At 36.0% G+C, this 288358-nt stretch overlaps 1 protein-coding gene across 2 annotated transcripts; it reads right to left on the reverse strand.

Annotated features, from left to right (window-relative positions):
* Nucleotides 1-50692: 50692 nt before the first annotated feature.
* Nucleotides 50693-168352, reverse strand: kek3 (kekkon 3). 2 transcript variants are annotated; one of them, XM_070106331.1, is made up of 4 exons: nucleotides 167414-168352; nucleotides 115380-115421; nucleotides 55920-58377; nucleotides 50693-52813 (listed from the first exon to the last, which is right to left on the reverse strand). In XM_070106331.1, the coding sequence occupies exons 3-4, from the start codon at nucleotides 58046-58048 to the stop codon at nucleotides 51598-51600; spliced, it is 3345 nt and encodes a 1114-aa protein (XP_069962432.1). In that variant the 5' UTR covers nucleotides 58049-58377; nucleotides 115380-115421; nucleotides 167414-168352; the 3' UTR covers nucleotides 50693-51597. The 2 variants fall into 2 exon arrangements, with proteins under 2 accessions (XP_069962432.1, XP_014103299.1); XM_014247824.3 differs by lacking the exon at nucleotides 115380-115421 and adding an exon at nucleotides 160515-160909.
* Between the last annotated feature and the right edge of the window lie 120006 nt (nucleotides 168353-288358).

Consider the following 288358-nt stretch of genomic DNA (forward strand, 5'->3'; position numbering starts at 1 on the left):
TCGAAACTGGAAAGACATGCCAGCGTCTGGGTATCGAATGCAATGCGTCTGTGCCCGACGGAAGCACTAGAAGTCATGCTGGAACTCACACCGCTTCACCTAGTAATCAATCAAACAGATAAACATACAATGCTTCAAGTGACAGCAGAAGGGTATGGCAGAGGGAAAGTAGTTCCCCCGAGAGACAGCATGACCAAAAGGGTAAACTTTGCAAAGAAATTTAAAGGCAGAATGGAGTACCTTTTTGACCTACTGCTACACTGTCAGGATGAAAACGTCAGACGGAATTGGTACGCGTACCAAACATTTCCAAGCAGAAGTTTAAGCTATAATTTGGCCGACGAGATTGCATCGCTATTCGTGCAGGAACGCATAAAACGACTGAATGGCCTATCAATTTGCAACCAAGTGCACCTCATCTGGATGCCAAGTTATAAGGTTGTAGCCGGGAATGAACTGGTTGATGAGCTTGTCCGTTCTGCTGCTACTTCCAGGATGGTGAAACCGGAACCCTACATTGCTCTTGATCCCCATACCATAATGGAGCTGTTCTACAAAGAAGAGAAAGGGGACAGGGAAAAGTATTGGTAAGACCATACAGGCGTATGCCGGGTGAAGTTGCTAATGAGTCGTTACAACCTCACTAGGTTTAAGAGCCTAATCAACCTATCAATGGACAAATTATGGCTACTTGAGGCATTTTATACTGAGCACTGTAGACTCAAGAAGCATCAATTTAACATGGGTATAGCCTCTTGCGCAAACTGCCGGTTCTGCGACATGCATCTAGAAACTCCCCACCTGATGATAGACGGATTACATCGCCTTAATAGCACCCAGTAAGATACTGGAATTTATCAGAGTGCTCCGCCTACGTGAGTCTGTGTGACAGTAGGGAGGGCACAATAGACCTTATGTCGCGGAGCAAATCTTAATTTATTTTTATCTATTTATAGTGGCGGACTAATACCTAAATTTTTTCAATAAAAAGAGAGAACACCTGAACAAATTTGAAATAAAATTTTTTTCTGAGTATATAACTTGAACTAGAGAGTTATGTGTTTGCTTGCAAATGGCATACCGTAGGATGGCATGGCAAATACCAGTTTTTTATATGTATTGAAAAAACAGTCACTGACAACAGACTAGTTGAGCTTTTGGTGCAAGCAATAACCAATACATTTGACTGCTTCACTTCATATTAATATATATTTACATAGACCAGTTAAACTTATATATAACTATTTATTATTGAGAAAGCTGATTACAATACGAGTGGTAATAATTTCCAACCCTTTCAACAATATGTCCTCCCGTATATTGTTTACCTACATCTCTACTTATTAAAAGTAATACAGTATATGTGAGTGAAATTTGCTATTGTTTCTATTATTGCCCATGCAGTTTATTATATCGCCAACTTCGTCAACAATTTTATCTTAGAAGCGTTTTGTTAGCGATATTGTTAACCTCGTAAATACATTTTTGTTAGTAAAAAGTTATTAAATGCAAACACAACTTTTTCGTTATGAAAGCGATTTCATTATTATTATTATATTGTTGTTTTGCATAGTTTTGAGTAACAAAATTTGAGGATAGCAAAATTCCAATGCGTCAATCTTTTAATTAGATTCTGTGACTCTTCCTATAACAACAGCCAATACTTCGCTGTATTTATGCTCTTTTTATCCAGGAGTCAGTTCCAAACAACAAGCCTATAAACAAATAAGGATTCACAGTGCGCGTGGCTCTGGAGGAAATTGTAAGTTAACAACTTCAGTTTAAATGCGCGTAGTCCACACATTGCCTTTGACTTCGGACTGATGGCACAATAAATTACTTAAACTCGTATAGAAATGCCACACACGTGTAAGTATGTATGTACCGAATTTTGTTCCTTCGATCGAATTTTTCACTCATACCAACAAAGTGTGCGGTCTCTTACCTTACTGAACACATTGACTAAATTTGACACAAATCCGTAAACAAACATGGCGACCACGAGCTGTCAAAATTACGTCATCCCTATTGGTAGACGCTTTATATTCAATTTACGACGTGAGATTGCATTTTGTATCATTAACTTTGTTATCAGTAGCGGAATGAAAGTAAATTTCAAAGACTGCTTGAAGTAATGTATTATAAAAGAGCATCGCAAGTTTTAGATTACTTCCAATACCAGGCGCATCACAATATTACTTTGTGTTAGTGCTAGTAAGTAATATTTACCATACTTAGTAACATAGTAAGGATCTCAAATTCAGGTATTAGGTAAGGTAAAATCCGCAGAATGTTGGGCTTGTGTTGAGGATGATGACCTCTGCAGCCTTCTGGGGCTTGGGGCTCAACATCTGCCCTACTTCTCTGAGCTCTGTTCCAATCTACAATTAAAAGGGAAACTGGCGTGCAAAACCTCAAACATTTATTGAAATCCAGCGATTTGTTGAAGATACTTAGTGGGATTCAGCGGTGAAAAATAATGCGTGTAATAGTGGCTTAAATTGCAGTGCGGTAGGCCACTAGTATCCCTTCTATCTCCTCTTACAATCCAACAAATATTCAAATACTCGAAATATATTTAGTTTTCAATTGTGACACACAATGCACAAGCCACGTGCCACATACGACATGACGTAGTTCACGCCTCTCATTCTAACATGGCGCCCTTTTAAAGATCAATATTAACCGTCATGACTGCGAATTGGCGAGTATGAACAATGGAATTAAAAATTCAGCGAGCTATGTTCATGAAAAATTATTAATTTTTTGATGGCCAACGATGTTCGTTTAAAACATAACCTCACAAAGCCATGAATAGCTAAAAATAGCACATGGCCGGAGTAAATAAAGCAACAACAACTCTTTGTGTGGCTGGGAACTCACATGAAATTTACATTTTCATAACTCCGTCAATATTTGTACAACCAAAAAACTGGCGTGGCGCGGTGTTGGTTGTTGCCACACGCTCATCGTCGGCGCTTATCTTCGCTTGGCTTAAATTGAAATTTTGTGCTAGTGGACTGGCTGTTCATTTGTTTGCCAGCACCCTGCTGACATCTCCAACAAATTTCCGAGCTTTCCAATCGAACAGGCAACAATTGCATGTAAGTGTAAGTGTGTGTGTGTGCCACACTAGAACATTTGTATAACACTTGATTGGGTTTTTTTTGCTATTTTTATTTTAGTTATTTTTCTGTTAGGCGATTGGTTGTTTGGCTCGCCTGTCAGCCGGCGATAAATTCACCAGAGCAGTCTGCTCGGTCGGTGGAGTAGACAAATATTTGGCGTCCAGCATGACAAATGGTTGCACGGACGGCGCTCATACCAACAAGCACAGTATTACAAATGTACATATATTGACCCTGCTTATGTGAGTAACGGAGTGTATGAGTGTGTGTGTGCGCGTCGCGTGGGGCAATTGAAGCTGCCTGGGAGTGGGTTACCGTTGTAGTCAATTACTCATATGTCGTGTGCGCATCCCTCTCTCTCCGCCAGCACTGTATTTGGAACGAATTGAATTGCAATGTAAATCGATTTTAGCGCGCAATTTGAGGTGGACTAACCATCCAGCTGGTCAGTCAGCTAAATATTTGCTGTGCCGTACGATCAATGTATGCACTTGTAGCGAGTATTTACATGTGTAGGTGCACATACGTATTGAGTATTTACATTTGTATGCAATTTGATATAAATATTTGCCTAACAATCATCAGTTGGCCGAACGCAACTTTCATACAGAGCGCGGTCGCATTTGGCGATGATTTGTCGGTTTCGATCGGCAGTCAGTTGGCAATTTCCGTTTCGATTTCTGTGTGCCGCCCGATGCGGCATCGCATTCAGTTGTCGATATCGTAAATTAAATTTTTACTTTAATCTCGATGCCATTGTTGGTGTGGTTTGATTAATTGTTTTCCGTTGAAATGCCGTAACGAGGCAAAGCGATAGCGAAAACGGAAAGTTTCCACGCATTTGCCAGTCGTTGTGCTGCACGGGTAATAACGGTTAAAATGTACTTCACATGGTATTGGGTGGGTTTTACAAAATTACCTCCCAATATTGAGGCATTGGTTGGTGTGTGGATTTTAGGTTGTTTTCTGTACTCTTTCCCACAGAAATTAATTGGCTTGACTTTCTTCTACAACATGTTGGAGTGCGAACATTGATGGCATTAAAATTGGAAGCATGTGGTTGCAGAACGTGTAACTTTTATAAGTCGCCTTACATAGGATAAAAAGCGTTCTCATGCAACAGTATAAAATGGGGTGATATCCACTTCTCATATAATGGTACTTTCCAAACCTAGGTGCGAAAACTAGCTGAAAAATAATTTGAGAATATGAAATTAATTGGAAAAAACAAGAAAAACCGTTAACTTCGTTTGCACCGAAGCTATAATACCTTTCAAAAATAGAAAGGTTCCTTACAAGAATCTAAACAATTTCTGTAAAGATTACCTCGTCAAATAAAAGACCATACAAGCACTTGATTCCGATCGTTTCGTTTGAATTCAATTCGTTCAAATAAAAAAGTGTCCCATATAAGTACTTGAGTCCGATCGTTCACTTTGTATGGCAGCTATATGCTATATATATGAGAAAAGATTCGAAATTTCAGATCGATAGCTTGAATACGGAGGAACTATTGTAGTTTGTAGAAAATTACTATCAGAAAATTTGTATTTCTCATGGAATACCTTACCGATTTGAACCAAGTCCGATACATAAATTATCATCTTATTTAGGATTAAAAATATATAAGACCAGAACGCAACCATGCCTACTTTCTATTAACACCATTTTGAACAAATTCTTATTCGTTAAACTTGAAATAGATAGTTAAAGCAATAAAAAAAATTGGAACAAATCACAGCATATATTATACTCTCACTTCTTCAAATTGGATGAATATAGTAAAGGTGCCTATAACTTAATGCTTATTTTCGATTAATTATTGCCGTATATACAATGTGTGAGTTATCTTAATGGAATCAGATGAAAATCATTAAATATTTTATGTTATGATAACTAAGAGGATAAAATCGGTTCTTTCTATTCCTTTGACCCGTTAAGTGTCGTGATTTTGATTAATTTCAACTAGCGTGCATCGTTCATATTTGTAACTTATAGATTTATACGTTAAGTCCTGTCTTTTTAAATGTTTTTAAGCGTTAAATTTGCAGATTTCTTAAAATCTATCATTTCAGTGATCGCTTCGATAGAGAAATATTTTTAAAATCTTACCATCTGCTTGAGTTACATACAAAGCATCTAGGTACCAGTAACGACAAAACAAAAAAAAAACAATTTTTATTGCACTAAGTTAGCACTACATAAGTCTCTCAGCAATCATATAGTCATAGTAAACGAGGAGGAGTATCTCATGGAGCTCGGAGGAAAATCTCTCGTGAAGATTTTTAGAGCTTTAGCCAAAAGTTTCCAGTTGAATTGAACATAGTTCAATATATTGAAGCCTGAACATTACCCTAATTTGAAAACTTCTTCACAGAAAGTATAAGATGCAATCAAGCATCTTGAAAGGTATTGCTGTTTACGTAGTTTATTCACTGAAACTTTCTGCAATTGTTTTGAATCGTATTTAACCTTTATGACAGGTGAGATTCGACGGCCAAATGTTGTTTCCTCGTCAGTGGTTCCTCAAAGCAGCATTTTGCGGCATCTATTCCTTGTTTTTTTTTTTTGTTTGTTGATAATTTTAATTTTTGAGACTTTTTACCTTACGCCGATGATTCGGACGTATTTCGAAAGATATATGTACGGTCTCCATCTTTAGTGCTAGAAATCATTTTAAAATGTATTCGGTTTTCAGATTCAGACACTGCAATGTGTAAACTGTTATTTATAGTTCTTAAGTCTACGAACCTGATTCACGCCGAAAATATTTGTACTCGTCATATAATTTCTAAAATCCACCTAATTCTTATATCCCAAACAGGGTTTATTATGTTTACCACTCAGTTTGCAACACCCAGAAGGAAACGTTGAATATCCTATAAAATATACACATAAGTGATCAGCGTGATTTGCTGAGTCAATTTATTCATGTACGCCTGTCTGTCTGTACATACGCGAACTAGTCCTTCAGTTTTCGAAAAATCGATCTGATATTTTTCCATTTGTGCTCAAAAAGTTGCATTTCTTAACCCGCCTAAATAGGATCACTATAGGATATAGCTGCTACACAAAGTCATCGATCAAAATCAAGGTTTTGTATGGAAAAATTTTTTATTTGACAAGAGATTTTCACGAAATTTGGCATGGATTTGTCTTGGAAGGAAACCCTATAATAATAGCCTACAGCCACCATTAAAACTGGCCGATCAAAATCGAGATACAGATCTTCATAAAAGATATTTTTTTCCTTATTAAGTACCATTCGAACCAGTACAGGAAATACATAAGTCACTAAAACGATACACAATGAAATTCGCTCTTAATCTTAGCAAAAAGATTTGATGTCCTGTACGACGAACACTTCAGCTGAAATTATAATGAACCTCGATTTGGCATTACTAAGGACCAGTAGGTAAATGTATGTTATGTATATTTTCCTTTGGTTGTAATTTGTTGGTCGGTTACGATTAGAGATGTAGTTATATTTATGGTATAATTGCTATAAGAAATGCATCTATGAAAGCTCTTACAGCTTCATGTCAGTTGAAGTTGACGTCTTTTCTTGAGTTGTGTATTTTTAGCGCGGATTCTTACACTATACTTATATCTGGACAACTGGGATATAAAAAATTCTTAATTATTTGCGCTAAAATGATTACGGAAAATGAGCAAACATTTGCTTTTATTCCATGAAATATTTTTTTCGATAGTTCTGTTGCACATGCTGTCTTTTCAAAAAAGTAGCTCTCAATATTAATTTGTGGTATTAAAACAACAAAAGAAAAAAGCGGAAGAAGAACGCGACATTGTGGAGGTTAAGGAAACATAGCAGATGAACAAAACCACTTTTTTATATATTTAAAATATTGAAATTTCGCACAAAAGCACGCAAGAGCACTTCCATTTTTCCACAGAAGCCTCATTCGCCCTCTCGTCTGCCTGTTCTGGCGCAATTAGCCTCAGCAACCTGTGTCGTCGTCAAAGTCAACCTCAAGCAGCAGCGTCGCATCCATTATCAACATTGCATGTTATTCAAAAAGTTTGCATTGACGCCTGCAAGTGGAAAAACTGTAACTGAAATAAAATGTTACATGATGAATTTTATTAGAATTTACAATTTTTGAAGTTTGTTGTGGAAAAAGTTTGAAGTGTACTTTGCACGCTGCAGCTGCGGCTGCGGCTTCGGCTGTGGCTGCGGTTGTGAGTGCTTTATGAATACACGTTGCGAATGCTAATGTTACAAGCTACACATATGTACCGTTATGTGTAGTTGTTTGCGCCGCAATGCGTTGCATGTGTTTGAAGGAAACCGCATACACTTACATACTTACGTGTGAGTATTTCGGTGTGCTGGAGGGTGTTAATTGCGTTGGAGCCACAAATACCCGCCTAAGTGGTTTGTGGAAGTAGTTAAGCGCGAATAGCTGACGCGTGCTGGTGTTTGTGTGCATACATATTTGTAAATGTATTGCACCGGAACACACACGCACATAAGCTTGCTTATTCGCTGGCATTATTTAATACGCAAATGTGACTGTGCTGAGTGCCTCTAGTCAACCATGCACGAAATCAACTGACACAAATGACTCTAATATAAATTTCGGTATGCCGGGATGAAAATGTCACTCATACAATCTGCCTTACCGTAGCACATTCCATGCGACTGGCTGTAGGTGAGCGAAGGCGCATGTGTTATCTGCTTTAAATAACTTAATAATATTTTATTTCACAGCAGTTTGTGGCTGCCATTTTTCATTATTTTCACATAAAACAAACAAACAACAAGAACCAATAGTGACTGGGCAGCATTTAAAATTGTTTTTTTGTGAGATAAACAATTTTCTCAATTGCCTCGATTATAAATTTCAGCAAATTTACGAAAATGTTTGTTAACAAGTAAACAAATGAGCTGGTAAGCTGACGAAGACATCAAACAATTGCGCATTTGGCAAATTAAACCAATCTTGGCTAAACAATTCCGAATGCCTTTCATGCCTACAAACACATACATATTTGTGGCTGTGTGCATGTATTTGGGTGAAGAAACCAGCAGATTCAACAGATTTTCTGGTATTGTCTAAATGTAGTCCGAAGACCAGCTGCCACAAAAACGGATATCTTCAGCAGTTTATCTTTGTTCACACTTTTGACCACATTCCTGCATATACATATGTATACACACATATACATGTGATGTTGTGTGAGAGTGCACATTTTACACATGTTAACGGAAGGATAACAACATAGCAAACACAAACACTCACGCGCACAGTGACATATTTTCGCATTCGAACATAAACTTTCGCAAAGATAGCCGACAGAAGATATGTTACGAGTATGCCATTCAACCATGCTGCGCCGAGACAATTGCAATATTCCATTGTTGCCAGTGATAGCAAATAGTATGAGCACAATTGCACTATCTCTAAACATTTTTGTTATTTCAGTAGCTTAATTTAGTTTCTAATTCACTTTTATTTGCAAGTCGGTTGTTTGTGTGTATGCATTCGTATTGATAAATAGGCGACAGCATGCAGAGTGGAAATTATCTCGTGTACAATTAACATACTTTTAGGCGATTTTCTCTACGCCTATGTATAAAGTTGGTTTGTTTGAAGATATGAAACTCTTATTTCAAATAAAACACGGAAAAATAAATGAAAAATGAATCAAGAGTATTTTTAAAGAGAACTTTATGCATCGAAGAGTACTCTCACAAAAAGTAGTCTAACGGAGTCATATTATAAGACCTAGGTAGTCTTTGGTAAGGTTCAGTAACAAACAGTTTGCCCCTATTAAGGTTATAGTTTCACTTACTGTTTGGACTATTGCTAACTGATTGGAATTATTTAAGCATGAAGAAAAATCAAAATGATCTGGAAAACCAAAAAGTTGAGAAATATTTTCCAGTACCGCTTATCTTTTACGGTAATGTTAATGAGTCTTCGTTTTTAAAATGGATACGGAACAATAAAACTATACAATATTCGACTAGGTATTGCAGCAAACCAATTTTTTCGAGAGATTGAGTTATAAGTAAAAAATTAATTTCTTCGTTTCTCAGAGTCAGTTTCCAAAGTCGAAATATTGGCATTCGAAACTAAGTTTTTTTATTATTATTATAGTGTGCAACTTCCTAACAAAGTGGCATAGCACACGTTTTCTTCTACCGTTCCCACGACAGTCGGATCTACGTTACCAGAACGGACACGAATTTTTATCCGGCCGGAATGATAAGAAACTCTTCAAGAAAACCTCGTCCCTAATGCACAATAAAATCATTCGCCATAGACAGGAACAGAGCATGCATAAGAGCATAAACTCTAACTATGCTCCCGGAGCTTCTGGCGAGCCGCTATTGGGGTGTGCGGTCAAGCATAGTCTTAATAGAATAATTTTCCTCTCCTATTGGCTACGTTAGCCGTTTCTCTGAGACTGCTTTCTTCAGACGGTCCAATGGTTGACAGTATAGATCCGAATTAAGAGTTTGGTCAGAGGCGGGCCATACGGCATATGAGCTGTCTAAGGCTACTGGCTACTGGCTAGGGCATCGTCTGCGCAGTCTAACCGCCATTCGACCACGCCCTTTTTTCCTTGGCACTATCGTAAGTTATCCACTTTTAATGACCAGTTACCAGTAGCAAACTTTGTAGAAAGAAATACAGTTCATGATTTTACTTTTGCGTTCACACTTGAAGAGTTTTTTTATATTCTTCCAACATGTTGTTACAGAGTTTAATAGTTTTGTGCACATAACAGTTGTGTGTATCAACTTAAACTAATCGAGATGGATACAGGGTTATGTATATATGAATGATCACGATGAAGAGACGAGTTAAAATCCAGATGACTGTCGGACCACTACCTCGCCCACGAAAACTTATAAACTGCCATAACAAAGCACTAAATAAATATACAATACTTGTAGGTTGATCCATTTAGAGATCCCCTACCTTCTTAAAGAAAAAAATACAGAAAATTCAAATTTAATGGGGAATGTTTATTATCATTCGAAAGAAGATTCTTTGGTATTTATTTTTCGAAAATTATCTCTTTCAAATATTGGACGCGGCTACGCATCAGATGGTCCATCGATTGAGTCCAATTTTCGGTGACTCGCTTGAGAATTTCGACAGGTAACTGGCTAATGACATGTTTTGCTCCAATGAGTGAATCGAAGCGGAATTGTCCGCATAGACTTTAAACTTTTCATATCGCCACACGATCTTGGTGGCCAATCGATCGGCCCAAAACGTAAAATTATGTGCTCACCGAAGTTTTCTCTTAATAAATCCATTGATTGATGCGATGTGTGGGAAGTGGCTCCGTCTTGTTAAAACCAAATGTCGCCGAGATCACGAGCTTCAATTTCAGGCATCAAATAGTCGGTCAAACTTTTATTTTGTGGATGAAATGGCAGCTCTTCAATCTCTTCAGCTTGCCCTTCGTCCCAAATGCGGCAATTTTGCTTGTTTACATACACATTGAACCAGAAATGGGCCTCATCGCTGAACAAAATATGGCTCGAAAACGTCGGATCTTCTTGGAACTTTTCAAGAGCCCATAGAGCGCAGCAATGTCGCTTGGAAAGGTCGAGCGACTTCCGTTCTTGCACAACCTGTATTTTGTACGCTTTTAATTTAAGATCTCGACGTAAAATGCGCCAAGCCGTTCTTTACGTCAGTCCGAGTTGAAGAGAACGTCGCCGAATCGACTCTCCACGGTTTTCGTGTTCTCTATCAGCTACGGCGTTCTGTATTTCTTCACTGCATGCTGGACGTGGTCTATTCGGTCGAATATAATCCAATAATGAATGCTGGGTCTCAAGATGGGTGATGGTGTTGCAAATGGTACGCTCAGTAGGCCGATTATGTTGACCATAAGTTGAGTGAAGCGTGCGAAACACATTCTTTACAGAAAGTAAATTTTCGTAATAAAGTTGAACGATTTGTAAACGCTGTTCAGGCGTGAGTCTTTTAGTGATAAAATTCCAAACAATAGTAAACAAAAACAAGTAAGGAAGGGCTAAGTTCGGATGTAACCGAACATTTTATACTCTCGCAAATTCAAATGGTATACTCGTTTGAGATTTCTTTGTGTCAACTATAGGCACTGGGGTCCACATATTTAGTACTTAGGGGTTTGAACAGTTTTGGTTCGATTAAGACAATTTTTGGCCGCAAGGTGGCATACTTTAATTGCATTATTCACGCAAAGTTTTACCCCGATATAATCATTGTTACCTGATTTGCATAGTGGAAAGTGAAAGAATCAAGTGGTATTTAAAATGGTGTCATATGGAAAATAGGCGTGGTTGTAATCCGATTTCGCCCATTTTCGCACTATGACATAGAAACATGAAAAGAACGTTATGCACCGAATTTGGTTGAAATCGGTTGAGCAGATCTCAAGATATGGGTTTTAACCTAAAAGTGGGCTGTGCCACGCCCACTGTCTAATTTTGAACGCGGTTCCTATAAAGTCATCTTATACCATCTCAGAGATAAAATTTAATGTCTCTGGCGTGTTTAGGGCTTGATTTATCGCGCTTTTAGTAGTTTTTAACAGTACCGTTATATGGGGAGTGGGCGGAGTTGCCACCCGATTTCAACTATTTTCACACCGTCAGTAGAAGTGCTAAAAACATTTGCTTCTAGTGAATTTTGTTATTATAGCATTAGCGGTTTAGGAGATACGCACATTAAACCTATTAGAGGCGGGACCACGCCCACTTTAAAAAAAAAAGTTTTAACTGCAGATGCCCCTCCCTAATGTGATCCTGTGTACCAAATAACAGTCTTGTATCTTATTTCGGAGCTTAGTTATGGCAAGTTATTTGTTTTTGATTAATGGCGTTTTGTGGTCGTGGCAGTGGTCCGAGTACGCCCATCTGCAATACCAACCGCCTCACGGTACCAAGAAACATGTCTACCAAGTTTCATAAAGATATCTCAATTTTTACTCAAGTTAGAGCTTGCACGGACGGACAGACGGACGGACGGTCGGACGGACAGACAGTCACCCGGATTTCAACTCGTCTCTTCATCCTGATAATTTATATATATATAACCCTATATCTAACTCGATTAGTTTTAGGTGATACAAACAACCGTTAGGTGAACAAAACTATTATACTCTGTAGCAACAGGTTGCGAGAGTATAATAACATGACAACTTCACGCTACTCTTGCGCAATCTGTCAAGAAAGGGCTAATGAAAAAAATTCGTCTACTTGGATCATTTGTTATATAAAACCCCAGGGTATAGTAGTAGTAATGCTAAAAAGATCATCTTGAAGAACTTCTAGCGACAGTGCGACAATGGATGAAATTGGATTATAACCCCGACCTCTCTTTCGAGACATAAGATTTTGCACCACCAATGGTACAATAGGAGCAATAGGAAATTTAAAATTCCATCTGATTCTGTCGCTTTCCAGTATACAAATCAAGACCAATAAATGTATCCGGATATCAAGTTATTTTATTTGGGCGTTAGCAAAAATCATCAAAATGGCACCTTAGCTTTTAAAGAACCCAGACGCCAAATATGTGGATCTCAGTGCGTATGGCTGACTTTTTGTCAATCTCTGAGATATGTTATTAAAATTTATTTCTTTGATAATAATATATCCATGTGTCAAAAATGGGTTGCATCGGATTAATACTTCCCTCAGCTCCCATGTACCTAATATAAAGATTTTCGAACTTTCAGGTAAGTTTATACCAAATATACGTAGGTTGCCTTTTATAATTCGGAATTTGAGAACCATAGTGGTGCAATTTGAGAACTAACAACTTTATCGTAGAGTTTGACATTTTTAATGTTATACCATACATACTCAGAATGTTTTGTCATAGGAACGTTATTTGTAACGTGTAGTTTACATTTACTCGAAATATTCACCTCAGCCAAAATATGGAATTAAATCGCGAACAGTTTTGCACGATTATTTTTTACAACTTTCCTCGTGGATTAACTCAACAACAGTGCATCGATGAACTTAAATCAACGATGGAGCATCAAGGACCAGTGTTTATCGATGTTATGGTACATCAATGGAGGCTGTAGATCACTCCAAGACGAATTTCGTGAAGGTCATCCAAAATCAGATGTTGTTTCGGAAACTATTGATGCAAACTAAATTGCAAGATAGTCAAGTGACCTACCATAGGGACAACTATAGGCATTAATGTGACCAGTATACATTCAATATTACATGAATATTTGAATGAAAAAAAAAGTGTTCACCTTAGATCCCACACAATTTGTTAATCGCTCAAATGAAGGATCATGTCGATTGGTCGAGAGAAATGTAAAAAAAAGTACGAAAGCGTGGCTTCGAAATACGTTTATGTCATCGTGACAGGAGATGGATCGTGGATTTAGGTGTATGAGCCCGAAAGTAAACAGCAGTCGACTGTATGGGTGTTTCAAGATGAGCCGAATCCAACAAAAGTTGTTCGCGCAGGAAGCACTTCTAAGCAAATGGTTGCCTGTATTTTTGGAAAAACTGGACAAGTCGCAATCAAACCACTAGGATAACGCAGTACAGTAAACTCTGAGTGGTACACGACCATTTGTTTTTAAAGAAATCAGGAAAAGCAAGGTCAGTGTTTTGCGAAACCTGAAGAGGCAGTTGGTACGTTCAGAGTGACAAAAGTGATTTGAGAATTGGTTCAAAGGCATGCAAAACTGGAGAATATTTTGGATAATAAAGCGATTTTTGATGATTAATATCGGTTTTTGTTCTCTTATACCGAAATATAAAAGGTAACCTACATAACGGCTTATGTTCTAGTTATTTTAATGAAATTGAGAAACCGTGGTTTTCTAAAAAACTTTGTATCTTTATGCCTAAAATTGACGAAATCGGGTGAAAACTTGCCTTAGCCCCCATATAACTGATGTTAAATATTTTGAAACATCCTCCTGACTTTGCCCCATATACATATATGTTTATACGTAAAATTGCTTGAAAATATCTTTCCAAGTATACCTGAGCAAAGTCAAATATTAATGCAATCAAACCTTTTTAGACCAATAAATCCTATATAATGATTTCTGATTTTGCACATGACTTTAAACCATTTAGGTAGGTCAAAATGTACGATATTTTAGTGAAATTAAGTAAACTTGATCTAAACCACATATCTATAATATAATGAATTTCGATCCTCTGGTTAACGTTTTTCATATAAACTCAGTATATTAAATGTATGCCCTTTGGTTGAGTTAATATCAGATACTCGTATATCTCATTTGAGGATAATTTAAATATAATTTGCGCTGACGGGAAGTAAAATATAGTAATAAAACTAGGCGAGTCTATGACCTTCAAACTAAGTTAATATGGTATCAAATTTGGTTGTAATTGATAATTTCGTCGAACAATGAAGTTGAACCCTTTCGCTATATTTTGGAATATAAAGTTAAGCCAACACCTGAAGGTATTTCGCCGGAACTCAGCCTTTCCATAATTGTAATAATTGCGACTAGTAAGTAGAATTATACTAATAAGCAATAATATTCAAAATTCACAAGGTAAACTACAAGCACTTTTAGAAAACTTTTTGTCAGAAACTATATAATAGAATATTTGTTATTTCGTTATAAGAGCCTGGAACGTTGTACGTTTAAGTCTTCGGCTGTTATTTCTACATTCTCCTAGTTTTCTGGCTTCAGCGTTTACATGAAGGCTTTAATTACCATAGTTAGAATGATCCGATTTAGGTCAAATATGCGCCATTTTGTTCGACAACTTGATGCCATTTTAAGGGTAATTTCATTATGCCTCTTTCATAGAAGCCTCTTGGCGTTCCTATTGGCAAAAAATTGAGACAGTAGATTTTCATAAGTCTCTCTTGAAGCGAATTCTTCACCAGCAGAATTGTTCGGCATCGACAGGAAAAATGGTAATCATTTGGTGCCAGGTTCGGACTATAAGGTAGATGCATAAGAACCTCCCAACCAAGAAGCTCCCAGAGCTTCTGCTGAGTCACTATCGATGTGTGTGGATTGGCGTTGTCCTGATGGAACACAATTTCTCTCCTATTGGCCAAGGTGGCCGCTTCTAGGTGATTGCTTCCTTGAGACGGTCTAATTGTTGATAGTACAGTTCTGAGTTAAGAGTTTTGCCGTATAGGAGCAGCTCATAGTAGATAATTCCTTGCCAATCCCACGAAACAGACAGCCATACCTTCTTGGCCGTCAATCCTGGCTTGGCCAGCGTTTTCGCCGGCTCACCGCATTTCGACCACGACCGTTATCGCTTTACGTTTTCGTAAGTGATCCACTTCCTCCAGTCACCAACTGCTTCAGAAATGGGTCCATTTTGTTGTGACTCAGCAGGGATTCGCAGATGGAAATTCGGTTCATGAGCTTTTTTTGCGTTAACTCGTGTGGCACCCATAAATCGAACTTCTTTTCGTATCCAGCCTTATTCAAATGGTTCCAAACAATTTTCTGCAATCTTTAGCTCTTGAGCAATTGAAAATTGCTTACATTGCTGTCGGACTCGACAATGTCCATGCTTTTATCGACATTTTCGAAAATTGGCCTTTAGGTGCGTGGTGCATCTTTAACATCGAAATAACCGGAACGGAATCGACGAAACCAAAATTGCGCTTGATTAGCTATTACAGTATCAGGACCAAAACGCTATTCCCATTTTCAGCCGCCTAGCTTGAGTTTTAGCCCTTATTGAAAAAAAACTGTAAAATGTAGCGTATTTTCTTGTTGCTACTTTTCATCTTTGCCGCGCACTCAAACAAAACTGAATCAACCAAACACCAAACTGCCAGAAATATATGGTATTATTAGCAAATTAGATAGAAGACGTTGTTAAGAGAAATTGCGTTTATTTAAGGGAATAAATTCTTAATGAACTCATGTATTTTGTCTGAAACTGGTTACTGTATCTTCGCAGTGTTATCCAGGTCCTCCATCAGTTACGCCTCGTTATAGGTAAAGTTTCCCCTTTAACAAGAGTTTACAGTTAGATAGAGTACGATAGACTGCTCGTTACTCTTGAAGCACCAGTTTAGAGGTTCTGCGGGAAGATTTTTCATATTGCGGATCTATACAAAATTTTATTTTTTTCCGAAATTAGGTCAAAATATGGTGAAAAAATAAATACTTAAATCAAAAAAAATTTATGGTGTATTTGGGACATAAAAGGGTAAGTTCACACCAAATTTATTGAAAGATCAAGTTTGTTGTAAGAGATAAAAATAAGATACGAAAAATTTAGGTATTTTAATTTTCCACAATTTAAAACAAAAAAACAAAAGTTGTAGATATTTTAATGACTTAAAACTTCCCCACATAGCTTGTTTTCATAGGACTCGTAGTTTTGCCGGAAATCGAAATAAACAAGTTTTGACCCTTAGAAATTCAACCACCTTCTTTTTACCGACCACAGCTCACCCGCAAAGTAGCTATATATCTTTTTTTTCCGATGAGTTTTATTATACTCTAATTTTTTTTTAACGTTTTTACCATTTTTAAAGGCTTCTGCACTGGACGAAGTATTTTTCAATGAAGCGAGCTATACGAGAGGTATACTTGTATATGTAATTAGTCAAATATATTATTTGACTCTTTGTTCTCTTCTTTATTTTAACTAAATAAAGTGCCTTATTTTTTGTAGACCAACGAATTTAAATTTTTTAGGGATTAGAAAATAAATTTACTTCAAGGTGCAATAGAAATAATAAAAATATGTCAAGGCGCTTCTTTGATAAATGGGGGCTTAATTCATTTCCATTAATTTTTTTGGCATCGCAAAGAATTTAACAAAAATTTTCCAATGGTGATCTCCCGATCGGGTTTCAACCACAACGTCTAACTGAATCAAAGAGGCACACAAGTCAAATTATTACCAAGCACTTTTTTTTTTAATTATTGTTCCATGCTAATTCGAACCTTAAGGGAGTTAAGAATGCGCAGACGTGAAAAAACCCCAATTTCATAGTAAAACATAATTTTTTTGGTTATGGTGAGCTGAATACCTCGATAAGCGGTTAAATATTTTCAGCCATACTTTTTGTTTATGATTTAATCTGAATGTCAAAATTGCCACATTTTGCGGTATTAACAATTTCCCATAAGGTTTTAATTGCGTTATTTGTAAAGCTGAATGAGTGAAAGAAAATCATGTTTATGTATTGGGTTACTACATTAAAAGCAATAATTTTCGGAACAACATTCAGCAGATGAAAGAAGAGGATCAAATAAGCAATCAATGAACGAATTCAATTAGAAATGAAATTTCTTAAAAGCCTAAAAATAAATCATTGGTTAACATGCATTTTAGCCAAATGAAAGCACACATAGAAATTTGAGCATGTGAAAATGCCAAATGTTTTCATTTTGGATTTTTCAAAAATAACAACATAAATGTTATAGCAATAAAATTGTGTGGCTTATAAAGTTGCAACAACAAATTGCTTGCAATAACACAGGATTATTTTTTTTCTAACGCAAATGTCAAGGAAAGTAAATATTTTTTTTTTGCATCTGTTGTGACGCCTTAGACAGCCAGCCGAGAATGAGTGCTTGCTTTCAAATCCACCACACACCCTCTGCGCTGAAGAGATATTTTCTCGATGTAAAACTATATATTGAGATGTTCGTTAATATTATACTGTAAATACATACATACTTATAAACTATAAACACATTTGCGCCATCCGAAGCAGCCTTGAAACACTTGAATACTTGTATCATATATAAAAGTGTGGTTTTTGTTGTTGCGTTGTGCGTATGTGTGCATTACAACTGATTGCACTTGAGATTCACTAACTCGATTCTGCAATCATTCACTCTCTTATTCACTTATGCACATGTACATATGTATATAACGGTTTGGTGCACATTTTGTGAGCTTGATTACGGTATATGTTGTTTATATAGTGCTTAACGGCAGATACATTCATACATATATACATATGTAGTAGCAGAGTTGCATCTGCTCGCTTAAGTGTGTTTATTCACTGTTTTGCTCATTTACTTACAGATTCACTTTCCAATTCACTCATCCTTTTATTCGCTTCAGTGCATCATTTGTCTTCCTCCATTCGTTCGCAATCGATGTTTTCGTTGCATTCCGAAAGTGTGCTGCAGTAGTTTTCCAATGTTCTTGCGTCAAGGTGAAAGGAAATTGATTTGCAAGCAATCAACGCTAACAACGGTAAATACAAGCGTACTCAAGCATGCACTTAAACAGCTGATACAATGCATTCACACATACACGTTCATAAACATACATACTTATATACGCTTTCATATGCATGAACATAGTCACAGGGAGTGTCTAACTAGAAGCGCTACAAAAGCGCTGAATCTGTCGAGTAATTGAGCTTGTCGGCATTAGTATCTAGGCAGTCATACTTATGTACACTAGGGTGTTCATTATTTTCCAACTTAATACTTTTTTCTTGCAAACGTCTGCTTAAGTTTCAGTCTTTGCATTAAGAAAAATTATTCAGTGTAAACAATTTTTATTTCAATTTAAACCGTGCCTAAATCATTTTAATTCGCCTCATACATTTTGCATTGCATTTTTTGTTCTTTTGCAATAGATTTTTTTATCTCTAAAGCAAATAAGCCAAAAACATTGAAAATGTGATATTCTAATACGATATTTTTCGCACTACAAAAAACATTTGCCATAAGCCATTCCTTTACAAGTTATACGAGGTTAAACTTATGCGTGAAATATACTGTATTCCTACAGTATACCATGTCGTATGAGCAACACGAATGTATAAATCGCTCAATACATTTGTTGGGTAACTATAACTGCGTATAACTTTTAAAGGAATGGCTTAAGTGAAGTTATTGCGTTTTAAGTGTCAGTATGTTTTTGTCATCGGTGCGAAAATGAGCTTCGAACAAAGAGCCAACATTAAATTTTGTTTTAAAATTGGTAAAACTTTTACCGAAATGTTTCAATTGATGAAATAAGTTTATGGCAATGATTGCCTATACCGTAGCAGAGTGCACGAGTGGTTTTAACGTTTTCAAAGTGGTCGTGAGAAGGAGAAGTCAAATGTGAAGACAATGCTGATTTGTGTTTATGATTCCAAGGGTATTGTCCAAAGAATTTGTTCCATCCGGCCAAAACGTTAATGCGGTATTCTACCTTGGAGTTTTGAAGCGTTTGATGTGCCGTACTCGACGTGTTCGACCCGAATATCGCGAAGATGGAAGTTGGCGTTTGTTGCACGATAATGCGTCGTCTCATCGATCGACGTTTGTGGTCGATTATTTGACCAAAACCATTTTAACAATCAACCACTCCCTGTATTCACCCGATATGGCACCGTGCGACTTCTACCGTTTGGGAAAAATGCATTTGCCGATGAAAGGAAAGTGATATGCAGACGTGGAGGCCATTCAAAAGGCTTGCACCAGCATACTGGCGGACATACCGGGCAACGAGCTAAAACACTCGTTCGACATGCTTTGGGACCGTTCAAAAAGCTGTATTAAAGCAGAAGGAGACTATTTTGAATAAAATTAATTGATTTTGCCGATAAAACTATTTGTTCTGTCTTTTTTTTTTAAGTCCTTTTTACTTTGGAACGCACCTTATATATATTAAAGATTAAAAAATAAAACATAATTTCGTGTGGTGTTATTTAAGCTTGACATAACTGTAACCGATACATAGTCCTAGATAAAAACTATGTTGAATAAAAAAATCGAGTTTTTCGGTCAAAACTGGACTATGTAATATGTATTTCTGATATTCAAATGATTAATGCTTCCACAAATAATATTCAGGCTCGATTCCCACCTTCTCAGCTCTCTATGTTTTCTCTTTTCTATCGTGATCAAAAATTTACAAGTAAAACTAACAACAGTGTTACCAGACGAGTTTATTAAAATAGAGTATAAATATATAAGTTCGGAGAAGTAAGTAAGTACTACCTTACTAATACATATTTTTTCTCACTGACAAAGTAATTTTGATGGGGTTTTAATCCCCATACTTCTAGGTCCGGGGTTTTGATAACAGTTTTGAACAACACCAAAATGATTTCTTTAATAGTCAGACAATGCCAAATTTTGATCGCATTTCTGCTGCAGATGTTCGAGGTGTTTCTGTTCTTAAATTAACGCTCAAGTATAAAGAAAATCTATTAATTGAAAACATTTTATTAATATCTTCTCAGCAGGTACTGACATGTTTCAGAATCTATTATTGAAAGAGACATATTTCTCTCAAAATTCATTTGGCAGCTTAAAACTTGTCATAATGTCAATTTTTTGGACAACCCAACGTTCACATTATACTATTTATATAGAAATGGTCTGCCAATCCTTCTGTGAATATTCTAAATTTTATATTTTTCAAAAGTCCAAATCAGAGGAACCGAAGTATTCTCTTCTAACGAATTTTAGTTTATTGATGCATGGGGCATCGCATCATTCTGATTGAAGAATAAACATCGTGAAATAAGTTTGAAATGACGACGGCCCAGCGAAAGGGCGTACATGGCGATTCTGCCGGACCTGGGTTGAATGCAAATGGAAAGTCGTGGTGTTTGTTGTAGTGCAACTTTAATCTGTAAGTCCCAGCTAGGATTAGTACTACCGTTATTTTTCGGGTCCTTGTAGTTTATTTTACGAACAACCTCGACAACTAACTATATATATAATGAAAGTAGACCTTTCTGAAGTAAATAGCAAGGCAAGCTATATGCTCAGAACCGTAATCTTCTCTGTCTATATGTTGCTTCTGCTCCCAGAAAAGTTTTCTGAAACTTAATTCATCATAGCTTGGGGTTACCACCGATATGAGAGCTGGCAAAGCATAATAAACGATTCAAAAAAGTAATAACTAAACCGAAATTGAATTCAAAACAATCCAAGCCTGCTGCATATGGGTAACGTAAGCCATAAATCCAGAGATAAGTTACATTTCTACACACACAAACAAATTCATTTAGATGTGTATATAACTACGCCACACCGTCTATGTTGTAAGAAGTGTGATGACGGAAACATACCAAACCAGCTTTGAGCGAGGCTTAATTACATTTTGAAGAATGCGGTGAGTATACGAATGATAAAGACATCAGGCAAAGGAGTAACGGTTGCAGCAGAATGATAAATGAATTCACACTGACAACTCAACTGGCCAACTAAAAAGGCAGGTGTAAGTGACTGCTAAAGGAACACACAGACAGACAACAAGGCGCATTAAGGGACCGCAGTTGGAAAGGAAGCCTTTCGTAGACAATATATACATACATACACTCTCAAAAATGTTTCTTATGTATTACTGTGGAATGAGATGGCAAGAAACGGTGAAGGAGCGCTTTATACATTCAGAAAGTTTTCGATTAGACATTTACGACGGACAGTTACATCGATTCAACAAGCTCCTGCTGTGCCAAGAAGCATAAATGTCTCCTTGTAACTGCTTTACCAAAGCTTGATTTTTTAATTGTTGCTCGCAGGCTAGTGGAATGGTACCTACCTACCTTTGCCATTTACTATCTTGACCATTTAGTAGTCATATGTGTACGTATGTTATGATTTGGAATTTAGTTAGCCAAATTAGAACTAAAACGATGCTCAAATTCATAAAATGGATGGTTTTATATGAAATAATAGAAGCTCAAATCATTTTATAATGCAACAAGTGGCAAAAAATTTTAAATATTATATTTAATGAATTTGGGCTTACGAAACTCAAGACTGAATGTCCAAGGCTTCATCATTATATAAAAATTTGAGTTTACATTTTAAAGAGGTGAAATTGAAGTCGTTGTTAAAAGAACATAATGTTTTTCATAAATAGCTTTATACAAATTTGGGGTAAAGGTACTAATGGAAAAGTTAGATAAACTAGATCATCCAATCCACTCTACTAATTACTTTACTTAAATGTAAGGAGAGATGAGGAGGAAAGATCAAGATTTCGATATGATGCATATACAAATGTCCACTCAGAAGGCTCACCAAAGCTTGCAATTGGATACGGGCTCTAGTATTATATTTGCAACCACTGCAGTCAGGTAACGCCGATAGCTGTCTTGTTTTGTCTTAAAATTGAATGAATTAATTAATTAATATTACAGCATCATTGCTATTAGCCTCCCAATCATCGTGGAAAATACTAAGGTTCAAATTGTCTATCTAAGACAATATTTAAGTCTTTGCATAAGGGTAATATCAGACCATTTCATACTCTAGTGAGAGGCTGTCTTGATAAAAGGTATTAAAATATTGCTGACCTCTCGTCCATCTGTATTTGGGCCTCAGTCCTCCAAGGTAGGTATAGTGGCAGCGTCGAGCTTTAAAAGTTTTCAGCTACTGAATTAAATTAAAGTCACAAAAAAAAGCGTTTGAGACTTTTTAAATTCAAAGTAGGGCTACAAAGCTCTTTTGTAACCGCGCAAATATCGAAAAGCGAAAAGTTTAAGCGAGTTGCAGCAACGATAAAATACAAGCCGAGAAACGACGCTATGTGTGGTCAGCTATTAGACTAACTTTATTTGCAAAATTATTTTCCTTAAATAATATTCTAAGCAATATTTTAATACCGTTCAATACACAGTTTCCGCTAAAAATACATAGTTTCGTTTTCTACTAGTGTATATAGACTTAACCCAAGTACATACTTTACTCTATTGCTCCTTCGTATATAATGTAGTTATTAAAGAGAAATATAAAAAAAATGGGAACGCAGCATTGCAAGAGTCTGCTTACATATTAAGCTTAGTACATGTTAAATGGGACTAGCTAATGTGCACAAACAAATATTCATATAATTGCGTGGACGAAAACGTAGCGGTAGCATAAGTGTACAAAGCTAGCGCAAACAAGCAAATACTTGTATGTATGTACACAATGCAAATACAATTATTAATTGCATTGTGTTGAATGACTTCTAATGCTTGCCCTTTAATATTAGGCAAATAAATAGAGAACAAAAAATAGCAAAAAATATATTAGAACATATGACCGTATAATGCATTGGTTCTCAATCACCCGAGAGTCATTTTATTTGATAAATAAGTAAAAAATATGCGTACAGAATTTAATGTACTCCAACAATCGGCAATTCATTTAAAAACAAAATAGAAGAATTTTATCTTGCAACATGTTGCTACAGAGTATAATAGTCTTGTTCCTCCAACGTTTATGCGTATCACCCAAAATGAATCGAGTTAGATATAGAGTATACATATATAAATGATCAGGATGAAGAAACGATTTGAAATCAGGACGACTGTCTGTCCGTTCATCTGTGTAAGCTGTAACTTGAGACAAAATTGAGATATGTTGACGAAACTAGGTACATATGTTTCTGGACGCCGTGAGGTTGGTATTGGCGATGGGCGCGATCGGAATATTGCCACGCCCTCAAAACGCCATTAATTAAAAACCAATACATTACCATAGCTAAGCTCCAAAATCAGACACAATACTATTATTTGGTATAACAAATCACATTAGGAACGAGCATCTGCAGTTTAAAATGTTTTTTAAAAGTGTGCGTCCCTCCCTTCAAGAGGTTTAATGTGCATATCTCCTAAACCGCTTGAACTGTAAAAACCAAATTCACTCAGGGCAAATATTTTTAGCATTCCTTTCGACAGCGTGAAAATGGGTGATAATCCCGCTCAATCCCCATATAAAAGTTTTGATTAAAACTACTTAAAGCGCGATAACTCATTAACTAAGCCAGCCAGAGAAGTTTAATTTTACACATAGGACGGTACCATCAATTTTTATTTGAGCTAAAATAAAGATTGGTCTAGGAGCATGGCACCGCCCATTTTTAGGGTAAAACCTATTTCTCGGGATCTGCTCGACTGATTTTAACCAAATTCAGTACTTAATCTTCTTCCAATATATTTTATTTACTAATAACAGTGTATATTTGGGCCTAAAATAGATACAATTGGGCGAAAATATTGGCTAGTCGATTTAACTAATATCAGGATTTTCGAACAAAAATGAATGCAACCCTGGGAGCATTTTATTAGTCTGTGGCATATTAGTAGTATGTGGTATTGGCAAAAATAAATAAAATTGGATCGATACTACCCTCAAGTCCCATATACTACGTATAATGATTTTCGTTGTTCTAACAGGTTTTATGGCAAATATGTCAATCAGTGAGTATTATGGAACAATGTCAAAATTATTGCAATCAGCCCGTAACTTTTCTATCGCAAATATACCCCATTTAATTAATACCGTCTTTTCACCTGACTTTCAACCATTAGATTGGTCCCAATGTGTAATATTCTAATGCAATTAAATGGACAAGCTTTCTTAAAAATGATGTGGTTTAGCGCTGGTATGAATGAAATTAGTTTAGACCTCAATATATAAAAATTAACCTCTTCGGTCGAGTTCATATCACATACATATATCTCATTTGAAGGTGTTTTTAGTATAATTTTTGCTGAAGCGACCTGAAATATAGCAATAAAACTAGGTGAAAGTTTTTTCGTATTCAATATAAGTCATGAAGATACCAAACATGATTATAATTTATTTACGATTTCATCGAATAATGGATGTTTAATTCTTTTGCAACATCTTTGAATATACTTGTAAAGTTTCGCAAGCACCTAAAGAAACTTCCCGAGTTTTTATTCTAGCAAGGTGCAAGAATATAAAATGTTTGATTACACCTGAACTTATCCCTTCCTTACTTTTTATGTTTAAAGTTATCTCAAATCCAAAAACCAAAACAAATTATTATAGCTATAGATGAATACAGGTAACGATTGAAGGACTAGTCAAGATTTTCGATTTTTGACAAGATGGTTGCACCCCAGATAAAGTTTTTTTGTGAAAAAATTACCACTTCAATGCGGCTTAAAAAATCAAAATTGTTATCAAAATCATACTTCTTCAATCCTAATTACCTGACAAATATATGTGAGTAGAACTTGTGAGAATTTTATGTCGATCGGTTTAGCCGCTTCGGAGAAATTTTACTCGCCGACTCTGAAAACAGCGTTTGGATAAAAATGAGTTTAAGGTTTAGAGAGCCGATTACACAACAAATGTGTTCCAAAAATCCTCTTACCATACGCTATCCGAAACCATTTGTACAATCAACTTAAAATTTTTGGAAAATATTCTCATATATATGAAACTTCGATATATTATATATGAACTTTACTTAGAAGCTCTTTCCGAATATTTCTTTCTTAACATTCGAGCCAAAGTGTGATTGCTATTTTTTCAGGCTTCTAAATTTAAAAGATTTTATCCTGTGTTCATAAATTTCAATGCTGTGGCAATATTAAAAGTACAAATATGGTGTTTATTTATAGCAAATATCTCTGTGTTATTTATTTACCGTTTAGCATATTTGCAAATTTCCAGCGTGTGCCCGATAAATCCACATGCCCATTTAACTTTGTCGGTGTCAAGGTGAACACCAACCATGCAAAGTCACAACATTAAATTCAATGGGTTTCAGAGCAACTCTGGCTGCACCAAAATCAATTCGTGCCACCTGCCAGTTTTGCCAGTTTTTCGTGCGCGCCCGTAAGTATGCAGCGTTTATGTGTTAAAAGCCAACTTGGCGAGTTTTTTCTACGCCAGCCAAGAAGGTGCGCAGCCAAAGGTGCATTAAACGATGCTGTGAAAAGTTACAAAATTGCGCCCGAGTGGCGCTAATTAAAGCTAACCGGCTATGTGCACCGCTGCAACGCGCTACTGAACCCATGTGAAGTGGTGTAAAAATGCTTGCTAAACTTTCCAGCAACATGCACCACATATTCAACAAATGTTATTTTAAAATTTTCACATCAACTTTAACAACTGCCACGTACAACAACAAAATTGTACGGAAAAAATATTAACTTAACTTTACTCTAAGTTGCATTTCGGAAATTTGCTGAGCATTTAGCAGCAAATTGGTAACACCAAAATGCGAGGGACTACTCTCTTTCTATTAGGCGATGCATTTGCTGGCCGCAAAAAGTTTTGTCTGCACTCATTATGTTCGGTCAGCGGTGGCTTTATGGGGCGCAATTGTCGAATTCGGTTGTTTAACAGCTGTGCTTAGCAAATTTTAAAATTAAATGTAATATATATATCTATACTCGGATATATAAATTTATTTATGTAATATCTATATTTATTTATACATTTTATATAACAAATATAGACCTTTACATATACATAAAATGAAAAAAGTAGCGCAAAATTTAAAGGTAATCCTTATAGTACGTTGCACTTTCTCCACTGGAAATTGCGCGAGAAGCAAACCTATTTCATAGACCGGGCCTACTATAATTTATTTTTAAAGGATCTTCTAAAGCCCCAATGTCAGCTGAAGAGCGATTATACAAGGCTTTGAAATTTGAAGCCTAGAATTGAAGACCTGTCATTAAAAAATTGGATGGGGTAGCACAAAAGCTGAGGCATGCTACACAGCCTATAGCGATACGGGCGAGTAATTTTAGAGATAAGTAAAGCCAGTGAATTAGAGTGAAGCCACTATGTGGACAATTCCATATACTATCATATCCAGAAACCCTAAGTTCCGCCACAGTTTTTTTTATTTAATTACATATAATAAAAGTTCTAAATATTACGCACACACACTCATACTACACACATATATTTTTGACGTCTGCTCTTTCTCGGAAAATCCTCATGATTTAGATGAGGACTGTTATAAAGTTAAAATTTGCCCGAAAGCATTTAAATGTTACTTTTAGTGTGCAAACAAATGTCGCTCGCTACGGCGCGCCGCTCCTGCAGACACACCGCTTGTATGCCTTTTTGAGCGCTTCTTAATTCGCTCAACAATTGAAATACTGCAAAACTTTTAGCTGCATTTGAGTGTGCAAGTAAAAGAAAAATGAGAACGAAGAGGAGGGAATGAGAAAAAGTTGCAAACTTCATCCGTTACAGCGCCTCTAATTAAGCAATTCTCCAGGAGTTTTAAAGTGCTGCCTGACCAGAAAGTTAATTATGAAATTGTTACAATTTGAGGAGTCAATAACTGGATGATTTTGCAAGGTCACAATTGGAGATATTGAGATCAAAATCTGATAGTATTAAATTAGAAACCTCGACAATACATGGTTGCCAATCTTGTTGTATTTTCTCTGAAAGGAGGAGGACTCGAATTAGATTCGACAATTCTATTAACTACGTAGGTTGTTTTATCGCATAGTTTGGGACTTTAATGTTTTACATACTCAGAAGGTTTTGACATACAAGCAATATTTGTGTTCTTTACAGTAACTTACAATATTCATCTCGGTCAAAAAATTGAATTAAATCGCGAACATTTTCGTGCAATTATTTTTTTACAATTTTGGACGGGGATTAACTCGGCAAGAGTACATCCGTGAACTTAATTAAATGTTTGGCAATGAAGCTCTATCAGAAACCAGTGTTTATCGATTGTATGGTGAATTCAATCGAGGTCGAAGATCACTCCAAGGCGAGTTTCGATTATGTCATGTCAAAAGAAGGATCATGTCGATGGGTCGAGAGAAATGTTACAAAAATACGAAAGCGGTGCTTGGAAATACGTCTATGACATCGCAACAGGTGATGAATTGTGCATTTACTAATATGAGCTCGAAAGTAAATACCAGTCGACGGTATGGGTGTTTCCAGATGAGCCGAATCCAACGAAAGTTGTTCGCGCACGAAGCATTAAAAGCAAATGATTGCCCGTTTTTGTTTTGGGAAAAACTGGACATGTCAAAACTTTATCATTAGAACAGTAAATTCTGAGTGGTACACAATCAATTGTTTGTTTGCTGACTTTTAAGAAACCGGGAAAACCAGCCGGCGAAGACCTTTCACCCTTCACCACCACAATGCGAGCCCTCACACATCGATTAAAACAACTGCATTTTTGAGCACTCAAAACATCGATTAAATGAGTCATCCACCGTCTAGTCCTGACTTAGTACCGAATAACTTCTTTATATTCCCTTACGTAAAAAATAAACTAAGAGGTTCAGAGCGCCTAGTTAGAGATACCTAAATCAGAGTGCCAAAAGTGCTTCGAGAATTGATTCAAACGCATGCAAAAGTATATAGATTTTAATGGGGAATAGTTTGAAAAAACATAAAAACGATTTTAGATTATTAATATTTGTTTATATTCTCTAATCCCGAAATATAAAGGATAAGATGTGAATCAGACAAAAGTACCTTATTGGGATCTTTAGAAAAAAGACGTAAAATTGAGCTTGCCAGTACACATAAAATTATTATATTAGTTTTTCTATGACATTATTCGAGTTATCTCTTACCAATTCTGTTAGATAGTGCGATGATCATGGATTAACCAATGAAGCCCTTTATTTTACACGTTTATCTACAACTTTGATTATTTGAAGATATTAGCAATAAAAGTTTAATAAATTAAACCACACCAGCCCTGTTTTGCCACAAATTAAAACACAAAGGAGGTGGGAAACCTATAGTCCGATTCAGTTTGCAGTTCAGTGAATAAGGATCTAATTCAAAGAATCATGGTTAAATAATAGCATCAAATATCGACTAATACCGACTTGATGGGCCATAATTATCACGCTTAATTGAACTTTAGTGTATTGCCTGCTGCTCCCAAACCGTGATAAATCTATATTGGCTTTTCGTGAAAAAAAATAAAATTTTTGGTAAAAAAGGCTTTATATGGAAAATTCTAGAGCATATTTATATGAAATTACAATGATTCTTCATAATTTTAAAAGGGCTACCAAAACAAATAGGCTCGACCATATACGTGAGTCTATTACTCTTTTCCCAACATGCGTTGTAAGGTAAGTATAGTAAGTGGGTAGTCAAATAAATAAGTTTAACGTAATTGGGGTCATAACCCTTACTCAGAAAACCTCTATGTATATAACAAGAAGTCACACCAAAACATTATTAAGATCTTTTTGGAGTCAAAAGATAACCAGATGATACTAATGGTCACATGAAGAACTTCAGAAGATACAACCAAATGAGTAAACTGGAACTAGGGCAAATTAAGACCAAAATTGGTTCTCTTTATCGAAGGCGTTTGAAAAGTGCACCTATAAATCTACTGACGATTATAAACATCTATTATTCGGTTGGGGGTTTGCGTTGATTATAATGTTTGATATTTTGATTGAATCTGCAAAGCTGGCTCAGATCGCCAATTAAATTAATTGACTAAATAATGCACCTAGGTATATTTTACATCAATTTTAAGCATTTATATGTAAACAGTCTGTGCTAAAGTCTTAATCATTGTTTGCCGTCTAACACTTCCTATTTCAGTGTTGCCGCTTTAGCCGATGACCCAATGATTCAATTGCAAAAGTATAAGTGAGTGCCGTTCTTGTTGTTATTGTAACCGATGCACAGCAGCCGGTGTGCGTTCATTCAATCGTTCGGCCGCCGTTCATTCATTCATAGTTCGTACAACTCATAACGATTGTGCAAAAGTTGGCAACACTCCCTGGGGACAAATCAGTTTGAATTTAACTGCAGCTCATACCGGCTTACATTGTTAGTTTATGTACTTCAAGTTTTCCATTTATGCTTCGGAAAGCCAGGCAGGCCAATGTATTACATGACTGCTAATGTCCCTTTTGTTTTTGTGAGTTCCCGTTTTTTTGTTGCTCTTTTGCACTGGTGTTCTCACTGAACTTACGAAATTTCTTCTTTCAGTTTATTTTTACCGTAACAGTTTGACCAACTTATTGTTTCTTATTGCATGCGCTTTACCTTTCATCGGGTTTCTTCTCTTTTTGGCTGGGGCCTTTAGCGTTTTGCACATCCCTAGTCGCAATTGTTTGTGAAATTAAACGCAAATCGGCCACTCTGGCAGCATTGAATGTCGTAAAAGTTTCACATAGAATACCGAAGGCGCGAGCAACGAAGAGAAAAGCTACAGAATCTCATGGAGTGCCTTGAGCCTTGCTGTGGGTTGAGTCGTAGTTTTACTTAATCCAGCAGGATATGTGAGAACGCGTTTTTTCTTGCCAGCATTGACCGCGTGTTTTTGTCGAATCTGTACGTATTTACAGTAGTGTCCTTTTAAGTAGAAACTATGTGCCAAGAAACAAATAATTCAGTTTTCAAAGTCCATGGTAATGGTTACCAATACCTCCTTACCCGTAAAACCTGCTGTTGTCGTTGTTTTCGGATTTGGCTACCCAAAAAAAGACATGCGAAACTCGTTAAACCTATTTTCGAAGGTCACTCTTCGATTTCTGCTTCACTCCGCGAATTTCCTTACAAAAGCAAGAATCGAATTTCCGACTATTTTACCATTAACCATGTTAAAGACAAAAGGTGTTATTTATAGTGACGAATCTAAGTTTAGTTGTTTCCTAGAATCCAAATTAAGCTTCCAGGTTAGAGTAATTATTCCAAATAAAAAATTATGGACAGATATATGTGGCAGAACTTTCGATGTTCAAAAATAATGGCTAAGCAACAAAATATTAAAGATTTTTAAATATAATTTTAAGTTTTATAAAACAATTTAAATCGTTTCCAATAAATAGACCAACACTGTTTATAAGTATGTGGTGAAATGTTGGCTCAGTGATGTTTGTTGTTGTGGCTCGTTGATCTTGTACGCGCAATTTACGAGCAAAGTTTTGTGGTGTTCGCTGTTCTTCGCGCTTCGCTGGGTTTTAAGTTGAAATAAAGAAACCGATACTTTATTACAAATTTTATTTACAAAATACTTTTACAAGTGAAACATATTCTTCTCACATCATTTTATTAAAACGAAATGCCACCGAGAGAAATATTAATTAAATGTATGCAAAACCATAAGCACTTTCTTCGCAAGCAGCTCTCTCGGAATTCGCCTAAACTATGCAAACTGGTAACACCATTTAGCCGCATTGCGCACATCGATCGACACGGCACTTCGAGGCGCTTGTTGCATGACTTCTGTAAAATAAAAACTTGTGCTTGGCATACAAGCAAATAAATCTGCGCTCTAACGAAATTGAATAAATCGCCTCAGGTGTGCTCCAAACAGCTTTGCTGTACTCTCAACGCCTCAATAAAATTCCGTGCAACCTTTCTGGCTTGTGCTGCATCTCCATAATGCACGCTGATAACTTTGTGGGGAGTGAGTATGAAAAATTGTTTACAATTCTATAAAAATGCAATTTAAATGCATCACATTCGTATGCATTTCAAGCGGAAAAATTGGATTTTATAAGTGTTTACGTTTGAATTGGTTTTCTGACTGCTTGACTACTTTAGCAAATGCATGCATATACTCACACGCATGCACACACATCAATGAATAAGCAATTCAAAGGTAAATGCTCGTAGTAGAAACAGGAAACGCAAATCTGTGAGTGTGAGTGCGCGTTGGAGAGCGTCCATATATTGGTTCGGCGCTCAAGCACACACATATACATAAATATAGCTTCACACATACTAACGCACATTTCGACGAGCTCAAAAGGAAGCTTGCACCGGAATTGTGCTTCTTAACTAAACGTAATTTTTCGAAGCTGATTTCTTGCTTGTGATTGAATAATGGGTTAAATGGCTTGCGTAAAAGATACATTTGTGGTCAATGAATGAATTGAGTCAGCAACTTTTAAAGGAGAAAGAAAAGCTAAAGCAATGAATAAATGTTTAAGTTTTAGCAGACTTGCAGTTGTATGCTTTTTTGAAGGTTTAGTTCACCGAATGACGAAATTTTGATTCGTATCGAAAGCTTTGGAAAAGTCCTTCCGAAAATGTACAAATTCTAATTGTCGAAAATTTAAAGTCCTATCGAATTGGTTAACGATGCTTATAAGAAATTTAGTGATTAGTTATTTCTATTGTAGCTGTTTGGTTTTCATCTTAATTGTTCTCTGTTTGGGGACACATTTTATTTCTTTCGCTTTAATCTATTGAAATATAAGTGGTGTTTTGTATCAGTCGGAGCCAAAGACATTCAATTTGCCATAAAAAGTTGGGAGACAGTGATCATTGGCCGATTTGACATAGTTAAAAATCTTACTAGTATTTAAATACCGAAGAAACGTTTATCCGTTAAGGAAAATGATAGTACTCGGTGACGCTTTACCTATAGTTTCCACACCTTTCCAAGATCTACGGAAGCCTTTTGCAAAACATCTCTTAAAGAGTTCAAGATATTGTCCCGGTTGCGAGAGCATTCTTGAAAGAATCGGGAATGAATACGCAAGTGGTACTCTCACGTTAGAGTCAAATATACTCACTCAGAGCCAAACAACCTACGCTTAGGAATATAGGACACTTTGCAGTAAATGTTATTCAATAGCAATTTATCCATTCTCATTCGTCCAATTCTGACCATTCTATCCGATACTTGGATGTGACTGGGAACTGCAATTTTGGACTAGCGTTTCCAGTCACTATTAACAACGTTAAAGATCACTCATTGTGGTCTTCTATTCGGTACGGGGTTGCCAAACTGAACACAAAAGGTTATTTTATCAGTTGCTTAGCCAAAATAACAACACGCCAAAAATATTTTATATGATGATGACATGACAATGATATTATATCCAATATGTTTGCAGAATTTTTCAAGTCAAACTACTGTAATAATTCTTCCAAAACTTTTTCTTATCAGCAAGTGTTGTGTTCGAATACTTTAATTAACGCTCCAATTATTTCTGAAGAAGACGTCCTATTTAATTTAAATAAGTTAAAACCATCTTTTAGTTATGGCCCAGACATGATACCCTCATGCTTCCTAAAAAATAGTGCCAAATATATTTACTTGCCTTTGACAAGGATATTTAATTCCTCTCTTAAACACGGTATATTTCCTTCAATATGGAAACAGTCATTTATAATCCCTTTGCATAAAAGTGGATTTAGATCCAACATTGAAAACTATAGAGGTATCGCAAAACTATCAGTTATACCTAAACTTTTTGAAGCTATCATCACTGACCATATAACCTTTTCGATTTCTCCATTAATGTCCTCATCTCAGTATGGATTTCGTAAAGGGAATTCGACTATAACAAACTTACTTGAATTTGTAAACCATCTATCATTGGGTTTTAAGGAACATAAGCATACGGATGTTATATACACAGACTTTAGCAAAGCTTTCGATAAAGTCAATATCTCGATTCTCATACATAAACTTGATCTGCTGGGCTTTCAGCCAAGATTCCTTCAATGGGTATCTTTCTATCTTTATAATAGAACACAACGAGTGATATTTGAGGATACACCTTCAGATACAATTAATGTTTCTTCTGGTGTTTCGCAAGGTAGTCATCTTGGCCCGATTCTGTTCTTGTTGTTTATTAACGATATCTCTTCAGTAATAGAATTCTCAAAAATTGTATTATACGCTGACGACGTTAAGCTTTTTAAATCATACACTTCAACTGAGGAAAGGTGTCTGTTGCAAACAGACTTAAACAATTTGGTTGCATGGTGTGATAGAAATGATTTGCCATTGAATCTCAATAAATGTAAGACGATGTGCTTTTCCCGTAGATCTGTGCACCCCTCTTCTTATGTAATAAAACACCATATTCTAGAGCAAGTTTTAAACTATGTTGATTTGGGAGTTAATATGGACCCTAAGCTTAATTTCAGTCTTCATATTGATACCATGGTCTTGAAAGCAAAAGCTGTCCTCAGTTTTGTTAAACGTTGGTCTAAAGAATTTAGAGATCCGTATATTATTAAAACACTTTATACAACTTTGGTTAGACCTATATTGGAATATGGCTCTGTGGTATGGAACCCTAGCTACCAAATCCATTCTGACAAGTTAGAGTCGGTTCAAAAACAATTTTTACTTTTCGCCTTAGCGCATTTCCGATGGGATGCTAGGGTAAGTCTACCTCCATACACTAGTCGTTTAAAACTTATTAATCTACTTACACTTTCTAGTCGTAGGGAAATGCTTGGCATAATATTCTTAGTGAAACTTTTGAATGGAACTGTTTGCAGTTCTTTTCTCCTGTCTGAAATTAAATTTAATATCCCGGTTCGCCTTTCGAGGCAGTTTAGACCTTTACTGCTAAAATCCTGTAGATCAAATTTTGAACTAAACGAGCCATTCCGCCATATATGTCATGATTTTAATTCTCATTCCAGCACATTTGACTTATCTGACTCACTTTTCAAAATTAAAAAGACTTTATTGTTTTCTCTTAATAAATGAAAATGTAACAATTTATTATATTGTAACTTTAGATCTTAGCTGTTGAAATTTTTGTTTCTGTAGCTGAGCAGTTTTAGATCTCAACACTTAAAAAACTCTCTTGCCTTTTCTGACTCGGCTAATTCCGCACGTATGCGGATTGCGCCCCTCGCGTCGGTTGGGCGGGAGGAGGGTAATCGTTGGGTTATTATTATTATTATATAATTTAAGCTGAATATCAAGAATGAATAAATTATTATATGTTCGGGAAAAGCCGTTGCGTTGTAAATTGACGTATTTGAGAACAAGTTTCCCTCAAATATTTATGGAACTTTTTAGTCAGCTTTGAAATAATAACGGTTATCTCGTTACGAAATCATTCTCACCTTCTTTCGCACCTGAAGGTCACGGCCGCACATCATTTATTAGTTCCAAACTCTTTTAAAATTTTGTTTTCACAGCTGTGAAATTTATGCAGCTCATCACAAGTTTTGTCTTTACATATCATAGTTTGTGCACGGCAACAGCGGTGCGAATTATTTCATTAACAGATTGAAAGCAAGCAAACATGAATAGCGATTTTGATGCCATAAGTTCTTCATTCACCTAAATCAAGATTTGCCAAGTTAAGTTAAGTTGAATTGTCCATTTGAGCTTGTTAGCGTCACTGAAACCGTAACTGTAACTGTTTGAGTGCTTCTGTTAGGCGCGTGTAGTGCGAATGCAAATGAGTTGCAGTGGCAAGTTGAAGTGAATTTTTAATCTGATAAAAGGCAGCGTGATGTTTAGTTTCGGATAGTAAGAAATGGGAGGCATAAGGAGACACAGTGGTACACAAGATTGATATTTGTCTTAAAAAGTTCTTTTGCCTAATGATTCCGAATCTTTAATTGACTACACGGTAAAAAGTTTAAGTTTCCTCTATGAATATTTAGAAGAGGTTCTAGTACATAAGACTCGACGTAAAGATAAATAATGTCTCGAGAGGCGTTTAATTAAAATGAACTTGTTGATGTCATTTACGTAAACGTGAGCATGGCGATTGAACGTGTCGCTACCAAGCGAAAGGTCCTGGTCGTATTTAAATCTTAAATTTGGCACAAGTTTTTAATGACAATCAGCCCTCGAAAAGCATCTCTAAACTTCTCGATATGGTTTTGATGTGAGAAATCGTTCAATTTAAATTTCAGCCATCCGAATGCGTCTCGATACTTAAATACCTTTTATTTATGTGATAAGGTTTCACATAAATCACTATAATTACAATACAATTTTAATGTATTTAAAGTATGGCTCAAGGGAACATATCTCAAATCTGTTGAGAAAGCTAATAACTACTTCTACCGATTCAGTGATTCTTCTAAAGTATGACTTCCAAAATGTTTCAATTCAGTCTAGAGAAAGATGAACTGTTGGAGTGTGGACATGTTTCCACTTCAGTTTACTCTAGACAACTAGAGTTGATGGAAAGATTCCGATAGCAGAATGTCCTTCCCCGTGAGCATTGTTCAATATCTGGAAAATCTCAGTACGTCTTTTTTCCAGCAGCTCCGTCCCGCTCCATATCATCCTCGCAGTTATATGCTAAGAAATAAAGTCACCAGGATTAGACTCAGGAATGTAGTGGCCCAACTTATCCGGAAAGCAGTCGAAGTTACGGTTGATTTTAAATTGTCTGTACCTGAGAACGTCAATGTATCCAGCTTATCTGAGTCTGAGGGACTTTTTAAATGTAAAAGATTTTCAACATATTGAACAAAAACTCTGTGAATTCTATTTTATAATATATCCAGAGCAGTTAGCGCCTTGACTAAGAAGGATTCTTATACTTATATACAAGTTGTCAACCCCACTGTAAAGCTCATACCATAAACTATAAATTTTTACCGAATTGAAAGCAGGCTGTACAAAAGTAGAACAGCATTGAAGTGCGCGGCGGTCGGGTGGAGCTCTTTCAACAGCAAGGCAAAAATTTCATTAAATGAATTTCAATCGGCGGCATCTGGTTGTTGTTGACATTGTTTGCTTCCCCAGTCGGCGGGCAGATAAACTACGACAAAATATGGATGCGCCATACATCTTCGCATTGACCTTCAACGAAGTGGCAGCGTAGAAGTTGTCGACAATTGTGCCACGGGTACTGAGAGCCACAACAACAAAGTGGTAAACTGGAGTAAAGAGAAGAAAGTTGAAAAAATAACCGACAAGCGGCAAGCGGCAAACAATCTGTAGAAAACCCCTTTGGCTGTCAAGCCGCTTGTTGGCAGCAAGAGTAGCAAGAAGCTACAAAACTTTGCTACAATCATTCACAGGCTGTTAGCGCAAAACTTGCACTGCAAAGGCGGCAAGTGTGGGTTGAACGGGCGAAAATATCGGCAGAATCGCGCACGGACAGCGATAAAGAGTGGAGAGCAGAAAAACGTTATATAAACAGGCAAGCGGATGAAGGGGTGGTTCACGCGGTGAAGATGACATTAATGAAGTTGATAATTCATTAAAATTCCAGCGGCACAAGACAACGCGCACAAATAGCAAGGCCGAAATGAAAATGCAAATACAAAGCGAGCATAAAGCGTTGGCAACTCTTGAGGCAAAGTGGCGTAAAGAAAAAGGTGAGCTGTGCCTTTGGGTTAAAAGGCAGTGCAAACAAACCAGCTAACTTGGCGCACTGACCGAGCGGACTGCGGCCAGTCAAGCGCAGTCGACCGCAGAGTGTCAAGGATAAAGTGTCAGTCAAGTAATGGCGTCGACCCGTTGGTCAGTTGCATAGTTGGCTAGTTGCTGCACAGTCGCGACGCTGAACCTGACAGCTCATTCGTGCCACCGCACATTTGCTGCCAACATAATCGACAAGCGCACTGAAGTGATTTTCAAAATGAATTAAATAGTGAGCGCGCAAAAAATGCGGAATAAACACGCCACGCCGCCCTTCTGAAATGGTACATACACACGAGCCATACATATATTTATAAACACAGCATAGAATGCAACACTTCAACGCTCGAGGTGCGAATTTAAGTGGTGAAAGCGAAGTGGCGGAATTCGAGCGGAAGAGTCAACGAATCGCCGAATACGAGTAGTGGGTCACATATTTTTGCGGAATATTTTCCATGCCAGGTAGCAGAGTGGTGCTAGAGAAGCAGCTGAAAATGGAAGTAAGAAAATACTAGAAAATAGGAAAGAAAATAAAATCTCTCTGTTAACTACATAAACAGTTTTTTTTTCAGCAACTACGGCTCAGCGACATGAAGGTTGTTTACGAGGATATCCAACGCGTCAGCTCATGCCGCAAGTATGGTTCTGTGGCCTACTAGTAGTTTGTGCAAAAAGGACTATCTTTATATATGTATATCGGCTTCGCCGTTAATTGAGTTTCGACTTGACTGCTGCGTTTGCTTCTTGTCAATCACGCGGCCAATCGCCAAATGTCGGCTCACGTGACGCTTGGCCACTAGGCGCTGTCACTTGTCAAGCTCGTTTTTTGCTTCGTGTATTTTTCTTTTTTTCGCTCAACATGTTTGTAATTTGCTTTGATTTTGTTGTTTAATTTTTTTTAACACTTCTTGCTTCGCTTGTGTCTGCACACCAATGAGAAGCATATTTACTGCATATCGCTTCCTTTCAGAGCTACAGACAATTTCCGGAGTGTGCTCTTAGGCTCATACTGAAATGAGTTAATCTACAGACTCACATGAATATGTTGCTCTTTCGAAGGATTCCAAGGCAAGTGAGTAAACACAAACACTTCCTAAACATGTCAGCTGGGTGGATAGTTAGACGAATGCTTGTTCGACTGCATTTAGGGTACTTATGTGTGCTCATGTGGACAAGTATTTACTAACTAGTTAGTGCACGAACCTTAGTAATCTTTATTTAGTACTCACAGTGGACGGAGTTGTTTCGTATCTTCTAATTTTGAAGTGGTGAAGAGACTATTTCTGAATTTCATTAATAAGATTTCTTACATATTAGACCTAACAAATTGGCCAATATGTTCGGTGAAAAATCTGCCAAATGTACTGCGGCCCACGTATTTGTTTTCTGGGTCATTGAAAAGTTTTTTGAGCAAAAGATGAAAAACCTTGAGGGCGTTATTTATGCTAAGTTTTATTCTGATAACTTTATTGAGGTTTGATTTGTACACTGCAAAGTGAAAGAATCAGAAGCGAATTTAAAAGTTGTCTATATGGGTAGTGGGGGAGGATGCCATTCAATTTCGAACATTTTCACAGCGTTCAATAGAAATGTTCGGGTATTTGCCCACACCAAACTTTTAGTACTCAGCCTAACCGCTAAATGGGAAGTATTCGTGGTTATAATCTGTTTTTACCCATTTTCACAGTATACGAAGAAATAAAGGGAATTCTATTCAGCAAGTTTGATTGATTTAGCTTCAGAGGTTCGGATGATATGTACATTATACCATCTATGACACCTTACATATATGTTTTCGTTTAATGGCAATTTGTGGGCGTGGCGATAGTCCAATTACGGAAATCAGCAATTCATGTTGCAACCAGTTTCATGAAGAATTTTTAATTTTTTTTTTCAAGTAATCGCTTGCACGGACAGACGGACGTCTATGGGGAGTAGGCGGTGTTATCATCCGATTTCACAAAATGTCACACTATCGTAAGGAGGGTTGAAAACACTTTTCCTGAGCAAATTCGGGTGATATAGCTTTATTGGTTTGGAAGATATATAGATTAAACTTATTAGGGAGCAAGATCACTGTGCCTTAATTTACCGCTTAGTTATGGCACTTTATACGTTTTCGGTAAATGGTGTTTTGTGGGCGCGGCAGTGGCCCGATTACGGCCATCTACGAACTCGTCCTTACTTTTTTGCCAAGGAATATATGTACGGAGTTTCATCAAGACGTCTTAATTTTTAGTTCAGTTACAGCTTGCACGAACAGACGGACGGGCGGACGGACAGACAGACATCCGGACTTCAACTCGTCTCGTCATCCTAATCGTTTATGTATGTAACTATAATCTTATATCTATCACAATACAAACAATCGTTAGATGGACAAAACTATTATGCTCTGTAGCAACATGTTGCAAGAGTATAATGAAGTGTAAGATGAAGTAGGTAAAATTAATTTTATTGCATTTAAGTTTAAGTTACAACAATATAAAACGACATACTGTGGCAAGCATTAGTCTAAATTTATCCGCTTTTGCTTGATGTGCTTTAAAAATTTTGGATTCAGTATTTACAACGCTATGGAAAATATGAGCAGATCACTGGCGTATCGGACTATTTTCTACGAGAGGTCTTGCCATGTATATAAATAAGTTCTTAGGGTTTAAGTATATAAAAATACTAAATTTTGTTTTGAAAATATCAAGAATCTTCAAGATGATTAAGAAATAAAATTCTTTATATGGTCCATTTAACTTCCAAAGCACCCCCCTTTCTCTCTCTAGAATCATTTGTGTCACCACATTATTAGTACGTGCATATGTTTGTGTGTGTCACTCTTTCGGAGTACGAAAAATTTATTATTGAGGACAAGCCTAAGTTTGAGCACTAGCAAATGTAAATATTTGCACTATGAGCATCTCGCAGCTTAACCTATTTGCAACTTGCATGAAGTGTTGTCATCAAACAAACATTCTTAAATGGAGTGTCATATGCATTTACATGTACACACATATGTACTTGTATATAAGTATGTACATTTGTAGGAAACTATGTAAAGTTTCGACGACTTAAAAATGTAATACAGATTGTAACATATTCTTGCAATTATTTTAATTAAAGTCAAGAAGTATTAAAAGGTATGAAGAAATAAAAGTATTGTATATAGAGGGAAAACATTTCCAAACACCATTTTGCAGCAATTCGTTATTATTGTCGAGCAACAGCAGCACGATCATCTATTGCTTCAAGTTGACACTCATTTTCAGCTTATAAACAAACAAATTACCGTCATTCAAGCGAATGTCCACCCATCAACGCTACATTTACTCACGGATGCCGAACTAGAGCACGCGCCGAGTGCAGCTTATATCAAAGACAAAGAACACGAGTTGCTGCGTACATTTTTCCAATTTCTAAACTAATCAAACTTGGATGCGAAAGCACTTGGTTCTCTTCTGGTGGGATGGTTAGGGTGACCCTCTTTGAATAGAACAAGAAAATATTGTTATAATGGCTAAAGTGTTATTCAATCCACTATCGGAAGCGAAAGAAACTAGAAAACAAAGGAGTTAGTGCCAAATCCTTTTTCTAGTAAAAAGGCGTTCGGGGTCATTCGAGTATTATTTTCGTAAAATACACACAGCAGAACCACTGTATTTCTCTTTCGTGGGATGTTTTTTTTACCTAAGCTAGACTCCACCCAGTTTAAGAAGAATTCTGGGAGCACATGACATGCCATTATTATATTGTACTTCCGAGGCCAGACTTCAAGATCATTTAACAAAGTATTTCTAAATTATCCAGTGTAATATGTGCACTTTCACTCGACATGCTACCACGTAAATAATACTCGTATAAGAATACAATATACACATAGAATAAAGTCAAGAACCGACAATAATAAAAAAGATAATTAAGAAACATCGTTGGTAACATAGAACGCAATCAGTCCGACTGACTTCGTACAATGCAGTAATGCCTGTTGACGTCAGCGAACTATCACTTATACAATCAAAAGTGTAATCTCCGTGACTATGTATGGATCGAAGCAGGGAAGGTTGGAATGGGAGTGTTCTGTAAGGAGCTCTCCGTCAAACTTAGCTATAGGCTACCGGGCTACTGCAGAGTCTTTGTGGCAGAAGTGAGTGCTATTAAAGTAGGAGTCGACTTACTGCTCCGATGTGCAACTTTTTTCAGCATGTGCAGCTTCTTTAGCGTTGAGCTCGCTAACTGTGGATTCAAAGTTAGTCAAGGAATGCTTAACCTCACTAGATATATGATCAAGCTACTTCATTGTCAGACTGGTTTGAGTGGTCATAGAGCAATCGCTACAAACTGCGTAGTCGATGAGCTAGCTTGAGGCCGCATCCTTACCCCGCTCGCATCCGAAAGGAAACGAGTTGGATTCGCGTTGTCATCTTTCGTTCTAGCACTGGTTTTATGAACCTCGGGTGCGCTTAGCAAGCGTTCGTTGACGACCAGACTAGAATAGAACGTAGGAGACCTACTGAACTACATATTTGCCCTTCGCAAAATTCATATTACCGCAATCTTAGGATTTCCTCTGGGTATTGTTTAATAGACATGACGTAAGGATAAAAATACAGTCGGAAGCAAACTGTTAAAGTTATACGGAAGAAGGTGCGGTGGAAAAATCCAGGCACTTACTCTTTCATTGCCCATCTTTTGCTAAACTGAGGTTAAAACATATCGAAGCAGGATACATTGCCTAAACTTGCATTAGCCGCTTCAACAAATTTGTGATCGGCTGAAACCTTCACTTCAAACACCTACACCTGGCGCATCGAAACAGCTCAATTTATAGATCTTCGGTTAGAAGATGCCGATAACCTCTCATTTTAATTCAATAAACATGGTGCGTTAAATTTGTATTTATAGTTCCAATATAATTTTTTGGTACTTCAATATCCCTTGCAGTAGATTCTGTTAAGCAAAAGAGCGGAAGTGATAAAAACTTTTGTAAGTTGTGTATTATTGTAAAGTAAGTTTATATTATTGAGCTTGAGCTTAGAGTAAAAAATAACTCAAGTGAGAGGTACCAGGACATATCACTTAAATACTCTGCATCGAGCTTTTCCAGTGCTACTAAGTGCACAATTATATGTATATTTCAAATATACATACATATGTACCATTAGAAACTGGATTGCCCTAAAATATATGCATGTGTATATCTCGTTCATGATGTGCTTCTCGCCGTAAATGACATGACAAGCAAAGCATTGACGCCAGCTAAATACGATTCATTCTCATTGACAATAAAATAGCAAATTAAATGAACGCCCTTAAGAGTGATGGGAGTAGCATCTATCATTGACGCTCATGTAAGAGTATGTATGTATGTATATATGTATACGTGAAACGGCGCACAATCTGCTTGCTTGTGTCCATGGCGCGCCCACGCTGCGTTCGCCTGTACGTCTGTCCGCACAACTATCCATCGTTCACCCGTGTCAAGCAATCATAACTTTTATTTCAGAATTTTAACACAACGGACAATCTTTGCATGCTCATCGAAAGGGCGACGAGCCGTGGGGGAAAGGAAATTTTGATAAAAACGTAATGTGATGAAGCATGAGTACGCGCAACACCCTCACTATTCAAACCGGCTTTTAAGGTACGGTGACTCTTGGTAGTAACAACAGCGTTTGACACTATGTGGCAGCCGCCTTTCATTTACATTTTTACCGTTGTTGCTTTTCTTCAGCTCGCGACACCCGCGCCTGGTACTTGTAACAAGCTTCCGTCGCCGCCGCCAACGTCGCCTGCTTTAACTACAAAATATTATTAAATTTTGCGTTTACTGGCACATTTATAGTGTCCCTTTTGCCTGTCAACCGCAGCGCACGTCCGTGCTCTCCAGCTCACAATGCTATTAATATCTCCACCGAAGCTTGACAGAAATTCCCGCTGCACAATTTTATTTTCGTTGCGGGTCAAAAGTTAAGTCATAATTTTATAAAATTATTGCGAGACCTCATGGCCGGCGCATATGGTCTTACAACGAGAGTGTCGCGGCCACCTTTATCACGCCGCCTTTCGGCCCGCCGTCCGCTTGTGACCCGAGCCATCCGCCAGCAATTGTAGGTGACATCCGGCGACCGCGCATTTTGCTTGTCGCACGCCACATAATCACAACAACAGCGCGGGTAGCACTTCATTAGGCATGCAAATGAAATACAAACGGGCGTTGTTGCCATTTCAAGTGGCCTGCTTTGCCTGCGGTCTGTCGATGCTAAAATAGACAATAATTCGTCGGCCATAGAAGGTGGGGGTGTCGCCGAACACCAGCTAGCCGTTGCTCGACGTCGGAAATGTGGCGAAAATGAACATTTTGTGTGCCATTTTATTTGATTACGAGCATTATGCTCCCAAAACAACAGCAAAAAAAAGGTCCCACAATGTTTCCACAGCGCGCTTTTAACGTTTTGGATTTGTCTCAATACAAACAATTACCCTTGAGCTCATTGCTATGCACACAAGCGTCGCTAAATTAACTCAAACATTAGCTGGCGGTTATTTCGTCAGACGCAGCCGTCACAAGCACTTTTAAAACTTATTTCTCATCCCACACTCCCACACTCTGCTTTAGTCGCCTTTTAGTTTACTTTCGCGTGGCAAACGTCAAAAGCACAATCAACGTGAAGTGCGAAATCCGGAAAGTTTGCCTACATATATCTCACCGATGCCTCTCATGACTGCCGGCTTGTATGTTTGAATGATAAAATTTTGCTTTTTGTCTCAATTCTATAAAAGCCTCGAAATATAAAAAAAATTATCAAACTATCCTATAGACTGATCATATAATATACCATGGTTGATCTTAAATAATAATTTGCCAATGGGACAGTATTCCAATTTACGAACGATGGTACCACCGGAGTAGAAAGATTTTCTCTCAGTGTTGATGAATAAAATCATTCAAAGAGAGCGTAATGTTGATAATATTGAGAAGGAGAGCGAAAGTCATTGTCTATATGTACTCACTTTCGGTTCGTATTATCGCTACTCTCTTATTTTTAATTATCGCTAATTAGATAAATAAATATCCATTGCTGATGAGAAGAGAGAAAAATCTTTGAAGGATATGCTTTAATCTTAATTATCTCCTGGCCCTTGGGGACAGATATGCTTCCACCGCCATATCATAAGGTAATCTCCCAATAGCTTCTAGCACAACGTTTCACGGATTGTTCATTTTCATGGCCATAGGTTAAACGAAGACATTATTTTATCAACTTATTAACAACAGTAGAGAAAAAATCAGAATGTTGACCGTAAATATTTCCAAAACTGGTTCAAACCTGGTTATTCTAATTATTATTACGGTAGTTATAATATGAATTATGTGAAATTGTGTGCGTGCATCAAAGGCAGATATCAGCTGTAGATAGAATGAAACTTGTATATTTATATCACGGACACACTAAATATTAAAATTGAGGATTTCTTATTAAATATAAATTCAATTCTAACTAGTTCCAAACTAACGAGTGCCAAAAACTGAGTTCCGAAAAACCCAAATGCAGGAATTGTGACGAAAGCCATCCGGCAAACTATAGGGGATTTATTGTCGCCAAAGAGCTTCAAAGTATTCGAAACAAGACCATGAAGAAACAAAAACTATACTATATTAAGTCGCAGAGTACCACAAATAATCCACCCACCGTAAATAAAATGATGTCAACAAGTCACACACAAAACACAGCAGAAAAAACAGAGATGCATCTGCAACATGCAATCAACTCTGTAGTCAAATAAACTAAGGAATAAAGAATGAAACTAAACGGTGGCAAGTCGGTTCATGTGAATTTCATGAACAAACAAATTACTTATCACCCTATAAGTCTTTTTTATGTCTGCATACCATATACTAATCCAGCTATATATCTTAGCATTATGTTCTATGCTAAATTACGTTGGAACAAGAATATACTTGAAATGGTTAAAAAAGAAATGGCTAATTGAACGATGTACATAACGAATTACTTTTATACAAACAAATCATAAAGCCCGTATGGATATATGGTGCGCCGCTGCGGGGTTGCGTAAATGATGGAAGCATAAATATTATTCAACGTTTCCAAAAAAAAAGGTGCTAAGGGGTATTGTTAAGGCCACCTGTTACATCAGAAATGCTTATATGTATCGCGACCTAAATGTATATACAGTCGCCAAAGAAATAAGATTTCAGGCAAAGCCCACTACAAAAGACTTAATGAACACGTGAATGAGTAAGCGAGAATTCTCCTCTTAGATGTCTCTCTAGTTGCTTATGTCGAAAACAAACCATATACTTTAGCTTGGGAGAAAATTCAAGGAATTACAAACTTCTTTGTTATCTTAGTAATTATATTTTTACTTGTATTAAAATAAAACTGTTCGTTAGTTTATAAAAGTAGTTGTAGTATTACCAAACATTTTAATCGTTTTAAAAATGCTTAATATAAAAAAAAAAATAAATTACGAACACACTGTAGTTCTTGTGGCCTATACATTATATAGGTGGTTGTACATGATCCAGCCTGTTATATTTAATCGAAAAGCTTCTGGAAAGCAAAGCTTCTAATTTTTGGAACGGACTTAAAATTTAGCTTTAAGAGTGTAACGTGCTAAGGCAGCCATTCAACCTAACCTTACTAACCACTTGATATAAATATACTACAAATTATTTTTCTCTAATGAGCGTCGGGTATAAAAGGCCTCTTCTCAAGTAACGTCTTACGAGAACAATATTTATTCGAATATATTTTTATATAGAGTAAATGTATGTATTTGTCATCGTTGGCCGAGTATGCGTAGCTATGAATCATGTACTTCTGAACTAAATATATCAAATTCCTTCCGAGCCCTATGACAGCATTCTCAGTGTGCCTACTTTTACTTTCAAGTGTGTTATATATTTTTAGGTAAAAATTGTTTTGTTGCAATGTCGTTTGTTATTTGCGATTTTAAGCAGAGCCGAGAATCACGTCAACACTTGAGCGGCTTTTCAGTTAATGTTCATGGCCGTCGGCAACACAATAACGGGGTAGGCGAGTCGTCACGCTGCAAAGTGCAACTACCATAAGTAGAGAATAGTAACTGAAGGATGGTGTAGACTTTGCGAACGCTACAAAACGCTGCCATGCCGAGAAACAAAACGTAGTAACGGCAACAACCGCCAAGGTTACTATGCACACAATGCCAACAGGCCAGGAGGCCAGGAGGCAGCTAAAGCGAGGAGGAGGTACTGAAAGCAGCTGACAATCGCCCATGTATATTCGGCACAAAGCCGGTTGTGGTACATTTACGCCACACACCGCTATGTTAACTCAAGCTGTCATATCATCCCACCACCTGTTCTCACCCCTCCCCCGCATCCTCCCGGAATTGGGTTGATATGGATTTCGCCTATGCTGCCACAGCCTTTCGTGATTGTTGCACGCTTGGTGCGTTGTAACGTTTTCGTCAGCGCTGGAACCGCAACCTTTTCAACATGCCACTTGCCACTTGATGCGGCGCAGTTGTGCGCTCGTTGCGGCTGCGGTTGGCGGCAGTCGTAGCGTTGGCGGCCGAAAAAAATCGCCTGCATTCCATTGTGAGTGATTTACAGTTAAGCACAATTTGCTGCGCAAGTGGGCGTAAGTGGTTTGTTTTCATGCGAAGGCAGCCAAGTTGACTTGCAAGACTTTGCGCCAACAGCTGGCAGCGGGCAGCTAGTCGGTCAAGGCCCTGCGAAAACCGTTTGACGGCGTCGCTTGTAACGAAAATGCTGCGTGCTGGTGCAACAACGAAAATGAAAAGCTAAATGAACAAAAAAGCAAAAACAAAAATAACAATGTTGAGGAAAAATGGTTGCCTCGAGTGCCTTTTTACTGCAGTTGGTTGCGGTTGCAACGCTATAAAAGTCGACATTTACACCAACGCTTGCGCATTGCACGTGGCTTATTGTGCGTTGCTCGGCAGTTGCAATTTCCGTTGTCATGCACGTCGCTGCAGCTGCAGCTAATTTGCAACCATGACAGCCGCCATTGTGTTGCTGTAGCATAAGTTTATTTATGTACACAATAGGGCGCGCTCGCACATATAAACACACACATACTACACACATATTTGTTCGTATTAAGCGCAGCAATGAGGAGTTTCTAGCCGCAAATTTTCCTTTCAACTGCAATTATGTGGAAGAACGTGAGCAATGCGCATAATATTGAACGAAAAGTCGGTGAAATTAAAAAGTTAAATTCTTACAATATGATATTGGAAGTCAGAAAATTTAAGCTTAGCTGGAGGCTTCCTTTGTCTTCACACGCTCATCGATGACCAAAATTGTCGTACAGGGATACAAAATATCCTCTGTGTTATTGAAATTTTGACTTGTGACCCCGGGTGTCAGATATTATTGGAGATGACTCCATATCGAGTTTATTGCTGAAGAAATTGTTCAGATCAGACTACTATAGCATATATCTGCCATATAACTGGCCGGATAAACTCAAGTACCTTTATGGAAAAATCAAAAAAAATGTAGATAACAAAAGAAATAACATATTTATATTCGTTTGAAATTGATATTATTGTTCTTACTTAGCCCCAAACTTATTTTTTATTTAGATGTTTTTACATAAGATGATTTCGAGTGTTTTTGTTCTCTTTCTTTTCAAAGTGTTTCCATATATTCTGTTATCTATATCTATACTAATCTTAAAAAGAGGAAAGATTTGATTGTTTGTTTATTTAGATTCAATAGGCTCTGAAACTACTTGACGGATTTGAAAAATTCATTCACCGTTGAGAAGCTACACTTTCTCGGATCCACATTTTCAAAAAAGTTAGGCTTGGTTTATTGGCGTTTTAGCCAATAATGTAACCTGAGGTGTCAAAATATGATTTTAGTAAGTAAGGAAGGGCTAATTTTGAATGAAACCGAACATACTCTTGTAACTTGCAAGGGACAAAGGTGGAGGAAGGTCTTCAGGTTTTGGCAAAACTTTATATCGAAATAAGGAAAGTATTACGGTGATTTCATCCTTTTAAGGAAAGAGGATACACTGTTATTAGAAACGGATTCTTTCTGAATTTTTGCAGTGTCTAATGGGAATGTCTGGATAAATTTGGGTGAAATCGGTTGGGCAGTTCCTGAGATATACGACCTGAAGGTGGGCGATGCCATGCCCTTATCCAATTTTCGTGCTACTTGTAGATCCCAAAGGCCTTTCTATACCATCCTGGTTGTGAAATTTAATGCTTGCAGCTCATTTATTCAGTGAGTTATAGTACTTTCAGTAGTTTTCAACATCACCGTTGTATGGGAAGTGGGCGTGGTTGTTATAAGGTTGATTTTATCTATTTTCACTGAGTTTGAAGTGGTGAGAGAATCACTTTTTCTCAGCAAGTTAGGTCGATATATCTTAAGCGGTTTGGAAGATAAACTATTTAGGGGGCCACATGTGTCCCTGGCTACTTCGATCTCCTGTACCAAATTACAGTTTTGGTTTTTAGCACTTTAAAGGTTTTAGTTTAATGGCGTTTTGTGAGCTTGGAAATACCTCCGCTTATTTACAATACCAACCTCATTTGAGTGCCAAGGAATATTTGTACCCAGTTTTATCAAGATATCTCAATTTTTACTCAAGTTATCTCTTGCACGGACCGACAGTTACCCGGATTGCAACTCTTCTCGTCAACGTTATCATATACTTGTATATATATTAGGTGATACAAACAACCGTTAGGTGATCAAAACTATCTTATTATACTCTGTAGTAAACAATTTCACATTCATTATTCGACGAAATCGTAAATGGCTTACAATCAAAATTGGTGTTTTATTAAGTTATATTATAGGTCACAGACGCATTTATTTTTATTTTTATATTTTACCTCGAGTCAGCTAAAATTATATCAAAAACATCTTCAACTGTGATGTATGTGGTATTAAGACAACCAAAGGGGCTAAATTTAATATAACGTGAAAAACTTCAACCACAGGATGGGAGTTCATTATATAAGGGATATGAAGTTTATACCAAGGTTTACACTAAGTCCTTATTATTTAGCGCTAAACCATTAATATAATTTTATAATTAAAAAAAAAACTTGTCACACTTAATTTCATTAAAGTTTCACACATTTTGACCACCCTAAACGGTTGTATTCAGTATAAGATTTGAAATTGAATAACAAAAATCATTTTATGTACAAATAGGGACAGGGTAGTATTGACACGAATTGATCTATTTTTGACATTAAAATATATTGCTAACGGGAAAAATGCTCTCTGAGTTACATTCTGATACCACACATACCATCGCCAATATACATATAAGGAGTATAGTCAACCGGATGTTTAAAAATCCTGATATTTGTTATATGGACGGACCGACGGACAGACAGACATCCAGATTTCAATTTGCCTCGTCATTATGATTATTTGTATATACCGTATATAAACCTATAACTATAACCCATTAGGTTTAGGTGATATAAAAAACCTTTTAGTGAACAAAACTATTATACCTGTAGCAACATGTTGCAAGAGTATATCCTTCGATCAGAGCTTTAGTTTTTATAAGTTTTAAAAAAGCTGTATAAATTTATGATTTTTGAGCTAAAGTGGTCATTAGTACAAAACAGCGCTAAGTTCGAGCGTAACCGAACATTTTATACTTTTGCAACTTGCAGGGATGAAAGCCGGTATAATACCTTCAGTTGTTAGCAAAAATGTTGCGAAGGAATTAAACATCCATTATTCGATGAAATCGTGAATAAATATCAAACAAATTTGGTATCTTCTTGACTTTTATGAAGGCCATTAATTTTTTTACTTTATTTCATTGTTATATTTTAGTTCATGTTAGCCAAAATTAGACTAAAAACACCTTCAAACGAGATATATATATATGTGATATTAACTCGAGCGAAGAGTCTAAATTTAATATATTGAGTTGATGTGGAAGACGTCAACCAGAGGATTGAAATTGTATATATTAAGGATATGAGGTTTAGACCAAGAATAACGAAAATCATTACCCGTTGTAAAAGGGTATGGAGGGTAGTAGCGACCCGATTTTATATATTTTAGCCAACACCACTTACTACTAACATGCCACAGACTAATAAAATGCTCCCAGGGTACTTTACATACCATTGCTAATCATATGGAATAAAGACATTCAAAAATCCTGATACTAGTTTTATTAGTTTTCGATGAATTTTAGATACAAAGATACACAGTTATGATTAAAACACGCTGTCTAATTTTCATTGAGATTACACATATATATGTGGTATAAACTCAACCCGAAGTTTAAAAATTTTTATATGGGGGCTAAGTGAAGTATTTATCCAATTCAACCCATTTTTGACATACAGACATACCATTAGAATCCTTTCTGAATTTCAATTATATATCCCACACATTGACCGATATTTTCTGAAAAAAGTCAACTATTGGCACTGGGGTCCACATATTCGGTACCTAGTGGCTTGAACAGTTTTGGTTTGAACAATTCTTAGTCGTAAAGTGTTATATTTTACAGGCATTATTCGTGCAAAGATTTATCTCAATACATTCATTTTTGCTTGATTTGCATACTAGGAAGTAAAAGAAACAAATGGAAATTAAAATTGTGTTTTTTGGGAAGTAAGGGTTGTTTTTAGTCCGATTAAAAACATTTGTTCAAAGTGAGTTTTCTTAGTATAGCTTTAGCGTCTAAAACGTATCAAATAACATTCATGAAATAAAACTCAGCATTTTATTTTAACTAATTTATTTGTTTCCTTTTTTCAAAATCTCAATTCTCAATTTATCTTATGTATATATCCCTAATGTAATAACTAACTTTGATTATGCACTACTTAGTTCAATACTTTACAAACTAATTTTAAGTTAAACTTGTATTGCACACAACTAACAATATTTTTTACATTTTCATGCACAATCGAACACTCGCTCGCATAATTAACGGTCAACTGTTATCGTAAGATTCTACCGCACATCAACTACCAATGCAACGAGTGCGACCCATTTACACAAAACCTTTAACAAATCACCTTGCGGCTTAGTATCGGAAAGGAATACGAGATCGTACATGCGTTTTAGAGATAATAGTTAAAAATATTTTAGTTTCTTGAGTTATGACTTGTCTAGTATACATACTTGCTAGTCTAACTGTTACTTTGCTATAGTTTAATGTAATTGCTGTATTTGTATAAGTTATTTAAGTACTAGAGCTTTCCATTGCAGAGTAACTTATGCTTATAAATATTTAGACTTTAAGTAAGAAATACTTGTATCGTTTGTGTGTTTTATGTGTGTATATATATACAGTTAAATCTATGTAGTTGACATACCTAAGTATTTATATGCGAGTTGAGTTTTGATGTTTCACTGACCTTGAATAATAAATATACATATGTATGGTATACAATATCTTGTGTAACTGAGCACACCAGTTGTAATTTCTTAAAAAAAATATTACATTTTTAATACGCATTTTTGCTTGTATGTATGTATGTATGTATAGGTGTGACTATGGATCCAAATTGAGTCGGTAATTTTAACAAAACTAACCACATTTCGGTATCGCTCGATTAAATAACAGCTACTATGTGGGCTTACTAGCACCCCACGGCCACGCCTACACGCCCAGTTGGCTGCTTCTGTTTGCTACAGTCTCAGTCTCATTAGCTCTTAAATATATCCGCTTGCGACTCGTTTAGACGCTTCAGCATCGCGTTGCGGTGCAGCCAATAAGGTGGTGGATCGGGTGGCTGTCCCGGCAGCAGAGTTTTACTCTTAAGTGTCGTAGTTTTCGGATTCGTGGCGGGTGAATTGTTCGCCGCAAGTGCCGCATTATACATCACCGGATCGGCCAGTTGGGCCGAATGTCCAACGGCACCGCGCATCGGCACCTCTTTCTTGCGTATCGTTTCGCAGGTTTCCTTCATCTTGCACAACTGATCTTGAAGATTGCGATACTCTTCGAGAAAGCGTTCTAGCTGCGCAGCATGGTAGTCGTAAGCGGCAACCGTTGACGTATTCGTTGTCGGCTGTAATGCTGCAGAGACAGCTGCTAGGTTAACGGCTGGGGTTGTACCTACGCCCGTGCGTGCGGTAAGCGTGGAGAAGTCCAGTAGGGGCGTCGCCGCTGAGCTGAAAGAACGCTGATGCTGATGCGCATCGTGAATTGGGGAGGAAGGCAAACTGGGATTGCGTCGCACGCCATTAACTCCCATAGCCGCCGTACCCAAACCAGCGCTGCCGCTTAAGTTGAGATTTCCTTTATTGCTGCTTTGCACCAAGTTGAGGAAACTATTCGAACGTTGCCCGCTGGTGTATGTGGATGTGCCAACGTAATTCGAGTATGTCGATTCGGCGGAGAAGCGTCGGCCCATCGTCAACTCGTTTAGGAAGCTAGCATCCCCCAATGTGCTACTGCCATATTTACTTGAGTTGTCCGCTAGCAGCGGTGATTGACTATCCGATGAGCTTTTAAAGTATTTGCCGGTGTTTTTCAATTTTCGAGGCAGCGTACAAAGCGCCTTATTTGTCAAACTACCCGCCCCTGCATTTACACCATAATGCGAGTTATTGTTGTTGGAATTAGTTGCCTGCGCCACTGCGTATTTAGCGATGTCCAGCAAATCGGGGTAGTTGCTGTCGAAGAGATCATTCTCGACACTGTCTCCACTACAGAATACCGATGTGCTGATATCATCGTTGTTGTAGTAAGCATTGTTGTTGGGACCAACTGTTTGTCCGCCCGTTCGTTTGCTATGCGGTGAGGTTATCTTCGTTGTGGCAATGGGTGTGGTTGTCCAGGTGGGAATGGGATTGTAACCACCCAAGCGTGCTGCGGCGTCCACTTGACTCGAGATCGAACTGGAGGCAGAGTCCGAACTAGAATAAGAGAGAACGGTGTTGTGCTAATTAATATTTTTTATACATACGGAATGTTTATAGTTCAATTAAAATTTAACTTTTTATTATTTTTATTAAACATTGCTTTAAAATATGTGTAATTTAGTCTTATTACAGTATTCTCCATCGAAATGATGAACACGCCCCCATTTTGGAAAAAAAGGGTTGAAGATTAAGGGGCTTTTAAAAAGCACAGATAAAACTTTTAAAAAACGATGAAGTGGTTCTAATCTCTCAGTTTCCAGTCAATCAGTTTTATGTCTGTTGCTCTAACTTTGATGGTTTTCGAAAAGATCAATTTGTCAAGTTTTTGATACTACGGGTGATACGTAGAAGATTAGTGGACGATCGCCAGGTTTTCAACTTTTTATAAAGAGTGTTTTTTTTATTTTTTTTTATTAGACATGCCGTTTGTAAAAGGAAATAAAACGCATATAATTTAAGGTTAAGGCTAAAAACTTAATTTTATAAAAAAGGTTTGCCATTACGTTTTAAAATGATTTCGGGCAAGGGACAGTTGCAGTTGGCTCAAATAAATACTAGTCGGAAGGTCCAATTGTCGACCACCTTTTGCAGCAATTGGGGCCGTATGTCAGCAATAACGCGCCCTTATTCAAGGCGTCAATCGTCTTGCTCTTTGACAAGCGGCTTCACATAACCCTTTAAAAAATAATCCGGTGGTATTAAATCGAACACCACGCACAGGCCCACAACGCGAGATAATACGCTCACCAAAAGTTTTCTTCAACATTCAATTGATTTTTTCTTTGGCTGACTGTATATCGTTGATGATTCTTTTTGCCCATAGCGCACACCAAACAGTGACTTTTTGAGGATGTAACGGCGTCTCAACAATGCCTTGTTGATTATTATCACTCAAACTGCAGCAATTGCGACTTCGGTGCCCACTGTACGGGGCCTCTGAGGATGCGCATTATCTACTAGAGTCCACGTGGTGCGAAACCGATTCGAACCGAACCATTACTTTTTCAAACTTTGTTCCAGAGTAAGTGTGTTCATTATAAAATCAAGTAAAAGGTAATTTTGAGTTATTTCGTTGTTTTTCATCAACTTAAATATTTAAGAAAAGTTTTATATCTTTACAGAAAATTTCACAGAATAGGAAAATGTCTCTGTTGGAATCGGCGAAGTTCAATAAAGAGAAATTATTAATGAATTTGTAAGTTCTTCTGAAGTTTTCGCTTTGAATTCGCGGACACGATTTTCAATGTCATTTATTGATGGATTGGTGAACTGTTCTAATAATATTTACCATAAATTTGGGTGAAATCCCTTGACACGGATAATCGTTGAAATCGGGAAGCGTCATCATTGACCTTGTCAATAGGTAGTTCCCCAGCCATTATTTCGAAATCGGTGAACATTTGTGAAAAGTGTCATAGTTAAATGACATATATGTATATATTTGCCATTATCTGACGAGGTTTATTAGATTTCTATATACCACAATAAAACAAATATACAGTTATTATTCTTAATGTGCGCGCATGCAACAAAAGTTTTTTTATGACAAAACTTTTCGGAAAACCCAAATCTTTGCTCGTACAATTTTAGGAAGCAAGATAATCTCTAAAATTCAGAATGTGCTAAACGAATACCGACTAATGAACTTTTACTACAATTTACTGCAATTTCCCTCCTCCATTTGCATGTGCAACAAGGCCACAGAATATCTTGCATGCAACTTGAAACTTTCTTAAATTGCATCTTCAAATTAATGAATGATATGAAATATGCACGTTCAAAAGTTAGGCGGACATTGTCGCCGAGAGGTGCGTCTGTGCGGCAGGCCACTCACTGTGTTGAATTCGTTACACTGAAACGGCTGCTCCGAGTGGCAAGACAACAACAGTGGCAACCAAAGTGGGCGAGAACAATAACAAAAGCAGAAGAATCAGCAGAAATATTGCAAGGAACTGTTATATTGCAAAAGTTGAAAAAACACACACACACTCATACACATACCACATATTGTAGATGTCTACAATTTAGTATATATATATATAATGTGCATAATGCCAAATAGCCAACAGAAGAGCGAATCAACAAAAGAGCACGAAAGAGTTGCAACAGAATTAGTGAAAACAAAACACTAGTGAAAAGTTGGAGATGCCAAAGATAAACACGAGATGGGCGCACCAGCTGGGAAAGGCACCCGACATTTGAAGTAGTGCAACGAGAAGGGGAAAAGCATGGATTTCTTTAGAGTTCAGTTGTGGCAAGAGGTGGGCAAGTAGCTAACCAATTTGGCAAACTGCCTGCAGCCAACTGCGGTACCAACCAACCCATGCAACAGTTAACAATGACAACACAAGCAAAAGGCTGGCTATCTTATGTCTGTGAGAACTTTTGTACTGCCAAGAAGCTACAAAGGACTTTGCAGCCACTCAAAAGTATACCAAATACAACAATGTAGGTGTAAAAGTGGGGTAGGGATTATAGTTTTGCGAGCGGCAACTCTTTCAATGCGAAAAAAGTGTTACTCTTACCGTATGAGCCGAGCATGTTTTGCACATCATTAGCACGTGTTATTTCCGTGCGTTTATCACTTGCGCATCTCGAGTGCCAAGTGTCAAGTATATAGCCTAATTTGTACCATAATACTATAGTGGATATAGGCACGCAGATGTGTGCGAAAATTGTCAAAGGTAAGTAAAAATCAACAAAAGGGGCGGCAGGAAACATCCAATTGAAGTCAATGGATTTGAGGTGGTCAGGGAAGGATATAATAATGCTACTGTAATTGAAACCCTTGTCAGGAAGTGGGACATATAAAAGAATAAGTTCGGATTGACAACAAAATTAAGCCTCCAGAAGCAGGTATTGGGTGGGTTAGTTGGAAATGCTAATATTGGTCGAGTTCTAAATACTGGTGAAAATATGGTTAAAAACGATATATTTGAATTTGTGACTGCCCCGATTAGCCAGTAAGATTAATAAATTGATTGATTAGAAAGGAAAGAAATTTGTTGCAAATAAAGCGCTACAGTTCGTTTAAATATAAAATTATGCTTTATGACAAATGTAAGTTTAAATGAATTTTTAAATCCAAATATGTACTTACCCGCCTAATTCGATTAGCCTTGGTATGTGTAAATCCGATTTTTGTGGCCCCACATCACCGTCACATTCCCCACTGCCGCTCCCCGCGTTTGCATTTCTTTTGATATCTAGCGGACTTTCGCGCATCCCTGTAGCACCACCACCAATACTCGCACGCCAACGTACCGCTGCTGATGTCTGATTTGCGTGTTTGCCTCCTGCATAGTTGGTTTTTGCCGCCGACTGGTAGTTGGCATCCAAACAATCCTCATCATCGTCGCAGTGTGTTGGTATATTGCGGTAGTCACCATTGCGTTTGGCGCTCCCACCACTTGGGTTCACAATAGCCACACCAGTATCACCGCCGTCATCTGAGCCACAATTAAGAGGAGTGGTGGCCGTGTGCAGGTAATCGCTGTTGTCGTTAGGATATAAACCACCGCCACCGCCATTAGTATTGCAAAAGTTGCTAGAGACATCCACACTACCGACCGTGGAACCGCCACCCAAGTCGGGCTTTCGATTCCCCATTCCAGCACCGCCGCCATTGCCCCCATTCGGCCCATTCCCGCTGGTCGAGCAGACACGTGATGTCATCTCAATTTTTTCATAACTTTCTGTGCGCGCTGGTGGTACTGAGTTCCACAACCGCATTTTGCGTTTACGACGTAGCGAACAAAAGCAAATTGCGGCAAAAGAGGAGCCAACCACAAAGAGCAAAGCTGTAAAAATGCATAGGAGCACAATTTTTGCACCCAATGGCGCCTCGGGTGGTCGTCGCGAAACAGCCAGTGTAACGGATGCCTCCACTTTGCCGGCTTTGTTCTCAGCTGCGCAGGTATAAATGCCCGCATCCTGCATGTCGGCGGTAAGTATGGTCAGATTGGAGGCGTTGCGTAACATGTTTACCACGTACGTCTTGCGTCCTTGCGTTGCCGCCGCAGTGCGCGGACTTGCCGTTGGGTCACCCGTTGCTGTTAAGTTGGCAATCACTCGATTTTTCACCATCCATCGCACCGATGGTTCCGGCACGCCCTCCACATAACAGCTCATCGTCACATTGCGTCCCTCTACACCATGTGCTGTTGTGTCGGTGGCAATTATCTGTGGCACGCAAGCAAAGTCATCCAGGTCGATTTTGTCCCACGTTTTGCCAGCCAGACGAGGTGGTGCGCGACACAGCGGTGGTATGCCATATGGTATATTCTCGCGCAGCATCCATGCACGTAACGGTCGCAACGCGCAGGAACAATTCCACTGATTGCGTGCCAACTCAATGCCGTGCAAATTCGTGAGCGATGTTATGGTGCCCGACCGCACCTCACTCAATTTGTTGCCATCCAATTTGAGCCATTCAAGAGTCGACTCAAGACCGGCAAAGGCACGCACTTCGACTGTCGTCAACTTACAGTCGGACATTTCCAAGCGCACCAGCTGCGGCACAAAGCCAAAAGCATCATCTTGTACACGCAAAATCGGATTGCCGTTGAGTTTGATTTCACGTAGCTCGGTTATGAATTCGAATGTGTCGGTAGGTATGCTGCTCAGCATATTATAGCTCAGATCTAGTTCGACCAGATTGATGAGCTTGCGAAAGGCAAAACGTTCGATCACTCGCAATCGGCATTTGGCCAGATAGACCTTTTGTAGATTGAGCAAATTAACTGCCGCAAAGGTGTCGTGCGGTATGCTGGCGATATCATTGCCAGTTAAGTCGAGAACCTGTGTACCGGCATCCAATGGCACCGGGATATGTGTGAGATTCGCATTAAGGCACAAAACTGACTCTTTGCCGCTTTTCCACTTGCATTCGCACATGCTGGGACAATCGGCCAATGTGGGATGGGCTAGACTCAGACAGCAAAACAGCCAAAGTAGTTGCGCAAGCGGGATAGAGAGTAGATTATGTAAAGACAGTTGCAAAGCGGGTACCAAAAGATGAAAGTTCTTCGAAAGCGTCGTTGGCGGATGCCGTGATTTTCGGCGGACCTTGGTAGCCAACGTTATCTGGCATGCGGTGCTACTTTCAACGCAAAGGCTACAATTTCTTTGCACGCACCTATGCAGACGAACAGCCGACGTACGACTGTTGCCGATGTTGTAGTTGTGCGCCCGTGGGCTTTGTTGTGTGGTTTGTCTGTGGCGGGCCATGGCATTTCCGTTCGGAGTATTGTAAGCACTTTGCGTTGAAACTATGCCACATTGAGGTGACTGCACCTTGACGAAAGAAGGACCAGCTGCATATAAGAGAAATGTGGGACTCGTATCGTAGGAGTTCTTCAAATGCCAGTTGACAAGTGTGAAAACCGCGTGCGTTGTATTGAATTTTGTGCGCAGCGGTCTTATGTAGAATTCCTGATTTTTGTACTGCCATGCCAGCCGGCCGGAATGTTGTGTCCAATATAAGCGGGAACACCTTTCAATAGCGCGACCCAAATTAGCATTTCCTCAAATGGTTGTGGTGATAAATACTGATGGGTCTGTAAAGAAAACGGAAGCAAAAAGAAGCGGTCACTTTACTGGGTTAAAATATGAAATAAATATGAGTCGGCTATAGGTCCACATAGATATATAATGTTTATGGGCTAAAAGTGAAAAGCACTCGTTTTTACTGGAAATGTATTTTACTGCATATTTATCCTAGTTTTATAAGCAAGCTGTGTAGAAAAAGTGTGGCAAGACGCTCTTGGCCTCTAGCCTACTTCTTCTAGTCATGCAACTTCACCTGCTTGCTACACTGCGCGAATGCCGCAAGGACCCACAACATAATCTAAACAGTGCAGCTGCAATAAACTGTAAATATTTGACATTTTAATAATGTGCTTAAGTGGTAAAGCTAAAGTATGTACTTGCCATTAACTGACAGCGGTGGCGGTGCTGGTGTTAGCGGCGAACAAAAAGTGCAACAGCCATTAGTTTTTTCACCACGAAAGCCCCCACCCTACTACCATGGCACTTGTAAGTGTTTACGTAAGCTCCCTTGTTGCCTTAGTGTTGTGTTGTGCTGAAGCCATAACTGTCACTTGGAGTTAGCGCGATTTCTTGCCTTCTTACCGCCATCGGCTTGACACTTTGCAACAGCTTGGCACTTTTTGCCACCACACTTTGCTAAAGCCCTGCGGTGGTATTGCAATAGACAGCTCTGCCCTATAAATATGTGTAAGTATATAAAGTAAGTAAGGCTGTAAGTTTCTAGCGGATAGTACTCCACTTGCTAACGGTTTGAGTTTTAGTGTTGCATGCCACAGTTGACAATGGATTTGTACACGAAGTGCTTGCTCATACTTATATACTTGATATACATTACCCAGTAAACATTTTATTTTCACAGATAAAAACACGAACAATTGGACAATAGAATAAAAATTATATTGGATTGCCAAGGTCCTTCATACAGTTCAATCTAGTATCGGGTTCTGTTTGTATACCGTATCTGCATACAATTTAAAGTTAAAGTCAAATAAAAAATTCTATTACTGAACGAAGCTTCACCTAAGTGATATTTAGACCTTGTCAGAGGCAAACCGAAATAGTCTGCAATCCAAACATTTAAACTCGAAGCTCAAAGCTTTGCTTTTACTATCTTGACCTTAAATAAACCAGTATATCTTTGATTTTAAGGGAATCATTTGAATGATTGTGTCAAAGTATTCTCTTATAACTTATTTGGTCCACCTAACAGCCACAAACACGCCTAAAGTCATTCAAAATTGATATATGTATGTAGAGTTATAAATGTTTATCAAACCTTTCGGGATGACGAAACAAATTCAATTCCGGATGTCCATCCATCTACATCATCAGATAAATTATTGATTAAAATATTGGAAAAGAAAATAGGTATCGTTATGTGTTTTACCCCTTCATCTAAAAATGCCTTTTCAACTTATTAGGACTTCAGCGCGTACGGATATCGGGTGATAATACTAAGATAACTTAATGAAATGAAAAGGACATATTTTCCTAATACTACTTTGACGTGGTGCTACAACCAGATGGAAACGGATCAGTAATTCTGCTAGCCCTCATGTGCCTAGTATGATGATTTTTGAACCTGTGCTTGACTTTATACCGAAGGCATGTATAACATATGTTTTGATGTGTGTAAACCTGCGAAACCAAAGCGCAATTATTACTTACGAGCCTTACATAAATATGCTACTCCACTAAAACCAATATTAGCTATAGCTACAGGATATAAATTGCAAAATTTCTAACAAAAGCCGGCGGGGTACTGACAGCTTGCAACAACATGCAATTGCCGCAAGCGAGGGCTATGCCCAAGCTAAGAGTGCTTCGCCATAACACCAACTGGTTTACACTTATTTAATAACAGTGTTGTCGAATAGTTGGCTAATGTGTGTGTATAATTGCATGTGTTTGTTCGCATGCGCACAGTTGATCATTGTGGGTAAATGCTCCATGGCATGCCACTGGGCGTCTACGCAACATATCAGAACATTTCCGCGATAATTCATATTTTGCATCGAAAATTTCTTCATTTTGGTTTGAACATTTGACTTCTAGCGTTAATCAAGGTAAGCCAAACGCCATCTATCGCTTAAATGGCCTGACCATTTCAATACAGTTTGCTTCAGGAGTTAATGCTCGTTCAAACCGGAAAGGCCGTTTTTATCCACTTGGCTTATTAGCCAAATTTTCTCAGTACTTGACAAAAGTCAAAAACATAAATAGTCATTGCCTTAATTATTCCCGAAATGCTTAAGAGGCGTGGAGAGTAAAGTACTTATTACCAGTGAGCGAGCACAAGGTAATTACAGCCTTGAAAAATACCATTAATTACCGGGATTAAATTGTACAAATGACTTGGCATTCGTGTAAAGAATGGAAAATGGTTTTCTAAAATTATTAAGATGGAACTAATATAATAATGGAATACCAATTATTTTATTTTACATATTACTATCACAATAAGTGTTGTCGTATTGATCGAAAAAAGTCCGGGGAATAAGTGTGTTCAATAAAATTATATAATTTCCTCAAAGGAAACTATAATTCATCATCTAATATTTGACGTTGAGTCAATAAAAAACTATCTTTATTAGTTAAAAAGTATAGCTTTTGACTTGTACTAATATAAATGGACTTAGGACTCATTCTATATTTGATTAAACCCTTGAGCTATAATTATGTGATTAAGAATATTTTTGAAAATAAATGAACTCCAAAAAAAGATATTTAAACCGTGCACGTCTTTTGAACTATTTTTCAAAGTTCTTCGTTTATTTTAGGAAGAAATAATACACTGTTTATCTAAAAACATCATACAAAGAATATATGTATACCATTCATAACCATTTCAAATCATACAAAACTGGCACAATAATTTTTTAAAGATCGACGCTCACTCAAACTCCGTTCACACAAGGTCTCTTTTGTCGCTCATTATCGGCAAATTCTCTTTTGGTACAGCTCATTGCATTCACACAAGCGACATGTGTCTGACAACTTGAGTCGGACAATTTCCTGCATTTTCTTTAATAGCACATTTTCTAATTGGCATACGCTTCATGTTTGCGGTGCGCAAAACTATTTAAGATTAGCTAATTTTTATCTCTATTTACTTTTTTCACAAACGTTTGTATTGTACAACGCGTATTTGCATATTACATACAAAAACCAGAAAAAGCGATAACTTCGGTTGCACCAAAGCTATAATACCCTTCACAAATATAAAAGTTCCTTACAAGAACTTGACTTCGATCTAATTTCGTGAAGACACCTCGTCAAATAAAAAAGTTTATATGGCAGCTATATGCTATAGTTATCCGATCTATACAATTCCTGCGAAGATTGCATTATTGCCTTAAATAATAATCCATGCCAAATTCGTGAAAATACCTCGTGATATAAAAGAGTTTTCCATCCAAGCACTTGATTCCGATTGTTCAGTTTGTATTTGTATATTTGAGGAATCACGAATTGCAAATGAAATTGAGTAATTCAAGTTCATGTACTAAGTTTGTATTCGTGTTTTAGATTCCACTAAAAGTAATCGCTAAGTTTCATAATGGGGACAAACTACTCTAGGAATTGGATAATTAGAAAACAGACGTCTAATTCTAGAATAATTTTTTAGCTGCATATTCTATTTGTTAGAAAAAGTTTTAACATTAACGGTCTATCTTATACTCTCGAAATTTTAATTGATCATCGGCTTTTGACCCTTATATTAAACAAGTAAGGAAGATTTGGCAAATTCATTTTTGGCAATACGACATATGATTATTATATAAAGATGATCCCTATAGTTAATAAAAATACCTTACATATTGGTCAGTATACAAGGTATAAAAGCCATAGTATTAGAAATATGGGGGCTAGAGGTAGTATTAACCTGACGTTATGAGTTTTAAGCACATGAATATACATTTATCAGAAAGAGCTGCTCTCTGAATACCATAAAGATAACTCACATATTGACCAATAGAAAAACACTAAAACACATTTTGCCAAAAAATGTACCCATCTGATTTTATCCTGACGGAATAAGATCGAAAATTTATAGTAAAAATTAATAAGAAAGTTATGACAATACCAAACAACTCAAACAAATTCGGTTGAGCTTTGGCAGCTATATGTATAGTGGGAGTGGCAAAGGTTTTCAAACAAAATTTTACACTTATTATTTTTATTGGTATACCATATTATACAATACATTACAAGAGACTACTAACTATTAAAATATTTACTTTTCCTATTTCTTTTATTACTTCTAAGTGCTCAAAATAAGCTCTATCTTTACAGTATATGTGAGTAATAACATTGTGTTTCGTAGAATTTGTTGTATTTTTTATCTGATTTAGTAGTAATTAGAACATTTTCCAAATAGAGAAGCGCTGGCAAGTAAAATAGAGCGCTTAGATTTCAACAGATTATTGTTGGAGACTTAAAAAGACTTTCCAGAAGCCTAACATTCACGAAAATCGTAAGTATTTTTTCTACCATTTATTAAGCAATAATTTCTCTAAATTTGTCTAATGTTTGTACTTTTTAAGTTATATGTTTTTTGAGACATCAAGAAAACTTGACACAAATAATTATTCTCATATTATTGTTTGTGTCCCTAGTACATTTAAAATTTGATATGCGATTTAATGTTACAAAAAATTAAAATTTTGTTAACCAGTTTAATTTATCTCAGCTATGTTTTGGCACACCTATTCACCGATAGTCAAGATAACTACTATTGCAGTGGGCAGAATTGTTCCAATTAAGTGGACATTTTATAAGTTCACGTGACTATAAATTTGATTCGAATATTACATTGTGGTCAAATTTTCACTTTTGATAAGCCAATCGATCATTCTAAATGAAAGTTTGCAGATATATGCATACTGGAAGACCTTTTCATAAACAGGGTTTCCTAAAATTGAAAAACTCATTAAAATTCAGGCCCAAATGAAATTACGTATCTTCAGTTATCCATATACAAAAATCAGAACTTACACTTTTTAGTAATGTTTGATTTGCCCATTCTTTATCAAAACTTAACGTAACTTATCTGTACCTGCATTTAGCTTCATATTTCTGATTCCATTGGACCTTTTTACGCCAAAAATATTAACTCGAGAAATAAATTCAATATTTTACAGAAACTATGTAGGCATGCTATTCTTAGCTTAAGTCAATTTGGAAAAAAAAGGGTTCACTTAAAGACAAAAGTTCTGATATAAGAGTCGTTTCCAATTGAATAATGTCCGTACATGTGGAGTTAACTGTCTATTTTTTTACTTTGGTGGCGATTATTAAAATCGATTATGTATTCTTGCTTAGTTTGCAATCAAGTTATATAATAAACTTATATATATATATATATATATATGAGTTCTTATCACATCTAGGACCGTTTATGCTCATTATATTCTTGGCTAAAGACACAACATTTAACAGGCCGCTCATATAAATATATCTTCTACACTACCTTTCCTAAGAGACTTTAAGTTAACAAATAGGGTCTTGTGAATCTTTTATCTTATCTGCATGTTAATTTTTTCAAAATTTTAATGCCGTTTGCAACGTGCAACATGTCGCGCTTATAAATACCCTTCAGCTTGCATGTACATGACAATCTCAGTACGCCAGCGGGAGTCGCCACAATTACTGCCACACTCTTCAAGTCATTTATTAACTCGTGCGACGCGCCACATGGGCTGGTCGCGCGGCGCGGCAATACAATGCATTCAACGTGCGGCCAACTTTAGATGGTGCTTTTCCAGGCGCGGTGGTGTCTGGTGGGCGGTTCGCAACATGTTATCGCTTATCACTGCTTGTAAATCAACACGTTCATTTACGTGGCTAAAACATTCAACCGCTAAAATTTTACAATGCTAAAACACTGTGAGCACTATTTATGTATGTCGGCATTAGACCGCGGGAGCTAGAGTTCGAATTGGAGTCAACACCTTCCCTTAAGCGTCTCTCCGCTTTGCTGGTGGGCGCTGTTGCAGACTCATGTGTGTTTTATGTTGTTCAAAAACTTTTAATATTTTTGTAGTAATGTGGCGTTAAAGCTCACATACACACATGTGTGTATGTATATGCTATTGAAGTTCACAACCCTCGGCGCTCGTAATTTATAAGCGCTCTTTATGAATATGTGTTGGAGCGCACCCTACTCCGGGCAGCGTCAGTTATACTCAGCCATGGATATAGAGCTGGATCCTGCTGGTGCATTCATGTGAAATTATCGTGTGTTTTACTACTTGCAAGGAAAGTGTCATTCGCCAAGTTGTTGGTTGTTGTTACTGTTACTTTAATGTTTTGTGCTACGCGTAATTATGAAAACCACACACGCAACCGTCGCTTGTATAAATAAATTTTATAGTGAACCACAGTGCAATTCATTAGCAGTCAAATCAACGTTTTACTATAACCAACGTTTGTTTGAGAAATATTTGAATGTTAAAGAAATAATTGTGTACTTCCATATGAAGATGGTTAACGAGGGGAGGGCACAGAAATAAATCATAAAGTAAAGAGTTTTGTTAAAAACTTTTTAAAAAATTTTACTAGCAGAATCCTTTAAAGAACCACTTCTCTCATATAATGGTTATATCCAAAGGTGCCTATCCTTCTTGAAAACATGTGCAATAATATAATATTAGAAATGAAATATGAAGTGCCATAAAAAGCAGGTTCCAAGCTCTGTTTGCTAGTAGCAGAATATTGTGAATTTTACTTTTACTTTTTTTTGACCAAAATCTACTGTTAACTAATGTATCGAACAATATTTTTTTAAACCTGGTAGAATTGATTTAACCCAGAAAAAGTAAGAATTCGATAAGCCGAACATTTTATACCTGGCAATTTCCAAGATTAAAAACCGTTGTTACCTTCAGTTGCTGGCATCTGGCAAAAAATCATTACACGAAAAAACTGTAAATGGATAAAAATCAGTTTTGCTATTTCATTGTGTCTATTAGGTCTTAAACTTAATTAGCTTTATTACTACATTTTGCTTCTTGTCCAAAATATTTATATTAAAATCAACGTAATTAACTTAAGTTAAATATATGTAATATATGGTAATCTCAAGAAAAAGGGCTAAATTTAATATATTGGGTATATGAGATAAAATTCGGCATATTCGCATAGGCCCACATATTCGAAGTTTGGGGCATAAGTTATGATCTGATCGCGACCATTTTAAGATGTGAGATGTTATACTTGAGAGCCATATTGGTGCAACGTTTTATTCCGTTAACTTCATTGATGCTTGATTTATAATCAAGATAGATGTAGAATTATTTATATACATATATATAGAATATCAAATCTGCCTGAAGGGATAACTTGAGTATAATTTAGTTATTTTGGTACACAAGTTCCTGGGTATTTTGAAGAGGCTGTCGATCGAAAACCTATAAAATGCCATAACTAAACGACAAATTAATATACAAAACTGTGCTTAGGTACAGAAAATCACATTAATGAGGTACATCTGTTGTTTAAAGCTGCTTAAAACGTTTAATGTTCATATCTCACAACCCACTTGAGCTATATCAACCAAATTTGCTCAGAAGTAACCCTTCCGGCACCTAATCAAACAGTGTGAAAATTGGACCACCTCCATGTAACAGTTATGTTGACTTAAGTGCGATAACGCATGAAATAAATACTTCAAAAGGATGTTAAATGATGTTAAATTTTCTGAAATTCTAAAGCTCAGTTGACTTATTGAGTTGATCGATAAAAGTTGACCTTAATTGACCAATTTCAAATTTGGTGCATAATATTTTTATACTCTCGCAACTTGTTGCTACAGAGTATAATAGTTTTGTTCACCTAACGCATGCAAAATTAGTCAGTGGGCATGGCACCGCCCACTTTTAGATGAAAACCCATATCTTGGGATCTGCTTAACCAATTCGGACTACAACCACGCCTATTTCACGCTTAACCAATTTCAACAAAATTCGGTACATAACGTTCTTTTCATGTTTCTATGTCATAGTGCGAAAATGGGCGAAATCGGACTACAACCACGCTTACTTCCCATATAACACCATTTTAAATTCCATCTGATTCTTTCACTTTCCACTATGCAAATCAGGCAACAATGACTGTATCGGGATAAAACTTTGCGTGAATATGCAACCTTGTGGCAAAAAATTGTATAAATCGAGCCAAAACTGTTTAAGCCCCTAAGTACTAAATATGTGGACCCCAGTGCCTATAGTTGACCTTCTACCAAAAATATCAGTCAATCCACAAAGAAATCTCAAACGAGTATACTATTTGAGTTTGCGAGAGTATAAAATGTTCGGTTACATCCGAACTTAGCTCTTCCTTACTTGTTTATATATATAGTATTTTTAAGTAAGAGCAGCTTATAAGTGAGATTTACCAAAAAAAAAAACCAAACTTCTTTAGATTAGCTGACAACAAGCTTATTACTTGTATGTGGCAAGCGAGCAGTATGAATATAAATAATTCTATTTTTAACCCCTCAACTTATGCTAGGAGCTTAGAAACCACAAAATATAAATCATAAATACTTTGAAAATGTACAACACTATTAACATTCATACACATAAGAATCCAACTCTGTATGCCACAAAAACCATGCATTGGGACCGCGTTTCACCTCTGAGTCACCCCGACCCCCTACCTGCTATTGTTACTAAAGTTTGATCAGTGCCAAAAATAATGTTTTATAAATGCACGCTGCAGTTACAGCAATTGCCACACAGTTATAACGGCAGCGGGTTTGCGATCATCCATCAGAAGACACGTGAGCGCTCTGTATTCTATTTTACCTTCTGTTTGCGGATAAATATGCACAACCCACTTTACATGCGCGCTTTTGTGTATGTGTGTAGCTAAGACCTGCCACATATTGTATATCATAAGTTTAGGGAAAGCAGCTTAAAGGCTCTGCAGCCACAAAGGTTGCAAGCAAACTGCAGCGCTGCGTTTTCGCAAGCACCGAGGTAGCGGCCAAGAGACAAGCTGCAGCGTTACTCACCAGCAGCGGGTCGCTTTCGCTGTCGAAGCATTGCTGAGCTAATAATAATGCAAAAATATGCGCACAGCTTTTTTGACTTTCCCATTTCATTGTATGTTTGAATGTTTGTATGTATGTATGAGTAAGCCCTAAACACAACCACTCCATGGCGACTGACGGTGGATTTTACTGCTGTGGGTGGGCAGTGCTCCTGATGACTGTGGCTGTTGCATATACTCTATTAGCATTTGGCCATAATATTTTGCAATTGTGTGGAGATGTCACGGCTTACAAGCATGCCACCGCTGGTGTTCGCGTGTGTTTGTATTGGCTTGTTGGCCGCACATTAGTCGTCTTATTTGTAAAAACATTGTTAGTGTTATTTGCTTTTGTTTCGCCTTGTAGTGTTGTCTTTTTATGCGCAGCACAAGAAACAAATGAAATTATTAACCTCGCTTGTATGCAACATAAATAGGATTAGTGCCACATAGTAAAGTGCTCGCCAGCTTACCAACTCCGAGCTGGGCTGCCATGTGCTCGGCGTGCAGCAAAACATGACTTCCGGTTTTTCTTTGCTTGGCCGGCCGGGCGGCATGTGGCAGCGCGGCGCACACTTGCAACGTGCACACATGAACGCATATATACCATGCATACATATGCATACGAGTATGAACATGAATAAATACTTGCTTATAAACGAATGAGCGAATATGAAATAAAATGGTTATGCCGCCGACCGCACAGCTTTGCAGCGCGGTAACAACGTGCGGAGAGGGTGTGGGAGAAATGGATAATGTTGCTGCGGCATAGGTGAAGCGTCGCGTTGCTGTTGTTGCTATGTTTGCGAGGGGTAAAGTGTGAAAGCATATCATATGCAAGGACTTCATTTGCCTGTGGCTTCAGTTATAAACAATCAGATATTTTTATTTATTTCCGTAAATGCACATAAATATAAATATATAAATGCATAAATTTGTAGCACGGTGTGTTGGCGAAGTAACCCAATCCACCAAAAAGCACCAATTGAGTGCGAAGACAATTTTGTTGAGACTGTTGAAAAAATTACTTTCAGGCAACAAATTTTTGCTCTCACGTGAGAGTACGTAGAATATATATGGAGCGCATGGAGCATATATAGTTTCGCTTACAAATGTGAATTACTTCATAAATACCTTCGATCTAATTGTATGCCAATATTTTTAAGGCAAGATCAACTATTACTAGAAGAGAGTTTGGCATTGAGTAAATTTGGTCTCGCCGAAAAAATACGCACTTCACTAATCTTTCGCGTCATTTATATTTGATACTGTGGACTCCGGTGTATTCGAGAAACAATTTGTTTCAGAGGGAATCTTTTAAGGTTTCAAAGTTTCTTGGAGAAATATAGGTTAGGCTTCTTTAGGCAAGGCTCTATAGTGGGTTTTTTAGATTTTATAAGCTTTACTATAGAGACACAATTAATTAGTTTCGAACTCAAGTGAAGATTTCATAGACGTAAGAAATCCGAGTTTGAATTTAGTATTACCAACGATTCGGATTTGTGGTGGTAGCGAATCTAATACCAAAATATTTTAGTATGGTATTTAAAACAGTTATTATATTTGCTATAAATAAGGGGTACATCACATTCAAAAACCTTACTGCAGAGACTCAAATAACTTGTCATAACATTAAAGAACGTTATAGCAGAGAGTAAAAGAACATAAGAGTATTTCCAAAATGTAGTCCGATATTTGTATATAAACCTCCAGAGCCTCGTTTATTATTGAAACTGAACTTGTTGGATTCTTTCTGTTACACTGTGACTGAAGAGTCCGGCTTCTCAATATCTTTTATTTGAGAAACCCTCAGAGAGTTTCTTGGTTTTTTATTAAACATAACGTAATAAACCGGACGAAGATAGTTATTTGTTTACTGGGCATACAAAGCAAATAGAAACATCTGAAAATACTACGGCCGTCAACTTGTGACACCGCACTGCGCCCTCGCTCATATATTTGCAACTTGTTGTGGCTTCCTGTTTCTACTTTTACTGCAGCAAACAGTCGTTTCCAACGCTTTAATCCAGCCACTGGACGGCAAAACAAATTCGCCATGTTGGGGGAGGAAAGAGAGGTTTAAGAGCTAAAAAACCGCAGCACATGTGGCCGCTGTATGTGTTGTTGCAACAACGGCAATGTCTATAGTACGTTTGTTGCATGCATAAAATATAACTGTAGTTACTTATGCAAGCCGGTAGTGCGAGCTGGTCTGTTACTTTCCCCCTCCCACTCCAACAATGCACTGCTGTGTACGCTCGTCATTACAATGCGCCACAACGTTGATTTAAAGCAAAAGTTGTTTCAAAGTTTTTTAACTGTTTTAATGCTTTTATCTGGCGCTTTTCTAGCTTATGAGAATCGGCTTGAAAGGGAAGGTGAGTGAAAAAATAAAGCATGCGAACATGAGAGAGCAAGAAATATAGCAAATCAGTTGGAAAATAGTTGCTTTAAGCCAAAAAAAAAAAATAAAAAGAATAAATGCGCTGCGCAGAAAAAATTAAAACTCGTTTGATTTTGACAAAAAATGTAGCTCATAATCAAAAGGATTTCGGATTTGCCACCGCAAAGCTCAGAAAAAATATGCGCTTGGGAAACATTACCAAACCCGATCGTCGCTTATCGCATTTGGCCAAGTGTGCCATAAGTAAATAGCATGGCTGAGCTCTGGAGTGGAGAACAGTGTGCGGACGACGACCGTCACTAGTAACTGATTACACAATCGCCGTATTTATTCATTTGTTCCGCAGTAATCCTATTTCCATGTTTTCGCTTATCCCACCACTGCTCATCACTATGGCGATCTAGTTCCGTTGTTGAGCTAAATTTTAACCGCTGCGCTTTGTGGTGCTCCAAATAGGATTTAGTTTATTTATTAAATATGTTTGATGATTGCACATGTTTCGGAACTAGAATTGCACAGAGAAGTATTCGAAATTTGGCCAATTGTTTTAATTGGATTAAAACTTCAAAAGTGGTCAGTTAAACAGTTTGGTTTCAATTTGTAGAAATAAAAATATAAAAACAATAATAATTGCCGCTTGAGTTAAAGTTAATCATCCACGAGTGCCTGGTCCAGATGTTGCTGAGAGTTGTTAGTGTAAGATTCTAACTGTTGAACCTGTGAACCTTATATTAGACATCCTAAGTATTCACCTGCTCTCTCTAAAATTTATTGGAAAAATATTATAACCACCTATGTAGCTCAACTCAGGGATGGTTAAAAATTTGTATTTACCTCACGACTACACAGCTGCTAGTTGTTGACCAACGCTTGTCCCCACTCTGAAGGAATCTGCGCTCGGGAACAGTAAATCTACTGCTACCTTAATGGGCCACTTCCGCCTGAAAGACGCTGCAGTAGTCTGGAAGCATTAAACTAGAGTAAGAAACCCAAAGAAAATTTTCAGTTAAAATTAATTTTTTGGCGCTTAGCTTGAATTTTGTGCCTTATGTGTACCCAGCCTTATGGATGCTGATAGATTAATCCCCGAGCTACTATCTGCTATCGTTACTAAAGTTCATAAACCTTGTAATGCGAAACATTTCTTACTCGAAGCGTGTGAAACTGCAAAACATATTTTCGAGACATACTGACAGTAACAAAATTACAGTAGTCTTAAAGCTCAAAGCTCTTGAGCATGTGCTCACTGATTGACAAAAAATAAAAAGTGCCAATATTCGCATAACGTGAGTTACACCATCATAAATAACAAAACACATTTTCTAATCTTCAAGTTTACGCTCGAATACATCAACATTTTTGGCGGCGCTAAACGCATTTTTCTGTTTTTGTTATAAAACAACAACACGAAAAAATTAAAAGCATAAAGCTTTTCAGCTGCACACATAAAAATGAGGATACCCATATTTTTTTCCATAATAAAGGCGTATTCATGATTGAGAGCGGAGGAAAAAATCTAACAAAAAACAATAACGGTTTTGTGGTGTTATGAGTGTAAGCAAAACGGATTGCAAATAGATAAAAATAAAAAATGGCGTGCGTGAATATTTTCAGAAAAATTTGTAAATGCTTTGTACGTACTGACATTTTTTTCTGACTAAAATAGGCGGCTTGAACTCAGCTTGAGTAAATTCTGAATGAAGGGCCTATTGTATATTGCATTTTCTAGTGCGTACTGTTTATTTAATAAAGCTTTTAAATACCATCTAAACATTGTTATTTTATATACATTCCGGCACATTATGTAAATGGATCTGAAAACTATGCCAAGAATTCGTGCTGGTTCTCTCGTTTTAATGCACAGTTTTTATGAAATTCCATATTAATTCAAGAGCACAAAATAAGGCACATAAATAGGTATGCATATGCACACATATTTTCCCATCATTAGCGCGCTGTTCGTGAAGAGAAATGGGCTCACGGATTTACGCTTTTGTTCATTACTTGAGTATTAATGTATTTCTGTATCGTGGTTCGTGCTTTATTTAAATTACTCCATTTCTAGAATATTTTATAAGGTCATTATTGTTTAATGATTTATTAGAAATATTTTTTAACAATTATAAATATATTCCCACGTATTTGAATTTTTTTGTAGAGCTCTCCGTGAAAATGACGATATGGCAAAACTCATAAACAGGCGATATTGCAGGGATTTTTTGCTATGCCGAGAACCCAAATCGTGAATTATGTACATGTGAATTATCTTAAACAGTTTGACATTTGATGAACCTTGGAAAAAGATATGAACGACTCTACTCTCGAGAGTTTAATATTAAAACTGACAAAGCATCATCATGAATGAGGGTTCTAGGCTCCAAAATATATAGGAGTATGGGGTAATAAACGCAACACACTCAAAATTATTACTGTAGCGTTTAACGGCTACACCAAAAGGTTTGTAGGCCTTTCTCCGACTATGCGAATTTGCCCGTAAGCTTCACTGGTATCAGTTCAAATAAGTAGATTGAAATTGATCGGAAAGACGAGCAAAATTCAACGGTTTCTGCGACTACCACATATAAGAATATGAGCGCTTATTAATACAGGGACTATCGACGGCATGTATGTGAAGTTATTTATAATAAGTGGTCGCCTTTGAACATCAGATAGTATCCGTAATCTCCAGGTGAGGAAAACTTAAATATCCTTATAAAAATTGGTTTGGTCCAATACCCAGCCGACCATTGCACAGTGTTATCAATGATAAAAACAAATAAAATGTTGGTAAAAAATTCCTTTATCTTTAATTCGTTATACATATTTAAGCCTGTCAGATATATGCCCAAATCTTAAATTAAACAGTGTCTACGGCGACAATTCAATATGAGTGAATATCAATGCTTTCGACAGTCACTTCCACTAATATATATTATGTGCGCTTGTGTCAGAATATAAATTCGCCAATATAGTGGGTCCTTGTTTAATAATACTTGCTTCCTTGTCTTCCATATCCAATATCCGTTTATCTGGCGAAGTAGTTTGCTTAACTTTCAACTAAAAACTGTTAAGTTTCCCATAAAATACACTTTTCCAACGATTGATTTCAGCTTCTTGACTATCAATACTTCACATTTTCGTCTTCCAGTGGGTTTTCTTTTTCTCTTTATTGTAATGCTTATTGTTTTCAACGCCTTTGACTTAGCTGTCTTTTATCCGCTTTTGTGTTGAAACTTTTGTGCCAGCGACTGAGTGTTTGCAACTTGTTAACCCTGCAACAAAAGATAAGTATGTGCACATGAGCGTGTTCTTCCGCATCTGAACATATGATAGCACATAACATAGTAGTCGAAAGATGAGAGCAGAGCGACACACAGGCAAACGTCGACAGAAAGCGCTTACAACGCGTTTCTGCTGCCAAACGCTTGGTTTGAAGGCTGCCAGTGAGCGGGGGCAGCGCTGCGTGCCAGTACAACAAGGCGTATGATTAATCAATATCCTTGCAACTATAAGTTGCGCAATTAAGCTAAGTCTTTGACTCTATATGTCGAATCTTTTATTTTATTTTTTTCCTAGTTACAAAGCATCAAGTGCATTTGTAGTGGGCTCTCCGCATGCTCGCGCGTTATCTCTTGATTTTAACTTTCTGCTTTTGATAGTGCATTCTTCTTTGTGTGCGCTCGCAAATCAAAATTTAATTTTTAATGACAGCAAATAATAATTCTCAACATAACGCGCTGCAATGAAGCGTAAACGCCGAAAAAAGAAGCATAAAATGAAAGCCAGCAGACTGTTCAGCAGACAACACATTTATGGTATTTATGGTGTGATTAAGCATAAGTAAAGAGCTGTCATCCACAATGTATTTTCCGCCAAAAATATCCGCTGCAGACGCAACGTGAGCATAGCATAAAACGCTTTAACAGTCAGCGACAAGCACACAATATTCGATTTTATAAGAATCAAATGTCTGCAAATTATTTTTTATTTTATTTCCTTGCATTTGATAATCTATTCCATCTGAACGTATGTAGATATTTATAAAACCTCCTCCTTCATATGTGCATTGACAATGTTTTTTTCAGCAAAAAAAAAAAAATGCACTTGACCTTCAGATAAAATCTTAATTTTCTTTACTCTTTGCCTCTAAATTCGGGAGCCTTATTGCCTTCAACCATTGTAGTGATGTTCTTGCTTCTTCAAACAAATTTTTCATGATTAGCATTCTTGAAAAATTAATTATAAAACCCCACAAATATAGAATTTTAATTTTTTATCTCAAACATATAAATATAAATTAGATTTTTAATCCCAACTTGCTTATATAGGTATATATATTTGTCTACATAAAATGTATCAGACTATTCAAAGTAATATATTATATTTCATATAAGCGTAATAAAAGGAGGCATAACCAGATTTCAACCATTTTATACCCAATTGTTGTCGATTAAAGTGAAATACCTTTACACATGATTATTAAAGCATTTTTCGCACCAGCCGATATAGAGTGCGATTAAACAACAGTTTCAATATTAAACAGTTTCCTTAGAGCGATCAATTCGCAGCAAACTGTTTTTTAATTTTTTTGCACATGTTCAATTGCGATCACTGACGCGTACAAATCGGTTAGTTTAAATGAGTGCTCAGTACAAAAAACATTTTGGCGCTAAAAGTCCCAATTGGACTATTAAAAAAACTGTAAAATATTTAAGTACGAGGTTTACATTTGTAAAGAGTTGGTCTGACCATTAAGCAAGGAAGAGAGAGGAATTACGTGATATCTAAAAGTATAAGAAGAAACCACTGCTCAGTCTAGGATAATCTAAACAATTTTTGATTAAAAAGTGATTAGATATATCTGTAACTACAATAAGGGACCGACTTCAGAGATCTGGTATCAAACCCTGCAGTCAATATGCAGTAATCAAGCCCCTACTTTAAACACACATTGTAAAATTTAATGTTTGAGCTTTAAAAGCCGAAATATCAAAAAAAAAAATCGTTTGATGTCAACAGAAGATTTCGTTCGACTACTCCACCATACCTGGAGGTTGCTTTCTGTGGAATATGCGGAAAATTTAGTTGCAAGTAGCCATCAAAAATGTCTGGCTATAATAGGCAACGCGGGAGATTGATGCAAGTATTTAATAATTGTCAGCTATAACAAAATAATATATTTTCTATACGAAAACGTTATTTCTTGAATGCACGATTTCATCCAATTTATGTTGCCGAATGATATTATCATTAATGCTGCGATAAATACACTACTCACGTAACGCCTAAATCAAAAAAGTATTAACTGTAACCTAAAAAGTAGTATCCATATATCTTGCATTCTAACCTCCACATTTGATATTAAATCTAGTTAAAGGACGAATATCTCGACCATTTTAGGCTCAAAGTTTTAGGAAATCAGGAGGACTATATTATTGGTGCCGATTTAACGCATTTGACAACTTTAGTATCAACTACGTATGAATTATTTAAAAGAGGTGAGTGAGATACATGAATAACAGCCGGATTTCAAGAACACATGAAAAGTACTCCGGAGAAAAAATAGTTTGGATGAAAACCTGATATTCCTTTCTCTAACCTTCTAGTATCCAACTCTGAATCATACCATAGTTTACCTTCAGCGATTTTTCAAGCTTACAGCTAATAAGTGTTATAACTTTTTTTCATATTTGTAGTGTGCAACTTGAGGTTATTCGCGAAAGAACTAGAAGTCGGCTACAAACGGTTTAAGCACTTTCGAGAAGCATTTTCATGGCAAGGAAATTATCATTTTCTGCTACACGTTACAAGGAAATATTTCATTTTAAAATTATATAAATATATATTTATGATGTAACAACAACAATTATCGCAACCTATTGAACATTTTTTTTTAAGTAAACAATCACCAAAGTTTATAAAATTCAGATATACAAGGTACTATTTCCAGGACTTTTTAAACAACGCGGATTCTACTTGTAGTGGTGCCATCTGTCTGAAATTGTTATCCCCCAATTGTGTATTCTTCAGTTTTGTCGTATAAAATTTATATAACAGCTGAGATATCGCGCTACATGTGACATTACATTTGTAGTGTCGGTCGGAAAATGAGCATCAAACAAAGAGAAATCATTAAGTTTTGTTTTAAACTTGGTAAAACTGGATTGGACGGGAGGACTTGGAAGACGACGAACGTTCGGGCCGGCCAAAAGATGTTGTGAACGAAAAAAACACAGAAATTGTGCATGAATTCATTAAAAAATAGCCGAAATCATCGCTTAAATATATGGATTCGGAATTATCATTATCCGCAGCGTCGATTTATCGTATTTTGACAGAAAGTTTGGGCCTCAGAAAGGTTTGTGCTCGATTTGTCCCGCACACTTTGAAACAACACGAAAAAGACCTCACACAGATTTTTTGACCAAAAATCGCATTCATATCATCAACCATTCACCCTATTCGCCTGATATGGCACCCTGCGGTTTTTATTTGTTCGGAAAACTACATTTGGCCATGAAAGGAAACCGCTATGCTGACGTTAATGCCATCCAAAAGGCGACAACCGCCATCCTCAACGCTATACCGACAAATGACCTAACAAAGTCATTCGATAACCTTCTTGACAGGATAAATTTTTATACAATACTTTAAACAAAGTACAAGTATATTAAGTTTGTAACACCCAGAAGGAAGTATATACACTAGTATAAACGGTCAACGTGACGAGGTGAGTCGATTTAGCCATGTCCGTCTGTCTGTCTGCCCGTTCCTCTATATACAGCGACTTTGGACCAAGCCGGGTCATTTATCAGAATCGCCGATATCGAATAACATATGGCTGCCATACAAACTGACCGATCAAAATTAAGTTCTTATGTGGAAAGCTTTTGACATTTGTTTTGATAAGATATCTTCATTAAATTCGAGATAGAATATTATTCAAGGCTGCCGTACACACATACATACTTTATTTTTGAAAATAGAAAAAGGTTACATGAAGCCATGTCTGGCAAATATGGAGGCCGGGGCCTTTTTACAGTATTGTTTTCGGCCAAGAATTCACGAACAAATTCTTTGAACAATTTCTTTTGACAAACGAAAATCGCCAAGCGCATAAAAACACGTCTAATTATAGTTGATGCTACAGACAAAATAAGCAATGAATACAAATGAAATTTATATCGTACTTCAGTGTATGTATATCAACATAATAAAAAATTGACCATTGGATTTTTTGTTAGTTTGCGGAATTGAAGCTGATTCGATTAATAAACTGAGTATGCTCTAAACGTCTACGTTTAGACGTTTTGATGTCTCTTGACCATGATCCAGCTTTAAGTGAATAAGTATTCCGCATTTCACTTAGAATTTCTTATCGAATATCGTTTTTATTAGTTTGTACAGTTTGGCGAAACAGGTTAACACCAAAATTCACTAAAGAGCTTTACTACGAACACAACGAGAAACTTTTACATACTTATTGATAACATTTTTAAAATGTAATAAAGTAAACTACTGAGAAACCCGAATTGATATTTATAGTTATGTACAAATTTTTTGCTTTCTTTAATTTTATTTTGGTTTCATATTTCTGTCATTTGGTTTTATTGAATTTTAAAATACTCAAAACTAGCCAACATCAAGGTGAAGCCATCAAAATGTATCTAACCTTCATACTCACATTTAGATAAATATATAGTATATATAAAAACATGCACATATGTTTCTTCAATTTTGAGTATTTTGCAAATCACATTTCCGCTTGTTTCCTTTCTTAGCGTCTCTGCCGTGTCTTCATTTCGTATCTTCCTTTTTCGCTTCTATTGACGTTAAATGAAAAATCGTTTAGCGAGACGACAGCCGGCGTGTAATGTTGTAGGACGAAATAAGAAAAGTTGTTGTAAAAAACGAAAACCAAAAGCAAGGAAAAACAAAATAATAAATCCGTTTAGTAGATTTTATAACAAAAATATTTTTTGTTATTGCTAGCATTGACAGCGCCACTCGAATCGGACACATTTGCTAGGTACGACAGCAGGCTCAACCAACTGTGGGAGAAAACTGAGATTTATGAAAGAAAGCAAAGGAAATAAAACATTAACTTCGGGTGCATAGAAGCTATAATACCCTTCACAGATACATTTCTTATAATGATCTTCGTCAAATAAAAATGTTATTTATACAAAGACTTCTATTTGATGGTTCAGTTTTTATGGTAGTAGATCTTATTTAGTATGATTTCCGACGCTTCCTTCTTAATGTTACGAGCTTCGTGGAAAATTTAATATACCAGGTGTAACGGTATAAAAATTATTTGTGAACATGAAATACTAATTTTGAATGGGAAAGTTAAAAAAAATTATTCAAAGTATAGACATTGCCTTTTACACATTCTGACCACGTTTTTGTCAATTTGTGGATACCATGCCTATAGAAATGTTCTTCTTTTGAAGCAAACCAATCAGACACCCAATTTCGACTTCTGCGTAGGAATCAAAGTGCTGCTCAGCCAATGCGTGCCCCATCGATGAAAAAAAAAATGGTAATCGGAAGGTGCCAAGTCTGGTGAATACCGCGGTTGGGGTAGCAGCCTGAACCGATTTTGCTTTGTGTGAAGGTGCATTGTGATGCAACAAAATTGCTTTGCCGTGTCTTCTGATCCACTCTGGTCGCTTTTCGATCAAGGCATGGTTTAAAATGATCATTTGTTGTCTGTAGCGTTTAGTATTAACATTTTTACCAGGTTTGAGAAGCTCATGATATACCACACCCTTCTGAACTCACCAAATACTTACTTTTTACAGAATCGATCTGTTTTTGCAGTCGATGTTGATGGTTGCTCAGATTAACCCATGATTTGCTCCAATTAGGATTCTTAAAATAAATTCCATTTTCATCGCCAGTGACAATCCGATGCAAAACTGATTTTCTTTCGTAGCTTTGAAGGTACATTTCACAAGTCTTTTTCGGTTTTCCATTTGTCTTTCATTCAATTCATGTAAGACCTATTTTGCACACTGTTCTATCTTTCCCATAGCTTTCAATTGGTCTGAAATTGTTTGCTGTGCACCATTTAACGTAGCTGCCATTTGCTTTTGACTCAAAATATGATCCATTCATCCAATATTGCTTGCAGTTCCTCATTTCTCACATCAATATGATTATCTCCGAACCGTTGAAACCATTTTTGCATGTTGCTTCTGATAGAGCATTCAATGCGGATCTGCAGCAATTATCTTCAAATGGAACCAAAAATTTTTTTACTAAAATTTGACATTTTCAACACAATAAAAATTATGATGCTGTTTGTTCAATGACTGTAGATATATTAAATATGACAACCAAACAGAAAAAAGATTAAAGATCGTTCACAAAAATTGTTCCCAGCAACACACACTATTCAGAGTATAAAAATTGAAGGGTTCTTTCGAAACTCAGGTGTTTGATAAGATTACTTTGTAGTTAAGTCGATAGTGGACTTTGGACTTTTTGGTAACTTAGTCACTTTCTCTTTAAAAATTTAATATAGATAGACCGTCCGAATGGTGAGCAATTTTGATTTACTTACATTTCTGTGATCTGCCTTTTGAACCAACAAGTCGATCAAACATCATTTTGCACATTCATAACTTGCAAGTAAACTTGTGGTTTGAGGTCTAATTTTCTACAAAGAGTTACTGCTCTTTCAAGCTTTTTTTATGGAGCTTTGTTTACAGTTTTTTTTTCTAAAATACAATTATACTCAGCATCTACTGATTCCATATTAAGATATGGGGTGTCCGTTCAATCAAAACTTTAAAGACATTCCTTGTTTTTTAGAGGTCTTAGTAATATCCGAAAAATAGTATTGTTCGGAAGGTTTTAACTTAAAAAGTCTTTTAAAGCGTTCCTTGTACTTTAATTTACTTATTTTTCGGTTCAATCCTACTGTGTCTCAGCAACAACACTTTGTGCGATGTCTACCAAAGCGTAGTAAATTGCATTATTGAGTTGAGACGCGACAGGAGATGCCCGATAGTGTAAGAAACAAGTTGGAAATTTGAAGAAATATACGGAATTTTAAGGAAGGACACAACAACTATTTCATTGCTGCCACCGAGACCTACACCCACACCAAATCGACAGAAGCAAAACTGTCTCTATTCTGCCGTAGCACATTTTCTCTCATATACACAAACACATTTATATAATTTCACATTTCTACAGCGGCTGCCAGAAACACAGCAGGATGTCAACTGTTTCTATGGCGGTAGCTTCTTAGTATCCAGCATCGCTGTTTCTTGAATTTGCAGATATGCGCATACCTATGTGTGCCTGTGTGCACCGTTTGACAGCTTGTGGCATACTGACTGTGCACACCACATGCTTTTATCACCGCGGTTTCACATTGCGTGTGCGGATGTTGCCACCACTGACTGCAAACACCACCCACAACTGAAGTCTGCATTTTACGATACCCAATTCGCATCCAGCCACTAAAGTCATACAAGTTAGTAACTTTGTATTTTATACAAAACCAAAAACAAAGACTCCTATCTTGAACGTCGATGAAATTGTCGAAACCTTGCTACGTGTTGCACAGTGAAATAAGCAGGCTCATAGCGCAGTGAATTTTTGTTTGATTTTATAACAGTATTGAGGTGTCCCGCACACAGCCGAATAACGTCTACGTGCATATGTACCGTTATGCAGCGCTTTGTTTTTAATTTTAGCGTATGCATTATTACAATCACAAATTTAATACGCGCACACCCACACACATACACATTTTTACGTGTACATGCTTATGTGACAGCTTCTCTTTGTTTACTTTTCTATGTGGCGGTTGGCAAATTTTAATTAAATTTTGCATTTTTAATGCACATTAGTTCTAAGGATAATTGCACTTTGCCAAGTCGCCTCCCCCATTGGCGAAAATTACTCATACGCACTGCTTAACCGTTAAACTTGCGATGTCTGTAGCGAATTAAAGCGCACATCAAAAGGAATTTGCCGTGCTTTCAGCAGATTATAAGCCGGATTTCGTTTGTCAGATAGACGAGAGGTTGAAGAGGGGGTATTAGGAGGCTGTTAGTTGTTACGCAACATCTTTGGAAACCAGAGATTATCTGAAATAACAAATTTACGGCTTAATCTTCACAACAGCATTGTCAAAACTCGTTTAAAGTTTCGTCTTCGTAATCATTTTATGTTAGTTATACTTTATCTATTATAAATTTATTGTGATTTTAATTGAATTACTCTCATACAGCTCAACTTATATATTGGAGAAAAAAATATAACTAAATTTTGTTAGCTAAGTTAAGTTAAGGTAACTATCTCAATTAATTAATTTCATCTAGATTTTTGAGCGTATCTAATTAATGAACGTGATCTATGTACCTTAGACAACTTTCCGGTACTTTCACGCCTAAATTAATGGTCAAGCAATACCCTCTTCGTTTTTTCCCCCTGTCTGTCCAATTATTAGTTTTAAATAAGATTTTCCTCAAGAATTCTTGCGGCTATGTTCCAATTTTTCGTCGCACGAACTGTTCACCAGATCAGTATTAATTGAATATTAAAAGTGACAAACTAACCACTTCGTCAAGAATAACTTTCAAAGACGGGAACATGTTTTATTTGCGGTGTTGGTGGCGTTAAAAAAGAAGTTTCTTTTTGTTATTATAATATACAGGTCGTACTACCTCTGAGACAAGCTTGATAGCCAAATTTCAGTCCTACACTCACAAACTACTTCGAAAACTATGTTCCTGCAATCTGAATTCATACAGAATATTATCAAGTCAGGTAATTTCATTTAATAGACATACTCATATGCAAGGTGAACGTTTTCTGTTGTGGCGAAAATTAAAGTATTACTTGTAATATTAAGACGTGATGCTGACGTTATAATGAAGTACTCCCTGGTTCAGATATATTATTTATTATTATATTACAGTATTTAAGGTCTCCTGGAGAATATACAGCCACATTCTCATGACTTTTGAAATGCTGCGCAAGTCTTCATCCATCACTTCGCTGAGTTTGTCATTCAACAAGTATTGGCGAATTCCAAACATATATATTATATATTTGCCATGTGCAAGTGGAGCAAGGGGGTTAAAAACTGTACCATGAGAGTAGTGCTATACCTTGGTTTATTTACCCATATACCATCTTGTCATTTGGGGTGAGTTGTATGGCAGCTATATGCTATAGTCATCCGATCTGAAAACTCTTTTCGGAGATTGCATCGTTGGATTGTATAATAATACAAAGTTCTTGAAGATATCTTGTCTGTATGCTACTCGATAAGCGATAATTCGGCGGTTCCCAGAAAGAGCAGCTTCTTTGGGAAAAAAGAACTTGTGCAAAATTTCAGATAGATATTTTAAAAGCTGAGGGACTAGTTCCCGTATATAGAGATAGACGGATACACAGGGGGATTTTGCTAAATTGATACAGCTCTTTATGCTGGATGTTATGAACTTCGTGGTAAACTTAATCTACTCAGTATAGGTCATAATTAAATAGAGAAGCTTTATAATAAGCCTAGTGTTTTTGTATCAAATATAGTGAAACATATATATACAACAGTCGTAAATATATATATAACATATTATTAAATTTAAACTAAATTGTTTACTTAATGCTTACATAGTAAGTATTTACTGGGAATTATAGAGGTTTAATTTAGAATAAAAGTTCTCTGTAGTGAATAAAAATTTGGCGCCTTTAAAATTAACATCCCCTAAAGTGATCTATTGGTAGTCAATATATTTATTATATTCGCATATAAAGCATAGTTCTAGAAATAAAATAATAATATTGAATTATGTTAATTCTTACTTGAATCCCAAATTAAATGAAAATTGAAAATATATTTTTGCTTTATACATATATTGCACAATACCTTATCTTATATTTTTAAACAATTAATTAACTTGATGGATAACATAGAAAATAAAGTAATTTTCGATTTTGGAATTTTAATTTACCGCAAGTGTTTACACTAAATTCATTCATTTAATTAGGCAAATATTTACTTAAAAAAATATATTTTCGAAATAGTACATACACGTTTCATTCCTTCTATCCTATTTTCACCGTTATAACATTTTTTCCACATAATACATAACTGATTTGCAATACAATCGCATCAATATCAGATAAATACCGACTCTGTGTATTTTTAATCCAACAATGTTTATGGCAACTTAGTTACTAAATGATTTATTTATTAACGCACGAACAATAAAGGCAACTATTTCAAATGCGCGATGAATTTATCATTTAATACGAATAATTGATTATGCAATATTTGCTAGTGCCACTGACAATGAATAGCAATATACATATGGTATATAGGCTTAATATTATTATACCAAAATTTTTCAGTGGAACCAGCAGATATACATATATGGTTACATAATGAAAAATAGCTGAACCGGCTATGATGAAATTTAGAGGGAACCTTACGAGATGGGCGAAAGAAAATGTGAATTCGCTCTCTGATAGGTGGAACCGGAGTTAAGGTTCAAAAAAAATTATTTTTGTGCATATTTAATATCTCTCGCCTAAGCTCGAAAGCAGCCGATCATTACACATTCTCTTAATTTCGAACAAATAAAGACGAGTAAAAAAATTTCGAAAGTCTGTGAGAACGCTATTTGATCGAAATTTGTTATGTATTTCGCGTTATTGTGCCTCACGACAATCTTGTTCATGTAATAATTACATCCAAAAATCACGACAAAATAATCCTCAAAAAAATATATATTATATATGGTACATATACATATATACACATTTCTACAAGCATGTACCATAATGACCCCTTGCTCCAACAACTTTTCTACATTCCCTCGCATTCGGCGAATTTTATGTGTAATCCGCTGGTGGATTAATGCTTGTAATGTTTTACCATATAATCCCCTGGGTTCAAAGGCTTTTCAAATGTACATGTGTATTTATGATTTGTATCGAAACTTGTGTTCTATTCAACATTAAATATTGTTTGTTGTTGCATATTTAATCATGCAGAAGCATAAATTTAACATAACGTTATACATCGTAAATAGTAGTGAGTAGATTTTAAAGTATTTTGAACATTTATACATCAATATTATCGAAGGCAACCAGTGGACTGATAGGACAGTAAATAGTTTAGGTCAAAAGAAATATTTTTTTACAGTTTCCTTGACAGTTTTATATAAATATATCAAAGGCGTATATAAGTTTCAGAAACCTGACTACCAGCAACTCAAAAAGGCTTCGAATGCATCGACTTAATTATCTTTGTATTTTATGGCTCTTTTAACAATTTATTCTTTGAGAATATTCGCATTTTTAATGTTTTTTCCAGAATTTCTTTTCTTCATACTATAATATTTAATAGCTGTGACATGGCATATAATTTTTTACGTTAGTAGGCTTACATTTTTTTTGTCTTTGTTATTGTCTATACTTTTGCTATATAAAGAGTGCACAGAAATTTGTTTAAAAATTGTTAAAAGTTAGCTGATTGTTTCAAAATATTTTGAGTTTCAAGTGGCCACCAAGTCGTAAAGCCTCTCTGTGACTCGTTATATACTCATTTACATATTCATAAAGTTATTATTAAATTTCGAATCTATATCGGTAGAAATATTATGGATTATTTCTCCAAGCTCAATTTTTATATTGTTTTCTCCAATACAAACATTTATGGATAAAACTATCGACATTATTTGCTAAATTGATTATTTTCTGAAATTAGTCCTTATGACCCGTGTAAAGCTAACATAAGAAGTGGAATAAAGAAGACGCTCAACCAATTAAAATAATCCTGAAAATTTAAATAGTTTTGCTGATGATTTATAAATGCAAAATTGTGAAATGTATATATTGCATTTTGCTGTGGAATTTATTTAAGATCTTATTTAGATATCTTTTCTAAAATGAGTCCAAAATATAATACTATAGTACTAGATCTCACAAAAAAGATCGGTGGCAAGCTAAAAAGTTCATTTGGTTTCGACAAGAGTGATTATGGTTCAAAAGAGACCTGTATAATTTCCACAGCATTGCTTCGTGAGGTGTACGAGGGTTGCCTTTTATAACTATTTAGTGATTAGAGAATATAAACAAATATTAGTCATCGAACGTCGACTGCTGTTTACCTTCGGGCTCACACGCGTAAATCCACGATTCATCACCTGTCACAATGTCATAGACTTGTTTCGAAGCATTGCTATCGTATTTTTTTTAACATTTCTCTCGACCATTCGACACGATCCTTTTCTTGAGCGATTGAAAAATTCTGGGAATCCAACGTTATCGTATTTTGACAGAAAGTTTGGGCTTCAGAAGGGTTTGTGCTCGATTTGTCCCGCACACTTTGAAACAACACGAAAAAGACCTCACACAGATTTTTGACCAAAAATCGCATTCATATCATCAACGATTCACCCTATTCGGCTGATATGGCACCCTGCGATTTTTATTTGTTCGGAAAACCTCATTTTGCCATGAAAGGAAACCGCTATGCGGACGTTGATGCCATCCAAAAGGCGACGACCGCCATCCTCGACCAATAAATTAAAAAAAAATAATAATATTAGTTTTTTAATAAAAGTCCTGAAACTTTTGAATTGTACCTTGTAGTTTCCGGAATAACAACTGATTCTGAACAATCTTCACGAAATTTATCTTGGAGTGATCTACGACCTCGATTGAATTCACCATACCATCGATAAATACTGGTCCCTGATAGAGCTTCATAGCCAAAAATTCAGGAGAATTACCAGTTTGCAATACCAGGGTTGCCAAGTCTTGAAAGAAGACTTAACGATAGTGAAGAAGTCAAAACTGAGGCTTTGAAGTGATAGAGCAAACAAAAATAGAGAATCGAAAAGTTGGAAAGTCAGCTATGCTTTCTTCTTCTTGCGGATCAATGTCCAGTAAAACATATTTGTTATTAATTATTGATTATTTATCCTATTATTTGTTTGTCGGTACTCATCATTTGACAATGAGAAAATGGTACGAATAATAGGGAACCCTACAAATATTAACTCTACTTTGGAGACATAATCAATGAAGTAAGTTTTCTATCAAAAACCGAATATGAGACTAGGATAACTACTCTGGAAACGTTCGGATCGTACCAAACAACTAGTTCTTTCAACTTTAGCATTAATGTCGCGAAAATTAAAGCATCCTTAGATACTTTCTTTATAGACTCAGAATAACTCATATTCAATACTCAACATAGTAGTTTTAATACTTTTAAAGTATAATCATGTCATGTATACATTTCGATTATATATTATTGCGCTGATCAAATCGACCTAATCGATCCGCTTTCTGCATTTTGTATGATTAGTATGCCGGCTGCGATAAGCTTTAAAGCTAATAGGTGAAATATTTGCTAATATTTTTACTAAATGCTGAAAAAAACAACACAAATGATAGCCTATCAAGATTAGGGGCATTTAAGATGATCCCAGTAAAAAATCGAAATTATATACTAACCTCTTTTTTGTAATAGAAATACTTTTAGTAGATTTCTATAAAATTTTACTCATAATTGAGTGCTTCGTTTGACCACGTGCTCTTATATCCTTAAATAAAAGCTGCAACTTAAATGACGTCGTGAACATTTTTCATCATTATTGCAGTCATCGGCATATTAAGTCTTATTTCTTGTTATTTAATTTATGCCGATATATTATTTTCGGCTTGTTAAAGAGACGTTTGACAGTAGAACAAATGTATTTTCGTATGCTCGGCAAGCGAAGTGACAAGAAAAAGTTGGGCCGACACGGCATAAAATGCCACTTAGATTCACATCATTAACGGCATCCAGCTTTCAGGTTTTTAGCCCTACCTTACCCACCCACATACCCGTTGAGGCACCACCTACTCAATCTGCCGGTCCCTCCACGTAATGTCAGAAGACATTTTTCCCCATTTAAATTCACATTTTGCTCCCATTTTGCCATTTATTATTTCTGAATATTTTTCAGATATGGCATTTTGCAGATTTTTTTTCTCTACTCTGCCCTCTTTCTCTCTGCCTGGCACTTTTTGTCTTCTAACCTTATTGTATTCTCTACTGTAGAAATATAGGCTGAGTGACTTCTAGTGCCTTCTAACTTAAAGCTTTCGGCCTGAAAGTGACAGCAAGCAGACGTTGCGGCACCAATCGTGGTGTTTAAGTGTATGTGAGATAGTGTGAGTAAGTGCCGAACCGAATAAACAAGTGAGAGAGGCAAATTGGAAGAAATGGCTACCGAAAGACGTGCCAAATGTTAAGTGTGCCACTGAGAGCGAGGTTCACTTGAGGTAGTCGAACATCTGCCGAAGAATTGCCGGTCATTTATTGCTGTCCCGAACCCTTTTGCTAACACATTTGCAATCCTCACACTACACACCATTCATATTACACTTTGCATAGGTTGTGAAAAACGCTTCATTGACTTTCAAATTTATTGGCCCGCATGCCGAAATTATTTTAGATTTTTTCGCAATTTCTGCATTTTGCCACCTATAAAAAATGTCGGCATTTCCGCTTGGAATTTTTTATCCTGAATATTTATTTTTCTATTTTGGGAAGTTTTTTCGTAAAACCATGTGAAATGTTTTGATTTCGGTCATTGTTTTTATGTTGCAACATTCGGTGTTGACAGCAACTTTTATTGAATCACTGCCAAAACTTTCTCCCCCACTTCTTCCGTTTCTTTGTGCGCGTCTAGATAATATCAATAAAAGTTAATATGAAACAATGCAATGCTCTTTTTCTGAAAAGTTGAAAATGAAAATTGACCTTGTTGCTCATAACTATATTTGTATTTGTATTCAAAGTAAAATGCTAAATTCAAAATCAGTGCGGAACATTTTCTTTTCTATCGGAAACCGAAAACGAAACAAGTTATTTAACATATTTAAGCTTTTACTTTCACAATAGGGAAGGACATGTCTGCTTTTAAATTTATTTTTTTCAAATGTGGGTATTACCGCTCCCCCTTATAGGTTTAATGTGCATATCTCCTAAATCACTTTAGATAAATCAGGCAGTATTTGCTCAGGGAAATTTTCTTTGACACCTCTTTCAACAGTGTAAAACTTTGTGAAATCAAATTATAAGCCCACTTCCCATATAACGGTTATTATAAAACACTTCTAAAAGTGTGATAACTCACTAAAATAAATATAGTTAAAAAAAAATTTAAAAAATAGGTTTTATAGCACTTCAGACCAAAAAGTGAAAAGTAATTCTTAATTTAAACTGAAAATAATATTGACTGCTGGTGATTGGCTTTTGATAAGCCATTAATTCGAACATTTATTTAAACCTTGTGATTACCGATTATGGAACGTTTTTTCGCTTTTATAGGTTATCACGAAAAAATCGGCTAAACTGTTGCCGCTAATTTGCAAAACATTGGAAAATTACGATATTCCACGGCTATGTTAATGGTGGTAATGTGAGTGGTATATATTAAGGAGCGCAAATCACATCCAACGTAAAAATAAGCATACAGTTCTTTCGCCCTGTGGTGGGCACCACTAGGGTTGCGAATTTTTAATGCAAAAATATGGGATTAAATATAAAATTTTTATTTAGGTTAGGCATTTAATTTTTAATCCAAGTTGTTTGGGATTAAAAATTAAAAATTTTACTTTTTAATTTTAACGAACTCGAAAAAATTTTAATTCTAAAACAAATTGTTTTTAATTCTTAATTATATGCCTAAGATTGCAATTATCTTCTTTTTTATACTTAACCTGTTGCTACAGAGTATAATAGTTTTGTTCACCTAACGGTTGTTTGTATCACCTAAAACTATTCGAGTTAGATATAAGGTTGTACATATTTAAATGATCAGGATGAAGAGACGAGTTGAAATCCGGGTCACTGCCTGTCCGACCGTCCGTCCGTCCGTGCAAGCTGTAACTTGAGTGAAAATTGAGATATCATTTAGAAACTTGGTACAAATGTTTCCTGGTACCGTAAGACGATTGGCATTGCAGATGGGCGTAATCGGACCACTGGCACGCCCACAAAACGCCATTAATAAAAAAAAAAAAAAAATTGCCATAAATATGCCCCACAATAAGATACAAGACTGTTATTTGATACACAGGATCACATTAGAGAGGGGCAATTGCGGTTTAAAACTTTTTTTAAGTGGACGTGGTCCCGCCCCCTAATAGGTTTAAAGTGCATATCTCCTACACCGCTAAAGCTATACTAAGAAAATTCACTGGGAACAAATGTTTTTAGCACTTCTATTGACGGTGTGAAAATAGTTTAAATCGTGTGGCAACTCCGCCCACTCCCCATATAACGGTACTGTTAAAAACTACTAAAAGCGCGATAAATCGAGCACTTAATGCGCTAAAGACATTTAAGTTTATCTCAGGGATGGTATGAGATGACTTTATAGGAACCGCGATCCAAATTAGACAATGGGCGTGGCACCGCCCACTTTTAGGTGAAACCCTATATCTTGGGATCTGCTTAACCAATTGCAACTAAATTCGGTACATAACATTCCTCTCATATTTCTATGTTATAGGGCGAAAATAGGCGAAGTCGAATTACAACCACGCCTATTTCCCATAAAACACAATTTTAAATTCCATCTGATTCTTTCACTTTCCCTATGCAAATCAAGCAACAATGATTGTGACTAAAAATTGTCTAAATCGAACCAAACTGTTCAAGCCCCTAGGTACTGAATATGTGGACTGGCTATAATTAACTTTTTCCCGAAAATAGCGGTCAATGTGAAGGATATATATTTCATATAATAAAATAAATAAATTAATCGGATCAATACTTCCTTTAATAGAAAATTTTGCCAGCACCTGAAGTAATTTCCCGGCTTTGATCCTTGCAAGTTGCGAGAGTATAAAATGTTCGGTTAAGCCCGAACGTAGAACTTCCTTACTTGTTATTTTTAATCCGGTAGTTGGAGTTAAAAACTAGAAATAAATTTTTGATACTGTATGCGGGATAAACATTTCCTGAATGAAAGAAACTTGGTTCTTTAATAGATCAATGTCACAGTCTACTCTGAAATTAGAAATATAGAAGGATTTCTTGTGGATTTGCAATTTTTGCGCGACCAGTGGAAAGCAATTTATTATGAATGCAAAATTCTTGCAGAAAGTTTTGAGCATGTCGAGACGATTTTACCATAAGCAATCTATTATAGACGCATTCGCTGACACTAATAAAAATAAAATAGCGTCAGAAACATTAAATTTTACACTGACATAGTAAGAAAGGCTTCATAGGGACCGGTATCAAAATTAGGCAATACGCGTGGCAAAGTCTACCCTTTCGGTGATATGCTATACCTAAGGAGTAAATCGACCGATTCCCATTTGGTGCACAATATTTATATGTTACCTTGTGAAAATTGGAGAAAGCGGATAGCAACCACGCCTACTTTTTATTTTTCACAATTCTAATTTCATATGATCCTTTCACCTTGCAGTATATACCTAAATAAAGTGCCGATAATTATATCGGATTAAATTTATATAAAGAGTGCTCTGGGGCATCGTATCTTACGCCAAAAAAGTGGCAAAATCGGAAAATAACTTTTCAAGCCCCCAGACACCGAATACGCCTATAAGGAGCTATAACTGATATTTTACTAAAAATGTAAGTATAATAATAAAGTATAAGAAATTGAGAGGCAATTATTTTCTAAAAATAGTGTGCCCTAGTGTTAAAAAGTGGTAAAATCGAGTAAAAACTTACTCGAGCCCCCGTATACCGAACTTAGCCCTTCATTACTTGTTATTCTCTAGTTTTGATGCAAATAAATTCTGACTCAGAAAAATTAAAAAAATATTTTATTCAATGAATAAATAAACGCAACTAGATGCTTTTGTCTAATAAAACATACTAAACAAATCAATTGCCTGTTTTTCTCTCCCAATTTTATGTCTACTTAACTGAAAGCTACAAGAACTTATCTACAAGAAAAGAAATAAAAAAGGAAAGCAACTTGATATGAATATTGCCGAGCAAATGTTTATAGAATATATAGCAGCTGAAATAGTGCAGACGTAGTGAATAATAACTTGACTGGTGGAAGGTTCTGAAAACTCTACGAATTGGTCCAATCAATTAGTTCGTTATAACTGCGTACTCATAGTCATAAATTCCGTCATATTACTCGTAGGTATATGTATACACAAGATGTGTTCAGAAAATAACGGGAATTTTAAAATTTCACGGGTTTGGGGAGTCCAATTGTCAATATTTTTTTATTATGTTGATATACATGCCCCTGAAGTACGATGAAATTTTCAGCTGTATTCATAGCTTACTTTGTCTGTAGCAGCCGGTAAGGTTAGACGGATTTTTACGACCTTGGCGATTGGTGTAACAAAGTATATGAAATATTAAGAAAGACTCACCATCTGTTATGATTAAGACAATAGTTTACAAGTGGTATAAGCGTTTCTAAGATGGCCGTGAAGATATGGAAAAACGATCACAATAAAAGAAGTCGCTGATGATGTCGGCATATCGATTAGCCCACGCTATGAAATGTTTTCGAATATTTTGGGTTATGAAGCGCGCGGCAGCCAAATTTCTTCCCAAACTGCTGAATTTTGAACAAAAATAGTGGCAAATGGAAATTGCTCACGAATCACTAAATGAAGTCAACGACGATGCAGAAACACTGAAAAGTATTATAGCAGGTGACGAAACATAAGATACCATGTGACGTGGAAACTTGAGGCTCAACCGTCTGAGTGGAAGCATCGTGGCTTCCGAAGACCGAAAAAGGCTCGACAAGTACGTTTACGTAAAGCAATCTGAAAATTCTGTAAAATTTTGCGAATACTTTTACGCTAATAAGCTGATTTAGCATCCAAACCACATCTGACACAAATTTCTTATTTATTTTTCTGAAGATGGTTTGAAGGTAAAAATGAAAAGATTTATAACATTTGCAAATAAATTTCCAGATTACTAATTTTGGATTTAGGCTAAATACTTGTACGATAGTTTGCTCAGGTGTACCGAACAAATGTTTGACATCATATATGTTAACTTTGACAACGGTTTGACAGTTATGCCTAAAACTGGAATAAATCATGACTCAGCTACAATTTTAGGCAATTACAATTAAAGTTCTGAAAACATATCTTGTGTATAACTGTGTACATATGTATGTATGAATGTATGTATATATATATATTGGTATAAACAATGTTCATCAATATATATATATATATGTAGCAGCCATGTGTGTAATTAACAAAAGTAAAGCCCTACCAAATTGACGGCGTTTCAAAGTTAATTGTATTTTACTTTTATAGAAAGGTGACCTCTACACACAGACATACATACCACCCCACTCAGTCGAGAAAAACAACAAATTTTATCCAACTTTCAATTTTTAAATTGCAACTGGGTGTACAGTAGAGCGGGTTGATTTACGGCGAGCCAAAATAAACTCAATAATTGCGTATGCGGCAAATGTTCTGAACCAGCGATTTTTTAGGGTAAGTTTAATTTAATGAGATTATATAAATTTCTCGGACAACAATAACAAATATCTCCTATAAAACCAATTATTCAGAAAAGATGATTTTTTTTCTTGTATATTCGAGTTTTTAATTGAAATTTAAAATTTATAAAATGAATAATATTTTTCGAATACGTGATCAACTTATTATGAAAGTAGACTTAAAACTTATTTTATGCTTTTTTGTAAGGGAGATATATGTAATACATAGTTGTCCGATTTCCTTCATTTTCATTGTCATTTTAAGTATATATTAGAGGACTATTCTTCAAAATTATAGGCTGTTAGCTTTAAATTGAAGGCACTATTCTAGAAAAAAATCTGAATAATTGGTTGTATGGGAGATATGTGCTATAGTTGTCCGATCTAGAAAATTCTGACAAATGATCAATAGAATGTCAAAGTGCACCTATGTATTAAACTTCATTCGGATATTTCAAAATCTGACGAAACAGTTTGTTTAATACCTTAAAATTAAACTTGGCCTAAAAAACCGCTGGCTCGAAACCGATTTTAGACCCATATTCTCTTAGGCAAAGTTCTTCAGAATGATCCGTAGAATATTTCCCGCATACGCGATTATATAGAAAAAAAATCGACCCGCTCTAGTGTACCTGCCTTCGCCAGTTAGCAGTTTTTGTTTGGAAGCCTTTTAAAAGCGGGAGCAAAGCAAATCGTACGAGAGTGTTGCAAACAGCCATACAAAGATATGTATTGTATATACATAGTTGCGTGAAAATATGTGCTAAAAAAATATGTGCCGAATAAACAAAGGTAACAATTAAAATTTCTACTCGGATCTGCTTGTTTGGCAGTATAAAAGTGCGAGAGACTTGCTCTTTCCACAAAGCAAAGAGGAGAATGTTAAAGAAAGAAAAACCAAACACGAGTAAATAGAGAGCACGGAACAAATAACAGCAAGTAAGGTGGACTAGTGCTTTGACGGGGCCAGACTTTAGGTACTCACAGCTGTTTGATGAGAGACGCTAAATTTCACTACAAACAACATAAGAAAAAACATTCTTTTATTTTTAAAACTTTTATATGCCTTTTGTAGTTTCGTTATGTCAAAGGTTAACTTTTAAAGTTAAAAAAATTAAAACTAAATTAATGATAGGCTCTAATTTTTAAGGTGAAACAAATCTGGTGTCGCCAGTATCACTCATTCTTAAACTTAGTACTTTTCTTAAATTTTTAAGAATTTACACGTCCATTTTCAAAATCATCTCACTAAGCACCTCTGAAGAATATCAATAATTCATGTGAAGCAAGTTCTCTTCGGGTTATAAAGCAAAGCCGTGGCGCACATTCAACGAACAATAATGGCTATTCGGGTCAACAGACAGGCAAGAGAAAAATGTATTTAAATTCGTGCAACTAGACGGTCAAAAGAGCTAACTGGTTTTATTAAACTTGGAAAAGGCTATCCGTCATGTGTAGGCAGTTAGTTAAAATATAAATTTAGGAAGAAGAGCTTTTTTCATTTGCCACAATTTTCTTTGGTCGTCGTGGATATTTTTATTTGCTTACACTTTTAGTAGATTATCTACTTCTTATTTTCTCATTCGTCTGTTTTAATCCCAAGGCTCCTGTGAATTATGTGTATAGCGTTTTCATATAGCAGAGGAGCACAAATATTTACATTATTTAAATTCGATCTAAGATCGATTATAATACTAAACCACAAAGCTTGGAATCTAGTTTAAGCATAAGTGGACACAATTGACGGATTATGGGCAAAGATTTGCTGATACTTCTTTTATAAAAAAATTAATTTTTACAAGTTTTTCGAACACTTATTATGATGGGATCATTAAATGGTTTGTGGAAAGTACCAATTAAGCTCAATGTATTCAGTTTACAGTTTAGTTTTTATCATGAAATGATGTACTGGACCGGAACTACCTTGATATGTTTCACAGGGCTTCTAAAGAAGGTGTTGTATGTAAATATTTTTATGAGATCCCAAATTTCTCAAATGGATATTTTTAGAAATACATGTCAAAGTCTACTGACGTGAAGAGCATGAGAATACCTGAAGGAAACGGCGGAGACCCTATAAAATATTTATGTATATATAAATGACGAGGGTGACGAGCTGAATTGATTTAGCCATGTCTGTCTGTCCGGTCTGTACATTTGTCGGAACGGTCGATGTCGGACCACTATTGCATATAGCTGTCATACAAATTGAAAAATCGGAATCAAGTTCTTGTATGGAAAACTTTTTTATTTGATGAGATATCTTCAAGAAATTTGGAATTCATTATTATACTAAGAATTACTAAAACATGGGAACACATTTTCTAGATCGGCCGACAATAGCATATAGCTGTGATACAAATCGACCGATCGAAATCAAGTTCTTGTATAGAAACTTTTTTATTTGTGAAGGGTATTATAGCCGAGCTCAACTTTTTTTCTTGTTCTGCTTCAAGCTAAACGCAAATCGAAACTACACACTATTACGCACTAAAAATATTTATTATATATGCCGTTATATGGTAAACATGTATATATGTGCGTAAAAATATGAAATTATACATAATCTCTTTTTGATTTGCCATGTGTGCTGGAAAAAATGGCGAGTAGCTAGACCGAACGACAAGAGCTTATTGAATTCTTCCATGTTCATGTTTATTTATGCACACAAGTAAACCGTTAAATCTCATTTTATATGCATGCGTTTGAACCTTTTTCTCGGATTTTTGTTGCGTTTTTACGCTTGAATTGGGTTATGTGAACTTTACATGGCTTATATGGCATTTAAGCAATCTACCCCGCACACTCTTTTCTCTCTATATTTCTCGCAGAGACACACATACACAAGAAAGACAAATGTAAATGACAATTTATGCCAACCCGAATTCAATTCGATTCACGCCGAAAATCGGATTTGCAATCGAAATTTTTCACTGCCAAGATTTGCCTTGCTATGCATGAAATTTTTATGATTTTTGCCATTTGACATTACGACAATGCCTGCGGGTCGAGGAGCTTCATCTGTAAACAGGATAACATATAAATGTGGGTTTGCAGCGAAATGTGGTGGGGTGTGGCAGAAATGTTTGCTGAATTGTAAGTAGATAAAGCACCTGCCATTTAAATATGTGGGCGGTAAATTTTCCAATTGATTTCGACGAGGAAATATGGGCACGTTCATGCGTGTGTATTTGGAATATAGGATATTGATAAACTGTAAGAATAACACAATCGAAACAAAACTTCAGGAGGGATGGCATAACTTTTTAGCGCTGCTTTTTGTTATTTGCCAAAAATTTCGGTACTTTAAAAGCCACTTCACACTTGCTCATGGCGCTTTAATGGATTTTATATGTGTGAGTGAGCGCTTAAGTTCAGAAAATATACATGAAAGTGTACATATTTAGTGCAATAAAAAATATTGCACAATATATTATAGCCAATAAATATTTGTGTAGAAGTAACGAGATTTTTAAGCGCAATATATAACTATGAGCCCCAATTACAGCCAATAAGCTTCATATTTTTATGACGTGCTGGCTTACTGTCACTTTAAAAGCCTGATTTAAGTTGAATAGTCAATTTGGCTTAGGCAAATGCTCGCTTTAAACACTTTTGACCGCACGAAATTTCCGGCTTCCCCTACTTTGGCACCCTTGACAATTTCATTGCTTTTGACGCTGCCTTTACTCCGCTCTAATCGCTTTGTACTCGCAGTACAGTGGTATATGGCACAAGTGTCTCTACAAAATATAACTAAACTTAACGCTACTAACCTCATTTTTTTGCATCACATCGCTTGCTGCTTCGTCCCGCCCCCGCCTTGCCATTTTCCACTCGTCAAACAAGTGCTGCTGCCCTTTTGCTACCAGCAAGTTTACTACCGACTCTTCAGCAAATGAGTTGCTGCGCTAAGTTGTGGCAAAAGAACAGGTAAACACTGGGGAGGAAACACTGCAGTGCCAGCGGCGGCAACAACAACATGCAGAAACTATGAAGATAAACATAGAAAGCATAGAAAAAAAGGCGATACAATACACAACAACGTATGCAAATGCAACAACAACAAGAAAAATGAAAGTTGAAATGCAAAAACTGCAAGCAAATCAACAAAATATGCTTTTTTCTTTGAATAAAATATGAAGTGAAGCAAAGCAGGTAATAAGGGAACGGTATTTGGTTAGTTTTGGTGAACGTTGGTTTACGCCCGACAAGTTAAATGCGTTTCACAGTCGGCTTAAGGCATCGTTTGAAAGCTTTAATTACTTCACAATCAGGACCCAAAGGTTGTTTGGCATTGTTTGATAGTTGCTCTTAGACAATAATGGCAAACTACTAAAAACACTCGTCAAATGTTCGCGTATACTTCGTATCATTCAAAGAAAAGGACTCAGAGCTAGGATTAGTTCTATTTGTAGTACATACAAGATAGCGGAGCCAAGCCAATTATTTTCCCAAACTTACGTCAACAAGTGCCACAAAACAAGGCTGATAATTTTTAGAAGAGCTGAACCACTGGTTACAAAAATTCCAATCAAGGCCTTTTAAACGATCCAGAGCCTCCACTAACACCACAAAGAAAACAATTTTAAGTATTGAAGACACTGAACTTGCAACTTAACGAACGCGTGGAATTCGCTTATCTACATACTTGTACAAAAAATAGAACTAAGGTTTTTCGATCACTGCGGAAATGATAGTTCTTGTGTCGGTACGATGGTACTGACTCGATGGAAAGTAGTTCATTAACTAACTTTTAAGTATTTCGAAATGTATTTGTTAGTGTTAGTTCTGAAAAATATTTAAGCGCCACAAATACATATATCTGAGGCAAATTATTGAAGTTTGTGCTAAGATAAGATAGCTTTTCATATTTTTCATAAAAGCCATTGTACTTCAAAACTACCGAATGCATGTTTTAAGATAAATCACGTCGTTGACTCACGAAATTGTCCAGAATAACTCAAATTACCTTTTTCATCTTAACGTGTTGTCGTTAATCATTTAAACATTTTTAATTTTATTTTGTACCTATGTATATTCAATGTTTTTTATATAATTATAAATGAAATTAGATATGATATTACCTCCATTTTCAAACCACCGGTTTATAAATTCATATATCCTAACCTCAAATCGCTGTCAAGGAATATATTTTCCTAGTAAGTTAGAAAACATATATTTCAAGAGTAACTGGTGGATATTAGCATAATTTCGAAATCTTTCTATCGTCTTATAGAACCGTCACCAGGTGGCGGTAATAATGAAACATAAGGGTGAGGATAAACTAGAGTACTGTAAATACTACTCTAAAACGTCCACCGATCTCTTCTTTGTTATTATGTGTTAATAGTTATTTTAAAGCACGGATAGGAATATAAATAACTTAGCTTAGAATTATACAGTACTGTTGGAAACTTTTTACTATTTTTGGGGTATATCTATTAGGCATTATTGCTAAAAAAGAAAGATGAAATGAGTTAATAAATCACTTCAGTGAAATTATGTGTGAGTTGGTTGTAATATTCCTTATCACTCAACTATTAACCTAAAAAAGTTAAATAAAAATAAGCAAAAGCTTCAACCATTATCTTAATATAGTGATGGGGATTTAAAATTTAACTTCTGATAAACACTGTAACTGTCAAAGCCTGGCAGCATTGTAAAGAAATTGTGTTGTTAGTTAGTTTCCGAGTTGCTTTTACAAGTTTTCGTCTTCATTTATTCGCTTGTTTTTGAGTTTGCGTACAATTTCGTTGCTTCAGTTTTCTTTTTGCACACTTCTCCACTTGATTGTTGCTGTCAGAGGAGTGACGTTGACATTAATGTCATTGCTGGGCGCCAGCGTTGGCTCACAGCTTTGTGGACAATGGGTCAAGTGAATTGTGTTTTGGTAAACTAACCTATCAAAGCATACTTTCGGGTGCAACAAAACGATTGCATTTATTTGCCATGCAATGAGCGGATGATGGGATTGACTTTAGTTTTCAGGCCGAGTAAATATTTAAATTTATAAATAATAGAACAAAGTGATCATTTAAAATTGCAGTTATTTGACTGAACATGGAAGTAAATGAAAGAGCATACTAACGTACATCTGCAGTACAGCTTTATTTAGTTGAGCTTTAAAGTGAAGAGAAAAAGTAAAATTTAAATCTTAGCTTTAAGCTATTGAAGTGAGGACTAAATACTAAAGAAGTAATATTACATTAGTAGTTTTAGAATGTCAAATGGTTTGGGTTCAACACCGTAACTATTTTATCGTCACTTTTTAGAAAAGCCACAATATGCACTTATTACAGCCGCCCTGATAAGGTCCAACGTTGTTCCTAAACCTCATTTTCGGATTCTATTGAACTCTATGTTTCTGTGTTTACTCCAAATACGAGAGCTTTCCGATAATTACATAGCCTTAGCATGATATCGCAAGAGAAATTTACTATCGTGTAGAACATTCTCGTCAATGTCAAAATGTCAGCAGTAATTTTGATTTGACCGCTGAGACAGTAGACATCTCAAAAAACCGCATGCATCATACCTACTTCTTTGGCCTCTTCAACACGATTTTAGTTAGACGGGTTGATGAAACTTAAGCATCGCTGATCAAGCGCATCGCGTTCAAAGCACGCTTTTGTAAAGAAATGAATAGCCATATTTCAAAAATTGATAAATTTTCTTTGGTAAACTTCGAAAAGACACCAACATAAATCCAAAGGTAGTTGGCTCATGATATATCAAAGAAATATATTGTAACCACCGTTCATAGATGTTTGCTGATCATCGTGTCACAAATCAATAAAACCGATGGTGAAATAGAACGAATTGAGCTTCGTATAGCTTACGCATATCCCATATTTCCCGGTTCCAGCCTACAATGACTCTTTTGACCTACAATGACTCTTTTGCCAGAATAATTGCTATAGCTTTAAAATGTTATAAACTTTTCAGCCAAACTGTTGTGTGATGTTTGAGTTTTAAATACATTGTTCACTTTCGTCACGTTGCCGCTTTCATACTCAATATAGAATCTCCTCACCGCCCACATTTTATTGTTATTATATACGATTTTGTGTTTTTTGTTGGCATTTCAATTCTAGCTTCTCGCATTACGCATTTCACGGCACACGCAGCCAGACCTACCACATCCGCACCGCGAAGCTTCCGCGTTACCCCCTAATATTCAACTTAATGCTGCATAAAAATCCGCATGCGGATATGTAGGTGGTCCATATCCAACTGTGAAGAATTTTCCTGTGAATTTTTTTCGCATTCGGATATTTTATTATTGTTGTGCCTACTGCTTTATGTTATTTTTATAATATATAACGGTATGTTAGATATAAACATACATATGTATGAATTGTATATGTATGGACTAAATTGTTGTGTTTTTTATTAATTTCTCTGTTTAACAACAAACAATACAGTAATTTTGCTCGACTCTTCTAAGGCGATACTTGCTTATGCCATTTTTATTTTTAATAACAACTTCCTGTACTGCGTATACCTGACCAAGCGCCGTCCGACAACTCGACTCCCGACCGACCACCCCACCGAGTGCTGCCTTTTCAAAGTGAGTGCTTTCTTCGTTTTTAACGTCGAAGTGGAATTGTACTAGGCTTCAATTGTGGCTCTGCGTGTGCAACACTGCCATTGTTTTAATTTAATGTGCCCTCCCGTTCTCGGTTGCATCTCCCGCCGATGCTGCAACACGTTGTTGCTATTTTCGCAGCAAGTTGAGGTCAACACACAAAATTTTCATTTTTCATCTGTGTGGGTGGTATAATGACCCACAAAATAAAGTAAAAAAGTGGAGGAAAACTGCATTGGTTGAGAATGCAATGCTGTGTCTATAGACGACACGACTAACGAAAATAAAATGACGGAAATGAAAACTGAAACAAAAGTAGGAAATTATAAGAACTCGTGGAACAACAACGGCGACCAAGTGGTTAGTCGCCAACAATGAAAAATTATGCCGTCGCATTCGCAATTGAAGTTGTGTCCAAGTGGGCGGGTGAGTTCGGTTTCGGGTCCGGCGAAATAGTACTTCACAACTAGGAAACCCATTTGTGTTGCTTTATTGTTACCGAATTGTTTAGTCTTTGTTGCTGGTTGTTACGAGTGATCTGCCCGTCTCGCCGACTGCCCGTCTGAGCGCTCAGCTTCAGCATCTTGAACAATGCCTTAAACCTGAGACCGTTTTTGCCTTGCCGCACGCATTGTTCTAACCGGGAGCTATTGCATAGCCATAATGGAAGCTTTAAACAGTAGATACTTTGCACACACACCGTCACGAGAAACGGGTATATTTATAATTATTTTCTTATGCTTGTCTATACAGGTCACCAAATGGGCAAGTGGCGGGCCAAGTGGGGCCGAGTGGGTAATTGTGAGTATCAAACCAACTTTTGCAGACTATCAAAACTAGTAATTAAAATGCTCATTGTAGTTGTAGCTGCACGAAGATCACGTTGGGATATGAAAGACGAACAGGAAGACGAGAAAATGGTGATAGAGCCATGTAAAAGGAAAGTGAATATTTCGTTATTATGCTAGTAATATTTATTGTTGTAGGAAAAGTAATTTTGTTCGAAAACAATGCTGCGTGCAACAAATTGTGCTTTTAATTTCTATTTGAGGAAATGGCATTCCAAATAAAATATTTGAGAAAGTAATAAAATAAAAAATTCTTGCCTTACTTGAAATATTTAAGGGATTGAGAGTACTGTCCAAAAAATTACATCAAACAGCTATTAAAACAAATATTATTGGGGTTAGGTCGTAGGCTAGTTTAAAGATGACAGTTAGTTAGCTCAGGCACCATCACTACTATATAATCAATTGAAATTTTAACTTATCTTTACCGTAATCTTCTGTAGTATGACAATTTAGTAATCAATAGCTGAGCTGAGTCGATTTAGCCATGCATGTCTATCTGTTCGTCTTTCCGTCTGTCCGTCTGTATACACGCGATATCGGTCTGAAACTTTGCACACGTCCTTTCCTCTCGAAGATGCTTATTTGGAGATTCCGCCGTTATGGTACCACTATAGCATATAGCTGTCATATAAACTGAACGATTGCAATAAAGTGCTTGCAGGGAAAGTTGTTTACATTTCATGAGATATCTTCAAAAAATTTTACATGCGTTATTGCCTAAGGCAATGGTGCAATCTACGAAGAAATTGCTCAGATCGAATCACTATAACATATCGCTGCGATACAAGCTAACCGATCAAAACTTAGTTATTGCTGCTGCTATTGTTATAGGAATATTTTGTATTTGTGAAGGGTAATGAAGCTTCGGTGTAACCGAAGTTAACGTTTGTTCTTGTTTTTTAACAATTTATTCCTTATATTTTCCGGTAAAAAAGAGAACTTATATTGCATGTCCAAAATATATTGTTAAACTAAATTCGTTATTGTTAAGGTGTCTCCAGATTTTACCAATATACTCGTATGTGGCTTAAAGTTAATTAGAACGACAAATATCATTATTTTGTGTATATGAGGCTCAGACCGATTTCAAAAATTTCGGGTACTAAATTATATTGTGGCTAGAAAAGTCAAATGGAGTCACACGAACTAAAGAGGTATGGAAGTTAAATGCAATCTTTATGCAACACTACATCTATAATCGTTGATATAAACGAGTATCTATGGTCTTTTGCTAAGTAAAGAAATCTGCTAATATTCAAAATTTCTTTTTACGGAAAATAAATGGATTTTCAGTTCTCTTGCTTTCACTTTGAAACAATGGTATTATGATATCATGGGAATGGAATCCTCAAAGTGTCAGTTGGCTGTATTATGCGTACTGAAAAATGTTATCTCACTTTGAAAACATCCGTTATATAACCGGTTATAGCACGAAATGAAAAAAAATTGATAGAGATAGATTATAGAAGGCACTGTATTCACTTTTCAAAGTTTCAAAACCACACATATTCATCTTCACTGTGATCTCTTAAGACAAATTTTATTAACTTAGTTATATCACTTTAATGGGTATTTGGATAAAACTTCGTATACGTTTTACTTGCAACTGATATAATATTACATATATTTTGAATCGCACTATTGGGATGACCACAAATTGCGTGAATCCAAGGACGGGTTATATATATTCTGAATTTTATATAGTACACTTAACTAACAAAAATGTATGTGTCAATACATTTCTCTAGGCTTCATCCCTCGAATGCAACGAATTTCGTTTTTCAGGCCTTTTGATAGCTACTATAAAATCGATCAATATGAGAATTATCATTCTAAAAATAAGATGAATATTTTATCTAAAGGTTAAAGAACATTTATGAGTTGATAAGCAAAGAAACTTCGAAAAAACGATTGCTCTAACTATCAGCTTTATCTTATTCATTATCGATAAGGACTAAGTCCATCATTTAATATAAAAACGTGTATGATAATTAATATAAGATTATTCGTCGCATTTTGATGAGGAAAGGAGAAGATAATAGTTGAAAAATCAAGTAGATTAAAACAATTGGAAAATGAAAATCCAATATGGTTTCCATAATATCAATACGATAATACATATGTAAAGTGAAAATTACTAAATGCAGAGCTTCTTCTCAATATATGCACATACGTATGTATATACACATAGTTGCAGCTACGAAGCTAGTAGATTTGACAGTTGTGTACTTGCCACATTCGGATTTGCCCCAATTTTTTTCTCTTGCCTCTTTGCTTGATCTGCTTTGATGGTAAATATCCTTAAGGAATATGTAGTAGCAGCAGTCATTCCTTTGTCGTCCATACAAAGGCGATGGAGTGAAAGTGGAGATATGAAGAAAAGTGGAAAACGATGCTCAAAGGCTGACACGTAAGTGAACAAACGTTCACAGACTAGTGAATATTAAAGAAACCGGAAGCCACATATGTCTGTGTCTTCCACGAATATTGATACAGACTTAAGCCAGCGCGTATAAGCCGAACAGACATGTTCTCAATGCCCCCATAACCGTTACATATTTTCTTCCTCTAAGCATATTGCCCGTAAAATTGTCCATTTATAGTTAGAAGTAGATTTAGTACTTAACGCAACTTTTACCACATCCACTGCTAAAGCCGCTTACTGCTGGAAGGAAGCATAAAAATAGGCACATCAAACGAGTAGAGCATAACGAAAAATCTCCGAAGTGCGATTAGAGAAGAAATAAAACGCGATGAGAAGCAATGAAGCGATTTGACAAAATAGCAAGGGCATAAATAAATAGGTATACGGGTAAGCCCAATAAGTGTGAGCGTGAAAGTGTTATTACCGAAAACACTTTCTCCAAATCAAATAAGACGCTAGATGAATAGTTGCTTGGAAATTACATTTACATAAATAATTCAGAAAGAATAGGAAAATGTAATCAGTGAAAATTTAAAATAGGCTTAAGTTGTACTTGTAGTAATGATAGAGAAATAGACAAAGTGACAGAGTTAAAAAAAAAAGAGATAGAGATAAAGAGGGCGAAAGAAAGAAACAAATTAGAGAGAGACAGAGATAGTGGGACAGAAACAGAGAACAGAGATCAGAGAAATAGAGAAAGGTACAGGTTGACAGCAAAAAACTTCTACTTTTCTCTTACTTTTCTTTCTCTTAATAGTTCTTTAATATTTTACAAAATATGAAGCCCTTTCGGCTTAAGCTAAATTTTGAACACCTATTTCATATCCAGAATACTTAAGTGTACAAATCTCAAAGTAGCGTGAAGAACATACTTTTATAAGTGTATCAATACGACTTATTTTAGTCATCAGTCAAAATATAAATTTTTGAAAGCAGCAGATATTGTTTGGTTGGTTGTAAATAGGAGTTAGGCCATCTTTCTGCAAACTGCATCCTTCTTAAATATCGATTGTTAAACTGAAATGTATTTAAGGTCCTCAAACAGTCCCATCTATGTTTTTAAAAATATATTGAAGGTCCCTTTTCACTTGAGTTTAATTTTGACACCTTGAGTGCCTGTACGATCTCTGAAATAGCAGTTAGTTTTTTAGGATTTTACACCTCAAAAGCCGTAATCTCTTTTTAGTCTGTGAATTCAATAAAACAACATAATCAAAACTTAATAGACAAATAGATATCACCACATATGGTTACTGATTTTATTTCGCCGAGTACGCGTTACTAATATCAGATTTCATATCAACTTCACCAAAGTTATTCTTATCAATGGTTGAGACTTGGGCACAATGCTTGTGACCGCCTTAAAGTATATCTTGACGATATATAAATTCGAAAGATCGCCACGCTGTCTTCTTGTACAACAAATAATTTTTTTCCAACATAAAGGAGTGGGACAGTTTTTGGATATTTCGAATTATATTTCTTATATTATGATTTTCTCCAAAAAAAACAAAGTTGTATAAAATGTATTCTCGTCGCGTTTAATGGATGAAAAGCTACATGAAAATTATCCACGACTCACTATCTTAAGTCACATTTTTCAATATTTGAAAACAATGTTTTTCAACTTTTTTAATCGTTGCTTAAATAAATAACAAAGCAAGCACAAACCACCATCGGCATTTTAAACACACTCACAACGCCTCAAACTAGGCAACAAATTAATAAAACCCGCATAAGTGAAGCAAGTGAGTGAACAGTTTCGGAGGGTAGGATTAACATTCAGCACCACCACAGGCAATTTTGCTTTAATTTTATGCTTTATATGATTTTCACATAGGCGTTTAAGTATTATTGCTTATTTTTGTTGTGGCACACACTTTTGCTACAATGAAAATAACAATAATGGCACGAATATATACATACATATACTATATATTCACATAAATAGATATGTGTTGGCAATAAGCATAATTCTTTGCATTGTTATTGTTGATGACACAGCTATTGGCTACTATATTATGGCCGGTTGTGAGTAATAAGAATTCCATATTGTTGCCACACGAATGATTGGCTGGCTACGTTGTTGTATACACAAACATGAATGTTGCAACTAACGTATATATACATGTGTATCAAATATAACTGAGGGTATCAAAAATAACTGAGGGCTACACATACATATGTATTAGGGTGGGTAAAAAAAAAACATATTTTTTTCGCTTGGTACTCTGAAAAAGACACCTCTATCAAAATATCTCTAAGTATGAGCACATAGTTGTACCGGAAAATTCCTTCGCATTACAGTTTTCTATTTTTTTTTATCAGATAGATAAAAGCATATCTCGCTTCCAACATTTTGAAAATATGTCTCGTTTCATAGATATCCATCGCCAAAATTCAAAGAAGAAAAATAATAAAAAAAAAACTTTAATTAATTAATTTAAAATGATTTTTTTTGCATTGGGTTAAATAAAATAATCAAACCTTAACCGTTAAAATATTTTAAAAGGTTAGGTTTATGAAAAACACGTAATAGAACTTTGTTAAAAAACATTTAATTTCCTACAAAAGCCTGATATTTTTTCAATGTGTTGAAAGTAAGATATGAATTTTTCTATCTTATAATAAGAAAAAAAATTAAATCCTGTAAGGCGGGTGCCCTTTAGTTACAATTAAGAACTCATATTTGTATAGCCTTTCTTAGATATGTATATGAACCTATTTTCAGAGTACCAAACGAAAAAAAAATATATTTTTTTTACGCACCCTAATGACTGTTATAATATATGGTATATGTCCCATAGTCGTAGTTGGCTGCATAGAAGTATAGTAGTGTTGATGTCACTTAAATTTTATGCTTACGTCCTGTCATAAAATGGCACGCATCGCGTTGTAATGCATTGCTATTTATGCATTTTTTCCACTGTAACAGTTATATCTGCACTTCAGCTTTATTTGTATATTTTACTTACGCTCATGGCGAACATATTTACACGCTGGTAGGTGTTTCCTGTAGGCGTGGGTGTATCCTGTGACAACTTAAACAAATTTCAATCTCTGAATACATTATATACGAAAATAAGGATATGTGCATACTTGGTTTAGTTTTCAACACGTTGGTTCTTTTCCGTAATGTATTGTTTTCCGTGAAAATGTATTTTTGTTAGAAACTATTCATAACAAGTAGCAGAAAAATATGTTAAAACATTTTTTTTTTATTTAGTAATGAAAATATAACAAATAACATCTCAATAGAAAATAAGTAAATATGCATTTTCATAAAACGCCCTTCTGCCCTACAGATATTTGGATTGTTAATATGTGTGCTTTTTGCCATTATCATATCGTTAAGTCATTTTGGCACGGAGTTTAATCCACTCGGATGCATAGGTGGTTTTTAATTGTTGAAAGATTTCCAACTGTCGACCATTTTAATAAATTCATACTGAAAGTACTCCCGAAAGATCTTTATTTGGGATTAGATCTGAACTTATTGCGGGCAATCCAAAGCAGAGATATTTTTTGCGAGGAAAAATCCTTACTGGTGCGTGCTATATGAATTGGAGCGTTGTCCTTTTGGAAAATTCATTTATCCTCATACAGGTCTCCAGCATTTTGAATCAGCTCACTTTCCCATAAAGCTCACTACATTTTGACGTTAATGTGAGTCGGAGGTAAGTAAGTGTGATTTCCCTACTTAACCAGAAGTACCAGTACATGGTTTTCGCTTATTCCAGGCCTGTCTTGGATATCATAAGTGTTAATAACAAATAAATTTTGTTTTTACTCAGAAAAAGTACAATTTTTGCACTCAATAGTCGTGGAAGTAACTTTGGAACAGACTTTCGGGAACTACACACAACGTTTTTATTTTGAACTAAAAGTGAATGGACACATCTCTTACATGACATTAAAACTTAAATAATACTTGCCATCGGGTGGAATAAGTCATATCTTAATGCAATTTTATAGATATTTTCCCTTAGCAACGGTATTTTTTTCGAAATTGATCTTTGTGATAGCTGGTCTTTGATTTATACCCAGTTGGTTTTGTCATTTTATAATGACCTAACCCTAACAAAGTTTGCAAATCGTGCAAAATTGTTACCACAACAATCGGAGCTGTGCCCATCCGCTTAATGGAAGATTTGGTGGAAGGTACTTAATTTTTGGGCTTACAAAATTCAACTCACACAAAAGCCGAACGACTAACAAACTCGTCGTGTTTTCGGTTCATAAGAAAACTTTGTTCATGCGATGATGCTCAGTTTAGGTTGAATGCTTACCACGTTAGATCCTCAAAAAGTCACTGTTTGGTATGCTCTGTGGGCAGAGGGAATCACTGTTCCATATTTCTTCAAAAATGAAGCCGGCCATAATGTTACAGTCAGTGGGGAAGGCTACGATGAATTACTTTTTTGTATCTGAATTGGAGGATGTTGTTGTGGAGGATTTTTAGTTCCACCAAACAGTGCTACATTCCTTATATCCAACGTCACAATCAATTTATTGAAGAAAACAGTTGGTGAGCGCATTCCCTCAAGTCGTGGACCTGTGGCGTGAGCTCCAAGATCCTACAAATTAACACCGCTAGACTTTTTATTGTGGGGTTATGTGAAGTCTCTTGCCTACGCAGATAGGCTCCAGACCAAACCTTGGAGGAGAATATTCCGCACTCTATTGCTGGTTGAAAGTTGGGTTTATCGGTTGGAAGTTATTGACATAATTTTTAAGACATAATGTGAAACCCTCACCTTTAGAATGAAGCATAATTTTTTGTGGTTCTAAAAACAATCTCCTCCAACTTTCCATATAACGAAAATATGTACTAATTTGTGTTTGTTTGCAATTAAAAAATCGGCGCAATAGTCCAAAATTGAATATGTTGCTTTTAAAATAAAGTTACTACTTTTTATTCTCGACTGCTTACAATTTGTTAAAGTATCTTATGCTCTGCTTTAATCGAACACTTTCTCACTTGTTTTACTTTTTCAATAAAAGAAGGGTATCTAATCCAGAAGCACAATTCACAATATATGTACCCTACGTTATTAAACTACTTTTCGATAATCTAAACTCTATACATTAGTGTTGCCGTATGACTTACACTATAGCATCAGTAATAATTTTACAATCCTAGTTGGTTTACATGATATCTCATATTTGAAAAGAACAATATTTGTCATTGAGAAGTTTGAAATTCCATCCAATAAAAAAGAAATAATAAAGTTAATTTAAAAATTAGCTTTAGATAAGTATTTTCTAAGATATTCGGTTTGGCCTTTAAAAAAACCCGGCAGAGAAACAATTTTACTGTTGAGAAAATGAGTAGTTCCCTTAGATCACGTGTTTCGATTCCCGTGAATAAAGTATAGCTAACTTTTTATATGTTTTAAGAATCATGGCCGATGTACTCAACTCAAAATTTTGACAACCGGGCAACGGGCTGCATCTAACGGGAAACGTTTTGCTAGTTCTGTATAGCCCCATGGTTTGACATAAATAAGCTTTAGGTCAAAGGTTACATAATAAGGAAAAAGATCTTGTATGTACATCTTTAGCTTCATTTTTATCGTAAGTTTGTATGGCAGCTATATTCTATAGTGGTCTGATCAGTTTGTTCAAAGATTGTTGCGCAGCTTTGGACAATAAACCATGTCAAATTTCGATGTTTTGTCAAATAAAGATGTTTTCCATACAGGAGCTTGATTTTGGACAGACTGTTTCAAAGGTAGCAATATGCTATATAGATTGCAGCGTTGTAGATTGAATTGGATCTTTACATATATACAAAACTTCAACGTTCGGTCAACTGAAACAGGAAAATAGGTCACTTAAACTAAAAATAGGAAAATAAAACGCAGCCAGTATTTGAAGCATTTTTATGTAGTGTATTTAGCATATACTAGATATGAGTGAATGTACATATGTACATCTGTACATGGTTTTATGTGACATATGAAGCTGTTAATGCACACCCTTCTTATGAATACTAAGTAGCTCATATAATCAGCTGTGAAAACACTCAATACTCTATTTAGTTATAGGGTGAATCGCCATTCAATGATATTCAAGACATTCTACATACACATATCCATTAAGCGACACATTTATTCACATTTTTCTGCCCCACTTCAAGTACCACATGCACCTACATACATATATGGATGCATATAGTATAATGCTAATGATTGCTGCCAATCACACTTTTATACTCACTTTTTCCTGTGAGCTCGGCCACTCATCTCTTATATGCTTTAGTTGTTGTTAAATGAAGCGTAGACAGTTTAAAGCTTTTAGTTCAGCTTTAATTTATAACTGCATTTTTCAATCAACGCATTCTCTTTATCGCAACTGTTGCAAGCGGAAAAACCGTTGCTTCGCGAAAAAATACAATTCCATTTAGCTTTTGTTTATTCACTATGAAATTTCGTTTATTTACATTTCACATAACCACAGGCAACCCCAACAAACGGTGGCAGTTTTTTCTTTGTCTCACTGCTATTTCACCTGATTTTTTGTTTTAATTTTTTTTTGTAAAAAATTTCAGTTGGTCTTATTTCCTCGTTAACATTTGTAGCTGTTTTGTTGCAACAACCATTTACGCTTGGCGGACATGAATGGTAGCTGTAAACAGTAAAAAAATAAAAGCTTACGTGGGTGGCTATATATTTTTTTTCTCGTCTTGAAAAGTCTTATTGTTTTCTGGAAAATATGGTAAATTTCACCATTATGCAGATCCCCTTAGAACTCTGTTTGTCATAATTTCATTAAATCGCCTGATCCAAGTTTATGCAAGTAGCCAAACAAACACTAATTTCTCCGGAATTAAAGGTAATAATATACATTTTCAACTGTAGGAGAGTAATGCGGAACTGTTATTTATGAATAATTTCCTTTTCGATTGCTGATGTAGTGGCCGTAGCTTTCCCCGCCCGTTTATCAGATATCTCGTTTTCCGCTATAACTTGTGCTCAAAGGGATGAACGCGATTTATCTTTGCTTCGCCATTTATAATTTCTATACACACCAATACCGTTGCTCATCTGATCTTATGACAGTCCTTTCTTTACGAAAGTTTCGCTTTAACAATATGTCAGCATTCTTACTTACGCGTAGACCCCAACTTGAAATATGTTCGTGTATGATGAAGTTAGCTTAGAGAGACCAATCAATGCTCACAGACAAAGCGAGCTTTTGTAGATCGGCGTTGATGAAGTATTTTTTAGCTGAGAGAAATACCGCTTTAGACAGCATTGATTTCGCTTGAAACTAGAGTTATTGTTTTCAGAAGGTTCATACAAGTATGAATTAAATTATTCAGTGCTGTCCGACACAATGTGGCAAATTTACGAAAGTGTGACGATTTTTATAGAAATAATTTAAAATTTGTTCAAATTGAAATTTACTTCGGCACCCTCGTATGTATACAATTTTGCAATTATTTTGCAACAACACTGCATGCCACACACCATAAATGTAACTAAAACTTGCACAAAAAATGTACAAGCACGTATACATACATATATGAATTTAAATATAATGAAACTAAATGGAAAATAATCTCTGAACACAAAAAATTATCCAATCAACCCGCTGAAGCACAAAAACCAAACGGGCCAAATCGGCAAAAACATAACTTTCTGCGCAGGGATTGAAAGAGAAACGCTCTGCCATGACAACTTGGCAACAATTGCGGCAAAAACATTGTCAGCGAAATTGGTGAAAAACAAATTTTCATTAAAACCACCGTAAAGGGCACAGTATATTTACAAATAAAATGTGTGCGGCAAACGCCATGATAACTGTAAAAAAGGCGAACAAAAACTATAATAAAAAACGACATACTGAACGCACACAAATCAGCACAGTGTGCGAGCGCCCGGGGCATGCAACCTGCTGGCAGGGATTTGATGTGACTGCGGTGGCAAGCATGTGGTCGGTGGCAAAGTGGCAACACGCAAATCAATTTCATTATCATTTCCCGGCCACTTTTAGCTGTATTTATTAATTTTCCCATACATGTCTGTATATACTAATGCCACGTAGTGCGCGTAGGGAGCTCATGACAAAACAAGCGCGACCTAGAGCGCGGGTTCATGGCAAAAGTTGTTGCACAAACAAACAAAATTGGCGGGTGTAAGAATGTTAGCTTAAATAATATATATCTGCTATAAATATATATATGTATCCAACTGTATTTATATGAAGCACCAGCAACAAATCTGATGTGTACAACAACAGGAAAAACTTCAAGTACAACAACAATTGCAACGTAACAGCAGTTTTGCCAATTAATAAACCATAAAAACAACAGCAACTCAGAGCGACGCGAATTCGACGAAAGGCAAACGATGGCTGACTGGCTGGTTGACTCGTTGCACAAAGACTGCTGTCGAGGGTGATACTGCCACCATATCAATTACACGCACTTTAGCATTGTGACCCCCATTTAACGAGCCTCCTTAACCCGCTCGCTTTGCTCACAGTTGGCGGCTCACTCTCCAATCCATCCCGTGATTGGTTCAATTGGTATTGCGCTTGCTTTGCAAGTCGGTGGTGATTGCCTTTATGCCGGATCATGTCATTCCCTTTGGGGCAACGGAATGCACTGTTTCCATTTGCGCTAAGTGAAGGGATTCAATCAATTATGTATACACCATTGAAATGTGTATCTATGATAGTGCACTGTGATACATTTAGCCCGTTTTGTTGACAACCAGTATTTTTCCGCTGGTGTTTAGATTACATAACTCTACTATGCCTCGAGAGGATCAAATTAGTCCGATTTTAGTCTTTTGTAGTTTCATAGATTTTTGTGGGATATATTTAATACTTGTTTATTGATTATAAATAACGTAAAAATTTTATCTTATTTTTATAAGTCTACATTTCATCTATCTAACTTTTAGAGCATGAATTATAACAGTTTTATGATTATCCTACTTCTACCTCACATACATAATAAACGAATAAATTTGTTCAGTGCCAAGCACACCACATAGAATTTTTTCTAACGCAGTGTATTCCAGTACACGCTGTGTTACTGTTAACTCAAAGCTTGACATCACGTCGCATCTCTAGAAGTTAATCGATATGGAGATTTCATGATACATTTTTTATACCAAACAAGAAAAAACAATATCCTTCAAAAAATTTCTTGCACGAACTTTAATTGGTCAGTTTGTATGAATATAATCTATAGTTATCCAATCTGAACAATTTCTGCAGAGATTGCACCATTGCCGTAGACAATAACCCGTGCCAAATTTCGGGAAGTGATCTGTTAAAATAAAAAAAGGTTTTCATACAAGCACTTGATTCCGATCGTTCAGTTTGTATGTCAGCTATATGCCATAGTGGTCTGATTTTGGCGTTTCCGACATATGAGCAGTTTCTTGGGAGAAAAGATGTGTGCAAAATTTCAGATCGATATCTCCAAAACTGAGAGAATAGTTTGCATATATACAGACGGACATGGCTAAATCGAATCAGCTCGTCATGCTAATCACTTATATATAGGTATATATTTTATAAGCTCTTCGACGTTTCCTGCCGGGTGTTACAAACTTCGGGACAATCTTAATATACCTTGATACAATGACAAGTACTATGATACGAAAATCGGTACTTATTCTAATTTACTTTTTTATATATATCATATTTCTCTCATATTCTCTAATTCACTTTTGATTTTGAAATTAATAACTCAGATATGAATAAAGTTCTACACAATATATCGAATATAAGTATTTATGTGCCTTTGTCAGATTATTTTTTTAATGAATATATCAGATAAAAACTTCACTGATAAGCAATACCAAAGCAATCTTTACAAAGTCTTCTAAAAAGTAGATTAGTATTGTTTGAAGGAACCAGTTTTTTTAATTAATTTAGATAAACAATTTACCGTATTAAAAGAAGATGTTAAAATTTTTCAAATGGGTATTAAAATATTCCAAAGCTAACTGAAACAATTCCCTCATATTCTCTCCGTATTCTTAACGTTAAATTAAAATGAGTTGCTGAAAATGCTATAGGGACATATTAGGTTTATATCATTCGTAATTTTAAGGATTTAACTTAGTAAAGATATTTTCCTTGTCCCTGACTGGAAACCAGCTTTATTTCCTGGGACCGATTACATTCATTTTTGGCATTATTTATCGCTTATCAGACTTACTTTTTTAGTTCTGATATATTTGTGATGAATAACCAATTTTAGAAAATCAATAATTTTCTATGATAGTAGTTTCAACGGATGCATCACGAAATAAATGTTCGAGAATAAACACACTAAGTATCACAAATACAGTTCCAACGATCACTACAGCATTTAGCTGCCATACAAACTGAACGAACGGAATCAAGTATATGGATATTCATTTCACGAGATATAGTCAGGAAATTTGGCACAAGTTATTGCAATTCTTCACTATCCGAAGGAATAGTTTAGATCGGATTGATATAGCATATAGCTGCCATACGAACAGAACGATCGGGATCTAAGGCTTGTATGGATAATTTGTATACTCTTGCAACACGTTAGTAGCAGGAGGATCGTAGCAGCAAGTAGCACATGTGGGCTAAAAATGTTGGGAATGTGGGCGTAACCCCGCCCTCTAAGTAGTTTATTGTACAATCTCCGAAGGCATTCAAGCTATAATAAATTAATTCGTTCAAGCCAAGTCCCATAAGCACGGCTACCCAGCTACAAAAAAAGATGAAATCGGATGATAACTCCGTCCACTCCTCATATAACGGGACTGTTAACAACTACTAAAAGCGCGATAAATCAATAACTAAATGTGCCAAAGACATCAAATTTTACACCCGAGATTGTATAAAAAGTCTTTATAGGAGCCATCGTGGTACCCCCCATATTTAGGTGAGAACCCAAATCTCAGCACCTAACGACCGATATCGAATACCAAACTTGGTAAGTATGAATACCTTGACATTCCTATATCTGGGGCGAAATGAGACTACAACCACGTCTACTACCCATATAACAATATTTTAAATTCCATCAGATTCTCTCACTTTCCAGTATGCAAATCAATCACCAATGAATGAATCGAGATTAAACTTTGCACGAATAGTGCGCCTAAAGTAGTCTACATTATTACCAAAAATTGTCAAAATCGAACTACAATTGTTCAAGCCCTAGGTACCATTACTTATAACAGTTACCGGTATGTCACTAATGGGTTGATTCGGCTGAAGGCTTCTATTAGACGTCATATACTATCTAATACAAAGATTTTCGAACTTCCGATTTTTTTTATGCCGTACATATCGGGCAAATCGAGTGAAATTTTTCCCTGGCCCCCATATAACAAATATCACGGTTTTCGATCATCCGGCTAACTTTACTCCATGTACTTATATTGGCGATGGTACGTGAAGTATCTTAATGAAACTCAGCGTATTATTAGTATGTGGCATGTTAATAGTATGTGGTTATGCCAAAAATAGATAAAATTGGTTATGGTATATTAATTTTCGTTTTTCTAACAAGTCTTATGATAAATATGTTGTTCAGTTTGTGAATTATATATTTATAAAATTGCTTTAAAATATAGGTATGCTTAAGTATACCTGAGTAATGACCAAATTAATGCATTGCAGTCAGTCCCTTTTTTTGCCGCTTACATAGCATATATAATGATTTCCGACTTTCTACCTGACTTTAAACCGTGCACGTTGGTCAAAATTAGTGATATTTTAATGAAATTAAATGAACAAGAAGACTGAATATGAATGAAATTGGTCTAGTTCTTGGACTAAACCTCATATCCCTAATACAATGAATTTCGATCCTGAGGTTGGCGTTTTCATTTTAAATCAATATATTAAATTTAGCGTCTTCGGTTGAGCTTATATCACATATTTCTCATAAGATACCAAATTTGATTGTAATCCATTTACGATTTCGTCGAATAATGAAAGTTGAATTCTTCGTAACATTTTTTAATAAAAAATTTTTCCAGCACCTATAGGAGTTTCCTGGGCTTTCATCCTTGCAAGTTGCTGGAATATAAAATGTTCAGTTACATCTGAACTTATCCCTTTCTTACTTGTTTCATGTTAGTATTACATTATAGTACTCATCTTGTGGTGTTCCGTATTATCCTGAACGACGGAACGAAAACGAAGAGAATAAGAAGTTATTAACTAACTTACCAATATATAACTTCATATGATACAGCACAAACAGCAAATTACCTGCAAAAAGAATATATATTACTGGTATTTATATTTGTAACAAAGATCACCTTATATAATATATAATATATGCTAGGTAGATTTTGTGAAATAAAAACAGGAAAAAACGTTAACTTCGGCTGGACCATTGCTTTAATACCCTTCACAGGTGTCTTTTTTATAGCATGAAAAGGTTTAAAAAGATCTTTATCATGATTTTGATCGGTTAGTTTATATGGCAGCTATATGCTATAGTAATTCGATCTGAACAATTTCTTCGGAGATTGTAACGGAGATTGTATTGTTACCGTTGGGTAACAAGCCAAACCAAATTTTGTTAAGATATCTCGTCAAGTGAAAAGTTTTCCATACAATAACATGTATTTGGTCGTTCAGTTTGTATGGCAGCTATATGCTAAAATGGTCCAATGTGGACGTTTCCGAGAAATGCGAAGCTTCTGTGGGAAAAAAAGGACGTATGCAAAATATTAGATCGATATCACAGCCCTCAAACACTGAGGGACTAGTTCGCGTATATGCAGATAAACGGACAGACGGACATGTCTAAATTGACTCAGCTCATATTTTACGGGGTTTCCGACGTTTCCTTCTGGCTGCTACAAACTTCGTGGCAAAGTTAATATACCCTATTCAGGGTATACTTACCTTGTATATTATCACTAATACCGGACTACCAAATGTCTCTTATACATACCTATATACAGTATATATATGTAAGACAGAAATCAATGGAATATGCTTCTTCTAAAATAAAAGCAATAATAGTAATCACAAGTATGCATTAGAAGTTTAGAAAACAAGAGACTAGATTCCATTTGTCATGCCACTGTTAAGAATGGTTAGTGGAAAAGTCCATTACAAATTCAGTAAATCGTTTGCAATGAAATAGCTACTTCGACTTGAACGTGCTAAAACGCTTTGCTTGACGTCAGCGTAGCGAAAGGAATATGAAAATGAAAATGAAATGTGGGCGTAAAGGCCAACGGGCGATACACGAAGAGCTACTACGGCTGTATATAAATGTGTGTGTGTGTGTGTGTGCGAATCCGCGAATGATTGTCTGCGCCGCAGATATAGCCAGCGCTCATAAATCTCGAACGGAACTGCAATGAAATTGAATTTTATTTACAGCGCCGCGGCATAGCAGCTCAACTTTTCCGCACCACAGAGCTCCGCCCCGGTTTAACGAAGCGTATACGTAAGCCAGCGTTGCGCAAAACGCGTACGACGTAATCCGAAAGCGGCGGCGGGAAATGGGCGTTTGCCAGCGTTGCCAACAAAGCGCTCTGTTGCAGCATTCTTCCCGGTGTGCTGGGATTCATTGCCAGCAGCTCATTCGCCATTCGTGTGCATTCGCCTTCACGTTGCTTTGCCGCCGCTGTTGCAGTAGTTTTTATGTTGTTTTATGCTTTACGTTGTTGTAGTTTTCTATTACTGTTTTATGCTTTGCTTCTTCATATTTCATTTCTCATCTTCAACGCGTTTTTTCTTGCTCGCTTTTTTGCTTTTAGCCATAACTGCGCGCTAGTTCCCTTGAAGACTCCGCTTAGCTAGCGCGCTTCTCCAGCAGCTGCAACGTCGAGCGGAGATGACGGCGGCAGCGGCAGTGCACGCGATAGCACAGTCACGTGATGCATGTTGCCAGTTTCGTTTATTGTTGTTTGTTTTTAGTGAAAGCAGTTCTGATTGTGCAATGATGCATAGCAACAAGGTTGTGGATCGCAGGATGCATGCCGGTGTGTGTGTGTGTATGAGCAGTAGCAAAGCTTGGCTTAGAAGCTCAGCGGCAAATCGAGTTAGTAAATTGTTTTTGGTGCGCAGCTGAATGCTAAAGGTCCCGCGTGAGGATGTTGATGAAGACATGTATATATACATATACTACGAGGGCGGTACGCTTTCAACGTGGCATACAAGAGAAAATTTTAAACATTGTCGTTTAGGTCGATACACTCGACCCCAGTGATCGTCCAATTTCTTTTCATCTGTCGGAAAAATGCTTTTCTAGTGGTCTGCAAAATAACTATCCGTGACGCGAAAACCTTCTTCTTTGGCGACGGCGGTGATGCTATCCGGTATGATGTAATGGTCGAAGAGCAATACTCTTTTCTTCGCAATTCTTTCTATGCAATTCGGTGTCAAATCCGCCCAATGATTCGTCATAGTAAAGCGCTGTGGGTGATTTGGGTGGGATCTCTACTTGCGAGTCCCAAAAAATGGCATAACCTTTTTCGGAGCCGGTAGAGGCCTAGTGTTTCAGCTGTTCTGTGTATCGGTGGATTCATGTTTCGTCAATGTTCATAAAACGATTCTTTAATTAATTTTACAATTTTGGAGACTGCGAGGTTTATCTATTAATGTGGTTTAATATATTATTGAGAGGTAGTTGATTAAGAGATTTATTGGTGCTGTAAAATAGTTTCATGGCTCCCTGCTTTCTCAAGCGTTATTTAATGCAGAATACAACCAACACAGTATTTTAAGATGCCTACTGTCTCAGCCACCTCATGCACCTTCAATCGGCGGTCTAATACGAGTTTGTGGACTTTTGTCACTTTGTCCTCCTGGGTGACCCTTTTAAGGACACCTGATCATGACTTATCAAAAACAGATGCACGACCAGATTGACATGACCATTTCACTAGGGTTCAAAACAAAACAACGGGTCTAAATCACCAGACATTATGATAGAAGCGGTCTAAAAGAATATAGTAAGCCAGAGTAAAGTATTTATCAGACCACCCTTGTACTGCTACACATATATTAAGAAAGTTACACAAAACATTTATAAAATTTTCCATACTTTATTTATACATACTTGCGTTGTTTTGTACTGAAAAGCTCCCTTATGAAAACTGATATTGTTAATAAATTCCGTTTTCATTCTCTCTCACGCTATACATCGTGTACTTAGTTGTGAACTTAACTGTGAAATTCATAAATTAATATTTCAAAAATCACATAGGCACATATTACCATAAATTGATTGTTTGAAAATTTAAATTTGTTGCTCAATGCATTTGTTGCACAAGGCCATTGGTACGCGCTCACAATCGAAATACGCTCTGCAGCCACATCCATTTAAATAACAAACTTTTTAAACTCCATTGAAAGCAGAACATTAAATAAATTTTCCAGCTCATCTCATGCTATATAATATACCATATAACTGTAAATGGAGCTCAAGCAGATAAACAAATGGTTAAACAATGGCAACAGTAGCCACGACAGCAGCAGCAGGAGCAACAGCCACTTCATCATTACCCGTTGTGACAGCAGACACAGCTCGAAACTGCTGGCGGCGAACGCTGCGATTCGATTGGCAGTAATATCATTTGCAGCGAGAGTATAATGCAAAAGTGCGCAGAGTGCGAATGTGCGTATAAAGCAAACAAAAAAAAGCCAAATAAAGTTTCAATATCAACAATAAATCGAGTCAGAAGCGGCTGAGGCAGCAATAAGGGGTAGATGTATATACTTGTATAATATATTTATGAATGTGTGTATGTGTGTATACAATAATATACAATAGCATATTGTGCCCAGTTGGTGCAGGTGAATCGGATGCATTGGAAGAGAGGAAAAAGCATTTATTTTAGTTATAGATTTTCGAAACAGTACGAGGTGTTCGGTAACTTGGACTTATTTTCCGAGATATCCACTTTAAGTCAAACATAGCCAGACTGAAATCGGCATGCTGTATGTTAGTGGAATAGCCTTCCAATCATTTTTAGCACTAACTCACAAAAGCGTTGTAAAAATATTCTCACTTGTTCTATCCGTGAGGGTTTGCTTTATTCCGTAGAATCGATATTAGCTCATAAAACCATAAACTATAAAGTTATTAAAGGCACTTGTTGGAATATTGTTTAAGAATATTTGAGTATAAGAAAGCACTATGTAAAGACGATCACTAAAAATCAATTTGTGAATGCGTCTTGCTTATGGTTTCTGCTGACTTTTTACTAATCGCAGACTTCGAAAAAGTGTTCGCTGAAAAAAATCGTAGATAATGCAGACTTTTTTGATTATTTCAGTTGGATCACCACCTACAGTAAGATCTATCTTAATGTTGTAGCAGTTGGTAGTGAAAATTGTAACTGAGTTTTGTTAAAGTAGCTGAAGTATAGAACATGTGTTCATTATTGCAGGATGAGGTCACTCCTATTTTTAGAAAGGTTTAAAATCACGAACGGTAGTTTTCTCTGCACTAAACCTCTATTTAGTCACAAATTATTACAGAATTATCGCTCCAACTCCTCTATACTAAATGCTGCCAATAAATGCAGCTCAAGTGTCCCGGGATATTTCTTTGTATTGAAACTTACCGGAAGGTGCATGGATATCTTAAAATATTAAATAATATAAAATCAATTATATTTCGCCGTAAATATACTCATGAGTACCATGGCCCAGTTAAAGCATTGCTCCACACAACCTTTTTCCACTGAAATGAGACAGCCTTGCCACCAATACACTTCAACTGTGTTTAGAAGAGGAATATTGGAAGCTAATACAGAGTGACGTTGACAACTGTCAATGCTATTAGCGTTCCCCTAGCTCTTCTTAAAGCAACCGGGAATAAATTCAGACAACACCATTGTGCTTGTCGTCTAAACGAATTATAATGGTTTGCAATTTTTGTTTGCTGTTTTGCCTATTTTTGTAAAATTTTTCGATAAGTAAGACGCATATTTAAATGTGAATATAATGGATTTGTATGGTAGCGAGGTATTTCGGGTCCGGTCCAGTATCGCACGAGGTTTAGTTGATTCCTTGCTCGCGGATTATTTCGTCTTTCCTGGCACCGATAAACTGAAACTAAATGTCGTGTTGGATACCTATTGTATGCGCGTTAGGAAGCAGATGAGTTATTTATTGCCTATATAAAGGGTTACATACAGTTAGAATTTTAAATAAAATCAATTTTTTTTTTGCATTTTAGTTAAGTGTAATATCTTAAAAATATTCTCAGAAAATTTTAAGTTGATCCGATAATTACTTTTTGCGTTATTCGACAAATAACAAAGAGCGCTCGGGAGCAGGTAGCTAGCGGCAGCTGTAAGAAACTTTAAATCCGCTCAGTAGATTTTATTGAAATACAGCTTTAAGAATACATAATAAACTCGGGCCTGATCGAAGGATTTTTTTTTTTTAATTTCGATTTCTTAAGACCAATTAACTGTTGATTTTTTCTCAAAAATCTAGAAAAAAGTTTCCTGAGGCCGCCATTTTGTTAATTTTTGAAAAAAGAAAGTTTTAATCAGGCCCAGGATTATCTATTTATAAAACTAATTTTTTTATCCGATTGATTTTAGTTGAATCTCCACGGACTTATTACTGTCACCGCAAGCATGTGTTTTGGAACTGGGTCCAACACAGACAGCTATAACTTTGGATATTAATATTTGTTTTTTTTTTTGAAATTTTCGTGACTTCAAGTCAAAATGGTGTATAATAATGTCACTACTACTTTTGTAAAATGACATGATTTAATGCCAAAAAAAAATTACTGAAAATTCCCATTTTTTTGTGCCTCTAACTACCCCTTACCCCTTAATGTACATATATTTAAGAATACAGACAGAAATATCGTTTCATATCGTTCCGGTGAATATTTTTAAAGTTAAACGTAAATTTGAAAAGGCGTTTCATAGTGCATGGAAGTATAAAGCAGCTCGTTTTTCTCAGAATGGTGTTTTCAAAGTCGGTGACCAACATAACTCGAAAACGGCTAAACCGATGAGTCTCAAATTTTAACAAAAGCTTCTTAAATATATTTGTTGGTAATTAGTCGAAGATATTTTCTCTCCGTTAAATACTGGTTAAACCTAATAAACTACTACAGAATTTACAAACGAGTAAGTTTGTCATATCTATTTTGCATCGATATCTGCAGAAACAACCGGAATTAATAAAATTTTAGTATTATACGAAACATTTTCCAAATGTTGAAGATGTTGCTGTATTTTCAGAACTGCGAAAAGAGTTTTACGAACAGCTCATAAGTACAAACGAAGACTTGCCTTCTTGGAATAAATCGCTCCTCGGCGAGTATTATTCACATTCTAAAGCCACCGGCTGTACGCATAAAATCGAAACAGACTAAAATTAAGGTGTGAAGTATAAGTATGCATACTTTTATATGTATGTATAAGAGTGAGTTTACTGAAAGCAAATTTTCGCATCGGCAAACAGGTCAATGTCCGATTATTGACAACTGAAATGATTTTTTCCAACATTTCTGCTTAGTATTCGTTTGACACGCTTGGTAATAAGCTTATTAGTATCGAAAGAAAATATGTGGGAATGCATGAGTGTGTTTAGGTATTTCTTATTTCACTCTGTGCCTTGATAAGGTCAATGCGCTACAACTTTTTTCACTTTCACACTCCGTTTTTTTGTATATACGCAGTACAATGTTATAACAGTTATTTATAACAACACATGCCAAGAGTCAACTAATATATATTTATACATATATACTATGAGTTTAAAATGTCTTAAATGTCCGTCTGTCCATCTGTCTGTACAAATTACTACTTTGATGGGACTTGATGTACTTTTAGAATTCGTAAAATTGAGGAAGATTTCGTAAACAGTCTGCTACAGTTACAATTTTCTTGAGGTGGCTAAAAGCCTGCAATCATCCTATGACTCGAAGCTGCTAATTGCACTTAGATCGCATTAGAAATTTCACTAGGACTTCGATCTATAAACTTTATTTTACCGAAAAATTCCAAGTGATTTTATTTTCAATCAAGACCAAACGTACTTTACCAAAATACGTTAAATCTAGCTTTGTTATGATACATTCTATTCCATTAATGTGAAAGGAAATCAAGGTACAAAAAAGCATATTTTTTGCGCGAATGTGAAGGAGCTGAATTGTCTAGAGCACGTTAGGCGAATTGTCAAGAAATTATTAGTCCATTCTTCTTTACTAGAATATAAAGGAAGTCCATAACTCCTTATTTCGGTCTCATTGTCCATTTAGCTCGAATTCAGTACTAAGGTCGAGTACCATTCCGTGCCCGCCGTAACGCCGAGCCTAGTTTCAATGCCGTAAAGGCTTGAGCCGGCTGGCCGTAATCATTGCATCATACTTTACTTGAATAAATATTGGTTGGATATCGAAGATAACCTCCAGAGCCTTAGTTGAGATTGAGATAGTTTTCATTGTGTCCGTAATTTTTAGCAAGCAGTCCAGCTGTAACTTTTTCAGGGGTTTAATGTGGCACTTTTTCGATAGTGCCATCTACTATACCAACGCATCATATGTTAATATGGGAGGGATGACACCTTAGTAGAGACAATAAGCCATTAAGGGTCATAAACCCCACTTTGGGGCAATGATTCTTCCTCATCGCATATTACTTGTCTATTGCTTAGCATATGACTTAACTAGGTTAACAGGTTCTGATTATTGTCAAAAGAAGCGGGTGGAATTTTTCTTTTGATGCGATCGTCGCAGATACTTCTAATGACTTTTAGTAGCAAAGATGTTAAGTTCAATCCCATATGTGTTCCAGTTCGTTTTGCATCTTTATTTAACCACCAGTAGCTCTATGGGGCCAATATTAACTTTGAAATCAATGTAGCTCTTCTCGGAAACGGAGCGCTCTAAAGAATCCTTCCAATCTGATACTTGGTCTAGTGCACTTCTATAACATATGGTTATATCTAAGACTTCCCTCCTACGAATACTATTGTATATTGGTACTGTTAGACTAATTATAAAACGTTAAGTCAATAATATACGAGTATGCTGATGCTTTGATTGAACAATAAAAATTGACAAGATAACAAGTAAAAAAGGGCAAAGTTCGGGTGTAACCGAACATTTTATACTCTCGCAACTTGCAAGGGGGAATTTCTTTCCGAACCTACTTTCCTACGGAATTTGGTTGAAATCGGTAGAGTAGATTTTCAGATATGGGCTTTACCCTAAATGTAGGCGGTCCCACGTCCTACGTCCAAATGTGACACCAGTTCCTATAAAGCTCTTTTGTACGATATCGGGTGTAAAATTATATGTATCTGGCGCACTTAGTTATAGGTTTATTGCACTTTTAGTAGTTTTAAACGAAACCGTTATATGGGGAGCGGGTGGGGTTATAATCCGAATTCATATATTGTATTTTCACAGAGTGGGTAGGGATGCCAAAAATATCTGCCCCGAGTGGGCTTGCATGCCTTAGGAGGTATGTACATTAAAATTGTTAGAGTGGGGTTCCAAGTCCACTTTTGAAAAGTTTTTCAACCGTAGATACCCTTCTCTTATTCAATACTTTGTACTAAATTACAGCCTTATACTTTGTTGTGGAGCTTAGTTATGGAACTTCATATGTTTTCGATTAATGGCGTTTTGTGGGCGTGGCAATAGTCCAATTCCGCCCATTTGCAATGCCAACCTTCTTTGGCTGTCAACGAACATGTGTATCAAGTTTCATCAAGATACCTAAATTTTTCGTTATCGCTTGCACAGACGGACAGAAAGACAGTCACTCGGAATTCTATTTTCGTCATCCTGATCATTTATATATATAGACCTCCATATCACGATTAGTTTTGGGTGATACAAACAACCGTTAGTTGAACCAAACTGTTATACTATGTAGCAACATATTGCAAGAGTACATAAATGGCGAGACAAGTTCGCTGTGCTGCGTTTTAATAAAAGTTATAAGCTCAAAAAAAGCTTCTAAAAATTCCCTATAGCGAAAATATTTTCCTTTAACTAGTTACTGCCTAATGAAGTCCTCCGCATTTTTTCTCTCTTCTCATTTCTATTCTCTCAAAACTATAGAATTGTAATAGAGATTAAGGTACATACGAATTACTTAATACCGCTAATTAAAGCGAACAGAAATGTTACCACAAAGGTGTAATAAAACAAGTAGACTGGATGCTCTATTTTATTGGGACAATTGGTTTTGCCTCTTACTAACCGTAGCAAGAATGCTAATAGACTCGTGGAGCGTAGTAACTGTTAAATAGCCCATTTAAACTGCAAGCTGATAACCTTGGCTACTCGACTCTCATTACTTCATGATTTCAACCACACCGAAGCTTAATGCCAACTTATCTAAACGATTAGCGTCAAAGGCAGAGGCGGCAAAGCCAATGCCAAACAGCTTAAATCGTCTGCCAAAGCACAGGTAAAGGCACTCACATGCAGTCCTTGCTCCATCCGCTAGCGAAGTGCTAAGAAAAAGGTAGCAGTACTGTCATTAACAGTCTGCTGAAAGTATGCGGAAGTTGCTGCAGCTCGCTGAAGGTGCATATGTATGTGGGGGAATGTGTGCTTTGTTGACGTAAATATGAGCTTTTCGAGATGGGTGTATGCGTTTTCACTTTTGTTTTAATGCACCAAAGTAACAACAATTATAGTGACAAACATAAAAGAACCAACGTTTAAGAGGGGAAAACTTTTGTAAGAAAGCAAGTGAAAAAGTAGTCATCCAACTTTGCTATTTGTTAGTAATTTAGCATTTATACCCATAGACCCGCATCTCACCTAAGATATTACAGTTATAGAGCTGACCGGTAATTAGTTTTATTATAAATGTTCCTACAACAAACTTACTCTGCTCGACTAATTTGGCAAAAAGTATTTTTACTTGACTGAAATGATAAAGTTCAACACTCAACAGGTTTACTGAACTTTTTTGAAAAGATTAAATTAAAAATCTGTAGAGCAGGCAGGAAGTTAGAAATAACTTTTACAAGACAATGCTTCAAAGAGAACTGCGTCAATTTTTTTTTTAGTTCTTGAAAACGAAGCATCGGATCGGATCGCTTGGCTCTTCTTTTTAACAAGTCTTCCTAATTCGGGAGGATATCGGTGAGGAGGTTTTTACGAGAAAGTATTACAGAAATTAGCACGCAACAAAGCAAATTTGTACCATAATAAGGTTTTGTCAAGCTTTTGTCCCAAATTTTCAGTGCTAGTAACTGTTCACCATTGCTATGTACCTGACTTCAGAATTAACAACGGAACATAACTTTGAAAATAAGATGTGAAGATCTCCAATCAAGAGGCGATTTTATTATATTGAGCTATTCACAAATTAGACCGACATTACCAAATTAAGGAAAGGGAACAAAAAACTTATAGGTCTTTCTTAAAATGTATATTTGCAACTAGGGTTTTTTTCTGAAGAACAACATTGAACTACTCTTGTAGGTAGCAAAGATTTCCGCTACAACACTCTGTCGATATAAACGCTGCCGACGAATTAGCAAAGTACGGCTGGAGGAACTAGTTGCTGGAACACTCTCTGTCTAGTTTGTAAGTTGGAATAACGGGTTACTGCTGCTTTTTAAAATAATCCCAATATTTAGGAAGACTATTAATAAAAATTTATAAAGAAAAAAATTGTTTAAAAATTATTTGTTGCACCATTCTATTAGCAATTGTAAGGTAACTCTAGAAGCATATTGATTTGTGGTACTGAGTGGTAGCATCATTGATTCAATGTTCATCAAACGTTCATCTCAATCGAGCAGTTGAGCCACTGACAACGTTAAAATCAAATACTTTAATATTTTTGTCTTTTGTTTATAAGTATCATAGACTTTCACAGTTCGCTGGAACATTTTATAGCTCAAACGTTGGGTATAAAAATTAAAACGAGTATGAGCGTACGAGTCGAAAGACAATAGCCAAGCGAGATGCCTTAGTAGCGAAAGACAATAGTGCTTAATAGCTGCAGCAACTCAATGCCGGCGGCGACGACAACAAAGTAACAGCAACAACATAAACAGTGAAATACCTGTGCAACAGAGTAATCTAGAGCTCTTTAAATAGCTCAGTGAGGGCATTAGCACCTGCTCAAGTCCAACAGAATCAATTTAGATATTCAGAACTTGTATTTAGTATGTCCTAAAGGAATATATATATACATATATAAAGCAGAATATATACAAGTATAAGCACTTACTCATACATACAGTAGTTAATGTGAAATTTGTTCGGGAAGGAAAATTTCATGGATAGAGTTTAAAATAACTATCCCTCTTTAAATAATACTAAATTAAGCGGTTCCGTGGGAGAGTAAGAGTTGGACGAACGTCAGATTAAGAGGTTTTCGAAGCTACTCTCTTTTGTAAAGTGCGCCTCAGCATCAATATGCAAATTGGAAGTCAAGTAGTGTAATTAAAAACAAATATATTTTATTTTATAGGATAAATATAAGAAAAAACATTTTCCCAGCTAGTCTTAAAATCGAGTTAATCTAGTGATAATCTTGTAGCCTTTCAACGATGTTTAGTGTAGGCTGCGAGATTAGAGGTCATGCCGAAAGCTTTTGTAATAAATTTATAATAATATTCTTGAAAAATGGTAGTATTATATTAAATAATGCTTCTTATAAGCGAAGAGAATTTATATTTTCTGTAGATTGAAACACGACACGGATTGAAAAACGTCTTTCAAATTGTGAACAATTTATGACAGATTATTCGTTTTTGGGTTGCAAAGGTAATTCCAGTCTTACTTTTTAAAATAATTAGTTTGCAGTAAAACTCGTTTTGTTTTCATAATAATGGCAACCTTAAAATATAAATCAAACAGAGGGCAAGTGTTATTGCTGTTGCTTCCCAAATATTTGTTTATAATGGCGCCAGGTGGCGTTAGCTGAATCAAAAGTTTTGTAAAAGCGACTGTTGTAAAAACGTGCATTTTTTAAAGACTGAGCTGTAATCAAAATCGAGTTTTATTTTAATGTAATATTCAAATTTTTCTTCTGTTGAATTTCTCAGAGTTACTATCAAAATAACGGAATAAAAAACACACTTAAAAAAACCTAAATAATGTGGTTACTTCGGCTGCACCGAAACTATAATACCTATCACAAATAAAACGGTTTTCAATAAAAGAACTTAATCTTGATCGGTCAGTTTGTATGGCAGATATATGCTATAGTTGTCAGATCTGAACAATTTATTCAAAAGTTGTAGCGCTGACTTGGAAAATAATCTGTGTAAAATTTTGTGAAGATATCTTTTTAAATAAAAAAGTAAAATATTAGTGAGTACTCACATACTTTATATTATATATACGTACGTATATATGTACTATATAGTTTTCGGCGAATAGCAATTTAGGCTCATATACTCGTACATACTTTCGGTATTCATTCAGTGTACTCACTATATATTGTAATTTTGTAGATAAGTGCTTTTGAGCTGTATACTTTAAACTTATTTATATTGGCACTAGATTCCTGCTTTATCATCCATTATTTAACTGCCAAAATTCAATTTAATTTTCCACCCACTCAAGTTTTCGCTTTTGTTTCAGCAAATTATTGTATTTGTGCAGCAACCAAACACAGCCACAACATACCTCCCCGCCAAAAGCGGCAGAAAGTCACGCTGTTCAAGTATTTAAATCAGCCGAAAAGCTTTGCTTCATCTCCACAACTCTGCACGCAGCCAAACACAGACTTTCTAATTTAGAAGAGCGAATACTTATAATATTAGCAAGAAAGCTATGTCTTACCGCATACCACTTAGCTTGCTTATAGCTTTTTAAGTACACACACACTAGTATTTTTATCAAAACACTCAAAAAGTCCACATTCTATCTAATGCCGCTAATGCTTGAGTGTATTTGGGTACCAGTGTTGTGTGTGGGTGTATGAGTGTGTGATTTTAGTTTATCAAGAAAGCAGACGCTTTATGCGCTCGACTCATAGTCCTTCTGGCAGACATTTTGGAAAAGCTGCTTCAAAACTTTTTCGTATTTTGATTGCTGTACGTAATTCTTATCGCTACGCAACAGCGTCGGCAGGCGCCCAATGCGGGCGGCGACAGAGAGCGATGTTGGTATGTTTTAGAGTTTGAAGTGGTTTTTTGAATGTAATTAGAATGAAACGGTTTATCAAAACTTATTCGAACTATGAATGTTGAATTTAATCGAAACTGTTGCGTGTGAATATATCGATAGTAAAATTCGATGTTAGTAGTTATTGTTATAATTCGATTTTAGTCGAAAAGTTATTAGAGACGTTTTTAAGACATTTATCACTCATTTTGTCCAATTTAATGTAAAGTTAACTATCGGTGGCCAATATATCGATATTATTACTTATCGATATACATCGATTTCAGTCGAACAGCTATTGGTAACTTTTTGTAAAATTTTATTTTTTTTCATTGATTCAATAAACGCTTTAATTCCTGGTTCATTCGTGATAGTGCCTTCGTAAGCGAATTTTTGATGACCTACATATGAAAATTTGTAAAACACGGACTCAATACTTACTTCGAGAGATGCTAGCACGTTAATTAGCCGATATTGACAAGGCTTTGCTCTCAGTTAACATCTCTAAGCGTAGATATTACCATTTTAACAAAAAAAAATTTAAGTTTTGCGTATTTACCTGGGAGACTTCTGGAACTGGTTGATTTTTATTGCCATTAACTCATTTTATTGGTTTTAATTTCTTAGATGTAAAATCAACTATATTGAATTCAATCGAAACTAACGTAGCAAATATATCTATAGCGGGATTCATCGATTTTAGTCGAAAATTTTTATTACCTAAACTGCAAAAGTTAACGAATCAACATTATTTCATAACTTCGAAGATCTCGAATAGGAAACCGAAACATAATTTTATCGAATTGTTTTCATCGAGAATCGATTGCTCAATGACTATAAATTTAGATCAGTTTACCTCTAAACGCTGCTCTAACTTCTTAAATCCATTATTATTCATTTAATTAATTTTAGGTCATCGAATACTAAGGTGCCTTAAATAGAAGCACATAAATCTCTACATATATAATGTTATATATAAGCTCGCCAATATAACTTTCAATAAAGCTTCAAAAGTTTTGCGATAGTTTTATGATATATTTGCATAATTTTATTATCATTGCACCAAATGATGACGCTTATGATAACGTTACTCATATGCCCGGTGGTGCCACCAATAAAAAAAATTCAGTTGCCTTGCTATTTTTGCGTAACTTGAGTAAAGTTTTGCCGGCGCAACTTGAATTGTTGAAGAGCGAATTTAAATGAATAGAAAAGAAACCCTGCGAACTGTGTAAACTTGAGCTTATTATATTATTTCTCAACTATAAACTGCCAGTGTCGTTGCGATTCGCTTCAAGCGAAGCAAATTCCGAGCTAAACATTTTGCAGCATGAATTCCAAGGAGCTTTTCCGCGATGAAATGATTGAAATTAGTTGACTCAAAGCAAAATGGTGCGAGCAGTCAAGGCGGAGATATCGACACGCATAATGGAAGGAGTGAAAGAGGTTGGAAAGGTCCAAGTGTATAAGGTAAAATGTGTAGAATTTCACTCGCGAAAGCAGACAATTTTTGAAAATGCATTGAGAAGTATGCGTGGTATCAACAGCTCTAGCAACAGAGCTTATTCGGAATATTTACTGCCAATTTGTGCATAACAGCGCGTAATAACCTTCACCTTTCGACTTTCAGCAGGAGGAGATTTTCGAAGTTTTAGACAAAGGCGAATTATATCTGTAATGCTAACAAACTTATAAATATATTTTATATATTTTTTGCAGCTGGTTTATCAACTAAAATGCCTTTTGCAATTATCTTCAGCTGAGAAGAAAGTTGCTTATTACTTCTGGTATCCTGCTGTTTGATTATATACTCAGTTGCTGTGCTGTTGTGCTCCACCCATTCGCAGGTCATCGGTTCTTTGAAACCAGTTATACATGTAGGAACGATACGGTAGCATGGCAAATAGTACATTTGCACATAAAAAGCCCTTCATAAATTTTCCCTTCAAGATCTTAACACAATCACAATTGAAATTCAACTCTTGCTCTCCACTAAAAACCATTATTAAAATCTAAAAAATTATAAGCTATTTTTTATATAAAGACCGTCGGTTTTGTTACACCTCCGAGCACGCCTGTGACTTAATAAATCTTTTTATCTCTTTCAAGTTAGCTTTAAAATTATAAGAATTTTCTATTTTCGGATAACATCAAGATGCAAGTCACAAAAAGGCAGAGAAGATTGGTGATAGAATAAAACTTTAGCCGTACCTTGAATAAAAATATCTCTAATATTCTCTAAAACTACTTCCAGCTCTTGCCAAACCCTAAAGATACCAAACATATTACAAAGCTTTAAACAAACAAATTTTGAAAAAATATACATTAAGACCAGAAAGTTTCCGGAAATTGTAAATAAAACGAAACATTTTAATCTTCCTCAATATTTATTTTGCCGCCTTCAAAATATGCTCCTTCTGTAGCCACATGCCACCTATTTTTCCTATCATCGAAACATGCTTTGTAGGTGCGGGTCCGGGATCACCTTCAGTTCCCTCTGCGAATTTTCTTTTACGGCCCCAATCGAGTCGAAACGGGTTCGCAGTTTGGTTCATCAAGAATTCATTCCAGCGGGACAGAAGGTCAATAAATAGTATTATTTAAGCGTTTTAAGGCCTTTGCCATCGTAAACGGCCGGAATTGTGGGCAAACAATTTCTGGAAACTTTCTGGTCGTAATGTATATTAATTATTATTATCTAACCAGTTTTTCTATCATACCATATATATTTTATCCCGAATTCCTAAATATTTAATTAGAAAATATTTACAAAACACCACAATAACGAGTTCTGGGAAAAGCTTTGCCCCACTTGCCACATTCATTAACTTCCTGTACACAAAAATTTTAACTTAAACGTCGAGAAGCTTAAATAACAATAATATTTGCGCAACTAAGACGTCAAGTGGCAGCTTCAACAACATGTTGCATAAGCAATTTTCTCATTTCGAAAGTATGTACGCTGCATTTGCTCTCCCACTAACCACTAACCGCAAACACAAGAGCATAAATAAAAACAAAAACAACAGCAACAACAAAGCTAGGCTGTAACAATTTTGGCGCGGGTGTGTTGGGAAAACTTGTAAATTTTTAATTACATACATGTGGCAACTTTGCGTGCGCCAACATCCTCGGCCCACAAAAAGACTACAACAATGTTAGTGAAATCAGTAACTATTGCAACAATATTATTCAACAGTGGCACAACAACGGCAGTAACAACAACTTAATAATGAAAATACTTCAATGGGCATAAAATTTGCAACTCTGCTGCTCATTTGTTGCTTTTGACTTTCAACTTCGTTCTGCCTTGCTGCAAGTTTTGAAAACTACATTAAAACCTGGAAATTTTAGTAAAATTTTGTACAACAAAAATTTTATTTAGAACAACAACTAGCTAAATAAAGTAATAAGCATAAGTTTGAGACTTTACATCCTCTAAATATCTGGAAAATACCGCGTCAAGAGTGCTCCCAAATTTTGTTGTGGATTCTTGTGGATTCTTGTAGAAGACTATTCATTTTAAAATTAAATTTTTCCGAAAGAAAAGTTGACCACCACTCTGATGATACATACGAAATGTTTTTAAGGGAAAGGGGGAATTTAGAATTCTTTTGAAAAGTACTTAGTTATTTATCAATATCTATTTTGTCCTATTTAAAGAAACCCCCTCGGATATAATACCCTTGTGCCAACGCTTTTTCCAATTCTCGAAGCACTTCTGAAATGCGCTTTTTGGTCTGGCCATCAGCTCTTTCTTCGATTCTGACTTAATCTCATCAATTCTTCAGTTTTGAGAATAGAAAAAGGTCGCAGCGAGCCAAATCTAGTGAACACGGTAAGATAATGGTTTTGTCAAACTTCTGAGCGATAGTGATGCGACATTACTTTTGCTCAAAATTTAGCAATTTTGAAATAAATTTCGCTATCACACGTGTCATGCCAAAAACATTCGGGAATTTGAACGCCATAAGCCGATTAGTATACCAACATCCTCTGCAACTTCTCTAATAGTGATTCGTCTATTTTCTAAAACAATTTTTTTCACAGTTTCGATGTTTTCTTCGCTTGTCGCACCTCCAGGATGCTCATCGTCATCAACATATTCTCGGCCTTCTGTAAAGCGCTTGTAAACAATTTTTTGAGATAAAGTGGACTCACCGAATGCCATGGTCAACATTTCAAGTGCTTTGGAGCACTTTACTCCATTTTTAACGCACAATTTAATACATATTTTTGATTCATTTTTTTTCAAAAGTCAAAAATCCAGGAGCACACAAAAACCTTTTCTGTTGTCAGAAACAAACTACTAATCGAAATTGGCTCCTATTGCAAGCCCGTGGTAAACATAAGTGTCCGATAATAACAAAAACGTAATATCGATAATCGAATGTTGAATGAATGAGTTTTTGCCTGGAAAGCTCACATAAAGTTTTAAAAAATCGACTCATTTACATTTATTCACGTTGATACTAGCCCCGAGTTCTTATGCTATCGGTCTGAAAATCAAAGAAGCTGCTCATTTGTCGGAACGGCCGATATCGGACCAATATAGCATATAGCTGCCATACAAACTGAACAATCGGAATCAAGTGTTTGTATGGAAAACTCTTTCATTTGACGAGGTATCTTCACGAAATTTAGCACGGATTATTATTTGAGGCAACAAATTATTCTCCACAGAAATTGGTCAGATCATATATCATATAGCTGCCATACAAATTGAACGTTCGGAATCAAGTTCTTGTAAGGGGTATTTGTGAAGGGTATTATAGCTTCGGCGCAACCGAAGTTAACGTTTTTTCTTGTTTTAAAATACGTTTTGGGCAATTTCGCCAATCTTTGCACGAGTGGTATAGAGATTATTACATTATATAACTAGTAAAATACTCAACTTAACTAGTCGAAAGGAAACAGAAAGACAGTGATTGCAAAATTTTATCTATAATTTTTACTGATTTTCATTTGAAGTGCACTAAAAATTTAATACTGTGCGAAACATATCGGTTTTATTTGAGAACGCCATGTTGATCTACAATTTCTTGAGGTGTTCTCTAACGTAAGAAATTTGTGAGACGGGTCTGAGTGTCTAATAGTTCTTTTGTCTTTTTTTGAGGACTGCTTTTATGCGTTAAAAGACTTTACATATATACATTAGCAGTAGAAAAAGTCCGGTTTGCCTATGTCCTAAGTGCTTGCTTTATTTTAGGTTCGAAAATTGGTTAAAATTGGTCAACAAATTATGCGATTTAAAATTTTCCGATATAAGATCATTCGGAAAGTGCCGCGCCATAGAGCAATTTATCTATGTTCGAATACGAGTATAATTCCTCAGAAAACTTTCCCGTCTTTAGGTATTTGTACACTAGCATTATGTGGATACAATACACAGTGTTAAACAAAATGTCAAACCACAAATAAAAAATGTATATGCCCAATTTAAATAGGAGTAAATACACAATACAATATCCGCCACAGAGTTCTAATTCATTATGAATGCAAATTTTCTCTGCGCCACAACAATTAATTTACACACACTTACTTACATGCGTAATTAGTTTTATACTTATGAATGCTTGTAATGCATTATACAAATGAATTATTACATACATGCATATTTTGCAACAATAAGCAACCTAACGGATATTCATTTGAAAATACATTTACATATTCGTATATGAGTACGAATACATTGACACCAGTATACATGTATGTACCATAAATTAGGGTGTTTGCTGTTTCCCAAGTTGATTGTCTGTTTTCAAACGACCCCTGTTGTTTCACTTTTTGTCATAATAATTACGATCCAACGTAAGCAAGCTCTTTATTTCCAATTTAAATCGCGTCTAAATCATATTTCTTTTCCCATGTAAATAACAAGGAATTTTTTGATATTTTTCATTGAGCAACAAAATCCACAACTTCGAAAAAGTGATATTCTAATTAAAAATTATCCGCTCTATAAAAAAAAGCCTTACCGATTTTTTTTTATGAAAACATTCGTTTAAAAGTTATACGCAGTCAATGTGACAAATGTATTGAGTATTCATACAAGTGATTTATACTTTCTGTGTTGCTCATACGACATGGTACACCATATGAGTACAACACAGTTCATATATAATTTTAACTGCGTATAACTTTTAAAATAGTTTTTTATGAAAAAAATAAGCAAAACTTTTTGTATACAGCAGAACATTTAATTAGAATATCACTCTTTGGAAGTTGTGGATCCTCTCCTAGAAGGGAAAATTTCGTATTAGAATATCACCTCACCAATTTTCTAGGTTTATTTGTTTTAGATGTAAAAAAATTTTGCAAAAGATTAAAAAACCCTATGTTAAATATATAGGAAAAGTAAAATGATTTAGGCATGATTCAAATTGAAAATAAATAGCTTGGTTCGTTGGTTCCCTTTTCTTCAAGGCAAGAACTGAAACTTTAAGGTGCGTTTGCAAAAAAAACAATGAACTTGGGAAATAACGAACACCCGAATGTATATACCATGTGTATATGTATAGATTTGAATATTATATTGGCTTGACTGTTTATGTTTTGGTGTCAATATGCAACTCATTTGCATGCAAAGTCAACACTAATTGATTGCGTAGCCGCCAACAATCAAAATATTTCCAATTTAATGTAACACGCCCCTTTCCGCCGTGCATAACCCTCCTGTGTGCTCGTTCTGGTTGTCAATTCCAACATTCATCTAACGAAATTACATTTCAGCAAGTGCGATTGGCGTAGCAAACCAAATTTGTTTAATTTACATTTGCGATAATATTTGATAAATCAAATGCAATAACAGCAATTTATTTATTGTGCCTTTACACTGAGGCAGTATGAGCTCCCAACTAGCAATTCGACGATCAAAGTGGCAATCAATCACATTTAGCATCAAAGTGCTGAAATATATTGTTTTTGATATAGAATCTATATGTATATCTATAAAAGAAATAAAAAGTCGGGTGGGTAAACCTATTTAAAACTCAAGAATGACTTGCATATGATATGCTATAGAGGTCCGATCTGAAGAATTTCTTGAGATATCCTAGCGTTACATTGGAAAATACTCCATGCCCAATTTCGTGAAGAATTTCGTCAAATAGTTTTCATACAAGAACTTAATTTTTATGGTTCAGTTTGTATGGCAGTTATATGCTATAGTGGTCCGATAGCGACGGTTACGGCAAATGATGTATGCAAAATTTCAGATCAATATTTCGAAAACTGAGAGACAAGAACGCGTTTATACAAACAGATGGACCGACTGGCATGGCTATTTTGATTCAGCTCATCATGCTGATCATTTAGTATATATATACTTTATAGGGTCTACAACGTTTCCTTCTGGGTGTTGTTCTGTCGTAGATATAGATAAAGATATTAAAATAGATAATTTACAATGTAAAGGAAAATAAAGGGGCTAACAGTTTCTCACACCTTTGATTGAAATCTTAAACCATATGATTAGGTAACAGAGAACTGGGAGATTTAATAATCTTAGAAGAGAACTAGATACGATTGCTAAGGAAAATATTTTTTGTGCTACTAAATCGCCTCTAAAGTAATAGTTTTCCATCCTCATTGCCGCTACAATCGTCTAGTTTGGGGAATGTTACGAAAGCAAACGAGTTTTACCTTCGTATCAAAATATGTCCCATGAATTTACCTAGTTTGGCTTTCTAACGAAGGTGTGTTGTTGCAGGAAGAAACCAAGTCCGTTGAAAAATGGAATCAGACAGGTAATTGCCTCTAGTAAAGAGTTGGTCAGCGAAATTTTTTTTACATTTATAAATTGATCAAGAAGGAATAAATTACAAATTAGAATGAGTAACATTATTTAAATATGTATGTATTCATATATTGAATAGTCTCATTTAAAAAATGTATTTAATATTCTTATATTTCCTCTTTTGGACGGCATTAATCGCACTTGAAGTCAAATTCGAGTTTTTCGAAAAATATCAAGAACTTGATCAAGGAGATCAAGATTTGAGAGAACAGACAAAATCTTTATTCATACATCTTTCACCATTACAGCTAATGAACTTCCTAGCATGAAGATAGATCACACTCAGGACAGTATGCAGTATTCCGTTCGTGTAGCTAAAAGTAAATGCTAAATTAGTCTCTTATCTCCGATAAAAGATTTCACCCCATCTACCTATATGAAAATAGCCGTGGCGCATTGAGACTGGAATCAGGGTTAGGCTTAGAGTTTGATGAAAGGATACTATCTAAAATGTTTTGAAATGCCTTTCCACTATCTAACTGTCTGATAGTAGTTTAATATCAGTTAAATTATAGTACCGAAAATGCTCACTAACTCAGATGACGAGGAAATCTTGTGAGTTCTAATTTATTGCATGTTAATTGCAAGCTACAAGAAGGAATGCAAATTAAATTATGAACTTGACTGCGTGCAACACACAAATACAAAAGATAATATTAGACATAACAATTTCTAATCAGAAGCAAATGTTTAAACCTATAAATACGTTAATAGGTAAGATATATTCTGCTGCAAAAAATGCTAATAGCATTTTGTAAATTTAATCAAAATTATTTATTAGAAAATTAGAAAACCGAAATGGCAAAGAAACTTATTGAATAACGATTACTAATTGAGTTGTTGGAATTAACTATAGTGTTAAGTGCCTTTTAGTAAGTAACTTAAGTTTAACTCAACTGAGCTAATTTATTTATTTGAAATGCAAAATGTTCAACTCCTTTCCATTTTCTGAATTCCAGATCTAAAGAAATCCGAAATTTTTCCAAAATTTAAATTAAATACAAAAAGTTGCATAAACTTTTTTAACGTCAATAGCACATTTATGAAAGCATATATGTATATATACATAAAATAATTTAAACAATATTTTAACTTTGCAACTTTTCCAGGAATTTTCATCAACGCAAGCATTGAGTAGTTTAAAACTTAGTTGTGTGCGCATAAAAGTATGCTAAGAAAAATGTGTAACGAGTTTGGTATATTTGCACTTTGCAAGTTTGCTTTGAATGTTCTTTCAATGTAATATATACGGAGAGTAAAAATTGTATTCTTGTAAATATGTAAAATAAGTCATTGCAGATACATATAAGTGAGGATATACGTATTAGGTAAAAAATTCGTTCGGTTTTTATCTAAGAGATGGCGTTATTGTCCATAGTACTAGTAGTACGTGTCGCATCATGTCATACTATACGGCGCTGAAAACGTGTTAGCTCGCGCTAAAAGTTTGTCTTTGACAGTTTTTCGATTGATTGACTCAGTACATTGTGAGCGTTCGTCAAAGATGGACACCAGCAAAGAGAAAATTCGCTATATTTTACAATTTTTTTTCGATCAAGCCAAAAAAGCAGCCAAAGCGGCTGAAAAAATTAATTTAGTTTATGGGCCCGATACTGTAAACGAACGTGTAGCACAAAAGTGGTTTGCTAGGTTCCGTTCCGGTAATTTCGATGTCAAAGATGCACCACGCGTCGGGAGGCCTGTCGTCGAAAATTGCAATGAAATCATGAAAATAGTTGAAACAGACCGTCACGTGAGCACTTATTTAATTACTGAAAGTTTGGAACCATTTGCATAACCTTGGATTCAAAAAGAAGCTCGATGTTTGGGTGCCACACGAACTAACGCAAAAAAACATGATGAACCGAATTTCCATCTGCGAATCGCTGCTGAATCGGTGGCCAAGACCGGATTGACGGCCAGGAAGGTTTTGCTGTGTGTTTGATGGGATTGGCAAGAATCATCTACTACGAGCTCCCCTATGGCCAAACGCTCAATTCGGCCCTCTGCTGCCAACAACTGGACCGCTTGAAGGCAGCACTCATCGAGAAGAGGCCATCTTTGATCAACAGAGGCCAAATTGTGTTCCATCAGGACAACGCCAGGCCACACACGTCTTTGGTGACGCTCCAGAAGCTCCGGGAGCTCGCATACAGCCTACAATATCAGCTACCGTTCACACACATCTGGCTTGAAGTGAAAACAAATACACGTATCTTGGTATCTTGGCCAACCAGATCGACGAAAATTACAGAGCACTAGTAGACCAGGGTAGAAAATGAAAGGAAAATAATACGGACGACCTGGGGTCGGGAAAGAGGAAAGGGAGAGGCATGGTTGAATTTTTAAGGGCTAGAATAATGGTTTACTCCATTTCCTGTAAAACTGCTAGTCCTATAGAGAAAATGTATATGGCAAAGTTGTTGGTAATGAAAAGGACTACAACATTTGTATATACACCTTTTTCACATAACCTAAAAATGTATGCTAAAATTCAAATATCCAAGTTGCACAAAAAGAATACCTTTTACGAAATTTGATGTAAACTTTCTATGTTATCTCCCTAACACATTGTATTTTTTTATTTGAAATATTAAAGCTAAAACGGAAAACATCCCTAATTTTCAACCAAAATTTTCACGTCAATTTGTCGGACTTTTTAAAAATGTCAGTAAGTTTTATGTTTGTTGAAATCTGCACTTTCTGATGACATAAAAAATATGTACACTACTATGGTAAACTTACTCAGAAAGTGCAAAAAAAAATATCCCATTAAACGATTCAGAGCTGATCTTCAGTTCATCTACTTATTTTTTCGTAGTATCAGCTGATTAGGTGCCTAACACTTTTCAACTTCTTGAAGGGTTACTAGAAGCAATGGATGCTGGTGGAACACCTCGAGAATAATTGCAAAATAAATAAATTATTGACGAATCTCTTAGTGGAAATTCGAACGCACACAGTTCTTCGGAGTAGAGATCTCCAAAAATAATATATGTAGCTAAGCTAGCCTCTCTCTCTTGCTTTATGTCAGTTTAGCACATTATCATAAACATCAAAACTACAGAAAGTGAAAAGTCCCAAAAAATTTTTAATTCAATCTTGAAAGGGAAATGTCAAGTATATACAAAAAAACACACATTCTTTTTTTTTCTTTAATCGCCAGACTAACCACAAAATATTTGCAAAGTATCCAGAATCGCAATATCTGCATCGGTATATTATGTATGTGTACTTTTACCAGTTTACCCTAAACTGAAAAAAAACTAGCATAGCTGAAGTCTCGTGTGTAGATGGCGTAAGGAATCCCAAATGTCTTTAATACCTGTGCGATGCTGTAAAAAACTAAAAGTATAAATCAAAAGTTCCGCAATTTTTCTCCATGCAAATCTACTACTATTTATTACAAAGTTGTGAGGCAAACAGTTTTCGTACCGTTACAATCCGGTGGTGATTTCAGGCTTCTTGCGCAATACTCTATATACTACAAGGGTTTATTGTTTAGCAAACTGGCTTTGGCTTAATGGTTGCGGAATTTATTTTTTATTTTTCTTATAAAGGCGGTTGAAATAAACTGGAGTAGAAAAATATTTCCTAAAATACAAATTGCATGCAAAACTACTCCATTAAAAGTTGTGCGAAAAAGAGCGCTCAAAACAAGCGTTAAAAATGTGATTGTTGGCGTTTTTATGTGGTATTTGCTGTTTTCCTTCCCCCTTTTATTCAAATGTTTTATTTGCTTTATTTTAAATTTTATTGCTGTCTTTCGCATTTAATGCTCATTTTTGCTGTCACAACCACAATACGCTGAGATATATGGCCGCTAAACTTGGTTGCCTAAACTACTCGTACAACTCTTTGTCCACACACATGTATGTACTTGTATGTATATGTCTATAAATGCGTTGTATGCTGTAAAAAGCCAAATTCATTTCAAACTAGTCTAAGCAGTGCTATGAGTTATTTTCGGCCAAACCGATCGAGTACTTAATTCGAACGCTTATTGTATTAACCGGTGACTGGAAACCAAATAATCCAACATCTTTCGTTATCCCGATTATTTCGTCCTTTGGTGATTTTGAACTTCAGAAACCATAAAAAAGTGGAAATTTATATTACAATGATCAAACCCAGTCATCGGTGTCAGATGGGAACTTATTCCAAAACAATCGCAAAATTTCCAAAGCTTGAGGTTTCAATAACCAGAAACAACAACTTACTCAAATTTCCTAACAAAAAAATGGTTAAAGTATCAATAATAAAATCGGAGGTGTAAAATTTAATGTCATCCGGTCAATGCTATAAGAAACTTCTTTTCTAGTGTTGGCTCTGCCAGAGTAAAATCATGACATTTTTTTATTTTGTTCGTCGTTCTTGTTAAAAGGTATTATTATATAACTAATACAAATTTTTTGTAATTTGCTAATTTCATAATTATATATTTAGGACGGTTTGACTGATTTTTGGTAGCGAAAGTATGAAGTATAAATTCTTGAATCTATTGAAAATATGTCTAAATTTATTTAATCGTCTTTAAAAAAAACCTTTTTCAATATCACTGCTCAAAATTGCGTTTTTCAAACAGGTGGCGAACATTCTCGCAGTTATCTCCTAAATAATCTTCTCAACCCTTTTAGCTTAACCATATACTTTATTTCATTGATTTAACAAAACAAACTTTTCTTAATAGTTGGCAGCCCTAATATACATCTATTCTAACCATTTTTAAATATTACATACAAAATATATATTTGTTTGATATCCATTATTTTTGTATATCTTTTCCATATAAACCTTTTTTGACTTACAATTGTCTAACATATGGCAACCCTTTTCCAAAAAAAATAAAACAAAGAAATCGTTTATAATCTTGCCCACTTGTCCACTTGCTAATAGCACAGCAACCTTTCATACAAATAACTAATAGAAAAACCCTCGTTTATGGTGTTAATTTGAATTTTAATTTATTTTATCGATTCGACTGAATAAAAAAAGTTTGAAAGTAGGCAACCCTTATCCAATAATATTTATTAAATGCTAGTATACTGAAGTGCTGCTTTTACCTATAATTTTGCTAGTTTTAAAATATTCTAATAAATGGCAACCCTTTCAAACAAAATTCTCACTGAAATCTTTCTGAAACCTGAAGGTTTATAGGTAGTATTCTTAAAAATATTAAACGCTATAAGACGCTTTCAATATTTATACCCTAAACAGAATATATTCAGTTTGCCACGATGTTAGTAACACTCAGAAGAATACGTCTCCGTAAAAATTGTTTACTTTGGACTAATATGGCGTATAACTGCCATACAAACTGACCGATCGAAATCAAGATCAAGATATTTTTGCACTCTTGTATGCTATAAGAAATATTCGTGTAAAGGGTATTAGAAGTTAGTTCCAGCCGTTCAGTTTTTTCTTGTTCATTATTTTGCGTTTGCTCGGCTTTTGCTGCTGGGTAGACAAAATAATGTATGTTAATGCGCTTGTATGCGAGTGTGTTTTGCTTGCACACCACAACTCACCACATTTTTTACTTTTTCAGTTGGGCCTCGGTTTCACCCGAATACTCGTACCTCCCCGAAATATTTCAATTGTTTGTATGTGCGCATATACATACAAACATGTAGTATAACTAAATATTTCGGTATACGTAGCCGTTAAGCGCCAGCTGGAAAAAATATGCGGCGAAAATGTGTTGGTTTGGCCGAATCCTTGCTAAGACAAACAACAGTTGTTAGCAAATAAACCATTTTTTCTCAACCAGTATTTATTGTAGTTTTGTAAAGTTTTTGTGGCATTATTTCGTGTTGCTTCTAATGCAGCAGCTGCTTTGCGTGAGTACGAGTGTTGGCATGCATGTGTGTGTAAGCAGGTAAAATATGCATGTGAGTGTGTTTAATATACCAGCAAAATTTTCGTGACATAAAAAACACATTCTCTGGCAGGCAAATGCCATACGCATACTCACACCAACACACACTAGCATACCTTCAAAGCTGGCTGCTCGCATCAGTGCTTTCATTCATTTCCTCGTGCATGTGTATTTGCTGCAATATGCACATGCGCATGTTTTAGCGTGTGTGTTGCAATGTAAATAAATGCACTTTCAACTGTCATTGTCATTTTGATACACATGTTTGAACAGCAACATTCACCGACATTCACTCATGCGAATGCCTGTTAAACCATAAAAACGCTCACAAACGCATGTAAATCCATAAATACTTTCAGGTGTACTCGCACACACACATCCACACATAGCCAAATTAATGTGAATGTTTGTTCGAATACCTTGAATGACGTCCTCGATTCTGAATTCTTGAAAAGTTGCGTCGTCCTTGCTTTGCTACGCATGAAAGCTCAAAGGATATTAACTTCCAGCTGTAATCATTTTCAAATCGGTGTGCGAATATTGTGCGAATTGGTCTTTCTTTGCCTTCTTACAGTTTTTAGAAGACTTAGCTGTATTTTGATTCGAAATAAAATGAGCTCTTAAGCTTCGCTGACCAGCATTGCAGGAATTATTAAAACTTCTAAAGAGAATTAAAAAATTCGGAATTCAAACTAAATTTTGCAATTAGTTTTTGAAATGTCATGCATAATAGCTTTCTAGAAGAGGCATACGATAATTATAACGTAAGGGAAGGTTTGGTATCAGGTGAAGTCCAAGTTTCCTGTGTCTGTTATGGGAAAAACTAAATCACCAGCAAAAAAGTCTTATTCCTGTATTCCATCATTTATGGTATTAAATATTTACTATACCAACATAATACGATATTTTTCCTTATTTTATCACACATTAAAAAAATATTCGGCAACTTGTACTTGATAGATGAGACGTCAAGTAATCGGACCCGAGAGCTTAATACTAGCTAGCAGTGTTTAAAGATGTTAGAATTGTACCCGACAATTGTTATAACATTTGCTGACTACCTCGGAAAATTATGGTATTCTGTATTACCAATTAGCTTGTGATTAGTTTCCTACAAGTATTTTCAATGGTTAGTACCAAGGCTCGGAGGCTAGCCTCTCCCTAGTTATGGGGTTTCGAACAGTAAGGTTGGGAATCTTACCGGACGCCACCTGCAAAAGCTGTATGAAAGAAGATGTAGTGGAAACATCCCAACACTTTCTTCTTGATTGCGAGATCAATGCTTAAATATTTGGGAGCTCTTACTTTCAGACATCCCTCCGAACTTGTGGAAATAGAAATTTAACGCCTGTGGATATTTATATTGGCCACTAGGCGCTCTATATTCTATTCTTTATAGCTTCACAAAGGACTACATCAGCCATCTAACCTAATTACACCTAACCTAACTAAGGCTAGGAAAAATCTTAGGAGTTAAGGATTAGCCATTCATATAGCACCATAGCGCATTCACAGGATACAATTCATTTGCAAATGAAAATTGCTGCGCAGTCAGCCCTCTGCATTCCACGTACCGACATTCCCACACTTCGTATGCCAAATGAAATTCCTTCCATATCGCTCAATTTTTTAGTATCATAATCTTCTTTTACTATAGCCTACCCTACTTCTCTCCAACTCTGTAACTTTCATCTTTTGAGTTCTGTTAGTATTTAGTTTGCCATCCATAGAGTGTAAATTTTCTGTCGATGATTGAAGGCAATTAAATTCAGCTCTGTAGGCTAAGTAAAATACCATTGATTATATTGTTGCAGATTGTGGACTTTTCTTATGGGTTGTGCAGAACATCATCCAATACGTGCCACGCAATTTTTTTTAGCGCGCCTGGTGTCATTAAATTTCACGCACAACCATAGAATATTAGAAGATTAATCGAGCAGGCTTAAACGTGACAAACTTTTCAGTCTTTTCTTCAGTATTGGTGCCAGTTAAATTAAATTAGTAACTACTTGAACGCCTTCCGGCATTTTGGACAACAAGCAGATATTACTCAAGTCAGTAGACTCAAAAGCCAACGCTGCGCTCCGTTCGTGTCTATTTTAAATCTTTAAGTCAACATAAATAAGTATCGGCGCTTACAGTATGTTCGCATTTGCTGTCAGAGCAGCTGATCCTTTTAACTCCAGTGCATCGCTCATTTCTTGCTTACTTTGACAAATTAGCTCTCCAGCAAATGTTGTTCAAAAGCAAATGGAAATACCAGCTCAGCTTGGTGATACTCATATATCCTTGGCCCACCGCCCACAACTAATATATCACTTCAGCTTGCCTGCGCTTGCACGGAACGCTCCCGAGTCAAGGACAGTCGGAAGTCAGCTTACGCAGAAACGCAAATACTCGAATACTCACATCAACGTTTAACGGTAAACACACGCAGTTCATGAATGTATTGTGTTGGCTGAAAAAGACCATATACAAACACATATTTATATACTTACAGTTAGCTGTTTATAAGTTTTGAGGATATACGCGTATGCTCTCCTATAAAAATTTCTATTTGAATGCAGTTACTTTTGGGTTATATAACAACATGACTCGCTGTTCATTGCCCACGCTCCGCTGTGCCAGCGTCAAAATTAAAAACATTCACATTTTATTATGAAAAATTCTTGGCTCGCTTTATTATTCCGAAAAATGAGCGTTCATGCAAAATGAACGCGGTGACAGTCTCCGACATTTCGTCTGCCACAAGAAGTCATTCAGCCATATATACAATACTTATGGTATATACTTATTACTTATGTATAGGTGGTGTGTGAACCACAGCATTAAAAATGAACCCTCTCGTATAAGGGATGTCTAATGTTTGCCGGATTTTAAAAATTTTAAACAAACAAAAAACAACGTGAACTTCAGTTGCACCGATGCTATAATACCCTTTACAAGTGTAATTTTTATAGTATTAAAGGGTATAAAAAGATGTTTATCTTGAATTTGATCAGTCAGTTTAAATGGTAGCTATATGCTATAGTGATCCGATCTAAATATCTTGTCAAATAAAAAGGTTTTTCATACATGGAGTGGCCAGTTTGTATGGCAGATGTATGCTATAGCTATGCGATATTGGTTCTCACAAATGAGCAGCTTCTTTGGGAGAAAAGTACATGTAAAAAGTTTGAGATTGATATCTCAAAGACTGAGGGATTAGTTCGCGTATATACAGACGGACAGTCGAACATGACTAAAGCAACTTAGCTCGTCACGCTGATCATTTAGTATATATTATATATATGTACTTGATAAGGTCTCGGACGTTTCCTTCTGGGTTTTACAAACATTGGTGCAAACTTTATATCCCCTGTTCAGGGTATAATAAACTTAAGCAGTTTGTAATACGAACTATGACGTGCGGTTTACTCTATGTTCACTTAACCATGAAAATTGACATCATTTTATATGAAAGCAACATAAGGCCAAACTCTTCTTTTTTATAAAATAGTATATAAGTTTATAAATATATAGGGATTTGGTAACAATTTATTTTTTCATGCTCTTATTCTAATCCGCCATTTATAAGAAGAGAGTAAAAAATCGGCATATAAAACAAAATTAATTTGTGTGTAATTACATTGGATCAATTTCTGGTCGTTGAATTCTAATAATTAACTAACTTCAAATATTATAGGTATATGTGTAGATAGCAAACCGTGTCTGTCAAAAAAGATAATTATTTTAAGCTTATTAGCATTTTTGTTTCAAGAAACTTCGAAAATCATCTCCAAGGTGTTATATAAAAAAATCCATATTAAATTCCAAATTTTTGCGGAAGTAACTTTCCAGCTTTATAGAAATTTGAATTTCTGGTAGAATTTTCTTTAATATTAGAATAAGCTATTAACTTGAAAAAAGATTAGAAATGTCATCAATAACTTGGAAAGAGACTCTGAATATAGAAAATTGGATATATACTTAGATATTTTATCAACAGATTAAAATTATAGTCAAGGACCCAACGAAGTTGAAAACCTACTATCCCAGAGAGAGAGCTTTGCTTAGGCTCCGCTTCGCCTACGTCTGTGACTTTAAGTAATACCAGTAGTTCTGCCAGAATAAGTGATTAGTCATCTACTAAAAATTGAGAAACTCGAACCTTAAGAAGCCTCTATCGAATTATAAAAATGTGGGCAATTACTCTTGAGTTAAGAAATATAAATGGAAGTTCTACGTTCTAGATATTGTATAAAGTTTGATCTGAATGTGTTTGATGATGGAGAACACACTGACACTCTAGTAAAATCATGAACCTTCTCTGAAATTACGTGTGTAAGCTATAATAAGCAAATAAGGAAAGATTAAGTTCGGGTGTAACCGAACATTTAATACTCTTGCAACGTGAAGGGTCAAAGCCGGCTAAATACCCTTAGGTGTTGGTAATATTAAAAAATTTTGCGAAAAATGTTATATGGGAAGTAGGCGTGGATGTAATTCGATTACGCTCAGTTTTTCACTGAAATATAAGAATATCAAGATAATACTATCTACCAAATTTGTTCAACATCCATAGAGTAGGTCCCGAGATTTAATTTCCACCTAAATATGGGCGGAGCCACGCCCATCATCTAATTTTTACCCCCTTCTATAAAGCCCGTCATTCTGATCATTTATATCTAACTCAATTATTTTTAGATGATACAATAACCGTTATTTTAACAAAACTATTATGCTCGGTAGAAGCATGTTGCAAAAGTATAAAAAACGTCAACATATCTTAAAATTGTGTGGGAATTTATCACCTACCTTAAAGCGCACCCGAATAATGCGAAGAATTAAACAGCAAATTATTCAAAAATACAACCCTAGCTTGTATTTATATACGAATGCCTTTATTCACAAATGAGCATATTTAATTTGTCGCCCGGATGCAGTTACAGCCACCGAAGTGGCAAGGTAAAATAAGCAAGCAGCAGCGGCGCGTCGTGCGTGCACACTTGCAACATAACTGCGAATTGCCTGCTGCAGACTAACGTGCTACCACCCCACTAAGCAACATGGGAAATTCGGTGGCAAGAAAAAAGAGAGCGTAAACTTCTGAAATGGGTCGTGATGATGAGACAAACTGAGCGGCAGCTTCATACAAATGGGAATAGCTGTGTGACGTGTCTGCACCGAAAGAATGAAGCTTAGCTCCGAGCCAAATTAAAAGTGGCAGTCAACAGAATTTTAGTTATAATTTCAGTTTTTTAACTTCATTTCGCGGAAACTGGCCTAGCTAGACGGCCCCAACCCGTAACGATGAGATTATATATTGTTCATGCAATGCAAATGCTCACAATCAAATTTCTCTCTCTCTAATTGTGTATGCTTGTGGGTAAATGTGTTTAAATTTACAGTTAGTGTGCTTTTTCGCTCTTAACTTTCCATGCAATCATAGCCGCTGAGTCCTGCTGTGGTTGTGCGCGTTAGATTAAAATTCTTTTCGTTACGTTAATTAAGCCATGAAAAATTCCACGCCACACTAAATACTTTGCAAAAGTCGAAAGCGTCTAAAGTTCGCGTTGGTAAACTGCTGCAACTAAAAGAATTTCACGAAAAAAGTTCGCAAAGCTATGCAAATGGCTGTGGTTTTATAATTTTGTTTTGAAGCAAAACAGTTATTGCAAAGAAGTTTTTCTATATCCTTTCACAGATACTTCCAACACGCAACATACAGATGCTAGCCACAAGGGAGATTATTTCAGATAATACTCAATCGAATCATTTGTAAAAAGATTTAATTGAAATTAACTATTTGAGGCTGAAACTTTTTTGCTTCATTCTAACTAATGGTAGTTTTTAGCATCTTAAAATATGCAATATAGGCTTATGTATGCATACCAAAGCCATCGAAAGAAAGAGACGTATTGATATCGCGATGTCTTCCTATAGGATCATCAATCGGTCATTAAATCCATATGAACATATTCAATACAAACTGAAAAATAATTAAAGAAGCTTGATACTCTGGGCCACTGGAGAGAGTTAATTTGTAGGAGGCCAAAAAAACGGAATCTTCGCATATGCAGAAATTGTTCTACGTATAATTCTGAACCACTTTGTCTAAGAAACTGTGGGCCAAAACTCGATTTCGAGCCAGCGATTTTTAAAAGAAATTTAATTTTTAAGGATTATAAAAATTTATTTTGTCAATTCTTGAGATATCTAAAACAAATTTAAAGTCTGTTTTTTTGAACTTATGAGTTAGGTTTTCTAAAGGCATGAACGTCAAAAAATTTAAAATAGTTTCGAATTTTGCCTGACTTAGCTATAATACTCTTCACAAATACAAACGATTTCTTACACTAATTTGATTTTTATCGGTCAGTTTAATGACAGCTAAATGCTATAGTGGGCCGTTTTAAAAAATTTCTTCAGAGCCAAATTTCGTGAAGATATCTCGTCAATTAAAGCAAGTTTTCGATACAAACACTTAATTCCGATCGTTTAGTTTGTACGGCAGCTATTAGCTTTGGTAAACTGATATCAGCGGTTACGATAAATGAGCAGCTTCTTATTAAAAAATAGACGTGTGTAAAATTTCGGGAAAGAATTTTCTCAAAACCTGAAGGACTATTTCGCGTATATACAGACAGACGGACACGGCTAAATCGATTCAGCTAGTCAAGCTGATGATGATATATATGTACATATTTACATTGTATACAACGGTTTTTTCTGGGTGTTACAAACCTTGTTTGAAATATAGATATATATATATATATACATAGATATAATATATATATATATACATAGATATAGATATATATATACATAGATATAATATATATATATATACATAGATATAGATATATATATATATATACACCATATATATATATATAAAGCCAGCTGAGGTCAAGTACAATGATTTCATCTTGCCAAGTAAGAAAAGTTTAAGTTTAATTGACAACTCGACCGCAATAAATTTTCTATTTCATTTAACAGAAAAATGCAATAATTCGAGATAGCTCGTACTTCATATTAACTCAGTTTATAGAATCCCGCCGCAAAGCGCTCAAAATTCTTTGCCCCACTTGCTTAAAGATAACGTTATCAATTTTTGACAGTTATTTTGACACTTTACGAGTCAATTTAAGACGAGGTACAGCTGACAAAAGAGGAATAATTAAGAAATTCTTGAAAGTGGTAATCAATTACAGTGTGCTGTTTTTATGGTAAATGTATTTGCGTAAGCTTATTATCGTATATGATCTGAGTATATTATTTTGTATGTACTTCAATAACGGTCAACTGTTGTTGTTGTAATAGTAATTCTGGCGCTGACAACAAAGGCTGCAACAACGCAGAGAAAGCCACAATAGTAAATGTAAAAAGCTGTTGCTACAACAAAACAATACACACACATACAAATGTATAACACACCAGCCATTGCACCGAGAGTATTTCTGCAGATGGATTGTTTTCCTTGCAAATGGTTTTGATATTAACTGAACAAACTTTTTGATGACGAGCACCCGACATGCGCGCATGTAGCTTGCAGCAAAGCGCTCGACCATAAAAGAGAAAAGCGGAGTAAAAACAAAATTAAAACAAAAGCTATTTGTTCGACAAGTTGAGGGATCAGGCGTTGGCTCTTATCGAGGAAGGGCACGTTAGGACTGGACTATTCATTGTTAGGACGCATGAGCAGTCGGTGCTTTTAGCACTTGGTGGATGCAGTTTCTCGTGCAACAACTGAAGCTGCGACAAACGCTCTTACACTCTCGTTCCATTTCTAATATATTTTCATTAAATTTACATTGAAGTTGAGCGAAGTATTTGATGTGTTTACTTTCCACTTAAAACGCTAGTTAGTTACAAGCTTATTCACGTACAACACGCTCACCATTTACACACATAAATACAAAGAGCTGTGGAGTATGAGAGAATGTTATATGAAGACATCAATAACGTTAAAAGCATTTGTGGCTCTTATGATGGATACATTGTTCCATTTTACTTAAATATATTGTTAATGACAAATATAACAATAATAAAAGAAGATAGAACAATAAAGATGAAAAAAGAAAAACATTGACTTCAGCACCGAAGTTATAATACGCTTGAGCAGTCAATTTTTTTACTGCATAAAGGGGAAAATAAAAGATATAATATTTTTCTTGATTTTGATCGGTTAGTTGATATGGCAGCTATATGCTATAGTCATTTGATCTATACAATTTCTTCGAAGATTGAATTGTTTCCTTAAATAGTAATCCATGTTCAATTTCGTGAAGATACCTCGTCAAATAAAAAAGTTTCCCACACAAGTACTTGATTCCGATTGTTCAGTTTGTATGGCAGCTTCTTAGTGAGAAAAAGACAGGTGCGAAGTTTCAGATCGATAGCTTAAAAACTGTGGGTCTAGTTTGTATATATACAGACAGACAGACAGGCGGACACATTTTATATGTTTATGTTACAAACTTTGTGGTAAACTTAATATACCTTGTTCAGGGTATAAAAACAAAACAAGAAACAAAATAAAACCTGCATATTTTATACCTTATTGAAAGAGAATTTATATGAAATTTTTCGTTAGAGGATGAATTGTTTTTTTCACTTATTCCTGATAAGTGAATTCAATAAAAATTTTATTTATTCCTGATAAGTATAATTTCAATATAAAGTCAATTTAATAGACACAGAAAAATGAAACGTGCGGATATAAATCTTAACCGTTTATCGGTTTTTATTCATTAAACGGCGCTCTAATGATATATTGTATATTATAATATTATCCTCCTATATTTAAAACTATATACTATTCCATGGTATATACTTTTAATATTATTATTACTTGTTTTAATTAATTTTTGTGCCAAACCATAGAGAGGCTGAACAAAATCCAAATTAAAATTGTTGCTGAATATATAATATCAATTGAACTAAACTGGACTAGAGCTTTGTACTGGTATTAGACTGATATGAATGAAAAGTTCTGTCCGGTAGTACCCAAAACGTAAACTACTGGATGCTTGTATTAGAATAGGCAGCAAGCAGACTAGTTGCGCCTAGGGTTCATACAAATTTCAAAGTATTATAGTTAGTCGACTTCAGGGTAAACGCATACTAGTTCATTACAATTACATGGAGAGCGAAAGGCAAAAACAAATGCAACAATTATAAATAGCGCTTGCCTTACGAAAACATTTAACTTTCATACAGCTGAAAGTATGTAAATATTTTATGCTGAAATTAAAATGCATTATCTATAATTGCATTTAATTTCTGCTGTCAAGACACATATGGAACGTGGGAAGATTTTATAATTCCAAAACGGCAGCACTAAATAATTAAATACTTCCGTTTATTTATAAAATGGAAATGCTAAGAAAAAACCGTTATTTTTATTTTTGATGAGTTGAGACATGATAGCAATGTAAATTATAAAACGACAGTAATAGTTTTTTTTAAAGAAATGAAAAGGCAAAAGTGAAGTTTTTGAAATAGCTGCCATTCAGAACAGGATATATATATTAGGGTGTCCGTTATTTTTCACAAGTCGATTTTTTTTACAAACGCCCCCTGAAGTTTCAGTTTTTGTCAAAAAACAAGGATATGACGTAAACAAACTACTTAATTTTTTTATTGGTCCAAGAATATGTGCGTTTTTATCTTGTTTACAGTAACTTACAATATTCATCTCGGCCAAAAAATGGTTTTAAATTGCGAACATTTTCCGGCGATTAATTTTAACAACTTTCGAAGTAGATTAACTTAGCAACAGGGCTTCGATGAACTTAATTAAGTTTTTGATGATGAAGCTCCACCAAGGACCACTGTTTATCGATGATATGGTCAATCAATCGATTTCGTAAGTAACTCCAAGACAAATTTCGGTAAGGTCATCCAAAATCAGTTTATAGCGATACATGTCTATGATATCGTAACAGGTGATAAATCGAAGATTTACACGCATGAGCCCGAAAGTGAACAGCAGTTGACTGTAGAGGAGTTTCAAGATGAGCCGAATACAATAAAAGTTGTTCACGCTAGAAGTACTTCCAAGTAAATAATTGCCTGTTTTTTGGAAAAACTGGGCATGTCAAAACCATACCACTATAACAACGCCAAACAGTATAATTCTGATTTACACAACTTTTTTTTTCTACTTGTCTTTCAAGAAAGCAGGAAAACCAACCGCCGAACACGGAACTCTCTTTACCACGACAATGCGATATCTCACATATCAACTGAAACAACTACATTTTTGAGGACGCCAAACATCGATTCACCACCGTATAGTCCTTACTTGGCACCGAACGACTTCTTTTTATTCTGGTACGAAAAGAACAAAGGTTTTCAACACCTAAAGAGGCGACTTATACTTTCAGAACTCATGTTTGGAGATACCTCAGTCAGAGTCGCAAAAATGTGTTTCAACAATTGGTTCAAATGCATGCAAATGCAATAAAGCGATTTTCGACGATTAATATTTGATTTTGTTCTCTCATCCCGAAATATAAAAGGCAACCCTCGTACCCTGGAGTTTATTGTTGTTTGTTATTGGAAATAATGGGAACTTTTTTAATTCACCTCAAAACCGAAACACAGCTAGTTATAGTTTTAACGTAATAATAAGTTATAATGCGTATGCAATTTACCATGCCAAAAAACTAAGTCTTCATTATTTAATAAGTTAGATAAATTCTAAGCGTTCAAAGATTTCGAGGAAACTTTTCAGTTAACTTTCTTTAAAGTCTTAATATTCAGAATAGGTCGCAATCTATTTAAAAATTTCTCGCCGTAAGTTTTTTCTAAACAGTATTAGAAAACTAAACGAGTTGTAAAATTGTTTCCATGTAATAACATGACCAAGGAATTGGGAATTTATTGGGCGTCTTTGATTCGCCACTTCTCCCTTCACTCTGTTTGAGTTCTGCATTCTTGTCGCAAAAGTTTATTTGTGAAAGCAACAATGAAATTAGACAGTTGGATTCAGTACATAAGTATATGTGGATATCTCATTAAAGTACGAATTCAGCTTGGTATTCTATCTTCATTTGATAAAGCACGTCTTCTTAATGTATACCAGTTGGGCACTCGATTCGATATACTCTTAATTTCAACTAGTTCAACTATTTTTATATCATGAGAGCGCATCTGTATTTGACGACCATTAAAAAGATAATCATCTAACGCTCCGGAAATTCATACGTGTTTAACTCATTATGAACTCAAACTAAGTCCAATATAGCCAAGCCTCCCATGAGATATAAATTGAAGTTAATGCCAAGATTTAGAGATATTAGTATTATTTAAATTTGGAAATTATATTAATCTAAAATCTAGAGGAACAGCCGTTGTTTGAAAATGCTTCAATTAATTTCAGATCGACAGGGATATCAGGCGATATTTAAACTGTTGTTTTGTTATTTAATAAAATTGAACATAGCATAGACTGCGAGTGAGGAAATCATTTAGGGTCGTGCATTATAAACAGGCCTCTTATGGAATTTTTTCGGAAAGATAATCTCTGATTTGTCAATGAAATTTTTAAACATTTGAATACAACTAGTTCAGCGATTGCAATGCCTAAAAGGTTTTTAAGAAATTAGTTTTACTAAATTTTTGTTAAATACTTCCACATGCTTTTCTTATAATTAATTACAATATATACAAATTAAACAGCTACACTTTTGATTACTAAAGAAAAAAATGTACAAAGGTTTTATTGTAGTTGTAGTAACTAGAAATTCTTTAAACAACAACAGTTATTCTAAGAGTCAACACAGATGAGCCCCAAAGCAGAATTTAACCAATTTCTATTAACGCCGACAAAGAAAGCGATTTCACTTAAACCAATAAATTTGTAAAAGCTAAAGAAATTCCAAAGTAAACGCGAAAAGCCAAAAATTAAATAAAACGACGAAAACTGCGAGAAAACAGGAATGATAAAAGCGCTTCGAAGTGTAGTATCACAGTTAATACAGCAACAACTACAACTGCTGTAGCAGCATTTACAGCTACGAGTATTGTTATTATTTTTATTGTCATTACGCCATGCCAATTCCCACACACACACTTATACATATATACATACAAAGATAGAGGTGAGCAGAGAGAATGTCTAATACTTAACGTGCCACAGCTGTTGTGGCAACCATGGTGACAGGTACAAGTATGAGCATGTTCTTACCGGCACACACACACAAGCAAATGTGTGGCAGAATGACATTTACAACAAAAATGCCAAATAATAGTAGGTGTCGCAGCAGCAGTTGCTCTGCCCCCGGTTGCGCCGCTATCTGCCGCCACGCTGTGTCTACCGATAAAGACGAAGTGGCACAAATAATTTGCATAAGGCGGAAGCGGAAATTGATATGAGTGTCGCAAGGAAGAGGATATGTGGCAGTGTCTGCTGGTGGGTGCGCAAGGATTTTCGGAAGTGCTTACTGAGAATTTAATGCGAATACCACCGCACCGCCGCGTCGCTACACAGGTTTTCGCTCAGCTTCGCTTAAGTGGTGACTTGGCGTGAGAATGTGAGCTGTTGAAGCCTGTGGCCTGAAAGTGATTCAAATTTTGCACACCCCCAAAAAACCACGTCGAGGTAAGTGCAACCACATGCAACCACATGCACCCATATTATGTGCGTGTGATTGTTGCAAGTACTTTCTAGTCCTCATGTAGAGCGATACTTGCTTAGGCACGCGCCAACGTAAATTTTCTATCGTTAATGTTAAGTGATTAAATTTGAAATCCTCTGCTCTGCCACAAGCTTGTGCAAAATAATCATTTGCCACCACTTTTTGAAAACTGCCTTTATATCAGCAGAAAATGGAAAGTAGTTCCATTCTGTTTTAACTAAACACATATATCTGCTGTGGAATCTAGTTATTAATTAATCCAAATAACACGCTACCGCTTGAAAGTATATCCTTCTTAAAAAATATTTAGTATATCTTGTCCTCTGAATATGCGGATGGATCTAACCTGATAGAAAATATGATAGCACTCGAAATCTCCCAAGTTCATATTGTAATTTCGATTATCTTTTTTAGATAGTAAATTAAGGATTTTGTGAGAAAAGGAGACAATTGATGGATTAACAACCCAACTAGACCTCGAAAGGGCACCTTCTAAAGGTGCTCGAAGTTATACGTACTGAAGCTGACAGACACAACGCTTTGACACTACAATGGATTGGACAGGAAAACTTTAATATTTTGAGATGCTAAAGGATACTTTAAGCCAAGAATCGATTTCTTGAAAAGACGGTCAGTCTATTAAAAGATCCGATCATTTGTTTAATGCGCTTAAATTTCATTTGAAAAGGCAAGAAATAGTGCTCTTTGTTTTAAAAGATATGTTCAGATACCAAGTTTGCATTTGCGAATTAGCATTCAAAATGGGTTAGGTTAAAAATATAATGCCGGTTGCTAATTATCACAGTTATCTGAAGAAAGACGAGGTGAAGTCATCAGTGTAAGAATAGTATTTCAACAAACTATCACAAAATCTTTAATTATCTCGGTATCTCGAAACGACATGACTGTAAGAAAAATTGTGGGTACTTCGCCCTCAGCAAAATTCTTGAGAAAATATAAACGATTATTTGTTCACTTGTAGTATTGCTGAATTTACTTCTTCTCTTCTTCTTATCCCTTGGGTCGGGCGTTTTTATGAAATTTGGCAAATGAAGGATCCCTAAAGCTCGGAATACAATTAGAGATTTATTGTTGAACATTAATCTGCCCCAAACACGTTTGAACTTACACTTAATGGAGTGGTATTCAAACGTTACAACCGTTATCAATACAATGGGAGCTTAGACATTACCAGCTGAATGCTATTGACAATTTTTATATATTTTTATACCCTTTTATATACCCTGTATTCAGTTTGCCACGAAGTTTGGTACACCCAGAAGAAAACGTCGGAGACCCTTTATTGTATAAATGATCTGCGTGACGAGCTAAGTCGATTTAGGCATGTCCGAATGTTTTTCTGTCCGTCTGTCTATATACATGCGAATTGGTTTCTCAGTTTTTGAGATATTGATCTGAAATTTGACCACCAAGAATCTGGCCATCTGTGGGAACCACCGGACCATAGAGGACCACTGGATCATAGAGCTGCCATACATACTGAACGATAAAAATCAAGTTCTTTTATGGAATCATATACATTTGTGTAGTGTATTATAGTTTCGGTACAACCGCAGTTAACGTTCTTTATTTTTGGAAATTGAAAACAGCCGTGGTTTTAATTCACGTTTCACTCAACTTTACTTGGGCTAAAATTTAAGTATTTTTTTAAGTAACAGTGGTTTTCGCATCTCATTTCTCACTTATCAACGGTACTACCTACTGTCTGTAAATTTACTTTACTCTACTCTACTTTACTTATATCGACTCAACGCGCTTGTAGTTCTCAGCTTCCATTTATAAAGCTTTCTAGGTCCATTTAAACTACCGTAACAACTCTAAGCCATATTTTCCACTTCAACATTTGAATATACACAGACAGCATGTATATGTACTCATATTAACAACACTTTATGTGGCAAGCCAGGCGATTCAACCAATGAGTCTGTGGAAAAAAGCGAAGCTCTCGAATAGCAGCCCAAGTGCCGTCTCCATCAAGTGCCAGCCGAATATTCGCTTGCCATTCCGTTTGTGAGTTCGAGCAGCGCTTTTACCGCAAACGAAATCGATATCGTAACTAAGTTACGATGCCGCGCCGCAGCCCGAACATGGTTAAACAGGACGCAGGTGACAGGAGTTCATTACTTGGTTGCCAGCTCAATCGTTAAACTTAATTTGTTACCATCAGCGAGCATCAATTTCAGCTTTTCAGGTACGAAATGCGCCATTTACCCAACAATTCGATGACGGCGATGCTGGCAAATATTATATGTACGGTTGGATGTATTTATGTATTGCAATAGAGATATCGGCTTAAGTGAAGGGGCGTAAAAGCTATAAAATGGGTATGAGCAAGTAATGGGGCTTAAGAGGAGCTCAAGAGCAATTGCTACTTAAAAATTGGAGGCAGCAATGAATTTTCCGACGACACATCTCTGTAGCGCTATACTAGTGCTGAGACACCATAACGATTCGATGAAAGTGGGCAACAATTGCTGTATATGTATGTGTGTCGCGACATTGCGCACGTTGGGAGTTACTGTTGAGTCGTTTAAGTGGAAAATTATATAAAAATAGATATCAACTGAAAAGTACACCAAAGCGCCAAAGCTCTTCCAGTACTTACGCCATGGTCCATTATACTGCACAAGTGTATGGAATACTTATGCGCTGAGCGCAGAGTTGCTTCGTTTGTAGGCAGCGGCATTGTTACACTAACTACTGTTCTTATGCGAGAGTTTAACAAAGGGGTTAAGCCGCCTGGGAAAACCAGCAGTGAACACTCGCTATTTCACGCTTAACCTTGTCATTCGTAACAACAACAAAAGCCTGCTGTTCGCCTTTGTCATCGATTGTCGTCAGTGTGTCACTACGTCATCGTTATGCTGTCGTCGTCTGCTCACAAATTTAAATATAAGTATCAATACATATCAAACTTCCACCCTTGCCCTCCTTTTTACCCGGGTATAAAGTGCTTAGCAAACTCAAAACTCGTGCCATCACATCTAATGAACGTCTTTCTAGCTGCCTCTCCTTGATTGATATGCAGCGTGGCATTAATAGCGGAGATTCGAAGCAATGTAAGATTATTTGATTTTAATATTCACAAACAGCCTGAGTCTTCGCTCATTTACAAAGCATGTAAAGCGCGGCTGATTAATTTTGTTACCAAACATTAATTATTTTATATTCCTAATTGCTTTAAGAGAGGATGCTTTGTTTGTGTTAGAAACGTCAGTGTTGTTGTTGGTTTCACCCAATATATGAAGGTTGTGGTAAATGAAAAGGCAAATTTAAGTTTTTGGCTATTGTTCGCAGAACCTATGTTAAGAGACTGCTCAAAAGCGCTTTTTCAAAAATGTTTTATCTTCGCAAAACTGAAATTGATATTATATGACATAAATTATTAAATATCTGTCCTAACTTTTATTTTCATAAAGTGTATCGAAATGGATGAAATTAATTGTGAGTTCCTCCGCTGTTTTCTATTTTCAAAAATGAATTTGTTAGTCATATGAATTCGTTTTTGAAATGTGTAGAGATAGATTAAACAAATTAATATTATAAAAAAGAGTTCATGGAATTTCACTTTGGCTTAAAGGGTTTGAAGAAAAAGCTAAGTTCAGGTACTTCAAACACTCTAAAATATAAATTTGTAAAGGCATCTATTGTTGTAGCTGTCTGCAAACTCAATTTTCTACTAATACTCCTATTTTTAAGGGGAGATGCCAGATGACGCAATATATGATCCATTTTCAAATAATGGATATAATACAAATGGCTTGAACCATATCGACAAAGTAATTTGAGAGGCAGAAACCAGAACTACCTTGATAATCACTGGGAAATTGCTATGTTAACACTGTGGTAACATATGCTGTGTTATGTTTTTGGCGTTATGCATTAGAGTATCGAATATGAGTCATATAAGCATATTTACTGCAGTTTTAAATTTGTATTTCATTTGTAGAAATTTCAATTGTTAAAATGCAGCATTTCTCCCAACTTAAGTTGACGCAGTTATATTAGCAGACTAAACACATTATAGGGTGGGTTCATTTTCCAAAAATTTCATGCCCATAATCAAATCAAATCAACCCTCTATACAAAATATATTTTTCTATTTGTTAAAATCACGATAAATGTTGAACCAATAAAGTTTTATTGTACTGCTAAGACCACACCCGGTTAAAGATTAAGAACAGAGAATTACCAGAAATCAACCCTGTTTATCAGTTTCAGGACAAATGTGCCAAGCGGAACTTTTTTTCAAAACTTATATATTTTAATTATGACCAAATATTAGGAATTGGAATACCGAATTAATTTTCTCCAGGTAACCCTATATGAAGTATAAAGATGTGTTGCAGGCGGTGAATGTTTTCAAGTTCGAAAAAAAAATTTTCTGATACATCTCAACATGCCTAAAATCTTAAAAATTTACTAAGGCGCTTCAAAAACTTTTTGATCTTCAAAGCATTGATCACGAAAAAATCGTCTATGCTTCTAAAGTTTGTTTTTAAAGGTAAAAAAAGTGTAAATGGTTTTAATTTTGATAAATGGCGTTGAAATCTTGAAAATGTCAATAGCCAAGTTGGCACATCATCCACAAAGGTATATTTATCAACTCAAAGTAAAAAAAAACACAAAAAAATTCCAACGGATTTCAAAATTAACAAAGAGAATCGATTTTAGAAGTTTAAAAATTCATTTGGTTGAAAATATGTTTTGAAGGTTGACATCTATTTATAATTGAAATAAATAAATTAGATCAATAAAAACTTAAAATAAAAAGTTTCAAAAGACTTTCTGATGAAAATATGTTAATGTAGAATTTAGAAAGGATTTCCATCTGTTTACATTTTTTATTAAATTCAATTAACCAAATACTATTATGTAAATATCTATATAAAGCTTTTTGGAAGGTTCCTGTTGAATTTTTTTTAGGGGCGTTGCTACCTATTGCAAATTTCTAATCAATTGAACTGGTAATATAAACAAAGCAAACTTATAATTAAATTAAATAAACTAGTTGCTAAAACAAAAAATTATTTTATTTTATATATGTAAAAATACGAATTCATTTATACAGGTTGCAATGCTTAAAATATATAGAATGTTATAGGTCGGGTAGCAACATTAAGGGTTTATCTTTTAAGAGACTGGCTATCACAGAATGGGCAATAATTTACCAAATTAAATTTTAAGAGTTTTCTTTCATCGTTTTCACTTGCTTAAAAATTTAAAGAAACAAATGCATAAAGTAATTTCAATATAGCTATATCGGTATCAAATGAAGGTGAGGATTATTTTACGTAGATCAGGAATGATCAGCTATCTATATTGTGAAAACTGGAAGTGTTGAAGTTTCCTGAAATATCACAAATTTGGTAAATAATTTTTAGATAACTTTCCTGCTATAATTTAACATAAACAAAAAAGAACTTGAACCTCGGTTACATCGAGGCTATAACAACTTCCCCAGATGAAAGCTATATGCTATAGTAGTCCGATCTGAACAATTTCTTAGGAGATTGAGCCGTTGCTTTGGATAATAATACATTCCAAACTTCGTGAAGAATTACAAATAAAAAAGTTTGTCATACAAGGACATATTTGATCGTTCAGTTTGTATGGCAGCTATTTGCTATAGTGGTCCGAGATCGGTGCTGCTGCAATAATTGACCAGCTTTCTTGGGAGAAAAAGACGTGTGAAAAATTTTAAATCGATAAATGATAAACTGTCTAGTTCGCAGACGGACTGACGTACATCGACTCACCATATAGTATACATTTTGTACGGTCTCCGACTATTCCTTGTTGTGTATTGTTGCTGACACTTAATTACGACTACTCTCTCCAAATAGCTAATTTAGATTATAATGAGTGATTTGAAAAATTATTATATCAGGACTAATGTTGTTAAAGAAAACTTTAAAATTTATTTTACAAGCCTTACCTTTTTTATAATAAGTTGAGTTAACTTCTTTTATTTTATTTTATTTTTTTTTGCTTTAGCGCATGAAAATTACACTTTAGTTATTTATTTTGTAGATTTAGATATTTATATTATGTTCAAAGTCAAACATCATGCTACTACACGCCACCTCCAATTAAGTATGTACTTTACAAGTCTATGCATGTATGTATATTTACTTTCTTCTTCTCTTCTCTTAACTCTTGAGGGAACACACTTAAACGCTCTTCAATTTAATTACGCTGACAATTTTCGCACACACAATTTCTTTTAACAACGCCAGTCTTAACTGTTTGCGTTATATTTCTACTCATGTATGTGTGTATATATGTATGCACGTAGATGTACAACTCACTCAAGTGTTTAACTGCATTATGCTGATGGATGTAAGATATACCATTTAAAAGCTATAAAAGCTCACTGCGCTCAAGTCAAACGAACGAACATGCATTTGAAGCAAATCGAAAACATGTGTTAACAACACAAAATACAAAACAGAATCAAGTAGACTGAAGGACAATCACAACAACAATAATAACAACAACATAAGAGCCTGCAATAAATGAAAAGCCATCAAAAGGAACGTAAAGATTGTAAACACGACACTCTTGACGCCAACGAACACATATTCATTTAACTACTTTGCATATCAAATGCACTGCTCGGTGACTCCTCGGCTCTGCTGTCGACCCTGTGCACACCACACAGCGGCGGACATCAATTCTTGAGTCAGCAGTAAGGACAGCGGCACAGCAGGCTGTTGGGGGAGAGTGAGGTTTGTGATTGCACACTGACCACCAAGTCGCCTTGAACTTACATACCACCACAGCCTTATACCCATTGCCCCATGCACTCTATTCCATGCGGCAGAGACCACACATCGTCTGCATAATGCCAATTACCTAGTATTTATCCCCCTTTTGGACGCAACGCTACGGTCCTATTGCTCTCGTATACCTGCAGATACCTGTGCAAGATCTTTTTGCATGTTCGCATTATTCATTTCTCACACCTCGCAGTGGGATAGCCGGCTTGCTAACTCGACATTTGTCCTGGCATTGTGAGAAAATGTGGAGAAATTAAATACAAATGGAAATAGAAATGAAAATGAAAAAAAAATAAATAAAAACTTCTGACCCTTAGACGTCTCGAGTTCGAGTGGTCACATATATCCGCCTGGCAGCACTGTCGTTTCTCATTCGCTCACTCATTCATTTATTGCGCTTCATTTCTTTTCGTATTTCCTTTTTCGTCTTTTTTTTGCCTTTTTCTTTTCTTATTTTCTTCCTCTTTCTCTCGGTATTTTCATTTTGCGTGGCAAAACGCTCCGAGGATTTCGCTTATTCACACTTATTAGTCTGAGGTTCTGTAAATATTTGCATACTTCGCACGTCTTGAGCGTTTTCCTTTTTAATTTTTTCTTGAGAAAACACACCCACACTGACTTGTCCTCACAAGCGCTCCTCTCCATCTGCCCACCGAGCTTCACAGAGTTGGTTTATAAAATAAAAGTATAAGTAGATATATATAAGTAGTATATTCTGTAGAATGACGGCTCGTATTACACTTTTTAAATATGGTCGAGGGGTTCGAAGAGTTCGCGGGGTGACAGTTAGCTGCAGCGGTTGATGGCCCGTCCGCCTGTCGGCACTGAGTGGCGCGGCTGCGATTACCCGTCGAGCGTCTACCAAGGGCTTAAAGCACAACTACTTAAGCACACACGTATACAAACACGCATACTTACATACATGTAGGTGAGCGTCTAAGTATTTTCGCATCATGCACAGCTCAGGTGTCGAGTGTAAATGAGTGAAATTCTTTTTGCACAACATTAAGTCGTGGAAATATTTAAATATTTTATACATTACTATTATTATAGCAGTCACTTATTGCTGTTGTTGTTGCTTTTATTTAGTTTTCGCGCTTTAATTTTTGCGTGTATTTTGCTTCTTCATTAAAGGTATTTGCATGTTCGTCACGCTTATCCTGTCATGACTCTCCCTTCTTCGTGGACTTTTTAAATCTTAAATATCGCCTGAGGTATTTTTTGGGCGTTTGTAAATGGAGTTGATTTATGCATGAGATTACACAGCATGGATTAAAATCGCTGCAGGGCTATAATTCAGGCAAGTTATTGAATTTGGCTTTTTGTTTGGGCGAAATGAAAACACTCAAGCACGTTAACGGTAAAATTATGCAGTTGCTTGACATAAGATATAAATCCCAATATTTTGTCAATTAGTGGGAAGTTAGATTCAGTTGATGACTTTGGAAGCTTTTTTGGTAGAAAATAAAGCACGGTTATATTTTTGTTACTTAGAAAATTATTAGAATATGCCAACCAAGAGGTAACCTAGGTTGGGCTAGGTTCGATTCGATGGCTGACGCAGGTATCGCACTTGGACTACTACATATATGCAGTCCCTTGTGAAACCATAAGAACAGAACTCCTGTATTCTATTTTATAAGTCAGCACATTACGGCCAATGCAAATTCGCTCAGGCGTTTAATTTCTATTTTCACCAACTCGGTGAGATATCTGAACACGTGAGCTTTCAAGTGCTTAAGACTTGAACTAACAAACGTGGAACAAGCAACAAGGAAGTGTGCAGTTGGCTTCCCGTTAGGTTCGCAACCTTACAACATGGACGCCGATTGGGCAATGGCCTGATAAACTAGAGATAAGCTAGCCTTACTCAGGGCAAAGAGCTCACTGGATCTCTCACGATCGATCTTGGGCCAAAAGGATCTAGCGACACCACATGAAGCGATGGTAGTCCACCGCTGGTAAAGCTGTCGCGAAACCCAGCTAACCAGTAGTAGAACAGAGGAGAAGGGAACAGCGACCGGTTCCCATTCTATTGATGGCGGGGTTAGGGTGTTTTCTTTACCAGCTCGTCAGCTTCATAGTTATGTGCGATTTCCCTGTGGCCTGGCATCCATACTCATCTTATCGCATAATGACTCGATACCATTGATAACGAGGTTAGATATTCCTTAAGCAGGTTGACGCACGGTTAGTGAGCTCAAGGTTAGTATCGCCATTCTGCTATCAGAGTGTCACTTCTCTGAAGGAGACTGCACTCCGGAGCCACAAATATACCAACAAGGGGTCAACTAAAATAATAATAATCGTGCAAAAATAATCCAAATAATTCAAAATAAGTTTATGTCAACCTCAATACTAAACTGGATTCAAATCAGCACTACCAAAACAACAATAATAACAGGCTAGAGATAGATTTTGCTTATGAAGAGTAATAAAAAAGGACTGAGCAAAATGAATCTTTATAAGGTATTTTATGGAACGACCCCACTTAAGTCAACATTAAGCTTTTCACACTTCATGAGGAATTTAACTTAAGCAATAGCAAACATTTTCGTGGGATCTTGATCTTCTACAAACCTTCTGTTTTGCAAAATTACTCACGAAAGCAGCATTTTTAAAGTGCTTATTACCTTCACCTGTATATATGTTTGTAACCTTTTTCGGTGGCACAGAAACGCCAGTAATATATAATTTGTATTGCACTGTGACAAAGCGATCAACCCTTTGGGGTCTTTTAAAAAAATGTCCCTAAAAATATGCATAAGAAGTAACTAGCATCGATAGTTGATTTTAATAACAAATTTACTGAAACACACCGATAAAGAAAATGAAAACAGTAGGGATTTTCACACGCAGCATTGTTATTTGTTATTCGTTGTTTTTTAAATTTATTATATTTAGAAAAAACATAGAAGATGAAGTGGACAACGTGTTTGACGAACTATATGAAGATTTGTACATTGTCATGAAATGTCGGAAGGGAGTTGTAAATTTTGTTTTATAATCAATCCATCGGCATTTAGATATTCTGACCTCAATAGATGAGAATCGCTTCCGTCAAATGTTACGAGTAAATCGACCACAACTTAATCATCTTTTAACACTAGATTTCAAATGACGAATCATTCACAAAATGCAAGAGTAAACAGCTTTCAGTAGAGCTACAACTTGCAATAGTTTTATTTAAATCGGGTTCATCAGGAGAAAGTGCGTCGGTTGCAAAAATTGCTACTGTTTTTGGAATTGGTGACGTCGACACTCTTTCCAAAATTACGAATGGAATTTTTAGATGTTTCTTAAAGCTATTGCACCAATATATACTGGTCAGATTCTGCAGAACGCTGCGTATTGCAAAAAACTTTCAATTAACTGCCGTTTTGCATTAAATACGTTGATGGCACGGAAGTAAAATTAGCAGAAACGCCTGTTTAAAATTATGCAAATTACTTTTCCAGAAGTTATATACATTCTATATTCTCTTAAAGCACAAGTAGTGTGTGACTGCCAGCTAAAAATTCGCGTTGTGATTGTTGGTTACTGCAGTTCGACTCACGATTAAAAAATTGTTAACCGCTCCACGTGATTGTGCATATATACTTAACAATATTCCAGCCTGATTACTGTTTCACCAAGCCACACTAAAACAGCAATAAAAACTACAATAACTTAGAATGTTCTTAGAATGAAAAAAAACGTCGACTCAAAACTATACTTATATTGAACTAACAACAAAGTAATGTTTTCAAAGGCTAAGTAAATCCCGTTAATTTCGAGCGGGCTACCACGAGCCAGACGTGTTATTCTAAAAAAATGTTGTGTTTCTTGTAATAGTTTTCAAAAAAAACGAAGCCATTTGATGTTGTTGGGTGCCAAACGGAGCCAAGGAAACTTTGGCGGGAGCACATTTGCTTTAAACCATATTTATGTAAAAGCAAAATTCAAACTTATCATTGATCTAACTGGTTTTGGGAATCTTTTACACTAGCACATGCCAATTTTCAAAAAGTGATTTTACCAAATACATCACCCTTAAAGCCATTCAAGGTTTTTTGCCTTTGTCCAACGTGCGCTTACATTGATCAGATAATTACGATAATGTAAGTATAGTCTATTAAATAAAAAGTGAGTTCCTTTCAGTATAGATACATAAATATTGAAAACAATTGAAATTTTATTAATAATTTTGACTATTCCGGAATATTTAAAACTGCATATATAGATATACAAATTACGGCATTGAAACCCATTCCCAGGTCTTATAAACGAGTATTTAGTTCACCGATTTCTTACAGTTTTTTCATTACATATTAATGACATGGCAAATGCTTCAAAGCAAATTTGTCATTGAGGATGAGTTAGATTTACATCTAGACAAACTTTTTGCTAGTTTAATATTAAAAATTGCATATATTTACATACTACAATATATAGTAGGTGTAAATGATTTCCAAGTTTTTCGTTTCAAATTATTTAATACAATCTATATACCTACAATAATGGTTTGGTTTGCACATTTTCCATCGTAGTTCTCATGTAAGTATAATGTTGTACTATTCGGTCGGTGTGGTAATGTATGGACTTTCGTTGGTGTCAGTCTAGAATGGTCAATTTTTTCTGTAAAGCCGCGAGAACTTCGCTTTCCTTAATTATTATAGTTAGTGAATTTTTCCCTGTAATTGTTGCAAAATATTTGTGATTTTACTCTCACTTCAATATGTAATTTCTTTGACTTAAGATGCTTGGCATTTGACAAGGGAAATTCACGAGATCAAAAGAATTTGACTAAAAAAAATTTGTATATATATAACGGTTGGTTATTAGCAAAATAAACCAATAAAGGTGTATCATTATTCAGAATGTCTGTAATAAGGTTTATCTGTCTCTAGTTTAACGATACAGTATTGTAAGAAGATAAAAGAATGCATCGATATCGTTAAAACTAAGTAAAAAAACGTATCGAGATATCGTTAAAACTAACTAAAAAAACGGAAAAAGATTCTATTAGTTGAATAAAAAATTTGAACAGCGTAATATTTAAGCATTCTACCATCAAGTCTTTATAAAAGTGGTTTGTGAAAGTTTATTGCATTAGAAATGGCCAACTTGCTTCGGTGCGCCCTAATCTATCTACTCGAAAACCTATTTTTTACGAACTCTTGCAATAATTTTTAGGCAGGAGGCAACTCCTTCAAATATATGTAAATTTTACACAAATTTTTCCTTGATTTAGAAATAGCTTTGCGGAAAATTTAGCTAAAATAAATTTTGCGGTTTTCAAATGCAATTTATATGTACATTCATATATCCATTTATATGAATAACATGGTCTTAATATCCTATTTGGTTTCAGTTATTTCATCGAATATTACTCTCCCGAGTACAAAGAATGAAGAGATATAAAAATCGTTAACACAAAGTTATAAAATAGCTAGTTAAATGCTGAGAAATACCTATCCCAAGCATAGCCGAAATCACACTTTTCACCAACAAAACGAACTATATGGCTTTTAGCTGCAGCACCACCCACCTAGATACACCGTTATTATGTGTTATATGTAAGTTTAAGAGCACGTCTGCATGTCATTTCAGTACATGAGGAACATGACTTTAGTTCTCCGCTTTGTATTTTCCTCGCAAACACGCTATTTTATGTTCTTCATTTTTATTGTCACCCGCCATTTGTTGGCGCTTGGCTGTTGCCGCGCACATTAACATAATCAGATTTTTGGATTGAGTTCAAATCATTGCTAATGCCTCTTGTGGCCATTCAAACACACCTATATGCCACATAACACACATAACAACAACGGCAACAACTTGTGTTCCCTTATAATTTGCTTGCCACACAAGGCACACATTTTTGCTGCCAACGCTGATGCGGCATTTTGCCATTTTGGCAGGTATTCTGCTTACCAAGCTCAATTCTGTCGTGTCGACAATTTATTTGAAATTGCAAAAAAGTATAGAAATTGAAATTAATAAAAAACTATGGAGACTGAATTAATATGAAAACGATTTGTTTGCACTGTTGCAGTAAAATAGATGCAATTACCGCTATTTGATTATGGTTTACAGCTATGTTGTATGAACGAAATTTATTGCATTTTCGGCCAAATTTATTAAATTTTTTATTTATTTTCGAATTTTTCTTTTTATTATATATTGTTTAATTCACTACATATAATTTTATTAAATTTTCACTTCAACATTTATTGGTTTGCAAATATAATTTTCATTAAATTTAAATTGCTTCACTTGAAATCTCCATGTAACACACTCTAACTTGCTTTAACGGCCTTAAAGGCTTAAGTTTTGACTTTGATTCCAATTTGAACTGCAAAGTATGCGCGATAGCACTTGCCACAACACTAACATGGCCACGCTTCCGAGTTAACTGACTTGGAACGTGGCAACGCTCGGCTACGAACATCACATGGCAGCGTTTTCCGTTCAACGTAACGCCAAAAACTCACCACAAACGAGTGAAGAAGCGAGCGAGCAATCGAGTGCTAACGGCCTGAGCGAATGTTTGGAAGCAAACGACCGCATACGAACTAGTATTCACCAACTGTGGTGTAATTTACTCCCCTGCGCTGGTTAAACTCTCAAAATGTTTTACGAAAGTTCTCCGCTCATAGAAAGGGGCAGAGTGTCTGTATGGTGAATATATACTTCAATAACACCCCTCAAAAAGCGACATTCATAAATGTGAAAATACAAAGCACGAATCGCTGGTAATGTTCCCACAATCGCGCTTAATTGTTGTACTCCTTTTCATCACCACGCACTACTGCATTTACAATTTTACATGCGGCTGCATTTAAGCTGAGTTTGCCAACTTTATTTTATGAATTTCATAGCTTGACCCGAAACTTTTTTCGTTTTTGCATATCCAAATTTCACAGCCGCTCTTCGGGCGGCATGAGCGCAAACAAATTTCAACACAAAACTGTCAGAAGTGTTACTTGACGTGCCCTCGTAGGACACGTTGCAGTTATTGTTGGTTGTTTTTTTTTTTTACTGCTACGCTGTTGCTTTCCTTGTTGTTTGCTGTATTTACATCCATTCACTGTGCGCCACGTCTGCGTCTACCTGCCTCCTGTTCTCTCCGCTAAAGTGTCTCCTCTTATGTTCGCATACAATTTTGTTACAGTTTCGTTTTTTGTGTCTGTGTTTCGCGCGACTGTTTCATCGGTCACGTGACCCTTGTCCACGCGATTTCCTCCAACTGATTAAACTGTCAAATGCACAGATTGGCTACAGACAGGTAAAGGGCTCATAAAAAGCACCAAAAAAACGTTGTAGTGGTCCGCACTAAATGGACTTGTCTGGTGGTGAAAGTGGGATGCCCAGTGGATACCTACGAAGTATAGGGAATTAACATTCGTGCATAAATATTCGTTTATTCAAACTAGGAGACAAGCAAATCAAAAATTATCAGACATCGTAATTAACTGGCAAAGTTTACTGACGACACACACATTTTTATGACACAATAAAGAAGAAAGATACTTCTCTTTGAAGTGCAAACTGACATCCGGTACAAATTAACTCTTATTTCAAATCAGAATTGTGTTAAACCGTTATTGTCAATTCCGGTGATATTTTAGTAAAAAACAACTTCGTATTGCACCGAAACTATAATACCCTCCACAAATAACAAAGTTTCTATGAACTAAATTTATTTTGTTCGGTCGTTTTGTATGGCAGGTTATAGATTATAGTGGTCCGATCTAAACAATTTATTCAAATAATATTGCATAGAATACCCTTTATATAATTGTTTGTTTTTTTGATAGCATACAAAGATATAAAAGGATCCCTATTCTGATTTTGATCGATATACCACGATGATACTTCGTCAAATGGAAAAGTCTTCCATTTTAGGCGTTTCCGACAACTGAGCAGCTTCTTGGGGAGAAAAGGACGTCTGTATATACAGACCCACGGACAGACAGACGGATATCGCTAAATCTACTCAGCTCGTCATGCTGATCATTTAACTTAAATTAAAATAAAAATATATATATATATATATATAAAGGGTAATAAAGGGTTAAGTTCCGATGTAACCGAATATTTTATACGCTCGCAAAGCCCAATGACGGGAGAATACTTTAGAGGTGGGAAAACTTAATATTAAATAATTTTGCAAATGAGTTCAATATTAATTATGCGATGAAATTATGAATGTACTTGTAGTTCCAACATGTTTGGTATCTTACAAACTTATAATATAGGTCATATAATCACATAGTTTCATTACTAGATTTTCCTTCAAGCTTGAGATATTTAAATTGAAAGCAACCTAACTAGCACTTATTAGTGCTGTGGGCACTAACATAATAATAGCCATAATCTGTACTACCAGATGTTTTAAGGCTTATCGAAAAATACTCGCCCTGCTTAATTGAGATATTTGCGATATAAACTCAAGTATGTTATATTATGTAATATATCAAGCAGATTGACCGCTATATACGGATCAAAGCCAGCCGGAAATTCGAAAGGAGAAGTATTGATACTTGTATTGGGAAAATAAGCTCACTGAATTTCAGCAAGATATCACACATATTGACCGATATTTTTGGTGAAAAGTCAGTTCCAAAGTTTTCCTGCACCGAATTAACGTACCTTCACTAGTTTTGATCATAGAGTATCAATAAATGCTTTAATAAGATTTTTTTTGTTTGCTTGCTTCGACGATTTTCTATTAACGGCATTTTGTAAACAATATTCCGAAAACATTTTTTATCAAGATTCATCAAGATAGCCCAATCCTCAAGCTTTAGCTTGCACTGACGAACAGATGGGTAACTTTCATTAGCCATAGTTGCTTATTTCTTATATTTAACGTTACTTATTCGGGCAGTTAAGTACTGATTTCGGCATTGATGATTGGTATGAGCTCGTCATTGGTTTGGGAATACCTGATTTTTATATCAGAAATTTTGGGCCCTTTCAAACCCTTTTTTATGCAATTGTTGACATACATAGTGAGCCTAAATTCATAAGCCTTGTTTTAAAAAATATAGAGCTATACCACAAATTCTGGTTAAAACAGGTGCCTTCTGATCATGCACGGCGTTTCACAGACTTAGAATACATTTATGTTTCAACCCAATTTGCTTAATTGCACTGAACACTAAAATCTTGCTTTGCTGTAATGCGATTGACTTAAAGTTGCACTAAGTAGAGGTTTCCAACACATATCTCAACAACTCAATCGGTCAAAGTTATGCAATATTCACTCAGAGAAGATTACATAAGTTTGTTAAGAAATTATAATTGGTTTAGTTGCAATTATTTTTTTGTTCATGGATGCTCCCCACCTTTACAATATTTATACAAGTATATTACAAAACGATGTAATACCTAAATGAATCATAAAGGAAGGTTTTCGTATTAATAGTATGCACGGATACTAAAATTGATAAGATATGTTCACTACTCTATCCAGCCGCCGTATACCTATAATAATAATATGAGATTTCATCCTTCTGTATCACCTTTACTGTATAATTTATTACTTCCGCAGTTTTCCTTTAGCGAGTTAAATCACTTTAACATAGGGGTTAACCGATTTGTTGGTGAAGCTTTAGTGCTTTGATACAATAAACGTATTAAGAAAGGGAACATGTCCACTTTTCAAAAACTTGTATACCGAAAGTGTCGCTATCCACTATAATCACCTGTACAAAATGTCGTACATTTCGATTTTTTATCTAATTTTTTACTTATTTACTTTACAATTTATCGCTTAACTATATTTTGTGGGCGTGTCAATGGACCGATTTCATCCATCTACAACAGCTACCTCCACAAAGTGCCAAGGAACACTTGTATCAAATATTATCACGGTATCTAAATTACGAAGGCTATCGTTCTCACGAACAAAGGGGTATCCGGGCATTTTTCAAAAACTCAAACCTGCTAGGCTTTCTCATTTGTAAAAGACACTAACAAATAAGTGTTCATATCTTATTTTTCATAATATGTCATTTTAGTCAGTGATGCAGCTTTAACACGGTCCATAGTTTTATAAAGTTTATTTTAGGCAGCCCTTATATTATTTTTGTAGGAGCAAGAAACCTGACCTATGAAAGTTAATATTATTAATTACACAGCAATCCCGTTCATATGTAAATCTTGACCTTTCTGAAGAAAAATCACTAGTTATACAAATATCATTTGCCAAGTCTTGGCTTTTTTCGGCTACAATTGAAATCATTGTTTAATTTAAACAGTTACAAGGCGCGTAGACACTGTCGCCCAACCAATAATATTTAAATCCAGCGTCATAAATCATTCCTGAAACCGAAACTGTCAAAAGTTGAGTAGATTTGGTCACGTTAAATATGTCGTTTTATGTAAAGTTCCCTACTCACACAGCTACTTTTGTAGGTACGAATATGTGTATGGAAATCAGTAGGTATGCTCGTCAAGGGAATGGCATATTCAACACCCGTTGGGTGACGTTGTGTCCAAACGACGCCCGGCGACTGGCGATGTCCACAAAGACTTGTCGGGTCACTGTTGGCAGCAACCATCGCAGAGCAAATGAATAATGATGAAATTATTATCAACAAACAATAGCACAGTGTTGCTGTTGTTGTGACAGCTTTCCTTTGGTTACCGACGGCAATGTCGTAGTTTATTATTTTTGAAGCCGATGTCGCAAGGGTAAAAACGAGTGTTTTTGGTTTTATTGTCGTGTAACCGTTGTCCGTTGCTTGTTCTTTTGCGGATTTACTCCACATCCATTACGTCCGTTCATCCCCACTCCTGCACGCACACTCCCGGCCAAACATACAGATGTCAACTTAAATCTTATTCCTTGAACTTATTTCTGTCTTCGCTGCGCTGGTTACGAGATGGTTGATACTGCGGCGAGGAAATATGAAATCCGAATTAAAAGAAAAGTTCAAAAATTACCATGCATATTCATTCCTTTAATGGCTTGGAAAACGGTGGCAACAACAATTAAAGATGTCAATAAAGCAGACAATGAAAACGGTTCATGCTTTGTATAATCTTTCGCATTGCGAAAATGCATATGGGACTCCCGAAGCGAACGCAATGAGCTTTCGTTGATAATTGCTGGGATTCGTAATAAAATTTTGATGGCTGCTTGTTGAGGTCAATAAATGTTGTTTATGGATATGTAAAGAAGAAAATAAATGTATGCAATATAATTGATTTCATTGTTGAGTCGAAAGATATACAAGATCAGACAACAAGACAAAACTAGTTCTCTGTCGAAATTATTACGAAAAATTTGATGAAGAAACTTATTACTTTTTGTGCGTTTGATGAATAGTCCTCGACACTCCGACATTATAGCAAAATGATATTCCTTAAGTTGTTTAAATGGGTATATAGTCGAAGTTGTAACTCAAACTTCCTAACCTACTTTAGACAATGCACTACCTTTTTGGAGAAATTCAGTTTTATTCATACTCCTATACTATACAAGCTTTAAGGTAGTAAAGAAATAAGTCTTTAGAATTACTGCTTCATGGACGATCATTACAGACTTTATTATCTCATAAAATTTAGCTAAAACATAACATTTTCACTTATTTTATTACAAATCTTATTATCGCCTTCAAAATAGATTCCTTTAGGTCAATACAAGCATGCCAAGGTTGAATCTAATTTTCCATACATTTGTTATAAGCCTCCGCAGGAAAGGCATTCAGTGTCTTCAGCGAATGAATTAAATTAAAAACAAAAACGTCTCAAGTTTAGGTCTTTTGGATCAACGTTTCATACCCAAAACATTAGCCAAGATGTATATCCTTCCTTTTGTAGATCCTTAGGAGCTGCTAAGATCCTCTGCTATCTCTCTAGTGGCAACACGAAGTTTTACAAGCATTATTTCTTTAACTTTTTTAAAGTATTATCATTAACAGAGATGTATGGACACTCAAATACTTGTTTACCTGATGAAGTATACAAAACACCTCTGCAACATTTTCAATAATTCCGTAGCCGTAATTCCATTAGAAACACAAAATTTCAGAATCGTTGTTAATTTTTTTTTCATGATAAAAAGCGCCAGACAAACTTTTCGCGTCGTTGCTCCCAACTACATATTAACTGTCAAAGAGACCAAACTTCACACAAACATAAAAAAAAGTTTGACTAAAACGTCAGAAAAAAAATTTAAACCCAGTCCGAGTTTTATTTGATCATATGGTAAATTAAATGCTAATAAGGTTGTATATAAGTATATAACAGTATACGGGTGAAATTGATGATCGCAGTTGCGGACTTGCTTTCTACAGGGTCTGGTTTCAACTCCAGTTTTCGGCAAAAAAGGAAAGTTTTAAATAAAAGTTGAACCAATCAATAAGTATTTCAAAGCTCCGAGATGTATTATACTATGTTCGCACCGACGCAAAATTCGTGTTTTCATAGACAAAAGAGGTTTTCACGCGAAAACTTGTGTTTTCATCCATACAAAATCTGTCAAACGAAAACACAGTTTTCGCTGGAAACCCCTTGAAAACTTACATTCCACTCATTATAATCGGTGCCTGCTCTAGTTTAATCGATATTATTAGAAGACATATTTTGCCAGCCCTAAATGTCAGTTGACAATTTGTTTACATTCCATAATTGGCCTAAACGTACCCTACAAGAAACTGCTGATGGGTTCACCAATACACTCACAATTGATATGTCAGTACTGTTCATTTACATTTGCATTTTTAAATTCATAACTATCCACTGATTGGAGAAAGACGTACTCAGAGCTATTAAAAGGAGGAGGAGATGGCATCAAGTGAACATTTATTTTTATATATTCATATTTTAATATATTTTTTGTAAACAAATAGATGTGTGAACTGTCAATGAAAACTCATCGGAAACACACAAGAAATTTTCAAGAAAATTTCAATTCGATGCAAACATAGTAAAATTACCATTCAATTTATAATATTTCGAAAATCTTGCAAAGATAATTTTTAATAATATCGTTTTTTGGGTTAACCTTTTGAGTATTTTAATGAAAATACAAGGAATTCTAGGAAATTTCCACTTTTACTTTCTGTGATTGAATTAAACTGTAAAAGTACAAAAATATTTTACATGAATCGATGCTAATTACTTTCTACATCACTGCGAGTTCTAAACGCATTAGATAACGGTTAACTGTAAAATACAACGTTTAAATTATTCTTCGCAATGGAAAAGAATTCTAAGAAATGGCGAATACAACTATCGCGAATTGGAGCAAATGACACTCGAAGAAATAAGTGGGGAGCAGCTTATGCAATCACGAACGAGGGCAGCGGAATAATCTAGTAAGCTTTTGAATAAATTATATCTTAAGCCTGAAGTTCATATCAATTTACAATTTGTGATTGCTACATATTGTAGCGCATTACGAGGTGGATTTGGTATTTTAATATGTTGGAAAATCTTCTCATTAAAGCAGATATATCTGCCGTTCACTGGCTTAGATTAGCATATAACCAGTATCATGAGAATATAAGTATAATACTTTTGCATAGCTTTTAAAAATGGGCCAGCTCGGATTATACCAACGTTCCATTATTTTATGATGTCATATTGAATGACATCAACTTATTTACTTTAGAATAAAGCGATAGAGCATCAGCAATTAAAGCCCTCAATATGTAACAACTTTAATCCGAAAATGGTCAATATAAGTCTACAACATCTGCTAGCCACCGTATAACAAATATTAGGATCACCGTCTTTCTTGTTTACCTTATACAACCTCGGTATATATGGTACCGAACAATGGCATTCTTAACCTGAAGATGGAAACCGGAAGATGGTAAGGTTCATACCATTTGAAATAAGAAGTAATTTTATGACGAAATTCGATATAACTATTCAACTTAGTTCACAATACACCAATTTTTCCATAATGTCAAGGCCTTTTATCTTGATATTTCTTTTCTTTAAAATCGATGATCACCTCTGTCGAGAGGTCCTGTCCTGATCACCAGTGTCGGTAAATTTCTATCAAGAAATTTTTCTTCTAAGTATGGTATTGGTATATTTTTGTATAAAATGAGTCATTGCTTTTACAATTTCGTTGAAGTACTCACATTATTTGGTGTTTGTGATATCCTTATAAAAATTAATAAATGTATGTAATAATAAAAAATAAAGCTACTTCATTGACGTATTTTGGAAACATTTGAAATCTCAATCATTTCTTTGGTTTCTCCAAAGGTTTTGCTCATAAGACCAAGACAGTTCGATGAAATAAAAACCCAAAACTTATTTTTCATCAAAATCAATATCGTTGTGTAAAAGTGCCTTAACAAACAACCCTCGTACAAAATATACTCTGTGACGAAGTTCGATGGCTTTGTCTACATTTTATAAATCGCGCGAAGAAGAAGAGTAGTTAATCGACTACAATTGACACAATTTCATGCCACAATATCCTTATTCGGTTCAGCCAATATAATTTGCCCCTCTCCTTGTTACGACCTCTACGCTGACGTGGCAATGCAAGCCGCTGAATAAATAATAATTGCATTGTTTTTCTCGCCGATCCTTTGTATACAAATCTACATATATGCATACAATTACAACGAAATGCATATCTGTAACATGAAGATGGCTATTGGTTGGGGCTGGGAAAAGAACGGCTTATATGCTGAAGGAGGTATATTGTTTTAGACATCATAAATACTTGTGCTGCTATTTCTACAATGGGGATTATTAGCCACAATTACATTATTTATGAGGATTCTCGCAAATTTCGCAAGCCAACCAGTTAATCATGGGTTGCAACCGGAATTGATTTACATGGCTAATACAACCGTTACTTGTGTAGTTGTATGTTAGTGTATGCGTGTAAGTGTATTTGTTTTTGTATTTGTCATTGAGTTGCATTTAATCGAATTGGGTCAACTGCTTGCATATGTGAACAGGTCATTAAACTGACAACGTACAATCATACTATTCCCACACACATTCACACACAATATCATATACATACATATGCTAATGCATTTGCTAATGCTCAATTAATGAAGCAGGTGAACCAAATAAACTTAAATGCCGATTGATGTATGTGCGAGCGAATAAAAAATTTAGTATTTCAGAATAATAAATAAAACATTTCAGCTTCATTGTTGCTCGGTTGGCAATTGTTCCTGGTTAATAGAGATTTTAAAGTACCGCTTAGAAATACATAGATGACTGAATAGCGGAAATTAATTTACTAAATTGGATTAGGAGGAATTTGAAAATTAATGCTGAGTATCTGGAAAAGTAGATGACAATATGCTAATAGAATTTGCCACAGAAGTTACCAATCGTCTTAGTAAATCTTATCAAGTAGACAATCAATTTATATTCGATTATTGTATATTTGATAGTAAGAATTAACCAAAATGAGATCACAATCTGTAGTAACATAAACATGTAACATAAAATGTTAAGTAAATATAGTATTTAAACAAGAAAAAACATTATCTCCGGTTGCACCGAAACTATAATACCCTTCACAAATAATATGGTCCTCGATATTTCCTTCTGGCTGTTATAAACTTCGCAGCAAACTTAATATACGCTGTTCAGGGTATTATAATATACTCTTGAAATATGAGACCCTAGCAATAGCTATCACAGATAAACATTACCAGATGATGGGGAAGTAAATGTTAATTATTAGTTTAAAGCAGTGGTTGAATTACAATTTCACTTACTAACTTTACTAAAGGTCATAGCTTGACTTAGTTGCATATCACTCCATTTTACTTCACATTCGAGGAAAACAACACATCGCTGTTTTCATCATATTAATGTTTTATTTTCTTATCATACTTATTAACCGATATATACGGTATACGGAAGTTTGAAATTCTTATATTGCTACTTGACATATTATTGCCAGAAAAAGTGACTCTCTGAGCTTCAGTAAGATAATTCATATATTCACCTTTATACCGTTATGGTGCCAAGTCAACCGGAAGTTTGAAAATCCTTATATGATTTTAAATATTTTAGGCACAAGAGCCCACTGTTATTTGAGAGAGACGCTCTCTCAGCCATAGGCAGTTAAGTCTACATATTCGATATTCGGGTATTCGAACTTAAAAAGTTTAATGTCGAGAAATTTTAAATCTGCTATTCGTGCAATTATTTATTTCTATAACTTTACTTTTGCTTTATTAATACAATGTAAAGCGAAAGAATTAGAGGGCATTTTTAAATTATGATGTATCTGAATATAAATTAAATTGGTCTAGACCTCGCTCCGAATCTCATTTCCATAATATAATTACTTCCGATTATTTGGTTGACTTTTTCTCATATACCTAAAACATTAAGGGAATAGATGGGTTTCAGAGGTTAAAAAAGGGTATTTTTGCTATTAGGTTTTTCATATATACAATTATAGATTTTGTTTAAACAATTCATCATATCAATGATACGTAGTAGACATTATCTTGCAAAATTTTTATTTAAAAATTCCGAAAATGAAACCGTTGGGAACTTATATATCTTAGAGATAAAAAAAAAATTGCTCCGCTGTGGACAGCATAACTCATTACTGGTTCATATGAAATCAATAAACCGAAAATATTTCGTTAGGACATGGATAATTTTCGTTATTGGACGGAAGAAAAAATTAGATTTGAAATTTTGTCAGACTTTGAACAAAAAAATCATTCTTTGGTCGAATTTTCGACATGTATTGTTTCGAAAAAATTGGTTGATATTAAAAAGAGAAATACTTTGCTCAATGACTAGATCCTATTATCTATCCCTTAGTATTTTACTCGGATTGATTTGATATAAGGATAATATTTTAAACATATTGTAATGTTTAACAAGACAAAAAAATCGAAAAAAATTTAATTTTCGAACCCACCTAACCCCTAAACTAAGCTTTTTTCTTTGAGTTTATGTTGCTCATATATCATTTATATAATATTTAATAATTTGAAAATAAATTTCTTGAACAAAAAAGAAAAAAGACTTATAAAACTAAGCGAACCTATGACCTAAAGTATTAGTTATAAAATATCAAACATACCAATACCAATACGGCTTCGTCAAATTACAGGGTGTATTTAGTTTGCCACGAAGTTCCTTACCCTCAGAAGGAAACGTCAGAGACCTTATAAGGTATGTACAACTTGTATATAAATGATCAGCATGACAAGCTGAGTCGATATATCCATACCAGTCTGTCTGTCCGTCCGTCTGTATATATATACGTGAATTTGCTCCTCAGTTTAAGAGATATCTACCTGACATTTGACAAATGTGAGTCCCCGATATCCAACCACCGATCAAAATCAAGTTCTTGTATAGATAACTTTTTTGTTTGATTAGATACTTATCTTCGCGAAATTTGGCATAGACTATACAAACTGACTGAACAAAATCAGGTTGTTGTAAGGAAACTATTTTATTTGTGAAGTTTGTTATCGCTTTGGTGCAACCGAAATTAACGTTTTTTTCTTGTTTAAATTTTTGCCAACAGCTTAAAATATTTCTCTGGCTTTGATCCTTGAAGAGTATAAAGTGGTTATCACCAGCTGTGTACTTAGTTGACTCTGAAATGAATTGATGTGACCATATTTTATCATTTATTACACATCAAAAATTCGCTTCTATAACGCTTTTCCTAAGTTTTCTGTTACTATCATGTCTTCATCTAAGTCAGAACCCTTTCATTTAAAGTGGACAATGAAGAATGCATTTTATAATCAATCAATTGTAGTTTAAAGGTGGTGCATTAGGTTTAAAAATGCGAGCACTTAGCTCTTAATGATTGGAAGATGTAATATTGAGGGCTTTTTAAAGGCTGAGAAATGAAAAGATTTTTCAAGTGATTCATTGGGTCAGTATACCGTACATATGTATACCAATACCCTAATCATTCACTCTAAAGCATAGCACTGATGCAAATCCAAGTAGTTTGAAACAAAATCAAAAGTGATAATATAACCTGCTGCTTTTGACCATTCTCGCTTTAACCGGAAACCGCTTCAATAAACCTATATATCATTTGCATTTTCTTGAAAGCAATGTTAATGGATAAGAGTTTTAATTTTAATGTTTAACCTTTTCAAGCACAATATGAAGTAAAGTGTCGTAGAATTTAAATAGGGAAAAGAAACTTTATTATTTATTTAGACAACTAATATTATTTCTTTATTCACCTGAATAATCCTTTTGTCGAAATATTTAGATTTTCATTGTATGTAAATGTGTTGCATTCCAATATATTGTACGAAAAGTATTATGATTAACCGTTAATCTTCTCGTTAATTTAGAAAAACCATAGCGGAGGCGAATCGATTTTATTGATCGTCCTTTAAAACAGTTCAATCACTCGGCATTCGAGCAATTTCTACTGATGATACCACCATATCTCTAAGAGAAACCAATGATGGTACGATACCAAAGCTGAAAATATGTAACATGAGATACTATGTTCTACTAGGACCACGAGTCGGCTACAAAGAATATTTTAAAATATCACGAACGGGAGACTCTTTGTACATATATCGGATCTACCGCGCCGTCTGAGCGTTTTAACAAGCCTTACCTTTTGACAACCAAAACAGTCATCGCTTTTTCGAATATCTACGTAATCCAGTATCCTCCACACGGTTTTTATGTCTTACAAATTTCCATTTCGCGTGATATCATTATTCGTCCAAACTCGCAGCTGTTGTAACTGAAATTCACCAGTACTTCACCATCAGGACTTTCTAAAGCAGGACTTTCTTTAATCTTTTGTTTTATATTTTTTAAAAATATATCTTATTGATCGGAGGTCCGAGGAGGAGATTCCGATTCCCGATTCGTCTGGAATCAAAACAAAACTATCGAAAAACATCGATAAGGAATGACACAGCTCTAAAAAAATCATTGTTTTTCTTTTTATCCTCCTTATATTGTATTACGGATTTCGGATTCATCACTAGGGTTATGTGCACCTTTTTATACTCTTGCAACATGTTGCGACAGAGTATAATAGTTTTGTTCACCTAACGGTTGTTTGTATCACCAAACTTTATCGAGATAGATATAGGGTCTGTCCGCCCGTCTGTCTGTGCAAGCTGTAACTTGAGAAGAAATTAAGTTATCTAGATGCAGCTTTGTACACATGTTACCTGGCACCAAATAAAGTTTGGTATCGTAGACGAGCGTATTCGGACCACTGCCGCGCCCACAAAACGCCATTAAACGAAAAGATATAAATTTCCATTACGAAGCATTCGCAGTAGTAAAGGGCACCAGTGGGCTAACATTTAAAAAAAACGGGCGTGGTCCCGCCTTCTAAAACATTTAATGTAAATATCTCCCAAGCCGACACTGTAAAATGGATGAACTCTGATGTTATCCCCGCCCACTCCCCATTAACGGTACAGTTAAAAACTACTCATTGACTCCCATGTTACACAATTTAAAAGTCTATCTGATTCTTCCACTTTCCAGGACAAAACTCTACACGAATAGTGCGCTTTTAATTGCCCATCTTATGACCAAAAATTGTCAAAATCAAAAGACAACTGTTCAAGCCCTCAAATACCGAAAATGTGGACCCCAGATATATAATTGAAATTCAGGGAGGATTTTTTCTTGATAATAGTATATCTGTATGTCAGAAATGGGTTTAATCGGGTCAATACTTCCCTTAGCCCCCATATACCTAATACTTGTATAAAGTTTTTTGAACTTCCGGGTGACAATAATAACAGTGTATCGTTTTGCCTAAAATGGACAAAATTGGGTGAAAACTTGACCTAGCCCCTATATAACTACTATCAGGATTTTCGAACAACCGGCTGACTTTACTCCATATGATTAGTGATGGTATGTGAAGTACTTTAATAAAAGCCTGGCAGCATTTTATTCGTCTGCGGCATGTTAGTAGTATGTGGTATTAGCAAAAATTGATAATATCGGGTCAATACTACCACCAAACTCCCATATACTACTTATATTGATTCCTTGCTTCAAAATATGTTCTCGAGCATACTTTAGCAATGTCAAAATTAATGCAATCGCCCGTCCCTTTCTCTATCCCTATTTCCGGCTTTGTCAAAATGTGTAATATTTTAATGAAATTAGACAAGTTTTCTCAAAAATTATGCAGCGCTGAATTAGATTGGAATTGGTCTATACCTTGGTCTAAACCTCATATTTCTAATATAATGTATTCCGATCCTCAGGTTAACGTTTTCCACATTCCACATCAATAGGTATATTAAATTTAGCTTCTGCGGTCGAGTTAATATCACATACATGTATCTCATTTGAAGGTGTTAATGGTCTAAGTTATTGGTCTTTAATAAAAGTCAAGAGGATACCAAATTTGATTGTTATTTATTCACGTTTTAATCGAATAATGGATGTTTAATTTTTTAATAAAATGTTTCGCCAGCACCTGAAGGAATTTCATGGGCTTTCATCCTTGCAAGTTGTAGGATTGTAAAATGTTCGGTTACACTCGAACTTTGCCCTTCCTTACTTCCGTGTAAAATATTTATTACCTCAACACACGGTAAAATTTTAACCTCAAAAAACTCTAATTTGTATCCTTTAATGTTTTTACTGCACCAGCATAATTATTTTGGGTTATTTTTACAAAATCAAAATTATCTACAAATTAACCCATTGATTCGTTTGCATTTAAATGACAACCGTTTTCCATTAAAATTGATTACTTGCCATTTAATTAATCAATTACTGTATGTATATATTAAAGCTTTACAATGTGTGTGTGTTTGTCGGTCGTTGTTTTTTATTGCAATATTGGAATTTTTGCCTCGTATTTGCTCTTTGTTTATTTCATTGACTGTCGCCTGTTATTTTATTATTTTTCTGTAAATTTTTATTTGCTCAAATTAAATCCTTTTCACACTCAATTTAATTCGACCGCACACAAGCTGACAGCTGCGCCAATACAGTTAATCACAAAGTCGACTCGTTGTCCGGCCTAACAGCTGATGTTCACCGCTTACACCGCTCGGTCACCCGCCTCCGCCTAGTGACCCAGTGGTGTCTTTGCTGGCATTGGATGGTCAACCGCAGCTTTAGAAGTCAACAAATGAGCAAATACACACATACATACACACTTACATATCAACATATTATTTAAATATGTACGCGTATGTGTGTATATGAATGCAAATAAACGATAGTTAGCAAATATTTTTGTATGCAATTAAGTTAACCCACAAGTAAGTGATTAACAAATTTCAGCAGTAGCTTATAGATTCAATTAAATTTTGGTTAGTATTCATTTGTATATCAGTGGACAAAAGGCTTGTGAGATTAATATTGACAATACTTTGGAAATTCTGAAAAGTATTTGTGTCGAATTGTCGTAAATTATAAGGGGTATTAATATAATATCTAATCGAAGACTGGCAAGATCAGTATTTTACTGAAAGCTTTTTTCTAGAAAATTATACAGAACGGAAGTTATACAGGACTACTTTGGTTTAAATCCTGCCGTCACTTCAGTTGAAGATAACAACATCTTTTCACTAATGGTGAGAAAATATATTTAATACACTGCTAATTAAATTTTCTTTGATTCGAGTCACAAAAGAACACTCACTTAAACAACGATATTTTTAATCAATAACAATATATAATACTATCGGATACAGGAGGATTAAGTAAAAAGCTTGATGTTGATGTTGTCAGTATTGGTAATTAGATACCGGTACAAAACGAATGTTCCCAGATAGCACATCTTTATATTTCGACAGAGTTTAGTAATTTTTTTCTGACTAATGCATGGAAGTGTAATTAAGTTCGCAGTGGGCTGAGTAAAAAGCTGGAATAAATAATAAAACTATTTCCATTGCACACTTAATTTCAATAAAATTATGCTTAATTTAAGAAAATGCATTGGGTTTACTTAATCGGGAAAGGCAGGTAGAGCTGCTTTACTCCATCACCTTCAGAAATGCTAAAATTGTACTTGGGATATTGACCCGAAAACTTTGAGTAGAAAAGAAAGCATAGAGCAGAATAAAATAGTATGCTCTAGGAGAGTATAGTAAAGGATGCCTAACTTATTTCAATGTGAGGCCTCCTCAAAATGTGTAATTTTTATAACATCTTGCACTATTGCTACAATAAATCAGACAGAATACTCATTTTGGGGATTTAAGCTAAAATGCCTCACATTTATTATAAAATAAAATTATCTAAGTAACTATTTAAATATTTTTTGTGATTTTACAGTGTGTTCAAAAAATAATATTTTCATTTTCCAAAGTATAGGTAGCGTTTATTGGGAAAAATGTTGTAATTATAGAATATACATTGTGTGGTTATTGCTGACGTTTATTAAGTACTTGCTCTGCTCTCCCGCGTTGTTTATCATGGCCTGACATCGTTGACGACAACTTGCAACTAAATTTTCCGCATTTTCCACAAGAAGCGACCTCCATGTACGAGTGGCGAATGAAATCTTTTGTAGGCGTTAAATGTTTTCTTGTTGTCTCGGCTTACACTAATACTCAAACATTCTATATTGGATTGGCGTCTGGTGACAGTGATGGTCAATCTTAAGTAACCTTATGGTTTTTTTGTTTCCATTGAGTACAGAGTATGCTTCTATATTTTGGATCATTGTCTTCTTGCAGTAACCAATCATGCTTATTTTTGTCGAAAAGTATTTCAGCTGACTTAAGTAAACTATTTTTTATACAAATTACGTGTTTACACCTTCTTCCTGACTTGTCGTCTACGTTTCTATTTCTCAATAATGGTCAGAGCACCTCTTCATAAATGTAGAACTCGTATTTAAATACTTTGCAGTTTTTTAATAATCCAATTGGGACCTTTATGATGTTTCGTTAGAAAGGCTGATTCAAAACGCTTCTTATACTACAAAAAAATAAAAACAGTTTTCTGCGTATTGATCGCGCAAAGGAAAAAACGTTATTTTTTGAACGCACTGTGTATTGTATTGAATAAAACAACCATAAAGTGACTTAAAGTGGCTTGCACTCATTTAATAAAGTGTTTTTATCATTTTTAACATTTCATCAAATACATTTAAATTTCGCGTCTCCTTTTCTTTTTTTTCAAATTTTATTAGTGGTCTTGAACAGCCGTTACATATTTTTCCGTTGTCATATTTTTTTGAGAGGATTTCAATCTGGCTTTTCCAGTCATTCCGATTGCTAAATAAAATAGCTACCCAATCCAGTGCGCTTTTTAAGCCGAGTAGGTGATTCACGCTGTCAATTTCACAATGCTTCGAATAAATTCAAAAATCGTAATTGAAGTTAGATAGGCCATTTGCTAACTGCTCAGATTTAAAGCTCCGAGCATTTTGCTCATTCTTCTACTGATTAGGACGCAAATAAGAAGCAGGTGCTTCAGATTTTCTGCCATATAAGAGAAGCCTCCCTCACTTAGGCCATAAAGAGACTTATTACTTACGTAACTCTTATCATGTATAAGGCATAAGTAAACTCAAATATTATATTATACTTCTTCTTCCCGACAGACATGTTTTACCGAAATGGTTTTAATTAAATTTTATATTGCTTTTGTTACTGCCAACTGAAGGGTCAATAAATTCCATAGAACTTAACAATCCATAACATTTATAAATTTATTCCTCGTACAGTTCTAAAATATGTTGTGTAGTCATCATATCGGTCTTTCTTGGGTGGCCACATCAACTGTCTCACTCACTAAAACATTCAGTTCACAGAAAAGTTGTTGTTGTTTATAGGAAAAGGATATTAAATTGTAAAGGAAATGAAGCAACTTTGATATGGCTTGTCTGTACTGAGTCACTGCAGTGCTATTCTAGCGGCTTACCGAGTACCGATGAGTAAGAGCGCAATTTGGATTTAATATCTGAGAAGTAAAATAAATTCGCTAAAAGAATTTAGGGCAAAGCAAACTGAAAGCAAATGCAATCAAATAATATTGTAACTTTGCAACATTTCAGCGGGCGCGCATCGACATACGACAACAACAATAACAACGTTAACAAACAGTAGTACAGATAAATCTTGATTAAAATGTTTAATGTGACGCTCAGCCATTCCTTGCATTTCCGCTGACTCCAACGCGGCAGGCGATTATCAGAAGACAAAACGACACAGCGCGCGGCAAGGGCATGTGGTCGCGCATATTTCCATGATGTACGCATAAATCGACAAAGTGGGTTGTTTGTAAAAGCACTGGCGGAACAGCTCAACTTGTTTTGAAGTTCCTATTTCCGGCCACATTATGCTACATCAGCGCCGAGCGCAGCTCCGACGCTTGCGCATTTCACTGCAACATTTGCAAGAAATTTATTTATCTGCTAAGTCGCTTGACTTAGTGAGTTGTTGCGTTTTGGCGCTAAGCTGGTGGTGGCCACGCGACTCCAGCGCTCGCGTGTTTAGCCGCAACATGCCGTTAACACTTCCGCCAGCTGTAAATGCGACAGCGCCGCGCCACGCTACTTACTGCAAGCGCGTTGCAAGTGGCATTTAAATGTTTCCGTGCATTCCGTTCAACGTTCGAACGTAGACCTAGTTCGTAGACCTGCTGACTAGCCGAGAGCTTAGTGGGCTGCTTCGTTGTGCTTTACCTGAAGAATTTCTTAGGACTTTCAAATGAGTTGGTGGCAGCAGAATTAATGTGTTGCAAATAACTGTGGCATTCATTTGTTCAACATAACAAAACGCCAACACTCCACTCGGACGTAGTCTCATTATCTGATTTACTGATTAAGATATTACAAGGGTTGGGCCGCGCGCCTAGGCTTTCACATAACCAGCCACTCACTTGCTTCGCCTAACCGCATAAGTATTCCATATGTGTCGGCTTGAGTGCGCCGGCAGCAATTTATGCTCGTGTTTATTTGCATATTAACTGTGCACGCATTTGGAGGCTTGGCACTTGCCATTGCTATAATGCGGCGTGATACACCCTCTAAGCCAAATAATATGGCGTATAAATGTTAAATGCTAACGCTCGCTCCACTTTCATATTTCGCTTCGATTTCTTATTTCGTTCGTTTCGGCTTTGGTAGGGAACAAGGAGTGGTTTATTGGAAATGTACACAAAATTTTATTGCTTATTGAATCGTTAACGTTATGCGGCATAATCGAATATGATTGTAATACATTTTAACGTGTTATGGGTATTTGAGTTGCTCAACGACTGACTCAAAAGCAATATTTTTATTAAGGTCACACAATTTTTGCCTTCTGCTGCAATCCACAAGAAAAACTATGTATGCAACAATCTACTTTATGTTGTAAGTCCAGAGAAATGCTTCGCACAGGTGGAAGTTTAACCATTATTTGTATTGTTTGAAGAAGCATTAAGATTGCATTGGTGATGCAATCGAAAGCTTTGTTTCAGAACTTTTGAAGTAAGAAGCTTGTATGTTAAACGAGTAAGGAAGACTTGAATTCAGGTGTAACTAAACATGTTATACTCTGTCGGAAGGATCAAATACATTTTGTATGACAGCTACATGCTATAGTAAATTGATATCGGCGATTCCGATAAATGGGATGAAGAGGATGCGTTCAAAATTTCTTATCGATATCTCAAACACTGAAGAACTAGTTCACGTATATACGGACAGGTGGACAGGCATAACTAAATTTATTCAGTTCGTATGCTAATCATTTATATATTAGGTTAATAAAAAGTTCGTTCGGTTTTTATCTAAGAGATGGCGTTATTGTCCATAGTACTAGTGTTACGTGTCGCATCATGTCATACTATATGGCGCTAATAACGTTAAACATGTTAAAACTTTCTCTTTGACAGTTTTCGATTGATTGGCTCAGTACGTTGTGAGCGCTCGTCAAAGATGGACACCAGCAAACAGGAAGTTCGCTATATTTTACAATTTTTCTTCGATCAAGGCGAAAAAGCAGCCAAAGCGGCTGAAAAAATTAATTTAGTTTATGGGCCTGATACTGTAAACGAACGTGTAGCACAAAAGTGGTTTGCTAGGTTCCGTTCCGGTAATTTCGATGTCAAAGATGCACCACGCGTCGGGAGGCCTGTCGTCGAAAATTGCGATATTATCATGGAAATAGTAGAAACAGACCGTCACGTGATCACTTATTTAATTGCTGAGGAACCAAAGATAAGCCAGAAAACCGTTTGGAACCATTTGCATAACCTTGGATTCAAAAAGAAGCTCGATGTTTGGGTGCCACACGAACTAACGCAAAAAAACATGATGAGCCGAATTTCCATCTGAGAATCGCTGCTGAATCGCAACAAACCCGTTTCTGAAGCGGATTGTGACTGACGATGAAAAATTGGTCACTTACGACAACATCGAGCGCAAACGAGAAGAACCAGCCACCATCTTTGATCAACAGAGGCCGAATTGTGTTCCATCAGGACAACGCCAGGCCACACACGTCTTTGGTGACGCTCCAGAAACTCCGGGAGCTCGGATGGGAGGTCCTAATGCACCCACCTTATAGTCCGGACCTGGCACCAAGTGATTACCATCTTTTCCTGTCCATGGCGAACGCGCTTAATGGTGAAAATTAGCTCTCCGAGTTTTTTGCCAATAGGGACGCAGCCTTCTACGAGAGGGGTATAATGGAGTTGGCATCTCGTTGGCAACAAGTTTACGAACAAAACGGCGCCAAATGTACACAAAATTATCATCTTTTGGAAAATCAATAAAAAACCGAACGAAATTTTTACTTGACCTAATATTATATATATTTTATAGGTTCTCCGACGTTTCCTTCTTGGCGTTACAAACTTCGTGGCAAACAAATTAAATTAACAAAAAAGTGAAAATATTTGTAGGATTGTGCCGATAACAGTGCCACCAATCGACTCGAAATTTATCCTTTCCACGGCATTTACTTTCCTCTTCTTCGCGGAACACTCAATTGGATATAAACTTTCTCTCTCTGGCCTTGAACATCAAACGATATACATCTTATCAACATTCATATCGCTTGCTTGGATAAAAGGGAAAATTTAGTAAATGAACTTCCTGCAATTTCAGCAAAATAAAACTCCAAGCTAATAACACTATAATCACTCGAATTCGTGTCACATGTGACTTTATTCTCATTTCAATATCTGTTCAAACTAACTACACACCCATACATACGTGTGGTCGTTAACACTAAAGACACCAATAACCTATCTCGAGGTATTCTAATGCCAGTTCGTCATTACGTCTACTATAGTTGCTTCTAACCAACTATTTAGCTATCTAAGCAACCTGCGACCACCTTCACCATGAAGTGCCAAGCAGAGTTTTGTGCATTAAAATCACGTAACCCTAATAAGCAGATAAAAATGCTCGTAATTTGTGGTGCATGTAATTTCGTTAATGCAACGCGCTCACACCGGCAGATTTATGCGAATTTTGTGAGCGGGTCGCTTGGTTAGAGCGAGTTAACATTTCGCTAGTTTTTCGGTTGAATAGTGAAGATAAACATTATTTTACTGCGAGTGATATGCAAATTAGGAGGTTGATGAAGGAATTCTTAAAGTATTTTAAAGGCAACGAAAATATAATATTTCTTTCTTTCTAATTATAGATTTTAAATTTTGTTTTAAAGTTTGAAAATTATACTTGTATATAGAATTTTCCACAAGTAAAATTGTACGAATAGTCGGTTTAATGTAAAATTAATAATTGGATTAAAGAAGACCCTCGCCCAGAGCTTCATTAGAAGCACCGTCTTTAGAACACGATATATCTGTGCGCATTTCAATTTTACTGCAAGAAAATATACAACTGAGCGGAAACGTGGGTATCTACTAGAGCAAGAAAATATGTTTATAAAATATGAATGCTAATCCAATTAGAGGGGAAATGTGCCTAAATAAATTATTTAGTTAAATCTCTTAGAAGACCTCTGCAAATGGCAGGCACCTTGCCGTGGTGCAGGGGCTTAAGTCGCAAGGCGTTCTCGGCATCTCCCAACCTGGATGAGGTGAGCTGCCTAGGTCTAAACTGCCTCAAAAAGCGAACCGGGATATTAAATTTAATTTCAGACAGGAGAAAAGAACTGCAAACTGTTCCATTCAAGATTTTCCCTAAAAATATTATTCCAAGCATTTCCTTACGACTAAAAAGTGTAGGTAGATTAATAAGTTTTAAACGACTAGTGTATGGAGGTAGACTTACCATAGAATGCGCTAAGGCGAAAAGTAAAAATTGTTTTTGAACAAAATCTAACTTGTCAAAATAGATTTGGTAGCTAGGGTTTCATACAACAGAGCCATATTCCAATATAGGTCTAACCAAAGTTGTATAAAGTGTTTTAGTAATATACCGCTCTCTAAATTCTTTAGAACAACGTTTAACAAAACTGAGGACAGCTTTTGCTTTCAAGACCATGGTATCAATATAAAGATAAAATTAAGCTTAGGGTTCATATTAACTTTCAAAACAACATAGTTAAAAACTTGCTCCAGAATATGGTGCATTATTACATAAGAAGAGGGGTGCACAGATCTACGGGAAAAGCACATTGTCTTACATTATTTATTGAGATTCAATGGCAAATCATTTCTATCACACCATGCAACCAAATGGTTTAAGTCTGTTTGCAACAGACACCTTTCCTCAGTTGAAGTGTATGATTTAAAAACCTTTACGTCGTAAGCGTATAATACAATTTTTGAGAATTCTATTACTGAAGAGTTATCGTTAATAAACAACAAGAACAGAATCGGGCCAAGATGACTACCTTGCGGAACACCTGAAGAAATATTAATTGTATCTGAAGGAGAATCCTCAAATATCACTCGTTGTGTTTTATTATAAAGATAGGAGCTACCCATTGAAGAAATCTTGGCTGAAAGCTCAGCAGATCAAGTTTATGTATGAGAATCGAGAGATTTAATTTATCGAAAGCTTTGCTAAAGTCTATGTATATAACATCCGTATGCTTATGTTCCCTAAAAACTTGTCAAAGTAAGCCGTATGAGTTTGCTCTCGGAATCAGAACGAGGGCCTTCGTATATCGGCCTGGCGAGTATTCACAAGCAAGGTCGAGGGTTCAGGATGGAGGCTCAATCTCTGTATATATGACGAATCATATAAATTCGCTCAGTGGTCTTAAGTCCATATAAGCCTTAGATGGCCACCGAAACCGGGTTAGAAGATGCTAGTAGATTAGGTTGCGACTTAACCCGGCACTTGTATGTCGTAGCAGGCGGCAACTGCCAAGACCACGCAAGAGCTTCTCGAGGGACTCAGGGACCTAGCGGGTGGCAACGCGGAGCACGGCGAAGATGAGGACCAATTCCTCACGGAGCCGATCCTATAGTGGGTCCACAAACAGAAGTTGCCCAGGTGAACCGGCACCATGCGGCATCGGCCTCGGCTGTCATGGCGAGCAGGTTCACAGCGGATGATCTGGGCATACTGCTGATCCAGGAGCCACGGATATACAAAGGAGAGGTCAGAGGCCTCAAAACGGAGTCTAATAAGGTAATCGGGGATCTCTCAAGTGAGAGACCTCGAGCTTGTATAGTATTGTAATTAGGAACGATATTGATTTCGTTTGTATTTCAAAGTTCCTAACACAAGACCTGGTCGCTGTGCAGGCTAAAAGCAACGAAGAAGCGGACTTCGTCCTGACAGCGGCCTACTTTCCTGGAGACACACTGACAACACCCCAAAGGCCGTCGGTAACCTTGTGGAATACCGCAGGAGGAATAACCTGCCCCTGGTATCCTGGGATGCGACGCCAACGCCCAAAACACGGATTGGGGCAGCACAGACTGCAATACACGGGGTGAGTGTCTACTTGAATTTATAGTTAGTAGGAATTTAAGTTTTTCAAACGTGGGCTGCGAACCCACCTTTGTAATTAGTGGAAGAAGGGATGTGTTTGACATCACTCTTGGTAACGAACTTACGACAGGGCTGATCGGGCAATGGAGAGTGTCATCGTAACCCTCCATATAAGATCACCGTATCATAAGATTTCCACTAGGGGTAGAAGTCAGGCAACTCCCACCCAGGCGTATCCCCAGAAATACGAAGTGGGTCACCTTTAGGGATGTCTGCACTAAACCAATCCATTATAGAGGCATTTAATAGCAGCTGCCCCCTAATGATGACCACCAAGAACCGCAGCTGTTCCTGGTGGTCAAGTAGGCTCTCAGAACTACAGAAAACGGTACGCAAGCTAAGGCTAAGCGTGCCGGGTACTGGGAGAACTACAAGTGCAGCCTAACTGCGTACAACAAGGAGATTAGGTCAGCAAAGCAAAAGAGCTTCAGCTTCCTACTTAAAAGTATGGAAAAGATCATTGATCACGAAATAAGATCTAAGGTGCTGAAGGTTGCACTGCTACACGCAAAGCAGCATAATCACAGAGCAGGCAGATGAACCAATACTGCTCTGTATCAGCTAACTTCTGAGATCCGAAGTTCGTTAGGTGGGGGTGAAGTGTTGTTATGCGCCTTCCTTGACATCGAAGGTGCTTTTGACAATACGTTTCACGAAAGCGTGTCAAGAGCCTGTGTAGAGATAAACCTCCAACGCAACTATCGGAATAAAAGTATTGCCATACTCAGCGATAGTCAGGCGGCACTAAAAGCGATCTCTGCTTTTGAGGTCAAATCGCTACTAGTGCAGGAGTGCATAGAACGGGTGAACAGCCTATCAAACCACAATAGAGTGCACCTCCTTTGGGTGCCTGGACCAGAACCATGCATAGCGGTAGGTCCACACACAATTAAAGTTCTGCTCCGTAAAGAGGAAAGAGCAGGCAGGGAGAGACATTGGCAACATCTATAAGTCATGCGTCATGCCAGGTTGCCGATGAGGAGTTATTACCTCAGACGGTTCAAAACCGTAATTAATCTCCCGAGAAATAAATTCCGGCTACTTGTCGCGTTCTACACTGGACATTGCAGGCTCAATAAGCATGGTACGCGATCGATTCCGCTAACTTCAATTTAATTTGGAATTTAAAAATATATGTATGTAAGATAACTCGATATCAGTCGATCTCTTAATTATAACTTGAACAGGGTATATTAAGTTTGCCACGATGTTTGTAACACCTACATATACCATACATATATAAATTATCAGCATGATGAGCTGAGTCGGTTTAGCGATATCCGTCCGTCCGCCTGTATATATAGGAACTAGTCTCTCAGTTTTTGAGATAGCGATAAAATATTTGCACCCATTTTGTTTTCACCAAAAAGCTGCTAAATTGTCGGAAGCTTAAACTTACTATCCAAGGAATGACTCTCATTGACATCTGAGATGCACTACGGACAACAACAACAATGGCAGTCAAGATGTCGATGAGGGATATGTGGGACATCACGGATGGATCGAAGCTCAAAAGTAAAGCTGGAGAGGGGTTTTTTATAAGTTGCTCTCCATCAAGCATACTTTCAGGTAACTGTAATACTGTAGGGTTTTCCAAGCAGAAGTGACCGCCTTTAAGGTAGCAGTAGATGTATTGCTCCGAAGTACAGCCTTTTTCAAGGAGGTGAGCTCGTCCGCATTGCGCTCAAAGTTAGTCAAAGAGTGTTTGTCATAATTATAGATAACGTCAAACTACTGAGACTGAGAGTCGTTCGGGGTGAAAACTTCTCCTTGTCCCAATTACATCGGATTAGAAACGAGCTGGATATCCCATATCCGCTTGAGTTCTAGTGCTGAACATATAGACCCGATGTCTATAGCCGAGCTTCGCAGGCATTGGCTCCTGTGCGACAAGTAGTGAGTTCTTACTGGTCATTATTCAATAGGCATACATAGATGTGGTAAGGAGAAAAATCTTGTCGAACACAAATTGTCAAAGTTGCTTGGAAGAAGATGAGGTGGTAACAGCCAACCACTTTCTCCTCCATTGTCCAGCTTTTATAGAACAGAGTTTAAAACATCTCGACAATCATACTTCCAGGTAATCTGTTGAAATAGCCGAAATTGATATCAGCCGACTAAAAAAATTGTGACTGACTCAAAGTGCTTTATGGAATTATGAGGGTATTTATATTCCATGTAGGAGTTTCAAGTATCTGCGGCAATCTCAGCTGTCCAAGTGTGATCATTGTCACAGGATCAACCCTTTAACATAACTTAACCTAATATAGTGATGAACTACCGTATCAACACAACAGAAAACTCATTTAATTATTCCCTTGAAGCATAAACATATCAATCTTTTCCTCTTTTTAACCCCGAAAATTCTATTGTGTGATTTTGAACACCTATATCGGCCTTGAAGTACTTATTTTTTTATCAAGATTCGACGAAGAAATATCTGTAATAATTAGTAATGAGCGGTTTTATTCAAAACTGATTCCCCCGTTTGTTTCATGTATCTTATTTTGTATTCATTATCTATTACTTTATGGTTAGCGCATTTTTGCTTTCTTTTAAAGCCCCTCTTTTTGTTTGGCTACAATAGCCCTTGTGCACAAAACTTGCGCTTCATATTTCGAGTGTCATTGACATAAATTTCATTTAATAATTTGCCCTGCAATTAACATTTTTGCACCACTGTCGGTTGGTCGGGCGGTCGCCGCAGTCAAACGAGCTGTCGAGTGGTTGAGTAGTCGGGCAGTGAATGTTGAATGGTGATTGGTGACTGACGAGTGGCATGTAATTGCCCTCAAGTGGGTCAGTAGTGGTAAGGTGATTGGCAATATTGTTGCAGTGTTGCAATGTGGCAAACTGTTGCACACGCGTTGCATATAAAAAGCGCTGACAATAAGCTCCACTCACTTACATATTTATGTGTATCCTTTAATTCATTTAATATTTCAAAATAAATAATTGGACCTCGAGTGGATGAATTGAATGGTGTGTACTTCTATTAATTGGCCTTTCATTTTTGATTATTTAATGCATTAAAAATATTAGTAATTATGCAATCAAAAATATTAATAAGGTACTCTCTTACTTATTATTTTTTTTGCTATAAGTATATTTTAGTCTCACTTATCTAACTTTATCATTGGGACACTTCTACAATATAACAGATTGATTGGTTGTCTACATCTTTGAAGTGATGTCTTTAAAGCAAAATATGTTTCGTCAAAGGGAAGCAAATGCGCAGTTTTTCTAGTTGAATTTACCAAGTCCTTAAAATAACATTGTTCACAAAATTGTACACATTTTTTGTATCACGAGTTCAGTTGAAGTAATACTAATGTCATCTCATACGAATACTTAATAAAGAAATTGAGGATGACGATACTAAGATAGAAACACACCAGAAAAATGCATGAGCTTACAATTTTTTCTCACATTACCTTTACTACCGTTAATCAAAATGCATACAATAAAGTGAAAGCATTAGTCCAAATACGCAAATTATATACTATACATTTTAAGCTGAATTGCTTATACTCATAATACCATAATAATACGGTATACGGTAAATAGTATAATGAAAGCTGCCCAGTTGATTCGCTTGACCGCATACATCTATCTAATAGCGGTAATGCTACATCCAATGCTAGCATTTTCTTACTTGTTAATTAAAAAGATGTGTTTTAAGTATTAATCTTGCTTTACTAAACTTGTTTGCTTTGCACGTATCTTCTCTAAGTAAGAGCAAAATATATAGCAAAATGTATGATATGCTAAAAGCAACGCAGTGACACGGAGTATACGTAACCTATAATATTGTGTACTTAGTTTGCATTGTGCAAATTACTCCTGCATTTACCAAATGCGATTAATATTAACAGCATGCGCGTACAGCAACTAATTAACTTACTCGACCACGCACACACTCCTACACACAGTGCGCACACAGAAGGAGCTTTATTAAATATTACTCATACGCCAAGGCGAACACGGAAGACAAGTGTGTTAAATATGGTATACACGGTGGTATATATTTATGAGCTATATTTTCACAAACACATATACACATTGTAGGTGTATTAAGTATTGCATTCATGCTCATGCAGTTGTGTGTTAGCAAGCGCACCCATCCGCCACTTTCTACTGCACTCGCGAATTGCGGCAATTCAATGAACGTGCCGCATAGTATTTAATTCACTCAGCGGATACCCATAAATGTCACATAAATTAACTTTGCACCCAACTGGTGGTCGCATGCCACTTTGCATACGCCGCCGCATCCGCACCCGCACGTCACTCCGCGCCGCGCTGTCTAAAGATGCCCCAGCGATATGTACTGCAAATGTGGGTCAGCTAGCATTCAAGTTCGTCGAGCGGACATTGATGATGTTGCAGTCGCAATTGTTGTTGTTGTTGTTGTTGTTACTGCTCCGTCTTACAGTTCAGCAGATAACCGTTGGTATTTCACTTGTGTCAGTTTGTGGAGCAGCGTGCGTGTGTTTGTGTGTGCGAAGCATGCTGCGAACCCTGCTAGCCTGTTGCCTGGTGAAACCACCGACGTCATCCATTTGAGAATAAGTTTATTTGCACTGCAATTACGCGGTGCAACAGCCTTTAAATTTCGCTACAACACACACTCACTTCCCCATTAAGATTCGTGTATGTTCGCATTTAGCGAATTAACGCCATCGCGAAGCAGCGCTTGAATGCCACGAAATGTGTTTCATGCTCCAGCTATTCCGCTGCAATTGCGTAGAGTGTCGAGGACGCAAGAAAACACAAGTTCATAAGCAGCAGGAAGCTACCCTGATATTCCTATGTCGTGCACACACCTTCACATATTTCATCATTAAGTTCGTTATGTTGGCATGCAATTGTTTCGGCTGTGGCGTTGGCTTCCCCTGCTGCGCAAGAGCAACGAGGCAATACGGCGGTCTTTAGTAATTTCCACTGATAGCACAACATTTCCGTATGACTCCGCACCGTTGGTCGGTCACCCACCAACCACCAGTCGCCTCGCCACTTTCGTTGGAAGCACAATCATTCAGATTCTGATTTTATTATTTTCCCTTCTGCACCCTCGGTCTTCCTGCGCTCAGTTCAATTACCGTCAAGTTGTACAATTGATGTGCGATGTTCGATGCGTGTGTTCCGCCGCCACTCATTTTCAATTACTTTTGAATGTCTTCTTACGACGCTCGACATCATTCGACTACCTTAGGACTTGGACGTTAACTGCTGTCACATTTACACCGTTTGGTGATGGCGTTGAACTTGTCGGGCACAGCAGACATCCACCATTAAGTTTTAGACTGCCTAGTAAGCCATGAAACCTAAATTTTGATGCAAAAAATTTGCGTGGATAAAATAAGTACAACGTTTTCGATTGCAGATGATCTGCATTCATAAAGCTTAAGCATTTAACATTAAATGAGTAACGAATAATCACTAATAAACCACTCTCGCATTACTTCAGGGCAAGGTTTCTAAGATGAAACTATTGCAGGTAAGTTTCTACTATCCCTGCATCCAGGGATGCCTACGATCAGCCAGCACCAAGCTGACTATCTTCTATTGAGTATTGAGTGGAATTATCCGGAGCCGGACGATAAGCGGCCATGTCCCTTTTCTTAGTGCATAGTAGGAACAAATAGTCGAACTCTTTGACGTTAGCCATAGTTATCGAAATTGGCTTATCGCAGGAAAAGTACCAAGACGGAGGCATTTAAGCAGATGTATCACAACCCCAAAGCCAACGACCTTTAAGCGACGTGCGACAAGCCCTGTGTAACCTCGTTAAACAGTGCGGTCACGAAACGAAAAGCTCGGCCAGTGACAAAAAGTTCTGCCTAAAAGAAAGAAATATCCCCAGGCCGATGGAGGAAATGTAACGGAAGTACCTAAATATATAGAAGTAAAACTACAAGAGAAGAACACAGCTGCAAATCCAAAAACAAAGATCCGCAGAATAAGAGCCGGAGCGATACTATTATAACTGGAGAAGGGGCATACTACAAAAGCCAGCTTCTGTAAGGCACTCGAAACCACCCTTTAAGAATAGGCAATAGTGGCCGACCATAAACCAAAAACTGCTTGAGGTTCGAGATCTCAACTCCCTTACAATAAAAACGAAAGTCACAGAGGTTGTAAAAGAAGCATTACACGGCTTAACCGAAGACATCAAGATAAACAGAAATTTAAATACAAGAGAGCAGGTAAGGGTGAACATAACGCTTCATAATGACAAAGCTGACACACCGATGCGACAGGCACGCATTAAAATTGGCTGAGTTTACTGTAGGATGCGACTCAAAGAAAACACAAAAAGGTGATTCCTCTGGTTTGGACCAGGACACCTAACTTGGGATTGCAAAGAACCGGATAGGAAATGGCAAGGCATCTGCATAAAATGCGGCCAACCAGGTCAAAAATAAAAGGAATGCACAAGGCTTCCATTATGCTGCCACTGTGCGAAGACCAAACACAAACCAGTTGACCATATACCGTGTTCTAATGCGTAGTATATATAAAGTACCCGAATAAATGAATATCTTACAGGCCAATATGTATAGATGCAAGACTACGAATGCACTACTCTCTCAGAAGGTGATGGAGAACGGCTATGATTTAATAATCTCAAAATGACAATGCAATAAGAAAGAAAGCGGAACCCGGCTAGAATATAGCCGCTCAACCGCGATATCATACATTAATTCCAAAAAAAGCTCAACGACATTGAAGACACTGCTAGGTCTATAGAGGGCCATTTAATTGTCGCCGAAGACCTCAATTCGAAATTCGTAGAGTAGGGTATGCTAAATACCGACTTAAGAGGAAAGCGCATTTTAGATATTGCTGCGCTGCTTGGTGGCGCAACCACATTTAGAAGACCGAGGTGCGAGGAAACCACACCAGACATCACCCTATAATCAGAACGCATGGCAGGCTTAATAAAGAAATGAATAGTTCTAGAAATATACACTAGCAGCGAGCATCATGATCCGCACTGATACCGCCATCTACGATAAACAGCACAGAAAAAGTACAGCCACTCGAAAATTAAATGTTTTGAAACTAAACAATTCAGTAACAGTAGAACTCCCAAAATTACCAAGAAAAAACTCAGAGTTCGAGCAAAGCCGCACTATTTCCCTCACCTTAAAAATTCCTCAAATCCCTCAGTTCAGATCAATCAGATACGTGTTTTCTATTTTAAAGTAGTTTGAGCGATTTAATTTGATACAAAAATTATAAAGCTTCATTATTTCAGCAAGTGGCTTAAAATGTCGAAACTCCTTTTTAGGCCTGTTTTGTCTGATGTCTATTTTGTAATATTACATAAATTAATTTCGATAACAATGTGTATCTCTATCAAAACTGGATAAAATCGAATCAAAACTTTTCCTAGACCCCTATACCTTACCTTACCTTGAACTGTGGCTTAGTGTTGAATATGAATCGAAATAGTCTTGACCTTGGCCTCAACCACATATCCATAATGTATTGACTTCCGATTATCTGGTTATCAGCCATTTGAAGTTTACCCGTCAGAGTATCTTTTTAATATGGAAAAAATTTAATATCGTGCAATGATTAAATTCTTTGTTTTGAAAGGTTTAAAAGCAAAGGAAATTTATAAAAAAAATGTTAGAAGTGTATAAGGAGCCCTCACCTTCAAAACGCACCCTTGGAATTTTTTGCTGGTGAATTTAAACGTGGTCATACTAGGCTTGAAGACGGCCAAAAACCGCAACCAAACCAGAAATCTGTTTTCATCAAGTCAATGCACCTGCCCACATTAATCGAATTAAAGTACGAATTGCTTGAGCATCCACCGTATTCACCAGATTTGGCTCCCGGCGACTACTACCTCTTCAGAAACCTGAAACAATTCCTTCGTGGAAAGCGTTTTTCGTCGAATTAGGAAGCTGTTACAGCCGTAGACGAGTATTTTGCAGGCATAGAATTATTGCAAAACTCGTAGGTATCTCCCCGGATTTGATCATGTAATGTTCGGTTAAACTTAAACTTAGCCTTTCCTTGCTTTTTTATTTTTTAATTCCAATAACTAAATATTTAATTTACTTTAAAGCTGAACACGTTAGAATCTATTCCGTTTCCCAGAAAAAAACAGCATAAACTTTCGTAAGTTCAAAATCAAAGCGAGTCAACCGCCGTTTTATTCACAAATAAGTGAGTTTCAACGTCAAAGGCGAAAGGCCTAAGCACAGCATTACTATTCACAAAATCAAAAGCAGAAAATTATAAAAAAAAGACGCTAAATATCCCTCAACAGCTAAGCAACGCCGGAGCAACGTCGTGGCATGTCAAACTCATTTAGATGCGCTTGAGTAAATTAAAGAAAACACTAAAGAAATTCTACGATCTGCCGTCACCTTCAATGGCACGCCCGCTTATCGAAACACCCCAAACATGCCCACCCTCCTCAGTCTAGAGCGCCCAACGTCCTTGCACAAAGCACACTAACGGACTAGCGGTTACACGAGGGAACGCACGAAATCAAAGGCAAAGCCTACGAAAAAGTGAAATGCCTTTGTGTTAACGCGAGGTTAAGCAACTACGGCAGCTTGACTCTCATAAGCCACGACATTTCGAAATGCAAAGCAAAGCTCTGATGGAAATTAAATTAAAAATTGTCCAAACGCGTGTATAGCGGCCGAGGATGGTAAGCGAGTGGGAAGGGGGCTAAGCGCAACGTAAGCAGCCCAAAGCGACAACTAAAATGGCTTGATGGTTCTACGATTTCAAATTTCTCGAGATTCAGAGACTTAAATACTTAGACGCCAACCACCGCAGCCGCAGTGTCTGTGGGACTCCTCACTGCAAAGAAAGCAACGTCTCGAGCCAACCTCAATACACACACACACACATTTCGACACTTTAAGTCACTCGCTTGTAGGCATACGCTTAAGTGTATATGTGTGTGGGTGAATATATACATACATATATGTAAGTGTGTTTGTGTGCGGTCGGGTGCGCACTTTTGCTGTTATCTTAATTGCATGTCATAACACACGCAAGCATTCCTCACATACACATACACATATGAAGGTGTGTGGCAAGGTGGAATGTGCTCTATGTAGCCCAGACTATGTTGTAAGTCATCTCGTACAGATTTTGTGGATAGCAGGACGGAGGACACGTAGCAAGCAAAAAGTTATGAGAAATTCGTTATCAAATTCATTAGAGAATCTGTATAAAACTAAGCTCAAGCTACGAATGTCACACACACACACACACACACACACACATATGCAAACAACATATTTTGCTATTTGCCACGCTCTGTTGCATGTTGCACGTTGTTGGTTTGCATATTCGAAGCTGGGTAAAATCTTGAAGGATTTTTGAAAATAATCCAAACTGTAGCAATAAGTGCACTTCAGCAGCTCACCTTCGAGCTATGCTTGAATATTGAGGTGAAAACTTGAAGTGAAATGAAGTACACACACACATCCACACATAACTTGTTTTTCATATAGAGCTTGCGGTACTTTATGAGAGACTCTGATATGTGAGATAAGACACATAGAGCTGTGTCTGCGCAAAAATTTAACCACATTTTTGTATTTTTAAAAAAGTATAAATTTCAATCAAATAAACTTTTTCCATTTACTTACGCAAAGAATTATGACACTTGCAAAATCATTCCGACAAATATTCATATGCTGGAGCGTTTGTGTGTAAGTGCAAATGTTTCTACATGAATTTTGAGATTGTTGCAAAAGGTCCATCACACTTAATGTGCTAAGGAAGGAGTACAAAATTAAAACATCCACATATGTATATATAAGAGAATTTCTGCTGGTTAGTCTACCGAAAACTCGATAAAAGTTGAACCGATTAGGCTTATTCTGTTTTAGAACTAATTCAGGAGGCAAAGAAAAGCTTAAATGGAGAGAAAATATGGAAAAGCTCTGAGGGATACCCTATCCCAAACAAACTTTTACTTTACCAAACAAACTCTTATTATCAGGAAAATATGTTCTCTTAATTTATATAGAGACCAGTTTCTACAGAGTAAAATAGTTTTGTTCACATAACTGTTGTTTGTATCAGCTAAAACTAATTGAAATAGATATAGGGTTATGTAAATATAACTGATCAGGATGTCGAGTAAAGTTGAAATCGGGGTGACTGTCTGTCAGTCCGCCTGTGCAATCTTAAACTTGAGTAAAATTTGAGATATCTTGATGAAACTTTCTACACATGTTTTCTAGCACCATGAGAAGTTTAGTTGGGAGGGCCATCTTCGGTTTAAAAAAATGTTTAAAAGTGGACATGGCCCCAAATTGGTGTAATGTACATATTTATTTCCTAAACCGCTAAAGTCAAATCAACAAAAATTGCTCACAACACATTTCTGTGTAGAAATGGATGAAATTGATTAACGGTTTTGTTAACAAGAAAAAACGTTAACTTCGATTGCAGCGAAAGATTCCTTACAAGAACTTGATTCCGATCGTTCAGCAGCTATCTGCTATAGTGATCCGATCTAAAAAATTTCTTCGGATATTGCATTATTCTCTAAGGCAAGAAACCGTGACAAAGTTCGTGAATATACTAATAAAAAGTTTCCCATGCAAGCAAATGTGCAGGTTCTTTGGGAGAAAAGGACCTGTGAAAAATTTGGGATCAGTGTCTTAAAAATTGAGGAACTAGTTCGCGTATATACACATAGACGCACATGCTTAAATCGACTCAGCTCATCATGTTGATCATATATACATATATATATAGATTATAATGTCTCCTACGTTTGCTTCTGGGTGTTGCAAATTTTGTGGCCCTATTAAAGATATAAAAACTACAAAAGTGCGATAAGTCAATAAATAAATGCGCCAGAGACAGTAAATTTTACTCCCGAGATGTTGCAAGAAGGCTTTACGGGAGCCGATGCCCAAATTAGACGATCGGCGTCGAACCGCCCACATTTAGGTGAAAACTCATATCTCAGGACCTTCTAGACCAATTTCAACCAAATTCACTATATAGTTACCACTATCCTAACATTAATATGTTACAGCGCGAAAATAGGCGAGCTCGGACTGTAACCACGCCCACTCTCACTTCACTTATTTCACTCACATTGATAGTATGTTCGTGTGTCAAAAATGGGTTGAATCTGATTTATACTACAGATTTTCGAACTTCAAAAACATTATATTTTACTATTCAGTATCGAAGGCAGTATATTGTTTATAGGAATTACCTCTTCATTGGCGTCCAATTTGTCTCCAACGATCATTCTCTTCAGAAAAGGAGTCATTTCGGTGAATGTAGAAGCAAATAGCTGTAGTTAATGGTTTCATTTTTCAAGACAGTCAAGGATCAAAATTATCACATTTAAAAATATAGACGTCAAATCTTTGAATTTAACTCTTAGCATAGAAAACGCTTTTAATTTGTTGTTTGTCGAATGCAATCCATCTACATCATTGATCTTGTGTTCCTCCGAAGGTTGTAATAATTGTATTCAAAAATCACTGGATTCGAAGCTGAACCAATATCCAAGCACCTGATTTTCCTTAAATATTTGTTTCCAGGCATATCTTCTAAGCGCAGTGGTTATACTTCAGGTGCTATATTAGCTTCTAGTTCTAAAATCTATGATGATTTCTCTAGATAATCTGCAAATTAGACTGACACTACGTGAATTTGTTTTACCTTTCATTATTATTGAAATTCGTATAGTAGATATTCCTTTAACTGCTACCAGATCGGGCACTTAAAACAATAAATAAAACAGAATTTTCAAACACTAACAACAAGTAAAAAGGAGCAAATAACTGGCTTCTGAGGTCTTCCCACTGTGGTAAATACCCCTGAGAAATTGTATCTGAGTTGTGAATGCTTTCGACACTCGCTTACCAAAAACCGAGTATTTTATTTAAGTTTGTGTTATTTTTACCCAAACGAAAAATCAATACCACAACCTAATTTCCTAATTTCATGGCAAATGTTTTCGTAACATTGGAATTTTCACCGAATTACCTCGCATTCAAACCAGTCAATTTTACCACAACGCAGAGCAAATCGAGAACACACAAGAGCGCTATAAACATTCCTTTTAACAAACGAATTTCAATGTTTACCGATTTTCGCCTATTGCATTTAATTTCGATTTTCTCGCTTCAGCTGAGCGCACATACAACAGCTACAACCAACACACGCAACACAAACACTCTGGCAAGGCTGTTCTTCAGCAACATTCAACAACTTTAAGCCGTCAAGACTTTGTGCAAATAAAATTAAATAAAAAAATTTGTTCGAAAAAGTATATAAGTATATATATAATCAGGATAAAAAATTGAAATAAAATTATATAGAACACAAATCCAAGGAGATGAATTCAATCAATTTCAATTTCACTACTCTTCGGCGCAGCAGTGGCAGCGCTGATAAATGGAACATAACGAAATGGCAAAGTGTAGAAAAATTAATGACTACCAAGGCACAGCCGGCAGCTAACACAAAAACTACACCGAAGCAGTTGCCACAACTAAAAGGAGAAATTAAATAGCAAAATAAACCAGTCGCATTATTTGTTTGTGCTCACAGCTTTGGGGCGCAAGACGCTTCGCTTTAGCTCGACGAGGAAAAACTCGCAAAAGTACTCACACGCACGCAGGACTAGCACACACCAGCTACTCAGCTAAGCAAACGATATCGAAACGAATTGCAGCAGACAATTTAATTAATTGCGTATATGCCTCACATACCATTATATGTACATGTATGTATGTATATGTAGTCAGTTGTGCCACCCCCCGAACAGAATAAAGAACCCTCCGACTGTGCAGCAGCAAATAGCTGTGCACCACAGCTATGCTCGGCTCTGTGACTAAAAAGAATTTGCTATCTCCATTTTACTCTCGACTTTTGTGGGATTCACACAACTTGCCTTTGAAATTTTTCAAATGATAAAATAGACTCAGCTGAAGGTGAATCAGCTTTTCCCACCGCGCCCGCGATTGAAGAGCTCGTCGAGACTTTCAGCTCTATTAATAGAACTACTCTTGAAAGCTCTTATCCTCTGAGAACTCAGAAAGACTCTTCAACAAAGCCGGTAAAAGTTGATCTAGCGACGACTGCGCATTGTACAAGGCCGGACTGGCCATTTACAGTTCGAGTTGAAGAAAGCCAAGAGAGCCTCGTGGAGAGCCTTCTGCGGCAGTGTCGAGGGTTGTAATGAGTTCTCCCGGTTTAGTCGCATTCTTTCGAAAATCTTACTGAATTGGGGTTTCTATAAATGCAGATAGGGGTTGGACAACGAGTAGCAAGGAGTCGTTGAAGTTACTCCTAGATCCTCATGTTTCGCTTAATCGCTCTGCTGAAGAAGTGCCACTGAAGGAGCTTAAGGAGGGTTGTGGAGCCTTCTTGGACCTTCTGGATGAAGTCACCTTACCTGGGCGTTGAAATCATTTAAAACCTTAAAGTCCCCAGGTACTGATGCATTATACTGGCGCAACTACAGCGTACGGTCATGATGTCATGCATCTGTCTGGCCCCCATCTACGCGAACTGTGTTAGATTGGGCCATCTCCCAAAGGCCTGGAGACAGGTTAAGGTTAGGTTTATTTCGAAGGCCAGTAAAATTTCTGACGTCGGTGAAAAGATTTCAGACCCATCAGCCTATCCTCGTTTTTGTTGAAAACGTTGGAGATACTTATGGATCCGTAAATTAGGAGCAGAATACCGAGGGGTAAATTGTTACGGGCGTGGCATGCCTATATCAAAGGCACGTCGGTTGACACTGCTTTGTATAATGTAGTGTCATGGCGGGAAATAGCTGTTATGCACAAGGAATTTGCTGTGGGTACCTTTCTCGTCATCGAGGGGGCCTTCAATAACGTGCGGCCAGAGGTGGTGGTAAACAACCTAGTTATAGAACTCGGGGAACAATCTGATCGAACGATAGCCCATGCTGATGATGTGGTTGAAAATTCTTAAATACCGTCTACGAGGTTACTGAAGGGTACCTAAACGTGGTATCCAACTGAGCGAACAAAAGCGGACTAACTGTCACCCCAAGTAAAACCGAAATGGTTTTATTTACCAGGAGGTATAAGATCCCAAACGTGCCTCTCCCCTTTTTCGAGGGTTCACGACTTTAACCTGTTAATAAGGTGACATACCTAGGGGTTTATCCAAGATAGAAAGTTTTCCTGGAGGCCAAACTTCGATATTGCTGCAAGGAAGCTATAGGGAAAAGGTGGGGACTCTCACCGAAGGTGGTATTCTGGCTCTACGAAATCGTAGTCAAGCCACTATTGTTCTTTAGTGTGTTATTCTGGTGGATGGCTCTCGAAAGGGCTACACTTGCTAAAAAGCTTAAGCGGGTCCAAAGAACGGCGCTCATCAGAATCTCCGGTGTCCTGCGAACCACACCAATGATATCTCTTAATGCTATTCAAACATAGCACCTGTGGACATTGCACTTGTGGACACAGAGAAGCTGGGTTTATGAAGAGGACCAAACAAGGACACCCTGAAATTATCTACTCCTTCAGCTGCATTCCTGAAAATGTGGATCACTGCGTCACAGAGGCCACTCCAGGCGGCTTTTTTGCTGCTCATATTCTGACGAGGGAGATGGGGATGGGAAGAAGCCGCTGGAGAAGAGGCGCGGTGAGCTTTTTTGCGCATGGGTCGAAGCTAGGAGAGAAAGTTGGAGGGGGGTTCTATAAAGAGCCCTCCGTCAATCTTAGCTTTAGGCTACCGATGCTGCTACGAAGTGCAGCCCCGTTTAGAAAAGTGAGCATTCACTCTGACGCCAGAGCGGCAATACTGGCTCTGACTGGCGAAGCGTGCAATCGAATCATGTAAAAAAGTGTCTGTCTTTACTAGAAATAGCATCTGGCTACTTCAACATCAGGCTCGTTTGGGTGCCTGGTCACAGCGGAATCTCTAGAAACTGCAAAGCCGATGCGTCAGTCAGGGGGGCGCCATTGTCTCGCTCACATCGGAATGGGATCGAGTTGGATCTCCATTAACGTTTTGCGTCTGCACTCAGCAGACGCTGATCGACAACGAACTCCTGTGCGACGGTGAGATTCTTCTGGCCGAGAGTGGATCGCAGGAGGTCGGGTGAACTTCTCGCGTTGAGCAAAACTCATCTCGCCGCTATGGTAGGAGTTCTCACTGGACATCGTCCTATAGGCAGTCATGTGGTACGGGGTTATCGAGAAGGGTGAAGTGGAAACATCTCGGAACTTTTTCCTCCACTGTTCAGCTTTTGCTAGGCTGAGACTGAAACATCTCGGCAATCACACGAAACGCATATTGGCCATCTCAACAAGTTTGTTATAGGCACAAAGCGCTTTGTCGACATATAAGGGTTTTTTGATTCAGCTTATATGAGTTTTTATGTACCACAACGGACCGGCGTTATGCTGTCCAAGTTATATATCCAGGGTATAACCATTACTATTGGGATTTAAAAAAGTTTTACCATTGTGAATGGATATAACTGTCAATTGATTTTAATAACTGAAGGAATGAATTAATTGAGTTCATTGAATTTTCTTTCGCACGGAACGGAACGGAAACATTATGCGTATGTATTAGAGCAGATGTTGTACGAGAAGAAAGATTAGTCTGTTTGGACAGTCTGGAATAATTTGTACAATTCAACAGATTTTATTCGATTCGCTACACTCCAAAGCTTAGAGTGTCAAAGCCAGCTTGCTAGCTAGCTCATAACAAGGGTTAGATAGTTTGTCAAAGGGATGTCGTAGGCTGCTGTTGATTTTAGAGTATTTTGAGGTTATGGTATATTTGCCGACTATAAGCTTATAATAATTTCACTAAATTTACTAGTATTTTTTACTTTCATTTTGCCAGCTTCATTCTTAGCTTTTTCCACATGCTTTCGCTATCTAATATGCAGTACGCAATTCAATTTAGTTTTCTGCTTCTCTAGATAGGAAAATTGTAGCAATATTGCAGCTGCAAACACGCCAAAAGCGCGGAAAAGTGGTCACTTCATACGAATGCGAATAAAGTACCGTATATATAATATATAAATCCATATGTATATGCATATACATATCCACGTAGTTGTAACTATATAAAAACAGCACAACAACACTGCAATGCTTCGTCAAGCATAGTTTACTAACAATTTAACCGAGAAGCATCTGCCGTAGTTGTGCAACTAAATATTAACAACATTGTAACGCTTGGTTGGCATTGAAGCCCTTCTCTGATTTCTCCCCAGTCAAGTGCTTCAAGTACCAAGTGCCTGCAGTTGAGTTGCGTACGCGCGCCAACTGAGACGTGAGTCAATTGAATTCCATTTCCGATACACTCTACACACATACACACAGCTGCGCACAAACACACTAGTAACACTACGCAGTTTTTATTGTTGCAAATATCTCCGCGTCTATTTTCATTAATTTCTTGAAATGCGGTCGATTTTTCTGCTATTACTCCTTTCAAGTAGTCGTTGCCCACAAATTCCGCCATAACTTACACAAAGGAGTGCTTAAGTGTGGGGCAGGGGACGATGAAGAAGTTATGTTAAATATTTGCAGTGTATATTGGCATTACTTAATTAAAATAAACGCCCGAGGTCAATACGTGCGCACAATAAGAAACTGTACTATTTGTATGCATGAGTGCGACTATTTCTGAAATACCGGTGAGTGTGCGAGTGTGAGTAAATATGTGTTTGTAGATAGGTATAAGCGCCGAACTAAAACAATATATATAATACTCCACTAATAATTGCAAGATGCGATTGAAAATGAGAGTTTTAAGTCGATGATTTTTATAGAGAAGAATAAGGCACTAATATTAATTGATAATACTGAGGTAATATTGTTTTAAACTAACTAGATTTTAAATATTAAATGTGGAGGATTTAAATAATTAAAATATACACACTTTCTAAAAATATATAATTTCCCAGAGAGATAGCTGTCAATCATCTGTCAAGGTAAACACATGTATTTGGCATTTATATTCAGTGTATACAGAGAAAATTCTCCTAAAGGACACCTTCATTAGACGCCCATTTGCCTTGGGCGAACATTTTTTCATCCACCAAGTTTTAAGTGCAATTTTTAGAATAAATGACGATGAATCTTAGGCGGACTCTCCTTTGGGCGGACGCGGAGAATTATTTGCTATTATTTTGAACGAAAAACCTCTGCTGAACAGCCAACGAAATGTTCGTTAGATACATACTGAAGTTTAAAATGTGTCGTAGCGGTAGTGTAAATGCTACATATTTATGTTATGTATTTACGAAATGAAAAATGGGACTGCCCTTATAAAACCAAATGTATGCTATGTTAGAAACCACTCCAACGCAAGACATGCTTGGCGCGATCAAAACTAAGCTTAACCGAACATTTCGTACTCTTGCAACTGGCAAGGATCAAATCCAGGAAAACCCCTTCAATTAATGAATTTTTTAAATAAATAACTCATACGCAGACCGATATACTAAGCATTGGGTTGGTTAGAATAACGCGAATCATTATATAATATGTGGAATGTGAGGGATTGGGTAATTCGTAGAGAATTATCACATATTTTCGGCATTACACTATGGTATGTCCACTATTATCAGTTCAGTTAATTTTGTTAAGATATCTTACATATTTACCAATATATACGGTACAAAGCCAATCAGAATTTTGAAAATTTTATATTTGGTATATGAGAGATAGGGATGGTATGACCAAAAGAGTAGGGTTTGACAAATATATAAATCTAAGACCTGATTTCGAGCCCGAAGATAAATTGCCGTTAGCAACGTTAGCTTCCCCCTTCTCATTGCCAAAAACCCTCGAAGAGACTAGTCCGGATGACTTTATCGCAATTTGGCAGATCATAATATATGTACCGCAAACGCAAGCTTCTAGCTATGGCTCTCAGAAACTATTGATGATAATAATACAGTTGCTGAGAGTAAATTAAGAAATTGCTTTAATTGCTGTTTCAAATTTCAAAAATTTTACTGCATTCGATTTGTTGTACAAATTTCAAATCCATGTACAAAAGACTTTTCTTTTAAAAAATTTTGCTGCAAAGTATAATAGTTTTGTTCTTCTAACCGTGTTTTATATCACCTTAAACTAATCGAAATAGATATGGCGTTATATAATATATATAATATAAATTACCAGGATGACGAGGCGGGTTGAATTCCGACTGGTTCTCTATCTGTCCGTCCATCCGTTCGTCCATGCAAGCGATAGCTTGAGTAAAAATTTAAATATCTTGCTGAAATTTGGTAAAAATTTTTTGTTTTTTTTTTAGTAGGGGGAAGCAACGAAAGCCAAAGTGCAGAACTTTAATCCGCTAAACTTAACCTACTACGATCTCATATTTCTCCCACGGAATCACTGGACTATTATTACTTCATGGAAGAGAATAAGACATTTAAGTCTCCTCTATAGTACAGACCGACTGATGCCTAATCTGTTGTGTTTTAATCTTGTCATAATCAGAGCTGACACTTCGCTGACAGCTTTCCACACATGAGTGCTGTCAAAATTTTCACCGTGAAACTACTCAAGTGTACATTTCAGATTTTATCTTATACTTTAAAAACGAGGGCAATGGTAGAAAACGTGTTCAGAGTCTTCTATACACTCTGTACATGTCAGACAGTAAGATAGCTTCTGAAGCACCCATGGATCTGGAGCTAATGAGCAGGACTTCTGTTTTCTGCTCAGCTAACTCTAGGCTCATGGTAGCGAACCCTCGGCGTAGATCATTTATGCAATCACTGTATTTTATCCGGAAGTCATCTAAATGTTTCGCCACTGCTACCACTATGAGATCATCCGCATACGCTATTATTTTCACGTTTTTTGGTTGATGTATTCTTAGTACCAGGTTCTATAGAAGGAGGCCTAAAACCGAACCTTGCGGTAGTCTACACGAAATAGAGTAGCTTTCGCAGAGTTGAATCCATTCTTAACATCCAAGGTATTAGCGTGCAATAGTTTTTTGTGCCACCTTTCCATCTTTTGCCACTTATTGCACATTTATCAATATCTATAATTTCACTTAGTGCATCAATGGTGGACCTCTTTTTTATAAAACCATATTGTATCTCTGATATTCCGCCGGTTTTTTGGATTGATAACTCCAAGCGGTTTCTAACTATGCTTTCGTACACTTTACCAATCGTGTCGAGCATGCACAGAGGTCGATATGATGAAGGTTCTCAGGTGGCTTTTCCAGTTTTGGGACTAGAACCAAACGCTTCACTCTCTACGGGTCGGGGAACACGCCTTCCAATATGCACGCATTCTACATTTTAACGAACAAGCTGGGTATCAGAGTCATGGCATGTGACTAATAGAGGTGGCTCTGTATCATCATTCCGCTTAGCGTAGGAAATGGGGTCATGTGCAGGAAATAATGCTTCGACGATTTTCCTCATAAATGATGCATTCTTAGTTTGCTGGGACATATTTTGAACTTCGCAAAGCTTTTCGAAACACGATCTTTTGCTACGAGTGATTGCAGACTTCAGGAGCTTTCTTTGGTATTTAAATGCTTCTTTGAGGTGATTTTCATTCTCACCTCCCTAGTAATGCTGGAAGCGATGTCTAGCTGTGTGACAGAACTTCCTCAGCTTGGCATTTCTTCGATCCACCAGTATACCGGTTTTCTCTAGCGTCGCATGCTGCAACTAGTTCCTTCCGCACCTCGGATACCAAGTGGCCGCGTCGTCGCTTGGTGCCTTTGCCGCACCCTTTTGTCGCCAACTTCGTTTTCGAGAGATGTTTCTGCTAAGGGTTTCCGTTGCACAGGGGAACAACACTTCAGCAATTATAGATAAGTGGTCACTATTTCTGTACATGTCTGACACCTCCCACTTAATGTGACTGCTAAGCGCGTCGTTAGCAAACACTAAGTCTATTATAGAACCTTACTGCGCTTTTGATAGGTTTTTTGCGTGCAACTGTTTATTATTGTAAGGTTCGTTTGACTCAAGAATTCTAGGACAAGAGGCCACGATGATTCGTAATTCTGCTACCCCAAGCAGTAGACCATGCATTAAAATCTCCCGCTATTATTATCGAAGATTTGCATCTAGCCTCTGGAGAGATCTCAAGAAGAAAGTCTTCGAACTCATTTATTGACGAGCTAGGACGAGCATAGCAGCTTACAGAATATATTCGATGTAGATTCGCCCATGTGAAGCCGTTTTGGGCTTCTCTGGAGCATGATGTGAAAGTTTGTCCTTTGCTAGCCCATGTTGCTGCCTTCTCACTTATATATTTAATCCAAGTGCTTTCCGAACGGTAAGTATATTGCTCGCTTAAGGTAGTAGTCTGGGACCTTATGCCTATTTTCATGACTTCTTTGGAGGGTGGTGCTTTTATAGGAAAATAAAAATTAATTATCTTGAATATTTAGAGTATTTTTATTTACATATTGAAAATATAAAAAAAAAATTATTTGAAAAAATTTTATAGTTTATTACTATTATTATAGTCACTCGAAGTTGGAACTTCAAAAAAAATGCACATGGGTGATTTTGGCTCTTGATGTTATCTGAAATGAAATATTATTTACTATTTTTAATGTCATTATGGTCGGAACTACTGAAGTTAAATTTCAACGGTAAATAACAAAATGGCGGACTTTGAAAAAAAAGTCCTTTTATTTTAGCAAAGAAAGGGTTGTAAATAAAAAGTTAGGGGTGAAAAAAATTCTCGTTAGTACCGACGATAATTGTAAGTGTGTAGAACAGCCTGTTAAAATTTAAAAGCAATCGGTTCAATAGAATAAAAGTTAGGACCCGGGCCGACCAGAAAAACAATGTTTTGAGAAAAACGCGTTTAAAGTTGGACTCCGAGGCGCTCTAGGAAACTCGTTATAACTTCCGAAATATTTCGAATTTCTGACTGAAATTTTTACAGTATATTCTTAAGACATTGTACTTTCAAATTAAAGTAAAAAAAAAACCCTTATAGGTCGATATCTATGTTTTCTTCTAGCACCGTCTGTTTTAGCAGATCTTGTTCTGCAGCGCAATGGTTAAGATTTAATTGTAATATCTTCATTTTTTCATTGACTTTATTATATCTAGATATTTTAGACAGGCCGACATATTTTAAGACAGACAAGATGCTTTTACAAAGCATACAGCTCGGGGCATTAGTGCATACCTTTGTCACGTGTTCCGCAGCGTGGTCCACAAATACCCTATTGGTATTGCAGATGGGCCCACAAAACGCATGTAATCGCAAACCTATACTTAGTGCCATAACTAAGCTTCACAATAAAGGACAAGGCTATTATCAAGTACAACGAACTGTATTAGGGAGAGGCATTTATGGTTAAACAATTCCTAAAATTGCTGGTGACCCCACCCGTAAATTTATTTAATGTACATATCTCCTAAACCATTCAACCAGCTATAATAACCAACTTAACTCAGGGCAAATCTTTTTGATATTCCTACCCACTCTGTGAAAATATGTGAATTCGGATTATAACCCCGCCCACTCTTCATATAACGGTTTTGTTAAAAACTACTAAAAGTGCGTAAATATATAAATACAAGTAAATGCGCCATATCTTCGGATCTACTCGATTGATTGATTTTAACCAATCACATTTTTATATCATAGTGCGAAAATGAACGATATCAGACAAATACCATGCCTACTTCCCATATAACATAATTGCCATCTGATTCTTTCACTTTCCAATATACAAATCAAGAACAAATCAATGTATCCGGATAACTATTCAAGCCCCCAGATACCGAATATGTGATAACGAACTTTTTATCGAAAATATCGGTCAATCTATGAGATGTGTTACAGAAATTCGGAGAGAATCCTTTCCTGTTAATAGTTTGCCTAAATGTCAAAAATGGGTTAACACGGATCAATAATTCGCTTAGCCCCCATATACCCATTAGAAAGATTTTCGAACTTCCGGCTGACTTTATACCTCATATATCGGCAAATATGTTAGTTATATTAATAAGATTAAGAGAGCGTGTAACGGGGCATCTTTGGACCTGAAATGTATCAAATCGGGTGAAAACTTGCTCTAGACCCCATGACTTTACTCCTTAACCCCCATATACTAAATATAATGAATTTCGTTATTCTAAATAACTTTATGCCGAATATGTTGGTCGGTGTATGAGTTATATAGCTATATAATTGATTGAAAATATGTGGTTACTTAAGAAATGTCAAAAGTTTATGCAATCAACTCTGCCCCAATATACCGATATATAGTGACTTCCGACTTTAAACCATTTAGGTTGGTCAAAATATGTGATAATTTAGTGAAACTAAGTGAGAAATTGTTGGTTTAGTGCTTAATATGAATAGAATTGAATGCCATCATCGTATTCCACATGGAATGAATTCCGATCCACTCATTGACGTTTTGTACACCTTCTCAATATATTACATTTAGCTTATTCGATTGAGTTGATGTCAGATACGGCTTAGTTGAGGATGATTTTAATATAATTTCTCTGAAGAGGTTAAAATATAGTTACGCAACTAATTTAGTCTAGGGCATATAATATAAGTTAATATGTGAGTGTTGAATTCTTTTGCAACATATTGAAAATAAAGTTTTACCAAGCCCTAAAAGTGTTTTCCCGGCTTTGATCCTTGCAAGTCGCAAGAGTATGAAATATTCGGTTACACCCGAACTTAGCGCTTCCCTTAAGCGGGCACCTCTCATGGGGGGGTCAAAAGTCGCCCGACAGTGAATGTCCGGCCAAGAAATGTTTCACTGTATTTGCAGAGTACAGAGTTTAAGGGCTTTGCTTCAGAACAGTTCTAAAACTCATGTACTGGGTGGCCAATACGCGGAACACTTGACCCATAGCAGGAATGAGGTTCTAAATAGCCGTATTTTTAGGAAATCCTGAAGATAAGATCCGCTATTTTTGAAAAGGGAGTATATATTTAAACAGAGAGAATTGACACCATAGGACTGGATCTTAGTGGTAATATCAGAAAATAATACGAAATGTTTACATGAGTAATTTGTATTTATATTTGCGTTTGCCATACATTTTCGATTGCCTGTTATAACGCCATAAATTTTAATAACTCATTCATGGATAAACTTATTTATTAAATATTAACTATAATTGCAACCAAAAGCAAAGCTACAAAGATGACCAAACAACATTAAATTAGCGTTGTATCGTTTGCAAGTCGAAACAAAACCAAAAAGAAAGCAAAAAGTCAAATAAAAGTGAAATATAAAAATAAATCACAATAGTCAATGAACTGTATTCAAGCGAATCGATCACAAAAACCATAACCGAAAACTTTTGTGCCACAATGACCTAGAGGAGCAAATCGAGAGCCATACGGTTAAGCTAAGCATTGCCACCCAGCTCTTTTCGCTTTATTCGTCTCGCCTCTCGGCTTACACTTTGCAGTGCATAACTCGTCAAAGCGCTTTTTCGTTCGGCACATAAATTCAGCGCTGCTAATAGCCTAAAAGTGTGCTATGCTCACTGCCCACGGTTGTCGTGTTCGGCCCATAAGCTAGCGCAGACGTCCATATGCGCTCACATACCGACTTGAACACTTTCAAAAGCATTCGCTCTTGTTTTATGTGGGCATTTACAGTTAAGCTTTAATATCGCAGTGGCTTCAATGAGTTTGTGTGATTGTAATCGCCGTCTGGCTGGGTGTGAAAGGAAGCAAAATCAACTTAACACGACGCGCCGCTAATGGCTCACTTAAGTAACTGACTAAGTGTGGGTTCGATTTCTTCCTTTTAGCCGAGATTCTATTGTTGGTATCGCTGGCCACCACACAGACTGTCGAAATGCATTAAAAGTCGTGAGTTCGATTTATTATTTTGAATATCCAATTCCAAGAATGATACTATTGATTCCTGATAACTAAATTACGATACATTGATCTCAATACACCAAATTTATAATATTGGATTGATTTTATCAATTTTGAATGGCAACTTTCTTACTTAAACCTACCGGTATGTTAAACTTTGTTTAACGTAATACCCTTACAGCAATGTTAAATGTTTAAATGTTTTTATCATTTCACTTGAAAATAATTAAACATGTGGTAAGCTTTCTCAAAATGATTTTAAAGTGTCAAAGACTTTAGAAACTTTCAACTTGATAGCCATATATAAATATTTAAATGTTTTATCACTGAAATTCCCGAAACTATACAGCCCTTCAAAGTTCCATTTTTTATTGTATTCTACTTTTGTCGGTCAGTTTACATGCTATACTATATGCTATAGTGGTCCGATGTGATATGATTAGAGGTTGTCTAAATAATAAGCTGTTCCAAATGATACCTTGTCAAATAAAAAGCTTTTCATACAAGGACTGGAGTCAATAGTAGCACCTGTTTGCAAAAGTACTTCTGCGCTTAGTCTCTAGACTTAGAGTATTGGTGGAGTTTATGCTATTTTCGTGATATACAAAGTCTTTATAGCTGCCAACAGTGACGTAGTTTCCATGACGCGAAGAATCTTTCGGTGTTTCTAAACTGGAAAACGCTGCGTTGGCTCTGTTTTTAAGACATTTGAAGCAGTTGTTTGGGTTGGCACGTCGCTGACACAAATAGCGAAAACTACACACTTTTTCATAAACTTAACCAAATGATGACAGTAAATTGATTTAACTAGTATTAGTTTCCCAGTGAACCACTGTACATGAAAGTGATTACATTTACCATAGACATTGGCGAACTCGTTCATTTCGTGTTTGCCATAATAATTTTTAGCACTAATGGTGTTCCATATTTGCGGGAAATATATGCAGATCCACTCGACTGAGCGTGTGGTTGGAAATCTGCGTATTTCCGTTAAATGCACGCGTTGTACGTTCGATAAACGACTGCTGTTCTGCACTTAAAGATGGGCTCTTTAAATGCCATGCAAGAATTCTCTTTAAAGAATAGAAGAGATTAAATGAAAGCAATACTTAATATATTACTAGCTATTTCGAAAACACAAGTATCTGTGTATGTACAAAACATATTACCAGACACGTTTCCATAAAAGTGGATAGTATTTTAGCAAATGATGTATGTAACTTATCAAAAATGTTAATGGCGTTTGTAGATACAGAAGTTGGTTTCAACAATATAAAAATCAGGACGATGTTCCATTATCTCTATAAGTTCGCTCTATAGATGAGTATAACCGATAGTAATAATCAGAATTATTATTTTTTTTCAATGAATGCCATAAATATGCTAAAGTAGAGCTCTAGAGAGTTACGTTCGTATACTGTAGCAATTTTAACTCCTCCGCCCATTCAAAACAACTAAAAACTATTGAAAAACGTCACTTTTGGAACCTTAACGTCATAACATAGCAACTTCTACTACAACAAGAACGGAATTATGTAGTGTCCAGCGATTAAATGGTACTAACCAGGTTTATAAGTAGAGACGCTTCTAAGTGGTGTTTAACATACACTAGGGTGGACCTTTTTTTTGCTTAGCCTGAGGGTAAAATTTATAGATTTGTACACGCTTATGGTCAGTGCCGCTAACCGGGAAATACTTGCATATAAAGAATAATTCATAAATGAGTTTAAGAATCCCATAGAAGGAATATTTACGAACGTAACGCAGCTTATAAATTCTATTCCTCAAACGCTCTTTATATGATTCTGTAAAGGCGAGCTTCTCACAAAGAGTAAATATGTTTCCCAAGCAAAAACTATGTGGTCGTTCTCAGATCTTTAAACACCTCCAGCTAATGAATGGATAACCGAATTTTATTTTCCCAGATTTAAGCTTCAGTGTGAACTTAAAGTTAGCAAACTGACGTACTCGGAGACCATCTAAAAGCTTCCAACTCTCATAGCTAAATAAACGGTGCAAAATTTATCAATGCTACAATAATTTGATATAATATTGATTTAAATCGGAATGGAAAGTCACGGCCGCTATGATTTTTACTTAGTTTGCAGAAAATTACTTTTAAATGGTACTTCATTTACATACATTTGATTTGTTTTCTAACCAACAAAAAACCTTTTAACACTTGCATTTAAAGAACATTATTCACTATTGTTCGTACTTCCGGCGCAAGATATCGATCACATATCCTTGCATGCATAATCTTTGCTCGGTGTTAGAGTGTCGATTAGTGCAAAGGAAGGAAGCTAGGAAGCTACAAAGGATTTAAGACCATTATAAATGCACCTAACCGCCCGTTGTATTTTTTTTTTTTGTTTTTTGCATCTTTATGAAAATTTCAAATTTAAAAGGTGCCTATGGAGCGCCTTTCCAACACAAAAGCATTTATAATTCTGATAAAAGCACACACCTAAGCATATTCGTTTGAAACGGTTACATCTTATTACTAGCTGGCAACCGCTCATGGTTGCTTTAACCACAAAAGCGCGTGTATGCCGCAGCAATTTGCCAACAACGCGGAAGCGAATCAACAAACTGCAACGTTATAAATCTTGAAATTCAATTTACCGAACATTTTAGAACACAGACAAACGCCTACGTCGTACGAACACACAAAACAGACGACTGGAACTGAATCTGCCCTGCCGGAAAATAAGAACTTGGAGAGGTTTGGTAGAAATGAACTGCTTAAATTTTAACCTAAAGTTTGTGAAGCTATAACTTGATATTAAATTTCCGAAAGAGACTTTCTAATTTCTACAAGTTGTTTGTTCGATTCGCCACTTTCAAAAATTTGACGTCTCAAACTCCATATAATAAAATATAAATTACAGTAAAGAGATACTCAGAGCTGATGGAAAAGAGTCTTACAGGGTTACATCAAAAATATTTTACGTACGTACATGAGTGTTTCAGTAGCACACGCTCGAATAACACGTGTCTTCAGATGTGGCAAAGTTGGTTGCTTTGCTGTCTCAATTTTCCATAGTAAAAAAACAGTTGACAGGCTCGAGTATGCAAAAAAAACAAAGAAAATTAAATAACAAGAGCATACACTTCCCGCATTATAGAGTTTAGCCCTTAAAAAAATTACGCTGCACTGGGGCTCCAAATATCTTGCGTTTTTAAAGATTTGTTTCTCGATTTTTTATAGAAGGATTATTGGTAGTACCATTGTCATTCTGAGAGACTTAAGGAAACAACTGTTAAAGTTACAGATACTTTTTGGTCATAGAGCTTATTCCAGGAGAGCCAGACTTTTTTAATTTATTATTTTTCTTATTATTGTTGATTTGATTAATTTTCTGCACCCGCGAGCATTGGAGAAAGTAGGTCCGCTTGAGCATAGCCACCGAATGCTGCGCTATTGAGAAGTAACAAACTGTAAAGTCAGACCTAAGCTAGATACCTGATGATACCAGTTGGCACCATCGGGGAGGGTTCAGCGGGAATTCTAGCCAATTTTGACATAACACGGGCCCAGTTCGTCAACTGTGATCCCTATGATCTTAGTACCCGTTTACAACTCCGAAAACTGAAATCAGCCAGTTATGTTTTCAGGGTCAGGATATACTCATGTCAAGGTACTGTATTCTCAATCCTTCATTCTCAATATGTATACTCCACAGATTCATAGATTTATTTCCAACATTACACTGTAGTAATACGAAGGTTGAAACCTTCATAGCATTTGAAGGACAACCAATTAGAGTAATCTTTCAACTTCTCGATATCAACTTGAGCCACTCAAAATGCCAATCTCGCGATTCAATTATCCGACAGTTGTGAAATTTATACTTGTGTTTTTGGAAGGTAGCCCTCTCTATAAAGTATTTGTATTCAATTCTACTGATACTTTCTCATGGAAAGTCTAACAACTTTTCAATCGGGTTGGTATCCAGATTTTAGTATTGATTGATTTTTAAGACCATTGTATTAACTATTGTTCTATGATAGAATATATTTATAGTATATCTTATTCCTACTTAAAGGCATGGCTTTGCAGATATACTGAGATGTTTTCTGAAAAAAAGTTCAATAAAAATGGGTAGTATTAATACTACCAGAAACAGAAAACATTCGAATAAATTTGGAGAAGAATTTAAGAAATTGGTATATTAACAAGAGATCTTGTGCTCGATGAAATCAAAATCAATGCGGTTTTACGGTTTGGGAGACTACCGTAAGAATCTATAATTTTGTAAGATTTTTGTATATTTTCTTTTCAAAATATTTTTCCAAAAACTGTTAACGATTTTTATATCAATAAAGGGAATACCTAAGATTTATTGCGTAAAGGGTATATGCACATTTCATAATGTAAAATAAAAGGTTTATTAATGGCATATAAACTTCATGACATCGGCTTCTAGGCGAATGCGATACTAATGAGAGAATACCACCTCCCAACCACACATACTTATACATACACAAATAAATATGTACAAACATAAAATGTAACATATGTATATGTAGCGAAGAAGGTGGCGCAAATAAAGTGAAGACCCACCACTTTCAGCTTAAAATGAAGTACAACCGCTTTGTAGAGCCACAGCCGAACAAACGAACAGCTGGTGACGCTAAATTGAAGAGCCGGCGGAGGAGTTTGAAAGCTAAATGAACGCTGAAGTGTTTTGCCGGCAAAGGCAAATGTGCCGGGCGGATGCGAAAAAATATCATCACAACTGTCCCGCTAAATGTGGAGCAATTTGTACGCATGGGTTGGAGACTCAACACCCCCGCAACCAGCGACACGCCACCGCGCAACTGGAGCGAGCGATAAGTGCGATGGTTTACTTTCGTGCGCATTCTAATGTGGCAAGCAGGAAAACACACAAATACTTGCATGTGTATGCGTTTTTTGTGTATGTGTGTGTACGCGGGCATGCTCATTGCAAGTGCGTTTAACACGCAAAAGCGAAACCTATATGATCACACATGCAAATATGCATACATGTGTGTGTATGTGCAATATTTCAAGTGCGCCACACCTTCACTAACCAGTAATGCCACACCCCCACACAAATTGCGTTTTGTGTTGTCTCCTTAAATTGAATTTTATTTCATTTCATTTTTATTTGAACGCCACTGCATTTTAGTCTTTTTTGTTTTCGCTTGGCTGCGGAAAAATCTCTACGCTTCCTTGTCATTTATTTAACTACCAACCCGTGATTCTACTGCTGTCTCTTTATGCTGCTATCTTCCTTCTTCGTTCGACAGTCATTTTTCGTTTTGGCAGCGAATTTGCATAAAAATAACAAAATTTTACTAAATTCAATTTCAATTGTCATTTGGTTTCGTGCGCGTTTGCTGTTGGCTATTTCCTTAAAGATCCTGTATTCACAGTATTACTTTTTGCTAGTAGTGGTAGTTGAATTTTCCACTGGACTAGATTGAAGTTAGCTTCATTATAGATACAACTGTTTGCTACTTAATTTATATTCATTTTTTTGCTAAGAGTCCGCAGTGCCGTCTTGGGTATGGTAATACGAGGGCTTTCATGTTTGATGATTTTCAACACCTACTGAGGTGAAAAAACAAAACGAACTCAATTTTTGTCGATCGCATAGTCTTCAGTCTAAGGCTATATCGTTGATATATATTCAGCATTAAAAATATTTTTATAAAACAGACACAAACTGAGAAAAATTGAGACACGCTGAACAGTGCGCATCGAATACGCTATTCATGCTGTGGAACAGAGTATCGAAGAAGACCCTAATGAGTCCATCCGCACTTGCGCGCACCAATTTGAGCTGTGGCTATCCACTTTATGGAAGATTTTGCGGAAGGATCTTGGTTTGGGGGTATTCCAAATCCTACTCAACCTTTGGAGTCAACAAAACGGCGCTATATGCTATACAGCCAACAAACAATCAATATATTGGATTATCTCTACGATTGTCCTCCAAGATCGCTCTCTTTCATTAGGAACACAAATAATGATAACTGTCAGTTCCGAACTTTCAATAAACATACAAGAAATATAGATAAGATTACGAAATAACAACTGACGGTGCAGTCTTGAACAAAACTATCTGCAATGCCACTCGAGAATGTCGCACAGGTCGACTTATTTAATGAAGAGTTAACTATTCTTACATATATAATTAGGTGCGCAATGATAATGAAATTTACACAACTAAAACACTCAGGAATCTTTAAGGAATGACTTCCTGTAATCTTAAAGACTTGAGCGCTGATTGACTCATAGGATTGCTATGATAAGTTGATTGCTTTTATGCAAACGTCCATTGAAGTTTCAGTTTTTGCCCTAAAAGCAAGGATCCAATGTCAACAAGCTCTTTAATTTCAATTCAAGCCGTGCCAAAATTATATTTCTTTTACCGTATATATATCATGGGACTTTTTTGTAATCAGCAATGATCTTTGAAGGTTTTTGGAAATAAAAAAACTCACACATAGCCATGTCTGGCGAATATGGAGGAGGGGGCATCGTTACTATATTATTATATTAAATTCAAATTTTGACAATTAGACTTTTCAAGCCGCAAAATTTCAAAACTATCGTTATTTTTTGAACACAAATTAGCGCGGTTAGAGAGCTCTTTGCGAATTATACGTTTTAATATATATATAATATTATATATTCCTCGTGTCCTTTCGAAAACAGCTACTTGACACTTATGGAAACTTTCGTATTTGGGCTGAGGGTTTTATCCAGAAAAGACGAGTATTCGAGTTTCCAATGTTTTCACAGTAAAATTCGGATATGCAATCAACCTACTGTACTGTACATTAAATATATGATATCTAATTAAATCTAACATTAAAGAACCAAATAGATATTATTAATTACGCTGTATTAATATTTTGCGCAAATACGCTTTGAGAAACTGCATATCATATTTAATTTCGAAAAACATATAGTGATGAAAATTATGCGAAAATTATTCATAAGTATTAGGTGAATCTACATAAATGATGTTATCCGAAAAATTTCACAAACTAATAGTACCCGGATGCTCTTAGTATATGATTTTTTTTCTAAACCAGATTTCATCCAAACCATCCCATATTTTTTATGTATAAGTTTCGGAATTTATCGCTGTCAATAGGTCTAGAGAATGTATGTATGTAATATAACAAGTAAGGTAAGGCTAAGTTCGGATGTAACCGTACATTTTATACTCTCACAAAGTCAAATGGTATACTCGTTTGAGATTTCTGTTGCCTCAGTTATTTACATTCACAGTGAAATTAAATAGAGCAATTTGTAAACTAAATTTATTAAAATTATAATTGACTATATATAGAAGGCAACTGTATTGAGAAGTATGAAAAGAAATCGTTTTTTGGCACAAGGTGGCATACTTCAAACATTATTCACGCAGTTTTACCCCGACATAATCATTGTTGCTTGTTTTGCATAGTGGAAAGTGAAAGAATTTAAAATGGTGTTACATGGAAAATAGGCGTGGTTGTAACCCGATTTCGCCCATTTTCGCACTATAATATAGAAATATGAGAAGAATGTTATGTACCGAATTTGGTTGAAATCAGTTAAGCAGGCCCCAATTTATGGGTTTTCACCTAAAAGTGGGCGGTGCTACGCCTGTATACCAAATAACAAGTCTTGTATCTTATTGTGGAGTTTAGTTGTGGCAATTTATTTGTTTTTGGTTAATGGCGTTTTATGAGCGTGGCAGTGGTGATCCCATCTGCAATACCAACCGTCTTACGGTAACAAGTTTCATAAAAATATCTTAATTTTTACTCAAGTTACAGCTTGCATAGATGGACGGACGGACAGACAGTCACCCGGATTTCAACTCGTCTCTTAATACTGATCATTTACATATGTATACACATAACCCTATATCTAACTCGATTAGTTTCTATTATACTCTGTAGCAACAGGTTGCAAGCGTATAAAAAACACTGTTAATAATAATAACGCTAAAATTTGCAAATTTATTTAAATTCAATATTCCCTGTATGTTTTAAACTCATACCGTTATTATATCGGGCTTTTTAGACACATTTAATTCTCCATAAGTCGGTAATTAATAAAGTGTTATTTTTGACAGTAAGTGAATACTAGTTTTTGGCTAAAAGGACTTCCTATTAGCTATGCTTCCTTGGTTACGCTGTTTAGCATAAATCGTGCAGCAATTATACACAGGCGAAAATTTTAAGCGATTTCATTTCATTTCTAGCCATCATGAATTTATGACCCACACCATGCAATGAGCTCGACGTTTTCACATAATTTCCGAATATGAATACGCGAGAACGCAAACCTTTCAGCAACGCCGCTACCAGCCACAACAAACAACAAAACGCAGGAAAGTCAACAATAACTACGCAAAGACAACACCAAAATCAACACAAACAAAACATACAACAAACAACAAGAAGAACAATACCAGCAAGCGAAATAGCAAAGTGGCGGGGAGGAGCCGAAGCTGAAGCCAGAGCTGCAGAATAGTGCTGTTTGCGCATCCATTTAAGAGCTGTGGATGACAATTTTATTTCAGATTTTAATTGCGGTTGACATTGCAGCATAAAGCGCGTGCAACGATTTCATTATTCAGTCGAAAGTAGAAGGAAAGCCAGGCGGCATTAGAAAAGGAAATGAGGGCGTTGCGGTCGTAAAATAATGACTACCACGCATAAAGTAGATTTGTATATATACCATATATATAATATATATATACTTGTATGTGTTCTTTTGGCACGAAGTTGTTTAGCTAATTAATGAGCGTAAATAAAATGCAAGCGAAAACTTTTCAATAATTAATTGCCACAGAATTTAAATCACAAAGTCAAATACTCGTTTTTCACAACTTTCCAATGCCATGTGGTGGCCTCGGTGCCTGAGTGCTGAGTTGGAGTGAGCCAAATAGTTAGCGTAAATGCTTAACACTTAGCCAAAGTTGGTTGACCAGCGTGTCTAGTGGCTTACTTGAGAGACTCAATGAGAGCATCAAGTGGACAATAAGTGTCCACAAATTACGCTCTCGTGTCTAGTATAAAAACAATATTACAGGTGACTGTAAATTATTAGAAACAAAACTGATATATTAGCATATCATATTTTAAATTGCTGTATCATTTAGTGACATCTGACGTCACATAACCAAAAAATATACACCTTTATAAATAGCTCTTCTATAATGTTATTTATCGAAGAAGTCAACGACCTTAAACCTTTGGTTACAAAAAGATACATGAATGGTTTATTCTTAGCCACGTGGGCGTTACATTATGTTTGTTTGTAAAAGAGAAGGAAATAGAAGCCTAAATAAATGTAGGTTTTTATGTACTACCTCCATTAACTAAATTGGGTATGCAGTTATTATTAATGGAATTATTTCCACATATAAAAACTTGTGGACTATTAAATAATTGTTGTGAAGTAAAGGTAATAAGGGGAGACTTCAGATTGTATAATGTTACTCAATGTGGCAAAAGCGATTAAAGCATTGTCAGTAGAAGCCTATTTCATAAATCACTCCTGTTCAAAATTTTCTTAGCAAATTTTTCGTTGTGCTTATATTTGAGTCCTACATTTATCACAAATAATAAAATAATTGAACCATAAATCTGAACGATAAATTGCGCTACTCTTCAAATTCAAAACAACACAATTTGCTCATATTGTACGAGTCTTAGGAAAACATATTAGATACAGGAAGATAAGAGACTTACGAACTAGCAGATTAAGAAACGAACTGCACTTCAGGCTTAAATCTTTATGCAACATAGGATATTGAAAGAAATACCCATATTCTTCGTTACTTTATATGGTAAATTTTACTATATCATGAGGGCATAATCGGTCCGTTACAAAACTTGCTAGCCGGACTTATTCTAAAACAAATAAAGAAGAGCTAAGAACGGGTCTAATCCAACATTTTAAGGATCTAAGTCGGGGAAATACTTTCCGTCTTAGTGGTCCGATATCGGTGGTTGCGACAAATGAGAAGCTTCTTGGTGAGAAAAGAACGTGTGCAAATTTAAGATCTATATACCAAAATCTTAGGGACTAGTTCGCGTATATACGGACAGATGGACAGACATGGTTAAATCGAGTCAGCAATAAAGATTCAACATTCATTGTTCGACGAAATCGTGAATGGATTACAATAAAATTTGTTTATATTATTGATCATAGACTCACTTAGTTTCCCACATTTTGCTTGGAGGTATAGGTATATAGATTTCAATCAACATAATTAGCTCAAATTGTTATAGTGTCACCTTGTTATAGTGCCAAGAAAAATATGCACCATGATTCATAAAAATACATATCTCGCTATTTTTAAGTAGGTGTAGGCTTTTCCTCTAATAGGTTTAATATTCATCACCGCTTTACTGCTAAAGCTTTGCTATTTTATTAAAGTATTAAAATTCAGCTTAATCAAATTTATGATAAGCAGGCTTTAGGTAAATTAGTTCACGAATCGGACAATGGGTATGACACTGCCCGGTTTAAGGATAAATTTTATATCTCAAAAACGCTTTGATACGACTTTGCTTTCTTAGATTCAATTAGACCCGTATGATACATTTGCGAAATGTGACAACAACACATTTTCCGAAGGACGCCTTCAACTTATTGTAATTAAATTTTCAGTAACTTCACGTATCAACAAACATCGGGTTTTCCAAAACAGATGATATGATTTCTAAGTGTCGTCTCGGCCATTTTTAATATATCATGATTTATATTTTTTTTCATTTTATTCAGTAATGTTTAAAATTTCATCATGGAAAGGTATACGCAAGATGAACGTTTACAAATTTTATTTTAGTCTCATTTTTTTTTATCCAAATAATCTCCGATGACGCTAAGTTTCATCTGAGTGGTGCGATAAATAAACAAAACTGTCGATTCTGGTGCGAAGAAAATACACAAATTATTCATGAACAACCATTACATTCACCTAAATCACAGGTTTGTGTCTGATAAAATCATCAGTCCGTACTTCTTTCGAATTGAAGCTGGTGAAACCGTTACTGTCAATGGTGAGCGGTATAGATCCATAACCAACTATACTATAAACCAACATTTTATGGCCGTAATTGATCTTCAAAACATCTGGTGCCACACAGCACGTACAACAAACGAATTATTGCGAGGAAAGTTTGGAGATTCAATCATTTCAAGAACTTGTGACATTGAATGGCTTCCAAAAAGTTGGGATTTAACACTATGAGATTACTTCTTGTGACGTTTTTTGAAGTGATTGGTCTTTAACAATAAACCAGGCTCTCTTCAAGCTTCAGAAGTCAATATTGAACGTGTTATTCATGACATACGATTTGATTAAGTGGGAAAATTACGCGAAAATTGGGTCCATCGAATTCGTTCCTGCAAAAGAAAACATAGAGGCCATTTGAACGATGTTACAATCAGAACTTAATTGTATCGATTTTAATTCACACTAAATAAAAAACATTCTAATTTCCTTAAGTCTTAGTCGGTTTTTTTTTTAATCATATCATATTGCTCTTATTGGAAAATCCTTTATATAAAAAATAAAATCACTCACAACAACGTGCACAAAATACGACAAAATAAATCAAAAATCATCGATATCGTGTCGTAAATTCTACTAGCCTCTTTATAGGAGGCTTAACACTACATACATACTTGTATATCGTATACTTCGGTCAATATGCGAGAAAAATTAATGTACTTAAGCGGGCATGATTTATGTTATATAATAATACATAACCTTAGTCCATAATTTGTGTTATCCTCCATAATGGTAATGCAATTATTTTCGTATTTCTAGTTGTATTTGTACCATACATGGTGTCAACAATAATTTAAGAATTATAGAATATATATATATATAATATATTGAATTCGAAAACTTTTAAAGCAATTTTTGCTGAAAATAAGCTAAATACCTCAATAAAACAATAAATTATTTCAGAACTAATGTAATATAATTATTGCCTATACAGAATAGTTATATTTTAGGAAAGTAATAATCAGATAATTCAGCGAATTTTTTAGGAAAGATGTATTTTAATAAAAGTCGATAATGCTTACATGAAAAAGCCAAACAATCATTACATCATCATCTAATTGTTGTCAACCTCTCATAACACAGGTCTGCACAGACGATCACAAATCGAAATAATAGCTTTTTTAAAAATTATAGCGATTTGACCATTTTTATTGCCACGCATATTTAATAGCGCAGGCTGTTGCCGTCGAAAGAGAGGGAAATGTACGGTAGATAATGTTGCTTGCATTGCTCGTTGTGCACGACAATATGTGTTTGCACATTGCAGAGGAATAACGTGTTTCATAATTTTGTTTCCTATAACAACCAGTACAAAATGTCTTCGAGAAGTTAACGAGACGCTGATTTGCTATGTTTGCGACAAATTTATTAAAATGAAAAAGAAAAAGTATGATTTAAGTAAAAATTTAAAGATGTGGGAAGCATATTAAGCTTACTTCAATCTACCTGTTAAAATGTCTGTTGTAAGAATGAATCCTAAATCGGTGATCGGTATCTTTTAATAAATGATATACATTTTATGTTTTATTATGTATATGCACATTTTATATGTATTTTTATTGAGTAGAATTTTTCTATTTTATATACATAAATTTTTTATACAGCAAATAAAGAACTTGTTTATTTATATTCTTATTTAGATGTATAAAAGAAATAAAAATAAGGTATGTACCATATAACCCGTGCACCAAAAATGCTGTTGATCGGTGTTATTAAGCGTCGTAGTCCTCCGTTGAAAGCTGCGCGTCCATAATTCATCTCTAACACTATAGAATATCTTCCAACCACACATCCAAGCACTCTTTATATGAAAAAGCTTAAACAAGTAAAAGCGACGAAGTAATTATCCCAGCGTCCCAACACCGCCCCATCCATTTATCCTTGAAACGAAAATAAGAAATTACGCAAAGTCAGTTCATTTGGGAATGGATATTGCAAATACGTGTGGGCGTTAGTCCACATGTTCCACTGTGTGTAAGTGTGTGTGTGGCATAGAATTTATTAGCCCAAGTATCCATGCCATATTACGAAGGAGCGTAGTGTTAATTAATTAATAAATAAACTGAAATCTTGGCTTTGCTTTTACCAAACTTTGTATGGGAGTCTAACAGATATACACACAATATAAAAATATATATATGTTTAACAACCCTCCACATATTTGCCTAAAATTTTGCTAGTCCAGCACGCTTTTCGCCACATTGTCGCCAACAAAGTTCACATGTACATCATACATATACATGCATGTGTGTGTATGTGGGTATGGGTATGTTCACGTATTTTCTTAGCAAACAATTGTGATTACGTTTATTTGTGCGCAAATGTGTTATTGACGGATAATCATAATGGCGCCCATGACGTTGCCATTAATGGCCCATCAACACATCGTAACCCACTTTGCTCCACTTGATCCACTTCATTTTGATGTGTTGACACTTCAACAATTCAGTCAATAAAATAATGGAAGAAATCATTTCACTTGATCGATTGTTCAGAATATTTGATGATTTTTTTAGACAAAAATGTATGGAATTATTTTTATAATGGTAAAAAAAAATATAACAGGGTAGACAATTTTTGGAAACAAAAATAATCATAGTACGATGAGATCCATCGGAAACAAAAGATAAAATGACAAAGCTAAATTTAATACATGGGGTATATGAGGAAAGAATTTCATTCTGGACTAATGAAAATTATTATTTGTAGTATGAGGGAGCTGGATGCATTCGTGGATCGATATGGGATTTTCGGCATGAAGCTATAGCATATTTAATATTATACTTTCATTGAATTTTGCTAAAAATCTAACATATTGACCGATATATACGATATAAAGTCAACAGGAAGTTGGAAATTCGTACATAATTTTTATTAATTTTCCTGTATTAATAATGTTTATAGGGCCAAGGCATATTTTGACCCAATTTTATCGATTTGTGGTATTACGACATATTACTACTAGAAATAGAAGCTATCTGAATTTTATTAAGAAACCTCACAAATTGACCAATATTTAAAGTATAAAGTCCATCGGATGTTTGAAAATCTTGATTTTAGATATAATTGGACTAGGGAAAGTACTGATCGGGCTCCATCCATTTTAGGCAAAATAATGGACTGTTATTAGAAAGAGATTCTTTCGGATTTTCATTCAAATTATTTACATATTTGCCGATAGATGCGGTATAAAATCAGATGGAAGTTCAAAAATATATGTACTATCTAAATAAGGGGCTAAGGGAAGTATTCACCCGATTTCATTCATTTTTGCACACGGCATGCTGTCATCACATAAATACTCTCCCCGTATTTTTATTACTAGACCTCATAGCTTGACTTATACCTATATATATTGACAAAACTATTTTACTCTGTTTCAACATGTTGCGAAAGTATAAAAACCATCAAATTAGTGTAAATTACAGTAATGCTATTTTCATATTAGCCAATTAGTTCATCACGCCTCATGAAAAGCAAACCCATTATTGATTCAATCCATCAAAATTATCTGGCCTTTATCCTTATTTAACCTGCTCTCACTGTAAACGCAAGCCAATAAATATGTAAACCCCTTAGCTGTAGCAGCGCTAGATCCACGCCGACCACTTGGAACTAAGCGCCGTCCAAATGTCCGCAATAGGTATTACCAGCGCCGACGCCTTTGCCAAACCGCCACCACCGAAATGCCGAAATGCGGCCATAAGCCACAGGCCAATAGTTCAATAGGCGTCAACGGGCGAACGACTAGACAACAAACAAAGCACACACACACACACTCTAGAGCGATTGTAGCTTCGCATAATCACACGTGAGTGCATTTAATTCGCTGCGAATGCCATCTGTTCCAGTGTTAAATGACTAAATTGCAATGAAAATCTCTGCATCCGCAACAATGCAGGCCACAAACCTTTACGCGGATGCACACAAATGCACACCACAAACACACATGCACATATACAAACATAAACATAATTGCCACGAAACGTCTGCATGTAGTTGTGTATGCAGCATTCCGGCATGCTTGCAAATGCAGTTATGCAGCCGAGAGAGTGAGAGTGTTGACCAATATAGCGCCCAAAATGTTAGTTGACCGAGTCGATAATTAAACGCACATTACAACAATAACGACCGAAAGAGCCGTGAAAGCGCGCAGGCAAGTGGTTTGCAGGGATGGAGCATGCGGACAGGCGCTGTGCAGCACCCAAAGCACCTGCCAACAACAACTTAGCATTGTCTGCCTACTGCAAACAACGTGTGCTTGTGTGTATGCTACTGCTGGTGTTTACGCATTTTGGATTATGTGGAAAAACACGTGGCTGCTGTCGGTTTAACATGCTGCCAGATTAATAGAATTACCCGCGCAGGCCGTTTTGGCAATTGTTCGCACGTGTCGGCGTGAACAAGTGCGGCAATGATGGCGACAACAACTGCAACAACATCTCACTGGCAACAACAAGGTCAACAGCTATGGCAACAACACTGTTGACACCAACAACGCAGGCAGTAACAACAAGGCAACGGTATAAGCAAAACATTTATAGTAACTACAACAACAACGACATCATCAATTACCACATCAACCGGCCAACAAACACAATGACAGCGCAACAGGATCGCCTGCTGTGGCCATTGTCATTGATATGCTCCATGGATGCCGACATGACTACTCGCATTGGTGATTGTTGCACTGCTTTTGTTATTGTTGTTGCTCGTGTATGCCACATTTGGTGGTCGGCATAGCGCCCTCAATATAAAACTAAGCCGTAAGGCACATTCCATCTATTCGCTAATACTGCCCCGCCTGCATGTGTGTGTTTTGCTGTGAATATTTTGCATTTTCAACCAGCTTTTGCCAGCAATAATCGCTTGCATTTAAGCAGCGTGGAATTTCTCAGCTGCAAATTTAATTTGGCGCCAGCAATCCAATGCACGCTAATGACTAAATATTCCATAAAATCAGTGATTGCAATGCGATTATGTTAAATGCACCGTTATTATGCCCCCAGGAGTCACGATAATTTTTTGCGTTCTTTTGCCACACATGTTGTTAAACAATACGAACGAAATTGTGTATATATTCGATTGGTCCTCCGTGGCGTATGAGTGATATTGAATTGAATGGCGAAATAACAGTCGTGTTGTGTTTACAAGTCAATCAGAAATTATCGTATAATTATATAATATTATTTAATAATTATATATATATAATTATAATATTATTTAACCCAAGTACACCTGGAGCAGGGATATAACCAAACGAATCGATCATTAGGAATATTTCTAAAATTCAAACGAATATTGTTTGAAAAATTTTATGTATCTAATAAATCCAACTTAACTATGGCGGTAGATATAGATATAGATATAGATATAGATATAGATATAGATATAGATATAGATATAGATATAGATATAGATATAGATATAGATATAGATATAGATATAGATATAGATATAGATATAGATATAGATATAGATATAGATATAGATATAGATATAGATATAGATATAGATATAGATATAGATATAGATATAGATATAGATATAGATATAGATATAGATATAGATATAGATATAGATATAGATATAGATATAGATATAGATATAGATATAGATATAGATATAGATATAGATATAGATATAGATATAGATATAGATATAGATATAGATATAGATATAGATATAGATATAGATATAGATATAGATATAGATATAGAATCATATTCAAGGGCAAGCATTAGAAGTCGTTCACCTCAATGCAGTTAATAATTGTATTTGCATTGTGTACATACTTACATATTTATTGCTTGCTTGCGCTTGCTTTGTACACTTATGCTACCGCTATGTTTTCGTCCACGCAATTATATGAATATTTGTTTGTGCACATTAGCTAGTCCCATTTAACATGTACTAAGCTTAATACGTAAGCAGCCTCTTGCAATGCTGCGTTCCCTTTTTTTATATTTCTCTTTAATAACTACATTATATACGAAGGAGCAATAGAGTAAAGTATGTACTTGGGTTATTCTCTTTTATGAACTGTTTTTATATAACTTACATACTTATGTATATATGCACTAATAGAAAACGAAACTATGTACTTAGAGGAAATTATGTATTAAACGGTATTGCAATATTGCTTAGAATATAATGTAAGGAGAAGAATTTTGCGAATAAAGTTAGTCTAATAGCTGACCACACATAGCATCATTACTCGGCCCTTTTTTATTTTATCGCTGTTACAACTTCGCTTAAACCTTTCGCTTTTTCGATATTAGCGCAGTTACAAAAAAAGCTTTGTAGCCCTACAATATTCATTTCAATTTTATAAATATTCGTAAAGACCGATTCGTTTGGTTATCTCACTGTGCAAAATTCTCTTGGACTTAATCATTTCAACTATTATTTATGTGTGCGCTGCGCTTTATTTACTACCCAATGAATCGCTAGAATTTTTACGTTGGTTTGCCCAACTGAAACCAAGATTATTAAATTAAGCACTGCAACAAAAAGATTTCCAAGTATGTTGCTTCAACGTTTGAAGTAGAAATGTGGTCCTTGTATATCCAGAAGTTTTTTTCAAATGCTGGTAAAGTTCTCACTAAGTTAGGCGAAGTGAACAATATAAACCTAAACAATAAATTTCACTCTTTGCATTAAATTTTCTTTCTTTGCTACACCTATCTGTGGGATTTCCACAATAATGTTCGATTTATTTACTTTCCATAAAGTGATATAATGTGTTTACATACAAAAAAAGTGATGACGTGCTTACAGCTGGACGATGCGTGATGAAAAGGGGAGATGGAAGTACGTCAGTTTGACAGATAGTGTAGGTTGAATGTTGCTATATCTGCTTTATAAATAACTCTTGCAGAGTTGCATTTGTGATTGCCATATATCTATGCTATTTGAAAGCGCTATAATAGAATCGAGAACCTTCATTCTAAAAGTATGACTAGTTCTGAATAAGTAAATTTACTCTATAAAATAATTTTCCTTATAGGAAATTTAATCTACACTGGCTAAAAATCCTAAATAGTTTAGTTAAATGAAAATTGTTAAGGATTGAACCCCCAAAAATTTCAGAATACCCAGAAAAAAGTATCCAAATCTGGATCACTTTATGACAGAATTTTATGCCATATCAAATTATTAGTCACGCACAGCAAGCCATTCAACGCAATGTTATCATTGCCTTTATATAAGAAGAGTTGAACAAAAACTCACGCTCCCATACATACACTCACACGCGCATATCCACATCTACATATGTGTATATATATAGCTTCATGACTTTGAACGAGAACACTTCAAGCGGAAAATGCAAATCGAAAGTTTTATACTTGATATTCAGCAATTGAAAAAGTTTCGCCCGAACTTGTATCCAACAAACCATGCCTGTTGCCAACTCTCCCCTTACCCGCACCGCGGGTTGACTGGAATCCAATCGGCAATCGAATAATTCGCATATCTATTTATGTGAACATATTTTGAAGAGTTGTGCGCATCGTTCGATTCAAGTGCAACGCCTCCGTTTATTGCCGAAACATGGGCAGAATCTTGACTTAATCGCCGGCAATAAAAATCACAATCAAAGTCAAACTATCAGAAGAGCCAAGAGTAGGGAAAGAGAGAAGAGTGATGTGGCAACAAAAGACAACTCACATTTGCATAACAAAAATACGTTGGAAAAACGTGGCACTTATATTCTTTTAAATATGTATATGTGTGTACGAGGGCTGTCCGATAAGTATTTAGCCCACAACAGAAAAACTAAATTAAAAAACTTCTGATTTATTTTTAAACGTAATCTGATTTTGGCTCGATATACTTAACTCAGCTGTGCCCCAATTTCTTTCATTAGTAGACTCCCGAGAGCCATGTGGCCGGTTAGTCTTTCTTCTTGTAGGCGAATAGAACGTTGTCCCGCTCCATTCGCGGTATGTCAATACGAAATTGCAGAATTTTATTACATAAATGTCCGGGGAAGCCGTTTTCTCCTCATCATATACAGCATCCGAGCTCTCTATTTTTACTACGTGATTTTCCTTTCCAAAAATAAGAATGGAAACACCAACCGATATGGAACTTTTACCATTTTTTAAATTCACCCTCTTCCACACGAGGTCAAGGCAAAACCACTCGCCCGATTCGGCTTAAATTTTGACAGTAAGGAAGTCAAATACAATAGGAGTGCCATCAAGCGGTGAGACTAAGTACTTATCAGATCGCTCTCTTGTGTCTATAAATCGAGGAAAATCGAAAATAATATCAGCGACATTCGAAAGACGCAAAAGTAATTCTTTTATCACAACAACACACATGCGGCACTTGAAGCAGAAAATTTGTATAATGCAACAGCAACAATTGTGTATGAATTGCCGATATTACAATATATAGAGCGAAGCCGTTGAGCTGAGAGCGTATAAAGTGCACAAGGCCGCAGGTAAGCTTTTCAAACAGCTATACATACCGGTATACAAGTAAATAGGCAAATTTTGTGCAATTTTGTTGTGTCGCACGAGCGAATGTGCTCTGCCACAACGCAGATAGTTGGCAGGCAGCAAACTTTCAGTTTCAATACAATCCTCAGCGACAGTGAGTGCTACTGTGGTTGTTGCTACTGCATTTATTTTACTTCAAGCGTTACTCTTTACTTGTCCTTCCAAAACATTTTGCTTTTATGCGATATTTCCTTCTGTTCACATAATAAATGTCCTTCTGCTAGTATCCAACATTCAATAGCTTGTTATTGAAATGTTATTTTGCACAACAACTACTCGTGTAAATCCTACGAAACCTACGCAAGTTTGAATTAGAATATATAGTGGTGGACACAAAAATCCGAACAAGTTTCAACTTTTCTTAAAAATAAGTTTTAAAGATTAAGAACATTTGAGAAACTGCTCGACCTGCATATTCTTGGAACTAGAACTTACAAAAACAATACTTTGATTGAATTCGGGGCTTTTGATAGAGGAATAGTGTTCCCACTAACTCATCGCTGAAGAAATTGGGGCTGCAGGAGTTGGGGAACATTAGAGTAAATTAGTGTAACGAAACGGTTAACGCTTGGAAGGGCCAACTAGTCTACTTACCGCCTTAAGTTCATTCATTAGCGGTTTGGTATTTTCTCCATCTTCTTCTTAAAACAACTACTACATATAACTAAAAGTATCTGTAAATGAGTCCGGTGTTAGTGGTACTCACATAATTTGTCTAGATTATTATTTTTGATTATCATTGATAATATTCCAAATCTTGTAATCGCCATCATGTTCCTTTGTATGAAAGACGTCAGTTAGAAAACTTAATTATAAAACTTAATTATGAGAATTATGACTTAGATATAAACAGAAGACGTAGCATCGCCAGCCTTTAAATGAGATATAATATCTTGACATATTTAACAACAAAAGTTGACTTCTTAGATACTATCTGGTCATGATCCATTAGTACACTTTGAAAATAAGTGAAAGCCATTGCCATTTGAACGCCATTTCGAACGTCATCAGCTTATTTGCTTTTACAATGTATCGGTGTCAAAAACTCTGATCCAAACTTATCGAAATCGGTTCAAACTTTTTCTACACATCTACACTACATTTATAACGTTTTTTTTTCTCATATCGTGCAATTTTAAAATAAAGGTTCGGTTCGCGCGGCGCATTCAATATTCGGTCGACATAACCGCCCAGCAAAGTCGATAATGAGGCAAACATGTCTTCGGTGCCATCGCTCGTAACAATTGGTTCACTTCATGCAAAATTTTATGGAAGGTTTTTGGTTTGCGGGCATATAAAATCTAACCAAGAATTGAAGTCGAACAACCGTCAAGCGCATCGAAAAGATTCGGCGCGTTATTGATGACATACGGCCCCAATTGCTGCTCTCGGGTGGAATTTTTCGAGTCAACCGGGGTGGTCGTTATCTTTATATTGTAATAAAGCTAAATTCTTGGCCATATATTAAATTATATGCGTTTATTTCTTCTTGAAAACCATATGCCTAAAAGAACACCCTTTACCAAATATGATGATCGCAGTTCCAGTTGACTTTATAAGGCGTATATTATTAAAGGATACGAATATGCATGTTTCTTTAAGAAGATATATATAATATATTGATATAATAAGGTATTAGAAATAAAGGAAATTGTCCAGGGCGTGACCTAATATCCCAATTTTGTCCAAATTTGGTACTCTTATATTTCTTTAAAATCATTTTTCAATACATGGACGATTACCAGTAAAACAGAATTTACTATATACACATTTATGCACAGCACTTCATAAAAAATATAAAATAACGCAATGAGACATTTCCAATCAAGATTCTAGACAAATTTGAAAAAGATAGAACATACACATTTAATTTTCACATGTCCACCTTGGTACTTACGGCCTTCGTTAGAAATACGATCAGCATTGTTGTGTTTTACCGTTTGATCCCTTTACCTATGTTATTGTCATAAAAACATGTAGTGTTCGCCGTATAACAAGTAAAGACAAACCTCTGAGCGTATTTCCCCCATTAAAAATCTTCTCATAAAATATATTAACCGTTTCGAGTCGGTTCTATATAACTGTTAGATATTAAAGTAACAAATAAACAAAATAAAATGAATAACATTCCCTTAGATACACCACAAGCCAAAAAAATAGAATGATTATTAAAAAAATGCCCATATTTCAATGCCTACAACTGTAGACACACTTGTATCTACATTTTATAGACGTGACACATAAATCTGCATTGACAACCGAAAAAGCTATCAAGGCAAAAGAAAACCTTGCCAAGTTACTTACTGTCATATGCTCACATATACACACACATTCAATATATATCGATGTCATTTGCAAGCAGAGCAAAGACAGCTGGCCTACAATGACACTCCGGTATGTGAAAGCATGCGGCTGCTCGCTGAGCAACATTATATGCCGAAGCACGAATAAACATGTATATATGTATATGTAAGTATATGCACCTACACACTCACAGACACACGCTGGTAGCACAAGCTATAATGCTCTTTTAAAATGCACTTTTTCTACGCTTTGCCATTGACCGAAGCTATTTGAATTTGCATACGATTGAATGCTTCCTTTATCTGATTTCTTTATGCCTGCATTTCTATTGACATTTATTTTATTTCTCGCCTGTATTTCTTGTTTCCCTTCAGTGTCCACACACGAGAAATTCTTGAGCCAGCACTTGCTGCCCGCCAGAGCCAATATATATGGGACATGGGGACCATGCAAAAGTGCATATCCCTTGCTGCTCTCTGCCTGCAGCTGCCTCACTAATAACAAGAGTAACAACAATAAAAGTGGCGAAAATGTGCGCCTCGAGGAGGAGGATGACAGAAATGCATGAGTGATGCCAATTGCAATGGTTAAGTGATGAAGTGGAAGTGCACCGACGACGGCAGCAGCAACAACAAATGCAATTTGTATCGGCGCAACTGGACGGGTTATAGCTGTAAAGAAGCCAGCAGGATGCCGAAATGTCGTTGCAAATGTTTGAACAAATATAAATAAATGTAAAAGTGCCACATATATTTGTGAGAGTGTGTGCGTGCAGACAAGAATGTGTCAGTGAAAAGGAAATGCTTAAATGCAAGGATCTGGTCGCAGCTGCAACAAAAACAGGAAGCTATTTCGCATAACATCTTTCCGTGGCGCTGCGGCAGCAACAGTGTCGACAAGCATGCAATTGATATTCTCGAAATTCCTTTCACACCCGTTCTTCAGGGTCTGTGTGTATAGTGGATGTCTATTTATTACTCACACTTATGTATGTACACTCACTTACTTATGTCGCAATATATACCCGAAAGCCAACATTTTATCACACTGATCTGCATTATGTGCTTACATGTACGAATTTTATAACCGCTTTACACCCACAAGCTTTGTTAGGCCAAAAGCACTCTGCCACTGACCCGTGTGTAAATATTCCTTGAGTGAAAATTTACCAAAAAAAATGTGCTGAGTGGTTTCCAATTTTATGTACACGAATTTTAAAACTTTGGTTTGGATTTCATGTCACAAAGTGAGTCATTTTGTTTAATAAGTCATTTGAGATTTTTCTTTCATATAAATTTCTTATGAAAATATTCGATTGCGTTCCATTAAAATCTCATTCGAGTTGTCAAATAAAGAGAAAGTTTTAACTTCAACCCCTATTCTAAGGGGGTCTTATCAAATGCAATAGCAAGAAAGAATCTCCCGCAACATTTTCTACACGAGTTCGACGAGTCTGGAAATAAGCCTGAGTTGAATGAATAATTAGTTCAAAAATATCAAAGTCTTTGGTATTTGATACATTGCTTTGGAATTATAATAACTATTAAAGGAAAAAATGTTCATGCAAGGACTTGATTTTGATCAATCAGTTTGCATGACAGGTATATTCTAAGTGGTCCGATATCTGCAGTTTCGATCAATTGTGAGGGACTAGTTCGCGTATATACAGACAAAAATACAGGCAGCCAGACATTACTAAATCTACTCTACTAGTCACGCTGATCATTTATATAATATTTTAAAGGGTCTCCGACGTTTCCTTCTAGCTGTTACAAACTCCGTGGCAAACTGTTCAGAATATAATAATGAATTCGATACTTGAGCTAGTTAAAACCTAGCATAGAAACCTCTCATATAGATATATAATAGTATCCATTCTACACAGAATCCAATGCAGCGATTTCAAATGTTTTTATTAATATTGTGATGTTCTACGAAATGGCAGTAGATCCCCCCGCAAAAATTGTATACGTAAACATAAAATTTATGTCCACATCTGGCGTTTACTGAGAATGCAAAGGCACTTAGGAAATGACTAATAGTCTGGGAAAGTCTCGAAGCATATACTGTCTAAAGGATTTTATATTTCGTTACTTCCCTCGATATAAAATTTTTAAGAATGGATTCATTTTCATAAAGAGTCATACCTCCAGTCATACCATATAGCTAACATTCACTTTTCGAACGTCCGATTGACTTAATATCGCATACATCAGTTTAATGCCGAAAATGGGTGAAATCGGTCAACAAATACCTCAGCTCTCATATACTACATATCATAATTGTCGTTTTTCTAGAAAACTGTATTCCGAATATATGGGTCAATGTGTGAGTTATATACCTAAAATTGCATGGGAACATGTTCTTGAGTAAACTTGAGTAAATCTAAGAGTTGCCTACTTCTCGTATATCAAAATTAAAAATTCCATCTAGTCCTTTCACTTTATAGTGTATATGAGTAAATCAAGAGCCAATGACGTTAATGGAATAACACTTTACCGCATAGTGCCCTTAAGGTACGCTATTTCACCTCCAAATATTTTTCAAATCGGACAATACCTTAAGACATAACTAAAACCCCCAGATACCAAATATATGGACCAGAGTGCCTATGGCTGATTTTATACAGAAAATATCTGTGAGATCTATTGTTGAAATTCGGAGAGTATCTTTTTATAAAAATATTATGCTCCTGTATCAAAAATGGATAAATTCGGGTCAATACTTCCTTTAGACCGATAAACGTAACAAGAACTTTTTTTTTTGGACTTTATGCATTATGTAATACAATATATTGATCTAGAGCACCTTTTTCTGTGAATGATATGTCGCAGTAATTAAAATTCAATATACTCACTTGAGGGTTACATATAAATATCTCGGACACGAACCAAAATGTAGCAGTGAGACAATGATCTATAATAACTTTCTACTCCATTGTCTAGCCTTCGCAAGACTGAGGTTGAAACATATCGGAATTCTTAGCTTCGGCGAACCAGGAGACATAGCAGAATTTGTGATCGGCTAAAAGCGCTTTGTTGATTTGTAAAGGTCTTATGATCTATTTTATACGAGTTTTAAGTCACACAACGGACCATCGCTATAATCTGTCCAAGTGAGATCCCTGTTAAGATCAATTTCTTAACCTAACCTACTCATATAAATACTTAGAAGTAGTTGGGTAACGAGTCCACCGTCTTATGAGGAAAACTTGCCGCAGTTTTTATTCCAATCAAAATAGTATTTGTTGTTGCACTATATCAGTAGAAGATTTTTAATTGATTTTAAATTATTAATTTGGAATGATTTAGTTCTCACAACCCGCAAACAGCTATTTCGGTCGCAATTTTATACAACAATAACAAATTTAGTTTGGAAAATATATTTATTTCCAAACTCTCTAAAGAGAATTATACTTTCTTAACTTCCACTTTAGACTAACAATTTAACCTAATCTTTATTGATTTATCTCAGTGATTGTTTACGAAAACTCAATTTAATTTCATGTTTACACCGCATTCTGACAGGCGAACTCATGTTTCCAACAGAACAAGCACGAAGACAATGACGCACACGTGTGTCAATCAAAACTTTGGCTCAACAACAGGCGGCTCATGCAAATGCGGAAATTTTCAACTCGGAAGACCGTCATGCCGACATAACCTTAATTTAGCACTGGGTGTTTAGGTGTGCGTATGTGGAGATAGAGTTTGCGCTGCCTCGGCATTTAATCTAATTTAATTGTTGCCAAAAAGTTGTTCTTTGAAAATTTAAAAATGCTGCCAGCTTGGGGATTTCATTGCGTTTGTGCGCCTACAGGTATGCTACCTTATTGTCCAAGTTGAGATTTTCGCTCAACTTGGCTACACAAGTCGCTCACATTGTAGCAATTATAAGCAAAAAGTTTTGCTCAATAAAACTTTTCTAAGCGTAACAGCTGTACAACGGTTCTTCTAGTTTACATTCGTAGCCGTACTAGTACATTCTCTGCATTTTGCTTCAACGCTGTCAACGGTGCGTCACACAATTTTTCATCCACACAAATGACAAATTTGCTTAGGTGCGGCAATAATTCAAGCTAAACAGGCAACATGATGTCGCCCAGTGTTCGCCGAACCTGCGCCGTGGCGTCTTCAGACGAGCCGGATGACCTCAATTTGTCGTTCCCCTGAGATGTATAAGTATCTGTCATGTATGACAGCATGTAAATATGTGTCGGTTAGACCTTTGTGGTTGCACATACATACAGACATGTATAATAGTCAAAATAGTCAAAAGATTTGTTGTGTCTTTCAACACTGCCTTCTTAGCGCACAACCTCTCCGTCTGCTGCGCAAAATAGCAAATCACATTAGTATCTGAGCAAGCGATTGCGACTGAGATGTCACAGCAGCTGGGCCACGACTACGGTGACAACGGCAAGCAAGTAGTCGCAACGCTTTTTGCCTAGAACCAAGATACTAAAAAGCTGGTAAAAACAGCTGCTTACCTTCCGTATTTTATCGCCTTTTATGGCTGAGGAAAAATCTAAAGCACCAAAGCTGGTGGTGGAGTGACCTTCCAGTGAGTCGGGCATAAGACGAGTGTATATCTGTGAAATGTAAACAAGTAGATAAAGGAAAATGTAATCTAATTTTTACCTGTCGCCAGCGCCATTACTACCTTTGACTGGCGCCCGATGACACTTGGGGTTTTCTATACGCACAAACATATGTCCTAGAAAAGGCTCCATGTTTACCGCAATATTTTTTTTTGTTTTTTTGCGGAAATATGTTGCTTATTGTTGTTGTATGTTTGAAAATAACTGCTTCTTGTACCGTAATATCCTGTATTCTAAATCTATATTCCTCATCACCATTAATAACACTTCATCCTTCAAAGTCAATAAGTCAATTATCATTGAAACATTTTCGTAAATCATTTAATTTCTAAATTAATTACTCAAACGGTTCATAATTAAAAACCATACCTTTATCTCAATAATCATTTGTGGTGGGTCTCCCATATATATATCTTAATATTTGTAAGACTCAGTAATTTGTTGTGCGCAGTTTTTAATGACCAAAATGGCTCAAGAAGCCACGCATTTCCTGCTAACTTTTTAATAATGAGTCTACTTTACAAGATGTTTAAACGAGCTGATTTCCACAATTACGATGAGTTTCTTCATGTTCCAACAACTTAAGAATTATGCCAGCTTAAAGAACCATTCAAAACTTTGATCATTTATTATAATCTCATCCCATTTTACCAATACGTTATAACATAGTTCTCAATTATAATCTCATCCCATTTTACCAATACGTTATAACATAGTTCTCAAGTAAAATTCATTTCAAACGTTTATAGATTTGAAAAAATCGTTTTTATTTTTTAGATGCTTATGTGTAAGTAGGAGGAAATAAGTTAGAGTGATCCAGAATACTAAATAACTATTTACATTGAAAGACTTACGAGTAGAAAGTTTTATAAATTAACTTTTTTATTTTATAATTTTTAGTACCGTCCAGGTTGAATTATATTCTTTAAATCCGAAATATCACAATATTGGTGTGCCGACAGTCTCATACCTACTCAAGAATCGGTAAAAAGAAGTTTTCGGATATACAACTAAGTGCCATAATAAATTCGATACAAAGATAGTGCCTTTTAAGTCCATATTGCCGAAACTTAAAACAAAACTCATAGAGTTTAACAGTCCAGAATTCATTGATTAGTTTTAATAATCCGAATAGTACAGCTAAATATATTAATATTCAGCCATGAACCACAGGGCTTTTAGAAAAACTTGCCCATTTATTTTAATAAAAGATCACATATTTCGAAAATGGTCCGAGCTGATTGTATTAACTTTTGAAATTGCTCAAGTATAATCGACAACATAGTTTCAAGCAGTTTTATAAATGTATAACTCACGCACTGACCGACATTTTCGACACAGGTTTTTCGAATTCCATTATATGCAGTATATGGGCGTCGGGGCAATTTGTTAATCAATTTCCCATATTTTCGACATTAACCTAAAGTATATCCCATATTATACGTTCAGTAACTTTTATTATTTATACAGGATAAAGCCAAACGGAAGTTTGAAAATCTTTTGTTAGTTATATGGGAGATTTAGTATTGAACCAACTTTATCTATTTTTGGCATTACTAAATATTAACAAAAAAGATGATCTCTGAGTTTCATTAAGTTAAGTGTGGGGTACGCATATCTACATCAATATATATAGAGTAAAGTCAACCGGATGTATAAAAATTCTGATATTAGTTATATGGGATCTATGCCTTTTAGACATAAAAACCCATCGTTATGAGAAAAACACTCTCACTCGATTTTATTAAGATAACTCACAAATTCGCCGATTATGTGGTATAAAGTCAGTCGGAAGTGGAAAATCTTTCTAGTAGGTATATGGGGACTAAGGGAATTATTGATCCGAATCAATCAATTTTTGACATAAAGATATATCATTACAAGGAAAGGATTCCCTTTGAATTTCAATAATATATTTCAGACACCATGTTGCAAAGGTATAAAAGCAGTTACTTTAGGTTAAATGGATGACGCTACAGACCAAAATAGGGTTGAGTAATTAGATCTTTAATACAAATTCACTTCATCAAAAAAAAAAACGCTGGCTCGATACCAATTTTAGACTCATAGATTCTTAGGCAAAGTTGTTCAGAATGAACCGTAGAATATTTCCCGCATACACGATTTTTTCGATTTTTAGCTCCCTGTAAATCAACCCGCTTCACTAGTTAGTGCCCCTACCAATAGGGAAGTGCTAAACTACCTGAGATCGAAGAGCTTACTAGATCTTGCTACCGCGAATGTACCAATGGTTTCCCATAAATCGCCAAGCTCTTGTGAGGCCCAGTTATCCAGTAGCAAAACTCAACTAGGTTGAGGAGCTTTGAATATTTTTATGTTTCAAAACCAGTTAAGACTTACTAATATTTTATTAACGTGACACATCTGCTACTGGGTGAACTCATATTTCTCCAAGAGAATGCCCTTCTTTGCTTTACCGCACCTGCTACGCGACACTACAGTCGATGGCACCGCAGTAATGCCACAAAGCCTGTTAAACGTTCGGAACTACGCCTGTTCAGCCACTAAACATTCCCCGACTTCCCGCTCAACTTAACACATGCGAGGCAATATATACGTACCACTTCTACACTCACACATGTTGATATATGGCATCACCAACGTTATGTCCAAGGCTAGCCCACATACTCAAACACACACACCGTTTGGTAACAGGCAAGTAAGTTGTAGTTGGCCGTTGATTTAGTTACCCACTTGTTGATCCTTACAAATTGTTATCCTTTATTTATGGCAGATTGGTCGCCACTCTTTGCTTGTGCGCCGCGTTGCATGGCCATTGTAAGCTATGGGGAAAGGCAGGGGAGCGCATACACGCTGACCGTTCTATTGTCGCTGCCAAATGTTCTGCCTCCGGTGGATTGTGCTGGCTTGTTTTGTGCCAGCTTTTGAAGCACTTTCCTTTGCTGTGTTGTTGCCACAGTTAAGCAGCTACACATGTAAGCCAAATGTTGCATGCAACATGGAGCGGTGTTCGCACTAGCTTTTGTGGTGACTGCCACATCGACAGGCTGTGACCATTACAATTCCAATTTGTTGTAGTTTTTCCAGCTGTTGTTGTTATTGTTATGATTGTTGTTGTATCGGGTGCTTAGCTCGTTGGTTGACAGCGTAATTTATTTTTTCGCACCATTTCAAATGTGCGATTTATTTGTTGATTGTTGTTGTTTTTATTGATGCTGTTGGCAACTTCCAAATGTATACCGTGCAATGTGTCTACCTTTAAAAGCAAGTAAAGTACCACCTGTCTGAAATTAGGATGCTTACTGCTGCGATCAACGGCAGAGCCTTGTACTGCACAAACACACACATATACATACAAATACATACATTACTGACACTCCACAGTCAAGGCCCAGTACCAGCACGGTTAGCTCAAGCAGTCTCCGCTATGTCACATACATTCATACATACTTCCCCATACATATATGACACTCATGCACCGTTAACTAGCGCGCAGCTCCTTAAATGGCGACATTGGCAATGACAGCCAAAAATTTATGGCTGATTACCGTTAGAGAGCTTTACTTTGATAATTACCCACATGCGAGTGGAGCAGCGATGGAGCGGAGAGGCCGAAAATCAACAAATTAATAGAGTTCTATGAGTCTTTCCCTGGTGCTAAGTGGCTATAACTCACCGCATTTTATTGGTTCACCACTAGCAGGTGGCAATGACCTTAAGTAAAATTCAATTAAATTCGTAAATGAAAATCTCCAAGAATAAAAGACGAAAAAATTAATACTTACTTGCAGAGCAATAATTTTCAATTTGTTTAGAGTAATTTAGGGTCCTGATGCTATAATAGATATGGTAAGTGTTTTTCTAAAATATTTATAAGATTCCTCCTTTTTTCTATGAAAATAATATAAGGCCAACGCCGTTTTGGTAGCAAGCATGACACTGTAGAACAAATAAATGAAATCCCTATTGCAATTAGAAAATCTTTCGAGCACAGAGTAGATCATATTTCTTGGATTTCTTAACCATTTGACTGGGTGTTATGTAATAGAGAGATAATAAGTAATAATACTTGTAGCAGTAAAATTGCTTAAACCTTTAGAAAACAAGCGATTTATTGTTATAACTAATGAACGAATGAGAAAGTCGAATATACCTTATAGCAGAATACCAAGACCACCTCTAAATATGATACATCTATACATCAAATATTTCAATAAGCAAAAATATATTAACATCTGACGAGATATGTTGCTATATTCCGTCACAAATGTATCGTTAGAGCTTCAAAAATATTGCAGGAGCAAATAACATTAGCTGAAGAATGTCTAACCTATTGGAGTAAATAAATGGAAGCGCAGACATATTACATACAAATGAAGTTACTTATACCAGTACACTTAGACGTAAGGCTCACGAAAATGCGCCAAGCTAAGTAATTAGCATGGAGATAAGAGCACCTAAGACTTTTTTATAAATCGAGATCTAAAACTGCTCACCTACAGAAACTATAAGTTCAACATGACAGATTTAAAATTAAGTTATAATAAATTTGTATACCCTGAACAAAGTCTATACTTACTCGAACAAGTTCCTCAGGCTTAGAGATATTAATATAAAATTTTACAAACACCCTTTTCTCCCCAAAAAACTGCTCATTTGTCGGAACCGCCGATATCGCACCGTTATAGCATATAGTTGCCGTACGAACTAAACAATCAAAATCAAGTTCTTGCATGGAAACTCTTTTATTTATTAAGAGAATGTAATTTAGATCACTTTAATATTGAAAAGTGAGTCGGATAAATCAAATATGCAAAAATAAGAATTAAAAGCATGACTTATGCCGCGGAAAGGTTCGTGTGGTTTAAAATTTGATCTAAAAGATTTTAAGAGTAAGGGTCTAAACTGTTTCGATAAACGAGCTAGGATATTAATTCATTGAAGAGTTTTACTGGTAATATTATTATTCCATACGACTATGAGTGTAAGTAGATTTTTAAGTTTTAAACGACCAGACCGCCAGCTATCATATACACTGCCTGTCTCCGCCTAGCCTGTACCCTAACTTGATGGTGAAGGTCCCGAAATTTTAAAATGAAAACTACTCATTGCAAAAGTAATGTAATTGCCTCCAGCGACTTTGATTGCATTCAACAACGATAATATAGCTACACTGATATCGTCTATCTCTTCTAGTAACAGAAGTTATTGGTCTGACTGGGTGATATGCTAAGAAGAAGACGAGAAAGCATATTTTCGTTACGATCAAAGTTGTCTGTGCTCTGTGCTCACTCTTATGCGAAATAACCCATAATTTCCCAAAAGCAACAGATCACACGAACAGGACAACCTTCGATGCATTTCTTTATAACTCTACCTCAGATACTTAATCCTAGCTCGCAATAGAACAAATTTATTCATGTCAACTATCAAACTGAGTAGTGAATGTTCAGAAGCGTCAGTTGATTTGACAAAGTTATTTATATGGTCTATAACTATGTTTGTGAGTTTTCTTAAATTTTTACGTTATTTAAAAAAAGCATGGACATTTATAATATTAACCGATTTGCACATCCAAAGCTATAACATTTTCCCATCTTTCTGGGAATTTGGAGTTTCCGGCTTCGCGGCCAAGAATTAAACAATCCCGTTCTAATATGAATCGAACTCCAGTGTGTGATTTATTAGACGCGTAATTTTCAAGAAGAAATAAAACGCATATAATTTAATGTTAAGGCCAAAAATTTAGTTTTATAATAAAGATAAGGGTTTGCCATTATGCTTTTAAAAATAATTATGGAAAAGGGACCGCCGCGGTTGGATCGAAAACAATCCAGCCGGGAGACTCAATTTTCGACCACTTCTTGCAGCAATTGGGGTCGTATGTTAGCAATAACACGCCGAATATTCTCTTCCAAGACGTCTTGGGGTTAACTGTGTAGACAGGCGACTTCACAAAACTATTCATCAAACGTGAGACGCGCTTGATGATCGTTCGGCTTCAATTTTTGCACGTGTTGGATTTTGTAAGCAAATCAAGATTCTTCCGCAAAATGTTCCATTATGTAGATGGGCACAGCTTCAATTTTTGAGCACAATGTTGGATGTACTCATACAATAGTGTCTTAGGTGCGCACTGTATGACGTTTCTGAGCAGCTGTCAAAAAGATCAACTCCGAATAAGTATTGCCTCATTGAAAACCACACCTCTAAAAGACATCAGTTTTTAACCGGTCTTGCAGTATGGGACCGAACGTTGTCATGATCGAAAATTATTGCCTCGTGTCTAGTTATAAATTTTTCTTTTTTCGCTTCAATTTGATGAGTTGTTGTCAGTGGCATTTCCATTAATGGTTTCAACCGGTTTAGGAAGTTCATAATAAAATCCTTTCTTCTGATCCCACCAAATACAGAGCATTACCTTGGCGTCAGGGCTATTCGGCTTTGCCGTTGATTTAGCTGGTAGACCAGGTTTCACATACAAAAGATTTTTTTTTGTATTTATGTTCGTCGTACTGGTTCCATTTTTCCGATGAGTCCGATGAAAAAACAACTTCTTTTTGTAGGGTTCAAGCAGCATTTCTGGCATGTAAAATCATCTTGCAACGCCTTTTGCCCTTATTCATATGACTCCCTATTTTCTGTGCTTTGGAATGCATGTGGCTGCCTTTAAACATTTTGAAATGATTCCCTGAGTAATTCTCAAAGAATTTGCGAGCTCTGTTTACATTTGACAACAAGCTTCATCGAGAAATGCTTCCAGTTCCTCCTTCTTAAACATTTTTGGCTGTCCAATCCAAAAATCCAAAATCGCCACAATTAAGTCGGGTGAATCATTTTAGGTACGATCGCTCTGCTGCAGCATGTTTAGTATAAACTTCTTCCAAAATACGATTATTTTTGGCTGAGATTTTCTTCATATTAAAGTAACGAAGAAGAACTCTCCGCAAAACACGCTGGGATTTCACGCACGACACACATGCGGTATCAAAAAGAACTGAGCAAAGGCCTGATCATAATATTCACTTTAATATAGACTCAAATCTATTAATTTGATCATAGATTAATGAAAATAATTTGCTGAAGCAAAGCAAACATCTAAACTAGATATGTTCATCGCGACTTAATAACCCATCGGATTTATGTACCTACAAAATCTCAAAACCCACCCATTGACTTCACAGGATTGTTCTAAAGGGCGTCAATTTGGAGAAAGTAATCAAAATAAACAAATTTATTTTTAGTTGTAGCACAAATAATTTCATTCAATTACCATTCCCATACAAATTGCCAACAATAAAAAATGCAAAACAAAGAGAACGAGAATCGCCAAAAATGGCAATGTACCAACTCGAGTTAACCGCATATCCATCCACCGATAGCATGAACACCAAGTTACCCGACGGTATCCAGATGTCATGCTGTTAGCTGGTAAGAGCAGGGCGAACATAATGGGCCACACTAAATTGTTTTCGCCTTCACGCTCTGCACAACACATCCTCTCACCCCCGTCTCTCATATATACGTACACCTTCTCAGCTCCCCAGAGGATGCCGGTTTTTGTAAAATTTGTCACAATACCATTGAACGCGAAATTCATTCTTCTGGCGTACCAACGAACCATTCGAATCAACCGTTCGGTCCGACCAACCCAATCACTCTGACGGCAGCATCCGCCCGATCAACCATTCATTTAATCCCCCCTCTCATCAATTGCTGCGAGTGCGCCTCCAGTCGCTCAGCTTAGCTCATTCAATCATTCAGTCATTCAATTTCATTCTTTTCATTACCATTTGCTTCACCTTGCACCTCCCGCCCCGCGGGATTGGCTGCCATCGCCCTGACTGCGACTCTGTGCGGTTGTTTAGTACTTTTAATATTGTAACTGGCATTGTTATTGTTATTGTTGATCCCTGCCTCAATTTCTATTTGCATTTATTACATCAAAAATCAATTGCTCCATAAAAACATCAACAAATTCGGAAAAAAGTGTAGGAGCACAGTATATTTCGGCTTTGGCCCGAAAGATGCTCATATCACAGAAGCGGAGTTCATCGCTGGCCACAGGCAACTTTTACATACTCGTATAAAATTTTCAAGTTATACTAATCTACGAGCGGTACAATACACGGCTAAAGTTTGCTTAATTGTGAAGAGGTCTTTCTTAGTTTACTGAGAAGTCTGGCAAAGTGCTCTAGTTTACAGTACTTCCCTATAGTTCCTTAAACTGCATATACGATTTCAAGCAACTCTTTGACAGATAATTTCATCTAAATTTACCTGTCTCTATCAGGACTTACCTCTTATATACCAGATTTTCCGCTGAGTCTTATCTCGGATAATGGCGTTAAAGCATACCATATGAAGGATGTCATGAGATAGCAAGGAATAGGATAGTCTTCGCTTTATTCCCAATTCATTGTTTCGACTATCCCTTGTTCTTTTGTGTACATCAGTCTGTGAAATGCATAATATTCCGTGCATAATAATATCGTTTGAGATGTCTACTATTTTGACTTTCTCGCGTACCTTCAGTGGGTGGTCTTTGAATTTACTACGCGATTTGCTTTTCGAAAACGGGAAACGAATTACCGTCCAATAATGATCTAATGAAGTCCAGTTTGACAGAAATTTTGATAGCAGCCGTCTACGAGAGTATACTACACTTAATATGAATTTCCTTAAGAAAGTAACGCCACCGTATGTGCTTATCGAACCAATGTGGTAAAACCGACTCTGTCTGCTTTAGAAGATGTTTTTTTGTTGACGTTTGGATGGTGGATGGATGGTTTAACCAAAATGAACTATGATTTTATCGAGTGCTAGCCTCTCTCCAACTTATCCATTTGTCTTAATATATTCTATATTTTATTAACTATTATATTTCTGTGACATTATCTGGATAGGTTAAAATTTCCTCAGTTTTCTTATATCGCGATTTTTCTCTCAGTATAGTCCCACCAACGAAATTTCAGATGCCAAAAATAAATCCAATGAAAACTTTAACAACAGCAAAAACGAGTACTTCAAATGTTAATAGAATTAAGAGACCGTACAGAGATTTTTACCATCACAAACGGATATTTCCAAAAAAAAATGTGTATTTCGTGTTTGTTGTGCTGTTATTATTTCTATTGCATCAACAGCTATGGCAGTATTGTAAAAGCCATGGTTGCCCATGAGTCCAAAGAAAGAAAACTAGGAACTAAAACTCCAAAGGTTCAAAATTAAATTCAGCAAGCGCCCTTCCTCTTACACGACTCTACCACCCCTTTCTCTCATTCTCTTGTTGCACCCCTCCGTCATCGCCCTCGATTTTTGCTATCCTTTGCCTTGCATGCGAAAACTTTGATGTATTGAAATGTCAAATGGATTTACTTGCATTGCAGCGACAAACAACAACAACAAAAAAGTAAAAAATTGTCGAATACAAAGTGTTTGCTGGCAAATTGCAAATAGAAATAGATGGAAAATGGTTTGAAAAATTGTAATGCCTACCTCGGGGGAATTGATTGAAGGACGAAGGCTACGAGTGAATGGAAATCATTTAAATTTGAATTGTACGCCTATTTACTAGCCCTGGTTTATTTTTTTTTTCACAAAGCTCACACACACACATACACATACATAGGTATATAGTAATGCACTTGCTTAGCCGCTTGTGTTGAAAGTGTAAAAGCAACAACAATAGCAGCACAAAGGTTGTAGCAATAATTGAAATTGAAATGTTGAGCGCTGCGCTCGTTAATGGCCTGTAAGGACGAAATGTTCGAAGGATTTGTCAAGTTTGTCGCATTTAATAGGTAACTGTAATATAACATAGACAATTTAATTGACTTCGTTTTTTTCCCTTTCGAAATGATATTTATTTGTGTTGCTGTTAGAGGCAGGGCAATGCATTTAAATGTTGCTGATTTCTTATATTTTAGGCTATTTTCATAAATTAGCTATTAGGAGTCATTTTTATTCGCCTTGGCTGTATAATTTTCCAAATTTAGAAGGTTCCCAAAATGGACATGTCAATGTAATTGGATGTTGATTAGGCATTTTTATTCACCCATATCCAAGTTATTTTGATCTTTGCAACACATGTCACTGATTTATTTATAAAAAGTTCTCCTGTCTACAGATCCGATAAAAAGTAATGGAAGAAGAAAAAACAAATAATCGATTCGGAAGAATAAAAACAGGAAATTTTATTAATGTATGTATTTACATATCTTGAGTGGTATCTTTAAAAAAATAATTTCGCAATCTTATATTTTCAAATTTGATGAGTATCCCTAACAAGCAAATTTTCGCCCGATTTTAACCATTTTACGCACAAAGATGCACCAATAATAGAAAAAACGCTCATATAATTTAATTAAGATAACTTATATATTGGTCGTTATATGGCGATAAAGTCATCTAAAAGTCCAAATATCTTTACATTAGGTATATGGGAGCTAAGGGAAGTATTGACTTGATTTAACCAGTTTTGACACAAGCGTATATTATATTATTACCTAAGAAACATTTTCCTCGAATTTCAATAACATATCTCACAGGTTGACCGATATACTCGGCAAAAGGTTAGCTCTGGGGTCCGATTTTGACAAGTTTTAGACCAGAGATGGCATACCTTAAAGGAAATATTCCTGCAAATTTTTATCACGATATATTAATTAGTGGTCGAATTGTATACTGAAAAGTGAAAAAATCAGATGGAATTTAAGGTTTTGTTATATAAGAAGTACGCGTTATTACTGTCCGATCTTTTCGCACTGTAACATTGGAACGTCAAAATAGCCTTATGTACTAAATTTGGCTGAAATTAGTGGAGTAGGTTCGGAGGTATGCCATTTCACCTAAATGTAGGCGGTGTCATACCCATTGTCCAATTTTGACACCTGCCCTTTGATTGATTTATCGCAGTTTTTAACAAAACCGTTATATGGGCAGTGGGCGTGATTTTCATCCGATTTAACCTATTTTCATACAAGAGGTGTCGAAATGATATGTCCTGTGCAAATTTGGGTGATATAGCTTAAATACTTTAAGAGATATATACCTTAAACCTTTTAGGGGGCGGGGCTACGCCCACTTAAAAAAATTGTCAAACCACAGACGGACAGACGGTGACAGTCACTCGTATTTCGACCCGTTTCATCATCCTGATTTTGATTATTTTAAGGTGATACAAACAACCGTTAATGCCGTATATCGAGGGTCCGCAAAATCTCCCCGCGATGTATTTTGCACAGATTTACCATTCTACAAAAGTTAAAGATCAATTTGGTTTTGTTAAAATATTCTTCATTCTCCTTGTTTTTCAACACAGGGTTATTTTACTAATATTTCTAAATGAGATCGTAACAGTTAGATGGATCGACTCCAGATGTAGCTATTCCAAATCCAGAAATTCACTTCAAACAACTACTATCTTAGATCCTTTCGTTTTTAGAACTTGTTTCTAAATATTTTTTCTTTGGAAATATCGACACTCATTTTGTGAAACCTGTAATGTAGATGTGTCTATAGATTTGATGACAGAAATCATTCATCGAGGAAGTAAATTTAGGACCCGAAGTTCTTGCAACCATACAACTACTGATTGTTCTATAACATAGGTAAAATATATCATAAATATATGTGGTATTTAATATTGTAGTACCCAGGTAATCTAAAGGTTCAATCCCTTCCTTGCCTTGAATAAGCGACCTTAATCCTGATTTGAACACAAGAATTATAATAATCGCCGAACAGAAATATATAATAAATAAGAAAAGGTGGGAATCGATTTCACCAATTATTGGTACCAAATCGAATTTGCTAATTTCATGATACTTACTTATTTTTATTTGTACACATTGTACTCACGTTCTCACCCACATTATTAATTTTGGTCTTACTTCAAATGACGCAACATACCAAATATGACACAAACTCAAAAAAAAATTTTAAAGACCTTATATATGAGCTACAAATGCCCGCTTTTTCTTAAATGATGTTAATAATAACCCTTAAAAGCCAGATAACTCCGATTTACTGAAAATGTTGATATGTATTATAATTGTCGGTTACAAACAACATTTGTTCTACGATTTTTCTCAAAAATGATTCATTGAGATTTTACAGGGTGTTTTATTGGTTGGTCCTTTGAGGAACCACTACGTGAGCACCATCTTAAGCATATATATTATATTTACAATACAAAAATCCAAATTTTATTAAAATTTGATTAAAGTTATTAAACTGATACAAGATACATTAATTATTATGGAAATCTATAAAACAAATTTGTTGTGACGATAAACAAAGAGATATATCATATTTTAACAATAAATTTGCGTACTTGCCTACTGATGAGCACCTAATGGTTCTTCAAAGGACCATTTAAGTTTTATTTCATAAAATTTAAATTTAAATTTGTAAAATTTTTATTATGACTTACATCAAATTAAATTGTAATAACTAGCACTAATTAATTACTATAACTTTCCCACTAATCACTTGAAAGTACAAAATTTTTCTTGAGTCCGAGGTCACGTCATATTCTGAAATCATGCCATGAATCCAAAGTATATAAAACTGGATATTAGAGTGGGTCAAAAAAAACGAATATTTTTCACTTGGTACTCTAAAAAATTGGATCATAGACACTAGTAAAAAAGTCTCTCCAAGTCTTAATTGTAAGGGGAAGATTCTTCGCCTTACAGTTTTCTATTTTTTTTTTATTGTCAGATAGAAAAATTTATATATCGCTTCCAACTACTCGTTTTATAGATTTCTGCAGGAAATTGAATACTCTACATAAAGGTCGTAAGCTTTACTGTTTAAACGATTTTAACGGTTGAAGTTTGATTATTTTAAGGCAACTTTTTCTTATGAATTTTATAACTTAATGCAAAATATAATTATAAATATAATCTCAATGTTTTGTAGCACTGTTGTTTCAAGATGAGATTTTCATGCGTAAATGCTAAATATAATCTAAAAATTGCTTCAATTCCTGGAAAAAATTGTCGGTCAGCATCGTGTTACATAGTGTTACATTCGCTATTGATGGTAACGGCATTTTTTGCCTTATGATGCCGCCATACCATAATCCGCATCAAACTGCAAATTTTTGGAAATGCAATTGCGTTTTCTGAACCACACGTGGATTTGACTCACCCCAATAGCAACAATTTAGTTGGTTGACGAAGCTATTAAGCCACAAATAGGTCTCATCTGAGCAGATGATTTTTCGATGAACGAATTTTTAGGAGAAGGTTAATTTGCGTAATAATCTTAAACAATTTTCAAACGTTGTACAAAAGCGAAACGTGAAATGATGAAATGACAAAACTTACTAAACACACTGACAAAATTTTATAGAAATCCGTAAACGAACATGGCCGCCACGAATTGTCAAAATCACGTCAGGGTATATTTAGTTTGCCAGGGTATATCAAGTTTGTAACACCCAGAAGGAAACGTCGGAGACCCTATAAAATATATACATAAATGATCAGCATGAATGATGAGCTGAGTTGATTTAGCCATGTCCGTCTGTCTGTATATATACCAACTAGTCCCTCAGTTTTTTCAGCTATCGATCTGAAATTTTGCACCTGTCCTTTTATCACAAATTAGCTGCTCATTTGTCAGACCAGCCGATATCGGGCCACTATAGCATGTAGCTGCCATACAAACTGAACAATCGGAATCAAGTGTTTATATGGAAAACTCTTTCATTTGACGAGGTATCTTCACGAAACTTATCATGGATTATTGTTTAAGGCAATAATACAATCTCCGTAGAAATTGTATAGATCGGGTGACTATAGCATATAGCTGCCATATTGACTGATTAATCGGAATAAAGTGGAAAACTTTTTTCATTTGACGAGGTATCTTCACGAAGTTAGGCACGAAATATTGTTTACAATGTATTCTTCGAAGAAATCACTATATCATATAGCTGCCATACATATTGAACGATCGATTGTAAGGAACCTTTGTATTTGTGAATGGTATTAAAGCTTTGGTGCAACCGAAGTTAACGTTCCTTCTTTTTTTTTTAATTTATATATCTATACATATTATATGTGTATATCTGAACCGATTTAAGTAAAATTTAACACACTGTCTCAATTATATTAAAAATAAAACAATTCATATATAAAAAAAAAAATTTTTCAAAACATATGCATCTTTTCAAAATTCAAAAAAAACAAATTTAATTGAACTTTCAGTAAAATGCCAAATGGGAAATTCATTATTTTTTCCATGGTCAAATAATTGACCATAGAGTGAATAGTTTTGAAAATTATATCTCAAGTCAATCCCTTGGTTTCTTATACCGGCAATTACGTTTTCGCCTTTATTCTAAATTAGGTAAAATATATCATAGCCATAGCATCGCTAACCTAATCTACTTTATGTATATACATACATATATTGATTGTTGCTAATGAACTAAGCGGTATTTTTCTTGGACGCACTATGTGGAACCGGCAAGACTTCCAGTTCAACCCTTTATAGAGGAAATAACATTTTCGTCTTTATTGAATATAAAATTTTTTTATTATAAGGACCACGCTTGCGTATTGCTATTAAATACATAAGTACATAGGTTATTATAATAATATTTAATGTATACCCAGGGCCATAGAGAGAAAATCGCGGATCGCGGGAGGATATAGGGTGAGGGTCTCCTGATCCATCAATTTATTGAAATTACATTTTATTTATTTTTTGAAAAAATTGAATTAAAACGCGAACATTTTTGCGCGATTATTTTTTACAACTTTCGACGTAGATTCACTTAGCAACATTGCATCGATGAACTTCATTCAAGTTTTGGTGATGAAGCCCCATTAAAGAAAGTGTTTATCGATGGTATGATGAATTTAATCGAGGTCGTAGATCACTCCAAAGCGAATGTCATGAAGGTCTTTCAAAATCTGTTGTTGTCGCGGAAACTATTGATGCTGTGCGCAAACTGATATTGCAAGATCGTCATGTGACCTATCGTGAAATTGAAACTACTATAGGCATTAATGGGGCCATAGTAGATTCAAAATAGCATGAACAATAAAAAACTTTGTTCACGTTGGATTCTCACAATTTTTTAATCGCACAAAAAAAGGTTTATGTCGATTGATCGAGAGAAATGGTAAAACAAATACGATAGGGGTGCTTCAAAACACGTCTGTGAAATCCTGACAGGTGATGAATCGCGGATTTACGCATATGAGCCTGAAAGTTAAAAGCAGTCGACTGCATAGAGGTTTCAAGATGAGCCGAATCCAACAAAAGTTGTTCGAACACGAAGCACTTCCGCAAAAGGTTGCCTGTTTCTAGGGAAAACTGGATATGTCGAAACCATACCACTAGAACATCACAGAACAGTAAATTTTGTTTTAAGCACTCAAAACATCAATTTGACTGTCCTGACTTGGCAGCGAATGACATATTTTTATTTCTGTACGTAAAAAATAAACAAAGAGGACGACGGTTTTCGACACCTGAAGAGGCGGCATGTTTTGGAGATACCTCGATCAGAGAGGCAAAAGTGCTTCGACAAATGGTTCAAACCCATTTATGAGTAATGGTGAATAGAAGATAGAAGTTATACCACTTTAATGAGGTATCCGCATACTCTCTTGCTTCAATTCAACACGATAACTTTGTTGTCGCTTTTACATGTACATTTTTTGACAACTCAGCAGCGAAATTACCAATCGAAGACAGCTATAGTAATTCATATTGGGAACAATTGCAGTGAACTGTTGGTCGAAAAAATTTGCAAAATATTGTTGTAAAGCACTGGACTACTCTGAGAATTCCGGGCCCCGATCTACTCCAGAGACCATTTTTGTAGAGCATTCAATTTCCTACAAAATCTATGAAACAAAATATTTTTTCGCACATACCTCGCTATACGGCCGCTTGTTATACCGCATTCTTGAATTTCAGTATCGGCCTACGCATTTTCAGTATACGGCCTAAAATGCTAACTATAACGGACAAAAAATTTTTTATCGAGTAAACATATCCAATTAGAAGTCTGTAACCTTATATTTCCTTTTACCCTTTCATAGAATTAAGCAAAATATTTTCTATCTAGCATATGATTGCGGCTTTGAAGATTTGAACGATCGTGATATGCTTGATCTACCGCCATTAGATGAAGAGACAAAACCCTTTGTATCTAAACAATTAACGTCAAAATATTTATAGAAAGCTTTTTCCAATTTCGAACAAGGAATGAACATCCTCCTTGAAAGCGATCCTGACGTCGAACGCGTGCTATAGTTTCTCGAGGAATTAACACAGCCATTAGCAGTTATAAATCTCGCAAAAACGAAATAGACCAGAGAACAAGACAAACGTTGGACAATTATTTTAAGCCAGTGCCATCCTTACCAGCTAAAAATTATGATGACAGTGATCTGTGATATTCGTTTTTTTTTTGTAACCCACACGACTGTATACCTAGTATAACAACATTAAATAGAAATTCAACAATATTAGAAGGAACACTGCAACAAATTATGATTTTCACACCTGCTTTATAAAAAGATCTTATATCGGAGAACATTCTGACCAAATCAAAGGACATGCAGCGTTATTTACTGAAAATTTGCAACATATGTATTCATCCTCTTTCAAAAACTAGTAATCGGGTTAAATGGCTAAATTGGCTGAGGGATTAAATTCCAGTAAAAACACTATTTGGAGAATTTTGAACTGAGATTTGGGACCTAAAACTTTCTCGTGTGAAGCATTGCAAAGACATTGTTGAAACTGCAGCAAACGAACCAGCATTTCTTGACTTGATCATAACTGGTGACATATTGCTTTAAGTATGACCCTGAAACTAAGCGTCAATCTGCTGAATGGAAGTCCAAAGGCAAGCCAAAAATTACGTTTTGAGAAGTCTCGAATAAAGACAATGTTGGTTACTCTTTATGAATCTATATTGTCCACAAGGAATTCGTTCCAACTGTTAATAGAGAATACTAATGAAGCGTTTTACAACGTTTATGTAAAAAAAAAAATTGGTAGTGTTTGGCCTTAATATGCAGTAGGTAGTTGTTCTTATTGCACGATAATACATCATCTCACAAATCCAAAAAAGTGAACGAGTTTTTGATGAAAAAACGGATTTCTCTCAACAACCACCCTCTGTATTCGCATGATCTATCACCAGGCAACTATTTTCTATTTTCAAAACGAAAAGCCATCGATAAGGGGGCATTTTTTGACATAACCTAGCCGTTCAACAGACGTACTGCTGTACAGTCCCATAAATGATTTAAAAAAATCCATGCATGCACTGGTCGATCGTTCCAAACGTTGTATTGAGTATAATGGTAATATATATATATAATATAAGTAATGTTGCTACAGACTATAATAGGTTTGTTCACCTAACGGTTGTTTGTAACAACTAAAATTAATCGAGATAGATATAGATATAATGAGCTATCGTCACGAAACTTTACTTACTTTAACGTGTGTTCCCTGGTCAAATCGGGATGACGAGCTCGTTGATGGGCGTAGTCGGACCATGGCCACGGCCACGCCCACAAAATGCTATTATGTTATGCCAAAAATTAAGATACGTAACTGTAATTAGGTATAACGAATCCCATTAAGAAGGGACACAAACGGCTTTAAAAATTTTTTAAAGTGGGCGTGGCCCCGCTCCAATAAGTTTAATGTGCATATCATTGACACCATTCAAACTACAACACTTAAATTTGCGCGGGATATATCATTTTGATCTTACGACAACATTATTTATTAGAAACTACTATAAGTGCGATAAGTCAATAATTACATGCGTCAGATACATAACATTTTTTTCCAGAACGGCACAGGAGGGCTTTATTTGTTGATTAAATCGGACCATGACTATTCAAGAACCCAAATACCGGAAATGCTGACCCAAGAGCGGAAGCCTGACTTTTTACCGAAAATATCAGTCAATGTGTGAGGTATATAATGAAATTAGTAGAGAACCCTTCCCTAATAATAGTATGTCTATACGTCAGAAATGGGTTGAATAAGGTCAATATTTCCTTCAGCATATAGCTAATAGAAAAATTTGTTAACTTTCGTCTGACTTTTAACCCCATATATCGGCCAATGTATGTGTTATCTTAATTAAAATGAGTGAACGTATTTTTCTCCTAACGACGCATCTCTGTGCCTAAAACAAATAGAGTCGGGTGAAAATTTGTACTAGCCCCCATATAACTATATCAGGATTTACTAACATCCGGTTGACTTTACTTCTTATATATTGTTGATGTTATGTAAGGTATATGAATGAAACTGATAGAGCATCTGTTTCTGTTAATAATATGTAGTAATGCCAAAAATAGCTAAAATTGGGTCAATACTACCGGTTGGCCTAATACCGTATATATCGGTCATTATGTAAGATCTCTTAGCAAAATTATCTGAGCGTATAATATTAGACATTAGTTTAATGCTGAAATTATGTAAAATTATATTGTATTATACTACATATAATAATTTCGGTTATTTTATTCTAAAAAAATCTTATTATAGTAATGGTTGAGCGCTGGATATGTATGGATTTGGTATGCACCAAATAAATTAAACCTCTTCGGCCAAGTTTATGTCAGATGTCATTTAATGATATAATATGTCATTTAATGATAATGTAATATATGTACTTATGACCTATAATATAACTTATTAAAATAACAAATTTGATTATTATTCATTCACGATTTCGTCGAATAATAAATCCTGAGTTCTTTTGCAACATTTTTAAATTAAAGTGTTGCCAACACCTGAAGGTATTTCCCTAACTTTGATCTTTGTTTCGATAATATAAAATGTTTGGTTACACCCGAACTAAGCCGTTCCTTACTTGTTATTCCTGTTTTTATATCCTGAAACGTATTTTAAGGGAAAATGTTGATCAGATTAATAAAATAGTATCAAAATATTGGAAGGTCACCATAATCCATATACATATATATTGTATATATAACCACACATATTTATGACATCAAAGTAAAATAGTTCATAGCGCTAGTGTCCTTTTATAAATTTCCCAACTCTCATAAAACAAGAGTATGCATTTCATGCGCAATAAATTGCAATCCCCACTTTTTATATATTAGAAAAACACGAATCGTTAACAGTTTCAAATCCACCGTATGAAAGACAAAATTGTACACACAACCAGAAAATGTTTTTCGAAGCAAGAATTTCCTTTGGGAAATTTAAACAACTTTGTAGAGCAAAAGCAAAAAGAAAATAACAAATAATATGAAGCAAAGCAACTTACACAGCCAAAGCAGATACTAAGTTTCTGTTTCGACAACAAACAAATGCGCACATTGCGGCTTGCCTCGTACTGAATGCTGCATGCCGCATGCCGAGTGCCACACCGCTGTCATTTCCACTTTTGTTGTCAATTTTGGCCGCTTAAACAATTCCGCTGCCACAGCAGCGCAATTTCAGTTGCTCATACTACAGCCCATAATGGCACATACTCATAAAATTACATATGTACATGCTGGAATTTATCACGCGAGGCTCGTGTCTGAAAGCAAAGCGGAAACGGATATTTCACCATGTATCATAGTGCTTTCATTTCTATTCTGGTTCAATTTTGACGTTGTGTTGAGATGAGCCCACAGCGTTGGCAACACATTCAAAATCGTCAACAAACGTTTTTCCATTCCAATTTTATGGCTTTCAATTCGCTTTTCGCATCTTTCTCCCGCCGCTTTGGTTAACACTTTGGGGCCTTGTTGTTACGGTATTTATTGGCTTGCTATCACAAATGGTTTTCTTCCATTTATCGCATTTTGATCATTCCTTTGCGTAATTTGTCATTACTGTTCAATACGCCTCAGTCATTAGTGGGCGTTATAGATTGTTGCAAGTTTATTGTCTGTTTAATTTTTAATAAACAGTTTCTCTGTTATCGCAGCAAGCAGTTACAATGAAAGTGTGATGAGTTTCATCAAAAATGTATGTATGTAAATTGTAAATTGTATTTGAATGTTGAATTGCATGGAATAAAAATCTGAACGCATTTCGAAATGGAGTTTTGAAAGACAAGTTTTAAAATCGTGCCCAATACTTTGAACAGTAAAACAATGCACAACTGAAGTGAAGCCTCTCTGAATTAGTCGTAAGCTCATTGACGTGCCAATTTCTTGATGTAAATTTTCGGCCTTTTCTTCACAAAAATATATTAATAAGACCACCCGGTAAGATAACCATTTTTCTGGGTATTAGACCAGACCAAATTTTTCGAGAGTTTAAGTCATAAGTAAAAAATAAATTTCTACGTTTTTCGAAGTTAAATGAAATATCTGCCTTCGATGTTCGAATTCGTTGACCGAAATAGTATAAAGTAAAGGATCAGAGATCATGAGAGTCGTTCGTGGTTAAAAAAGTTGTGAAAAATGAACAAGGCCCCGCCCCTATTAGGTGTAAACTACTTACTCGTATTTGGCCCATTTCACTTTTAGGCAAAATTTTTTGCGAAATATATTTATTTCTCTGCGCAATATATAAAGCAAGCACCATCGAAATAGAACTTTAAGGGGCATACCTAGTGTGACAGCCACAAAAACATCGATGTTTGGGAATTAAAAAAAAATAATCTATCGATTGTTTCGAAATTTGTAGAAATGAATGTCCTCGAGTTATCACCGCAGCAAATTCTAAACATGTTGTTTGAAGAAAACACGTTTAAAAATAAACTGGCGGACCGGATTGTACTGAGCGGCTACTATTTTAATGGCTGTAACTCAAAAAATCGATTTGAAATTTCGAAATATAAAAAAAAAATAGATTTTTTCAAAAATTCACACTAGGTGCGCGCGTTAAACAATAGTGTATCTAACTTCCATCTTAAACTGGTTGCAAGCCCCCAGGTACCAAATTGGAGGTGCTCCCAAATAAGTATGGCTACCTTAATGGCGAAAATATCGATCATTTTGAGACAACTTTTCCTCATAATTATGTGGTCTTGTGCTAAAACTTGATAAAATCAGTTCTGGCCTTCCAATACATATCACTTAATATTATTTTGTACGTAATATGGCTTAAATTCAAAAATGGATTCAGTATTTTCATTTGTTTCCCACTCCTTTATATACCCAATATAAGTAACGTGTAGTAATAATTAATTTAGTTAGTTGTTAGTGTACTATATTATATACTTACTATATATATAAATTCGATCGATTTTTAGTATTAAATAACAAAAAATAGTATTTTATCTAGAAGTCTCCATAGAACAATTTGACGTTAATTGAAATTTCTTGGATAATTATGAACATCACATGGCACTTCCAAACTTTTTCAAGTTCAATATAGAATCTATTTTAATATCTAAAGTACATGTCTGTATTATTATGCATACTTAAATTAGTTGTTACCTCAGCCGAATTTGAGAATAATGATAATAATTCATGTGATTTCACATAATGAAATGCAACCCGTATTCACATTTTCGCTCATCATCAAAGAATATTTGAGAGCTAATTATGAATAATATGCAATTCATTGTTGGCGCATTTAAATCGAATGCCAATGAATATCTAAATAGATGGATATATCTAGGTATGTAGTTATGTACAACAACAACACATGTACATACAAGTAGTGAACACATTCATTAACACCTCAAATAATTGGCAATGCCATTAAATTAATTAAGCACTTTGTTAACCAAAAGACCAAATAATAAATTAATTAATACATAAATGCAAAAAAATCAGAGAAACGAGAATGCAAAAACGAGCGCAAACTTACGAAGTGGCAAAAACTCGTCACGTTTCGGCAAATATTTGCAACTGGCTAATTAATAATAAAATTCTGTGTATTATTAAATATTCAAAATGCAAAGCATACAGCTCAGAGGCGAACAAGCAGACGAATGTGTGCGTGCGCACACCCACACATGTGCAGGTGCCTCAAAAATATACAAGCACCCACATCGAGCGGCAATGGGCCGTGAGAGTCGCGGTGCAAAATGCTAGCAAAGCGAATGCGGGTTACTTTGCGTAAAGGCACGCTCCCTCGTGCCGAGGCTGTGAGTCTTTGTGAAGGTCCACATGTAAATTTCAATGTGTGTGTGCGTGCAGTTGCAAACTATTATAACGGTAAACGAGCGCGCTTACATATACGTAAATATATATATACTCGTACACAAGTATAGTTAGTTGCATGGAGATATTTATATTGTAAAAGTGGCACCATTGCCAGGGTAGCGTAAAAGTATGCCACTTTGTGAGAGGCCTTTTCATAGTAGCACACCTGCAAACAGGTAGATACATATACAGGCTCACAGTGTCGAGCCAAAGATCAGCAGTCGTAATAGCTGTTGTGGAGACGCGTTATAAATCTGAGTATTCTTGATGAATTCTAATGGGAGTGATCAAATTAATGGTTATCGAGCACTAAATTACCAATGAAGTTCAATTAATCCATGTTTGTAAGATACGTTCCACCTTGAGGGGTCACCATAGTTCAAAAATTCTGAAAATCAATTACATACAATCCATCAAAAGGCCATAGTCCTTATTTTCTATTTGTTTAAAATAATTGTACTATTTACATTTTCAATCAAATAAAGATAATATTTATTTATACTCTTCTCAATCCGTCAGATACTTATCATTCCAATGAAATGCCCAACTGCTGTGAGTATCAAGCACCCATTTTTGGTCTAGTTCTTAGTTTGGAAAACTGCTTCAATTTCTCATTGATGGGTTATTTTGCAAACCCAAACATTTATTAAAACCCTTTAATTTAGGACTAAATTACCATGGAGGAGTATTGTAGTACTCTCTTAATTGGTTTTATAGAATAGTATATTATTTCTATATGTCAATCTGGCCTCCATTTGACTGTCAGTAAAAACGTTAACTGAAGTGAAAAACTGAGATTTTAGGTCTATAGCAATAATCGTGTTTTTTTTTTAAGTTTTAAGGTTTTTTAAGAAACTTATTTACAAAATTTCTTCAAAGTATTGTCCATCTGAAGCTATAAGAATTTGCAATATTTCTAAAAATTTGTGGATTCCATTCTAAAATAATTAATTAATTGCTTTCCCATTAATTGCTGCACCCAGTTTTAGAACCCTTATCCCAACAAATACAAAGCATTACCTTGGTGTCATGAATATTCGGCTTTGCCTTTGATTTGGCTGGTTGGCGGAGTTCCACATGTGATTTTTTGCATTTAAGCTAATTGTAGTGAATACATTTTTCATTACCAGTCGCAATTTCAATTAAAAACGATTTCTTTTTGTAAAATTAAAGCAGCATTTTTGACATGCAAAATCATCTTTCAACGTCATTTAATCTTAATTCATATGACTCCCAAGTTTTTTTGCTTTTGAATGCATTCGTCTGCTTTTAAACGTTTTGAAATGGCCGAATGAATGACTCTCAAAGATCCCGCGTATTCTTCTTACGTTTGGCCACAGTTCCTAATCTTCCAAACTTTTTTGGCTTCCCGTTCTCGCACTACTTTTTAATCATATAAACCACTTTGAACGCATTCGCTCAGCTAGAGCATGTTGACCATAAACTTCCACCAAATATGGTGACTTTCGACTGAAATTTTCCTGCAAAAATACTTTTTCAGGGACAATATTCGACATATTTGGGTGAAGAAAAATTATCGTTGTGTACTCTTCAAATGACTGACATATAATGAAAGAGGCTCATAAAGACAGTAAGTTCTTTTGCTAGTTATAGATCTGCTAAATTGATAAAGCTTGGTGCCTATGCCATTCGCTTGAGGAGGACGTAGGTATTAAGTAAGGAGCTATTAAATATATATTAAATTTAGTTGAAAGACCTTCTCATTTTATACTTTCTTTTGTTCGTATCCCAGCATTTTCTTTGCTTTGGGACAATCCTCTATAAAGACTACTTATTACCATTATTTAAGCAAAACCGTATTTTAATTAAGCTAACATTTTAAACTTCGTAGTAGTTGATGTCTCCCCTCTGCTCTGGATCTTGGTGGTAAACGACCTACTTATAGAACTCGAGGAGCAAGGCTGTCGAGTGATAGCCTATGCTGATGATGTGGTTCTTATGGTTAAAGGTAAATTCCTGAATACCGTCTATGAGCTCACCGTGGTATCCAACTGGGCAAACAGAAGCGGCCTAGCCGTCAACCCAAGTAAAACCGAAATGGTTTTATTCACTAAGAGGTATAAGATCCCAAATGTGCCTCTCCCCTCCTTCGGGGGTTCACGTCTTCAACCTGTTGATAAGATGAAATACCTAGGGCTCATCCTGGATAGAAAGCTTTCTTGGAGGCCGAACATCGAGGAGAGAGTCAAGAAGGCATCGGTCGCCTTATACTGCTGCAGGGGAGCTATAGGGAAAAGGTGGGGACTCTCACCAAAGGTGGTGTTCTGGCTCTACGAAACCGTAGTCAAGCCAATACTGTTCTATGGTGTGTTCGTCTGGTGGAAGGCGCTCAAAAAGACTACCCTGGCTAAAAAGCTTAAGCGAGTCCAAAGAGCGGCGCTCATCGGAATCTCCGGTGCACTGCGAACCACACCAACGATAGCTCTCAACGCTATATTAAATATAGCACCCGTGGACATTGCCGGTAGGTGCACTGCTGCGAGGTGTGCTATTAGGCTCCGAGAAGCTGGGCTTGTGAAGAGGTCCGAACAAGGACACGCCGCAATTCTCTCCTCCTTCACCTGCATTCCTGAAAATTTGGATCACTGCGTCACAGCGGCCTCTCGAGGCGGCTTTTTCTCTGCTCATATCCCGACGAGGGAGATGTGGAGGGGAAGAAGCCGCTGAAGAAGAGGCGCGGTGAGTTTTTTCACGGATGGGTCGAAGCTAGGAGGGAAAGTTGGAGGGGGGGTTTTCTGTAAAGACCTCTCCGTCAATTTTTGCTTCAGGCTACCGGACCACTGTAGCGTTTTTCAGGCGGAAGTGGCCGCGGTCAAGGTGGCGGTAGAAGTACTGTTACGTAGTGTAGCTTCGTTTAGAGAGGTGAGCATTCACTCCGACAGCAGAGCGGCAATACAAGCCCTGAGTGCGCGAACCGTGCATTCAAAGCTAGTCAAGGAGTGTCTGTCCTCGCTAGAATTAGCATCAGGCTACTTCAATATCAGGCTCGTTTAGGTGCCTGGTCACAGCGGAATCGCTGGGAATTGCAAGGCCGATGAGCTGGCCAGGGGGGGTACCCTTGCCCCGCTCACATCGGAATGGGATCGAGTTGGTTCTCCACTAACGTCTTGCATTCTCACTCTGGACCAATGGACCTCGCAGGAGCTCAGCAGACGCTGGTCGGCGACCAGCTCCTGCGCGACTGCGCGATCCTTCTGGCCGAGAGTAGATCGCAGGAGGTCGGGGGATCTTCTCGCCTTGAACAAAGTTCACCTCGCCGCCATGGTAGGAGTTCTCACTGGGCACTGTCCAATGGGAACTCATGCGGTTCAGCTTAGAATACTACCCGATGGCAGTTGTCAAAGCTGTATGGAGGAGGGTGAAGTGGAAACATCCCGGCACTTTCTCCTCCATTGTCCGGCTTTTGCTAGGTTGAGATTGAAACATTTCGGCAATCATACTTTTGGCGGTCCAGAAGATCTGGCCGAAGCAGATATTGGCCGTCTCAACAAGTTTGTCATAGGCACAAAGCGCTTTGTCGACATGTAAGGGTCTATTGATCCGGCTCATAGGAGTTTTGGGTACCACAACGGACTGGCGTTTAAGCTGTCCAAGTGTGATCCTTCTTAGGATCGACCCGCTAACCTAACCTAACCTAACCTAGTAGTTGATGTCTACCATTGGCGAGCGATTGTTTTGAAACTCTCTGATTCAGGTTGGTAATTCTTCGTCAATATTCTATACATTATATAGCCAATCTAGGAAGCACTTGATGCGCCTAAAATAAGTTAGCTGCCTAGTTGTAAACAAAGTCCATTCTTAAGTTTATGACGTCATTAAATATTTTTTTGTCAGACATTCTCCACGTACGAACGAAAGCTGAATCGAGGTAGGTAGATAGATGGATGTGGAAATATGTACTATTCCACTACCAGCGGCATTGAAAAGCCTAAGAACAAACTTGGGGTATTCACATCGATGACTTTGCTCCTTCTTATTGCAACCGTGCAAATTTACTGAGTATGTATGCAGGTGTGCCTACCACAAAGTCGCTGAACCATCAGTTTTCCGTCGACAAATTCCCATATTGTGACTCAATATGTCTCTGGGAAGATGATAATTTATCTGTACCACCCATAAATAAGTACGCTTGGTGAAATCCAGTACCAGTGGGTACTAATCACTATCGATTTCTTTAAATTTTTTTTTCTGCTTCGCATAGATGGATTCTACATGGGCCCACTACTAAGTTTGACTTCGGTACTCTACTGCTTTTTATCATCGAAACGCTTCTTGTTTTTATTCTCGTTCCGATTTTGCTTCATTAAATATAATACATTGCTTGAATACAGGAGTATGGATTTGAATTCGGATCCAACTTTTTAAAGCAGTTATAATTAATAGGAGCGGTTAGGAGTTTCTAAAGTGGTATTATGATTAAACATCAGTTACTGTATTGTTGTATGTTAGCAGATCACCCGCTTGCCATCCCACTGGGGGAAGAGGACCTCACATAGACGATGCGATGAGAACATCGAATTGAAAATATTATATATATTCAATTCAGCATACGACCGCTTCGTAGGAAGCTAACTGGGCAATTGATCTGCGCTGCACTTCATTACATGACATTGACAACCTCTCCCGTGGCCCAATGACGTCCACATCGCATAATACCAAATGCTGCAGCCTAGTCGAGCGGGTCGCCACTCACCACGCGAATGTTTCTAATAATGACGTGATATCTCTTAAATGTTAAAAGTTATATAAAGTTATTGAATCAGTCTTGAATATAAAGTAATTAATTTCGATAAGGATTAATACTAAGGTACAAATAAAGAGCTTTTACAAAAGCGACATTTTAATTATAAATTTTTTTTTAATAAAAGAACACTTATTGTGGCGTAATTATAACAATTATTCATAAGCTGTCGCGACATTTTTTGCAAATAATTATATGTTCTGCAAAGTCGTGGTACATTTTTTTATTCTGTAATCAATATTATTAGCAGCGCACAAACAAACAATCAAAGCTTTCCTCTTAATACTATTAGTATAGATTAACTGAAAAGGTTTGCGAAATGTTCTGCTTATATTTCACACAGTGTTGTACCGAATATTTATACATCTGTTGGTAGCGCTGTCATCGGATAAGGTAAATGTGTCCATTTTGGTTGTTTTTATATGCGCTGTGGTGTATTATCCATCCATTCTGGCATCAATGTCGCTGACACTATAACGCCGGCAATTTCATTTAGCCTACAGGCACAACACACACAGTGACATGGGAACATTGCGTGCAACACGCCGCCGTCGCATCACAGCACAACGTCATTTGACTAGCTCGCCACGGCGGCATTTGTACGGTTTGCGCGCATATTTTATGCAATTAAAATTGCAAATGCAACGAAATTTACATTTTTTACATTTGCTGCAACAGATAAATGTATACACAAACGCAAAAATATATGTGAATGTGAGTGTATGCCTGTGCGCGCCAAACATCGCTGCAAATTGCATTGAGATATGTATGCGCGCGCGTGTGTGTTGTGCATGTGTGCGTGCTAAACACATAGTCGCCTTGTTCAACATGACGCGCTGTGCCACTGCGCACACGAATACAACAAAAACAACTGCAACATATCAAACTGTTGCCCAAAGCGTTAAGCAAAAAAACGCCAGCAACCAATGATTATGACGATTTGATCTGCATGTGATTTTAATGTGGCACACACACACATGCGCGAGACGTTTTGTCGGGTTGCCTTACTATATAGAAGTGGCACTTGCTTCAATTGACAAGCCGCTTTCTGTCACATAGCCGTTACGCCAGCGATACATCAATTTCTACCCAGCATAGCCATTATTAAGCACGAAGGTTTACGCAAAATAGCTTTAGCAATCACAAATATAATTACGCATCAATGTAATGCAACGCGCCACACAAACGCCCAGCTGTCGTGCCGAATTTCGACACATTTAAATAAAGCGGAATAAGAAATCAGGAAATATTTCAGATTTCAAATGAGCCGTACAAACAGGGTGTTAGTTTTCCAGAAAGATAACAAAACAAAAAAAGCACTGCCAATTTAGGCGCTTAGCGCTGTAATGCTGAAAAATTAGCTGAGCTAAGCACCGCGCACGCTTCTAATTAAGTACTTATATAGGCGCGTATTGTAGGTCGATAAACTGGCTTGTAATTAGAATTAAATCAGCCGCGCCACACTTACAATTGCACACCAGATGTAAAAAAGGCACTTTACCAGCAGCGCTGACAGTGACGGTGACCTTTATCATGCCGTAAACAAATGGCCAACAATTTACGGAGCAAAACACACGAAGAACAGAAAAAAACAAAGGCTGAACAAAAAAACCGCCCAATTAGCCCGCTTAGCGGCAATAACAAATGGACTAAAATCAACAGGACGACGGCAACAGCCAGAGCAACAACAAATAAACACCCGCACACACACATATATACGTAAATGCATATAACGGTACACTTCAAATAAGCGAGACGTCAAATCAAATAAGTATTCGCATACTGAAAACCAACCCACACAACTGCAAAGCCATCAGCCCTACTGTGCAATGACACACGCCATACCTGCGACGTCGAAATGTATGCTAAAGATTTCGCTGTTTGTATTTTGGTCGCTCACAAATCAACCATGCGTTGGCGCCAGCAAAACAAAGCGAAAGCGACAGTGCAAAACAATAATGAAAAGCATGCAAACCGAAAGGTGTGCCCGGAGCCAAAACACAAAAAACAATAAAATCAAAAACAAAACGGGAAATAGCATAACAAAAAAATCACACAGAGTCTGAAGGAAGTGTGTATTTGGCCAGCAAATGCTTATGCAAACCGAACCATCAATTACGTCAAAGCTGCTCATCAGCAAATCCCTACTTAAGCAGCGGTGGCAGTCAGCAACAGGACACAAAGCAACAATAACAACAACAAGACAGCATATAAAACAGCGAGTGTAATTGTAAGACAACAAAGCGACGGCGGCAAAGCAAGCAAGTCAAGTCGTGGTGACGTTAACGGCAGCGAAGAAGGCAGTAAAAGCATTTGCATAAAGATTTCACGTGGCTTAAAGTAAATAAATAAGTGCTTGCACACATACATACATACAAATTGAATGTCATAAAAAGTGTGGTGGGTTTTCATGAGTGGTTAGTGAGTTTTTATGAGGATGGCATACCGACTTGTTGGGGAAGCCAGACTGTGATGAACTTTTACGAAAGCACTCAAATTGAGTTGTTTAATGCTGAGAGGGAAAGATTGAGCAATTACTCAACTAATACTGGGTTCACTTTACTACACGTCAACAGAGGATCTGCTATATTTTATTTTGGTGCTGATTTTTTGTATTTTTAGAGATGGAGAAATATTGAAGTTGGGTTTAATTAATTGCCTCAACTTAATTGTCAAATTAGCGATCAGTACCGCCGAAATACATACAAAATAAGTTATTTCTTTCCCTTAAATTTATCAGTAAGTGATCAAAGTTAAAACTTAAAAATATATATCAAATTGAACAGAATAACGTAATGGATTTCCGGATGCTCTTAACACTGTGAAAAGTTACTTACACTTACCACTAGTTACCAGCTGTGTTGTCTTATCATCGAGAATAAAATCCACAGCTGAAATTAGTATTATATAAGACTCTTTCAGTTTTGTAATCTTCAATTAAAATCTCCAATACCCCAAAAAAAATCCATTAGTAATACTAGAATTTAAAAAAAAACTACATGCTAAGAAAGCTGAGATGGCATATTTCAACATCCGGTAAGTCAGTGAAGTTTTATTTGATGTAATGATCCCAAATTGTACTATACTATACCAAAACTTATCCCATCTATTAAAGAACTGGCAGCACATGTATATGAAATAAGAGCTATACGTGCTTTTCGAACATTCTTAGGTGAGTTGTAACTCGTAAGTATAAAGATAAGCATTTGCCACAATCATTATGGGTATGGTTGCCAATTTTTGCCAGACTACTATCGGAAATTTTCGATTTAGATTCATTTTTATAAGAGTATAAATACGGTCACATATGAAGTTCTGAAGTTCTAATCAATCATGATTGCAGAGAAATTTACTTACGATAACGAAAATTACAACATGACAGTTCTTGCCATTTCATCGTTTGAGAAATAAAAAGTCAAAAATGATCAACAACCGTGTTTGTCTTTCCAATTTTAAAGTTATACCATGCTGGTTAATGCGGATACAGCAATACATTGCTATAGTATGTCAAAACGGCAATACTTTTTGGGGAAATCGGTTCTCTAAAACCTCTTCACATCTCAGCCAATGACCAAGTTAAATAATTAAAGCCAAAATGGTGTAAAGTACCGTGGTGTAAAGTACCGTTAGTGTAAAGTACCGGTAGTTGTTGGATTTACACACGAAATTCTATATTATATTTTGAAGATTAATAATAATGGAAGCTGCCCCAGACTTGGTATTACGATTTTTAGAATTTGTAAAGACGAGAAAGTCCCTTCGACAGTTTAAGGATTGTTTCATTCAAAAAATATGTTTAGAAGATAGGACTTACTAACTAAACTTACCACTTATGTAATAATCTAAAGGTTAGGTGAATTTCAATACTCCCCTATTTTGCTCGTGAATTCCCCTACTTTTATTTACGAATCCGTGGTGAGTTCCTGTCACATGTTGGATTTTGCGCTTAGCACTCGTCAGCAGAGCATATGCTTCCATTCACCATTTCTCTGGCATCTCGCAAATCTACCACAGATATTATCATAAGCATGTTTATAGTTTCAAATTAGGCAACACCTTAAGGAATAGTAAACGCTGTGGCAGCAAAAAACAAAACAAGTGCAAACTTGTTATAGTTTGCAGTAAGTTGTCGAGATTAATTCGTAGTTGTAGTTGTATGGGTATTGAAGTAAAGGATTTATGCATAGTAGAACAAAGGAAAGTCATATATATACATACATTCGCACATAGCTATCTACGGTTTTACTCATGAAAGCAAGTATTAACGAGTCACAAAAATATTAAAGAAGTTAAACTTAAGGACGAAAAATTATGAGAGATTTTAGAGTGAGTCGATTTTATTTCGAACTTGGATGAAGCTGCTGGGGAAAAGTGAACAAAATCGAAAAATAAATGATAAAATTGAAGTTATCTTTTACACTATACAGCACTCGGCTGGGTATTGAACTAAACAATTTTTTTTTTCGAGAGATTAAGTTTTGAGCAATAAAATAACTTCTCTGTTTTTCGAAGTTAGCTTCTTAAATCCTATATGTCTTCGAAATTCGAAATTGAACTTAGTTAAAACGTCATTATTCATTACAAACTCGGATCTCGGAAAAACAAAAATTTTATATATTAAAAACATCTATCATGTAAACTTGACCGAAAAATATCCAAGTATAGCCAAATTGACATTATACGTATAGAGCATTATAATATAAATAGTATTTTTAAGTGTTTAAACTACTACGCAGGCCTCAGGTTCAGTTTCAGATCCATCTGAAATTAAAAATTGTTTTTTATTGTAGTAGCGGTCGTCCTTGGGCCACCAATGGCAAACCGTCGAGTGCTTAACAGTGTAATATCGTCTTCGTCATTACTTTTGACGTTTAAGCTTAAGAAAACCGGTTATTGCAGAGGTCATACTACTGTAAAATTTGAGACTTGGGTCCGAGGAGATTTACGGCTATAAATCTGGTAATGGACATATATTTAACATAACACGGAAAGGAGCTTTAACCGTATTTCGAAGTTTCGAACCTTATCATTTTTCATCTAATGCTGAACCAAGCCGTAATTACAGTGCTAAAGGCGGTATGATCTTAAAGTTATCATGAAATGACTTTGAAACAGTTGAAATATCCGAGAAGTCTGTCGAGTATTAAACCATAGATCCTTTATAATAAAACATAAGATAATAATATAATTTCACAAGATATAAACTGTCTTCCTCTTGTCAAATGTTAGACAGGAGAAAATAGTACACACTATATCAGTTATTAAGCTTAAGATGCAACTTTGCGCTAGCATGTCCTTGTGAAGCACTTTTTCTTTGGTAAATACGTCGGATATACCGGAGGTTTTCGACCCCTTGTGGAAAGCAAAATCCAACGTTTACTTGAATTTATTTTTTTATAATATATTTAGATTAATACATATACTCAAGGTAAAACACGTACACTTGAATCAGTTCTTTTAAATAGTTGTCCTCAGAAGCCTATAAAAATATATAACTGTAACTTATAAATAGAAAAATATATCCGAGATTTATCGAAGATCAATCTTTTACGATACGACTACTGTCGTTTTTATTAATCTTTCAATCCTTTTTCAAATTGTGTGGCGGAAGTGAGGAGGAAGTGAAATCACTGAGACGGTCATGTCCCATCATGTTCCAAGATAACTTTTGATTCTTCTTCTGAGGTTGCTTTTATTACAGGCAAAACTCGTAAAATCTTATTTATATTTTGAAATGTTTCTCCATTTATTATATAAAACGATTTTTATAGTCATAAGTTGAAATTGTTCAAAAAGTTTCCTAATAAAAAGATCCTACCGATAATGCATCAAGTCCTTTTTTAATTTTTGACCGTAGCTGCGTTTTCTACGTTTTTTCACATTCTGACTTCAGAAATATAAAATGACGCAGAGCAAAAGAAGATTTTTTCATGAAATATGCAGAGATCCAATCAAAACTAAGACCACATGATAACCAATCAGTATGGTGGAAATCCTGATCCAAAACTTCTGGTACAACATAACTCAATACGAAAGTGCCGGTTTGTGGCTTTTAAAATAATAGCAGAGGGTACATTTGTGTGCCTCACTTTCGAAATGAAACTATTTCAGTACTAATAACTAGAAAAATTGTAATGAAAGACTAAGCCGAGCAAAGGAGATCTCTCTCTTTTTTTCTTAATGTTATGTGCGTTTGAAACGCTGCATTATATCACAGACGCAAAATATAAAGTTGTTAGCAATCACTGCGATTTCGCTTTAATAAATTTTATCGAAATCCATCACAAAACCTCCCGAATCAATATCAATGTGTTTCGTCTGAGAAGTTACTTTAATTTGTTTGCTGCTAGCGGTGGCAATTAAAAATATTAATGAAACCACAGACGAGCACATACCTATGTAAATATCAACATTTACCCATATACCTATATGAACAAGTATATATATTTACCCGAACAGATGCTCGATATTCGCGCTTATTTCCTTTCCTCCTCAAACCCGCAACTTGCGCGGCAAGGCTTTCGTTACAGAAGTGAAATTTTCATAAATGAAAAAATTAATTCAATTAAATGCCGAACAACTGCAACAAATGGATTTTCGAAATTTACACACACACATGCAGACTTACAATGAAAGTGAAAGAATAAAAATGAAATTGAATGAAATTTATAAAAATGCAATATTAAATAAAAGTTAATAAAAATTGGCAAACTGACACGCTAATGCATAAAGATATATACATATATATATATTTTGTATGTGTGTGTACGTGAGTGTGCAACCAGATCGCAAATAGAGTAAATAAATAGTAATTTTAATAGTTTAGCGTGCAACATGAGGCGCAGCACATGTTTACAGCCGACGCATGCAGCGCCCAGCAGTTTGCTCCGTGGGCAGCAGCAACAACAACAAAACAATTGCATTGAATATTTGTAATTTATGAACAAATTAAATTATGATTATTGTTATGGCGATTCCAGGCGCTGCAATTACATTTGTATTTGCTGGCGTTAGTTGCCTCTTCTGCGTGGGCGTGTGTGTGTGTGATTCTACGCCCGGCACCAGCGCCCTGCGGCAGCCAATGCGGTTTGACCTCAGCTCAACTCACAGAAGCCACATACACGCACATACAGACACAACATTAAGTATGCAATTTAACTGTTGTGCTATACATGTGATTATTTACATACTCACGCACACATCCACCCTTTTATATTATATATGTGTAATCATACGTAATGAGCTTACCGTTACTTTGGACTAATTGCAAACGGTAAATGGTAGGTGTGCGTAAGCGTTTGTCTGCACAACTGCATAACAATGTTACACACACACACACAAATACATTAGCATATAGTCACGTGTCAGCGTGCGTGTGTATGTGTGGGGTGCATAAATGTAAATCACTGTGGCTTTTAAAGCACGTGTTTTGTCTTTGTGTAGCGTTACAGTTAATCATTTAAAATTTTAATTACTACACGTTGCATGCAACATGCTGCACACACACACAGTAAAACGTTCAATATGTGCATATGCATATATATGTATATAAAATTATACACATTTGCAATAACTGTTGCAATCAGCACTCGACTGCTGCCGCACTCTTCTTAATATTCCTCCACTGCTGTCTCTTTGGCCCATGCGCAGTCGAAAGTTCACTTTAACCGGTAGCCAAACATTTTTAATACAAAGTAAATAATTTAATGTGGCCTGCAACACTGCGTTTTTATATCAACACCACATACATAAGTAGCTACAGGGTGTCTCAATAAATGGAAATATAGAAAGATTATCATACGTGAACACTGCGCCGCGGACACTTCTTCTAGCGGCATCGTAAGCTTTTTCACGGATGGATCGAAGTTCAAAACGATGGTAAGAGGGGGAGTCTTTTGTCGGGAGCTCGCAATCAACTCTTGTTTCAGACTGCCAGACCACTGTAGTTTTTTTCAAGCAGAAGTAGAAGCTATTGAGGTAGCAGCAGACGTACTTCAACGAAGTGGGGTTTCTTTTATGAAGGTGTGCATCCACTCTGATAACAGAGCTGCTATACAGGGCTTGAGCTCGCTGACAGTAACCTTAAAACTAGTCAAAGAGTGCATGACTTCACTAGCTGTAGCATCAAGTTACTTCCATATTAAATTTGGGTGCTTGGCCACAGCAAAATCGTCGGAAACTATAAAGCCGATGAAATCGCAATAAAGGGCACTCTTACCCAAATTCCATCTGGATGGGAACGTGCACTCGGGCGCTTAATCTTTGGACCTCGCGCGCGCTCAGTAAGCGTGGTCAGCAACCTGCACTTGTGGGGTTGCGAAAGTTTTCTGGCCCAGAATTTAACGTAAAAGGTTAATGGAACTACTAGCCCTTAGCAAGGTGCACTGATAAGCAATAAGGCCGCAATGATAAGTATTCTAACCTATATATTTTAGAATTTTAGCTTTAAAATTTGTACCGGAAAAAAATAGCGGAAAACTTTTTATCACAAAAATGCCCAATTATAACAAAAATTGTATGTAATCTATTGAATAATGCCATCTAAAACTACAGTTAGATTTTCAAGTGGTTACTCGAAAAGTCTTCGATTTCAAAATTGCTATTTCGATAAAAATGTATTTAAGCTTTGACGGCAGCTGATTTTATAGGAAATAATTGTATCTCACTGTTCTTACTTATGAATAATATTAAATTTCATTATTTTGAAAATTCTATGTTGGCCTAACCTTATAAGTTTGGACTCGATTATTTGAAATTATTAATCTTAACAAATATTTTTTTATATATTGTAAAGCTAAAATTAGAACCCATCAGCTAACAGTAGTACTCACATACCCAAAAATTATCGGTTATATCGTCAATCTAATTCAATTAACTCGCCCTTCTGGCACACTTCTACCTCTCATTCCGAAACGACTTATCACTATAGACTATTAATTTTCCCGAATCAGTGAATACTTTGGCATCAAAAATTTAAATTTTTTCTTTAAATTTTTTTAAACCATTAATTTAACTTAATTTCAAAAACCACATGTTTCCATATGATTCATAAGATGCTCGGGTACAGAAACTAATTTGGAATTGACACCTCATTGGTTTTATCTGATATGGAATGGTATAAAAAGATGGCGCAAATCTTGGTGCTCTTAAGGCACTTAACAACTTATGGGTCAAATAAATATATGTAATAAATATATAGTAGAGTCGATTTTTAGCATATTTAAACTGTACCAGGAAAAATAACAGAGTTTACAGAAGTACAGTAAACTGAAGGTTTAGAATTCACCCATATGTAAAATTAGTCACAATAAATGAATCATAAGCTCAAGATCGGTGGTGAGCAAGCTCCTTCTGCATGACAACCCGCCATTTCCAAAACAAAAATATGTGTCGTTGGCTCTAGTGCATAGAACTGGTCTGCGGAGATAGTAATTCTAGTAATTTTCTAGATTTATTGTATTATAGTATTTAGTATTATTGTATAATTATTTTTAAAAAAGTACTATAAAATTTTTTACACGACTTCTTAACTGAAAGCTTAAAAATGTTTATTTGTTGACATGATTATTATTGATCTGCAAAAATTCTCGTCCTAACGAAAATTTTTTTGAAATATCTCACAATACCACGACGCTAACACAAAGCAAATGGAGGCTTTAAATTTCATCACCTCTTTAAGACTTCAAGTGTGTTGCTGAATACTGAAGTGATAGTAAATAGTTTTCTGTGAGAAGAATACGTAAAATTTATTGGAATATAAGCTTTCTATATACCATGAACGTCTATCTTTTTCACTGAATACCATTAGTAAATTAACATCTATAAAGCAGGGATAGAGCTCAAACCTGATATTTTGAGAACGAGAAATTCATTCAACAATACTACAAGTATATCATTACATTTAACCTTTAAAATAATTGAATTTTACTTACGACTTGAGACACCCTATTCCACGCGCATATTGTAAGTGCCAGAGCTTGTATTTTGTAATTACGTGTATAGTGAATTACAAAAATAAAACAAATATTATTTATGCAAAAGTAACAACAAAAACAATCATCAAAAATAAGCATGCGGTCATATTTTGATAATAAATAGGCAACACACCCACATATACACTTGAAAAACATGCAAATAAGCGCTCACATTTCGCATGAAAAGGCATTCGGGAATTAGATTTAGCAGTGATTATAATATAATTACAGTTATGTAACCGAATTATGTCTGAAAATTAAGCTAGTAACTTAAACCATTCGCATTTATTCACTGGAAATTTATTAATTTTTTCCGAAAGCGCATAAATTATACAAAAAATAAATAAACGTTTTAAATAAAATTTTAATTATGCAAACAAATTATTTTAACTGCCTTTTGTTTTTGCTAATTTCACTGCCACATTTGTGAAAATGGTCACTCACTTTCAAATATGGTATATACACACACTCAGCACTTTTTTGACCGTATTGGCACTGTTATTTACGGTTAACAAACACTGACTTTATGAAACACAAAATGTCAGGATGTAATGATAGATTTTGTTTGTGAGAGTGTGATTTTATTGCCTTTTCCTGGGTATTTCGAAAGGCTTTAATTCATTAAAGAAAGGAATAAATATTAGGAATATTTTACATATTTTTATATTAGAATGTATTCATTAACTTTAATAACCCACTTTGGCATACGATTGACTTGTTATAACTGCTAGAATGTATACAGCTGACCCTTTTGAAAATAAAAATATAATAAAAATTGCAAACTTTTCTAATTCATTTCCATTTGATACCAATGCTAAAATAATTAGTTTCTTTTAAAACTTTAATAATAAAATACAGGGCAACCCTACAATATCCACTTAATATTTCTTGGATCTCTTGGATTTAATAACAATACTACAATGAAATCTAAAGATGTCAATCATTTTAAAAATTAAAAGGAAATTAGAACACGTGCAAACCCCTTTTAAAAATATTCCGTGAATAAGCCTTCTTAAACCTCTTTGGTTTAATATCCATATCCTAATACTTACTTACAAACAAATCTTTTCACAACTCTCTGCATAATGACTTGACATCATAAAAATTATAAATATCAGTGCTAAAAATTTTCAAATTTCAATGTAGACAACTACTTTGCTTTGACATTAAACACATCATATCACATAGTCGTTACAGAGTATACTACAAAACATTTGATGTTGAAGTGATTATATCCATTCAGGCGAAATGTTCTGGCTTTAAATATATTAATAAGGGTTTGATAAAAGCCTTATAAGGTGTTATTATCGCAACATGTTGCATCAAAATATAATAATTTTGTTCACCTAACGGTTGTTTATAACACCTCAAAATGATCAAAATAGATGAAGAATCCGTCTGTCTGTTCAATCGATATCTAGAGAAAAAATTTACATATTATAGAGAGGTTGATATTGTAGATGGGCGTAATTAGACTCTTGCCACACCTACAACCTTACTGGTAAGCGAAAATGTATAAAGTGCTATAACATAGCTCCCAATTAAGATGCACAGATGCAACTAAGTAGAAAGAATCACAGTAGTGAAGGGCACTAGTGGGTTAAAAATTATTAAAAAGTGGGCATGAGCCCTAAATTGGTTAAATGTACATATCTTATAAACCACTATATCCACTACATTTACTCAGGCCAAATCTTTTTATAATCCCGTCCACTCCCGATATAAAAATTATTTTAAAAACTACTAAAAGTGCGACAACTCACTAAATAAACATGTCAGAAGTATTAAATTTCACAAACTAGATTATCTTATGCGCTTCAAAGGAATCAGCGTAAAAACAGCTTAGAGACAATTTTTATACTCTCGCAACTTGTTGCTAAAAAGTATAATAGTTTTGTTCACCTAACGATTGTTTGTATCACCTAAAACTAATCGAGTTAGATATAGGGTTATGTATATATAAATGATCAGGATGAAGAGACGAGTTGAAATCCGGGTGACTGTTTGTCCGTCCGTCCGCCTGTCCGTCCGTCCGTTCATCCGTGCAAGCTCTAACTTGAGTAAAAATTGAGATGTCTTTATGAAACTTGGTACACATGTTTCTTGGTACCGTAAGACGGTTGGTATTACCAGATGGGCGTAATCAGACCACTGCCACGCCCACAAAACGAACTTAATCAAAAACAAATAAATTGCCAGAACTAAGCTCCCCAGCAAGATACAAGAAGAACAAGATACTTTCTTAAAATATTCGGTCTCATAAGAGCCGCATAAGCAGCTGAAAATTTTCTGAACGCTATTATAAAAAACTGAATTTCCGTGGCTGTGTTATCATATCCGCATAATCTTTAGCAATACTCGAATAAAATACCAATAAAAAATCCGGTCTGTGAAAGAATTGCAGTATTTGCTACTAAATCAAAATGTAAAAAAATGTGTATTGAGGCAACCAATAGAAGATCGCAATTTTCCAGATACTAGCGGAAATTGTGGTCTTCTCCTGGATCTTTTTCCTACCTGAATAAAGAAGTGGATGAAAAAAAGAAATTGGTTTCAAAAGAAACACTTTCTACGTCATTTTTGACAGCGTTATCTGTGGAATGAAGAGAAAATTCGCCGCGGTAAGTGACATAAACAAATCGTTCTCATTTCTATGGCAGTTCCATGATATGAAAGAGGAAATCAACGCAGCTGCAAAAGCTTTTGCCAATGAAACTATTCACCTCAGACACGTTTACAATGCAAATTTTGAAACCCGTCTAACTCCATACAACTTATTGAATGCCACCAATGCTCGAAAATTAGGAAGACTCTTCCCAAATATTGGGATCGCTTTGAGAATATTTCGCACTTTACCCGTTTCTGTTTCAAGTGGTAACAATTGGTTTAGTGCTTTAGTAAGGATCAAAAATTTTCATAGATCGGGCTCATCACAGGGCAGGCTTTCAGAACTAGCTACACGGTGTCTAGAGATAGAATTAGCCCAGAAGTAGTATACTCAGACTGTTATCGAAGCATTCGCAATCGCCAAAGCTCGAAAAGCTCAGTTTACTTCACAATTCTACAAAATTGAAGATTGGAGGATTTTAAACTTCATGTTCAAGAACTTAATATGATAGTTAACAGTTTTCAAAAGAACCGTTTTTCTCACTAATTATATCGACAAATAAACTGTTGAACGAGATGTTTCTGTCATCTTAATAACTGTTAAGTCTTGCTATCACTATATTCATATATTCCGGTATAATCTGAAAATATATTTTTCACTGAATGTCTATGTTTGAACACGATTTATCCTATGTATAGGATATAGCTTACATACATAACCAAACAAACGTTTTTACTTTGACAAGATATCATCATGAAATTTGACATGGATCAAACATGTTTATATTAACCAACATGGCTAGAAAGAATTAGTAGAATGCTTTTCGTTGGATGCAAACCGTTAGCCAATTACTTTTACACATTTAGTTATACATATTGTTGCTATAAGAAATGCTCCTGTATAAGATATTATAGCTTCGGTGCAGCCGACCTCAACAGTACAAGTTAGAAACTTTTGTGAATATTTCGATTTTAATCAGGAAGCTCTAGTTGTAAATTCCTTCCTTACTACGACGATGCACTGCAGGGTGCGTATGTGTTAGGTGTTTTGACATAAATTTTCCAAAGCTGCAAATTCAAATTGTGTTTTCACGCGATTTTGTCATAATAGCATAACCATTAAAACATATTACGCATAAATTATGAAAGCGTTTACCAAAGCAATTAAATAAAAAAGTAGTCAATGAAAAGTAATTTTATTACGAGTAAAGCAGAAAAAATATCGTTTTTGTTCCGAACACTTATTTGTCATATACCTATAGTAAACCCGTAATTATAAATAAAAGTTCGGTGCAAACCATAATTTATTTATGGCTACACATATAATAAATTTCTGCAAAGGGTGGTGCAAATGCAATTGGCTTTCCAAGCTTACAACAGTCATTATTGTTTTTGATCTCATTGGCAATATTCTAGGAGTAACATGAGAGAGAGTTATGCAAAAGGAGACTCAAAACTTTCTACTTGTATCTTGTTACGATTGTTAGAGTTTCAATTGGAAAGATTGAGGCGCAACAAACCGTCTCACTCGAGCAATAAATGAAGCAGTATAACATAATACTCGTTTGACCTACCAGTTAGAAAATGATGTTTTGACTTTTGATATGTAAATGAACGCTAAAACATGGGTTTCAAACTGAAAATATTTAAGAAATCTTATTGGCAGTAATTCTGGAATGTGTTACCCCCTATTTAAATATTACAACTCAACAAAACTGATAAAAGAATATTAAAGTGAAGGCATCAAATTAATGAATGTTATGAAGACTTACAGTTAAAACTACTTTTGGGAAAGGTTGCAAACTTCTAATTTTTTTTTATTAAATTGAATTAATATATTTTGATCTATAGAGCTCAAACAAAAAATTGAATACACACAAATTGATAAAATAAATGTAAAATTATATTACTGGTATCTACTGGAAAATATTTGATATATTTTAGCTTTTATTGCGAAAAGTGTTGTAATTATAGAAAAAATAGTTTTATTATAGCTGACGTTTATTACATACTTGCTCTAATCTTCCGCGTTGTCCGCATATTCCGCAGGAAGAGGGCCCTCCGGTTGGAGTAGCCGAATGAAATATTTTGTTGACGTTAAGGGTTTTTTTTGTTATTTTGGCTTTCATTAATACTCAAACATTCTCTATAGGATTGGCGTCTGGTGACTGTGTTGGCCAATTTTAAGTAACTATATAGCTTTCTTGTTTTGATTGAGTACAGGGTCTACTCTTATTTTTCAGATCATCGTCTTCTTGCAGTATCCAATCAATGCCACCTGTTTTTAATGTGTGTTTTTGGAATAAGGGGTTTAATTACAGCACTGCTGAGTTTGATGACATATCTCTGAAGTCTGTCCCGTGTTGTATTTAGAGAAATATCAGATTCCTTTTTCAACAAAATACTTATAGCTTCTCTTACACTGAGCAGTGGTTTCTTCTCAAAAAGAAGAACAATAGCTCATTCACTTTTGATGTCTCGTGACTCCAACCTCTTCCTGACTTGTCATCTACGTTTCCAGTTTCTCTATAATGGTCAGACCACCTCTCACAAATGTACAACTCGTATTTAAGTACCTTGCAGTCTTTTAATAGTCTATTTGGGGTCTTTAGATGGCTTCGTTAGAAAGGCTGCCTCACAATATTTCTTATACTGAGCACTAATTTTTCTTAGTTCACGGCACGTCGTGAATGTGTTAATTTGCAAACTAATAAAAACCGTTTTCCGCGAATTGATCGTGCAAAGAAAAAAAATGTAGATCACCAAACAGCTTTTTTCAAAAAGGTATTCTAAATGTTATCAAATGAGTAAAAAATAGTTGATGTTATTGACAAATACCATTACGAATGGTTATTGTTGTCTGTTTCGGTTTTGCCAATCTTGAAAATACACAATTGTCAACTTCCGTTAAGACGGCACCTACAGCAATTACGTTGTGGAACACTCTCGTTATGAATACATTTACTATATTTTTAACATGGATATATGGAAACATATTGGCTTAAGCGTAGCTTTTTCGTGGCATAAATTCCGAGCAAATTTGTTTTACCATTGTTGTTAGAAAAGCAATTGCCACAAAGAGCTTTATAAATGTTGAAAATTGTGCAACCTTTGCAATTTTGGACAACCCTATTTGCTGTTATGAATATAATAAATTAAATTCAAATATATACTCACACATGTTCAAGTAACTACAAAACGGTATATATATATGTATACAAATACGTATATTTTCGTAGTTTGTGGCTAAATTTGCATTAGTTTGGTGCAATTCACTTTGATTAATCGGTTTGCACTATAATTAAAATGTTTATTTTTGGTTGAACGCAAAATTTATAAACTCACTTGAAACACTCGTACACTTCCGGGCGGAAACAATTGAAATATTTCCTTTTGCAAAGTGAGCTCGTATTTCATTCATGCTTTAATAATATTTATGTGATTATTAACTAATGTAAAACCAACTTAGATGGAGGCGAAGTAATGAATTAAGCCTTGAGAATCTCAAGTATCCGCGAACCCTACGAATATCTATAAATTATTATAAATTTACACATTTTCATACTTCACGCACCAACTCCCATTTAACAAGTTACATGCTAACAACAAAAATATGGGTATTTTTAGATGGCAAACGGCAGCAACAGCTGCTGCTAAGCAATTCCTTCAGTATGCCATTTAACGGTACGAGAACTAATCCGAAGCAAGTACTTCGTGCTAGTGCTAGTATTGTGTGTAAATCTGTGGCAATTGCCGAATATCACAACAGTAACACTTGAGACAGAGGAAAAAATCACGATGAAAAAGAAAATAGCCCTTAAGTACACGCACTTTTCCAGCTTGTAAAAAAGTGTAGCTCGGACCACAAAATGACTTTGCTGCTAAAGGGAGCATATCATCGCACTTTTTTATATGACAATAACTACAATATTAGCTGTCAAAACAAAAACCAAATGCGGAAAAAGCATGAAAGTAAAAAAAATATGCCAAATCAGACACGTTTCTAGGGGAATCGGAGTAAAAGTAAAAAAACACACACAACAAACCCGCGCAAAAGTGGGTATAAACAAACAAAAATAGGCGAGTTCAAGTGGCGAAATAAAGCCACTTCTAGCATATCTAGCATAACAGTAAGTGCAAACGTTGAACGCTTGCATATTTACAAGTATTTCAAGTGATTGCCGCTCATAGACACATCCATATGCTGTCCGCCTAAGTTTAATCTAATAGCACCAAATAAAAACGATGGCAATTGACTGACAAATGTCTTGAAATGATAAGAAAGCTCTATGAGACATACAAGTATATATATAATATATATTCAAAGGTACCTTACACATGTGCGTTGAGCAAAGTTCTTTGCAGTGAAACGTGAATGCGGTTCTAAATTTAACATAATATAGAGAATGAACTAGTTGTCCACATAATACTTAATTGACAATACATTTATCATGCATTCAAAATATATTCAATAGAATATAAGTGAAATCAATTAACCTAACTAACCTAATTTGAATTTGCTTTTCTTATCTATCAGATAGGCTTATCATATTTTTTTTTCAAATTTTGATTCAAACAAGGATATCAAAATTTAAGTATGGGTGCTTTCTTTGGACATGTAGTTCTTAAGAAGAAAAAAAACGTATATAATTAACAGTTATAGCAAAGAATTAAGCTTGATTATAAAACTAACGGTTTGCCATTTTAAAAAGAGTTTTCAGGCACGGGGCCACGAGGCAATTGGGGCCGTATGTCAGCAATAACGCACCGAATATTCTCTTCCTATGCGTCTATCGTTTCTAGTTTTTCTGCGTAGAAAATATACCCACAAAATATAGTCCAGCGGCATTGAATTGCACGATTATCCTGATTTTGTACAATATTACTATATTTTTAATGCAAAATTCTTACCAAAAGGTATTAAAATATTTTAATTGGTTATTATACCCTGAACAGTGTATATGAAGTTTACCACGATTTTTGTAACACCCAAAAGGGAACGTCAGAGACCCTATAAAGTATATATTATATATAAATTATCAGAGTGACGAAGTGAGTCGATTTAGCCATGTCCGTCCGTCTGTCCGTCTGCGAACTAGTCCTTCAGTTTTTGAGATATCGATCTGAAATTTCGCACCCGTTCTTTTCTCCGGCCACTTATTTGTCGGAATGGACGATATCGGACCACTATAGCGTATAGCTGCAATACAAACTGAACGATCGGAATCAAGTGCTTGTAGCCTGATGATGTAGTAGCCTGAAAATGTGTGACTTCTAAAACCAAAGGTGTTTTTCATTCTTATAACTGTGTTTTTGTCATTCAGGCACAAAAACCGAAGCCTATCCTCTAAATTGAATATAAATTACTCACCACACCCATTTCAAAAGCTTCCACTTACACAACCGCACAATATGTTCTCGTAAACTTTCCATTTTCAATTTTTAAACTCACTGCAGCATTTTCCACTGATTAAGTCAAATCAATAAAATGATTTCGACAACAATTTAACCACTTAAATCGGGTAAACATGTCAGGGCACAACTAACTATCCGCTCCGAAGCTTCAGAAGAGCTACTCGTACAATTGGCATCTATATTTATGTGTGGTATGCAATCGTGGAATGTGCAGCAATGTAAACAAACCTGAATGCCAACAATTGTACACACTCGAACACGCTTACTTAGCCGTGTATCGATGCCGCTATTCATGCCACGCTAATGACGCCATCATTGTCGTCAGCCGCCAGCGGCAATTGCATTGTGTTGCATGAGCCCGCCATGAATATAACGTTGCATGGTGGATGCAACAATCAATAAAACTCGAAACACTTCTGTCACGAACACGAGATTACCGCCACCCAGCAGCGAACGCGTGAAAGTTGGCAGCGCGCACCGATCTACCGCCGGTTTAGCGCGCCACCACTTTTGGCAATTTCATTGTAACGCCAGCGGGTGAATTGCAACTTCTCTGTCAAACAATACACTCATTTATTTGCATATTCGCATGCACTAGTGTGCGTATGTGTGTTAATATAGACTACTAACTCGTGTATTTATTCTGCTGCGCCTTCGAAAAATTGTGCGCATTCAACATGTAGGACACACATACATATTCATTCAGGATATAAAAAGCATTTTCAAGCTGTGTATATAAAGGGTTTCCCAATAAAAGTGATATGATTAAAAAAACACAAAAAAGCCTAATTATTAAGGAAATTTAAATGTTTTTATTTAGTGTTTTTATTTTTGTTAAAGTACAATCGATGCAATTAAGTTCTGAATAAAACATCATTCAAATGGCCTCCAAGACCTCTTTTGCAGGAACAAATTCGATGCACCCAATTTTTGAGTACTTTTTCTGCTAAATCAAGTAGTATGTCATGAAATGCACGTTCAATATTGACTTCGAAAACTTCAAGAGAGTCTGGTTTATTGTTAACGACGAATCACGTCAAAAAACGTTACAAGAAGTAGTCTAATGGTGTTAAATCACAACTTCTTGGAGGCAATCAATGTCAATCTATCGAATCTCCAAACTTTTCTCGCAATAATTCGGTTGTTGCACGTACTGTGTGGCACGTAGCCCCGTCTTGTAGTAACCAGATGTTTTGAAGATCAACTTCTTCCAATTGCAGCCAACAAAAGTAGGTTATCATCGATCTATACCGCTCTCCATTGACAGTAATGGGTTCTCCAGTTAATTTCAAAAGAAGTACGGACCGATTTCACCAGACCAAAAACCACACCAAACTGTCAATTTAGGTGAATGTAATGGTTGTTCATGAATAATTTGTGTATTTTCTTCGCACCAAAATCGACGAATAGGGAGCACAGGTGGACGATGATTACGACCATAAAATGGCAAAAGCGCACGAAAAGTTGCAATTGGAGAACGATTATTTTGATAATAAAATTGAATAATTTGTAAACGTTATTCTTGCGTATAGCTTTACACGATGAAATTGAAAAAAAATATAGATAATGACATATGAATTAAAATTGGCCGAGACGACATTTGGGAATCATATCATCCCTATTGGAAAACCCGATACATATAGTCGCATTATTCGCTAGGCACTGCTATTAGCACCGCATATGAAGCATTATAAATTAAACAAAGGGTATATATCTGGATTCTGAGAGGATGACAAAAACACAGCATTAAGGCTACGGAGGCCACGAGAGCCCTAAAACGTTGTTGTAATAGATTATCTATATAAATAAGCACTAACTCTCGAACAACTTGACAGATTTTGCTGATCTCTGATTTGTTGAATTCGTTTCCCCCTTGATTTGATGTATAACTATTAACATTTCGGAAATAATCACAGCCTCTATCAGTGTGGGGAATATCCACTAAGATTGATAAAATTGAGCTCGCTGACAATGCGCTCAAGACTA

The sequence above is a fragment of the Bactrocera oleae genome, chromosome 3, assembly GCF_042242935.1.
Source record: "Bactrocera oleae isolate idBacOlea1 chromosome 3, idBacOlea1, whole genome shotgun sequence".
NCBI lineage: Eukaryota > Metazoa > Arthropoda > Insecta > Diptera > Tephritidae > Bactrocera > Bactrocera oleae.

What these genes read in the sequence shown, in the direction of transcription:
- kek3 (XM_070106331.1), bottom strand. Translation starts at nt 58,048, where the DNA reads ATGGCCCGCCACAGACAAACCACACAACAAAGCCCACGGGCGCACAAC. An exon ending in AGGCTAATCGAATTAGGCGG is followed by an intron (nt 52,814 to 55,919) that starts GTAAGTACATAT and finishes CTCTTATTCTAG; the next exon opens with TTCGGACTCTGCCTCCAGTT.